This window comes from Chiloscyllium punctatum, chromosome 2 (assembly GCF_047496795.1).
Source record: "Chiloscyllium punctatum isolate Juve2018m chromosome 2, sChiPun1.3, whole genome shotgun sequence".
Taxonomy (NCBI): Eukaryota; Metazoa; Chordata; class Chondrichthyes; order Orectolobiformes; family Hemiscylliidae; genus Chiloscyllium; species Chiloscyllium punctatum.
This window is the reverse complement of record NC_092740.1, coordinates 149,904,341-150,192,698: the sequence shown is the minus strand read 5'-3', so window position 1 is coordinate 150,192,698 and position 288,358 is coordinate 149,904,341. Positions and strand designations below refer to the sequence as shown.

Genomic DNA, 288,358 nt, shown 5'->3' with positions numbered 1-288,358 from the left:
AGGGGGGGTGGCATTGCTAATTAGAAATGGTATAACGGCTGCAGAAAGGAAGTTTGAGGGGGATCTGCCTTTGGAGGTAGTATGGGCTGAAGTCAGAAATAGGAAAGGTGCAGTCACCTTGTTGGGTGTTTACTATAGGCCCCCCAATAGCAGCAGAGATGTGGAGAAACAGATTGGGAAACAGATTTTGGAAAGGTGCAGAAGCCACAGGGTCGTAGTCATGGGTGACTTCAACTTCCCAAATATTGATTGGAAGCTCTTTAGATCAAGTAGATTGGATGGGGCGGTGTTTGTGCAGTGTGTCCAGGAAGCTTTTCTAACTCAGTATGTAGATTGTCCAACCAGAGGGGAGGCCATATTGGATTTGGTACTCGGTAATGAACCGGGACAAGTGATGGGCTTGTTAGTGGGTGAACATTTTGGTGATGGTGACCACAATTCTGTGACTTTCACCTTGGTTATGGAGAGAGATAGGTGCGCACAACAAGATAGATTTTACAATTGGGGGAAGGGAAATTACGATGCTGTAAGACAGGATTTGACGAGCATAAGTTGGGAGCATAGGCTGTCAGGGAAGGATGTGGTGGAAATGTGGAACTTTTTCAAGGAGCAGATATGACGTGTCCTTGATATGTATGTACCTATCAGGCAGGAAAGAAATGGTCGTGTGAGGGAGCCTTGGTTGACGAGGGAGGTTGGATGTCTAGTAAAGAGGAAGAAGGAGGCTTACATAAGGTTGAGGAAACAGGGTTCAGACAGAGCAGTGGAGGGATACAGGATAGCCAGAAGGGACCTGAAGAAAGGGATTAGGAGAGCTAAGAGAGGGCATGAAAAATCCTTGGCGAATAGGATCAAGGATAACCCCAAGGCATTTTATGCGTATGTGAGAAACCTGAGAATGACGAGAACGAGGGTAGGTCCGATCAAGGACAGTAGTGGAAGATTGTGTATTGAGTCGGAAGAGATAGGAGAGGTCTTGAACAAGTACTTCTCTTCAGTATTTATGAACGAGAGGGACCGTATTGTTGAAGAGGAGAGTGTGAAACAGACTGGTAAGCTAGAAGAGATACTTGTTAGGAAGGAAGATGTGTTGGACATTTTGAACAACTTGAGGATAGACAAGTCCCCCGGGCCTGATGGGATATATCCTAGGGTTATGTGGGAAGCAAGATAGGAAATTGCAGTACTGTTGGCAATGATCTTCTCGTCTTCACTGTCAACGGGGGTGGTACCAGGGGACTGGAGAGTAGTGAACGTTGTGCCCCTGTTCAAAAAAGGGAATAGGGATAACCCCGGGAATTACAGGCCAGTTAGTCTTACTTCTGTGGTAGGCAAAGTAATGGAAAGGGTACTGAGGAATAGAATTTATGAGTATCTGGAAAGACACTGCTTGATTAGGGACAGCCAGCATGGATTTGTGAAGGGTAGGTCTTGCCTTACAAGTCTTATTGAATTCTTCGAGGAGGTGACCAAGGATGTGGATGAGGGTAGAGCAGTGGATGTAGTGTACATGGATTTTAGTAAGGCATATGACAAGGTTCCCCATGGTAGGCTTATGCGGAAAGTCAGGAGGCATGGGATAGAGGTAAATTTGGCCAATTAGATAGAAAACTGGCTAACCAGTCGAAGTCAGAGAGTGGTGGTAGATGGTAAATATTCAGCTTGGAGCCCAGTTTCAAGTGGAGTTCCGCAGGGATCAGTTCTGGGTCATCTGCTGTTTGTAAGTTTTATTAATGACTTGGATGAGGGAGTCGAAGGGTGGGTCAGTAAATTTGCAGATGATACAAAGATAGGTGGAGTTGTGGACAGTGAGGAGGGCATTTGTCGTTTGCAAAGGGACTTAGATATGATGCAGAGCTGGGCTGAGGAGTGGCAGATGGAGTTCAACCCTGCCAAGTGTGAGGTTGTCCATTTTGGAAGAACAAATAAGAATGCGGAATACAGGGTTAATGGTAGGGTTCTTAGTCAGGTGGAGGAACAGAGGGATCTTGGGGTCTATGTACATAGATCTTTGAAAGTTGCCACTCAGGTGGATAGAGTTTGTAAGAAGGCCTATGGTGTATTATCGTTCATTAGCAGAGGGATTGAATTCAAGAGTCGTGAAGTGATGTTGCAGCTGTACAGGACTTTGGTTAGGCCACATTTGGAGTACTGTGTGCAGTTCTGGTCGCCTCACTTTAGGAAAGATGTGGAAGCTTTGGAGAGGGTGCAGAGAAGATTTACCAGGATGTTGCCTGGAATGGAGAATAGGTCATACGAGGATAGGTTGAGAGTTCTCGGCCTTTTCTCGTTGGAACGGCGAAGGATGAGGGGTGACTTGATAGAGGTTTATAAGATGATCAGAGGAATAGATAGAGTGGACAGTCAGAAACTTTTTCCCCGGGTACAACAGAGTGTTACAAGGGGACATAAATTTAAGGTTAAGAGTGGAAGGTATAGGGGAGATGTCAGGGGTGGGTTCTTTACCCAGAGAGTGGTGGGGGCATGGAATGTGCTGCCCGTGGGAGTGGTAGAGTCAGAATCATTGGTGACCTTTAAGCGGAATTTGGATAGGTACATGGATGGGTGCTTAATCTAGGATAGAAGTTCGGCACAACATCGTGGGCCGAAGGGCCTGTTCTGTGCTGTATTGTTCTATGTTCTATGTTCTATCTTCCCTCACTTACATCAATCCCCAACACCTGTAATTCTGCATGTCCAATTGGGTGCCTGATTACTCACTCAGGACACCTTCCCATCTACACCCACTTTAATTTGCCTTAAGACATGCTTCACTCTCATTCCAGGAGGAGAACAATAGAATCATGCCACTTGGTGCCACCTCACCTGGGTGTGTGTCCTTAAGTGTACAATGTCCATGCTGCAGCATTACAAAAGAGCTGCCAGTGCAGCTTGAGATGCAGTATTGAAAGCAGAAATATCCTGTAAGTGAATTGGAGATGTTCTCTGCATGTTACACCATAAGACATAGGAGCAGACATTAGTCCATTCAGCCTATCGAGTCTGCTCTATCATTCAATCATGGCTGATACGTTTCTCAACCCCATTCTCACACTTCCTCCCCATAACCCTTGGTCCTCTTGATATTCAAGAACCTATCTATCTCAGTCTTAAATATACTCAATGACCCGACCCCCACAGCCTTTTGTAGCAGTTAATTCCATGGATTCCCCACTCTCTGGCTGAAGACGTTTCTCCTTATCTCCATTCTAAAAGGGCTTCCCTTTACTCTAACACTATGCCCTTGGGTCCTGGTCTCTCCTACAAATGGAAATATCTTCTCAATGTCCACTCTGTCCAAGCCATTCAGTATTCTGTAAATTTCAATTAGATCCCCCCTCAGCCTTTTAAACTCCATCAAGTATAGACCCAGAGATTCTCAAAATTTCCTTATGTGTTCGGCTTTTCATTCCTGGGACCATTCTCATGAACCTCCTCTGAACCCACTCCAGAGCCAGTACATCCTTCCTTAGATATGGGACCCAAAACTGTGCACAATACTCCAAACGTGGTCTGACCAGAGCCTTCTCGACCCTCAGAAGTACATCCCTGCTTTTATATTGAAGTCCTCTCAAAATAAATTCTTAGAGGCTGGTTCATATCAGATGCCAAAGTCCATGGATGTGGGTGCCTATGGTTCGTGCCCATAGAGTATGTCTCAAGACATCAGGTGCCCAACGTGGATTTCCTACAAAGCAAGTGATGAGGTAAGTTTGCCTGGTGCCCGTCTCTGATTTCTATCTGAGTTTTCTCAACATCTAGCTTGTTTGGTGAGTTTGATAAGAGAGGAAACTGAATATTAATGACATGGGTTGGGCTTGTCACACCTCTTGTCAGGGTCACAGAAGATGGGGTGAGAATGTCCAGATCTCTGATTCTGCCACAAATCTCACTAGCGTCCATGTCACTCAGCCGCCTATAAGATTCCACCCAAAGTATTTCCGTAATACACTTGAACATGTCCCAAAGATGTATGTCAGATTAAAAGCAGTGTTGGAGAGGAATGGTAAAGCAAGAGACTAGGGAGAAGATTGGAGATTTTCAAGGGAGTGTCTAGGCGGAGTGGGGGAGTAAACAGAAAATTGACAGTTTCTGGAGGATAAAGCAGCCTTGGACATTATAGTAAGTGACTGAACTGTCATTTTAGCAGAGAATAAAAAGAAGCTGACAATGAAAATTAGGAAGGAGAAAAGGGAATGGGTGTTTGCAAAGGGTAGCATACAAAGGAAAGGGAACATTGGGGTGAAGTTGCAGAAGCTGAAGGGGGAAGTGGGTGCACAGGAAGAGGGAGGAATTGATGTGGGAGAGGACCATTGGTGATTCGAAGAGGAGCAAAGAATGTCATGGTGGTTGTAAATACAATAGAAGGGAAGCTGACAAAAAAGAAGCAGAGGTAGTAAATGAACAAGTGATGTCAGTTGTGTGTAAAATTAATAAAGGAGAGTTACAATTTGGATTAAATTTAAATATAGAAAAAATGATTGGAGAAAAGCCATCAAAGTTAACAAAATGCATGCTGCTTTCCAAACAAAAGGAACTGGTATGGGAATAAGGTGTAAATGCTCAGTATCTAATCATGTTATTCTGACATCAGCAGAATAGAATAGAACAGAAGATCAGACCAAAGACATTACATTAGAAAGCTATATTCAGTAACCTGTAATCATGTGTTATAAGTGAATATATGAATTAAATATAAATTATATAACTATATAATTATTTAATTATAATTGGAAGTGTTACAGCACTGGAGAAAGTGAGACAGCTTCATTGTTTAGGAATAAGAACAATTAGAGATACAAATGACCATAACGTATGGCAACATACTTAAAAAGGAACAGACTCAAAGACAGTATGTGTTGCCACCCAAGGTCCAGAAATGCAAGAGCTGATACAGTCTGCTAAATAAAGCAGGCTAGCAGCAGTATTAGCATAAAACATACCACAGAGGGCAAAACCAGTAATACTTGGAATTGAACACACTGGCCAAACTAGAACTTCATGTTGAAATATACAAGATGAGTGGGACCAATGTATCTCATTCGCAAGAGTAGGGAATTGTGATTTTTGTGGTTTTTGTGGTCACTGAGGGGTATATAATAGAACTGCCTTTGTTTGTTTTGACACAATGGCTACCATACTTAGTGAGGTGCTATTGTAGCATCACCTTACGCCAGGGCTTAAGTACTCTGGATAGATTTGTTATGGTTGACGTTGATTGATGGTTATACAATGACTGATCTTGAAACATCACGTTCATGGTACCACCTAAAGCTGTAATATGAGAATGTTAAGACCGCTCATGACTGCTAATGTCTTGAAGTAACTCCACAGAGACTGATATCCCATCACCAAGTCACCCTTGATACTGGTCCAGCTTCTTCAGAGTCAGCTCTCAGTGACAGGATGTCTGACACTCTTCTTTTTAACTGTCTAGCAGGGCTCCCTGATTGGACCAGATTAATGGCCCCAATCAGAGAACTCATACTCTCTGAGGTCTACCTGGCTGACCTTGTTACAATCACTATATCCATAATAGATAACAGGAACAAATTAATATTTTGCAAAGAAAGAATTGTTTCCCATTGTTTAAAAAGGTTGTTGTCAATATTAAATTTTCAATTACAGTGACATCCAAGAATCATATGTTTAAAATCACTGAAGGGATTTGGTTTATTGAGTTATCTAATTATTTCCATTACATTCGTGTAGAATTTAGTAAAATGGTCCTACATAGATTCTAACTATGCCTGCCTTTTTGTGAGTTTTTTTCTGTTTTGGTGTTATAGTTTTACTCAGACTCCCTGCTTTACCTTTTTTTGGGTATGTTAATAGTGCTGTTTCCTACTCTCACTCCTTAACTGCAAAATTAATTGAGTTTGTTTCCAATTCCTACTCTCCTTCCCTTCCTTGAATCCCTGTCTTCATTTTCAGGCATAGGCTATTAGCTAATATTCATCAAAAACTCACCATCTCTGACACCCACCCTGACAATATTTCCTCAATTGCTACTTTGGAGCCTGTTCCTTTCTCCCAGTTCCTCTATCATCTTTTGCTGATGCAATATTTCATACTTGCAATTCTGATATAAATTTATTGTCCTCAATTATTAATTCCCTCTCACGGGGGTAAACAAGGCACTCAACTACGTTTGATTCATCTCATATACTTCTACTCTCAATATTTTTCCCCACTCCCAGAGCAATGAAAGGGTTTCCATGTCCTCACTTTCTACACCACAAGTGGTTGTACTCAATGGATCATTCTCTATCATTTTCATCACCTCCATCACCACTTCCCCTCTTCTACACATTCTAAAGGGATTACCCCAGTCTACTCAATTATTGCTTCCCACAGCAACTTTCCAGTTTTGTTCTGGAAGTGCAATACCTGCCATTTTATCTCATCCTTTCTCAATGCCCAAAGCCCCAAATACATCTTCCAGGAAATCCACCACCTGAAAGTTCCTGTCCAAGCCACTCGCCATCCTGACTTGGAAATGTATCACTGTTCCTTCACTATCGTTGGGTTAGAATTCTGGAATTCCTTCCCTCAGAGTATTGTGAGTCAACCTACAGCACATGGACTGCAGATGTTCAAGAAAACAGCTCATCACCACCTTCTCAAGAACAATAAACACAAACAGAAATTGCTGGAAAAGCTCAGCAGATCTGGGAGCATCTGTTGAGAGAAAAATTAATGTTTTGGGTCCAGTGACCCTTCCACAGAACTGAAGGTAGCTAGGAAAATGTTGGGTTTTATGCAGAAGATTGGGGGATGGGTTGGGGCAGTGCAAGGAGTAAACAATTTGTAGGGATACAGCCTAAGGAAAGGAAAAGAACAGTTAGACAGATAAAGGAGTGGACAATGATCTGACTAGGAAAGTGAACAGCTGTTAATAGAAACTGTTAGTGGCTAATAATGGGTTGTGTGTAGTAGCTAGGTAAAAACAATGACTGCAGATGCTGGAAACCAGATTCTGGATTAGTGGTTCTGGAAGAGCACAGCAGTTCAGGCAGCATCCAAGGAGCAGTAAAATCGATGTTTCAGGCAAAAGCCCTTCATCAGGAATAAAAGGCAGACTGTGTGATAACAAGGCCTAGTGTGAGAGGGTGGGGGATGGGGCCTAGAAGAGTTAACAACAGGCAATAAATGCTGGCCAGCCATCAACATCCATGTCCCATGAGTAAATTAAATGAAAGCAGGGACTTGTTTCAACTTCTTTCAATTTTGGAACCAATACTTAACTAAAATAAGCAAAGAACTGCGGATGCTGCAAATCAGAAACAAAATCAGAAATGGCTGGAAAAACTCAGCAGTTCTGGGTTCTAAAGAGTTCTGAAGAAAGGTCACTGGACCTAAACTGTTAATTTTGTTTTGGGTTCAATACTTCGTTAACCCAAGTACCCAAGGACCCAAGTACCTCTGAGAAACAAGAGAGGGATCTCATCAAGGTGAAGGAGACAGTCTGTGCTCAAAGAAGAGAATATTTGCAGACCTTCCCAGCAAAGGTCCTGCCTTCAGGTTAAATGGTCATCAACGCCATTCCTCAATATCCCATCTGGCTCAGTCTTGGCATCATCACAACCTGCAGCAAAGTTGAAAAAGTCATTTGACAGTTAGGAAATAACAAGGCCTTTTGAAAAAGTTAAATCCCTGCCAAAGTTCTGAAGATTGTCTATAAAAGCATCTATAATTTTTATAAATGCACCATAGAAAGCAGTCTATCTGCATGCATCATGACGTGGTACAGCAACTGGTCTTCCCAGGACCATAAGAAACTACAAAGACTTGTGAACACAGCCCAGACCATCATACAAGCCTAACCTTCCATCCAATGACTCCATCTACATTTCACACTGCCTCGGGAAGGCAGCCAACATGATTAAAGAACCCTCCCACACCAGTTATAATATTTTCTAACCTGTTCCAATGGACAGAAGATATAAAAGCTTAAACGCACATACGAATGGGTTCAAGAACAACTTCTTGCCCACTGTTATTAGATTTCTGAAGGGACCTCTCAAATTTCAAATTTAGTCTGGATCTTGCTCTTTGTGTACTTTCTCTGCAGTCATAACATTGTATTCCTCGCTCTGTTCTATTACCCAGGGCACTTTTTCACACAGAGGTTGGCACAAGCTGCCAGAGGAATTAATGGAGGCTGGTACAACTACAATATTTAAAAGGCATCTGGATGGGTAAATGAACAGGAAGGGTTTAGAGGGATATGGGCCAAGTACTGGCAAATGGGACTAGATTAATTTAGGATATCCAGTCAACATGGACAAATTGGACCAAGAGGTCTGTTTCCGTGCTGTACATCTCTATGATTCTATGAGTTTTTATGGTATGATCTGCCTGTACTACATGCAAAACAAAACGTTATACTGTACATAGGCACATGTGATAAGAATCAATCAAATCAAATCAAGCCAATTGAAGAATGGCAGAACTACACTGCTGGCAGAGCTGTACAACCTCATATCCTTTACCTGGACAGAGCAATGTAACCTGGAAGATCTCCGGGACATTGATTGCGATCATATTCAAAAATTGAGTACAGTTCTAATTGCAGTAACTACAAAGGAGCCTCCTGCTGACCATCACAGGCAAGATCATTGCAAGGATATTCCTCAACCACCTCTTCCCAGTAACCGAGGAATGTTTTCAGTTCTCAACTCCCTAACCAGGGGTAACATTTTACCTGATGTATCCCGTCTATCCTTTTTGTAACTTAGAATGAGATCACCTCTTATTCTTCAAAGCTCTGAGAACACAGGCTCAAGTTGCCCAATTTCTTTTCACAAGACAGTTCAGCAATCCTGGTGATCAATTCTGGTGAACCTGCATTGCATTCCCTTTAAGTTGAAAAGTGTGGCGCTGGAAAAGCACAGCAGGTCAGGCAGCATCCAAGCAGCAGGAGAGTCGAAGTTTTGGGCATAAGCCCTTCATCAAGGTTGTGGTGGTGAAAGGGAGCTGAGAGATAAATATGGAAGTAGAGGTGGGGCTGGGGAAGATAGGTGGGATGGCGATAGGTCGGTGGGGAGGGTGGAGTGGATAGATGGGAAGGAAGATGGACAGGTAGGTCAGGTCACATTAATATTCTTTCTGGAGACCAGAACTGCACAGTATTCAAGATGTGGTATCTCCAAGCTTCCATTCAATTGAAGTAAGACTCCTGGTCAGCTCCTCAACATACTGTGGTCAAAACCTAATCCAAATACACTCCAGAAACCTGTCGTCCGCTGCTTTTAGTACTCAATGGTTCACTCAGTCTATATGAATAATGATGGCTTTACAACTGCAGAGCTGGAAGCCCTCCCTCTTCAGGCTTTTTCTCTCAATATCTGGAAAAACAGCATCAGGCGACAAAACAAATTGGAGAAATATCCTTTCCTTGAAAACTCAAAAACGTCTACAAATGCTGCACCACTGAGTATGAAACTCATCAATTAAAGATGCACAGTCCCAGCATAAAACCAGCTTCTCAAGGATAGTAAGGACTTGTTTTAGAACCACATGTTCGACGATTCTATGACTGTTTAATTTTCTTTTTCTACTCTCCACTTAACTTTTATTAGCTGGCCCTTTGGTCCATTGGACTCAAGTTGTAGTGTTGATTCTTACCGTGAATGATCAGAGATTGTTTAGTGGGATCATTACTTACTGGGATCAGTATTCAGTGACGCTCCACTGAAAGCTCCGGTCATCCTGGCCACAGTGTAGTTAGTATAGGCCAGTTAAAAAATGTCAAATTATCCATGCATTTAACAGAAAGTTCAGGTTGTTGCAGAGGAAGCAATAGCAGTGCTGTCCAGTCCCAGATTGAAGTCACTGCTATTCCTCCACCTTCTTAATCTTTCTCCATGGCTACCGGGAAGAAGATATCAAATTTGCTCCATTTTCTTTAAATGTGGATCGAAAAGAATCCTTAACTGGGAGAAACAAATGATGCTCTTCTTTCCTGGTTTCCTGCACATCAATAATTTCAAAATTGTTTGAACTTTGCTCCCCAACCCATTCCTCCACCTACGTTCTAAATGCAGTACAGTAATAACTGATACAGTGCTAAGAAATTGACATAAAGAAAATTCTTTTTTAATCAGGGCACTGTGGTATCTAAATGCTCATTAGTTTTATCAGTGCAGGAACTCATGGTGATCAGTTTGATGTATGACGTTTTCCTTTGGAAAACCCTGTACTATTACACCAACACAGTTTTTGCTGTCCCTTTCTTTGGAAGATTATGGTAATTGAATTTTAATCAGAAAGCTCCAATAGGTCTCCAAAAAAAACACACCAAACACTCTCTCTCCTATACACATACACACATTCTCTCACATACACATACTCCCTCAGACACACTCTCTCACATACACACAGACACACACTCTCATACACACAGACACACACTCACTCACATACACACAGACACACACTCTCTCTCATACACACAGACACACTCTCATACACACAGACACACATTCTCTCACATACACACAGACACACTCTCTCTCATACACACAGACACACACTCTCATACACACATACTCTCACATACACATACTCCCTCAGACACACTCTCTCAAATACACACAGACACACACTCTCTCACATACACATACTCCCTCAGACACACTCTCTCAAATACACACAGACACACACTCTCACATACACACAGACACACACTCTCATAGACACATACACACATTCTCTCACATACACATACTCTCTCAGACACACTCTCTCTCATGCACACAGACACGCACTCTCATACACACAGATACACACTCTCTCTCATACATACAGACACACACTCTCATACACACAGACACACACTCTCTCACATACACACTCTCTACGCACAAACTCTGTCTCACATATACCTGTACATACGCACTACACTCTCTCTCACGCATATTCTCTCACATACATGTGCAAACAAACACTCACATCACATACTCCCTCAGAAACATGTGCATCTTCAGACACTCTTTCACACACTCTCTCACATGTACCCTCTTCCACATTCTCTCACACACACCCTCCTCTCATGTACACACTGACACACCCCTCATCCATTTACAGTTAATATCCAGCTTGTGTATTTCATCTTACATTTAATAACTTTCTCCAGGTTAGTAAGCAATAAAAATCATCTTTCTTTCACTCAAGAAATCCTTGTAATTTGCTCCTGTAATTTTAACAAGCAACTAGTAACTACATGTTACTAAAATGTGATATTATTGAATGCTAAAAATAGTTTGAAAATTTGTCTTGTCAACAGAGGAGATTAACAAAAACAGAGAGAATTTACCCTTTCATGCCTAGTATGTGTATACCAGATACTGTCCTGCACACAGAGAAATGAAATTTGAACAAAAAGCTCCATTTAATAGTTTATTTCAACACACACGCACACAAACATGCACACACAAACAAATATACACATACACAAACACATGCACACAAATACACACATACACAAACACATGCACACAAACACGAACACACACAGACTCGCACAAACACATGCACACTTACACAAACACACATATATACACATATAAACACATACACATACACGTACACATACACACAAACATACACACATACTCTCACACACATGTACACACACAAATGCATACACACAGGCACACAAGTAGACACACACAAGCACATGCACACTTACACATACACCCGAACACTCACATATACAAAAGTACACACAAACACATTCAGGCACAGACACAAACACACACAGACACACACAAACACACATATACACATGCAAACACATTCATACACAGACACACATGCGCACACAAATGCATATACACACACACAAACACATACACATGCACACACGAACACACACAGACACACACAAAGATACATGCACACAAACACACATATGCACACACAACCACACACATAAACACATACACACATAGACACACTTACACAAACAGATGCACACACACATACCATAGACACACAAACACATGCACACTTACACATACACACACCAACACACAGACACACACATACACATTCATGCACACACATACATGCACAAACACACACACATGCATACACCCACACATACACACGTATCCACACACAACTACATGCTCACTTACACACACATATACATGCACGCACATGCAGACACACACACACACACACAAATGCATACACACATACAAACACATGCACAAACACACACAGGAATGTGCAAACACATATACACACAAACACACACACACAGACAAACATACAAACCCATGCATAGATACAGATATACACACAAACACATATGCACACACAGATGTGCATACACACACATGCACACACACAAACACATACACACGCACATGAACACACAGACATGTACACGCACAAATGTAAACACACACATACAAACAAATGCACACACAAACACATACACACAAACACATACACACAAGTAAATAGAACATAGAACTTAGAACATAGAACAATACAGCACAGAACAGGCCTTTCGGCCCTCAATGTTGCGCTGACCTGTGAACTATTTTCAGCTCATCCCCCTACACTATCTCATCATCATCCATGTGCTTATCTAAGGATTGTTTAAATCTCTCTAATGTGGCTGAGTTAACTACATCAGCAGGTAGGGCATTCCATGCCCTTTCCACTCTCTGAGTAAAGAACCTGCCTCTGACATCTGTCTTAAATCTATCACCCCTCAATTTGTAGTTATGCCTCCTAGTACAAGCTGACATCATCATCCTAGGAAAAAGACTTTCACTGTCTACCCTATCTAATCCTCTGATCATCTTGTATGTCTCTATCAAATCCCCTCTTAGCCTTATTCTTTCCAATGAGAACAGACCCAATTCTCTCAGCCTTTCCTAATAAGACCTTCCCTCCAGATCAGGCAACATCCTGGTAAATCTCCTTTGCACCTTTTCCAATGCTTCCACATCCTTCCCGAAATACGGCAACCAAACCTGTACAGTAATCCAAGTCCGGCCACACTAGCATTTTGTATAGTTGCAGCATGATATTGCAACTCTGGAACTCAATCTCTCTACCAATGAAACCTAACACACCGTATGCCTTCTTAACAGCACTATCCATCTGGGTGGCAATTTTCAGGGATCTATGTACATGGACTCCAAGATCCCTCTGCACATCCACACTACCAAGAATCTTTCCATTGACCCAGTACTCTGCCTTTCTGTTATTCTTCCCAAAGTGAATCACCTCACATTTAGCTGCATTGAACTCCATTTTTCACCTCTCAGCCCAATTCTGCAGTTTATCCAAGTCCCCCTGCAACATGTAACATTCTTCCACACTGTCCACTACTCCACCAACTTTAGTGTCATCTGCAAATTTACTAATCCATCCACCTATTGCCTGCATCTAAGTCATTTATAAAAATGACAAAATGCAGTGGTCCCAAAACAGAACCTTGTGGCACACCACTAGTAACCAGACTCCATGCCAAATATGTTCCATCAACCACCACTCGCTGCCTTCGTTCAGAAAGCCAGTTTCCAATCCACACTGCTAAATCACCCTCAATCCCATGCCTCTGTATTTTCTCCAACAGCCTACCATGTGGAACATCATCAAAGGGTTTACTGAAGTCCATGTATACCATGTCAACTGCCCTACCCTCATCTACATGCTTGGTCACCTTCTCAAAAAACTCAATGAGGTTTGTGAGACACGACCTGTCCTTGACGAACCATGTTGACTATCTGAAATCAAATTGTTGCTTGCTAGATGATTATAAATCCTATCTCTTATAATCCTTTCCAAAACCTTTCCTACAACAGAAGTAAGGCTCACTGGTCTATTATTACCTGGGTCATCTCTACTGCCCTTCTTGAACAAGGGCACAACATTTGCAATCCTCCAGTCCTCTGGTACTAAATCTGTAGACAATGGTGACTCAAATATCAAAGTCAAAGGCTCTGCTATCTCCTCCCTAGCTTCCCAGAGAATACTCGGAAAAATCCCATCTGGCTCAGGGGACTTGTCTACTTTCACTCCTTCTAGAATTGATAACATCTCTTCGTGACTAGCCTGGATTCTTTCTAGTCTAATATCTTGTATCGCATTCTTCTCCTCTATAATATTCTCCTTTTCCTGATTGAAAACCGATGAGAAATGTTCATTTAGCACCTCTCCGATCTCCACAGGGTCCACACTCAACTTCCCACTTTTGTCTTTGACTGGCCCTATTCCTACCCTAGTCATCCTTTTATTCCTCACTTACCTATTGAAAGCTTTAGGGTTCTCCTTTATTCTATTTGCTAAAGATTGTTCGTGTCCTCTCTTTGCTCTTCTTAACTCTCTCTTTAAATTGTTCCTAGCTGATCTGTAACTCTCCATCACCTCATCTGAACTATCTTGTCTCATCAACACATAAGCTTCCTTCCGCTTAACAAGAGATGCAAACTACTTATCCCTTTCTCCCTGCCTGACAGGGACATATCTATCAAGGACACACAATATCTGTCCCTTAAACCAGCTCCACATTTCCATTGTCTGCATCCCCTGCATTTCACTACCCCATTCTATGCATCCTAATTCTTGCCTAATCACATTATAATTGCCCTTGCCCCATCAATAACTCTTGACCTGTGGCATGTACTTTTCCCTTTCCATCGCTACACTAAACATAACTGAATTATGGTCACTTTCTCCAAAGTGTTCACCTACAGCTAAATCAAACACCTGGCCTGGTTCATTACCAAGCACCAGATCCAGTGTGGCCTCCCCTCTTGTCGTCCCTTCGCCATACAGTGTCAGAAAACCCTCCTGTACACATTGGACAACAACTGATCCATCCGACGTACTAGAGTTATAGCATTTCCAGTCAATGTTGGGGAAGTTAAAGTCCCCCATAATGACCACCCTGTTCCTTGCACTCCTATGCAGAATCATTTTGTATGTGTGTGTCTCTCTTCTCCACCTCCCTGGAACTCTGCGGAGGCCTATAAAAAAATTCCAAGCAGTGTGACCTCTCCTCTCCTGTTTCTTACCTCAGTCGGCGAGTCTTTCAGCCACAGTTATACTATCCTTGACTAACAAGGCCACACCTCCCCCTCTTTTACCGCCTTGCCTGTTCTTAATGAAAGACCTAAACCCTGGAACCTACAACATCCATTCCTCACCCTGCTCTATCCATGTCTCCGAAATGACCACAATATCAAAGTCCCATGTAAGCTGCAAGCTCACCTACCTTATTTTGGATACTTCTGGCATTAAAGTGGATACATTTAAACACATACACACACACACACACACACACACACACACACACATAGACACACACACACTACACAATCACAAACACACACACACACAAACACACATAGACACATACAGACACATAACAAACACTGTGCACATCACATGCAAACACACACACAAACACACACATGCACAAACACACACACACAAACACAGACACACATTCTCATACACGCACACACAAATGCATACACACAAACACATACACGAAACACACACAGACACACACAAATACATACAGACAAACACATATACACACACTCAAAGACACACATGAGCACACACACACAAACTCATGCACAGATACAGACACACACAAACACATACACACATAGATGCGCACATATACACCTACACATGCACATGCACACACACAAACACATACACATACACATACACATACACATACACACAAATACAAACACACACAAACACACACACCAAATTCAGACACACATTCTTACACACACACACATACAAATACACACATGCACACAAACACTTGTGCACTCACACACAAACACATATACACATACATACACACTCAGACACACACAAACACATACACACACACTCAGACACACACAGGCACATACACAAACACATGCACACACACTCAGACACACTCTCAGACACACACAGGCACATACACAAACACATATACACACATGCACACACATACACACGCAAACACACACAAAAACATACACAGGCGCACAAAAACACATACACACAAACACATACTCACAGACGCACACAAACACATACATGCACACAAGCACACACACGAACACATACACACAGACACACACAAATACATACATGCATACAAACACACACACAAACACATACACACAAACACACACAAACACATATGCACATATACAAACACACATGCGCACAAACACACACACAGACACACACACATGAAATGCACACATACATACACATGCATACTCACGCACTCACAAATGGATACATACACATAGTTACACAAACACATGCACACACACAAACACACACGCACACTCATGCAGACACATACACACACACAAACACATACATACACACAACACACACAAACACAAACACACAAATACATACACACACAAAAACACATATGCAAACACACAAGCACAAACACACACACAAACGGACACACACACAAACACATTTGCACACACATACACACACAGACACAAACATATGCACACTCACACAAACACACACACAAACACATACATGCACACACACAGACACATATACAAACACAATGCACATGCACACAAACTCACACATGAAGACACACAGACACACACAAAAATACATATGCAAACACAAATGCACGCATACAAACACACACAGACATGCACACAAACTCACATGAACACATGCACACACGAACATATACATACACATAGACACATGCAGACGCACACACAAACACAACCGCACACATACAGAAACTTACATGCACAAACACATATGTACATACACACAAACTCACACAGACACCCACACATACACATGCAAACATGTAAACACACACACACAAACGCACATACACAAACACAAGCGTGCACACACAAAGACATACATGCGCACACACAAACACATACACATATGCACACACACAAACATATATGTATGCACACACAAGCACACACTCACACAAACACATACAGACACACACAAACTCACACACAAACACATCCACACACACAAACACAAACTCACACACACATACACAGACATACATACACACACAGACACAGGCACACACACACACACAAACACTCACAAACAGACACACATACACACACATACACACACACATGCAAGTAAACACACACAAATACAAACTCACACACACATACACAGATACACACACACACAAACACAGGCACACACACACACACACACACAAACACTCACAAACAAACACATATAAACACACATGCAGGCATACACACACACAAACACATACGCACACACACATACACATACCCAGACATGCATACACACACACACACACACACACACACACACACACACCCCTACACAAATTTTGGTTATATAGCTATTTCCATGATTTAGAGGTGCCATCCATTATTGTGGTTTCAATATAGATAACTTGAATTAAAGAAAAAAACTAAATGGATTTTTACATGTTGTTTCTGAGGATAATTACCTGGGAGACTTATCAGTGTCAGACAGACCTAATCAGAATAAATGGCAAAAGCACTCAAGGCGTCAAAATCCTGCATGCAGATTTTCCTTGGCATCTAAAATTTAAATGTCACTATGTTTCTCTGTAAACACATAAAAACTTTATAACTTTAGTAAACCTTTTTTCTATTGGATTGACAGTCTCTAACACATTTAACTGAAAATAACTGATAAAAATCAACAAAGAAATAAAAAGTTAGTCAGGAATTCCAAGACTAGGGGGCATATCTTTATGGTGAGAGTCGAAAGTTTTTAAAAAGACATCAGGAGCAGTTGTTTTACATGGAGAGTGGTTCATGCATGGAATGAACTTCCAGACGAAGTGCTGGACGTTGGCACAGTGACAATGTTTAAAAGATATTTAGGTGAGTACACAAATAGGAAAGGTTTGGAGGAATATGGGCCAAATGCAGGCAGGTGGCACTAGTGTAGTTTGGGAACATGATTGGCATCAACAAGGTCTGTTTCTATGTTGTATGACTCTGTGACTCTACAATGCTAATTGCAGTGTACCTCTACATAGCCACTTACTCTCTTCCCATCGCCCCTGCAACAATACACTCACCTTCTGTATTGATGTTCAGAAGTAAAACTACCTTTCAAACAATGAATATCACTGAAAGAATACAACATTTAAAACCTATCAGGTTAATAAGACTTAGAATGCTCTTCTGGAAATAACAATAAAATTATGGAACACTATCACACAGTACGTAGCCATTCAGTCCATCATACCTGTGCCAGCTCTTTGAAAGGAGTATTTGATTTGTTGAGTTTGAATGAAGTTGCTTTATGGCCCTGCAAATTTTTACTTGTCAAGTATTTATCTACGTTCCTTTTCAAAGTTATTACTGCATCTTCTTTCACGACCCTTTCAGGCATGAACCCCAGATCACAGCAACATAAATATTTAGAAACATAGGATCTCTGTAGTGTGGAAACACACCCAACAGGTCCACACCGACCCTCCAAAGAGTAGCCCAAACAGACCCATTCCCCTTCCCTACATTTAGCCTTGACTAATGTACCTAACCTACACACTTCTGAACACTATCAGCAATTTAGCATGATCACTTCACCTAACCTGCACATCTTTGGACTGTGGGAGGAAACTGGAGCACCCAAAGGAAACCCACACAGTCATGAGGAGAATGTGCAATCTCCACACAGACAGTCGCCTGAGGCTGGAATCAAACCAGGGTCCTTGATGCTGTGAAGCAGCAATGCTAACCACTGAGCCACCATGCCACCCTAATTTCTCCTCAACAAACTTCTGGCTGTTTCTCCAATTACCATAATTCTATATTGTTTAGTTACCAATACTAGTACCGGTGAAAACAATTTATCCTTAATTACATAATCATAACTCATCATCATTTTGGACATACCTTGAATCCCTCCGTAATATTTTCTACCATAAGAAGAACAATCCCAGCTTCTCTGAGTATCCTACATTGATGTTAATATTCCAGTAAAAATCTTTGACATCCTTTTAAACATTTGGCATCTTCTGACAAAATGAAACCGTGTATTTATATAGAACAGCTACTAGACAGCTGAAAATGCTTTACAACTCATTAAGGTACGTTTGAAGTGTAGTCACTTGTGTGAATTCAGAAAAACAGGAACTAGGTTGTGGGTGATTTCGGCCCAACTGTTTTTGGTGATGCTGACTGAGGGACAACTACTGGGAAGGACCAATGAACCCTTCAACCTGCACAGTTGCACAGTCATTCTGAAGTTCTTCCAAGGTTCTGCCAATGTCAATCTGGATGCTGTGCGCAGATCTCAGAGCTCCATGTACCAAAATCAGATTAGAGGAAGTACTGTTCAGGAAATATGCTGTCATGATATCTTTGATGACCCTCTGATAAGACAGACAGCCTGAGTTTAACTTGCCTTCTGAAAGACGATTCATCTGATAGTGTTGTACTTTTTCTATACTTCCTAAATCATCGATTCTGAGATCAAACACCGTCCTGAGAGTGACCAATGATCTATGACTGACACTTCTTTAAAGTGTGATGCCCAGCATTTGCTAACACTGTGGCTCAGACTTTAGCACTGCTGCTTCACAGTACCAGGAGACCCAGGTTCAATCCCACCCTCAGGCCACTGTCTGTGTGGACTTTGCACATTCTCTCTGTGTCTGCATGGGTTTACTCCAGGTGCTCCAGTTTCCTCCCACAGTCTAAAGATGTGCAGGCTAAGTAGATTGGCTTTGTGAAATTGTCCCCATAGTGTCCAGGGTGGTAGAGGTTAGGTAGATTAGCCATGGGGAAAAACTGGATTACAGAGAGTGAGATTGGGGGTGGGGGTGGGGGTGATGGGTCTGAGTGGAAAACTCAGCTGAGTTGGTCCAACAAAATTTTCCATAAACACATTTAACTTTCCGGATATCAAAGAGCTTCTTCTTGAAAATGGGAAGGTGCCAGGATCCCAAATCTATTTCACCTAATTGAGTATATCGGGGGTTGGTGTACCTTCAGAGAGATGGGTGGAGGTTTATCTCTCTGATCAAAAGGAAGAGATCCTCATTTGAAATCTTCGGTAACAGCCTACATCAATATGCACAAATGGGGTTTGATGTTTGCTCAACAAAATTGATATTAGATACATAAAGCATTTGGTTTCTCATAGGTCCATTCTCCTTAAGGTTTGGAGACTGCATATTCCAAATCCTGACATTGTTTGCAAATGAATATGCATCCAGCAGAGGGGGGTGCGTCACCAGAGACAAAGATTATATTCAAAAGCTGCATTTGACATTTACATTGAAATAAATGGGTTAACACCCTCCCATTAAAATAATGGAGAGAAGAATGTCAAGCAGACACATTAAATGGCCATCCGCTATTATCATCAACAGTCATTCTCAGCCTATGCTACTCTTTTGTGACTGTTAAAAAGGTTTAGTTGCGCCTACTACAAATAAAAATCATTACTTGTTTTTTAATGATTGCTGTGTGCAAAGTGCATATAAAAGTGGTTTCTCAAAACAGGATTAGGAGCTGAATTTTATGCTCTCAGATGCACCTAACTGCCAACCACTCAACTGTAGACAATCTATCACAGTTTCATTGATTATTAATGCCAATTCTTAGATTTCCCTATGGATGTTGACTACTTTAATCATGGCATTGTGAGCCCCCTCTCTAGTTACTCAACAGAAACAAAGCAGCATCAACCTTGTGTGTTAGACAAACAGCATAAACAGAGAAATTATAGAACACAACCAGGTATTTTAGCCAAGAACTTCCTTTCTAAATCATAAAGTCAAATCCTCATATGTATCCTTTCAGGGTGAGAAGCCCACATCTCTCCAAGCTGATGACATTGGCATTCAGTCTCATAGATTTACTATGCATTGCTGTGTTCTGGTCATCAGAACTGGGCATGGTATCCAAGCTGTGGCCTGGCCATAACACTGTATAGTTTGATAACTCGCAGAGGGTGGTACACCTATGGAATGAGCTGCCAGAGAGAGTGGTGGAGGCTAGTACAATTCCAACATTTAAAAGGCAACTGGATGGGTATATGAATAGGAAGGGTTTGGAGGGATATGGGCTGGGTGCTGGTAAGTGGGACTATATTAGGTTGGGTTATCTGGTTAGCATGTTAGACAGAAGGATCTGTTTCCGTGCTGTACATCTCTACGACTCTATGACTCTTGTCAATTTTTTTCTACCTTGAAGGCTAAATAGATGAACATCTATTGGCTTTTGTCAATCATTGTCCTCATTGCTTTTACATGTATTATCTGCACTTATTTCAATATAAAGTCAGTTGAAGAGTCAGCATAGAGATTGTACCTGTACTGCATTGTTTTTAAATATGATCCTGGTTTGGAATCATTGCAACATGACGATATAATTTACAGTTGTGATATATACATCTGTATAAACAGGTACTTAAATAACTACACTTACTTTCACTATTACAACAAGTTTCACATTCAGATAAAAGATGTCACTAAATTAGCTTCTTTGTGTCTTTTTGTGGAATACAGAGAGTTCCCTGTTGACTAACATCTGACTTACAAACGCTTGTATTTACAAACATGATCCTATACAGGGGTGTAATTTTGAAGACCTGACATAAGAACACTTCCTGTACTTACAAACAGCTCCTTTATATTGTGACATTGTGTCACAACTTACATACAAATCGAATTGCAAACAGACTCAGAAACAGAACCTGTTTCAAACCTGGAAACTGCCTGTCCATGGATATTCTGGGTAGATTCTTCCCAGGCATTGAATGACAGGGACTCTGGGGGAATATCACGTGAGATCAACAGTGAAGATTCTCCAAGTCAAAGTTGTCCCATTTTCCAAGCAAGTGTTGCTCAGCCAGTTGAGACTCATTAGCATCTCAATATTAGTTAGTGTTTGTGTGTGGCTTTGCATTCTCTTGATAATGCTTGTGAACAGGGCCAGCACAATGTATAAGAGAGGGAGACAATACAGCATTGGAATGAAAGAGGTAATGCAGAAGTGGGCAGTCATTGACAGACAGCACCAGCCTGGCTTCAATGAAGGAAACAGTGCATGACTATATCTGGCATAAAAACACAAAAGGTCAGGCAGCCATGGAGAGAAAACAAGCGAACAATTCAAGTCTAAATGACTCTTCATCAGAGCTTTGAGCACAAATGGTTAGAACAATGTAGTGCAGATCTGTATGCATTTCCAGCTGTACTGAGTGCACTGAACCTACTTTTCCATGGCAGCTGCCAATCTGTCCATGCCAGGCGCTTGTACTGCAGAAGGAGTATAGTGTTAACTGCATTGATACTAACCTACGAACTTTGCGTCAGTCGTCTAAGTGCACTAGACAAAGCTTCCTGCCTCTCTTCTGTCTGTCTGTGCACTAGAATGAAGTTCCAGGGTGGCACGGTGGTTCAGTGGTTAGCACTGCTGCCTCACAGCACCAAGGACCTGGGTTCGATTCTAATATCTACACAACCGTGGAGTTTGCGTGTTCTCCCCATGTCTGCATGGGCTTCCTCCAGGTGCTCCGGTTTCTTCCCAGACACCAAAGATGTGCAGGTAAGATGTGTTGGCCATGGGAAATGCTGGGTTACGGGTTGGGGCTGGGTGGAGTGCTCTTCAGAGAGTCGGTGTAGACTGAATGGGCCAATGGCCTCTAGCTGATTGTAGGAATTCTATGATTCTCAGTCGTTAACTGCCAAAGTGAGGGGATCCTCTGCAGGGCCTGAGCAAATGCCTGGTCTCCTGATGCTTTCTGAGAAAGCAATCTGCACGTTCCGTTCTTGAATAGTTGAGGACGTGTGAGTATCTCTTACCAACACACTCTGATCGAGCTAATTTTCCCACCAAGGTTCCTGCAGCTGAACTGGTGGAGGGTACGAGAGGTAACCTGGCCAGTACATCCTCTGAGGGACCTGTCGCTTCTTCCTCAGAAATGAAGGGAGGATTGTGAGAGGGGCCTAGTCTATTGGTGGCTGAGACAGTGCAGATGCCACTAGCGTCCTCAGGAGTTAAAAGTTCCGAACAAGGATTAGAAGTTTAGGCATGTTAAGGACACATACTCAGTGGTGGTTAGGTGAGAGCAGTACAGCAATGGGCCATGATTCTTACTTGGTTGCCAGGACTAAAGTTGAGGTTTCAACGTCACCACGGGAACAGTCACAATCTTCACTAGCCAGGGCCATGATTCTCTCCTCTCCATCCTACTGGGGGCTATTTCCACCTATGAGCAAAATGAAGGATTGAGTGAGATGAAAATATCTGGCAAAATTGTCAGTGCTGGGGCAGGTATGGGAGGATCAGTGTGGTGTCCCGAGTGAGTGACTAGGCAGTTCATAGCTGTTATGTGGCAGGACAGGCCCATTGTGTCCTCCCTAGCCTTCTGAGCATATTGTGCAGATGTCTACCTTTCCTCTGTAACCCTGCACATCATTTCTGTTTAAACAATCTCAGAAGCAGCAATAAGTCAAGAAAGGGAAGGGATGGAGGAGCTCAGGAAAATTGTGGCCACCAGAGAAGTGATACTAAGTAAATTGTTGGAGTTGTGGACTGACAGGTGTCAGACCCTGATGTATTTTATCCTCAGGTCTTAAAAGAAGTGGCTAGTGAGATAGTTGATACATAATTTTAAAATTTTTCAAAAATTCCCTTGATATGGCAATGGTCCCATTAATCAGAAAACAGAGCATGTAACTACTTTATTCAAAAAGGGAGGGAGACAGAAAGTAAGAAATCTACATGCCACTTAGTCATTGAGAAACTTTTAGAAGCTGTTATTAAAGAAAAGATAAAAGGGCACTTGGGTACGTTCAAGATAATTAGGCAGAATCAACATGGTTTTGTGAAAGGGAACACATATTTGATTAATCTATTGCAGTTCTTTGAGGAGATAGCACATCCTATGGATTAAAGGCGTGTACTGTACTTACATTTCCAGAAGACATTTAATTAGGTGCCACATCAAAGATTTTTGTCAAAAGTAAAAGCTCACAGTGGAGAGGATTGTGCATTGACCTCAGATTGAAGATTGGTTGGCTAACAGGAAGCAGGGAGTTGGTATAAATGGGTCTGTTTCAGATTGCTAACATACAACAAGGATTGTGCCACAAAGATTGGCACTGGCCCTTCACCAGTTTATCATTTAAGTACATGGTGTAGAGGAAGGGATGGAAGTGAAAAAGATTGCCAAATTTGTTGACAACACAAATATAGGTATAAAGGAGGCTTTGAAAAGGACACATGGAGGTTACAAAAAGGTATTGATAGTTTGTGAGTGGGCAAATGGATGTTAGTGTAGTAACATTATATTGCATTTTTTGGCAGAATGAATAAAATAAGCATATTTTATTAATGGTAAGAAATTGTAAAGATTGGCATTGCAGAATGATTGTGTATGAATTGCAAAAGATGAGTATGCAGGTCAACAAAGTAATTTGGAAAGCTGATAGAATGTTATCTTTTATCACGAGGGGAATAGAATAATGAGGCTATGAAGCCACATCTGGAGCACTTTGTTGTCTATTAGCCATTTTATTAAAGGAAGGATGTAAATTTATTGGCAGCAGTTCAGCAAACTAGACAAATCTGAAACAACTGGAGTAAATGTAGGAAGGGCATTCCCCTTTGTGGGACAATCTAGAACTCAAGGTCACTGTTTGTAAATAAGGGATCGTTTACCTAAGGTAGATAAGGAGATATTTTTTGAGAAGGTAGGAAATCTTTGGAACTCTCGTCCTCAAAAGGAAGTGGAAGCCGAGTCTTTGGCTTTTCTTTTAAGGCCAAGGTAGACAGAGAAATCCTTGATAAACAAGTGGGTCAAAGGTTATCAAGGAATGGGAAAGAATGTGATGTCATGATCTTATCGATGGCAGAGCCAGCTCAAATGGTCTACTCTTGCTCCTAATTATTGAGTTCATGAGGGAAATACAGCTGGAAGACTTTCTTTAGCTTATTGCTAATGGTTGAAATCCCAATGTTACTCATAGAGCCTTATGATAGAAAATCAGGCAGCAGAGTTAACATAGAAAGTTGTGGGAAGGTGTTGCATCTGTCTGCAACCCAAACTAGGATTTGAGACCTTCATTGTTATGGAAGTTTGTGAAATGGAAAACAAATGGAAGGAACCTCCATTGAATCTTATCTTTGAATATACATTTGGATGGATATATGAATTAGAAGGGTATGGAGGGATATGGGCCGGGTGCTGGCAGGTGGGACTAGATTCGGTTGGGATATCTGATCGGCATGGACAGGTTGGACCAAAGGGTCTGTTTCCATGCTGTACCTTTCTATGACTCTATAACTGGAAACCTGAAGAGAACAACAGTAAATTATGGAGAGCTGTGGCATACATTTTGGGTTGGTCACTTGAAAAGTAAGCAAATGTTCAAAATGTTGTAAGATAAGGGAACTCTGGGGGGTGAGAAGATGGAATTAAAAATAGAACAAAGCTTTAGTATAAGTTTCTATAAGCTATAGTGTTAATGGGACATCTTTGGTTTGATTTTTTGTTATATACCATGAAGTTTGATCTTCTGATAAATGGGCTGTTGGTATACTAACAAGTGCCAAGCAATGTACAAGTCTAACAAGAAAGAATTTAGCTATTGTCCCATGACATTCAATGTCATTAGCATTGCTGAAACCCCCATCATCAACATTATTGGGTTCACCATTGACCAGAAGCTTAACTAGATCAGTCATCAAGAACAGTGGACTTGTTGGGCCAAGGGGCCTGTTTCCACGCTGTAGGGAATCTAATCTAATCAAACAGGCCAGAGGCTGTTAGCTCTGTAAAACGTAACCCACCTCCTGTGTCCCCAAAGCCTTTCCACCATTTACAAAGCATAAATCAGAAGTCTGATGGATTCTGTCCATCTAAGAGGGTGCAGAAAAGGTTTACAAGGTTTTGTCAGGACTGGAGGGTTTGAGTAAAAGGATGAGGCTGAATAGGCTGGGGCTATTTTCCGTGGAGCATCAAAGACTGAGGGCTGACCTTATAGAGGTTTATAATATCATGAAGGGTATGGATAGACTAAATAGCCAAGGCTTTTTTTTCCCCTGGTGTAGGGGTATCCAAAACTAAAGGGCATAGGTTTAAGATGAGAGGGGAAAGATTTAAAAAGGATCTGCGGGATAACATTTTCCACACAGGGAGTGGTACATGTATGGAATGAGCTGTCAGAGGAAGGGGTGGAGGCTGATACAGTTACAACATTTAAAAGGCATCTGGATGGGTATATGAATAAGAACAGTTTAGAGGGATATAGACAAAATGCTGGCAAATGGGATGAGGTCAGATTGGGATATCTGGTCAACATGGAGGTGTTGGACAGAAGGTCTGTTTTTATGCTGTATGACTACAACTCTACAAGGGGCTATACAGGACTATACAGGTAGTCTGGGTTGGGAGACTGTGTGTAAAGGAAGATGATACATGTAGTATAGAGCATACTAGGCTATGAACTTTGGTGGGATGTGGGTGCAATAGCAAAGACAAGGTGGCGGCACTTATTCTGATAGAGTGGAGGAGTATATTGACCTTCATGTGGTATTGTGGCACATTCCTCTGAAATGTGATCCACACTGACCCTGTGGGAATGTTAGAACAGCCTGGCAGTGTCTGGTGTTATGGTCTCCTTTGCCAGCCTCAGGGGAGGAAGATACCCACTCATTCCTCCAGGTCCCTCTCAGCAAAGCAGGGCACCAACTTTCCTTTGCAAGGTGGCTCCAGACAGACGATGCATGACCAGGTGCATGCCTGGGATTGAAATTGGTATTAGTACCAGGAATCATGGGATGTCCCAGCAGTAGAGAATACTCCCACCAATGGCGAGTGGGAAAATGCAATGAGTGGGCACCAAAGGGTCATGATGCACAGGTAATCAGCGGAGCTTAGGAAGGTAGTTAGGCCTCGTGGAGAAAATCCCTTCATGAAATAAACCAAAATTAACATTTTGCAGATTTCTGATAAAACTCAGCCCTCTGTGTTCTACTTTGCCACAAGTTCTCTGCCTCCTAATCCAGCACACTGGTGGAAATATCACTGCAATTTCCTGCTCTCATCCAGAACAGCAACAGTCCAATTAATTTTGCTTTCAATTTCTATCTCTCGACTATGTACCTAATGAAGGTAGAGTAGAAGTGGCAGCACTCCGAAAACTAGTACTTCCCAATAAACCTGTTGGACTATAACCTGGTGTTGTGTGATTTTTAACTTTGCCTTTATATGGTTCATCTTTGTCTCTTTCATCACTCAACTTCTCTTATCTTCATTCTGTGTATATACGAACTGATTCCTATAGTTCCATCAGTTATACCTTGCCTCATTCTGCTTCGTAAATCCCATTCTCTGTCCCATCTGTTCAGATGATGCAACCTTCACACCAGAGCTCGCTTTTCGTTTTTCTCCTTAACCAAGAGTTCCCTTGCATCATGCTTTGTTTGTCTGATTTCTTTTGACCTCACTGCCCTCCCTTTCTGCCAGAGCTATGAAAGGGTTCTCCTCGTTCTCACATCTGACACCAGCCTCCATAGCCAATGGATCATTTAACTTTCTACAATATCTGAAGAAACAACCTGGCTGTCTAACATTGAGTTTCTGAATCTAGATCACTGATATACCTTATAAACAGGGATGATTCTGGCATGGAAAAACTCTGAGGTATCCCCACTTAGGTCTGCTCCCCAACACCATCATAATTCTTCTTTTCCTGCTTTTGAGACAGCTTCTTTTCTGTAGCAGGGCGATACTGCATCCTCACCATGTTAACCTAATCAGCAGCATTTCTTATGGAGGTAGCAGTATGTTTCACCATAGTCCTTTTGTATTGTCAGTTCCTCAATGATATCACAAGGGCTGATCAGGTGGAAATTTATCCTGAATCCAGGCGGAATTGCTGTTCGAAGATGCTCAACTTTATTCCTGAGAAAGCAAATTCATTATTTTATAAAGACTAAAACAAATTCATCTGTAATTACTTGAGCCTATTTGGCATCTTTGTTTGACACAAGCACTGCATTAACTGTTTCCATGTTGCTGATATCTCATCAGAATCCAATGATTCCCTCAGAATTATGGTCAGTGCCTCTATTATCTCCTCCCTAGACTCTCTAGAATACCTACAAGAAACTAGTTTGAAGGCAAAGTGAAACAGCAGGAACCATAACAGCTACTTAATCCCAAGAGAGCCACAGCTCAGTCTCCTGACAGGTGGTCAGTTGGGGCCATTGTTGATCCAGTTGAGACCAACTGCATTTGGGCCTTTCTGGAAATAAGCTCTTCTTTGAAGGGCATGAGCTGCTGGAGTCCTTGGTGTAATACTGCTGCCAAAACTCTCCCCTATTCTTGTGGCCTCCAGCCCACCTATATTCACTGGCAGCATGGGTTCACTGGTGATTGTAGGCCTCTCTTTGATGATCCTAGATCTCTCCTTGGTGATCCTAAGTCTCTCTTTGGTGGTCCTAGGCCTCTCCCTGGTGCTGCCAGGCCTCTCCTTGATGATCCTAACCTTCTCTTTCATGCCAGCTGCCACCACTCCTGATTGCGATGCTTGTAGTTGGACAGTTGCCAATCTGTGACTGGCTAGATACTACTGACGGGCTTGACTTATGTTCACTGGTACTCTGAATATGGAGGACCCCCTACTGCTGACCAGTTTAATGCCTGATAGGTCAGTCCTCTAAACAGTTAGTTTACCCACATCAATTACATTAAATTCTACCCAATTCATCCCTGTGGATTGTTTTGTTTTGAGCTCATTTAATCTGTCTATGACTTCCATGTCATCTATAGTGAAGTGTCTGATTATACTTGGCATAAATTTGTTTGGCAAGGGCTGGTAACTCATCTTCTGTTGTGAATTCTCTAAGGACGTAATCATTCAGAATATCTATTATTCTGTACTCATCTTCAGATTCAAGCCATTTGCATCTTTTATATTTATCTTATTTCTTCTCTGACAGTATTCTGATCCTCTTGGGCTTTGCTCACATACAATTTATAGTTGCATACGGTACATCTGTTCTGAGTATTATGATGGGAGGATAAAAAGAATAAAGGATTTTTTTTTGCTGAGTTTCAGAACTTTCAGACTATGTATTCACTATTATAATTCTCTGGTAATTATGAGAATTGAACCACTTAGACAGACCATTGTTCACAAGATAAAACATGTCATTTCATCTTCAAGCCATTATGGTCACAAATTGACTCTCAACATTCTACCTTCTTAACCTAAGGCATATTTCCAACACCAGCTGTGCATAGCCAGAGCCCATTAAGGCGATTATATGTCCAAACAAGCCAGCAAGCATCCAGCTGTAGTTTTGACATAACCCCTAGCTATGCAGCATATACACAAACCAGCACAAAATACTTACAGATAGTGGATGAAAATGAAGATCCTTGCTTTAAGCTTTGCATCAAATGTGCTAGAGGCTAGTGCTGAGTTTAAGATTTTCCATATGCTTCAAAATCAGTTTTTGTTTCACGAATAAATAGTTGCCCGCTGTGTAGTTTAAACACAAGCTTATCATTTACAACAGACTTAACTGAGTGAAAAAGAACAATGAATATTCAAAGGCTCAGCTATATTTTAAAGTTTGTTTTGAACAGGTGTTATAATGACTGGCATACGTTATGATCTTTATTCTCTGGAATGATAATTATTAAAAGATAAATTCAAGGCAGATATCACAGTGCATAATTAGGGTACAGTCCAGAACTGCATATTAACATAGGATCATGCCCTTGATGTGTGAGTTTTAGAAAGAAATAGTCCAATTTTTAAAGTAAAATTAGTATTCAGAAATTCTGCACATTTTATTAGGTTGTTATTATTGTATTACCAGAATTTTAGTCATTAGTGCTCTTTGAGCTAAACTGACTCTCTATCAATACCTCAAAGTGTGCCATTATTTCATTTGAATAAATTAAAAATTAGTTGATTTCTCACAGGTTTAGTTCTTATTTGTAAGGTCTAGGCGTTTGATTTCTGTGGAACTTAATCTTGATATTGCTCGTATGACAAAACTATGGCTTTGAGAAATGTAATTTATCCTGTTTTGTGTGAAGAAAGGTTGAGGCAGAAGTGCCAAGCTGGCTGCTCAAAGCTAATAAAATAAACATCATGTGTGACCTTGGGTTTTTTAGAAGTTGGAACAATAGGAGCAGCCTGAATGGGTGTGATCAATTCCCACAAAACCAGGATTTTTAGTTGTAGCTCACTGCAGTTGCTGGAATCTTGAAGTTGGATGTGGAAGCTTTTATTCCTCTTTCTGTTACAGCTAAAAACTGGGGTTCTCTTCCTGCTGCTTGAATTGCATGAGCGAGAATCTATTTAACTGAATTTGTCTTTGCCAAAGATTTGTTTATGAGATATTGCTATACTGAAATGGTTAAATAGTAGTAGTTAATATACAGAGAATTTTTTTATAGAATCCCCACAGTGTGCAAAGAAGGCTATTTGGCCCAACAAGTCCACAACAACCCTCCAAAGAGCATGCTACCCAGACCCAGACCCCTATCGAACCTGTAACCCTGCATTTCCCATGGCTAGACTACACATCTCTGGACACCTAGACTGCACATCTCTGGATACAAAGGGTAATTTAGTGTGGCCGATCCACCAAACCTGCACATCTTTGGACTGTGGGAGGAAACCGGAACACTCGGAGGAAACCCACGCAGGCACAGGGAGAATGTGCAAACTCCATAGAGACATTCATCTGGAGGTTGATGTTCCTGATGAATGGCTTATGTCCAAAACTTCAACTTTCCTGCTTCTCAGATGCTGCCTGACTTGCTGTGCTTTTCCAACACCTCACTTTTTGATTCATGTTTCACAACATGCCTCCTGTAGCAGGGAGACCAGAATTGCATTCCAAAAGTAGAGCCGTAACATGACCTCCCAACTCCTATACTCAATACACTGGACCAGTAAAGATACGAATATCAAATACCTACTTCACTACCCTCTATACCTTGGACTCTACTTCAAGGAAATATGAACCTGCACTCTAAGACCTCTTTTTTCACCAACATTCCCCAGGATTAGATTATGATTAGATTACATTACAGTGAGGAAACAGGCCCTTTGGCCCAACAAGTCCACACTGACCTGCTGAAGTGCAACCCACCCATACCCCTACATTTACCCCTTACCTAACACTACGGGCAATTTAGCATGGCCAATTCACCTGACCTGCATATCTTTGGACGGTGGGAGGAAACCGGAGCACCTGGAGCCCCATGCAGACACGGGGAGAACATGCAAACTCCACACAGTCAGTTGCCTGAGGCGGGAATTGAACCTGGGTCTCAGGCGCTGTGAGGCAGCAGTGCTAACCACTGTGCCACCGTGCCGCCCACATTACCATTCTTACCATTCTTGCCATGAATCTTACCATTAAGTGTATAAGTCCCGCCCTGACTGGCCTTTCCAAAATACAGCAGCTCACATTTATCGAAAATAAACTTCATCGGCCACTCCTTGGCCCATTGGCTCATCTGATCAATATCCCATTGTACTCTGCGGTACCCTGCTTCGCTGTCCACTACACTTCCAATTTTGGTGTCACTTTCAAACTTACTAAACACACCTCCTGTGTTCACATCCAAATCATTTACGTAAATTATGAAAAGCCGTGGACCCAGCACTGATCCTTGTGGCACACCACTGGTCACAGGTCTCCAGTCTGAAAGGCGACCCTCCACCATCACCTTTGAGCCAGTTCTGTATCCAAGTGGCTAACGTTGCTAACCAGTCTATCATGAGGAACCTTGTGAATGTCTTACTGAAGTCTTTTCGATCACATCCACCACTCTGTTATGGACTAGGTCAGACCACTCAAAGCATTCTTAAGCAGGCATCCCAAACCATAACTTTGCAATTTGTTTTGGTAAGTGTACAATGACAATTACCTGGAGTAAGTTAGCTAGGTTGACGACTAGGTTTTAAAACAGACAAAACTTATTCATAAAATTATACAATGAAATACAAAGAACAGAATAAAGAATCCTTACAGAAATCAGTCTATCTAAACTAGACTTAATTATGCTGTTCCAAATATACACAACAGTCACAATTAGCAAACCCCCTTAAAACAGAGCAAAATGAAACAAAGGCTTACAGGTGGAAGTTAGAAGGGCAGAAGGAGAGAGAGTCCAGCACCCTGTTTCCACACAGCTCACTGCTAAAATGACTCGAACTTAACTTGAGTTTCCAGGACTAGCCACTCCCCTTTCATTATGCAGGTTACTTCTAAAAACATGAAATCTTTGGCCTGAAGTCTCATCTGTTTATGTATAAACAAAAAGGTCTCTTAGTACTCTTTTACCTCTGCACCAAACCCAGCTGTTTCAGGGCCCAGAGTTTTTTATGACCCATCTGGAAAAAAATCAAGGACACGGTATCTTTGAGAGAAAGAACAGCTTTTTGAGAAAAAGGACCAGCTTTGTGACACCTCCTCCCTTTAAAAAAATGAACCATCAATATCAAAAGGTCACTTAATTTTTTACAACCCTTTAAAAACAAACTGGCTAGTAGTCTAAAACACACAGATACACTACACTAACTATACACATGTAAACATGCACAACCAGATGTGAATTCAGGCTGTGCCACACCCGCCACCGAATGCCTCCATATCTTATTCGAGTCTCACTAACACATCGGCTATCACATTTTCATAACCTGTCACCTGAACAATTGTCAAGTTGAATGGCTGCAACAACAAGCTCCATCTAAACAGGCTGGCATTCTTGTCCTTGAATTTCTGCACAAATGTCAATGGGTTATGATCAGTGTGTCCGATTGTCTCAGCTGCATTGCTGGTCATATAAACACTGAAAAGTTGTAATGCCAACACCAAGCTCAAAGTCTCTTCCACTACCACTGAATATTTTTGTTGATGAATGTTCAACTTCCTAGAAAAATACCCGATGGGTCTTTCTATTCCCTTGTCATCCTCTTGCGGGGAGCACCGCACCGACGCCCACATCACTGGCATCGATAGCCACCTTACAAGGCTTCATGAAATTAGGTGTGGCTCATTATGGGGCAGTGGCTAACACTGTTTTAGGCTGTCAAATGCTTTTTAACAGTCTGCTGTCCACTGAAACGTCTTGCCATTTTTTAATAATTCAGTGAGTGGAGCAGCCACACAGTTAAAATTCAGCACAAACGTTCAGTAAAACCAATTTAACCTCAGGAACCATCGATGATTTGGGAAATTCCCCAATTACTTTCATATTTTTGCATCTCGTGCAGTCATTTGTCCATGTCCAATAACATGGCCCAGGAAGATGACTTGACCTTTGGCAAATTCACCTTCAGCCAGGTTTACCACCAAGCCTGCCTTCCAAAGTCGATTGAACAAGTCCAATAAATGCTACAAATGTTCCGTCCGTGAATGACTAAAAATCACCAAGTCATCAATATACACCCTACAATTGGGTAATCTGGCAATGGCCTTATTAGTCAGTCTTTGAAATGTGGTTTGAGTATTTTTCATACCAAATGGCATGACTTTGAACTGATATAGTCCACTTGGCATTACAAAAACCAAAATTGCCTTTGCTCTCTCTGACAGAGGAACTTGCCAGTACTCTCTGAGCAAGTCTAACTTAGAAATGTAAGTTGCTTGTCCCACTTTTTTGACACAGTCCTCCAACCGTAGAATTGGATATGCGTCAGTCTTTGTAACGGCGTTGACTTTGCGATCGTCCATACATAACCATTGGGTGCCATCTGGCTTTGGCATCATGACTATGGGTGAGCTCCAGCCACTGTAACTCTTTTCGATTATGCCATATTGGTGCATGCACTCCATCTCCTTCTGAACCTGTGCCACCTTTAGAGGGTTATACCGATAAGGATGTTGCTTAACCAGAATAGCATCTCCTATATCTACATCATGCACAATTAGGTTAGTACTTCCCAGTTTATTTCCACATATCTCCCCATGTGAAAGTAATACCTCTTTCAGGTCATTTTGATTTTCTTGTGGAAGGTAAATCAATAATTTATCCCAATTTTTGACAACTTCTTCATTGTCCAATTTGATTTGAGGAATGTCCAATTCAGTATCCTGTGAACGTGAATCTTCCTTCTGTGCTGTAATCATTAACACCTTCTCCTCTTGTTTTCCTTCCTGCTCGAAATACCTTTTGAGCATATTCACATGACATGTCCTGTGAGATTTCTTCCTGTCTGGAGTCCTTATCAAGCAGTTCACTCAATTTCTTCCCAATACGGTCCACTAAACCTGGCCTTTAAAGGCTCACCTGTTCCTCGAAGTAACCTTATCCCCAATTGCAAATTTGTCATTTCTTATCTGCTTCCTGTTTCAATGCATGCCGTGATATTTTTAAATGCTGTTCCACCAACTCCCCAGCTCTATTTAATCATTCTCGAAAATTTGACACATAGTCCAAATGAGTGGTCTCTGAATTCTGAATTTTTAATTTCTCCTTAATCAATTTTAATGGTCCTCTTACTTCATGTCCCAAAATTAATTCAAACGGACTGAATTTGGTTGATTCATTTGGTGCATCTTTGCTTGCAAAAAGTACAAATGGAATTCCCTTATTCCATTTACCTGGGTAATCCTGACCATAAGCCCTCAACATGATCTTTAATGTTTGATGCCATCTCTCTAGCGCTCCCTGCGATTCTGGATGGTACGCAGAAGATTTGAATTGCTTTATTCTCGCATTACCTTCTCGAATAGTTTGAATGTGAAATTTGACCCTTGATCTGACTGGATTTCTATTGGCATTCTGTATCTAGTAAAAAAATTTGATTAATTCTTCTACAACCCTTTTAGCTGTGATGTTGCATAATGTGATTGCCTCTGGAAATCTAGTCAGTACATCCATTATTGTTAATAAATGCTTATTCCCACTTTTTGTTTGAGGTATGGGACCTATGCAATCAATGAAGACTCTTGTAAAAGCTTCCTCAAATGCCTGGATAGGTATTAAACATGCACATCTGGCAAAATTCAACTGCATCTTTGTGTAGTCCAGGCCAGTAAAAATGTCTTTATATTTTAGCCTGTGTTTTCCTCACCCTAAATGACCTCCAAGTGGTAGCTCATGCCCCACTTGCAACACTGCCATTCTGTACCCTATTGACAAAACAATCTATGAACTTCTGCCCATTTCTCATCTGCTTGATTGTGTGATGGTGTCCATTTCTTCATTGAGACATCATTAAAGGACAGTAATAACACACAAGGACACATTCACTTTCCTTTTCTGTATATGCCCTATGATACAACTGTTTTTAGTTCTCACCCTTCTGCTGTAACTCAATACGCTTAGCAGAGCTAAAGATACTTGTATGTTTACCTATTCCTGTTCCTGTTTTGTCCCACTTATCTGATCAAAAAAGTCTCTGATAAAGCTATGTCAGTTCTCTGTACATTCTAGCCTCATTTTACATAACTGAGCACATGTTGTCTCCTGTTAGTACTACCTTTTCTGGCAATAGTCCTTCAGGAGTAGATATCTCCTCATCCTTCAGCATCACAGACTGACAGGATCCTGTGTCCCTTAATATTGTAACCTTTTACTGGCTATTCCTGGTCTATGTGAATAAACATTACCCTTGTATGTATTTTTTTAAGCAAATCTGCCACTTCCTCCTTAATCAATCTCTGACCATGTTGTACACTCTGAGGCAGTTGTCTAACTTTCCTTGTGCTTTTTGTTACTAGTCCAACAAAACTCCCAGGCTTGTCCGGTTTTCCTACATCTGTCTTTCTCCTAACCCACCAACACTGTGATTTTGTGTGTCCCACTTTATTACAATGAAAACACTGGAGCTTTTTAACTTCTTTGTCCCTCTCAAAGGTTTTTTTTTTACCCTGTGGTAAGTTATCCTTATGATCTTCACTGAGATCTATCTTTCCCTTTCCACGTGAGGATTTCTCTTTGCCCTAGTTTCTATCCCTCATGGACTGAAATTGATTCTGGAAGCCGAACTGCATTTTATGGACCAGTTCATAATCATCAGCCACTTCAGCTGCTAGCCTTGTTGTTTTAACTCTCTGCTCTTACACGTGAGTTTGTGCTACTTCCTCACTAAGGTTACCTTCAGCCTTCATTTCCAGTCTTTTAAGATGACTTTCATTTTTAAATGTCAGGTTTTGAAGTTCAAATACTCCCTCTTTCTCTCCCTCTCTCTGTTCTGCTGCTCTCTCTCTTTCCCACTCTTCTGCTTTTAATTGTAACTAAAACTGTTTCAATTCTGCTGCCCTTTCCTTGTCTTTCGCCTCTAACTCAAGCTGCTTCATTGAATTCCTGCCATCTTTATAGATCCTGATGGTGTTTCCAGCAAAATTAAATGTTGAGTTACTGCTGTAATCATCTCTCCTTTCTTCACAGAAGCAGGCAGTTCCAACCCCAGCTTGTCTGCTAATTCCTGCAGCTTGGTCTTATTCACCTTTTGCAAACCTTCCAAATTCACTGCATCCACTTCCAAAAAATTTTTGTCGACAGAAAGAGCTATTACTATTCCAAGCTTTGTCTAACCAACCAAACCAACACCCGAAATAAAGACACTAGCACCTACCACTCCCTGTTTAAAATCCCACAAAGAGCCCCCAATCTGTGACAAACTATGCCAGACCACTCAAAACATTCTTCAGCAGGCATCCCAGACCATACTTTGCAATTTGTTTCAGTAAATGTGCAGTGAAAATTACCCAGAGTAAGTTAGAGAGGTTGATGACCAGGTTTTAAAACAGACAAAAATGTATTCATAAAATTACACAATGAAACACAAAGGACAGAATAAAGAATCCTTACACAACTCAGACTATCCAAACTAGACTTAATTATGCTGTTCTGAATATACACAACAGTCACAATTAGTAAACCCCCTTAAATGCAGTAAAAATGAAACAAAGGCTGACAGGTGGAAGTTAGAAGGGCAGAAGGAGAGAGAGTCCAGCACCCTGTTTCCACACAGCTCACTGCTAAAATGACTCTAACTTAACTTGAGTTTCCAAGACTGGCCACTCCCCTTTCATTATGCAGGTTACTTCTAAAAACATAAAAGTTTTGGCCTAAGGTCTCATCTGTTTACATAAAGGTCTCTTAATACCCTTTTATCTCTGTACCACATCTAGCCATTTTGCAGCCCAGAATGTTTTATTACCTCTCTGAAAAAAATCAAGGACACAGTATTCTTGAAAAAAGGAACAGCATTTCAAAAAAAGGACCAGCTTTGTGACAGTTACTTCAAAAACTCAATCAAGTTTGTGAGACTTGACTTCCCTTGCAGAAAGCCATATTGAATATCCATAATTGGTCCTTTCCTTTCCAAATACATGTTTAGAGTTCCCTCCAACAATTTGCCCACCATCGATGGCAAGTTCACCAGTCCATAGCTCCCTGGCTTTTCCTTACCAACTTCCTTAAATAGTAGTCATGATTTGGAGATGCCGGTGTTGGACTGGGGTGTACAAAGTTAAAAATCACACAACACCAAGTTATAGTCCAACAGGTTTAATTGGAAGCACACTAGCTTTCAGAGCAACGCTCCTTCAATCACCTGATGAAGGAGCGTCGCTCCGAAAGCTAGTGTGCTTCTATTTAAACCTGTTGGACAATAACCTGGTGTTGTGTGATTTTTAACTTCCTTAAATAGTGGCACCACGTTAGCCAACTTCCAAGCTTCCACACCTCATCTGTGGCTATCAATGATACAAATATCTCAGCAAGGGGCCCAGCAATCACTTCCCTAGTTTCCCATAGAGTTCTAGGGTACATGTGATTAGGTCCTAGAGATTTATCCATCTTTATGCGTTTTAAGATATCCAGCACTTTCTCCTCAAGATGTCACTATTTATTTCCCCACTTTCTCTATCTTCCATATCTTTTGCACACTGATGCAAAATACTCATTTAGTATCTTCTCCATCTCCTACAGTTCCACACATAGGCAGCCTTGCTGATCTTTAAGGCACCCTATTCTCTCCCTAGTTACCCTTTTATCCTTAATATTTTGTAGAATCTCTTTGGCTTCCCGATAACCCTATTTGCCCTACCTCATGTCCCTTTTGCCCTCCTAATTTCTCTCTTAAGTACACTCTTGAAGTCAAGTAATTTGACCATTTGAATTGCGTCTAGAGTGCCTTTAAAATGAGAAAAAGTTAGGGTCTATGGCTGTCTACTTGATATATATTAAGGGAGTTTGGTATGATCCGTAACAATAGATCAATTGTCAGACAAAATGCAGTTTCTTCAGTGTTTTGCAATTGAACAATCAACAACTGTAGCATTGACAGGCTAATCAGCAGAAAACAAGGATGTCACTTTTCAAGTTTACACTTCTTCAAGCAAACTTTACACAAATGTTTAGGAAATTCAAAAGACTTTAGGTAAATTTTCAATGTAATACTCATATCTATAATCAAATTTGTATGTATACTCTACATGCAAAAACACAGCAGGCCAGGCAGCATCCAAGGAGCAGGAAGAAGGGCTTATGCCCAAAACGTCGATTTTCCTGCTCCTGGATGCTGCCTGGCCTGCTGTGTTTATCCAGCACCACATTTTTCAACTCTGGTCTCCAGCATCTGCAGTCCTCACTTTTTGCTACTCTACATGTAATAATGCAAGTGATATTGAAATCTGCAAGTGTTTGCAAAGTATGTGCGCTGCTTCAATAATGAAGTCTTGCTAAGACTACACTATTTTAGTGAAACCACATCTGGACAATTGTGTGCAATTTTGGTCACTAAGTCTAGAATAGAATGTTCTTGCATTGGAGATGAACCAGCAAACGTTCAACATTTTTGTTGCTGGATTGGGACATTTCCCTTGATGAGACATTGAGTAGGTTGGGTTTATATATTTTGTTGATGGGAAGACTGTGGGGCAATCTCAATAAGATGTATAATATAATGAAGGGGCTTGTTATGGTGAAAGCCAAGAGATTGATTTCGTTGATTGGGGATTGTAAAATATTGGGGTAGGGTGGCAATCTTATGATGATGAGCCTGTCATTTAGAACTAAAACTTTACCCTTGATGGTTGTGATTGCACCATCATTGAATAGATTTACGGCTAAGATATATGGATTTTCAATGTGTGAGGGAACCAAGGGATATGAAGAGTGAGCAAGAGGGTAGAATTGAAGCTCATTATCAGTCATCATTGTGTTAAACAAAGGAACATGCTGTGTTCATGTACCACCTGTCTAAAGTAAGGAATAATAAATTGTCACTAATTGTCAAGAAACTGAATGTAGAGAGAAAACAAAGAATTATAGACCAATTACACCGACATGAGTAGTAAAGAAAATACAATATTCCATTATGGAATAGTAACACAGTCTGAGTGCTTAGAAAGCAGTAACAGGATAGGGCAGAATCAGAATGGATTTACTAAAGGTAAATCCAGCTTAACAAACCAGCTGGAATTTATCAAGTACATAATGAATAGAATTAATAATGGAGAGCTTGGGGATGTGATTTACTTGGATTTTCAAAAGGCTTTTGATAAGACCCCACGTGAAAGACTACCTTCTAAAATTAAAGCACATGGGTGTTAAAGATAGAGGCTTGAAATGGATTGAGAACAAACAGAAAATAAAAAGTAGAAACAAGCAGGTCTTTTTTCTGAGTGACAACCAGTGACTAGTGGGGTATGCAGGGATCAGAGCTTCTGCCCCAGCTATTCACTATATATATGAATGATTGAGATGAGGGAACTCAAAATAATATCTCCAAGCTTGGAATCAACGCAAAGCTGGGTGGAAGGGTGAGCTGTGAGGAGAATGCATAGCAGCTGCAGAGTGATTTGAGTAGTGGGCAAATGCATGGCATCTGCAATATAATGTGGATAAATGTAAGGCAATCCACTTTGACAGTAGAAACATAAAGGCAAATTATTATCTAAATGGGGATAGATTGGGAAAAAGTTGAGCTGCAACAGAACCTAGGTATCCTTGTACATCAGTCCCTTAAAGTAAGCAGGCAGGTACAGGCAGGAGGTAAAGAAGGTAAATGGTATATTGGCCTTTATAGCAAGTGGATTCAAGTACAGGGCCATGGTGAGACCACACCCCGAGTTCTGTGTGTAGTTTTGATCTTCTTATCTGAAGAAGATTAAATAATAATGTGATGTTAAACATACTAGTGCATGCAAAAGGGCCTCTTGGAACTCACTAACAAGAATCTAATTTTGCCATTCAACATTTGATTGGGAGATGGGACCTTTTGCTTTCGAAATCAAGAAACCTCTTGCTCGATTTTCTCAAGTTATTCTTCATGGTTCACATTGTTTGGAAGATTCTGCTCAAACTATCAATGAGGATAAATTGTATTTCCATTTCAATGTCACAAGACCAATTGTTTGTTTTAACACTGTGTCTGAGTCAAAGATACTAAAGGCATGTGGAACAAAGGTAGGTGTTTCCAAATTGTCTTTCAGCCATGACCTCACTGAAAAATGAAACAGGATGAAATGGAAAACATTTTATATCTGTTCCTATGTTCTTGAGCGTTTAGCTGGCAACGTGCAAGATCTTTACTCAACGAAAAAAAACAAATTTTATCTAGTTTTATTACTATAGCAACAGATAGCTTGAATCTTACAGAAGCCTTCAGAAGAAGTAAAGCCTTCATTAAAGGTTACTAAAGCCAAACTATTAGAATATATATGCCCCTTGATTACTTAAAGTCAGAGGTTTTTGTTACTAATATAAATAGAAATCTTGATGTAGGCACTAATCAAATAATGGGTGGGAATATTCTAATGTGACAAATTCACATTTGACAAATTATTACCAAGCCTTTTCAAGGTATGATAAGTAAATGGCAATATTGAACAACAGTTCAAATCATGAAAGTAAAATACAATGCATTTTGACAGCTTCAAAAATGACTGCTGTGATAATATCTTACGTTGTGACATAAGGTTGATGTTTGAAAGCATTAAATAAGGTTTGGATATTCTGAGAAATATTCAGAATATGATTGTCATGAAACATAAAGTACTCTACAAAATGAAATAGGTATGGTTAGATTTCCAAACAGAAGGGAAGGAGCATCTAATATCAGTAATCAGACAGAACCAATGACAGGTGAACTGTAAACTACTCCACTTTGTGGACTAATGAGACTCCAGAAAGATTTATAATGATGATGGAGTACACAGAATTTGATAAAAGGGCTTGATGGAAGTGCATGGCTGAAGCTGAAAACAATAGAAATTCACAAGGAAATCTCAAGTAAGGTAGAAAATGTATGGTAATTTGTTGAGGAAGTGATGGCAGACAGGGACTAAAGGAAGTGCACAGTGGAGTGCCAGACAATCAATATTGGAACCCCACTGTTGCTCATATAAATTACTGGCCTAATTAAATGAAACACAATACCTTCACGCTAATGGATGCATTGGTAATTATCTTTCAAAATTCTATTAATTCTGCGCTGGTCCCTGATACCGGAATGTTTCAAATGTAACCCAACTGAAAGGAAGAAGATTGGAAATGGGAAACCATAGACATGATAGCCTGACGTTACTATTAGGGAAAATGCTGGAATCTATTATAAAGGATGTAGTTATGAGATAACTAATTGGACAGAGTCAATGTGGATTTATGCAGGGGAAATCATGTTTGACAAACATAATTGAGTTACTGAAGATGTTACTAGCAGAGTTGATAAGGAGGAACTAGTGGATGTGGAGTATTTGGATTTTCTCAAGACTTTCAAAGTTCAAAACAGGAGGTTAGTTTAAAAAAAGCACATGCAAATATTCAAACATCGCTGAGGATTGGTTAACAACAAAAAAACAGAGTAAAAAAAATGAAGAATAAATTATTCGTTCTCAAGTTGACAGGTTGTGACCAGTGGGGTAACACAAATTCAACCTACATCAAGGATTTTAATGTAGAGGCCAATTATAATATTTCCAAGTTTGTAGAAGACGCAAAACGTGGATGGGCATGTGAATTGTGAAGAGGATTCAAAGAGAATGCAAAGGGATTTGGACCATTTGAATGAGCGGGCAAGATCAAATATTATGTGGATAAATGTAAGGTTATCCATTTTGGTCACAGGACTGGAAGTTCAGAGCATTATTTTTAGAGTGAGTTTGGAAAATGTTGAAACCATATGGTTGCCAATCTATATTACTGACCGAATTAAATGCAACACAGTACTTTGGTGTTATCCAAAGAGACTTAGGTCCCCTTGTTCATAAATTAATGAAAGCTATCACCAATTAGAAACTAATGCTGAAAGCAGTTTAGAAGGTAAATGATATGTTAATCTTTAAAACATGGATTTGTATCAAAGACAAAGGACTTTTGCCTCAGTAGTACAGAACATGGTGAGACTCCAACTGGGTGTGTGCAATTCGGCTCCCTTTGTCTCAGAAAGGATATACTTGCCAAAAGAAAGTATAACAGAGGTTCCTGCAATGATGGGACTGTCCCATGATGAGATGTCAAGGAGACTGGTCTGTGTTCTCTGCAATCTAGAAGAATGAGAGGTGATTACACACTTCTGAAAAGAATAGAGAGAATGGTTGCAGAATTGATTTTTCCCTGGCTCTAGGGTGAGGAACCAAGGGAGATAGTTTCAGGAGAAAATGCAAGGCACTTAGGACTGGGATTCGGAAGTGTTATTTCACTCAGAGGGCAATGAGTCTTTTGAATTCTCTATCCTATCCCAGAGGGCTGTGGAAGATCAGTCATTTAGTAAGCCCAAGAAAGAGAGTAAGAGATGATACGTTTCTATTTGCTGACAACATCAAGTGTTATGGAATATAGCACTAAGACAGATTATCAGCCGTGACCTAGAATGGCAGACCAGGCCTGAGATTCCAAATAGCCTAACTCTGCCCCTATGTTCCTTTCATCACACAGTAACCAGAGACCTGAAGAGAAGGAGCATCTAATATCAGTAATTGGACAGAACCAATGACAGGTGAACTGTAAACTACTCCACTTTGTGAACTAATGAGACACCAGAAAGATTTATAATGATGATGGAGTACACTGATACAAATGACAATGTACTGAGAGTTAGGGGAAAGCACAGGGGCTACCTCAGTTCAGAGGCCTTGTGCCAGCATGGAGGTCTCACCCTGGTGTGGAAGTCTTTGTCATCCTCAGCATCTAAGTGCTCCGGTGGCCCAGCAGATGGTCTTGTCCAGGACTTGTGGTCTTTGGCTGAGGCTTCCAGCCTAGTATTCAGCAGCCCGGCTGCGTTTTCCAGGGGTTCCATTGTTCCAAAATTGGCATTCCCCAAGGGCAGGAGATGCTAACTGCGATGAACTTTGTCTTAATGTTTTTTTGTTATTACATATGACTTCTGTCATTGATGTAGGCATCGAGATGAGGTAATTTATAAAACCTTTCACTGTATTTTTCATTTAAAGGGCACGTGACAATCAATTACTATTCCATTCAAAAAGAATGTGTGCATTTATTGTAAATAAAGCTTTTCATTCATTGAAAACACCTCGGATTCAAGCAGAGTTTGGGTGACTATTTGCAGTGAAGCATCATACACATGAGAAAACATGGTGGCAACAGCAAAGGCAGTGATTGAAGTGAACCTCATGGTCAACAAGAAGAAAAGAATATGTTTCTTGGCTCACTGGGAAGTTGTGGGTGCAACAGAAGACTGAAAAAGCAGATGCAGAAATCAGGCAGCAGTGAGCACTAACTGGTAGACCATGCTCTGCAGAAGGACCTTGTAGATCACGTGTATAATGCTCTAAAGAGGACCAGACAAGTCGAAACCGTTGTTGACAAGGCTAAAGGTGTCCTTGGTTAAATAAATAGAGGCGTAGCGTGTATAACCAAGGAAGTGATGCTACACCTCTACAAATCTTTGATCAGCCCACATTTGGAATATTGTGTTCAGTTCTGGGCACCTTATTTAAGGAAGGATATTAAAGCTCTGGAGACAGTGCAAAGGAGATTTACTAGAATGACACCAGGAATAAATTATTTTAGCTACAAGGAAAGATTAGAGAAATTGGCCTTATTCTCATTGGAGCAGAGAAGATTAAGGGGTGATCTTACTGAGTTGTTCACAATTATGAACAATTTTGACAGAAGGATATTTTGTTTCCACTAGTTGGTATGTCAGTAACAAGGGTCACAATTTCAAGATTGTCAGCAAGGGAGCTAGGACTGAGATGAGGAGAAACCCCTTTACTCAGAGAGTTGTTAGGATTTGGAATACGCTACCTGGGAGAGGGTGGAGGCAGATTCCTTGTCAGGTTTCAAAAGAGAACTGGGCGTACATTTGAAAGTGATTAATTTAGAGGGCTACGGGTTAGGGACTAACTGGGAAACATTTTTTGGGAACCAGTTCAGCCACAATGGGTTGAATGGCCTCCTTCTCTACTGTAAAATTTGATTACCACAGGCTCAGTCAATGGAGCCACTCCAGAGCTCCATTGTGGTATCAACACTAATCATAGACTAGAATCCCTACAGTGTGGAAGCAGGCTCTTCAGCCCATTGTGTCAACACCAATCCTCTGAAGAGCATCCCACTCACACCCTGGTTGGCTCTGTCCCTGCATTGCCACACTTACCATGGTGAATGCACCTAGCTTGCACAGCCAGAGGAAACCAACAGAGACACAGGGAAAATGTGCAAACTCCATGCAGATAGTCACCCGAGGCTGGAATTGAACCTGGTTCCTTGTGTTAGGAGACAGCAGTGCTAGCCCCTGAGCCACTATGCCACCCTAGTCTACTGCTCCCAAACATTTCCAGGTGATTGATAGAATTGGAGACTCAGCAATCAGATTTGAAAGAAAAAAAATGCAATATATTGAACAGCTTCAGGCGTGGAAAAGAAAAGGCAAAAGGACCTGATGAGTATTTACTATATGTGATGGGGATCATTGTGAACAATACTGTAAAAAGGCAGAGAATTGACAAAAATACTCCATTGTCTGAAGATGTGTTGAGGACTTTAAATGTGAGGAGAAATTAAATAACAAAGCACTGCAAAATGTAATCAGAAAAAACAGAGGGTCATGAAAAGCATGGATTTATTCACATTATACCTTTACAGGCTAGAAAAACTTGCAGATATTAAGAGCTGAAATGCAGAGCTAATTGACGACCAGACTGTGGTTGGAGTTTCAGATGAAGCATTCTTCGATTTTTTGCATGCCAGAGAGAATTTGATGCTACAACGCAGGATTACAGATCACTGAGAAAGCCGAAGTTTAAAGGCAGAACAGAATGTTCGTCTGAGGGGAAAATGAAGTGTTATAGTAGAAAATGAGCAAGGCAGTTCAGAACATAGACTGCAGAGAAGAAAGCATGTAAAAAGTGAAGCCCACCAAAATGTCGAAAAAAGTGCCAAACACCACCTTAAAGGGTGTGAGATATAAGGGGGGAGAAGCCACCTAAATGGAACAATGACCAGGTAGGGAGAACACGATGTCACTTCTCTGGGAGATGGGTCATTTGTTAAAAAAGTCTGAAGAACTTAATTGTAGAATGCAATGTATGACTGTTTGTGAAACCAAAGCATATTCCAGTTGGAAGTATCACAAAACCAGAAATTTATCATGGGAAATCAACAAATCTACAGATATATTCTGGAGTGTCCAACTAGAAAAGAATGAGTAGACCAAGAAGTTTAAACTGGATACTGTTTGGAGTAATTCCGTTTTACCAGATCATTTGAAGTGACTTCAAAAGATTAAATTCCAGTCATAGAGTCATAGAGATGTACAGCACAGAAACAGACCCATCAGTCCAACTCGTCCATGCCGACCAGATATCCCAACTTAATCTAGTCCTATTTGCTAGCACTTGGCCCCTCCATGAAACTACAGAAACATGGAGGAATATTATTTTAAATAACAGCTGCAGAGGCAGGGAAACCATAAAATGTCATCCACAGCCCAGAGTGCTCTTTGTTAAGTTTGAATACATGTTTAAACCTAAAATGGGATCACTAAGATTGCAGATGTCGACCAAGGAAGTGAAATTTGAATTGCGAACATTCAAGTACGAAAAAATTGAACCCAGAGTGCCATATTAACCTCAGGGATACTGCAAAGCTAATATATTTGTATTTCTTGCAGTTCTTGGGGTGAAAAGGATCAAAGGATATGGGAAGTAGGAGCAGGGTATTGAGTTGAATGATCAACCATGATCATATTGAATGTTGGAGCAGATACAAAGGCCTAACTGACCTACTCCTCTTCCTATTCTTTCTTCTATGTACAGACAAAGGGAAGTATCACACCCACTCTCGAATGAAGTTAAAGCATAAAAAGATTCTATCATCAGACAAGGAGAAAAATTTCACCTGCTACATAACTAATGAGGTGGTGTTCAAGAATGGCTACAATAACAAGACCTGACAGCTTAATAAGAATCTACATGGCGTTAACTGAACTGAAAGGTTGCATTTCAATGACAGGAGACAAAAAGCCTCAACATTGCCGCTTCTATCTGAAGTAAAGTCAAATGGAAAGTAAAGGATTCTTGAGAACCAGGTACCCATCAACGAGTGCATGGGGAGGTTATGAGTGTGAACCTTTGCTCCCACGAGAGGAACACAGAGTTTGGTTAATTCCTGGTTTCACCAACAGGAGAAACAACACCAGTCGGTCAAATCCAGTGTTACAGGATGGAGGGTCACTGATGTTGGGTTTGCTACCCCAGCAAAGAGTTTTTGGGAAGATAAAGGAGAAAGTAGGAGCAGAGGCTGGCTAAGGAGAAGCATCATTCAAAACAATACACTACTTCAGCCCTAACTCCTCATGCACTCCTAATGACACTTTATGCCATTCACCCCTTAATCCTCAGTGACAACCTATGACAACTGTCCTTGCCCATGGCCCTCTATAATCCATAACAAATGAACCACTTTCAACCAATCCTATGGCCCCCTCATACCATCCATGCCTAAATAGGCCCCTCTACCCACCTCCAGTGGCCCCTCATATTTCCCTTGCTAACCTATGCCCCTCCACCCACTCCATCACGCCTATGGACCCTGAAAAACCATGTGAACATATGCCTCCACACTCAACTCATTTCCCTTACAACTTGCAAGTCAACTCACCTACATTCACCATGATCAAAACTATAGACGTATGCCAAGATGAAATACAATAGTTTTAAACATCTTTGAAGAATCTGCTATTGAAAAGGACACACGCCCATTAATGAAGATCCATTTTTTACATGTAACTTCCTCTAATTACTTATAAAAACAAACATTTATATTCACAATCCCACTTTGAAGAAATTTATAAGAACCTAGAGCCAGGAGAAAGTGAGCACTGCAGATGCTGGAGATCAGAGTCAAGAGTGTGGTGCTGAAAGAAAAAGCAGGTCAGGCAGCATCTGAGGAGCAGGAGAATTCATGTTTCCAGCATATGTCCTTTGACTCTGATCTCCAGCATCTGCAGTCCTCATTTCTCCTCATTGATTTCAACCCAACTGCAAAGCCTCTTCCAAAGATGCCTACATTGAAGAAGTTCTCCTCCTCTATTGGTGTTACTCCCAAAACATCAATTCTCCTGCTCCTCGGGTGCTGCCTGACCCACTGTGCTTTTCCAGCAAAACAATCTCAACCAAGAACCTAGAGCTATCAAGTATACTGTGAATGAGCAGACGCCTCACAATGGTAGTGTGAGGATGCACAAATAGTCATACTGGACAGATATTAGAATAATATTCTTCAGCTTTTGTCAACAGGGAGAGTGAAATTGACTTCTCTTTACACTGCAGACATTTGTTTTAATTCAGAGCTTTAAGGGCCAAGTATTTAAAATGCCTTGGCAGCTTGAGAGTTCCAATGAACTTGACTATTTCTTTGACAGGCTGACAGTTCCATTAACAGTTTGGCAATTTCAATGAGCTTATTCACGTTTATTCATGCAATCATGTCTAATTTTAGCAATCTCAAGACACAATTGACCTCATGCAAAAGACACCTAATCTCTCCCAATATGAGGGGTATCTTAATTCTCCCCGCAATTCAGATAATGTTAGACATTTTCTGAAAAGTGTGGAGGTCACAGGATGTATTTTAGACATCCCATGTGCAAAGGTTGGACCTGTTTCCATGAGAAAAGTAATCTTTAAATGTCCAAGAGGCACAAGCAGACTTTGATAGCTTTCAGAAAGCAGAATAAATAATGTATGATGTATTTTAACAGATTACAAAATATCATTATTTTAAAAATTACAATGTTTCATTTGGAGTTCACTAGACAAAACTGGGGTTGAAATTTTGTAATTTGCTAAGTTTTCTCACATGGACAGTTATTAAGTTTGCAGATGATACCTCGGATTACAGTGGGATCTTGATTAGATGGGCCAATGGGCTGAGAAGTGACAGATGGAGTTTAATTTAGATAAATGCGAGGTGCTGCATTTTGGGACAGCAAATCTTAACAGGACTTATACACTTAATGGTAAGATCTTCAGGAGTGTTGCTGAACAAAGAGATTTTGGACTGCAGGTTCATAGCTCCTTGAAAGTAGAGTCACAGGTAGATAGGATAGTAAAGAAGGCGTTTGGTATGCTTTCCTTTATTGGCCAGGGCATTGAGTATAGGAGTTGGGAGGTTATGTTGCAGCTGTACAGGACATTGGAATATTGCATGCAATTCTGATCTCCTTCTGATAGGAAGGATGATGTGAAACTCGAAAGGGTGCAAAAAAGATTTACAAGGGTGTTGCCAGGGTTGGAGGATTTGAGCTATAGGGAGAGGCTGAATAGACTGGGCCTGTTTTCCCTGGAGTGTCGGAGGCTGAGGGATGACCTCGTTGAGGTTTATAAAATCATGAGGGGCATGGATAGGATAAATAGACAAAGTATCCATGCCCCCCTTACAACCCACCCTCCAATCCTGGCACCTACCCCTGCCACCACAGGAATTGCAAAACCTGTGCCCACACCTCCTTCCTCACCTCCATCCAAGGCCCTAAAGGAGCCTTCCACATCCATCAAAGTTTTACCTGCACATCCACCAATACCATTTATTGTAACTGTTGCTCCCGATGCGGTCTCCTCTACGTTGGGGAGACTGGACACCTCCTAGCAGAGCACTTTAGGGAACATCTCCAGGGCACCCGCACCAATCAGCCACACCGCCCTGTGGTCCAACATTTCAACTCCCCCTCCCACTCTGTCGAGGACATGGAGGTCCTGGGCCTCCTTCACCGCCGTTCCCTCACCACCCAACGCCTGGAGGAAGAACGCCTCATCTTCCGCCTCGGAACACTTCAATCCCAGGACATCAATGTGGACTTCAACAGTTTCCTCATTTCCCCTTCCCCACCTCACCCCAGCTCCAAACTTCCAGCTCAGCACTGTCCCCATGACTTGTCCTACCTGCCTATCTTCTTTTCCACCTATCCACTCCACCCTCCTCCCTGACCTATCACCTTCATCCCCTCCGCCACACACCTATTGTACTCTATGCTACTTTCTCCACACCACCACCCTCCTCTCACTTATCTCTCCACCCTTCAGGCTTTCTGTCTGTATTCCTGATGATGGGCTTTTGCCCGAAATGTAGATTTTACTGCTTCTCGGATGCTGCCTAAACTGCTGTGCTCTTCCAACACCACTAATCCAGAATCTGGTTTCCAGCATCTGCAGTCATTGTTTTTACCTAAAGTATTTTCCCTGTGATGGGGGAGTCCAGAACTAGAGGGCATAGGTTTAGGGTGAGAGGGGAAAGATATAAAAGAGACCTAAGGGGTAACTTTTTCACGCAGAATGTGGTACATGTGTGGAATGGGCTGCCAGAAGAAGTGGTGGAGGCTAGTACAATTACAGCATTTAAAAGGCATCTGGATGGGTATATGAGTAGGAAGAGTTTGGAGGGATATGGGCCAAGTGTTGGCAAATGGACTCGATTAAGTTAGGATATCTGGTCGGGATGGGCGAAGAGACAGTTTCCACGCTGTACATCTCTATGACAGCTTCCTGGCTCTGAGAGAAAGTGTGCACATGCATGCTAGAGAGAGAGAGAGAGAGAGAGAGCGAAAGAGAGAGAGAGAGAGAGGGAGAGAGACCCTGTTTAATCAGATACATGCTGCTTCAAAAGAAAGAATAGAGGTCACAATTGCCAGATTTTAAAATAAGCCAGACCCTGGTCTAAACAGCCCAGAGGTTAATACTATAAAATGATTAAAGATAAGGAGAATGAGCATGAATCTTTTAGATCTTATTATTAAAAGAATAACTAAATGAAGCTTAAGATTGTTCAAAGTACAAATATTTGGTAGTTCAGGTCTGACTTTAAGTGCTATAGCAACAATAAAAACAACTTATACTTCGTTCACATCTCTAAGAGACACCCAAGGTGTTACGTGGGAGTATTATTAAAAAAGATCTAAAGATATAAAAGAAGATCTAATTTAGATGGCCATGCAGTAGATGTAGTTTTAAAGAGGTAATTTTCACCGAGTGTCTTCTGGGGGAAATCAAGCTAATGGGGCTGAAAGGTGTGGGGAAGGAATTCTGAATTTAGTTCTTTGGAAGCTTAAGGCATAGCCATCCATGGTAGAGCAATGATAACTGGTATTGGAGAAGAAGCCAGAATTAAAGGAGAGTAGATATTTTGAAGTGTGTGGTTTTGAAAGAAAATACAGAGATAGAAAGGGGTTAGATCATGAAGGAATTTGACAACAAGGAGGAGAATTTAAAAATCAACATTTGCTTCTCCAGAAGCAAAAGTAGACCCATGAGCACTAGGGAGTTTGGTGAACAGGCTCTGCATCAATTAATTGATTCTGCCCATAGTCATCACAGGAGTAAATATCCTTCTGACCAGTATAATCTGTTAAAACTAAACATTTCCTTCAACAATTTTAAAAGAATGGTCTGTTTAGGTATTATATTGAGGCCCCCACCCCTCCACATTCAGCAGTTAACCATGGTCATGCATATTAATGACAGTCAGTTTACCATCACCTCTTTCTCTTCACTTCTCCACCGTTACTACATTTCCAGACTCTTTACCCACTTCACCTGATAAAGGAACTGCGCCCCAAAAGCTTGTGATTTCAAATAAACCTGTTGGACTATCACCTAGTGTCATGTGACTTCTGATCTTGCAACAATTAAGACAGGGGCAGCAGAATTTTAGATAAAGTTGATTTTACAGAAGTTAAATGTGAGAGACCAGCTGTCAGTGCAATGGTTTAATCTCGTGGTAACAAAAGCACGGTTGAGTGTTTTAGCTGCAGATAAACTGAGTTGGGGCAAAATCGAATGTAATGATAGATGTGAACTTTAAAGGTAGAATGATTGTGAGGTTTGGATTTCATTTCCAGGATCAACTGTGCCACCAATGTTATGAAGACACTGGCTAAATCTCAGACTGCCACCAGTTATGGTGTCAATAGTTATGGCATTGAGTTTGGAGCAGGGTTCAAAACAAATGTTTTCAGATTTCCCAATATTTAACTGAAGCAAATTTCTTATAAGCCTGTACCTGGACGTTGGATAAGCAGTCTGAAAATGTCGTAATGGTGGAGCAGTCAAGAGAGAGAGGTGATGGTCAGCTGACTGTTATTAGTATGCATTTGAAAATGATCACGATCAACTGCTGAGGGGTAGGGGCCACAAAATAATACTTCAACAAGTCATTCTGATAAAACAAACAAAGGTAATGTTAAATTTTAACAGATTATACTTGTCAGAAGGATTTTTAGTCCTGTGATGACTATGGGCAGAATCATGTAAGGGTCTGAGTGACATGGGCTATGGCAACATTTGTGACAGAATTAGATGAGAAGTCAGATAAAATTGTTCATGAAAATGGTAAAATAGCTGGAGTAAGCCATTCTATACAAATAATGATCTCGTCCCTGGTGGAGTACAAATGTAGCTCCATAAACTTTTCATGAAAAAGACACAAATGGAACTGGACATGAAGGATGACACATCAAGATTTTTGTAAAGTTAATGGATCTGCAATTTATCCAGTCAGGGGATTATTGTACCCCGCACCCACCCCCCCCCCCCCCCCCCCCCAACACACCAAACAAAAGCTTCTGTTTTTTTGAGCATTGACAAGTACTAATGCTATCAGTGAATGAAGATAATCATAGATTCTCTACAGCATGGAAGCAGGTCATTCAGCCCATTGACTCTGCACCAAACCCCCCGAAGAGCACCTCACCTAGACCCACCTCCCTATGCTATTCCTGCAATGCCCATGGCTAATCCACCTAACCTACACATCCCTGAACACTATGGGTAATTCAGCATGGCCAATCCACCTACTTTGCACATCTTTGGACTGTGGGAGGAGACCAGAGCCCCCAGAAGAAGCTCACGTAGAAACAGGGAGATTGTGTAAACAGTGTGGAATCGAACCCAGGTCCCAGGCACTGTGGGGCAGAAGTGCTAACCACTGAATTAACTTGCTGCCCTAATAAAAGATATCAGTGAAATCTGTGAAATGTTTATTCTGTCATATTCTTTATCACCATGTGACTATGACAAGGTATTATCCATGGATCTAAGGACATGGGATAATATTTGGTGACCAGATTTAGTCATTCTCTAACAATATGTACTAAGGAAAAGGGATTTTATGGACAAAATCTCAGGAAAATGGATTTAGAGCAAATACCGAATTTTGTGAATAATCACAAATGATGAGTTACGAATGAAGAAATTAGAGACATGTGTGAAAATATGAACATTATAGTCACAAATACCAAAGCTGAAATCACTGGATTCTATGAAAGGAATTGTACAGTGATTATGCAATGATTATGCAGTGATTAAGCGGGGATTATGTAGGAATTATACAGTGATTATGCAGGAATTATGCAGTGATTATGCAGGGATTATGCAGTGATAATGCAGGTATTATCCAGTGATTATGCAGAGATTATGCAGTGATTATGCAGGGATAATCCAGTGATTATGCAGAGATTATGCAGGGATTAAGCAGTGATTATGCAGAGATTATGCAATGATTAAGCAGTGAATCATGCAGAAATTGATGAAGTGCTCCATAAACTTTTAGCTGATCAGCCAAGCTGCAAATTGATGACCATTCTTGCATGGAATCTTTCAAAATTCAGTACAGTTGGTTGGAGGCTATCAGCCTTATTAATTGGTTTATGAACTCAATGCCTTCTGTGCTACATGGCAGTCCTCCTGGTTTAGAAAGTACTGCAATCAATTCATTTTTATCTGCAAATTTGAATGCCTTACTTGAATGCAATGGAAAATCAAGGCTTTGAACAGGGCTGAGCTTTTGGAGAAAATTTCACCAGGGAGAAAATTTGACTTTGACTAATTGTACAGAACCATTTGAGATGAAATTTATTTCAGGAAACTAGAAATATGATAAAAGCGAGTCTCATAGATAATGGAAAAGAAATAGATTGTGATGTTAGGACAGTAATGTCAAACATGGCAATCAAACTTTTAAGGACAATTCTTCACAATTAATTGCAAAATCTAAGAGTCTGAGCAGCTAAGTGAAATAAATGAGGCACCTTATGCTTCAAGTACTCATGAGAGTTTTTGCGGAGCAGATTAATGTTGATCAAGACATGGCTTATGGTAATATGAGGGATCACGGCCTACAAGACAGAATTGTCATATCCAAAGGACAATTTCCCAGAGTGGTCATTGAGCGACATAACTTCAAGTGGTGTTCTAGAATGGATGCACCAAGTGTAAGTCTTGCAGGAAAAGCTACTGCTGAATTTACATTTTGGGCAAATGTTCAGGATGATGGCTAAGAAGCAAAATCCATGGACTGACAAAGTGGAATGAAAGAGTGGAGACTATGAAAGCTCAGTGCAAGAACTGATGATGAATTCAGAAGTGACTCCTGCATCAGAAAGCATAAGTGAAACTGAGAAAGAAAACCCAATAAAACAAATTTACTGTAGCATTTCTTACAAATAATAAAATGCAAATAGTATTGATAGTTTCAGTACACAATTAGAGGCCAGGGAAAAAATTCAGAATTGAATTAAATGCAAGAGTTCCCATGATCATGAAGTTTTAGTGGTTGCAAATAAAGTTGAGAATAAACTTTTTAAAAAGTTAAGATGAAGGTAGGCAGGTGGGACTAGTTCAGTTTGGGATCAGGGGTGGCATTGACTGGTAGGACCAAAGGGTCTGCTTTCATGTTGTATAACTCTATGACTCTATGAGGGTGTTAGTTCAAGAGAATTTGTACTTATACTAACATACCGTGTTAGGGACCATCATTCTTCACCACATTATAATATAAACGTCTTGCATGTGGTACCTAAGGCTAAAGTGAAGTTGAATGTTAGAGTTTTGAAGAGTGGTTGGCTGACAGAAATATTAGAGTGTAGTCTCGCAGAGATGGAAAAGTAATCTTAAAAATTGTTTTAACTCTTTTGACCATGTTTTCTTGGGGGACCTAGTTCAAGCAACAATATCCACAATGATACTACTCAGGGAGAAGTGTTTTTAAAAACTCCAAAAGAGTCAGTAAATGCAGAAGGAAAACAATGGAAACTAAGGAAATACATCTATGACATGCTTGATGCTTCTAACAACAGAATTTTTTTGATTATATCTATTTTCTTTAAAATTGGTTGTGTTCAGATAAAATCAGATCCCACACCATTACATTAGTATCAAATAGCAAATCTTACAGGCATTTTCATGACACATGTTGATGATTTCTTACTGGGTAGTACTAAAAAAAATTGAAGAAATATATTATTAATTACATTAAGGTAGCATTTAAAATGGGAGTCGGACTTATCAGTTTTTAAAAGTTTCTATTCAGAGAGGTTGTCCAAGTTAAACACACCAGGTTAGCACACAAAAATGGCGTTGTATCCAGAGATCAGACAGAGCAATTTCAAAGCTTGACTGAGCTCTCAGGCGAGATCAAATTCTTAGCTTTGTAGTTAAGTATTACAATGAAACACTCAAGAGAATGCTTCTGGGCACATATAATTAAATCTGAAGATTTCGCTACAGCCTGCTATAGAAAAGAAGCTGTTAAACTTGAAACCATCATCCCTTTATATCTCTTGCTCAGTGCCTCCTCCCTTCTTCTTAACTCTGACCTCTGATTCAAGTTCCATCTCACACACCCCCAGACACTAATCTTGCTCCATCCTAGGCTGCTGACTTGTCCCTCTTCATACTGACTGGTGCTCACAAACACCCACAAACACTTTTCCTTCCTTAGATATAAGGGTCACAATATTCTGTTCCTTGGGTCTGTATTCAAAAAAGTAATCAGCCTCTCAATCCAGCTGACTTCCATTGCAAATCTAATTTGGAAAATTTAAGTCGGTTCTTACTGTTAAAATCAATAGAGCCTGAGGGTACACTGTTATTTCTGGGTTCCCCATCTGCTAAGCCTACAGTTATTATCATGGCTATGGTGTAAGTTACTGTAAATGGTCAAGAACTAATGAGAATCTCAGCAGGAGAATAATGTACTACTAACACTCTTTTGCACAAATAATCAAGGCTCCAACTCTTAAATAGATGAAGGGAGCACACAAGTTTTGAGTAAAATACTGTGCAGGTACAATTTAAAAGGAATATAAACTCCTAAAGGGATGTAACGGAACAGGGGATATAAATTCTGACATAATTTGGAAAGATGGTTTTGCCAACATTGAGGAAGAGACAGTTAAATTGTGACAAGCAAAAGTGTAATCTAAGGGAAAGCCATGTGTAATCATGTAACTAAGGCAACACAGAAGCTAAAACTCCCTTAGCATCAATGGTCGGGTATTTGTTGCGATGTTAGTCACCCATGTTATTTTGCACATGACAATGTAAATAGGTTGTGACAGTTTTATGTTGCATATTTACTGGACCTCTGGCAACCAATTTAAAATCTCAGCATTTGGTTCTCTGCTGGCTTGAAGCCTTTGAAGCTAGTTCTCCACAATTATTTCCAAACTACAGAATAATGCCTGCAGGTATGGCTAGTTGGAATGTAGACAGAATCAAGAAATACCACTTGTTGTTTACTACGGAATACCTTATTTCATGCATTTTCATTAGAAACAAGGATATTCCATTTTGACTCCTCAACCAGGAAAGCTTATGGAGTATGCTCCTCAAATTTTGCTGCCCTCAGGAATTTGACACCATTCTCCATCGCCTCCACAATGATATGCAAGCAGCAATCTCCACTAATGGAAACAGCATAGATTCTATCTCAATGAAGGCTGGCTGGGGTCAAACAAGGCTTTGTCATGTCTAAATTCTCTCTGCAAAACTGCACCTCAACTCCAACAAACTGCTCATAGACATAGAGGTAATTTCGAGAAAGGTAGGAGTTCAATTTATGTCATCACCATTCCCAGACCAAGGCTTTTCCAATTTCAGTCATTGAGCTACACAAATGAAACTCTTATTTGGTTACAACCAGGTAAGCAGTGATGAACTAACAGCTCTCTGTGCAACTTCCTCAGTTAGTCACAATGTTTTGCATAATTTTTGCATGAGGCTATACCTCTCTCAATTAAAAATGTAGTTAATTATTATTGCTATGAGCAATAAAGAACCAATCATCTTTTTATATGTCAAAGTCAAAGCAAATTAAACTCAAGAAAAGAATAAATTAATTAATATCAAGCATATGGCCTTCGTACACTTGGGTTGTGCACACATGTCCAGGCTGGTATAATGTCCACTTCAAAGAGAGATAAAAGAATATATAGCCTAGCATCTTTTGGTTTACTTTGAGGCAATAGGTTTTAACCTGAGATAGATATTGATTAGTTTTTTTTTAAATGCAGTCAGTCATAGCAAGTTATGGAAAATTCTTGGTTCTTTGATAAACTTTCTTGGTAGGTGTTTCTCTTGGAACTGACTGCTAACTTCTCCAGTGAGTGAGAAATGGAAACAGTAAGTATCTAAAAGGGATATTCTCAGAACCTCCCTTGAAATATTGGTTCCATTATGCAAGATGGGACTGTCTGTGGCAATCATACCCATATTTTATATTTGTTAGTGTTTTCCTGACACATAGTGGAATTCAATGGATGGAAGTTTGGCCTACAATGGGAACAATTAATTTTGATTAGGCTTTTATTGGTTCCATTATCAGAACTCCCCTTTCATGTAGATAGGTGGTGGCTTCAATTCTCTCTGCATAATGAATTTCACATTTAGGCCTCTGTCTTATAATTACTATAGTTAAGGAGTTTCATCCTCACGCACAGACATTAGAAGGTCTCATTTTTGAGCTTTATATTTCAGATAATGAATTTTAATGTCCAGGTAATGACCACTTAGATGGGCTTTTCATCTGCAGTATTCAGTAACAACTATGAGACTTTGCATATTCATGTCGGAGTTTGACTAGTTTAAAGACGGGTAACTTTGGTGGCTATTTTTAAACATCCTAATTCATTTTCACTGACTTTCTCTTAACCTAAAGCCAGGGCCTTTTACATTAGCCAATGAAATATTGAACATAAATAGTGCATAATTTATATCATCATGACAATGTTCATTCACTCAGAAACTGAGAACCAGCAATTTGTCGAGTCTTAGTCTGAAGTATTTGGGAAAATGGTCATTTCACTAAAGACCCAGAAACTAAAATCCTCTACCAATGTGCTCCATAACGGTTTACCTCCTGTAATAGATTATATCAACAGTAAGATCCTGGAAAATGTGGGCCATTTTCCACATGTCCTATCAACGAAGGCAGACATTGATAACAAAATTCATCATTGGTTCCAACATGCCAGTTCCCCCGTTGGTTGACTGAGACAAAGAAAAATTTGAGGATCAGGATCTTAAATCTTAAAGTATCAGTTTCTCAGAACCAATTGAACTGGAGAGGAAACAAGTCATCCCCATTTCTAAGGGACTGCCTCAGAACAAGGCAATACTACACTGAAGTCATTATCAGCGGTATTAAGTTTGCTCGATGTTAAAACTAATCTGCTTATAGGAATGTCATAATAAAAATCCGAAAATGTAAAATGTGTGCTTTTCTTGAAACAGAATATATATATGCTTTGTGCTGTCATGGGCTCTCTCAAATTTGTTTAATCTATTACATAAAATTAACAAGTGTAGGTAATATTTGTTAATTTTAAAAATCAATCTTTTTCCCTTTATAGCTGTTTATTTATCTTGTTCCAATGGAGTGTAAAGAAAGAGAATAATCCTGGATTCTGCCTGCTGTTGAATCACTGTAAGAAGAACTTTTCTTTGTATGATAAATCTTGTCTCTATGATAAATGGAGCACGTCTACACACAATGGCAAAGTCAGCCTACATATGGTTGGCCAGTTGGAATGCCAGTCACTGCTGAGACTTGGACCAGTGAACAGAACAGTGTGACAGTACCCTGCTGTTTCTTCTGCTAAAAATGACATTATTTAAGCCTAGTCACATTCTCAACTAAATGAAAATGCCAGTTCTGAAAATAGCCACAAAATCCAAATGTCATTTCTCACACACACATCTAAACTCAATGTTATAAATGCATATATTGCAGAAACCAGTCATTTGTCATATTTCATGCATGACCAATGCCTTATAAGATTAGAAAAGTAATACATTTTATGACCTTTTACTGCATATTTCTAATTTTTATAACCTAATGGAAAACATATATTTTATATTTTAGTCTTGATTGAAAAGGTTTTAAAGGTCAGCAGGAAAACTAATGAATGCAAGTTTCTGCTTGGTGTTTTTCCTTCCTTTTAAAATATAAATTGAATTATATGAATAATAAAGAGAGAAAGCTTGTGTAAAGTCAATTGATTACAAAAAGAAAGAAGATGACTTACATTTTTATAACTTCTATTAGGATGTCCCAAAACCCTTTATGGAGTGGGTACAATCACAGAATTTAAAAGGCATCTGAATTGGTACATGAATTGGAAGGATTTAGTGAGATATGGGCCAAGTGCTGGCAAATGGGACTAGGTTAATTTAGAATATCTGGTTGGCATTGTCAAGTGGCACAGAAGGGTCTGTTTCCATGCTATACATCTCTATGACTCTCCAAATACTTTTGAAGGGGAGCCCTGTTATAATATAGGAACAGAGGAGACGATGGCCTAGTAGTATTATTGCTGGACTGTTAATCCAGAGACCCAGATAATATTCAGGGGACCTGAGTTGAAGTCCTGCCATGGTAGAGTTTAGCAGGTTGTGGCGTGGAGTGTCTAATGATAGCCATGAATCCATTGCCAACTGTTGGGGGAAACCCATCTGGTTCACCAATGTCCTTCAGGGAAGGAAACTGCCATCCTTAACTGATCTGGCCAACATGTGACTCCAGACCCACAGCAATGTGGTTGACTCTTAACTGCTGGATGGGCAATAATTGCTACCTGGCCAGCGATGCTCACAGCCTGTGAATGAATAAAAAGGGAAACAAGTGGCAACCAATTTAAACACAGTAAGTTTGCATTAATAGCAGTGTCACATGACCATAAATGTTTCTGAAACATTAATTAAAGGACAAATATTGGTCAGGAGAAGAGGGAGATACCCTGTGCAGTTCTTCAAAATACTGCTATGATTTTGCAGCCACTTGAAAGACAGATGGAACTTTAGGCTGAACATTGCATCCGAAGGAAGGTGCCTCTGACAATCATCGTGCCTTCAGAACCAGGCTGGTATGTTAATCTTGATTTTTTTTTTGTTCTCAAGTCTTTTCAGTGGGATCAGTCCATAAAGTTCTAAACTCCAGAGACAAAGTGATGAACATGTTTCTGACAAGCAGGAGAGCTCAAAAAAATGAGATCAGAACATTAATGTCATTCAGTAAAAGAAGACTTTCATTTACTTAGTGCTTTCCATGACCATTAGATCTCATAAACCGCTTTACATGAAATGAATTAATTTATGAAGTGTATTTACTTTTTCATTTAGGAACTGTCAGGTGCGTATTTCCTGACAACAGTTAAAAGAAATCAGAACTCAAAGGAATTTCTGAAACCCTTTTGCATTCATATTTCTAGGTTGCATTTCATTTAGAATTTCAAAACTCACACAGCTGGACCACTGCCAGGTCCTTCCAGCAAGTGTTGAATCCATTTCACTGTTAAGATCACTTTTGTCATCTGCTTTTAATTCACTATGATAGAAACCCCAATGGTAGACATTTACCAATCAGGCTAGCCAACAAAGTATGAGCCGAAAGAGAGCAAAATAAACTAGAATGAATCTTGGTGGCAATGGCTGTACCAAACATTTGTGACTATTAAATGAATACAGGCATCTTAGTTGTGCAGCAGATGGTTAGGGTGTCTGTGAGCTGTCACAATATTAATGAGAAGGGCAGTCGTTGGAACACACAGGACATTGAGGTAATAGAATGGCATTCGAAAACACTAAATGAGCACCACCTACTGACACTTTCCACACATTGCACAATAAATACACATAAAAAGATATTTTTTTAAAAGCCTGCAATCTCAGGTAGCAAGGTTTTAGTCTCACTGTAGCCCCCAAATTAAGATGTTAAATGGAAATGTGGCAAAACTGATTCAGATAATTTCCATTTCTTAGGCACTCATTCAGCAGGGAAACTAATCATTGATTCTGGATTAGTGGTGCTGGAAGAGCACAGCAGTTCAGGCAGCATCCAAAAAGCAGCAAAATCGACATTTCGGACAAAAGCCCTAAATTAATCATTGAGTTAAGTATGGGGTAAACATCTGAAGTGGAGAAAGTGAGGACTGCAGATGCTGGAGATCAGAGCTCAAAATATGTTGCTGGAAAAGCGCAGCAGGTCAGGCAGCATCCAAGGAGCAAGAGAATCGACATTTCGGGCATGAGCCCTTCTTCCTGAAGAAGGGCTCATGCCCGAAACATCGATTCTCCTGCTCCTTGGATGCTGTCTGACCTGCTGCGCTTTTCCAGCAACACATTTTCAGCTCTAAACATCTGAAGCTCCCACTTTAAACAGGCTGGAACATCGTGACTGGACACAGAAAGGGACAAGAAAGGGATGAGCAGCACTGGAAACGGGTGAAAGACCCAATTGAGTAGGTGAACGTATCTTGGTGCACGGAGGCAGAGGCCATAGACTAAGAGTTCAACATCATTCCAAGCTCAACATTTCTTAATCAAAGCACATTTTTGGGCTGTGTGTTCAAATATTTTTCTATAGCATGCATCTTCATGATCGTGTGTGGATAGATTTGATACTTGATTTAAGTAGGGATTGGGAGTGTGGGAGGTGGGATTTGTGTGGAGGCCAGGGCAAAGTTTTGTCTCAATGCTTGCATTGGCTTATTAGCTGTGGTACATTTGATAGTATCTATGCCGCTAGTTCAGAAGAATTTGAATTCAAGCTCTAATTCACTGAAAAGGGCGATCATTCAGAGAAGCCAATTGCCTGACTGCCCTTAGCTACATGGTAAAGATTCCATGGTACTACTCAAAGAAGAGTGCAGCAGAGTCCTCTGATGTTCTTGCAAACCTGTACCTCACCATGAACACCTAAAATCAGATGAAATGGTCACAGGTATATTACTATTCGTGGAGTGCACAAATTGGTCATCACATTACAACAGTGAATGTACTTAATCAGCTGTGGATGATATAAGACCATAAGATCATAAGACGTAGGAGTGGAAGCAAGGCCCATCGAGTCCACTCCGCTATTCAATCATGGCTGATGGGCATTTCAACTCCACTTACCCGCATTCTCCCCGTAGCCCTTAATTCCTTGTGACATCAAGAATTTATCAATCTCTGCCTTGAAGACATTTAGCATCCTGGCTTCCACTGCACTCCGTGGCAATGAATTCCACAGGCCCACCACTCTCTGGCTGAAGAAATGTCTCTGTATTTCTGTTCTGAATTTACCCCCTCTAATTCTAAGGCTGTGTCCACGGGTCCTAGTCTCCTCGCCTAACAGAAACAATTTCGTAGCGTCCACCCTTTCCGAGCCATTTATTATCTTGTAAGTTTCTATTAGATCTCCCCTTAATCTTCTAAACTCCAATGAATACAATCCCAGGATCCTCAGCTGTTCCTCATATGTTAGACCTACCATTCCAGGGATCATCTGTGTGAATCTCCGCTGGACACGTTCCAGTGCCTGTATGTCCTTCCTGAGGTGTGGGGACCAAAACTGGACACAGTACTCCAAATGGGGCCTAACCAGAGCTTTATAAAGTCTCAGTAGCACAACAGTGCTTTTATAATCCAACCCTCTTGAGATAAATGACAACATTGCATTCACTTTCTTAATCACGGACTCAACCTGCATGTTTACCTTTAGAGAATCCTTGACTAGCACTCCCAGATCCCTTTGAACTATTCCTTTGTCATATTAATGCAAGTCTTTATGAATTTTCTCACCGTTTAGAAAGTAGTCCATGCTTGTATTCTTTTTTCCAAAGTGCAAGACCTCGCATTTGCTCACATTGAATTCCATCAGCCATTTCCTGGACCACTCTCCCAAACTGTCTAGATCCTTCTGCAGCCTCCCTACTTCCTCAGTACTACCTGCCTGTCCACCTAACTTTGTATCATCGGCAAACTTCACTAGAATGCCCCCAGTCCCTTCATCCAGATCATTAATATATAACGTGAACAGCTGCGGCCCCAACACTGAACCCTGCGGGACACCGCTCGTCACCGGCTGCCATTCTGAAAAAGAACCTTTTATCCCAACTCTCTGCCTTCTGTCAGACAGCCAATCCTCAATCCATACCAGTAGCTCACCTCGAACACCATGGGCCCTCATATGAGATTATGAAAGGTGTCATATTAATGCAAGTCTTTTGACAATAATAATGACCTACTTAAATCAAGTATCAAATCTATTCCTGCACAATCATAAAGATGCATGCCATAGAAAAAACACGAACACACAGCTCAAAAATGTGCTTTTATTAAGAAATCTTGAGCTCAGAATGATGTTGAACTCTTTATCTCTGGCCTCTGCCTCCATGCACCCAAGATACTTTCACCTACTCAATTGGCTCTTTCACCCATTTCCAATATTTTTCCTCTACCTGGAGCTCTTTTTCCTGGCTTCTTAACTTCTTTTGATCCTTTTGTTTAGAACTGCCACAGTGATAGCAACCACCTAAGTTCTTTTCCTCCTCTCACTCACTCAAACATGTCACCATCAGAATTTACTGCATCCCATTCTATCAGAGTCATCTAACCTACTGATAAACAGTTGTTATTGTTAGCTGGTGATCTGACCTCTACAGTGCAGAGGCTGGACACCAACTCTTCCATATTTCTACTGGCTTCCCCCCTGGCATGACCCTATCACTGAACACCAAGCTATTATTTCACAACATTCACTGAACTCATTTCTTCTGAGGATTTTCTCTCCAGGAATTTCCACCCCAGTTCTGTACAGTTTGTCTTCCCAAGATTCACAGCTAGGATTGTTCTGGAAGAGCTATAATTTCACTCTGTGAAATGTATTCCTGTCCAACGACAATTATTTCTACCCCTTCTACAGTCTCTTCATATTCATAACATCAACTTCTCTGCTGCTTTCCGGCAGGTTAAAAGTTTGCAATTTTTTGGCCATAACTGTCTCTTCTTTATTAAATATATGCAATTTCTTCACACCCCATCAGGTTGGCCTGAGAGTTCTCCATTTCTTCTGCAAACTGCAACCCAACCAGTCCTGTATTCACTACCCACTCCTCCAACTGGCTGAGCTTTGTGTCACTCTGAAAAATTTCTTCTTCAACACCTTCAAATAAGGTGTATCCACATATCCCCTAGCTCTACCTGCCTTGTGTATAATATGTTGGGAATGTTTTATTCCAGTTCCCCACCCTTCGTTGTTTTCTTTTGTCACACATTGTATTGGGAATGTGTCCTGCTCTCATCCTGAATTAGAAAACTTCATCATGTTAGCTTTCAATTTCTATCCTTCTCTCAGTTTCACATTGCTGATTCTTCCCTTCCCATCCTGAACCACTCTGTCTGCATTACCATCAATCCATTATTAAAGGACATCAATTATGAGCCCTCAGAGTCCCATAGTTATGCCAACTACATTCCCTCTTAGCACACACCTGTAAGAACTCTCATCCACATCCCACACCTCCGCCCTCAGACCCCACTCCTCCAACCATAACAAGGATAGAAAACCCCTGGTGCTCACCTTCCACCCTACCAACCTACGTATAAACCAAATCATCCGCCGACATTTCCACCACTTCCAAACGGACACCACCACCAGGGATATATTTCCCTCTCCACCTCTTTCCGCCTTCCGCAAAAGCCATTCCCTCCATGACTACCTGGTCAGGTCCACGCCCCCCCTACAACCCATCGTCCCATCCTGGCACCTTCCCCTGCCACCGCAGGAATTGCAAAATCTGTCCTCACCTCCTCCCTCACCTCCATCCAAGGCCCTAAAGGAGCCTTCCACATCCATCAAAGTTTCACCTGCACATCCACCAATATCATTTATTGTATCCGTTGCTCCCGATGCGGTCTCCTCTACATTGGGGGGACTGGAAGCCTCCTAGCAGAGCGCTTTAGGTAACATCTCTGGGACACCCCCACCAATCAACCACACCGCCCCGTGGCCCAACATTTCAACTCCCCTCCCACTCAGCCAAGGACATGGAGGTTTTGGGCCTCCTTCACCGCCGCTCCCTCACCACCCGATGCCTGGAGGAAGAACACCTTATCTTCCGCTTCGGAACACTTCAACCCCAGGGCATCAATGTGGACTTCACCAGTTTCCTCGTTTCTCCTTCCCCCACCTCACTCCAGCTCCAACCTTCCATCTCAGCACTGTCCCCATGACTTGTCCTACCTGCCTATCTTCTTTTTCACCTATCCACTCCACCCTTCTCTCTGACCTATCACCTCCATCCCCACCCCCACTCACCTATTGTACTCTATGCTACTTTCTCCCCACCCCCACCCTCCTCTCATTTATCGTTCCACCCTGCAGGCACTCTGCCTGTATTCCTGATGAAGAACTTTTGCCTGAAACGTCAATTTTCCTGCTCTTCTGATGCTGCCTGAACTGCTGTGCTTTTCCAGCACCACTCTAATCCAGAATCTGGTTTCCAGCATCTGCAGCCCTTGTTTTTACCCATTGTCCTCCCACCTGCAACTCTTCACAGAAATTGTAATACTCACACTTTTATTTAATCTCTCCTTACCTTGGCTGTCTGTCATGTATTACAAATAATTTATTGACTTGCACTCAGTGACAGTCTACTGTGCTCTCGCTGATTCACGCTCAATTGCATTGTTATTCATTCAATCATACTTATTCATTCACCCTAAGTTGCAGCATCTTAATTCTCACCCCTTTACTTCCAGATACATTTACTCAACCTTCCCTTAATCATTCAAGTTTTCAGACATCCATAGATCCTATCATTTTCTCACTCACTAACTCACCTATTTTACATACATTCACTTGTTCACTCTTGTTCATTCTCAGACTATTTTAACCAGAAGAGCTAGTTCTGGAGCCTTTTGTAGGTTGGAAGGAAATCTTCATGTTGACCTTTTTTGTGAAGACTATGTAATTTTAACCACAGGGCTTCATATGCATTATCTAGGAGGTAAAAACAATGACTGCAGAGCTGAAAACCAAATACTGGATTAGTGGTGCTGGAAGAGCACAGCAGTTCAGGCAGCATCCAACGAGCAGCGAAATCGACGTTTCGGGCAAAAAACCCTTCATCAGGAATAAAGGTAGTGAGCCTGAAGCATGGAGAGATAAGCTAGAGGAGGGTGGGGGTGGGGAGAGAGTAGCATAGAGTACAATGGGTGAGTGGGGGAGGAGATGAAGGTGATAGGTCAAGGAGGAGAGGGTGGAGTGGATAGGTGGAAAAGAAGATAGGCAGGTCGGACAAGTCCGGGCAAGTCAAGGTGACAGTTACTGAGCTGAAAGTTTAGAACTAGGGTGAGGTGGGGGAAGGGGAAATGAGGAAGCTGTTGAAGTCGACATTGATGCCCTGGCGTTGAAGTGTTCCGAGGCGGAAGATGAGGCATTCTTCCTCCAGGCGTCTGGTGGTGAGGGAGCGGCGGTGAAGGAGGCCCAGGACCTCCATGTCCTTGGCAGAGTGGGAGGGGGAGTTGAAATGTTGGGCCACGGGGCGGTTTGGTTGATTGGTGCGGGTGTCTCGGAGATGTTCCCCAAAGCGCTCTGCTAGGAGGCGCCCAGTCTCCCCAATGTAGAGGAGACCACATCGGGAGCAAGGGATACAATAAATGATATTGGTGGATGTGCAGGTGAAACTTTGATGGATGTGGAAGGCTCCTTTAGGGCCTTGGATAGAGGTGAGGGAGGAGGTGTGGGCACAGGTTTTACAGTTCCTGCGGTGGCAGGGGAAAGTGCCAGAATGGGAGGGTGGGTCGTAGGGGGGTGTGGACCTGACCAGGTAGTCACGGAGGGAACGGTCTTTGCGGAAGGCGGAAAGGGGTGGGGAGGGAAATATATCCCTGGTGGTGGGGTCTTTTTGGAGGTGGCGGAAATGTCGGTGGATGATTTGGTTGATGCGAAGGTTTGTAGGGTGGAAGGTGAGCACCAGGGGCGTTCTGTCCTTGTTACAGTTGGAGGGGTGGGGTCTGAGGGCGGAGGTGCGGGATGTGGACGAGATGCGTTGGAGGGCATCTTTAACCATGTGGGAAGGGAAATTGCGGTCTCTAAAGAAGGAGGCCAACTGGTGTGTCCTATGGTGGAACTGGTCCTCCTGGGAGCAGATACGGCGGAGGCGGAGAAATTGGGAATACGGGATGGCATTTTTGCAAGACATAGGGTGGGAAGAGGTGTAATCCAGGTAGCTATGGGAGTCGGTGGGTTTGTAAAAAATGTCGGTGTCAAGTTGGTTGTCATTAATGGAGATGGAGAGGTCCAGGAAGGGGAGCGAGGTGTCAGAGATAGTCCAGGTAAATTTAAGGTCAGGGTGGAATGTGTTGGTGAAGTTGATGAATTGCTCAACCTCCTGGTGGATGCACGAGGTGGCGCCAATGCAGTCATCAATGTAGCGGAGGAAGAGGTGGAGAGTGGTGCCGGTGTAATTATGGAAGATCAACTGTTCTACATAGCCAACAAAGAGACAGGCATAGCTGGGGCCCATACGTGTGCCCATGGCTACGCCTTTGGTCTGGAGGAAGTGGGAGGATTCAAAGGAGAAATTGTTAAGGGTGAGGACCAGTTCGGCCAAACGAATGAGAGTGTCAGTGGAAGGGTACTGTTGGGGACGTCTGGAGAGGAAAAAACAGAGGGCTTGGAGGCCCTGGTCATGGCGAATGGAGGTGTAGAGGGATTGGATATCCATGGTGAAGATAAGGCGTTGGGGGCCGGGGTAACGGAAGTCTTGGAGGAGGTGGAGGGCGTGGGTGGTGTCTCAAACGTATGTGGGGAGTTCCTGGACTAGGGGGGATAGGACAGTGTCAAGGTAGGTAGAGATGAGTTCAGTGGGGCAGGAGCATGCTGATACAATGCGTCGGCCAGGGTGGTCAGGCTTGTGGATCTTGGGAAGGAGGTAGAACCGGGCAGTGCGGGGTTCCCGGACTATGAGGTTGGAAGCTGTGGGTGGGAGATCTCCTGAGGTGATGAGGTTCTGTATGGTCTGGGAGATGATGGTTTGGTGATGGGGGGTGGGGTCATGGTCGAGGGAGCAGTAGGAAGAGGTGTCCTCTAGTTGATGTTTGGCTTCAGCGGTGTAGAGGTCAGTGCGCCAGACTACCACTGCATCCCCTTTATCTGCTGGCTTAATGGTGAGGTTGGGATTGGAGCAGAGGGATTGGAGGGCTGCGCGTTGTGAGGGTGAGAGGTTGAGTGGGGGAAAGAGGTAGACAGGTTGAGGCGGTTAATGTCCCAGCGGCAGTTGGAAATGAAGAAGTCGAGGGCAGGTAATAGGCCAGCGTGGGGTGTCCAGGTGGATGCAGTGTGTTGGAGGTGGGCGAAGGGGTCCTCGGAAGGTGGGCGGGAGTCCTGATTGTGAAAGTAAGCTCGGAGGCGGAGGCGACGGAAGAATTGTTCGATGTCACGTTGTGTATTAAATTCATTGATGCGTGGACGGAGGGGGATGAAGGTGAGTCCTTTGCTGAGGACTGATCGTTCGTCCTCAGTGAGTGGGAGGTCTGGAGGGATGGTGAAAACTCGGCAGGGCCGGGAGCTGGGATCTGGTGTGAGTGTGGAGCTGGGAGTGGGGTCGGAGCCAGTACCTGGAGTGGGTGTGATGGTGGGGGGAATGGGGGTGGAGGCATGAGCTGGGGTAATGTTGCCCTCGGGGTTCTGGGGTGTGGGGATAGTGACAGTGGGGTCTGTGGGGGGTGTGTCAGCAGAATGCAGGTGAGTGGCGCTGGTGGGGGCGGAAATGGTGGTGATCATGGCAGTGGGGGTGGCGGAAGTCACTGAGCGTGTGGCATCAGCGATGATGTGAGGGACGGAAGTGGCTGTGGGAGTGGCCATGATGTGGGCGGAAGTGACATCATCACTCAGCGTGGGGGTGGTAGCTGCATCAGCCGCATGGCTAATGGCGTTTCCGAGGCCAGGGGAATCTTCTGGAATGTTTGAGGAGCGCTGGTTATGGAGGTGGGTGGATAAAAGTTTGTTGTACTTACAGTTTTTGATGTTTGAGATGGAATTGAAATACTGTTTGTTGAGAGTATGAATTCTCCTGAGGATGTAGTACAGAGTGGGTCCTTTGCAATTCTGAGAGAGTGTGGCCCTCAGCTGAGGCAGGGCTGACTGGAGAGAGGTTAGGTGACGGCGCATTGCTGCAAGCGTGGAGCGGAGGATCTTGAAGGAGAACTGTTGCTGGTGTTTTTGAATCCGTAGTCTGTACTGTTTGTCCTGTTCGGGTCCGAACTCTGCTGGTTTAAAGGTGGTCTGGAGTCCGTGTGGGATGAGTTGGTTACGGAGGCATGCACTGAGGAAGCAAATGTGGCTGTGGTAGCGAGTTTGTTTCACGACATGGTTGAAGAGCTTCAGAGCAGAGGAAATGACCTGGGAGTTGCAGTGGGAGAGGGACTCCCTGAGATTCTTGTAGAGAGAGGAGGAAAACTTCTTCAAGGCAGGCATCCTTGCAAGAGGATTCGCAGTAGGGTTAAAATCAACATGGTAAAAACAATGACTGCAGATGCTGAAAACCAAATACTGGATTAGTGGTGCTGGAAGAGCACAGCAGTTCAGGCAGCATCCAACGAGCAGCGAAATCGACGTTTCGGGCAAAAAACCCTTCATCAGGAATAAAAGCAGTGAGCCGGAAGCATGGAGAGATAAGCTAGAGGAGGGTGGGGGTGGGGAGAGAGTAGCATAGAGTACAATGGGTGAGTGGGGGAGGAGATGAAGGTGATAGGTCAAGGAGGAGAGGGTGGAGTGGATAGGTGGAAAAGAAGATAGGCAGGTAGGACAAGTCCGGACAAGTCATGGGGACAGTTACTGAGCTGAAAGTTTAGAACTAGGGTGAGGTGGGGGAAGGGGAAATGAGGAAGCTGTTGAAGTCCACATTGATGCCCTGGGGTTGAAGTGTTCCGAGGCGGAAGATGAGGCGTTCTTCCTCCAGGCGTCTGGTGGTGAGGGAGCGGCGGTGAAGGAGGCCCAGGACCTCCATGTCCTCGGCAGAGTGGGAGGGGGAGTTGAAATGTTGGGCCACGGGGCGGTTTGGTTGATTGGTTTGGGCCAACATTTCAACTCCCCCTCCCACTCTGCGGAGGACATGGAGGTCCTGGGCCTCCTTCACCGCCGCTCCCTCACCACCAGACGCCTGGAGGAAGAACGCCTCATCTTCCGCCTCGGAACACTTCAACCCCAGGGCATCAATGTGGACTTCAACAGTTTCCTCATTTCCCCTTCCCCCACCTCACCCTAGTTCTAAACTTTCAGCTCAGTAACTGTCTCCTTGACTTGTCCGGACTTGTCCGACCTGCCTTTCTTCTTTTCCACCTATCCATTCCACCCTCTCCTCCTTGACCTATCACCTTCATCTCCTCCCCCACTCACCCATTGTACTCTATGCTACTCTCTCCCCACCCCCACCCTCCTCTAGCTTATCTCTCCATGCTTCAGGCTCACTGCCTTTATTCCTGATGAAGGGCTTTTGCCCGAAACGTCGATTTCGCTGCTCGTTGGATGCTGCCTGAACTGCTGTGCTCTTCCAGCACCACTAATCCTGCATCATCTAGGAGTCTACCCTAAGAAACTGTCAGGCCATTTGGAACTACCACGTAACAGGACATGAGTCTTAGTTCTGAATGAAACAGTGAAACAATCCTCAGCATGAAGATAGTGTTGAGTAACCAATACCAGTCCAGAAAGAGTGAAACAAAGCTGGTGTTCTGTGGTTAAAAAAAAACGCTCAGGAGAAGGATTGAGCTGAAACTATTCTGTGCACACTTGTATATTTACGAAATTATGTGATACAAGCATATGAAGGCCTATGACCAGTGGTGTGCCACAAAGATCGGGGCTGGTTCCACTGTTTTTCATCATTTATACAAATGATTTGAATGTGAACATAGGAGGCATGGTTAGTAAGTTTGCAGATGACACCAAAATTGGAGGTGTAGTGGACAGCGAAGAAGGTTACCACTGAGTACAACAAGATCTTGATCATATGGGCCAATGGGCCAAGGAATGGCAGATGGAGTTTAATTTAGATAAATGTGAGGTGTTGCATTTTGGAAAGGGAAATCAGGACAGGACTGAGACACTTATTGATAAGGTCCTGGGGAGTGTTGCTGAATAGATAGACCTTGGAGTGCAGGTTCATAGTTCCTTGACAGTGGGGACCTGGGTAGACAGGTTATTGAAAAAGGCTTTTGGTCTGCTTGCCTTTATTGGTCAGAGCATTGAGTATAGGAGTTGGGATGTCATGTTGCAGCTGTCCAGGACATTGGTTAGGCAAGTTTTGGGATACCGCTGGTCTCCCTGCTACATGAAGGATGTTGTTAAATTTGAAAGAGTTCAGAAGAGATTTACGAGGATGTTGCCGAGGTTGGAAGGGTTGAGCTATAGGGAGAGGCTGAATAGGCTGGGGCTGTTTTCCCTGGAGGGTCAGAGGCTGAGGTATGATCTTATAGAGGTTTATAAAATCTTGAGGGGCATGGATAGGGTAAATGGCCAAGGTCGTTTCTCCATGGTAGGGGAGTCCAAAACTAGAGGGCATAGGTTTATGGTGAGAGGGGAAAGATTTAAAAGGGACCTAAGGGGCAGCTTTTTCACACAGAGGGTGGTACATTTATGGAATGAGCTGCTAGAGAAAGCAGTGGAGGCTGGTGCAATTATAACCTTTAAAAAGCATCTGGAGATGCCTGAGCCCTGTTTGCATGTGTTCCTGACAAATACACCCAACTAAAGGAATCAAAACAGATACTGAAAAATAGTACTGTGTTACACTCAGTTATGAGCTTAGCGCTGAAAGGAAGCTGTTAAAGAATAAAGCTGATTAAGTTCTTATAGCTCCAAACACCAATATCCTAATCATGTCCCATGTGTCATTTAACTCTGAAAAGAAGGGCACTGAGGACTCACATACAGTGGTGAAGATAGTGATAATATTCATGATAAGGTCAATCAGAATCATGAGTCAATTATGGCACAGAGGCATTATGGGCATGCTTTACAATTTTAAAATATCAAAATACTTTGGTTGCCATTAGTTATAAGCTAATGAACTCATTTTGTAAAGACAATTTTTTTTTTGTACTGTGGAATGTGAAAGGGAAAATTTATTGCTATAAACTAAGGAACTGTAGAAGAAGATAATATGCTTTCAAAATACAGGTTACCAGAGCTCATTGTATGCTCTATCTGCAATGTTGCCTTGTACAATCAGTGGAGGGGATGGCTGCGAGTCACCTTGGCCATAAGTGTGTATTTATGGCAGATTTGCCCAGTGACAGGCATTTGACCAATGTGTGTTCAGAAATACTCAGCACAGCAACAACTTGGCAAGTGGCTCCTGGCAAGTGACGACAGCTTTGTCTTAGAACAATAAAGCATAAACAGGCAGCCTGTGGAAGGGAAAGCAACTCGCTCTCTCTGCAAAGTTTCTTTCTGAATGGGAAAGGGGTTTAAACACACTCAGGGCAAGTCTCAACTAGTGAATTCAAAGTTGAGAATTGGTATGTCCGCAATCTCGGTTGAAAGGAACCAGAAGGGAATTGAAGGAAAACAACTCATAAATGCCTGTATTCCAGACTGGTGTCCGAACTGTGCTTTCCTGACTTTTCTTTTGTTTGTTCCCCATCCATAGTATTTGTGATGTCTTGTTCTTTGTCTGTTTGTACATAGATGAGATTTGTTTTGAAAAGGGATAGAGTTTGAATTACAGATAGTTATAAGGTAGCATTTGGTGTTCCTTTTCTGCGGTCAGTTCAAAACTGTTTGCAATAAATGAGCAGGAGAATCGACATTTAGGACATAAGCCCTTTATCAGGAATGCCCGAAACGTCGGTTCTCCTGCTGCTAGGATGCTGCCTGACCTGCTGTGCTTTTCCAGCACCACACTCTCGACTCCGATTTCCAGCATCTGCAGTCCTCACTTTCTCCCTATTTGCAATAAATAGCTATTTCTTGTTAAGGATAGAACCTGGTGAATTTATGTTCATCAGTCAGGAAAATTGGGAACGTTCGATAGTTTTATTAAATCTTTTAACATTTTTGATGACTCTAGGAATAATGGAACTTAACTTACAATACATTACCCCAGAGAGTAGTACCAAAGTTTGGGTGCTCTTCATCTCGGGTTTTGAACAGTTAGAATCATTGAAAATAGTAGCAGGAACAGGCCTTTCAGACTTCGAGACTGCTCCACCATTCAGTATGATCATGGCTGATCATCTAATTCAGTACTTTGTTCCTGCTCTCTCCCTATACCCTTTGATCCCTTTAGCCCTAAGGCCTGTATCTAACTCCTTCCTGAAACCACTTAATACTTGGGTTTCAACCGCTTTTTGTGGCAGAGAATTCCACAGGCTCACCACTCTTTTGGTGAAAAAAAATCTGCTCATCTCAGCCCTGAATGGCCAACCAGGTAGAAGTGAGTACTGCAGATGTTGGAGATTAGAGTCAAGATTAGAGTGGTGCTGGAAAAGCACTGCAGGTCTGGCAGCATCTGAGGAGCAGCAAAATTGATGTATTGGGCAAAATCCCTTCATCGGGAATCATTCCTAAACGGCCTACCACCTATCCTTAGACTGTGGCCCTTGTGGTCCCTGTCACGTCCTCTTGGAACTTTATAGCTTTCTTCGAGATTCTTATAATTTCCTGTGAATGTAAACCTAACAATTCAGCCTCCCTTCATATGCCAGTGATGATATCCTAGGAATCAGTCTGGTAAACATTTATTGCACAGCTTTACTTTACACACTTTACACAGCTAAAACGCCTTTTCTCAGTTAAAGCAAGTCAACACTGCACACAATATTGCAGATGTGTTTTCATAAAGGCCCTGTACAATTTCAGCAAGATGTCCCTGCTCCTGTACACAAATCCTCTCACTGTGGCGGCCATTTATCTTCTTGACCACCCGCTGCATCTGCATGCTTACTTTCAGTGATTTGTGTGCGAGGAAACCCACATCTCATTGCACCACTCACTTTCCCAATTTATTGTTGTTTCGATAATAAACTGCCTTCCTGTTTTTGCTCATGTTAATCCACATCATCCACATTATCTGCCAAGCATTTTGCATTCACTCATGTTAGGACCATCACTGGTTTTCTTTGACTTTCTCATTTTTGGTTTGGAACTGTAAACTGAAGTCAACAGTTGAACTTTGAGAAACGTTTTCTTTAATTAAAAGGAAAGAACAAACAGCCTGATGTATGTTTATGGGAACAGGCCTGGAAAGTTAATTGCAGATTGGTTATTCTTCCAAGTACACTGTAGACATTGCAACTTCTGACATGTATTATGCTCAAGAACTACTTGGATGTTAAAAGGACTGGTTAGAAAAGTGAATGTTGAAAAACTAAAGATTGACATTTTCAGGCAGAAAGCTACAAGCTTGTGTGCTCTTAGACTGGCTGCTGAGATTTTACTCTGCAGTTTATATATCTAATCATCAAATTATTGATTGGGACTAAGATAACATTTCTTATTATTTGCTGCCAGAAATACCCAAATAGGATTTAAGTTATTTGAACAGATCAATGACCATGAGATAAGAAGTTCATTACATTTGATAAAGGAAATGTTCTTAAAATAAAAAAGGCAAATGTTGGATTACATTTCTATGTTTCAAGAGAGACTCACTGGAGAACATAAAGTCATGCAGAAGCATTTAAAAATATTATAAGTAAAAATCAAAGTGTGTGCGGACAAGCGTATTACAACTAGAACATTTCAAGCAGGGAATGAAGCATGGGTATTATTGGCTCTACAGGATGAGCTTCTGAAAGTAAAATTCAGTATGAACATAATAATATTGGGAAGAGCATTAGCAAACTGACCGACACCAATATTGTCAGGTCCTGCCTGCCACTGTTTCAGCCCCTAGGGGAACAAATTTTGTCTCAGTTGTTTCAACCATACAGGGGCACAAAATTTACTATGTTCCTTTGAAAAAAAATCAAATGTGCCCATAATAGATTGACACAACAAAATTAAATCATTGACAGTCAGAGTATTAAATCCAGGCTCCAAAAATAGTAAGTTGGCAAATTTTGATTTTAAACTCTAATATTCTCAAGTGAAGAGACTTCATGCAATAAATCAAGATGGTGCACATAGATATTGAATTGTAAATTGGAATTGAAGATTTTAAGAATAGCTGATTTCAGTTTTAAAAAATGAAATTTTTTATCAATGAATGCATAATTCTGCATTATCTCTTCACATAAATGGGGTGGCATGGTGTCTTACAGTGCCAGGGACCTGAGTTTGATTCTACCCCTGGGTGACTGTGTGGAGTTTGCACATTCTCCCTGTGTCTGCGCGAGTTTCCTTAGGGTTCACTGGTTTCCTCGCACAGTCCAAAGATGCGCTGGTTAGGTGGATTGGCCATGCTAAATAGGCTGTTGCCCATAGAATCCAGGAATGTGGAGGTGAGGTGGATTAGCCATGGAAAATGCAGGGTTACAGGGATAAGATAGGATTCCCTTTGGAGGGACAGTCCGGGCTGAATGGCCTGTATCCACACTGAAGGGATTCAATGGTTTACTATATTATTAATAAGAAATGTTTGCATTTGAAAATAAACAAAGTAGTAAGTAAGCATCAATAAACCTGACTGAAAGTACAAAAGAGCACAAGAGAAATGGATGTAAAATGTTGTAACTTTTTTCAACATTAAATGTCGTTAGTAATTCTGCCACAATATCAAATATTTGTTATTCATAAATATGCAAGTTTGTATCATTCAGTATTTGAACCTCACTATCAATTCAAACAGCAGGAACCCATGATCTACTTTTCAATAAAATTTCCTTTCAATTATTTAGTTTGCTTCAACAAAGATCAGCTTCTGCTGATGTCAAAAATCTGCAGGAAATGAAGTGCAGAAGAGATAAAGAATAATTTATGCTTCACTATTTTAGCAAACTCAATCCGATGGTATCAACAATTCCAAAAAAAAGGAAGTTGAATTAATACTGCACAAGTATTGAAAAAAGACGCTGCTTTAGAGGCAGAGAGCAAATATTGAGCAAATAAACTGACAATATGTTTAAAGCTTACCCAGAATACTCTTTCCACCAATGTTTAAGACCAGGAAAGAAAGGAACTTGATAACCTTCTGAGCTGTTCAATCTTGCCTACAGTGTACATTTAAGGATTCTCTTCTTCTCTCATTGATGAGTGCGCACTTGACTTTAATATCAATTTGCTGAAAGTTCCTTCCTCAGCCATCATTTACTAAGGAGCAGACAATTGCAGTTCAAAAAGGCTTATAAACTCTCTAATGCATCTGTGGAGGAGTTATTGGATAATATCAGGACAGGTTCAGGTGAACAATAGCACCCTCAGGGGAAGGTACACGTTAATGAGGTTACAGAGACTGTCAGTGGTGCATATTGCATATCTTCAAACTCAAAGCAAGGCAGAGATGAGATTAGTTTCCATGGGTGAAATCTTGTATGAGATATTTTCTAAGCAACCTGCTCAGAGATATTACTACACACCTCTGGAGCAGGTGGGACTTAAACATGGACCTTCTGGTCCAGGGGCAGGGTCAATACAATGGTACCACAAGGGCGCTTGAAATCCTGTGCTACACCTGGGAGCTAAATGAAATGCAAGCTGATGAAATTAATTGTGCAGGAAGCCAAAATTAGGAGTGCTGACATTGGATTGACTTTGCAATTAAGTTCTTGGACTTTGAAAGACCAGTTGGATGTCTGACAGCAAGCATCAGGAAGACCTTTCACACACTTTGAATTTCATGGACGCCTATTAAACAGCCAACTCACCAGAACTAATTTCTACATCTCCATTAACAGTGTATGCCTCTGGTTTCCAGCTGCATCGAAGAGACATGCAGCCCATGAGGTGATGTACTTGTTTGACTTTGGAGTGAGTGGCTGCTAGGTTAAAGACCCTGGAATGAAGTCCATGAAACCCCAAAATGTGCTAACTCACAACTCCAACAATTTGTTTAATTTCTTTGGTGATTGTAATTCTCTTGAGTTTGTCATAAATCCCTTTCTAATTTATCGCTATTTCTGGTTGATGAAGACTGATGCAAAATGCCTGTTTAATTCATCTGTCAACTTTTTATTTCCCATTATTTATTCCCCAGATCCAGTCCCTGTACGACCAACACTAGCTTCTTCTTTAATTTTTTTTATATATATATCTAATTGAAACTCTTCCTATGTGTTTTTATATTTCTCTGTAGCTTTCCCTTCTTATTAATCCTTTGGTCATTCTTTGTTGTTTTTAGGCTTTTGCCCAGGGCATCAATTTTCCTGCCCCTTGGATGCTGCCTGACCTGCTGTGCTTTTCCAATACCACATTCTCGACTCTGATCTCCAGCATCTGCCGTCCTCACTTTTCCCCTGTTTTTATATTCTCTGACCTACCACCCATTTTCGCACAATTACATTTTCTCTTTACATTTGATACCACCTTTACCTCTGTGACAATGCTTTCACAAGGTTATGTTTTTTTTTCCCAAAAGACAGAGGTTCTGATTTGTCTGGGATGAGGCTACTTTGATTATATGGAACAAACATTGCCGAAGGCAACAATCAGGGAAAAGAATTTTTAGCAATTTTTAAAAACATTTGTACAAGGAAAGGGGAGTGGCCAGTTTTCCCAATTCAGGGATATTTTGATTTTGGTTTAGTATTAGCTGGGAACCCCAAGAAGCTGCTGGGGGAAAAGAGGTTCCATGTTTCAGCCAACAGTCCTTGCTTGATCCTCTCTGCCATCTCTGTCTCCTGTAAGAACCTGTGTTTAAATGAACCTTTCTGCCAAGAGGTGTGTTTATGAGACAGTGCAGAACCACTCCTTTGTTAAATTGCAAGGGATATTGTGTCAGTCAGGTTTTCAAGCAGTTGTTATTCTAAATCCTGTTTTCTTTTGCTTCTGCTTCATTCAGTAGTTTGTAAATAAATTCAATTTTGTTTAAAACTGAATGGTTTGACCAGTTATATCACACTTTGGAATATCCAATTTATATTAGCTTAAAACAACAAGAAAAGCTAGGGTCTAGTTTATCATCTTGAAATTTTTTTTGGGGGGGGTGTGCGGAGGTGTTGGCCTTGTCCAAACACCACAGGTCATAGATAACTTTCCTCTGATTCTTTTGTTTCTTGTTGAAATGTATCTATTCTGTGTATTTTAAAATATGTCTGCCATGTATATCCACTGAGCTACTTATTAACCTTGCTTGGTAGGTCACTTTAGATAACTGTGCATTTTTCCCTCACAATCTTTCTAATTTTTGTTTAAAAGTAGACAGGCCATTGTTCATAAAAATGTAATAATCTGGTAGGAATTAATAAAAACAAGCACCAGGTGCCCTCTGGAAATGAGAAAGTAGGATTCCATTCGCACAATTGGCCATTTGTTTCTGAAACAGTGTGTCAATAACCTTTCTTCGCAAGGACATCTGCCTTACATTATGACCCTTTATGGTAAAACACTGAACCCGATTTCTAGATTCTTTCATCAGTGAAAACATCATTTCCGTGTCCAACCTGTCAAGATCCCTTAGGATCTTAAATCTTTCAATCAAGCTGCCCCTTGTCAATTTCAAGCAAGTATAACACTGTCCAACCTTTACTTCAAAGTCAACTCACTCGTTCAGGGAGGCATGGTGGCTCAGTGGTTAGCACTGCAGCCTCACAGCACTAGGGTCCTGGGTTCGATTCCGCCCGTCTGTGTGGAGTTTGCACTTTCTCCCTGTGTCTGCATGGGTTTCCTCCCACAATCCAAAGATGTGCAGGTCAGCTGAATTGGCTATGCTAAATTGCCCACAGTGTTAGATGCGTTAGTCAGGGGGGAGTGGGTTTCTCTTCAGAGGGGCGGTGTGGACTGGTTGAGCCGAAAGGCCTGTTTCCACACTGTAGCTAATCGAACCTAATTCCAGATATTTGTCAGGTCTTTCCTTGAATAAGGAGACCAATACTGTACACAACACAGAACAACCTCGGTTATCCAAATTTCAGAATATCTGAACAAGATCTCATGGTCCCTGCATATGCATTTCAATTGATATAGGAAAATTCTATTCCTCATCCATTTAAGCAGCAATTTGTAAATTTGAACAGAAAAGTAGCTGCAAGTATGCTTTAATAAATAATCAACTCAAATATACACTCGAGATGTGACATTCGAGTTAAGTCTTACAGGTTTTATAAAAAGGCTCTCCAATACTTATTCTCCCTGAGTACAAAGGTTTGTGACTGTGCAAGCCCCAGCTGTGTGCACTAACAGCAAGATTCCCTCTCAACATTGACTCACTCCGTTTTGCAAACCCAACAATTTTTTCTCCTCAGCTCATTCTCCGGAGAGTTAGGTCAAACAATGTGCTCTCCCTTTTTGTTTCTGTTGATTTTTCCTGCTGTTATCCCATGACAACTATTTTTTACCAAACAAAAAGTAGTTCAATATCTTTCAGCTGACAAGAATATTTAATGTAACTTTTTTTTTGAAGAGGCAGAGCAAGTGGTTGTGAATTAGCACACATGAAAATAAACAGGAGGAAAACATGACAGGAGGAAACACGAGGAAAACATTACCCCCCCCAAAAAAAATTGATGAGAGGATAGAAACTGAAATCAGCAAAAAAAATTTCCCTGTCTTGTGTTCCCCTGTATTTTGCGCCTCTCTGTCTCTCTCTCTCTCTCTCTCCGCCCCCCCCCCTCCCCCCATCTCTGTCTCTCTCTTTCTCTCTATCTATCTATCTCTCTCTCTATATATATATCTCTATATCTCTATCTCTCTCAGGGCTCACCTGTCACTGAGGAGGGAGGGACAACACTTGGTTAGTCTGGAGGGCGGGATGACAGCAAACAGAAAGATGTCGGCTGCTGTTGAGGACAGGGATAAATGTCAGAAAAACATTTCACAGACTTCAGTCAAACTCTGGCCAAAAAATGATTGAATAAAATTAAAACTCTAAAAACATGCTTTCTTTACCTAATTGTTTTCAATATGGTTTCCTTTGTTTAGAATCAGATCAGTTATCCGAACAATCAGTTATCCGAACAAAATGCTCTCTGCCTGTCTCGTTCAGATAATCGAGGTTGTTCTATACTCTCGATGTAGTCTCAGGAATGCATTTTATAAGTAAAGTAAATTCTTTCAACTTTTTCTATTAAATTCCCCTCTCAATAAAGCATAACATTGTATTCGTTTTCCTATAACTTGCTGTACATTTTTACTAACATAGACTGGGGAATGCAGATCTCTCAGCATCTCAGAGATCTGCAATCTCTCACTGTTTAGATAATATACTCTCTTTGTTCTTCTTGTCAAAATGGGCAATTGCACATTCTGCTCTATTTACCAGATCCTTGCCCTCGCTTAACATACCCATAATCCTTTTAAAGCCTCCTTATGTCCTCTTCACAATTTATTTTCGTACCTCTTATTGTATCATCAGCAAATTTAACAACTACATTTTTTTATCCAATTTGCCTACATAAATTATGAAAAGCTGAGGCCCCAGCACTGATCCTTGGATCACACCACTCGTTACTTATTGCCAGTTCTCAGAGCCCTTGGACCTGAAATGTTAACTTTGCTTTCTCTCCACAGATGTTGCCAGACCTGCTGAGATTTTCCAGCAGTTTCTGCTTTTTGTAAACTGGAACAAGCTGCGAAGGAAATAGTCACAATCCACCATGAAAATTTCAAGACACATCGCTAGATAATTTCCAGTTGAAACAATCATTATCAAGTCTACCATCTCTGCAAATAATGCCTGATTAGTTAACTCCATCATTAGAAATGTCAGCAGTATACGTTGACTGTCACAACTAAAGCAGATGTAGGAGAGAGTACAAGTGTTGCTGCTTGGTGCTTCTCTCAATAGGGGATCTGTATGCCGTGCTTATCTGCCTTGTTTCCTCCTCATGCATCCACTGGAGCTCATCTGCAACTTCTGTTTGATGTCCGTCATCTAACTATGCCTAGGTATTTCCCTCATTCTGCTGTCCTTCATTTTGTCCAGCTGATGAGTTCTCTGTAACTTTTCAGCTTTGATCAAATGATAAAATACTAACAATTTATTTTCTGGATGTCACTTTTTTTTTGATCTATCAGTTTCACCCATGTGGAACTGAATATGAAATTTGAAGCAGATATCTGACTATCTAAGTTTCTTCTACAGATCTTTATGTATGCGCTTGACTTCTAAGGCAAACATGTGGATAGCATGGAACCTTCTTTTATCGCTGCATGCTTAAAGCTTTTTTTGTCATTAACACATCGTTCATCTTCATGAATTACTCTGACACTCTCTACAGGGGCTCAACAGTGAATGCTCCCAACTCCCTCCTCACCACTAGACAATTTGCGTACTGCAAGCTCCCACAAATAACAATGGGATAATAACCAGATAATCTGGTTTTGTGGTATTGATTGAGCCATAAATATGGACCAGAATACCAGGGAAAACTGCCTTAAAATAGTGGGATCTTTTGCTAATACCAGAATGAGGATAGAGTTCTTGATTTAATGTCTCATGTGAAAAACGACACTTTCAATAGTGCAGCATTCCCTCAGTTCTACACTAGAGTGTCAACTGGGATTCTTGGTCTTGGGTTCTGGAGTAGGACTTGAACACTCATCCATCTAAATCAGGGGTGGAAGTATTACCCCCGAGGCACTACTGACACTAAATAGAGTCATAGAGTCATAAAGTTACACAGTATGAAACAGACTCTTTGGTCCAACTCATCCACACCGACCAGATATCCTAAATTAATGTAGTACCATTTGCCAGCATTTGCCCATATCCCTCTAAACCCTTCCTATTCATATAACTACCCAGATGCCTTTGAAATGTTGGAATTGTACCAGCCTCCACCACCTCCACTTGCTGCTCATTCCATACATGCATCGTCTCCTGCACAAAAATGCTACCTCTCAGTTGTAGATAGATTGGGTAAAACCAAGCCAATGCAACATTGGAGCTGGGTTACATGTGGGGCAACTTTTTTTACAGATGATGATAGATCCACGAAAGAAGTGGGTAGTTAAAGCAGTTCTTGGACTTTCAGGCAAAGTGCTGGAGCAGTTTTGAGGTGGGTTACCTATTGTATTTTGTAAACAGCTAAGTGAAGTTACATATAATACAAGGTTGATCAATGCAGTTTCTTTGAGTAGTGTTAATCATCTAAGTGTGTCAGAGTGAAACTTCGTTGTTTAGTTTAATTAATCTTTTAATTTTGCTTAATCTCAAAGGTGGAAGATGGCAATTGAGCTTGATAGATCAGGTGGTCTTTGCTAACCTATCATTTCTATACATACAGTTAGATTTCATCATCCAATAATTTTCCATGAATAAAATCAGAAACATAGAAAACTTCAGAAAAAATCCAATACCAATCCTAGCCCACCCTATCCTCCAACCGATGAAGTATTTGAAATTTTCTGGTTTAGGTATCCAATTGTTTCAATTATCAATCTTCTATCAATTTTCTTCAGCTGCAGATTCAATGAGTTTTAGATCTTACATTGTTTTGCTTTGTTGAATTATTTGTGGTTGTACTTTTGCAATGTCCTTTCAAAATTGATGAGTCTGAAGACTTTTGTTCATTAAATGGAAACTGAGAGACAACATTTGTCTTCGCAGTCTCCTACATGGAATACATGAGCGAATTTGTGTGACACCGCAAGGATTACATTCTATTTTGTCAAGGGTTTGAAGCAAATAACATGGTCATTGGTTTCTTGTAAAATCTGAGAGATGATTTTCCAGATCAAATTATTTTTTTTAAATTTGGTTTATTATTGTCACGTGTACCTTGGTACAGTGAAAAGCTTTGTTTTGCATGCAGTACAGTCAGATCATACCATACTAAGTGCAGTAGGGCAATAGAACAGAGGGAGGAATGTGATGTTATGGCTGCAGAGAAGGTGCATAGACAGCACAATCAGCATTAGCTTTAAAATTTGAGAGGTCCATTCAGAAGTCTTGGTACAATTATAACATATAAAAGGCATTTGAATGCATGTATGAATAGGAAGTGTTTAGAGAGATATGGGCCAAATGCTGGTAAATGGGACGAGATTAGTTAAAATTATCTGGTTGGCATGGATGAGTTGGACCGAAGGGTCTTTTTCCATGCTGTACATCTCTATGACTCGACGAGTCTGACAGTGAGGAGGAAGCTGTTCTCAAATCTATTTGTACCTGTATATAAACATAATATCTTCTGTCTGACAGAAGAGAATGGAAGAGTGTCTGACTGGAGTGGGAAGGGTCTCTGATTATGTTGCTTGCTTTCCCGTGGCGACAGCAAATACAGATGGAGCAGCTTGGTTTGCGTGGTAGACTGGGCTATGTTCATAACGCTCTTTAGTTTTTCACAATTCTCTGTAGTTCTTGGGATGTGAACATTGTTGACTGGGCCAGCATTTGTATTCCATTCTTAAATGCCATCGAGGAGAAGTTAGTAAGCTACATGTTTGAATCAGCTGCAGTCCTTGAGCTCTCAGGGCACTCATAGTGTGGAGCTGCTCAAGCTGGACGTCCAGGAATTTGACGCAGTAACAATGAAGGATTGGAGGTTTGGAGGGGAACTAATGGGTGGTTGCACTCCAATGCATCACTGCCCATTCCTTCCAGCTGGTAGATGTTATGGAGGTGGTGTTGAGAGCAAGCCTTGATGAGTTGCTGCTGTGGGTCATATAAACATTGCAAACTGCTGCCACTCAGCGTCAGTGGTGCAAGGATGAATGTTAAAAGTAGTGGATGGTGTCCCAAACAAGTGATCTGTCTATAATGGATGGTTTCTTGCTTCTTAGGTATTGTTGAGACTGCATACATTTTGGAATGTTCAATATATCACAACAGAGCTTACTTGTGACTTCTAGATGGTCCACAGGCTTTAGGGAGTCTTGAGGTAGCTCCCTGTACAAGACTTTGAAACTCTGATGTTCCTATGTAGTTGTAGGACTTATATGGTTAGTCTAGCTCAGTTTCTGCTCAAATTATAACAACACAATCTTGATAATAGAGGATTCAGCAACAGTAATGCTATTAAATGTCAAGGGTAATAGTTAGATGTTGTCTTTTTGGAGGCGATTATTACCTTACACCTGTGTGGCTTGAATTTTATTTGCCTGAATATTGCCCCGACCTTGTTGCATATGGATGAGAAGGTGAGTGTTATGAATGGGAGAGAATATCAGCAAACATCCCCATTTCTGATCTTATGATGGAGGGAAGGCAATTGATGAATTTGCTGAAGATGGTTTCATCCAGGACGCTCTGCTGAGGAACTCTTACGGTGATGTCCTGGGACTGGGGTGCTTGACTTCCAATATTCATAACCATCTTCCATTGTATTAAGATACTACTGTGAGGAATTTCTGCAGTTACTTCCTAGAGTTGAGACAATTACCTCCAACAAACACAACCAGCTTCTATTGTGCTATCTATGGCTCCAAGTAGTGGAAAGCATTCCCCAGCTTCCCATTGGTTCTAGCTTTGTTGGGGCTCTTTGATGCCAATTTCTGTTAAATGCTGTTGTGTGTCAAGGGCTGTCACTCTCACCTCACCTCTGGAATTCAGCTCTTCCGTTCATGTTTGAATCAAGGCTTTAAAGAGGTGAGGAGCTGAGTGGCCCTGACAAAACCCATGCATAGCTTATTGCTGCTTGTCACTTGTTAGCATATCGATGACACTTTTCTGATGATTAGGAGTAATGCAACAGTGATTACCAGTTCTGGAACACAAGTCTTCAGGACTGTTGACAAAATGTTGTCACAACCCACAGTCTTTGCAGTACCCAGTGCCATCAGGCATTTTTTGGTATCATATAGAGTAAATTGAATGAGCTAACGATTGGTTTCTATGATGCTGGCGATCTCTGGAAGAGGACCAAGACGATCATTCACTTTGCACTTCGGGCCAAAGATGGATGTAAATATTTTTGCAGTGTTTTTCTGGACTTTCCCATTATTGAGGATCAAGATATTTTTGGACCTTCTCCTCCTGTTTGTAGTTTTATCACTGTTCACAGCTGGATACATCGGATTGCAAGGCTTAGAGCTTATCCACTTTGGATCACTTAGCCATGTCTATACATAGTGCTGTGTTGTATCCCATTGGGTTGTCACCTCAGTTTTAAGTATGTCTGGCGTTGCTGCTGTGCTCCTAATATGATCTTCTGCTCACCTTGTTGAACCAAGATTGATTCCCTAGCTTAACGACAATGGTAAAGTGGATGATAGCCTAGGTCATGATTTTCAGACTGTAATTGGATAAATTTCTGCTTCTGTCAGTGGTCCACAGTGCCTCATGGTGCTTGAATTGCTGGATCTGTTAGAAATGTATCCCTATGAACAGGGGATTTCATCTCCACCAGGAGTGTATGAAAACTGCTTCTATTAATATTGGGCAGATGCATCTCCAATCAGTAAATCCATGAGAATGTGGTCAATGAGACATTTCTCTTGTTGGTTCTGTCACCAACTGCTGTAGACAGCACGGTGGCTCAGTGGTTAGCACTGCTGCCTCACAACGAGAGGAACCAGGGTATGATTCCAGCCTTTGGGTGACCGTCTGTGTGGAGTTTGCATATTCTCCCTGTGCCTGCGTGGATCTCCTTAGGGTGCTCTGGTTTCCTCCTACAGAACAAAGATGTGCAGGTTAAGTGGATTGGCCATGCTAAATTGCCCAGAGTGTTTAGGTTAGATGCATTAGCCATGGGAAATGCAGGGTTACAAGGACTGGGAGGTGGTTCTAGGTGAGATGTTCTTTGCGGGAGTCAGTATGGACTTGATGGGTTGAATGGCCTGCTTCCACACTGTAGAGATCCTATGACTCAGCCTAGTAACTCATGCTATCCAGCTTATTCTCATTGATGAATATTCAGATCCTCCACCCAGAGTACATTCTCTGCCTTGGGTATCATCAGTGCTTTTGCCAAGTGGTGTTCAACATGAAGCAGTACTGATTCAACAGCCAGGAGGCATGTATTTGATTTGAACTCTCTTTGTCTCCAAGGTGTAAATGTATTCAGTTCTTGTGGTTCAATTCCACATGTGTTTTTCAGGTGAGTCAGAGTTATCTGAACACTATCACAGGTGAATGATAATTTGAGTTCTTAATTCACATTGTTTTTTTTAAAATTAGCCACTGATAATTTTAATGCCTTCATTGTAATTATTTTTGTACGATTAGTTCTTTGAATACAAGCATTCTTTGTTATCACACTTTTTAATAATCTAACATTGTTTCCTATTTTAAGTTTAAGTCAAGATGCTCAAAAATGCAAGGTTTCTCATTCTTTTAATGTGAAATGACACCACTATTACTGCCATCCAAACACGAACTGACCTTAAAGAACACAGTCTTGCAGATAATTAGGTACAAAAGGATTTAATCATTTTTAAATGTTGTGAACTGGGATTTTCTATCCTCTGAGTGAGGTACTTAATCAATTTTAATTATTATATATCTTATCTTTAGTAATTTGAGGTCACTACTAATTAAAATTTGCGATCATTTAATTAAGTTAGTCATGGCAATATAAAACCATTATTATAATATTGCAAGGGGTGTAATAAAACAAATGAAGTTTTCATATGTAAATTAATCTGTATTTTATAATACAACGTGTGGAGTTTTTAATGTAATATTTGGAATTAGTTCGAGTCTGGTGTGGTATTACTGCAGGGTAAGATGAAAAAGGTGAGCAGTGTTTTGAGTGAAGCATTAGAAAAAACCTTGGGCGAATGGCCATGTCTGTGCTGTATGTTCTATGTTACCCTTTGCAATTAATTGATAAAAATAAATGTCCATTTTAAAAGAGTAAAATTGTAATAATTAAATATGTAATTATCAGCTTATTTTAATTTACAACAAGCATTTCACCAATGGATATTCCTGTGCTCTGCTTTCTCAGATTGTATGTATAAGTACATAAAACTGATACACAAACCACTTTCAGATATTGGATTTATAGCATTCTGAAGTAGTGACATATGGTAATAGCAAAAGAGCAATCTGCCTTACGATTCTTAATGTTTTCCATGGAAGTCATTTTAGAACAGACAAGATCTTTGAATCCCTACATTGTGGAAAGAGGTTATTGAGTCCATTGAGCCCATTGAGTCTTCACCAACCCTCTGAAGAGCACCCACCCAGACGCAGCCCCACCCTATCCCTGTAAACCTGCAATGACCATGGTTAATCCACCTAGCCTACACATCCCAGGACACTACAGGGCCATTTACCAAGGTCAATCCACCTAACTTGACCATCTTTGGATTGTAGAAGGAAACTACAGCACCCAGAGGAAACCCATGCAGACACGGGGAGAATGTGTAAAGTCCACACAGGCAGTCACCCAAGGATGGAATCAAATCTGGGTCCCTGGTGCTGTGAAGGCAGCTGTCCTAACCACTCAGCCACCATTTTTGCCCATGTGACTAAAGGCTGATAAATCCCCATTGTCTGATAATCTACATTACAGGGTACTAGTGGAGGTAGCCATGGAAATAATGGCTGCATTGGTTATTATCTTCCAAAATGATGTCGCTTCTGGAATATCATAACAGACTGGAGGATGGCAAATGTTTAAAATGTGACAACTTATTTAAAAATAGAGGGAGAACAGAATTGCACACTGGTTAGTAGGCTATTAGGTAAAATATTGGACTCTATTATAAAGATATGATAACAAAGCACTTAGAAAATACCAATGGAATTACACAAAGTCAGCACATCACTAAAATGAGAAAGCTTGCATTTTTGAGCATCTTTCAACTTAAAATAGGGAAAAATAGTAGGTTATTAAAAAGATTGGTAACAAAGGAAGTTAGCGTGCAGAAAGACTAAGCATAGAAAAGTAATTACAAAGAGGGGAATAAGATTATCAGTGGCTAATTTAAGAAAACTGTGTGAATTAAGAACAGAAATGCTGACAAGGTCAACATAGGCTTATGAAAGTGAGATCAGGTTTGACAAGCCCACTGGAGTTTTTGAATACATAACGAGTAGAATAGATGAGTAAGAACCTATTCACATGATGTTTAGGATTTTTGAAAAGCTTTTGATAAAATCCCACAAAAGTAGTTGGTGTGTAAAATCAAAGCATATGAGATTTCTGTGATATACCAACAAGGATTGAGAATTAGTTAGCAAAGAGTAGGAATAAACAATTATTTTCCAGGATGTAAGGCAGTGACAAGTGGATAACAGCAAGGATTGGCTATGCACAGCATATTTCAATGATTTGAATAAGGGGAACAAATGTAATAATTCCAGACTTGCTGATGACACATACTTAGGTGGGCTTAGGAATTGTGAGGAGGACTTACAGAAAGTCTGAGGAAATTTAGACAAGTTGATTAAGAGGGCAAATGCATGAGATTCATGGTATAACATGGATAAGAGTGAAGTTGCCTGATTCAATAGGAAAAACATAGAGCAGCAGAATATTATTTAAACAGTGAGATATTGGGAAATGCTGATGTACAAAGAAAGGGGATGCATTGTATTTGAAGAAGCATAGCACAATGACACTGTGGAATGAGAGGGAATTGTCCTCCATCTATATGACGATATCAGTGAGGCAATGGCCCAGTAGTATTATTGCTGTTAATCCAGAGACCGAGATAATGTTCTGGGGTTCTGGATTCAAATCTCACCATGGCAGTTAGTAGAATTTGAATTGAATCCATATCTGAATTAAGAATTTAATGATGACCATAACTCAATTGTCGGAAAACCCCATTCGGTTCACAGGGCAGCACGGTGGCACAGTGATTAGCACTGCTGCCTCACAGCGCCACCTTGGGAACTGTCTGTGTGGAGTTTGCACATTCTCCCCGTGTCTGCGTGGGTTTCCACCGGGTGCTCCGGTTTCCTCCCACAGTCCAAAAAAAATGTGCAGGTTAGGTGCTAAACTGTTAGGTGAAGGGGTAAATGTAGGGGAATGGGTCTGGGTGGGTGCGCTTCGGCGGGTCGGTGTGGACTTGTTGGGCCGAAGGGCCTGTTCCCACACTGTAAGTAATCTAATCTAATCTAATCAGATATCTTTTATGGAAGGAAACTTCTTCAGCTGGTCTGGCCTACATGTGACTCACAGCAATATGGTTGACTCTTAACTGCTCTCTCGACAATTAGGGATGGGCAATAAATGCTGCCTAGCCAGCGATGCCCTCATCCTGTGAATGAATAAAGAAAAAAAAAATTTCAATATGTTGCCAGATTGTTACCACCACCACTAATTAGGGCATTTCAAAGGCTGAAAGGTCCCCCTTCTCCTCCATTGTCTGTCAAGTTATGGTAATTTGTACTGCCTACTCTCCACCCCACCCTCATCCCAAACTGTTCAAAATGTATGTTGCAAGATCGGTGCCATTTAGAACAAACACAGAAAATGCTGGTGAAACTCAACAGGTCTGGTATAATTTGTGACACACAGGAGTTGACTTTTCAAATCCAGTATGAGTCTTCTTTAAAACTTCTGGAAACTTGGAGAGAAACAACATTCTGTTTAGTCCATTCAATATTACAATTTCATGAATAGCTTGTGCAGATATAGCCCCTTTAACGCAGCAAAGCATTCTAAGGCACTTAACAAGAGGAGATTTAATAAAATAATTTTACAATCAGTCCCAAGAGTAAACAACAGAACTGATGACCAAAAGCTTGATCAAAATATGCGATTGGCTCATCGAATTAATTAACACTGTCACATACAAGTTTCCCACACCAGGCGGGGGAGTGCAAACCCATTTTAAGTTGTTATCTTAGCCAAGAAGTCAGCACAACCCATACAGTCATGTCGCATCTAATAAATCTACTATGAGGGATGCTATTTATAAGTCAAATTAGGTCTCAATTGATTTTGCAAGAAGTCTCGGAATTTGTCTGCTGCTGGCATCCATTTGAGGAGTCAGACCAGATTAGATTGGAACGTTCTTGACTAGATTTTTAATTCTGGAAATTTGAGGGATCAGTTTGGAGTGCTCTTGACTGGATTTTCATTTCTGGAAATGTGAGGAATCAAAACAGATGAAATTGTAATGCTGTAGTCTGGATATTCCCTTTGTTCTGGGAAACTTAGCATTTTCTTTTCCTAGTTGCTTATGATATATGGGTTAAAAACAAGGACTGCAGATGCTGGAAACCAGAGTCTAGATTAGAGTGGTGCTGGAAAAGCACGGCAGGTCAGGCAGCATCCGAGGAGCAGGAAAATTGATGTTTCGGGCAAAAACCCTTCATCAGGAATAGAGGCAGGGTGGAGAGATAAATGAGAGGGGGGTGGGGGTGGGGAGAAAGTAGCATAGAGTACAATAGGTGAATGGGGGTGGGGATGGAGGTCATAGGTTAGGGAGGAGGGTGGAGTGGATAGGTGGAAGATAGGCAGGTAGGACCGGTCATGAGGGGGGTGCTGAGCTGGAAGGTTGGAACTGGGGTGAGGTGGGGGAAGGGGAAATGAGGAAACTGGTGAAATCCACATTGATGCAATGGTGTTGCAGTGTTCCGAGGCGGAAGATGAGGCGTTCTTCCTCCAGGCGTCGGGTGGTGACGAAACGGCGGTGGAGGAGGCCCAGGACCTGCATGTCCTTGGCAGAGTGGGAGGGGGAGTTGAAATGTTGGGCCACAGGGCAGTGGAGTTGATTGGTGCGGGTGTCCTGGAGATGTTCCCTAAAGCGCTGTGCCAGGAAGCGTCCAGTCTCCCCAATGTAGAGGAAACCGCATCGGGAGCAACGGATAGAATAAATGATATTGGTGGATGTACAGGTAAAACTTTGATGGATGTTATTGGAACAGTAACGTTGTGTAGGATAATGGAGAGAAGGCAGAAGAATTGAATGAAGTGAGATGCCTATTTGGAGAGCTGGAGAGATTTCCTCTTGCATTGTAACAATTCTGTAAAATGCATAAACAGGTGTAGATTCACAATGACTGAAATTTATAAATTTTCCCTGCACCCTTCTGTATGAAATATGCAGAAATAAGAGAATGTGTTGCATTCACTTTCAATAAAGCATGTAGAAGAGCACAAATTTTATGACACAAGTGGGTGAATTTTCAACTTTTTTAAGTGAATCACTTAATTTTGCTGTACATCTATAAAATAGACTTTCATTTCCTGACAACCTAATATTTCTGTGACTACCTGATGACCATGGTCATATCACTGTTGTTTGAATTTGCTTACAGTGGATGTTTATTACAAAGATGCTTGATATTTATGTGGGAGGTTTGCTGTTAGCTTGGAAGACCCTGGTTTGCAATGTAAAAGGATGCCAACCGCACGGGTTCAATTCCAACCGGCTGAGGTTATCATGAAGGATTCTCAGTCTCAAACTTGCCCCTCTCCTGAGACACGGTGACCCTCAGGTTGAATAAACGCCATGTGTCTCTCTCTGATGAGAAAACACCCTTAAGGTCTGGTAAGGCTATGGTGACATTACTTTTACTATTGGTATCAGTGGAGCTCCAATGATCATATTCTCTTACAGGTGAATCAATGCTGGATATTAATGAAAAGAAATAGGTAAGTTGAGGTTAGGTGGGTGGAATCAAGTGTCAGAAATTTGATTTTCTTTCTTTATAAATTTCAGTCATTGTGAATCTACACCTGTTTATGCATTTTACAGAATTGTTACAATGCAGGAGGAAATCTCTCCAGCTCTCCAAATAGGCATCTCACTTGTGGGTATTGCTCTCAAGATCAATATTTACTGCCCATCCCTAAATTCCCTGGAGAAGGTGATGATGATGTGCCACTGAAGTCCATGGGTGTAGGTGCAGCCACAGTGTTGTTAGAGATGTATTTTCATGATTTTGGACCAGCTACAATGAAGGAATTGTAATTTAATTCCAAGTCAAGATGATGCACAGCTTGGATGGGAATTTGCAAGTGATACTGTTGGCATACACCTGCTGCTCTTCTCTTTCTAGGTGGTAACACGTGGGTTTGAAAGATGTTATTGAAGGAATCTTGATGAGGTGCTGTAGTGCATCTGTTCGATGGTATATGCATAGCTGCCATTGTGTGTCATTGGTGGAGGGTGAGAATGTTGAAAGTGGTGGATAGGGTGCCAGTCAAGCTGACTGCTTTGTCCTGGGTGATGTTGAGCTTTGTGTCATCCATGCCTCTGGCATTACATTAATAATGCTGGATCTTTTCCTCTCCATACCTAGCATCCTGCAGCTGCATGCATTTTGTTGGCGACTCTCTGGCTTCTCAGAAGACAGTGTGACATTAGGTGGTTATATCGAATGAGGCTGGCATGGCCCTGTGTCATGGCGTCCTGTGTTGGTCCTAGGGGGGTAGAGGACACCACTTCACCACACCTCCAGCCTATTCATTAAGGCCCTATCCACAATGTTGGGTAACAATTTTCCAATCTCTGCGATGTCTAACCCAAACGTCAAGGCAACTCAGGACTGACAGAGCCCAATTGGATTAGCCCAAGATGGCTCAAGCTCCAGGCTATGCCAGTTATTTCAGGGTATCCCACCTGGCAAGTTACTTCAGGTACACCTGATGGTAAGATCTCTTTGCCAAACACAGAGACCTTCAGTGCAGGTACATAATTCATTGAAAGCGAATTGCAGGTGGACAGGATAGAGAAGAAGGTGTTTACTATGCTTACATTTATAAGTCAGTGCATTGAATATAGGAGTGGGGAGGTCATGTTGCAACTCTAATAGGACATTGGTTAGACCACATCTATTGCATTCAGTTCTGGTCTCCCTGCTATAGGAAGAATGTTGTGAAATTGAAAGGGTGCAGAAAAGATTTTTAAGGATGTTGCCAGGGTTAGAGGATTTGAGCTATAGGGAGATGCTGAATAGGCTGGTAGTATTTTCCCTTGGGTTTCATAGGCTGAGGGTTGACCTAATAGAAGTTTATAAAATCGTGAGGGGCATGGATTGAAGTGCATTACCACGGCCTTTTCCCCAGGGTAGAAGAGTCCAGAACTAGAAGCCATAGGTTTAAGGTGAGAATGGAAAGATTTAAAATGGACCAAAAGGGGTAACTTTGTCATGCCCAGGGTGGTATGTGTATAGAATGCGCTGCCAGAGGAAGTGGTGGAGGCTGGTACAATGACAACATTTAAAAGGCATCTGGACAGATATGTGAATAGGAAGGGTTTAGAGGGATATGGCCAAGTGCTGGCAAATGGAACTAGATTAATTTAGGATATCTGGTCCGCATGGATGAGTTAGATGGGAGGGTCTGTTTCCCTGCTTTATATCTCTATCACTCTTTGACTTTACAGCAAGTGGTAGACTGGGGCAATCTAGGGGTTGTATTGGTAGTTAATAAGGCAAGCTTGATAAGATATGCCAAGAGACCTGTCTAAGTCTCACAGCAAGAAACACTCTGTGAAACTCAATGAAACTGAACTTAGCCAAAAAAACATAAGATTCAGCCCACAGAGTTTAATCCAAACCAATGATCTGTCAGACTGTATGTCAGTAAACTGGAGCAATATAATAATGGGGTGAAATGGTGGGAGGGAAGGAAATCAATAGATAAATAATAGAGTTGTAAGAACAAATTCTACCAGTTTGATTTATTAAATGCCAGAGGGACAAAAGGATCATTTGAGATAATGGACTGTGCATCCTTCTGTAAAAGAAAATGTCAGTATAGTTACAGATGGACAGACAAATAACCTCCAAAAGATACAATGAATACAGGGGAAGTTTGTACAAACAGAATGCCACTTTTTCTCAAATAAACGTGAAGTGGTGGAAAGGAGAAAATATTTGCAGTTAATTCAGTGCCTCTCATTTTCATCAAAATTTGCAGAAAGCTCTTCATATGCTCTTCAGTCTTCTGCACTAGCTTCTGAAGATTCACAATGTGTTAATGACTCCATATATATCCGTCATTTCACCCAAGAGCTGCTTTACCAAACACAAATTTTCAATATTTTAATATTGAAAAAAAGTCCATCATTTTTTCAGTAAAGTTTACACAATAAACTATATAAATATAATAGATCATTTACAGAATTGCATTAGCTTAATGACTTTTATTTGTAAGCATAAAAATCAATGATGAAGAAGGTACCTGGCATGTTTGCCTTCATTGGTCAGTGCATTGAGCATTAGAGTTACGATGTCATGTTGTGGCTGGACAGGACATTGACGAGGCCACTTTTGGAATATTGTGTTCAATTCTGCTCTCCCTGCTGTTGGAAGGTTGTTGTGAAACTTGAAAGGGTTCAGAAAAGATTTACAAGGATGCTGCCAAGGTTGGGGGATTTGAACTACAGGGATAGGCTGAGTAGGCTGGGGCTGTTTTCTCTGGAGCATCAACGGCTGAGGGGTGACCTTATAGAGGTTTATAAAATCATGAGAGGCATGGATCGGGTGAATAGCCAAGGGTCATTTTTTCCAGAGTAGGGGATTCCAAAACTAGAGGGCATAGGTTTAAGGTGAGAGGAGAAAGATTTAAAATGGATCTGAGGAGAGAGGGAGGAATAAGCTGGTGGGGGAAGTGATGGAGGTGGGTACAATTACATTATTGGATTCAATGGACAAAATAGCCTGCTTCCACACTGTAGGGATTCAATGGGTACATGAATAGGAAGATTTTAGAGGGATATGGGCCAAATGCTGGCAAATGGGAAGAGATTAATAGAATATATCTGGTCAGCTTGGACACGTAGGACCGAAGGGTCTGTTTCTGTGCATCAAAACTCTATGACTCTATAACTGACTATTCAGTCTTGTCTGCATACATATAGCTTCCAGCAGCATTTAGCGAGTAGCAATCATTTTTCTCTTTCCCAGCCTAGAGACAAATAGATCTAGGATCAGCTAACTCAGCACTGGCCAAGAACTGAACTTGGAAGTTTCCTTGTCTGTGCAATTCAGTACATCAAGAGTAACATGTATCTGAGCCACGAAAAATAACTGTTGCAGAAACCATTCTCACCTTGGGACCAACACTGCATCTGTTTTTTTCACTTGTGTGCTTTCCCTGGCTGAGCATTATCAGGCTGTCACTTGCCTTGATTGTCACTGTAAAGAAGTCACACATGATTTAAGTTTTCTTTCTCCACAATCATCATAGACTGTAATTGATGCTCTGATGCTGTATATTCATTCTACTCATGATCGAAGATAAACCGTGTTTCTGTCTAAAGTAATTGTAATTATTCAATACTAACTGAACCGTAAGAAGAAGCTAAAGATACTCAATGATCCAAGGCAAGCACCTTCTTTGAATCTACTCTTTGCGCATTTTCTATTTCAATATGACCTAAATTGAAAATACTTCTTTTTATACATTTTTCACATTCTGCCATTGAGTTTGCTTTGGAAACAACAAAAGTGAAATGTGAAAACATTGTCATAATTTGTTCAACTTGAACCCAAGGCTTTTAACTAATCTGTGATGTTCATTAATGTGTCCTTCATTCCAAGACAAGTATAATGGGATGGCATGGTGGTTCAGTGGTTAGCACTGCTGCCTCACAGTGCCAGGTACCCAGATTTGATTCACCCTCAGGCGATTGTCTGTGTGGAGTTTGCACATTCTCCCCGTATCTGTGTGGTTTTCCTAGAGGTGCTCTGGTTTCTTCCCACAATCTATGTTAGCTGCAGGTTAGGTGAATTGGCCTGCTAAATTGCCCTGTAGTGTCGAGGGATGTGCAGGCTAGGTGGATTAGCCATGGGAAATGCAGGGTTATGACGATAAGGTTCTTAGAATCTTACAATCTCTACAGTGTGGAAACCGGCCTTTTGGCCCAACAAGTCCACACCAACCCAGCGAAGAGTATCCAACCCAAACCCAATCCCCATTACTCTACATTTACCCCTGATTAATGCACCTAACCAGCACAGCCCTGAACACAATAAGCAATTTAGCATGGCCAATTCAACTAACCTGCACATCTTTGGTTTGTAGGAGGAAACCAGAGCACCCAGAGGAAACCCATACAGACACAGGGAGAATGTGCAAATCCCACACAGACAGTTGCCCGAAGCTGGAGTTGAACCCAGGTCCTTGGCACCGTGAGGCAGCAGTGCTAACCAATGGGTCACTGTGCCGCCCCAGACAAAAGGTAGAGGGGTAGGTCTGGGTGAGATGGTCTTCTGAGGGTCTCTGTGGACTCGATAGGCCAAATGGCCTGTTTCCGCACTGAAGAGATTCTATGCATGTCTAATTTCTTGCATGAAAATATTGATTCTGTAAAGACTCTATCTTTTTACTTTTCTTATTTTTGATTGTGGTCTAAAATGGGAAAAGGACTGTTTTAAGAACGCAAAGGTTGTGGAATTGCTTACTGCACTTTTTAAAAGCAAGTTACTGAAACTCATTGTAAGTTGTGTTTACCCAGCTGTTTTGTTTGACTGATGGAGGAGGCTGGTTGCAGACAAGCTGGCACATGTGGGTGTGTACAAGTGAGATTTGGCCAGCAACAATCTGATTGCTTTACATGGAAACATAGAAAATAGGAGCAGGAAAAGATTATTTGGTCCTTCAAATCATTCAATATGATCATGGCTGATCATGCAATTCAATACACCGTGTCCATTTTTACCCCACATACTTTGATCACCTTAATCCTGTATCTAAGTACTTCCTGAAAACATTCATTCACTGTTTTGGCCTCAACTGCTTTCTATGGGAGAGAATTCTCACCATTCTCTGGGTAAAGAAATTTCTGCTCATTGAATTCCTACCCCATATCCTTAGACTGTAACCCATAGTTCTGGACTCTCCAGTCAACAGGAACATGCTTTCTGTGTTTATCCTTCTCTAGTCCAGTTGGAATTTTATATGATCCCTCCAATTCTTTTAAATTCCAGAGAACATATGCCTAACTGATGCAGCCTCTCTTCACACATCAGTCCTGCCATCTCAGGAATCAGTCTGGCAAGCCTTTCTTGCACTCCAAGCAGGGAAAGTCCTTGATCTTCTGTGTATAGTGCTGAGCCTTCCTTCAGATGGTGAAGACTGTGTTGACCTGGGCTGGGAAGGTCTGTTCTTATGGCAACATCTGCTGATCCTGAGAGACGAGGACATCACTGTCCTGCAACATCACATCCACCAGGACCTCTAGCTTCAAAATCATCATCCACAGTTCCACAGCCTGCATAAGGCTCGGAACCTATTCACTGAACATTGGACCACTCCACTGTAGGGCAGAAAGATTCAAGATGGGTGCCGGGCAGTCTGACGTTTGGCTGACCTCATCTCTTAGGTGGAGAGCACCCTGACTCTGACCACCCCAAATGGTTGACTGACCTTATCCAAGCTCCTGAGGTGATTTCAAATGCTGCCCTTGACGTGTTGAGCAGGACCACCCTGAGTGAAATTGATCTCCCTTGACTTGACTGAGATCTGTTGACAACCATGACAAATTTCCTGTCTTTGTGTCTGCATATATCAGAAAGGAAAGCACTATAGGGCAACACAAGGAAATACAGAGCATGTGCTGCGAGCATCCAGCTCAGAGCGAGTTATCAGATGACATGAAGGTTGGCTGGGTGGTTGGCAGTAACAAAGGAGGTTTTAGGTTGCAGAAGGGTTTAGACAGATTGGTCAGACGAGTAGATCAGTGGCCGATGCAGTGCACTACGGAAGGTGTAGCAAGACAAGGGAGTACTCAATGAATGGCAGGAAGCTCAGAGAAACCGAGGGACCTTGCTGTGCTTGTCCATAGATCTCTGAAGGTGGCAGGATAGGTTAGTAATGGTGTTAAGATGGCATATCAACTGTGGCACAGAGCATAAGAGCAGATAGGTTACCATGGATCTGTACAGGACATTAATTAGGCCACAACAGGAATACTGTGTGCTGTTCTGGTCAACACACTGTCGGAATTATGTGGTCACACTTGAAAATTGGCAATCAGGATGTTGTTTGGGATGGAGCTGTAAACCGCAGAGAATTATCATTAGGCAGATGACCGTGGGTCCCAGCTGAACAAATCAAACGGTTAGTTGTCATCTCTAAATCTCACCTTGTACACACACCCCAATGATATATTATCAACTTATTCCTTTGCCCACTGCTCACAAAGCAACGGTGTAAACACACAGTAAGTCTTAATAACTTGCTTCTGAAAAACACAACAATTCTTTGCTCAGTCCTTGAGAGCAATACAGTCCTTCTCCACAATCAAAAATCAGCATACATAACAAAAATAATGTAAATGAAAATTTGTATTCTGTTTAGCCTGAACATCAAACGCCAGGAAATTTGAAGCATGCATGGTTAAACTGAGCTGGACCAGTAAACACTGTATGCGACCAGCATATATCAGAAGTCAAGGAAATCATCATTCTTCTCCAAGTGACAACCCGAGATATCTGCGTTCCTCAAATTCTGGCCTTGTCTGCATACCCAAATTTAATTGCTCGATCATCAGTGGCCCCACCTTCACTTACCTAGAGTTTAGTTTGGGAGAAAATACTTACTCTTCTCTCCCTCAACACCCTCTTTAGGATACTTTTTAAACCCACCCCTTTGAACAAATTTGTTGTCATCTGACTTAATATCTTCATTTGTGAATGAATATTATACTTTGTTTCGCAATGCTCCGAGGAAGGGTTTGGACTGTTCATTATGCGTAAATATATTTTTGCTTTAAAAAGAAAATCAGAGTCCCTAACACATTTTGCACTTTTTTTTCTGATGTACTAAATTCTTAAACAGCTAGTGAGAACATTGACAATGCTAATAGTATAGAATTCTTGTTCACTCAACTAGAAAATTACATTTTTTGAATATTTATTGCTCTATTTAATATTCCTTTAAGGCTACTGATTATGAATGGCATCAGAACAGACTTAAAATCTTTATGTGATTATGTCATCAAATATCCCAAGTTTCTTTAGTGCTGAGGAACAGTCATATTGGACTTGAAATATTGATCCTGTTTCTCTCTCCACAGATGTTGCCAGATTGGCTAAGTTGATCCAGTATTCTGTTACTTTCATATTTCCAGCATCAACAGTACTTTGCTTTTGTTAATAAAAAGTATAAGCCCTATTAATGTCTCACGTATTCACATTTATTAAATTTGCTACTGCTCTTTATCTGAAACTATGTAAGGTACAAACTTTTTCAGAATATAGTTGTGAGGAAACATTACAGGAAAAAACTGATCACAAATCAAACTGCTGTGTTCACACAGCACATCTGCCAGCCCACATGATTCTGTTTATTTGCACAGCTTCTAAATCACATTAAAATAGAAATACATTTCACTTTTCATTGAGGAATTAATCATTGCAATTTTCACACTCCAAAAATGTGTGATATCCAGGGCTTGACAATCAGCTCAGAAAACTCAGCGAAAGTTTGACATTTTGCTATCAGTTTGATTTCTTTTAAATAAAGTAGCTAAGGTAGTACCAAATAAAGAGAAAAAAAGTCACAATCTAATTATTATCCCTGATTTTTGCTTCTGTAATAATTAGATAATGATTTTTTTTTTTGATTGGTGCTGTTGTTTTAGGTATCTTTAGGAAGGTAATCCAGAGGCTTGGATATCTATAGCAAAGTCATTGGCATTTTTCCTTTTGAAATGATGCCATAACAGGACATAATGACATTGCTATCTTTTACCTGTAGTGTTATGTCTTGTGGTTCTGAAATAATCACATGTTTAGACACAACATTGAAACTGATGGTGAGTGCATTTCTCCAGATCTCACCATGTGCTGAGGAATGATGTAATGTTGGTTAACACAGACAAGTGTACATTAACGAGAATCATTGCATCCTACATACTTTGGGAACTTTATTGTCATTCACATGCATATCAACTACTTTTTGAATAATGTAAAAAATATAAAATCCATCTTCTTTTTAAAATTGTAATGTTTCTATTGATCAATATAATCGTTTCGATCATTCATTTTTTTCATATTATGTCAAATTGAAGACAATTAACAATCAAATGCATAATAAAGCTACATACCAAAACAGCCTCTTATATTTTGTTTCCTTATTTCCAAATCATTCTCAATATCACTTAGTTGGCATAATGTTGTGCATGTAACATGTAAATTTAATCTTTATCAATCTCAAGCATGCGTTGAGATGCTTTACCAGTGATGTTGTGTATATTCACCTAAATCTGTTGACTTGTGCATGTTGTTGTTGTTGTGTTGCTTTTTGATGATATACCACTTGTTGGTGAAGCTATTAATGTTATTTTTCTGTATAGCGATGTTGCTGAAGAGTTTTATTGCTTTACCAGTTCAGGGTTAGGTCAAATAAGCCTCGTTCTTCGCACTGGCCACTGGTTTCCCTTTCAGTGATATAACACTTTTGTGTCTCTGCTTGACCAGCCTTTGCTGATTTCCAGTTCTCACTTTGTCCTCTCAACATTTCCTTCAAGGATCTGGCATGCTTGTTGAAGTGTAAAGTTCCTTCTATCTGTGCATCATTGAATTGTTGTCTTATTTCCTGCTGGCAAAGCTGTTTTGTGCTTTTTAATATTGAGCAACTCTCTGAGCAATGACTTGAGAGTGCAGTATGAAGTCTGGATCTTTCTCTACTTTTCAACATTTTATGAGGGTTCTCTTGCCCATCCGTCTTTTTATAAATCTGTATTTCCGTGAGTAATGTGGTGACGAGGTAATGTTGAACCCACAATGTTCAATAAACTCCTTGAAAACGTTAATTTAATTTAATTTTCACATTTAACCTTTTCAAGAAAACCTTGTTCAGTAAATAAAACTGATACTGGTCAGATGATTGTTGTAATTCAGATTTTTTACTTTTCTACTGGATGGGAACTTTCAGTAATAGTCTGCTACTATCAGACACTATTCTTAGTTGCATATAAATCATTGTCTTCCAGAGCATCCCACAATATTGGTGATGCTGCAATGGCACTCAACTTTTTGCTGTCGTTTTCTTATGTTTGGCACACACTCCAGGTAGATACCATCCTTTGATGTCTTTGTAGATGCAATACACAGTTGATCTGCCTCTGAGATTGTACTTTTATGAGGTCTTCATTTATCTTCTGGAGAAGTTATCACTGCCCTCATTTTGGGTATGATCATGCTGGATCTCACTATCCTCTACATAGATTTTATTTAAAGATCTTCCCCAGAGGACCAGGTTAACTTTTGACTGTGAACTTTCTTCCAGAAATGCACCATTGCTGAAAGTCTATATTGGTGTATCTAATCTCAGTTAATTGTCAGGTGTAGACTATGAATGCTACTGAATCTTTCGCATGTATCAAAATTCTCTCAGTCCTTTTGTAGAATTATCTGCATGAAAGGTTTTTCTCTGTAGTAGAGTGAGAGTCTTGCTTCTTTGCATCTGAGTTTGCTAAAACAGCTGCTCTGTGACTAATCATTCATAGTTTATCTTCTCTCATCAGCCATCAATGGTTTACTATGTGTTTGTACTTATGAGATATGGAAGAATTCAGCACAGGATCAGAAAGCTCCTCATCTCTTTTGTTTGTCTGCTGAAGCTTCTACCCTAGACGTGCCTGTGGCTCTTTCAGGACTTGGCTTGACTCTGTCAGACGTGCACACAATTCTGGAGAACTGGCATTTAGACAATAAACAATAGACAATAGGTGCAGTAGTGGGCCATTCTCCCCTTTGAGCCTGCACCACCATTCGATATGATCATGGCTGATCATCCTTAATCAGTATCCTGTTCCTGCCTTATCTCCATAACCCTTGATTCCACTATCCTTGAGAGCTCTATCCAACTCTTTCTTAAATGAATCCAGAGACTAGGCCTCCACTGCCCTCTGGGGCAGAGCATTCCACACAGCCACCACTCTCTGGGTGAAGACGTTTCTCCTCATCTCTGTCCTAAATGGTCTACCCGATATTTTTAAGCTGTGTCCTCTGGTTTGGCACTCACCCATCAGTGGAAACATGTTTCCTGCCTCCAGAGTGTCCAATCCTTTAATAATAGAACTTAGAAGAATACAGCGCAGTACAGGCCCTTCGGCCCTCGATGTTGCGCCGATCAAAGCCCACCTAACCTACACTAACCCACTATCCTCCATATACCTATCCAATGCCCGCTTAAATACCCATAAAGAGGGAGAGTCCACTACTGCTACTGGCAGGGCATTCCATGAACTTACGACTCGCTGAGTGAAGAACCTACCCCTAACATCAGTCCTATATCTACCCCCCCTTAATTTAAAGCTATGTCCCCTTGTAATAGCTGACTCCATACGTGGAAAAAGGATCTCACTGTCAACCCTATCTAACCCCCTAATCATCTTGTACACCTCTATCAAGTCACCCCTAAACCTTCTTTTCTCCAATGAAAACAACCCCAAGTGCCTCAGCCTTTCCTCATAGGATCTTCCTACCATACCAGGCAACATCCTGGTAAACTTCCTCTGCACCCGTTCCAGTGCCTCCACATCCTTCCTATAGTATGGCGACCAAAACTGCACACAATATTCCAGATGCGGCCGCACCAGAGTCTTATACAACTGCAGCATGACCTCAGGACTCCGGAACTCAATTCCTCGACCAATAAAAGCCAGTACGCCATATACCTTCTTCACTGCACTATTTACCTGGGTGGCAACTTTCAGAGATCTGTGTACATGGACACCAAGATCCCTCTGCTCTTCCACACTACCAAGTATCCGACCATTAGCCCAGTACCCCATCTTTTTATTACTCTTACCAAAGTGAATCACCTCACACTTAGCTACATTGAACTCCATTTGCCACCTTTCTGCCCAGCTCTGCAGCTTCTCTATATCCCGCTGTAACCTGCCACATCCTTCCTCACTGTCTACAACTCCTCCGACTTTCGTATCATCCGCAAACTTGCTCACCCAACCTTCTAACCCTTCTTCCAGGTCATTTATAAAAATGACAAACAGCAATGGTCCCAAAACAGATCCTTGCGGAACACCGCTAGTGACGGCACTCCAAGATGAACCTTTGCCATCAACTACTACCCTCTGTCTTCTTCCAGAGAGCCAATTCCTAATCCAAACCTCCAACTCACCCTCAATGCCATATCTCTGTATTTTCTGCAGTAGCCTACCATGGGGGACCTTATCAAACGCCTTACTAAAATCCATATATACCACATCTACCGCTTTCCCCTCATCTACCTCCTTAGTCACCTTCTCAAAGAATTCAATAAGGTTTGTGAGGCACGACCTGCCCTTCACAAAACCATGCTGACTATCCTTGATCACATTATTCTTATCCAGATGTGCATAAATCCTATCCCTTACAATTCTCTCTAAGACTTTGCCCACAACAGAAGTGAGACTCACTGGCCTATAGTTACTAGCTTATAATGTTATATGTCTCAATCAGATCCCCTCTCAGTCTTCTAAACTCAAGGGTATACAAGCCCAGTCGCTCCAGTCTTTCAGCGTAAGGTAGTCCCGCCATTCCAGGAATTGACCTTGTCACTTTCAGGATACATTTTATCAGCACTTAAGTTGATCTCACAACACCAGGCTACAGTCCAACAGAATTGTTTGAAATCACAAGCTTTTGGAGCTCAGCTGCCTCATCAGGTGAAGTCTTCACTTCACTTCAGGTCACTTCATCTGACAAAGGAGCAGCACTTCATAAGCATGTGACTTTAAATAAACCTGTCAGACTATAACCTGGCGTTGTGTGACTTTGACCTCATCCACCCGAGTCCAACACCGGCACCTCCACCTAAGTTGATCTCAGCTTTCCTGATTCTCACCATGGCTTGATGTAATTGGTAGTCATGGCCTTTTTCATCTCGATCATAAACTTGGACATCATTAGTTATGCTTACTGCTCCTTTGTACCCCTTGTATGTGTCGGGTACATTTTGCTGCAACATGTCCTGGCTCACTTGAAGACAGTAATTTGCACCATCCAAAGGGTGTGTTGTATGTTGTCAGACAATTAAGATTCTCATCAAATTTCACATTACATAGGCAATCCTGCTCCAAGCATACTTTTGTCCCTGCCAGTGCTGATCTGATTTCTTCCAGTGTTAGAACAGATACTGATTCCTCTTTATTGTTTGATATAGATGCAGGCAAATTCATAGGGAAGTTTCATTTTCCTCCTGTCACACTATGATGAAGTTTACCCGAACTATAACTCTGTGAATCTGATAGTCATTTTCTTTCCTTCTGCCTCTTTGAGTTTCTTTCAAGTTTTCATTTTATCCATATTAGTATTTTTCAGGGGGAATGAATCATTAGGTTCTTCCCTGAATCAATAATGATGTGACATTCCACATCTTCAAAGCAACCATCCCATGCTTTAGATACATTTTAGAGATATCTTGCTTCTGATCACAGGGCATTTTTTAACAGGAGTACTGCCTTCAACTTTCACTCAATGGTTTACTGAGATCAGTCCTAACTCTTCAGCAACAGTTTATCATCAGGAGTCTGAGTCAATGACATTGGGGATGTAATTAATATATTTTCCTCTAGTGACCCCTCAGTTGTGAGCACTCCTAACTGTTCATAGAATCCCTACAGTGTGAATGCAGGCCATTCAGCCCATCAAGTCCACATGAACACTCAGAAGAGCCTCTCACCCAGACCCAACCTTACTTCCCTATCCCTGTCATCCTGCTTTTCCTATGAATAACCCACCTAACCTACACACCAATGGACATTGTGGGGCAGTTTAGCATGGCCAATCCACCTAACCTGCACATCTTTGGACTGTGGCAGGAAACCAGAGCACTCAGAGGAAACCCATGCAGTCATGTGCAAACCCCAGACAGGCAGTCGCCTAAGGTTGGAATTGAAACTGGGTCCCTGGTGCTGTGAGGCATCAGTATTAACCACTGAGCTACCATGCCACCTAAAGTGCTTAGGTTTTTTTTTAACGCTTTCATTGGCCCTTTTGCTCTGCATCAGGCAATCCCTTCATCATATGCCTTCTTTGCTCTGTACTACTTTTCCCAATGATTTGCAGTTTGATTCCTATGTGAGGCATTTCTTTCTGTCCGAACTGCTCTTGCATGTCTTTCTCTCTATTAGGTGTGCATTCTTTTGTTGCTCTTTCTCTGCATCAACCCTTCCTCCCGATTCAACTGAAATATTTGGTAAACAGTGTCTTCCTCCATCTGCTTGTGGTTTTGTGTACTCTGGCAATATCTACAGTCTGCCGATATTGTGAATTTATCATTTTCGATCAAAACAACAAGCTGTGCAGAGCTCCAAAATCAACTGATGAAACGAACCTTTCATTTATCTTTGAAATCGAACTTGTCGGTTCACTTTCTCAATCTCATGAAGAAATTATCAAAAGGATTCACCTAGTTCCTACCTTAGGCTTTGAAATTCATATTGGTGGATCCAATGGTTTGACTTTGGCGAGAAATGCGTGCTGAATTTTTCAAAACTTTGTCTGAGTTTTTATGTTGGCCTCATCTCACTCATCTCCAAACTACCTTTCTCCTCTGACTGCAAAAAAAATGTAACTTGACTCTTTCTTCTTCACTAGCACCATTTAAAAAATGACTGAAGGTGATGCTGAACTTTTGGTTAAACTTTGCAATTGCCTCTTTGACTTCATCAGCCGTACAATTCATCCTGCACAGATCAATGAAATGATATAATCCAGAGGCTTACTATTAATTCAAAATGTACAATCCAATCACAAACATTTTGTAAAAATATTTCTAGAAATGATTTTATTAAATAATTGGGTTGATTGTGACAGGGCTGAAAATGTGTTGCTGGAAAAGCGCAGCAGGTCAGGCAGCATCCAAGGAACAGGAGAATCGACGTTTCTGGCATCAGCCCTTCTTCCTGAAGAAGGGCTGATGCCCGAAACGTCGATTCTCCTGCTCCTTTGATGCTGCCTGACCTGCTGTGCTTTTCCAGCAACACATTTTCAGCTCTGATCTCCAGCATCTGCAGTCCTCACTTTCCCCTTGATTGTGACAGGTCCAATTTTAGCCTTAGCTATCAAATAGAGCTGGATACAAGTTAATAAGTCAGTCAATATCGGGTTTCAAATTTCCTTGATAATTTAATTGAATTTTTTTATTCAGTGAGAGCAAGTTGAGCTCTGATTGTTGTGTTTGCATAACCTCAGAGCTTACAACAGTATCATTTACTATGAAAGGTCATCACAAGCTTTGCACAATAGTTTTAGAAAGCCCTTTTTTTGAACCCCTATTAATTTATTCCTGTCACATACACCAATAAGCTATCTTACCCCAAAAAGCAAAGATGTCTTTACCAAGCTCTTTCACTTTATTTTCATTTGAATCAATCTATTCTGTTGGGAAGAGTTTTTCTTATCAGCCATGAGCCAGATTAACTATGGAGATATGGAGAATGGATATTTGCACTATTCATTATAGAATTTTGAATATTGCACTAACATCTACACAACAATAAACCACAAGGCTTTCTGAATAAGCTTGTAAACTAACATTTATCTTTAATAAATATTTTCTGTTTCATTTCATGATTACACCTGGGATATAAATAGCATGTGTGTTCAAAATTCCCTGTATTCATTGTTACTTTTTAAAATGTGGAACTAGTTGTAGTGATGTTCTTACACAAAGAAAATGCAGAATATTAAAATAAGTTTAACGCTGCAACTAGAGATGACATGGTTGTTCAGTGGTTATACCTCCTTGGAAGTGGAATTGCAGGTAGATAGGATGGTGAAGAAGGCATTTGATATGCTTTCCTTTGTTGGTCAGAATATTGAGTACAGGAGTTGGGAGGTCATGTTGTGGCTGTACAGGACATTGTTTAAGCTACTTTTGGAATATTGCATGCAATTCTGGTCTCCTTCCTATTGGAAAGATGTCGTGAAACTTGAAACGGTTCAGAAAAGATTTACAAGGATGTTGCCAGGGTTGGAGGATTTGAGCTATAGGGAGAGGCTGAACAGGCTGAGGCTGTTTTCTCTGGAGCATCGGAGGCTGAGGGGTGACCTTATAGGGGTTTATAAAATCACGAGGGGCACGGATAGGGTAAATAGACAAAGTCTTTTCCCTGGGGTGGGGTAGTCCAGAACTAGAGGGCATAGATTTAGGATGAGAGGGGAAAGATATAAAAGAGACCTGAGGGGCAACCTTTTCACAGAGAGGATGGTGCATGTTTGGAATGGGCTGCCGGAGGAAGTGGTGGAGGCTGGTACAATTGCAACATTTAAAAGTCATTTGGATGGGTATATGAATAGGAAGGGTTTGGAGGGATATGGGCTGGGTGCTGGCAGGTGGAACTAGATTGGGTTGGGATATCTGGTCGGCATGGATAAGTTGGACTAAAGGATCTGTTTCCATGCTGTACATCTCTATCACTCTATGCATCTTTGTGCAGGTTAGGTGGAATTGCCATGGTAAATTGCCCATAGTGTCCAGGGATGTGCAGATTAGGTGGATTAACCATGGGAAATGCAAGATTACAGGGCTAGGATGGTGGGGTGGGTTTGGGTGGAATGGTCTATGTACTTGATGGGCCAAGTGGCCTACTTCCTCACTGTAGGGATTCTATTCTATTTGTCTTAGATTTCGAATTATGAGATATTAGAAATGCTTTTGGAGCATCAGCCCTGTGTCTGGTGGAGTGAGCAGGATGACAAAGGAGCAGCGTTCTGAAAGCTTGTGATTGCGAATAAACCTGTTGGACTATAACCTGGTGTTGTGTGATTTCTCACTTTATCCACCCCAGTCCAACTCTGGCTCCTCCAAAACCTTTCAGAGAGAGGAGGGAGACTGTCTTCCTGGACATTGGCAGCTGCTCACCTCCTCATGCAACAGGAGGACCTTTCCATTTTTATTTCGTTATCTCCCTCTGCCTGCAATTCCCCTTCTCTTTCCTTCAGACTCCAGCTCCTCTCCCAGTGAGCTGTTCCCTTCCAAGGCCTCACTTTCCTGAAGGTTCACATTTCAGGAGGCACAAAGTATGGCTCACACAGCAAGCCATCACACACAGGTAAAAACAATGACTGCAGATGCTGGAAACCAGATTCTGGATTAGTGGTGCTGGAAGAGCACAGCAGTTCAGGCAGCATCCAAGTAGCTTCGAAATCAACATTTCGGGCAAAAGCCCTTCATCCTGATGAAGGGCTTTTGCCCGAAACGTCAATTTCGAAGCTACTTGGATGCTGCCTGAACTGCTGTGCTCTTCCAGCACCACTAATCCAGAAACCATCACACACTACCTGTGATACATAGAGGAGGGTGCTACTGGAATCAAGCTAACTGTACCAAACACTGCACCCTCTACACTCATGACATTCCATCAGCTGTGATTCTAATATTTTGTCCTAGCTTAGTTAAAAGTAAAGGTAATCAATACAGCTGCCTAGAGATACCACAGAGGTCCATAGCTAATAAGGGCATAGTTGTCTGTGACCATTTGCCTAGAGAGTCACAGTCACCCTTGGCACAGTTTCTCAGTCATCTCCAGGTCTCTTTTTCTTTGTCCATACACAGTGGAGGGGCGGGCAATCCTCTTCACATCTGTGCCCCTAATTCCATTCTGCTGGCTATCTAGTCCACCGTGCTGTTGGTTCTGATATCACGTGATAGTTCCACTCTTGTGTGACCTCATGTTATAAAAGAATTCAAGCATTAGCCGTGTCATTTAAACTAAAGGCACCAAAACGCATTATAGCCAATACAGGTAAGGAAAGGTTGCGTTCTACAAAACAGTCTAAATTCTTCAATTTAGAAACATGTGTTGTAGCAGATCTGACTGTATGCAGCATCTTGGTGCGTTAGTTAATGCAGGCTCCTGCTCCTCATCTTGAACAGCCTCCATTTCTGATTGTGTAGCACCTATTTGCATTATCAGCCTTCCTAGTGCTCAGTTGGAGTCCAAACAGTAATAGCAACTATTCTATTACCCACATGATACTAGGGTGATGATCATCCCTTGGAATGGCAAAGTTCTTAGATCTGGTTCAACCCTTGCATACCACTGGTGATAGTGTCCTTACCTCTGAACCAGAGGCTTGGGTTCAAAGCCTACCTGCTCCAGAGGTATGTAATTACATATCTTAAAAGGTTGATTAGTAAATATCTGTGACAGACTGCTGCAATTTTAATTTCAAATGGTTCAGCTCTTTAACAGTGTTTCACTTCTCAACTCCACAACACTCTCCAGGCATTGTCTTCACTTCCACTAGTCTGGCACAGACACTCATTAAATCCTAACCCACTCTGGAAACAGTGGAATGGTCTTAGGAAAAGAGGTTTTACTAAGACTTTTCATTTTATGAGTTTAATTTTAATAGTACTTTGGAGCAGAGAAGGATGAGGGAGGACCTGATGGAGGTGTAAACGATTACAAGGGGCATGGACAGGGTGAATAGAAAGCAGCTGCTCCCCTTAGTCAAAGGGTCAATAACAAGGGACCATAATTTTAAAGTGAAAGGCAGGAGGTAATTTGAGGAAAAATGTTTTTTTACAGAAAATGGGGGTCTGGGACGTACTGCCCAGGAGGGTAGATGAGACAGGAAACCTTACAAGTACTTGAAGTCTCATAACATTCAGGATTATGGGCTTAGTGCAGAAATGTGATGCCAGTGTAGGTATCTTTTTGGTCGTACAGACTTGAAGGGTTTAAAGGCCACTTCTGTACCATTGATTCCATCATTCGAAAAATGCAATGATCTAAATAGAATACTGAATAGATGTGAGCCTGTTCAGAGGTATATATTCTCCCCACCCTAAGGAAAATTGACAAGCATGGAAACGGTCAAGACCTCCAGCCATGTGATGATGTATCCCTCTTCTACCCATGCATTTCCATCCTGGCCTGATCAAGACTTGGAAATTCTGATCCAATGTCTTCACTAATGCAGAAGTGAAATCACAGGATTATGAAGAAAAGCTTGACAACAGAGATCACCAAATGCTGATCTGCAGCATGATTTTTCATTTATAATCAGGGTCACAAAATCCAAATCAAATACAGGTTCCTAACTGTAACATGTTGACATCAGTAACCTGAAAACAACTCTTGAGGGATCAGCCAGTATGTAGCCAGGGGGAATGCTTGCTGTCCAATTGAGGATGATGGGCAGTCTCTCAAAGCTGGAAGGTCAAGAGAGGGCCTTCCAGCACTGAAGGGAATTCACAGCTGAAAAACACTCATACTAGACTCGAAAAGTTAACTCTGTTTTTCCTCTCCACTGATGCTGCCTTTGTCTCAGATTTACAGCAACTGCAGTATTTTGTTCTTCTTGGACCAGGCCAGCTTGGGTTGTAGACAGATTCTGCACACCCTCATCCATCTGGACCTTTAGGTCATTGACTACAGAGCAAGCTGCCAATATTCCCTTCTCTGTCCACGTCCAGGGCAAATTTCAGGAATTGTGCAAGACAGCTCCAAATTAACATCGCTTCTTTGGGTGCTCAGGAATTCCTGGAAATCCCAGCAGCAGCAAGTTGTTCCATGTCCAGGGGTGGTACAATAGGGTTAGGGTGGGATTTTATAAGGGCGGTGTGGGTAGTTAATGACATACATTTGATAGGATACAGTGAGTGAACTCACTAATCCTCTCAGAGAAAAACCCACCATGAAGCTCAACAAAGCTACTGGGCAAAGAAAAAATGTAAGATTGAAGCCCATGTGCTTAACAATTCCAACCCTTCGAGGATGGACTAACTAAATCAGTCTAGACCAGGTTTCAACCTGTATCCTTCATGGTCAGAGCTCCTGGACAATTTGGAAAGTTGCCCAGAGTTTACTTTTACAAATATGAATATTCCTGACTTCATTCTCAATGTAATTGATATCCTGTACCCAAGATTGAGACTCAGTCCACATCAACAAATTGTTGTCTACAGTACTATAGACTGGAGCTACTAATTGGAGATCTATAGTTAGAGTCAAATTGCAGCCTTAATTTATGCTGGGCACACTGTGAGCTAAATTGATAAATTGAAAAGGTGCAAAAAGATGAAGATTCTTAAATAATATTTCTGACAAGATAGTCAAAAATTGCCATATAATAGCAAAACACTTTGAAATATTGTCTGCAAATGCTATTTAATAGGGCTTCAAGCCAGGTAGCAGACAAGACAGAATCTAAAAGAAAAGCAACCCAATAATGAAAGAGAAACACTGTAATTATGAATGTATTTTCTATTACATGCAAGTCATAAAAGATTGGTTAAATACTTGAGTATAGCTATGTCATGAACAAAACAAATTATATTTTAGTAAATGGACAGTTTCTATTGTAACATTATAAGTTGACAATTTTTTTGTTAATTTTGTGAACAACATGCATCTTGCACAAACACAGTAAAAGCAAATTCCGTTCTTATTATTTCTGGAGAAACTGCATGCTATGCAGTGACACAAACATGTCGTGACACTATGGATAGATGTTGCACATATGATCTTCCACTATTACATTATATAAAGCCACAGGACAAGTTCCACAGCTCCAGTTTAACTGACATCAGAGCAAAAGTGAAAATGACTTATTGTTTATCTCTACATCCTCTCCGTCTCAAAAAAGCTCCATCCCACAGCACTACACAGTCGGTTTAAATGGATTTTGGCATTTATACATAATATAATGAATGAAGAAAATTTTGAAAGATCATTAATCAGTATTTCTTCTTCAACAACAACAACTATTTCCATTTGTATAGCGTAGGTGACATGAGCAACAGAAATAGAAATTGCTGGAATCTATGGAGAGAAATCAGAGTGTGTGGGCGGCACGGTGGCACGGTGGTTAGCACTGCTGCCTCAAAGCGCCAGAGACCCGGGTTCAATTCTCGCCTCAGGCGACTGACTGTGTGGAGTTTGCATATTCTCTCCGTGTCTGCGTGGGTTCCCTCCGGGTGCTCCAGTTTCCTCCCACAGTCCAACAACGTGCAGGTTAGGTGAATTGGCCATGCTAAAATTGCCCGTAGTGTTAGGTAAGGGGTAGATGTAGGGGAATGGGTGTGGGTGGGTTGCGCTTTTGCAGGTCGGTGTGGACTTGTTGGGCCGAAGGGCCTGCTTCCACACTGTAAGTAATCTAATCTTAATGCTTTGGGTTGAGTGACCCTTCCTCAGAACTTATGAAATGAACTTGGGTGACCAAAGGCTTGGTCAAAAAGTGAGCTTTGAGAAAAATCTTAAGGAGAGACAAATTGAGATGCAAAACCAGCTTTATGCAAGTTGGGTTTAAGGCCCAGATTGTGATGAAGAGGGTGGAGGATTTATAATATGATATGAGATGGAGGAACACTGATGTCTCAAGTTAGAGAGCTGGAAAGAATGAGCGAAATGGGGCAAAGGTAAAATGGTGGGGGGGCTGGGGCAGGGAGAGTTGATGCTGGGGTTATGGGGAAGAAGACATGGAGGTATTAAAAGATTTAAACATGAGGATAACCATTTTAAAATTGAAGTGTTGATATCCTGGAAGGCTAAGTTCTCTAGTCATACATTGCATCCATCTCCCTGACCAGTGAACCTAAGTGCAAATAGACTTTGGTCTGAATTAGGGATAAAGACAGCACAATTCTGGATGAGCTTCAGTGATAGAGGGAGAAAGATGAGAGCCCAGACAGTAGAACATTCGACTACTGAAGACTAGAGGTGATAAAAGCATGATTGTGTTAGCAACATACAGTTTGAGCTAATGATTGTCGATATTATGGAAGAGTAACTTGCTGATTTTTGAGCTGGGTAAGTAAGTTGAACACAATCAAATGAGACCCTGAGGTTGTGAACAATCCGATTCAGCTTGCAAGAGTGGTCAGGGAGATGGATGCAACGTCTGACTGGAGAACTGAGGCTTTAGTGGGGTTTGCAGACAATAAGTCCAGGGTCCTTTTGGCAGGGTCAGCGCGGAGGTAAATTTGATGGACGGTAAAATGTTAGTTTCCTGACAGCAGGTTAAGGTTTTGGAGGGCTGTTGTAGATTGCAGCGAGACATTATCAGGCTGCAGAACTGGGCTGATAAATGGCAGATGGAGTTCAACCTGAAAAAGTGTGAAGTCATTCATTCTGGAAGGTCAAATTTAAGTCCAGAAGATAGGGTTAAAGTCAGGATTCTTGGCAGTGTGGAGGAACAGAGGGATCTTGGGGTTTATGTCCATAGATCCCTCATAGTTGCCACCCAGGTTTTTGGAGTTATTAAGAAGGCATATGGTGTGTTGGTTTTCATTAGCAGGGGAATTAAGTTTAAGAGTTGTGAGGTTATGCAGAAGCTCTATAGAGTCCTGGTTAGACCACACTTGGAATATTGTGTTCAGTTCTGGTCGCTTCATTATAGGAAGGATGTGAAAGCTTTAGAGAGAGTGCAGAGGAAATTTACCAGGTTGCTGCCTGGACTGGAGGGCATGACTTATGAAGAAAGGTTGCGGGAGTTAGGGCTTTTCTCATTGGAGCGAAGAAAAATGACAGGTGACTTGATAGAGGTGCATAAGATGTTGAGAAGCATAGATAGAATGGATAGCCAGAGACTTTTTCCCCAGGGTGGAAATGGCTGTCATGAAGGGGCACAATTTTAAGATGACTGGAGGAAGGTTTAGGGGAGATGTCAGAGTAGGTTCTTTACGCAGAGAGTGGTAAATGCGTGGAATGCACTGCCAGCGGTGGTAGTAGAATCAAATATATTAGGGACATTTAAGCAACTCTTGGATAGGCACATGGAAGTTAGTACAATGAAGGGCATGTAGGTTAGTCTGATCTTAGAGTAGGATAAAAGGCCAGCACAACATTGAGGGATGAAGGGCCTGTACTGTGCTGTACTGTTCTATGGATTTATAAGTTCTCAGAATTATTTCAGCTTGTTTATGTTACTCAATAATCAGTGGGATAAATAAAAAATTATAGATGCTGAAGATCTGAAATAAAAATAGAAATTGATGGGGAAATTCAGCTGGTCTGGCAGCATCTGCGGAGTGAAAGCAGAGAAGGTCACTGGACTTGAAACTTTAACTCTGCTTTTTCTCTCCTTAGATGCTACCAAACTTGCAGAGTTCCTCTGGCAATTCCTGTTTTTGTTCCATAATCACAGGGAGGTTATTTTTCATTCATTAGTATGGCATGAATGCTTATGAATATCCCAGCTCACTGGAATTATACTCACAGGTCCAACTCTGTTTATCTAAAATGGGAAACATGTCTGTTCATAAACTGATGATATACAGATGCTGTGTGTCTGACACAGCCAACTGCTTCCTCCAGGAATAAAAGCCTCTTCAGTAACTTGGGCTGCCCCTGAGAAAAACAATTTCTTTGCACAAATGTTTCTAGTATTAGGGTTGACGCTTCTACATGTTAATCAGTTCAATTATTGCATTCACCCTCATGTGTACCATCCAGCTTCTGTGTGAACAATGGAAGCTTGTTAGAGAATACCCTAGTAAAGGGGTCCTCGAGCAAACCTTCCATCAGGCCACACACGTGCATAACTGGAGGAAGGAGCAGAATTTTCAGTCCATCCATATCATGAGAAGATGCCTAATTGGAATCTAATCATCGCTGATACTTAGAAAATTGTTTTGTAAGAATGCTATTTACGTCTTATTTAGCATCTTAGTGGATATGTTAAATCTACTATCATGTAGTTGGATGCGGTCTCTGCTACCAGACAAAAATACCCGGGAGTGGGTTACTGACTATTCCACAGTTTATTTAATAACTTCTAATCAATTTCCACTTAAGAGCATATGAAAATTAAGGCATGGAGCAATCCTCACACATTTACTGACTTTCCTATCTGTACCGAACTGATGCAGTCAACAGCATCTTTGGTAGATTATTGCTTCATAATGGCCATCCAAATATCCACAACTCTGACATACCCATACTTTGTTTTAACATGTTGATTATAAGAAGCTTGTAGGCCCAAAATCTACATCATCATCACTTCTCTCAGCCTCTTTGTTTCCTTTTGTTTGTCAGACTGCTTGTATGTGGTTCTCAATGAGATGAAACGTTCTCTAATTTTAAGTGAAAAGACCAAAGTCATTCAGTGGAATTTACTTTTCAGAGGCTCGGTGTCCATGGATAGCCCTAAATGAGGCAGAGATTTCTGCTCGGAGCAAGTGGTGGATTTTCATGTGCAACTATTATCAGAAGTCTCCTCAGTCTATCTTCTTAGTTTCTCATGTTTCCATTTTGAATACTGGGGAGCACATTTTTAAGTTGAGAGGTGAAAGATTTAAAAAAGACATGAGGTTCAACACATAAATGATTTTGTTGATCTCTAAGGATCCTATTCTCTTTCTAGTTGATCTTCATTAGACGAGAGCCATCTCCCACACAAGTTATGATGATCTGACCCTGGTTGTCCAATGAGGATTAACCCTTCCATAGTCATGACTAGGCTTCTTTTAAATTTAAGTTTTATTATTTAAAACAAGAAGCACTCTTAAGACCATCTCCGAGGGCATCGGTATAAATTTCTAGAAAGCCTTGGGAGACCATAGCTGTTCAGGGAGCATCCGAGCAGCTGATCCCCAGCATCTGCAGTCCTCTCTTTCTCCCGGTCTTAGGAGACCACCTAGCATCATTAATTGAACTGCATGCACATCCAGACCATTAATTTGTCAATGCTGCAAATAGTGCTGTCATATTGTTGTCGACATGATATGGAGTAAAGACTTGCACTTAACAATGGCATTGGTTCTTGTTCCCAAGCAGAAAACTGTGCACTTTCTCTCTATGATGAGTCTAGCGGTGAGACTACTGATGATTCTGGAGAACTTAGCACAATCACAATTCCTGCACTGATGTAGCAGCTCATATAGAGTTATAGGGATGTACAGCATGGACACAGACCCTTCGGTCCAACTCGTCTTTGCTGACTAGATACCCCAAACTAATCCAGTCCCACCTGCCAACACCCGGCCCACATCCCTCTAAACCCTTCCTATTCATATATCCATCCCGATGCCTTTTAAATCTTGCAACTCTACCAGCCTCCACCACTTCCTCTGGCAGTTCATTCCACATACGTATCACCTTCTGTGTGGAAAAGTTGCCCCTTAGGTCTCTTTTACATCTTTCCCCTCTCAACCTAAACCTATGCCCTCTAGTTCTGGATTCCCCCACCCCAGGGAAAAGACTTTGTCTATCCATGCCCTTCATGATTTTATAAGCCTCTATAATGTCACCTCTCAGCCTCCGATGCTCCAGGGAAAATAGCCTCAGCCTATTCAACCTCTCCCTACAGCTCAAATGAGCCAACCCTAGCAACATCCTTGTAAATCTTTTATGAACCCTTTCAAGTTTCACAACAATTTTCTGATAGGAAGGGACCAGAATTACATGCACTATTCCAAAAGTGGCCTAATCAATGTCCTGCATAACTGCAACATAACCTCCAACTCCTGTATTCAATACTCTGACCAATAAAGGAAAGCATACTAAACGTCTTCTTCTCTATCCTGTCTACCTGCGAATCTACTTTCAAGGAGCTATGAACCTCCACTCCAAGGTCTCTATTCAGCAACACTCCCTATGACCTTACCATTAAGTGTATAAGTCCTGCTAAGATTTGCTTTCCCAAAATGCAGCACCTCGCATTTATCTAAATTAAACTCCATCTGCCACTCCTCAGCCCATTGGCCCATCTGATCAAGATCCCGTTGTAGTCTGAGGTAACCTTCTTCGATGTCCACTACACCTCCAACTTTGGTGTCATCTGCAAATTTACGAACTGTATATCCTATGCTCGCATCCAAATCATTTATATAAATGACAAAATGTAGAGGACCAAGCACCGATCCTTGTGGCACTCCACTGGTTACAGGGCTCCAGTCTGAAAAACAACCCTCCACCACCACCCTCTGTCTTCTACCTTCAACCCATTTCTGTATCCAAATGGCTAGTTCTCCCTGTATTCCATGAGATCTAACCTTGCATATCAACCATGTCATAACTTGAATAACATTCAATTTGGGTAGATAAATAGCAGGTAGCACAAAATAATACATTAGCAATAGGCCACTCCCATAACTCTGTAAAAATTTGGCGCTGAAGTGCTACTGGCTAGAAGCTAAATTAGACAGCCAATATCATTACCATGGTTACTGTAGCAGAGGAAAGACTGGGTACTTTCATGACATGGTCCTTAATGCCTGGCTGCTCAACTCTAGAGTCTAACTCCTAAACTAAAGCAGTGTGGGACTGAAGATATGGAGATTATCATCAAAATTTACTTGATAGTTCTCCAGATTAGCCACAGTAATCTCAGCACAGATTGGTAGAAACACCAGATATAATTAGACAATAAATGGGAATTCTGCCAATTTACCACTGAAGGTACAGAGGCCAGTTGAAAGTAATTTACTCCATCTGGTAAATCAAGATGAATTAAATAGCTAATTGTAAAAAGTTATTTAACAGTTTGAATGCAGCTTCATGACGTACATCAATAATAGACCTAATATGGAAGGTATCCAGTCAATGATGAGACTATCAGCTCAGCAGCAACAATGCTCTGCAGTTAAAGACTGACTCTGTAAGTACAAAGACCTGTCTGTGTGAGACACAGCAGACAGCTTACTTTGATACAAGGTGCTCAATCTGACAGATGAACAAAAGCAGTTAGTCCCAGCTCAGGACATTGACTGTAATTAGCCTAGGGCCAGGTTTTCAGAGTGTGATCAGACTCAAACTGATACAAAGTCACAAGAACAGATAGCTGACACAGAGGATTCAACATTGCTGAGTTTTACTTGCATCAGAAATCTTTGCCCTTTCCCAAGCAGCATTCAGTGTTAAATGACACAATTTTCACACATTCCCAATGCTCTTGTCCTCACTGTATATAATGAAAGATTCACTCTGGCAGTTGCAGGGAATGTTTTACTATTTGGAAATGGTGACTGACATTCCACCTGACATTTTAAACTAGTATTCACATTGACTGCCAGTAAGAGTCTTCTTTCCAGTGAAATCTACAGCATTTGACAGATGTAAGACATATAATAATTTATTAGATTTCAGTTTTATAAGTTTATCTGAAGTTTCCAAATTAGTGCACTGCTTTTCTAATCTATGCTTCTATGATCTTGTGGATTCCTGAAATATTCTGATATTTCAGACAAGGAAAGCAAGAAATGCAGACCCTGGAGATCAGAGTCGAAAAATGTGGCGCTGGAAAAGCACAGTAGGTCAGGCAGCATCCGAGGAGCGGGAGAATTGACATTTCGGGTATAAGCCCTTAATAGGTAGAATCGAACCTGGGTCCGTGCCATTGTGAGGCAGCTGTGCTAAGCACTGAGCCACAGTGCTCATACCCAAAATGTTGATTCTCCTGGTCTCAGATGCTGCCTGACCTGCTGTGATTTTCCAGCACAACACTTTTTGACTCTGATATTTCAGAGAGCCAAGTAATCGCATTGTAACAGAACCTCTACCAACAGATGGTGATGGTGAGCAAGGCACGTGGAACAGCTGAATGGACTCCCAATGGAAAGAAACGGCGTATTTAGTGGAGTGAGGGCTGTTGGTAAGAGGAAGCAGACAAGACTATAGAATTCCCCAGCCCAGCAGTAACCAACACAGCTAACAATAAACAAAATCCATGGATAAATTGTACCCAAGAGCTGCTCAACCCCCTTACTCAGTGTCTTCCATCACTATTGCCACCTGCTGTTGAAGGTTCTGTTTCAATGGAATTACTAGGCTTTCTAAAATATCAGAATATTTCAAGAATAGTTCCTCATTTATCTTTAATTTCCCTTCCTGATTATAATGACCTGACGACCATAGAGTAAAGAATCCTTACTTCATGATCTTTGGGATGGCCATGTATTCAAATAGAGTCATAGAGTCATAGAAATGTACAGCATGGAAACAGACCCTTTGGTCCAACCCGCCCATGCCGACCAGGTATCCCAACCCAATCTAGTCCCACCTGCTAGCACCTGGTCCATATCCCTCCAAACCCTTCCTATTCATATACCCATCCAAATGCCTCTTAAATGTTACAATTGTACCAGCCTCCACCACTACCACTTCCTCTGATCACTTAAATATTGCTGTGATTATATTTTCGTCTTAAAGCAAACAAATGTACACACACACACACACACACACAGGAAAATGAATCATCTTTGATAAAATGGAAACCAGGAGAGATTAATTGATACAAGGGATGACCATGAATGGCAACAGGAGTGGTAAAGGGAAAAACATATATTTATGATAAATGACATATTTTTTAGATTACTCACCATGTGGAAAAAGGCCCTTTAGCCCAACAAGTCCACACCGGCCCTCTGAAGAGCAACCCATTCCCCTACAATTACCCTTTCACCTAATACTATGGGCAATTTAGCATGGCCAATTTACCTGGCCTGCACATCTTTGGACTGAATATAGAATAAATAATTTGGAAGGGCAAAACTAAATATTATCATGGCGATTCAAGAGGTACAGCTAAGATTGAGAACTACACAGTTATAAGAATGATGTGGGAGCCAGAAATTCAATTAATGTTTACTGAGCCACCTCGACCTATTAGAGAGTAGGAACCACTGGATTATATAAGTTGCATTGGTAGGGTTCATTCTCAGTCATGTACAACAGTATATAGATCAGTTTTCCCAAGTTTGTAAAGAAGTTGGAGTGACGATCAATGACAGTAAGACCAATGGTACAGGTTAAGATGCAGATTTTGGCATAAAGTAAGGACTATAATTCTGAAAGAGTTAATATGGAGCTGCATTAAGACAGATGCTTGGCTGCTGGAAGGCTTTGTAATTATGTGTAGTTAGCTTGTATCCTGTGTAAGTCAAGTACCTTTTCCTGTTGAAATTCAATGGCGTTTTATCCATTACCCTTGTTATTTCAATTGACCCTCAGCAACCCACACTCCTGACCTATGGGCATCCCATGTGGGGGAGGACAGGTAAGTAGGAAAATTTAATTCCTCCGGAAGTCTGACTGGAAAGAAACATTATTTATTTTTGAACACCAAAACTGAGCCAATAGTTGTGGCATACATAGAAAAGTTCCAGCACAGAATAAACAGAATTGCAAATCTATTCCTGAATCTTTTACATATATATGTATGTATATACCCAGTACTGCTATCACACATAACCAAACCTTTTCTCCACCAGCAAAAACTCACCCTTCAGCCAATTGAATATTTACAAGCAAAGCGCATTAAGAGCAATTTAACCAATAGAAGTTGAGGGGGAGTTAGGGAGAGTAGAAAGGGGACTACATCAAAATGGAATTGGAGGGGGAAATAAAGCACTCTAACCCCTTGCTGTAAACCTCAGAGACACTGCGTATTCCCTCTCCAAGGACAACCGGGCACAAGTTAAGTCTGCTTTTATTTTTAATCAACCTGTTCAGAAATGTTACTACACACCTCTGGAGCAGGTGGGACCAGATTTCAGGCCCCCCGTCTCTCAGGTAAAGATACTACCACTGCATCACAAGAGTCCTCTGCATGACTTTTTTTCAACATAATTTTGAATCAAACTGCTCAGTAATGTCACACCTCTGGGGCAGGCCTCCTGTTCCGGGGATAGGGACACTCCATTGCGCAACAAGAAAATCTTCTGGGTCTACTGTATTTTTTTTAAATTTACTTTCCAATCAACCTGCTCAGTGATGTTATTACACAGCTCTAGAGCAAGTGGGATTTGAACTGAGGCCTCCACATCTCTGAGGTAGGGACATTATCACTGTGCCACAAAATCCTAAATGGTTAGTTGCTTTTCTTACCCACAAGAGGGCCCTCTGGGTCTGCTTTATATTTTTCCATGCTATGACTGAGACACAAGAGCAGTGATGTTTATGCTTTGTATATAACTCTCCATCTCCAGTCGCGAATACTTCAAGACATATGCCAAGGGCACTGAGTACTAGTACACACCTTCTCCACAGAGGTTGGTATCAGTAATTACCAGCCTTGCTGCACTATCACAGCACAGCTCTGACCCACTTATAACACAGTTCTCCATTTCAACATTGCACTTTGGAACATACCTGCACCTTTCTTTGTCTTACTGTTACCAGACACTCTGCAACATGGGGTTAAGCACCACTCATGGATTCAATCAGAGTGTACTCCAGGGCTCCTTGTTTACTCCCTCAGTGGTCATTGACTTTGGGCCATCCTAGATGCTCAGAGCCTTGCCTGATCCTGACCTTTTCCTCTTTGACCCCTGACACAGAGTTCAAAGGTTCACAGTACTTCCGCCTTACCTTTCCTTTTAGTTCAGATATAGTCGGTAAAGTGTGGAGCTGGAAAACACGCAGCAGGTCAAGCAGCATCGGAGGAGCAGGAGTCAAGGGCCTTTCATCAGGACGGGGAAGGGAGAAGGGGTTCTGAGAAATAAATAGAGGGGAGAGGGGCTGGGGGAAGGTAGGTGGGATGGTGTCAGGTAGATGCAGGTGGGGGGTAGTTGTGATAGATTGAAGGGGAGGGTGGAGCAGATAGCTGGGAAGGAAAATGGACAGGTTAGCTTAGGTCAAGGGGATGGTGCTGAGTTGGAGGGCTGGACATGGGATGAGAGTGGTGAGGAGATTTGAAAGATGGTGAATTCTATGTTAAAGCTGTGCGACTGTAAGCTCCCAAGGTGGAAGATGCCATGCGGCTTGTCATGGTCATGCTCAGCGTTTATAAGTTGCTTTTTGGGACCATGCTGCATCAATGTTACAGCCATACCATGTGCCAGAGCTTACACAGCAAACACACTGCCTGTGCTCCACCATTTGACCATGTCTCAAAGTCCAAGTGAAGTAGTCCTCAGTCAGTTCAAGGCATATAGCCTTCAGTCTGGGGCTACCAGCCCATTAAGCCAAAGGCACTATCTGGTTTGTGTCCAGGGTCTTGGACACAATCAGTCGACTGCCTTGAGATGGTCAGGGTCAAGGTCAGGGTTTGTACATCCACAGTCCAGAAAGTGAGCCACACTCAGGTCCAGTTCAGCCTGTCTGGAGAATCATGGTAAGTCAGTCAGGGAGCTCAGGGACATCATTCGAGGGTTTGTTTAATCACCAGTCAAGACCATCGTTTGACGTTGGTCAGTAAAGTAGGCCACTGGGGTTGCTAGGGTCTCACCACTGGAGGTCAGAGTGGGGCGGGATGTTGCTGTGATCTGGCAGTAAAACTGGGCGTGTGAATTGTGGGGATTGGAGGTTCCATGCTGCGATATTTAGGAGCTAAAAGAGTGAAGGGAGGCACCTCAATACATAAGGAGGGGGATTCATAAAGAATGGGAGAGTGGGAGGATTTGCAGGGAGGACAGTTAGCCTTTCAACAGTGAGGAGAAAGTGAGGATTGCAGATGCTGGAGATCAGAGTCAAAGAGTGTGGTGCTGGAAAAGCACAGCAGGTCAGGCAGCATCCGTACAGCAGGAGAGTCGACGTTTTGGGCATAAGCCCTTTTGGACAGTCAGCACTTGTAATAGACTTCAATGAGGTGAGTGGGGGCGGAGGACCAGTGCACTACCAGATCTGGTGTTATATTATTACGCAACATGCCTGGCTGCAGGTGGTAAAGTACATTGTTGAACAGTTAAATAAATGGTTTGGGTGTAAGCATGGGTAAGATCAAAGCTAATGGGGTTGGCAGGGAGGGCAAGGAAGACGGGAAGGTGAAGATTTGGGGACTGCTAGACAGAGAGACTGAACTTGTGACTCTTTCCATAAGCATGACCATTGTTGCCTTCTAACCTCATCCAAATCGCAAATACATAATGGAAATGAAAATGGCTGACACCAAACCTGGAGAGGACACTGTAAGTGCAGTCTGAGGTTGGACAAACTTGGATTGCTTTCATGAGAGTATTGGAGGCTGAGGGACGACATGATAGATGCATATAAAACTATGAGAGGCATGGATAGAGGGGATACTCAGTGTCATTTTCCTACAGTGGAAATGTCAAATACTAGGGGGCATTGGTTTAAGATGGGTGAAGAAAAGTTTAAAGGGGATGTGTGAGGAAAGTTTTTTTTTATGCAGAGGATAGTAGGTGCCTGGAATGCACAAGCAAGGGAGGTGGTGGAAGCAAATACAATAGCAACACTTATAGGTAGGATGCTATTAAACTGGAAAGAGTGCAAAAAAGATTTACAATGATGATGCCAAGACTTATGAGTTATAAGGAGAGGTTGGATAGACTGGAACCTTGTTTTCCTGGAGCATTATAGGCTGAGGTGTGACTTTATAGAAGTTTTCAAAATCATAAGGGGCATGATGAATAGTTAGAAGTCTTTTCCCCGGAATAGGGCATTTCAAAACTAGGTAGCATAGTTTTAAGGTGAGAAGAGAGATTTAAAAGGGAATGGGAGGACAACTTTTTTCACACAGAAGGTGGTGCAATTATGGAATGAGCTGCCAGATGAAGTAGTAGAGGTGGGTACAATTATTTGAAAGACATACGCACAGGTTAAATGGATAGGAAAGGTTTAGAAGGATATGGGCCAAACATAGATAAATGGGGCTATTTCAGTTTGGGAAATATGGTCAGCATGGACAGGTTGGGCCCAAGGACCTTATTCCATGTTGTATAACTCTATGACTTATCAGGCATATAGACAAATGCATGAACAGATAGGGGATAGAAGGATATGGACCATTGCAAGTAGATGGGATTAGTTTAGAATGGAATCAAGATGGGCACAGACATGGGTGGGCCGAAGAGCCTGTTCTTGTGCTGTACTGTTTTATGTTCTATGTTCTATGCGTGATATTGGGAGATCAGAACAATATTTGACAATGAGTCTTACATGGTTCCCAGGAAATGGTGGGGGTCTCGCATTACCACGTGAGCAGTCTCTATTCTCCCTGCTCAAGCAAGGATCCTCTCGTTATAGAGATGGGTGGGGAGGAGATGCATGTTGGATGTCCCCATTCCTCTGTCTTGGCTCTCTCCAGCCTATTGTGAGCAGTTTTCTCCTGGAATGAGACAAGGGGAAACTCTGGGTGCAGTGAAAGTTGGTGGCTCAGCTGTTAATGCTGCTACAGGTGGGGCGAAAGTGGCAAGGTGTCCCATGAGTCAGTGGAGAATAAGGAAACCATGAAGGGTTAGTGATGTCAGGGTGTTGCGGTGAGTGTGTGAAGATGTTGCATGCAGTGGTGAGAGGGGTAGACCCTGACCTTGGTGGGTGCGATAATAGGGGTGGAGAGAGTGTGAAATAGCAGGAGAAATTATATTTACATCAAGATTTAAGGTCAGGCACGTGTCATAGCGCTGCTGAGAAGATTGCTTTGGAGTTCAAGCCCTATTTTTCCACCAATTGTCACAGTTATATAAATGATCAACTTAATCAGTAAATGGTTAATTTATCTGACTTTGACCACTAAGACAAAGGAAGCTCTCAATGGAGAGTTTTATGAATAAACAAAAAAAAACTTTATTTATTGTAAACAACCTTATCCTTTAACCAACTGGCAAAATGGTTAATCACTAATGTGCAGATTTAAACTATACCTGCTTTAAATCTCAAAACACATACTCAACACATTCATTCACAAACAGATTGGACAAGACGAACAGTTCTGCAGAAATATCACAGGTAAAATGGAACAAATTGTGTGGATCAAGAGTTCAAACATGAAGGTTGGACTGAGGTGTCTTCCTCACAGTATTTTTGGCTTTTGCTAATGATGTCCTATTGCTGTTGACTGTAGTAGATCCTCAATTCTGTTGCTGAACAACATTTTCACACAAGTTAGAAGTTCAATTTTTCAGAATCTTTGGGTGTTATTTCCTTACTAATCAGAGAAATGGAGACAGAGAGACAGACAGACGGACAGAGAGAGAGAGAGAGAAAGCGCAAGATAGACCTGTCTTGGCTTGTCATCATTTTTTTTAGTTTGAGCACAGCTCCCCTTCTGTCAAACTAACCTAGCTATTGCAGTTATTTCTAGCAGCACTTTAAAATAAACCCACCTGATGCCAGTATATCCCACAAAAGTGTCAAGACCAGCTTCTTAAAAATGTTTTTGACCTCATGTAAGCAGTAACTCTGGTGGTGGAAGCAGAGTCACTGGGGACATTTAAGCGACTGCTGGACATGCACATGGAAAGCAGTGAGTTGAGGGGTGTGTAGGTTGTTACTATATTTTACATTAGGATTAAATCTCGGCACAACATAGTGGGCCAAAGGGCCTGTTCTGTGCTGTACTTTTCTATGTTCTATGTTCTATAACTGAGCACCACACATTCCACTTTTCTCTTGAGCATCAATCTTATCATTTTAAAGGCAAAATTTAGATCAACTGGGCTGATTCACATTGTCAGATGCAATGATGTAATTTCCTCTTTCTTTAGCTAGCTAGCCTACCCATTTTGCACCAATGTAAAGCAATTTCAACATCACATAGAATCATGGAATGATAGAATCCCGACAATGTGGAAACAGGCCATTTGGCCCAACAAGTCCACAACAACCATCCAAAGAGTAGCCAGACCCATTCCCCTATCCTATTACTTTAAGTTACCCCTGAGCTAATGCACCTAACCTACACATCCCTGAACACTATGGGCAATTTAGCACAGTCAATTCACCTAACCTGCATATATTTGGACGGTGGGAGGAAATCGGTGTACCCGAAGGAAACACAGACCGAGGCGGGGAGAATGTGCAAACTCCACACAAACAGTCACCCGAGGGTGGAATCGAACCCGAGGTTTCTGGCGTGCCGTCCCAAAAGAACAACGATCACTCCGTCCCTGGGTGGTCAATTACATCAATTGTAATGTAACACTTAACTTTATGTGAAGTTGCTGAAGTTAAAACTCTTTAGCTTTTAGCAAGTGTCGTGAGAAAACTGTAAAAGGAAATCTCAATTTGCATTATCTTTTCACCATCTTCAATGAAACTGAAATAATCTTTCTCTGCGCAGATGCTGCCAGATCTGCTGAATTTCTCCAGCACATTATGTTCTTGTTTAAGCTACTTAATGGCCATTTAAAGTGGACATTCATATTATTAGCAGATAATGTTCAACATTTTATTTCCTCCCAACAATTTGTTTCATGTTCAAAGCTCAGTAATTGCTTCCATGAGTAAGCAGACCTCTTTTTTGTCTGAAACCCCTTATTTGCTGCTGTCAAAAATACTGATGGCACAGCGTGAGGAAATAGAGACAGAGGATGCTGAAAATTACTCCCAAATCAGACAGCACCTGAGGAGAAAGAAGTGGAGGTTCCATTTCAGATTGATAATTTTTCATTAGAACTCCTGAACAAATCCTTCAGAACATATTAAAAAGAGTAGGCCATCAGTCCCTCAAGCCTGTTATGCCATTTAATGGGACCTGTGGTCTAACTCCATATACGTGCCTTTCCTCCATAATCTCTTACTACCTTTGCTTGACAAAACATTATCTATGTCAGATTTAAAATTAACAACAGATTGAGCTTATTTGATCACATCTAGGATAATGCATGAAGCGGTTAACATCCTTGAACAAACTGATCTAAAAACACAACTGAGTTTTCCATGATACCACTGCTCAGAAGACAAATTCTGGTTGTAAGTACCCATTTCCAATGCCCCGTCACCACGGGAAGCGTTGCTCCTTCTCTAGGGTGAACAAATTTTCAGAAGTCAAAAACAAGGCACAGTGAAAGACTTGTGAAGGCAAAGCTCAAGATGATGCAAGTGTTGAGTGACCCATGGCAGGTGTTTGAGGGACAGGCAGTTGAACTGAGAAAGTCATTCGATGATATGCAATGGTGCAAAAGGAGGCCACTTGGCCCATTACGTCAACACTGCCTCTCTGAATTAGCAATTCACTTCTCCCCATAGTGGTGCATATTGTTCATTTTCAACTGACAGTCTAATTACCCTATTTTCTGCCAGAATATGTACATCCAGACTTAGAAACCTTATTAAGACAAGCAATCACTGAAGATAGTTACAGGTCACATTTCTGCCTCATTTTCTTCAAAGAGCTGAACCAAGTTTTCTTGTCACAGAAAGAGGATGGTGCGTAGGAGTGTCACAACCTCTAGTCCAGAAACTCTGGGTTCAAGTGCAACCTCAGACCTGATGACGACAATGAAGAGTGCAGGAAGACATGACAGGAGCAGCACCAGGCATACCAAAACATGAGGTATCTGGAAAAGGTCCAAATCAAGACTACTTGCACACCAAACAGCATTAACAGCAACTGATTGATGAAGTAAATGATTCCCTAACCAATGGATCAGATCTAAGCTCTGCAGTCCTGCCACATCCAGTCATGAATGGTGGTAGACAATTAAGCAACTCACTGGAGGAAGAGAGCACACAAATGTCCCAATTTTTCTGACTTCACTACAGCCATGGTTCAAATGTGGACAAAAGAGCTGAATTCCAGAGGTGAAGTGAGAGTGACAGCCCTTGATATCAAGGCCAAATTTGACTGAGGATATCAGAAGGTCTAATAAAACAGGAGACAATGGAAATCAGTTAGAAACTTCTCTGCTGGTTGGAGTCATATAGCACATAAGAAGACGGTTGTGGCTGTTAGAAGTCAGTCATCTCAGCTCCAGGACACCTCTGCAGGAGTTCCTCAGGTTAGTGTCCTTGACCCAACCATCTTCAGCTGCTTTATCAATGACTTTGCCTCTGTCATAAGGTCAGAAGTAGAGATGTTCGCTAATGATTGCACAATGTTCAGCACCATTCAAGACTTGCCAGATACTGGAAGTAGTCCATGTCCAAATGCAGCAAGATCTGGACAATATCCAGGCTTGAGTTGAAAAATGGAAAATAGCATTTGCACCACACAAATGTTCAGTAATGATTGTCTCTAATAAGAGACAATCTAACAACCACTGCTACTTTACATTCAATAGCCTTCCCACCACTGAATCCTCTACGAGCAACATATTGGGTGCTAATGACCAGAAACTAAACTGGACTAACCATATAAATACAGAGGCTACAAGAGAGTTCAGACACTAGGAATACTGCAGAAATGTGATGGTATAGTACTCACTTGTATGGATGAGTCAGCATATGTTCTTCAGTCCAACAACACTCAAACAGCCTGGCACTATCTCACAAAACAGCCTGGTTTGATTTGCATAACATCCACAAAAACACACACTCTCTACCATTGGTGCTCAGTAGCAGCAGTGTGTAAGATGCATAGCAGAAATTTACCAAAGATCCTTAGGCAACATCTTCCAAACCCACAACCACTACCACCTAGAAGAACAAGGGCAGCAGATTGATAGTTTCACCACCACCTTGAAGTTCCACGCTAAGCCACTCACAATCCTGACTTAGAAATATATCACCATCCCTTCATTGTTCTTGGTCAAAATCCTGGAACTCCCTTGCTAACAACATTGTGCATCTACCTTCAGCACATGAACTGCAACAGTTCAAGAAAGCAGCTCATTACCACCTTCTAAAAGATAACTAGGGACATTCAATAAGTGGTGTCCAGCTAGTGACAACAATGAATGAGTAAATAAAAGTGTGGTAAATTTGGTACTGTGAGTCACAAGCAGGAAAGTTCAATAAGATGTTTGGGTTAAGGTCCAGAAGCTCAACCTAACATTCCCACCATCTTCCTCAGTGTTAATAGATTGTTTATAAATGGGGCAACATCTGGCTTTCTTATCGAGTGTGGCTTGTGCTTGGTAGTTACTGCTATAAACTGTCTGACAATGTCCATAAGATGAATCCTTCTTTGCTTCAGATACTATGCAAAAGAGTTCTGCACATGCAGAAGCAACCTGGTTCTGCTGGGAAATGGATGACACCAGCTCTCATGGATACAGCACAGGTTTTCTGACAGCAAATGGAATGCAATGAGGGAATTAAAAGAGAAGGGACCTGGGAGCTGAAAATTAGATCAGTTTGAAGAAATATGGCAGGACTTTGGAACATTTAGTGAAGAACCTAAAGCCCAATCTGTCTATTAATTCCATACCCTCCCCATTCACACATTTAGGTTCAAGAAGTCAACTCAGAAGTATTGCTCGCCATTTATGATAAGCATACGCACTTCTGCTTCTAAAGTCTTACTCGCCTTCTTCCATTTTAGCTCCACTGTAATTGAACCACTGAGCTGCAATCACCCCAATGGCCTTCTTGTTATCCTGATCTTCTATTCATTGTAAAACAACAAGTAGTTCAAAATTTAGCTACCTGTGTCCCACTCCAAATGAAATCATGTTGCACTATCTCTCCTTTCCTTGCTGTGTCATATTGCATAGCTGTGCCACTAATTATTGAAAATAAAAGTTCTTCTTCTCCTGTAATTGCTTGAGTTTCAAATAATTCATTCTATGCAACCTCCTCCAGCTTACACATCCTTTCTCATCGTTCAGTCCTGTGTGAATCCGCCCACCTTTATGTTCCAGTATTACTGATGCACCTTTCAGTCACTGCGACCCAAGTTAATGTCAGAAGTCACACAATATCGGGTTATACCCAACAGGTTTATTTGAAATCATGAGCTTTTGGAGTGCTGCCCTTTCACCAGGTGGAGACTCCTAACGTTGTCCATCCCAGTTCAATACTGGCACCTCTACAGCATGGCTGCCAAGCTAATGGTATTCCTTTCTAATTTATCTTTAAGAAGTTCTAAAAATTCATCATTTCAAGCGTGTGTTTTTGCTCACATCTGTAACTTTCCTATCACCACTGGGTTCCTATTCCTTTAGCTCTCTTAGATCTCATTCATTCCCTTATTCCCACTGTCCACATCATCACTCCAGTGCATTGTGATAACTTTCTACAGTGTGCTTTATAAATGGAAATTGTTTACATTGTAGCATACATGTAATTTCTGAAGCATTAATTCCTACAGCATTGATTAATGACTTTTATAAAAGTTTGCTACCATGGTTAAAAAAGGTTGGGATAAATTGATTTGGGAGTGTCACCTCAAATTGATTATGGTTCAGAATATTAGATGTTTTGTCTGCTAGGCTGTTTTTTTCCTTTTCATAAGGCTATTATGGTATAGATAAACTGAACGTGGAAATAACCCACTAATAGGAATTCAATAAATACCAGAACAGGGTTTGTTGGCTTTCTTGAGTCTATGTCAGAAAAAAAATGCAATTATTTAAACTGACTTTAAAAAAATCACTTTTACTTTTCCTCCAGTTCATTTCCTACTTACTAAACTACATTGAACAAATCCAGCTCAAACAGATTGTACTGCCAGTGCAAAAATAACCATCCACTTCTATTAGTTCTCTCAGGCACTATGATCTTGAAATTACTGCTGCTTTACAATGAGATTTTTTTTTGTTTTCTTTGAGAAAATAATGTCAGTGTTGCTTATAGCCCTAGCTCTACAAGATCACACTTGTTCAGCAAAATTGCAAATTCCCCAATCTGCTAGGAACAGTACCACACATATTTCCCAGACCCTTTTGTTTATACTTTGTCACTTGAAGAATGAATACCCAATTAAGATCTTGAAAAAAAACTATTCAAAGTAAATATTTTGCTCCCTAATTTACTTGTCTGGAGGCAACAAAAGTCATAAATTCTAAGATTTTAGAATGAGGTGCCACATTCCATATGCAGAAATAATTCTGACTTGGAAATACCAAAGAGGTTGGAATGAGTGAGAGGACATGGATTTAAAAGGATTTTCTAAAGAAATCAGTGTGATGTTGGAAGAAATGTTTTTCATGCAGTAACTTGCACATCTCTGAAATGTATTACTTGGGCATATGGTGAGGCAGCTTCAATCAATTTGAGTTGACTTAATTATATTTATTATTGTCACATGTACCTAAGTACAGTGAAAATTTTTGTTCTGCATGCAGTACAGGCAGATCATGACACACAAAGATCATAAGGTGATCAAACAGAGGGAGGAAGACAAGGTCACAGCTGCAAAGAAGCTGCACAAAAAGCAAGATTGACATTGTGTTTTGAATATCGAGAGGTCCATTCAGAAGTCTAATAAAAGCAGAGAAGAAGCTGTTCTTGAATCTGTTGCTACGTGTGTTTAAGCTTCTGCATCTTCTGCCTGACAGAAGAAGTTGGAAGAGATTATAACAGGGGTGGGAGGGGTCTTTGATGATGTTAGCTGCCTTTCTGAGCCAGCAAGAAGTTTAGATGGAGCCAATGGATGCGAGGTTGGTTTGCGTGATGGACTGGGCTGTGTTCACAACTCTCTGTAGTTCCTTATGGTCCTGGGCAGTTTTCCAATCAAGCACTGGTGCATCCAGATGGAATGCTTTCTTTGGTACATCTGTAAATATTGGTGGGAGTCCTTATGGACATCAAAGTAGTCATGAGCACATTAGACAATTACCTAAGTGGAAATAATGTGCAGGCTTATGGGGAAAAAGTGGGAAAATGACCAAGTCATGACACTCAGTCAGGGAGGCAGTGCAGATGTAATGGTGCAAGTGGCCTTTTGACACAATTCAGATATGATTGCATAAACAAATAAGAAATGTATCAATATCAACTTCAATTGGTTGATGGGCATTTTGATACATAAGTATTTTCTTTCAAAAAGTGAGGGCCACCCCATAACGACTGATGTTTCTCTTGTGCCAATTGCATAATTGGATTCTGTGTTGAAGAAGCTGTAAAGTCATAACTGAAAAACAACTGAGGTTTTTTTGGAGGAGATGAGGTTAGGAGAGGATCTAGAAGGCATGTTGAAAAGTTTGAAAGACCCTGTGAAGCCAAATAGCGAGTAAGTACTTTTACTGGTCACTGAAGAGCTAGCAAAGAGGCACAGATTTAGAATTAAGAGGTCATTAAATATTGTTATCATATCCAGTATTGTAAGAACTTGTGGATCTCCCATGTTGATGTCCCTAGATATAGACTAATGCTATGTGTCAGTATTAAAATGGACGCCTTCTGGTGGAATTTCAACTGAAAAGTTAGAACATAGAACATAGAACATAGAACAATACAGCACAGAACAGGCCCTTCGGCCCACGATGTTGTGCCGAACTTCTATCCTAGATTAAGCACCCATCCATGTACCTATCCAAATGCCGCTTAAAGGTCGCCAATGAATCTGACTCTACCACTCCCACGGGCAGCGCATTCCATGCCCCCACCACTCTCTGGGTGAAGAACCCACCCCTGACATCTCCCCTATACCTTCCACCCTTCACCTTAAATTTATGTCCCCTTGTAACACTCTGTTGTACCCGTGGAAAAAGTTTCTGACTGTCTACTCTATCTATTCCTCTGATCATCTTATAAACCTCTATCAAGTCACCCCTCATCCTTCGCCGTTCCAACGAGAAAAGGCCGAGAACTCTCAACCTATCCTCGTATGACCTACTCTCCATTCCAGGCAACATCCTGGTAAATCTTCTCTGCACCCTCTCCAAAGCTTCCACATCTTTCCTAAAGTGAGGCGACCAGAACTGCACACAGTACTCCAAATGTGGCCTAACCAAAGTCCTGTACAGCTGCAACATCACCTCACGACTCTTGAATTCAATCCCTCTGCTAATGAACGATAATACTCCATAGGCCTTCTTACAAACTCTATCCACCTGAGTGGCAACCTTCAAAGATCTATGTACATAGACCCCAAGATCCCTCTGTTCCTCCACCTGACCAAGAACCCTACCATTAACCCTGTATTCCGCATTCTTATTTGTTCTTCCAAAATGGACAACTTCACACTTGGCAGGGTTGAACTCCATCTGCCACTCCTCAGCCCAGCTCTGCATCATATCTAAGTTGTTTGGAAACTACCTATGGAAAGTCTATACCATAATACTTTTTTATTAACATGGAACTGTATTAAATTAGCCTGTGTCACTGTTCAAGTGTTGTTTGTGAGAAAATCATCTAAACTTAGCAAAAGTAGATAAACATTGTTGTCTGTAAGCTCATCCAAGTACATAAAAGTTTTTAATACTTGTAAATTTCTGATTTTATGATAAAACCATTGTTCAGAATGGAACTGGCTTTTCTAATAAAGTATTATTTTCTACCTTCAAAAAATCTAATTCTTTGCTATATAATATTGACCATTCGTACATTAGATCTAAGTTTTTCCTACACACTAATAAATGGATGTCCAAAGATGTTGCTCCCAAGTTTCAGAGCATATTTCATAATGTATTGTCAGGTTGTGGCTATGTCACATTATTTTTACTTTTGAATAAAAACAGGAGAAATTAAGTGAATGACTCAGCTCATCAGAGCCCTTTCTTTGATCAGAAATGTTAACTACGTTTTTCTCTCCTCAGGGTACCACTTGACCTACTGAATAGTTCCAGCATCTTGCGCTTTAACTTCAGATTTCTATTTAACCAAATAATTTACTTTTGAGATTTTTCTTCCCTTATTGCATTTTCTCTTCTTCAAACTGCTATATACATTAAAATGGAAAGATATGATTACTACAGAGTACATTAATGTGAATATCCAATATTCTTGCTGACTCCAGACTTGACGATTTAGATACTCCTTTGCTCCACTTCACATTCTTCTCCCTGTATAAACCTGAGCTCAGCCAAACCTATTCTGTCCATGTCTTATCTCATAATGGTCCCTTCATTCACTTACCCTGTACTCACTGATATACATTGGGTCCTATTCCAGCAACACATCCATTTTCATATTTACTCTCATATAGATTCATAGTCATAAAGCACAGAAACAGAACCTTTGGTCCAACCAGTCCATGCAGAACATAATCCCAAACTAAACCAGGTCTACTTGCCTATTCCTGATCCATAGCCCTGTAAACCTTTCTTATTTGTGTATTTTTCTAAGTGTCTTTTAAACATTGTGACTTTGCCTGTAGCCATTACTTCCTCTAGACGTTCATTCCACATGTGAACCACCCTCTGTGTAAAACATTTGCCCTCATGTATTTTTTTAAATCTCTCTCCTCTCACCTTAAAAATATGCCCCCCTAGCATTGAAATGCCCCATCCTAGGGAAAAGACACCTGCCATTAACTCTATCTATACCCCTCATGATTTTATAAACCTCTATGAGGTCACCTGTCAACCTCCTAAACTCCACTGAAAAAAAGTCCCCGCCCAGAATTTCTTTATTACTCAAACCTTCTCCATGGTTTTACTCTTTCTTAACTTTGAGGCTTTCTCCAGCACTATAATCCTTGAAAGTCTCTACACTCTCTCTCTAATTCTAACCTTTTTCCAGTCCCCAGGTTTGGTCACTCCATCATTGGTGACTTGGCTATATGTTAGAATTCTCCTGCAAAGCTCATCACCTCCACACCTCCCTCCCTCTAAGGTAGGCTTAAAACCTACTTCTTGGCCAAACTTTTAGCCCCATTATCTTCTACTGATACTCAGTGTCATATTTTATTTTATAATTCCACAGTGAAGGGCCTTGGCAAGTTCAAAGGCAGGATATAAACACAAGTTACTGTTGTTATTCAGTTAAATACAGAACAGGCATGTTTTCCTCAGGAGTGAAAATCAAACAGGTAACGTAGGAATTTTAATTTTCTACAGGAAATGCACATTACAGCTACTGCTTAAGACACTGAATCAATCAGCATAGGTTCCCTAGTCTTAAGAAAATGCAGAATTGTCTATTTTCTATGTTAAAAATCACACAGCACCATGTTATAATCCAACAGGTTTATTTGGAAGCACTAGCTCTTGAAGTACAGCTTCTTCATCAAGTGGTTGTGGAGCAGAATTATAAAACACATAAGGAGATATTATAGCAACAGGATTGCAGTGTTATGGAATGTAATATTAAACAAATTTAGCTGATGTCTTCCATCTTTTAGAATGACCATGTTAGTTTCAGCTCCTTCATATGTAAATCGCAGAACTTTTTAAAAGTTATATTCTCAAGATAGCTCAAGATGTCCAGTACTTCCCAGGAGCCAAAGAAAACTTTGCCATGTTCTTCGCAGCATGCAACACAACCACCTGATGAAGAAGGAGCACTTTGAAAGCTAGTGCTTCCAAATAAACCTGTTGGACTATACCCCTGGTGTTGTGTAATTTTTAACTTTGTCCACCCCAATCCAATACCATCACCTCCAAATCATGTGTATTTTCTATCGTATCTTCCCTTAAACATTATCCAAGCTCATTTGTCCTGAGATCTCTGACTACATGCAGGCTGCCCCAAGGCCCTTTCTAGTCACTTATATGGCTGTCATTGTCAATATAGGAGAAAGTGAGGACTGCAGATGCTGGAGATTAGAGCTGAAAATGTTTTGCTGGAAAAGTACAGCAGGTCAGGCAGCATCCAAGGAGCAGGAGAATCGACATTTCGGGCATGAGCCCTTCTTCAGGAATTGTCATTGTCAATGTTCCTACCTCCTCTGACATTGTAATTTTCTCCTTCAAAACAGCCATATTCTCCTGTTCCTAAGCCATGTCTCTCTGAGAATATTACCTCATTTACAACATCCATTCCCTCTCCAAAATGATTAAGTATGTTATCACATACGAAATCTGTCTCCATTTATCTTCTGTAAAAGCATGGTTAAATCTCTGAAATCAACTTTCCACTCTATCTACAATTTAAAGATATCCTCAGCAAAATGGTGCATGCTATTTTCTGCCATCATAACCTTGGGGGTATCATCCCTTCTTGTGGAGCTTTTGACATGACCAGTGAAAGCATCCTCTTCCAGCATCTTATCATCATTCTCCAGCTCAGTGGGTGTAATCTTGATTCCATTCTTACCAATCTGATCAAATCCAGAGCTTAACAACAATTGATTCTCCTTCTCTCCCTGCACTATTCCTGTGTAGTGTGCCCCAGCCTTTTCCTTAACTACAAACCCTCACTTAGCAGCATCAGTCATGGAACTGGAGACCATGTCAATTGGTATGTTGTTGGAATTCAAATCCTCTTTTCCATCACCTCTCCTGACCCCTTGACTATCCTGTTCCACATCAAGTCTCACCCCCCCCGCCCCCCATTATCAATGCTCTCACTGATTTATATTGGTTGCAAATTGTTTTTAATATCGAAACACATTCACATCCTTTCCCCTTTCTACCTCTGTAAGTACACTCACCACTACAATCCCCACTGAAATTCTGCCCAAAACCTTACCAATCCTCCAAGTCCTTTGTCACCGCACATCTTTCTAATTGTTTAAGATTATTCTTAAAACCAACTTTGTTGACCCAGTGTCTTTATCCCCTTCCCGCATAACTCTGTCTTTAACATTTCATCCATTTATTTTTGATTAAATCTTTCATCAAACACTTTTGTTATTTTTCACAAATAAAGTCACAATATACAGTTATTGTCCTGCATAGATTGTTTGATTTAATTGCAGTTACGTGTACCTAAGTACGGTGAAAAACTTCCATCAACAACTTGCGCCTATGTAGCACCATTAAACCAGCAAATAATTCCTGTGGTGCCTCACAGGAGAATTATCAAAGGAAATATGAAACTTAACCACATAAGGAGATATTCAGGCAGATGGTCAAAATTTCCATCGAAGATTTAAGAAGACTTATTTAAAGGAAGGTGGAGAAATGGATCGGTCTATGTTGGGAATTCCAGACCTCAAAGACAAGACATCAGTAGATATGACAGTCAATGAGTAAATAAATCAGGCCAGAGTTCTACGCGTGCAGATATCTCAGAAGGTTCATGGATTTGAAGATATTACAGAGAAAGGAAGTGAGCGGTTCTGACAGAATTTAGAAACAAAGGTGATAATATTAAAATTGAGGTGTTGATTAACTAATTATGGGTGTTATCAAAAAATGAGTATATTCATCATATCAAAATCTTATTTCACTTCAATTTTATTTTGTTACCTTTAACAAAAAATTGACTGCATTCTTTGGTCAAGTACATGAGTAACAGCTTATAATAAAATGACATGCATTTTTGCTCATTTTTTAAAATGAATTCAAACAGATCCTGCATGTTTTTTCTGTAACATCTATTAAACAGGCAAAATGAAAAGTCCTCAGCCTAGAAATGACAACACAAACAGCTCCGTGGTGAATAACATCTGTATATTATCAGGACTGGAGATTTGTGCTTTGAGAATATGAAAGAATGAAAGTGCCACTTAATGCTAAACATGACTTGTTACTAAGGGTACTCATCAAATTCTATTAAAAAGTAATGCCTGGCAAGGGGATTTTCTTTTTTTTAATTTGCTTGGATATAATACATCAGATGGGATTTTTTTTCTCGGGAAACAAACAGATTAATTCTTTTCTTTTCCAGTAGGGATGCAGTTTTTGTTAATTTTTTATCTAAAACCCAGGTCCACATTCTGATCAGTACATCTGAGATCATGATTATCATAGGGAACATGAATTAGTAAATAATGCACATACTACTCATTGCAAAGGACAATGCTGTTTTCTTTGAAATTTCAGTTGAGGGTATAAAAGAATATACAAAACAATAAGCAGTCCTTTCAAAAAGAAAAGGCTCCACTTAATATTTGGTTCAATAACCTACAGTAATTTTATTGGTAACAGGATTTTTTTTTTATTTAGTGACAATGAAGACCTAAGGGAATTAGAATATGAGGTATTCCAGTGAGAATGTTGAAATTGAGAAAATGGTTTTTGTGTTTAGGTTAATTCAGATGACTGAAACAGAATTCCATGGTATCTGAAACAATTAGGCTTTCAAAGGGACAATTCTTCAGCAGGCAATCAGGAGACATCGAGTCATAGAGTCAAAGAGATGTACAGCATGGAAACAGATCCTTTGGTCCAACTCATCCATGCCGACCAGATATCCCAACCTAATCTAGTCCCATTTGTCAGCACTTGGCTCACATCCCTCCAAACCCTTTCTATTCATATACCCATCCAGATGCCTTTTAAATGTTACAATTGTACCAGCCTCCACCACTTACTGTGGCAGCTCATTCCATACATATAACACTCTCTGCGTGAAAACGTTGCCCCTTAGGTTCCTTTTATGTCTTTCCCCTCTCACCTTAAATCTATGCCCTCTAGTTCTAGACTCTCTGACCCCAGGGAAAAGACTTTATCTATTTATCCTATCCATGCCCCTCATGATTTTATACACCTCTGTAAGGTCACCCCTCGACCTCTGATGCTCCAGGGGAAACAGCCCCAGCCTGCTCTGCCTCGCCTTATAGCTCAAACCCTCCAACCCTGGCAACATCCTTGTTAATCTTTTCTGAATCCTTTCAAGTTTCATACCAGCCTTCCAATAGGAAGGAGACCAGAATTGCACACAATATTCCAACAGTGGCCTAACCAATGTCCTGTACAGCCGCAACATGACCTAACAACTCCTGTACTCAATACTCTGACCAATAAAGGAAAGCATACCAAACACCTTCTTCACTATGCTATCTACCCAAGACTCTGCTTTCAAGGAGCTATGAACCTGCAGTGCAAGGTCTCTTTGTTCAGCAACACTCCCCAGGATCTTACCATTTAGTGTATACGTCCTACTTTGATTTGCTTTTCCAAAATGCAGCACCTTGCATTTATCTAAATTAAATGCCATCTGCCACTCCTTAGCCCATTTGCCCATCTGATCAAGATCCCTTTTTACTTTGAGGTAACCTTCTTCACTGTCCACTACACCTCCAATTTGATGTCATTTGCAAACTTACTAACCCTATCTCCTATGTTCACAGCCAAATTATTTACATTAATGACAAAAGATAGTGGATCCACCTCCGATCCTTGTGACACTCCATTGGTCACAGGCCTCCAGTCTGAAAAACAACTCTCTCCCACCACCCTCTGTCTTCTAATTTCGAGCCAGTTCCAGGAGCCTGGCATCAGAGGACAAATCAAAAACTGGTACGTATCAGTTACAGCTTGGTATTTCCACCCAATTGCCTCTTTACTGGCCACCTATGGGCCTGCCATCATATCAGGTTGGTGGCAAGACTCCCTTGGATAGCATCCCCAAACAGGCCTATCAGATGTGAAGCCTCAGTAACACCATCAGGAGAGGTGAGCCCTTTTTGACCCACAACATACTGAACACCCAGACATACTGTACTGATTGGAACGAGTTTGGCCTGGTGGATCTCATTTGACTATGAGATGGTTGCGTGGGCCAATGAGGGAGCCCTGGCTGACAATAAATAAACAAAAGTGTCAGAGAGTGTCTTCATTCTGAGGACTGACTTTGAACTGGCTGGTCAGAGTTCATGTATTGTGCTCATGTAAATAAAGGGTGACTTCGTGATGGGGTACCGGACTGTTTGCAGTCATTTCACACAATAAACCCTAGAGAGTTAAAACAGAAGTATAGTTTGTTATTGCATTTAAATCGAAGGGATGAGTTTCTCACAGAAGCAGTTATGGAAAATAAAGGGATGAGAAGAGTTTACAATAAAGAATAATTTAAAAGTAATGCCAATATTAATTTAGTTGATGCTAGGAATCCAGACACCTGGAATCCTAAATGTTCTTCCCTGTAGGAACTCCAATTCAGGGGATACAGTTAGCAAAGGCAGGAGTTAGAATCCTTATAGCATGAAAGCAGGGCATTCAGTCTATTGAGTCCAACATTTCAACTTCCCCCTCCCACTCAGCCGAGGACATGCAGGTTTTTAGATTAGATTACTTACAGTATGGAAACAGGCCCTTCGGCCCAACAAGTCCACACCGCCCCGCCAAAGCGCAACCCACCCAGACCCCTACATCTACCCCTTACCTAACACTACGGGCAATTTAGCATGGCCAATTCACCTGACCTGCACATCTTTGGACTGTGGGAGGAAACCCACGCAGACACGGGGAGAATGTGCAAACTCCACACAGTCAGTCGCCTGAGGTCTTGGACCTCCTTCACCGCCGGTCCCTCACCACCAGACGCCTGGAGGAAGAATGCCTCATCTTCTGCCTCAGAACACTTCAACCCCAGGGCATCAATGTGGACTTCACCAGTTTCCTCATTTCCCCTTCCCCCACCTCACCCCAGTTCCAAACTTCCAGTTCAGCACCCTCCCCATAACCTGTCCTACCGGCCTATCTTCTTTTCCACCTATCCACTCCACCTTCGTCTCTCACCTATCACCTTCATCCCACCCCCATCCACCCATTGTACTCTTTGCTACCTTCCCCCACCCTCCTCCCTGACCTATCACCTTCATCCCTTCCCCCACTCACCTATTGTACTCTATGCTACTTTCTCCCCACCCCCACCCTCCTCTCATTTATCTCTCCACCCTTTAGGCACTCTGCCTATATTCCTGATGAAGGGCTTTTGCCCGAAACGTCGATTTACCTGCTCCTTGGATGCTGCCTAAACTGCTGTGCTTTTCCAGCACCACTCTACTCCAGAATCTGGTTTCCAGCATCTGCAGTCATTGTTTTTACCTTAGTCCACACCAACCCTCCCAAGAGGTATGGGAAGTCATACCATGACTATTCTTTTGTGTTTGTTGACCACAAGGTCTACACAATGCAAGTGTATGAGATTTCAGAGAATTGTGTCTAAGCTCTTATATGCTCTGACTGGAACTTTCCAGAAATTATAGGAAAACTATATCATGCAATCAGCTGTGGCCATGTCTTTGTCAAGCAAAGTCCATTTTGACATTAAACAAGAAAGATTTTTTAATGTAATCCATGATCTCCTTCACGTCTCATCAACGTGACATCTGTTACATCAATGATTTTCACTCAAGTGTAAAATCGGAAGGAATGGTGTTGGTTGATGATATTATGTTATTGAGCACCTGAGTTGAGAAATGACAAGTAACATTTGTACTACAAGTGTCAGCCAATGACCATCTCCAACCAGAGAGAATCTAATCAGCTCCCTTAGACTGTTAAACACATTCACATCCCTGAATCTCCCACTTCAACAATTTAGGGCTCACGATTGACCAGAAGCTGAACTGGATCAGCCACATAAATATTTTGGTAACAAGAGCGGGTCAGAGGATCTGATTTCTGCAACCAGCAAATTACCTCCTGACTCCTCAACTGTCCATGTCCAGGGTAAAATAGTCAGCTGTGTCATTGATTATGTTCCACTTGCCTGGATCAATAGGTCTCTGACAACACTCAGGAACCCAAGATCTTTCAGGACAAAGAAGCCACATGATTGGAACCCCATCCATACCTTCAACTTGTGCTCCGTCACTACTGGCAAAAAGTGGCAACAAGGTGTACAAGATGCACTGAAGAACTCACCAAGCCTTCTTTTCCAAAATCTTTTGCCATCTCAATGGTCAACTGCATTAGAGACATGGAAACACCTCCATTCCAGTTCCCCAAAAATCTACTTACCACCCTGACTTGGAATTTACCTGGCCTTTCTTCCACTGTCAAAACCCAGGCATTTCTTTCTGAACAGCACTGAAGGTGCACCGAAACATTATGAACTACAACAGTTCAAGGAGGCATCTCACCATCATCTTCTCAAATACATTTAGGAATGGGTAACATACAAATTGTGGACGCCTGAAAGTTAAGGCAATTCGAGTGATTGTTAATGATTTTCAGTAGCAAGAACTTCAGCAGCACACCTGGAACACAAAAAGAGAATTCCTGACAGTAATCTTTGGATTTTCATATCAAATACATGTGGGTACCAAAGTGCCGTCAGATTCATTAGTTGTGATGACAGACACATGAACAGTTTTGCTGTTGGTACACCTTGGAAAATTTTGGCCAGTATTTGGTTCAGCTAAGGTCGAGGAACTAAAAACAGAAAGTCTTTGAAGAATATAGAGAAAGTAAAAAGAAGTTCAAACGGGGAATTAGGAGGGCTAAAAGGGGCATTGAAATTTGTTTGACCAGCAGGGTTAAGGAGAATGCCAAGGCATTTTATACATATGTTAGGAGCAAGAGGTTAGCTCAGGAAAGCATAGTCCCACTCAAGGATAAAGGAAGGAGGTAATGTGTAGAGCCAGAGAAAATGGATGAGATAATCAATGAGTACTTTCCATCAGTAGTCACCAAAGAGAGGAGTTTGAAAAATGTTAAAGTTAGGGAAAGGTGTGTGAATACTCTCAGGCAGGTCAACATAATGAAGGAGGGAATTTTGGGTGTCTTGAAATACATTAAGGTAGACAAGTCCCCAGAGCCAGATGGGATCTATCCCAGAATACTGTGGGAGGCAAAGGAAGAACTAGCTGGGGTTAACAGGAACAGCACTCTAAAGCTTATGAATTCAAATAAACCTGGGGTCATGTGATTTCTGACCTTGTCTATCCAAGTCCAGCACCACCACACAATGTATACTGTGAAGGGTAACTCCTGGCTGGCAGCATTTGACATGGTGCCTGGTTGAGCTTTAAAAATAACAGCCCCATCAGGAATCCCAAGATGTCCTGGCAGCAGCAATTATTTCTGCCATTGCTGAGTGGAAGTCACCTGACTGGGGTGTGCCACAGTGGACTGGTGGATCACTAATGAGGTGAACTGTGGAGAATACTGTGAGAAAACCTGAAAACACCTAGCAAACTTCCCAAAATTGACAATTTGCTGAAATCTGATAGAATTCAGCCCTCACTATTTTATTTTGTATTTTGAGAAAGTCTAATTAAATTGTCTTGTTTTACAACATAAGTTCATTTGGGTCTGGGAGGAGGTCAGTTAGTTCATTTAGCTGGATGGCAGGTTTGCAATGTAGAGTGATGTGTTCAATTCCTGCACACAGCTGAAGGTACCATGAAGGACTCTTCCTCTCCCTTCAAATGGACCTTAGGTTAAATCACATCTCTAATGACAGAGGAGTCCAATGGTTCTGGTACGACTATGGTGATTTTACCATTACCTTTACATTCCTGATGAAGGGCTTATGGCCGAAACGTCGGCTCTGCTGCTTCTTGGATGCTGCCTGACCAGCTGTGCTTTCCCAGCACCACACATTTCGACTCTGACTCTCCAGCATCTGTAGCTCTCACCTTCTCCTTTATCTACAAAGAAGGGGATTCTTTTAAAATTAATCTTGCTGTGACCAAGCAAGGGGATAATCAAGGAAAACCGGTTTGACCCTCCTGACCCTGGAGCCTAATGAATTGAAATATCCTGTCTGGATCCAGACAAATTGGGGAACCTTCAGGGATGGTCTTAAATCTAGTGAAGACAGAACTTTTAATAAGGTAAGTCACCAAAAAAAAAATGAAAAGCTTTAAACAAACTAAAATGTTGCGTGGGCCAGTATATCTGAACTGGACCAAATACTCAATGCAGAAGTTTCAAGGATAAACCCATTACAAAACATTCAAGAAGTTTTCAGTTAGAATAGACTTTACACATTTCTCCTTTTCTGAATCAGTGAAGCAAGAGTCCTGTAATTTGCTCTCTGATTATATTCCATCTCTTTTGAGCCTTCAGGAGAAGAAACTGGCAGTCAGTGTGGTGAAGACTACAAATAATGTTTGAAGATAACGATGTCAGCTGCAGTGTGCTGTCAGCTCTTTTAGAGTGTGACTGTTTCTGGCTGAAACACCTACACACTACATTTTCTGGCACTAAAGTATAATCTCTTTCAGATAGTGTATAATAGATCTGGTGCTCTGAAACAGAAGACATTTGTTTTGTGTTGAAACCAAAAGTATTGAAGTTTTTAAATGAATCACAGAACTGTTACAGCAAAGGAAGAGGCCATCTGGCCCATTGTTCCAGTACCAGCTCTTCAATCAAGCATCATTCCCTGGCACACAAGCTCCCAGGCTGCGAGTTAGTTCCACACAAGTCCATTCTCAAGTCAATTTGTCAGAGCACAATGGAGGACAATGTAAAATAGCTGTTTGTGACAACAGCAAATGTTTGTATGTTGGATCTTTAAAATTACACCCTGTATGGGATTGCATTTGTAAGTCAGATGTTCGTAAATTGGGGACCCCTGTGTCAATCTCCTGTTTTCTCCCATCCATGATCCCCGGATCCAAGTCAAATGGAGAATGCATATTGGTTAACATGAAGTTGTCTAAAAGTTTAGTGCACAAAGGTTACATAGAATCTCTGCAGTGTGGAAACAGGCCATTTGGCCCAACAAGTCCACACAGACCCTCTGAAGATTAACCCACTCAGACCCATTCCCTCACCCTATTACTTCATATCTTCCCTGACTAATGTACCTAACCAACACATCCCTGAACACTATGGGACAATTTCCCATGGCCAATTCACCTAACCTGCACAACTTTGGACTGTGAGAGGAAACCAAAGCACCCAGAGGAAACCCACACAGACATGGGGAGAATGTGCAAACTCCACACAGACAGTGCCCAAGGCTAGAATCAAACCTGGATCCCTAGTGCTGTGAGGCAGCAGTGCTAACAACTGAGTCACTGTGCCACCCACAATGTGTAAACTATTGAATCATAATTCCTGAAATGTATTTTGTACAAGTAAAAGGTATGAAATTTCAAGAAGAGTTTGCCTTCATTATTGAAGGTGGTAATTTCTTGCACACAGAGAATTATCGATAGTGCTCAGTTAGGTAATGTTGAGAGTTCCTGATGAAGGGCTTCGGCCCGAAATGTTGATTTTCCTGCCCATCAGATGCTGCCTGACCTGCTGTGCTTTTCCAGCAACACACTTTCAACTCTGATCACCAGCATCTGTAGACCTCACTGTCTCCTCAGTTTGATAATGTCTGCCTGTTGACAGCTATATGTGTGTGTGTACCTCTGTGTGTCTGTGCATGCATGTGTGTATATGTGTATGCATCTGCTTGTGTGTATGCATATGTATGTGTGTGTGTCTGTGAGTGTGTATATGTGTGCATATCTGGTGAATGCACATGTGTATGTCTCTTTGTGCATGTGTGTGTGCGTGTGTGTGAGAGAGAGAGAGAGAGAGGTTAATTAAGTCTGAGAGCGGTAAATAAGAAAGAGAAACTAAATTTAATCAAACCACTGTGAACATGAAGACAGGCATTTTAAAAGGTATTGGGACTAAAGATCCCTTAACACAGAGCCTGGTGTGTTATCTCTCATTATCTTTGAGGCATGTAAAAAGTCACCTATTCTGTTTTCCAACATAGTTATGGAAGTGAATTGCAGAGCTGTATGGCTTTCCACAATGCGGGAAAGAATGAATTTCTGTTGAATTCCCAATTCTTTTTTATCTCAATTGCAATATTTTGTAATGTAATGAATTCGAAAGGAGTGCAGGTCAAGATATAACGGGACACGCGTAAAGCAGTTGATAAAATGAACACAGGAGAAACACCTGCATGCGAGTTAATTACGCTGGAGATGGATTGATTTTTGGCTTGATTCTCGGTCTTGCACATTTGTTCACAAAGGCCTAACAAGGCCAGGTGATTGGCGATGTAGCTGACTGCAGTGGATGATCTGCAGCACCTCCTACACCTCTGCCAATGAACTTTACAGCTGCCCACATAGCTGTGCTGTTTTACTTTCAGTTCCAGTAAAGAAATACCACTTCCTCTTCCAGATCTTTCAAAGTGTTTGTTTTCCTTTTAGGCACTTGAGCCTGGAACTGAGAAAACTCCAGAACTTAAATCTTTTATGTGCCATTTATCCATGCATATCAAGTGATCTTTTCTACGAACAATTTAGAGTCATAATAGGTAGGTTAGCGGAAATTGGCAATTGACATTGGTCGGAGGGTTTGAGCTAAAGTGAGATTGAATAGGCTGGGGCTGTTTTCCTTGGAGTGTCGCAGGCTGAGGGGTGACCTTGTAGAGGTTTATAAAATCATGAGGGCATGGATAGGATAAATAGACAATTTTTTTCCCTGAGGTGGGGGAGTCCAGAAATTGTGGGCATGGATTTAGGCTGAGAGGGGAAAAATTCAAAAGGGACCTAAAGGGCAACTTTTTCACACAGAGGGTGGTGCGTGAATCGAATGGGCTGCCAGAGGAAGTGGTGGAGGCTGATACAATTACAACATTCAAAAGACAACTGGATGGGTATATGAATTGGAAGGGTTTAGTGGGATATGGGTCGGATGCTGGAAAATGGGACTAGATTAGATTGCGATATCTGGTCAATATGGATGGGTTGGACCAAAGGGTCTGTTTCTATGCTGTACGTCTCTATGACTCTATGACATGGAACCAAATACTTGGAATACAACATGACAGAGAGGTTGGAGATGGATGTTCTCTCTCTCTCTCATGTAAGCAACAGCCTGCATGTTGTACCCACCAGGTCTGGCCAGCAAACCAGTGCCATTGCCAGGCTGTGGCTACTTCTGTATGTGATCAGCTATTGTGGAACCAGGGTTGGCAGATTGGTAAGGACCATATACAGTTTTCCATCCAGCTATGCGGTGGGATGCAGTTGCGCCCTGGATAAGGGACTACCTCTGATATACTTCCCACACACTTCCTGAGAATGTGACCCCTTGTTCTGTGGACTTTCAGTGAGTGGAAACATCATCCTTACATCCAGTCTGTCTGGGTTTCATTCAAGTCTATGAGATCCCTTGTAATTTCTTCTAATCTCCAGTGAATACAGGTCCAGTTGACTCAATCTTTTATCATACAACACATCCTGCCATTACAACAATCTAACTGGTGAACCGTTGCTGTACGCCCACAATACTAGGAGACCAAATCTACACACAGTGCTCCAGATGTGGTCTCACCAAGGCTTTGTACACTTACAATTCCATGCATTGTTTGAATACTCAAACCTCTTCATAATGAAGGCCAACTTCCCATTTGCCTTCCTGCCTGCTAGTGCATTCTGTATGCTTGCTCTCAATGACCAGTGCACAAGGATATCAGGTACATTAACCTTTCCAAATCTAGTGTCATTTAAGTAATACTTTGGCATTCAGTCTTGTTTTTCCTACTCAAGTGGACAACGCCATACTGATTCATATTGTGTTGAATCTGCCATGCAGGCCCTGGGCCTCCTTCACCGCCACTCCCCCACTACCCAACGCCTGGAGGAAGAACGCCTCATCTTCCACCTTGGAACACTTCAACCCCAGGCATCAATGTGGACTTCACCAATTTCCTCATTTCCCCTCCCCCCACCTTACCCCAGTTCCAACCTTCCAGCTCAGCACCATCCCCATGACCTGTCCTACTTGCCAATCTTCCTTCCCACCAATTTACTCCCCCTTCCTCTCTGACCTATCACCTTCATCCCCATCCCCATCCAACCTTTGTATTCTTTGCTACCTTCTCCCACCCTCCTCTCTGACCTATCACCTTCATCCCCACCCCCATCCACCTATTGTACTCTTTGCTACCTTCTCCCCAGCCCCACCCCCTCCCATTTATCTCTCTACCCTGGAGACTCCCTGCCTTCATCCCTGATGAAGTGCTTTTGCCCGAAACATCAATTTTCCTGCTCCTCGGATGCTGCCTGACTGGCTGTGCTTTTCCAGCACCACTCTAATGTAGACTCTGATTTCCAGCATCTGCAGTCCTCACTTTTGCCTCTGCCACGCATTTGTTCATTTACTCAAGTTGTTGAAATTGCCTTAATGCTTCTTTATTGTACATTCTCATTGACCCTCACAATCCCATAGAGCTTTGTGTCATCAGCAAATGTGGAAATATTACATTTGATTCTCTCATCCAAATTGTTGATTTATATTATGAATATTTGGGAACACTTCAACTGACTGGCCATATCAATTTCAAATGCTAATTCACACATCTATAGTGCAGTAGGAATTTGTCTTTTAAATGCGTAGCTTCTAGGAAGGATCTAAATAATATAAAATGCTCATACCTTTTCGTTACTGTTGGAGTCTTCTTGGATGTGCAAATAACTGTGATATCAAAATGGAAAACGCACATGAAACATTACTAGCAAAACCACTGAAAGAGATAATTGGCCCACAAATGTAATGTTTTTCCGTCTTTATACAACGTTGAATTGCTTAATTCTTTTTCCGTGTTATTTCTCATCTGTTTTCACTCAGGAAAAGGACAATATTGTAGAGGAGAAGACTGAGATACGGGTTATTAAACTTGGAAGGATTGAGGTTAGTAAGGAGGAGGTCTTATCAATACTAGAAGGTGTGAAAGTAGATAAGTCCCCTGAGATGGATGGGATTTTTCCGCAAATTCTCTGGGAAGCTAGGAAGGAGATGGCCGAGCCTTTGGGCCATCATTGTCTACAGGTTTAGTACCAGAGGACTGGAGGGTTACAAATGTTGTGCCCTTGTTCATGAAGGGCAATAGAAATAACCTAAGTAATTATAGACCAATGAGCCTTACGTCTGTTGTAAGAAAAGTTTTGGAAAGGATTATAAGAGATAGGATTCATAATCATCTAGCAAGCAGCAATTTGATTGGAAATAGTCAACATGGATTCGTCAAGGGCAGGTCGTGTCTCATAAACCTCATTGAGTTTTTTTGAGAAGGTGACCAAGTATGTGGGTAAGGATAGGATAGTTGACATGGTGTACGTGGACTTCAGCAAAGCCTTTGGTAAGATTCCACATGGTAGGCTACTGGAGAAAATGCTGAGGCATGGATTTGAAAGTGATTTAGCAGTTTGGATTAGAAACTGGCTTTCTGTAAGAAAGTAACTAGTAGTGGTTGATGGAAATTATTCAGCCTGGAGTCCGGTTACTTGTGGTGTGGCACAAGGATCTGTTTTGGGACCACAGCTGTTTGTCATTTTTATAAACGACTTGAACGCAGGCATAAGTGGATGGGTTAGTAAGTTTGCGGATGATACTAAACTCAGTAGAGTAGTGGACAGTGTGGAAGAATGTAGCAATTTGCAGGGGGACTTGGATAAACTGCAGAACTGGGCTGAAAAATGGCAAATGAAGTTCAATGCAGATAAATGTGAGGTGATTCGCTTTGGGAAGAATAATAGGAAGGCAAGATGCTGGGTCAGTGGAAAGATTCTTGGTAGTGTGGATGTGCAGAGGGATCTTGGTGTCCATGTACATAGATCCCTGAAAGGTGCCACCCAGGTGGATCGTATGTCGGGTTTTATTGGTAAAGGGATTAAGTTCTGGAGCCATGATGTCATGCTGCAACTGAAAGAAATGCTAGTGCCGCCTCACTTGGAATATTGTGTGCAGTTCTGGTCGCCCCGTTACAGAAAGGAAGTGAAAGCATTGGAAATGGTGCAGAGGAGGTTTACCAGGATGTTACATGGTCTGGAGGGAAGGTCTTATGAGGAAAGGCTTAGGAAATTGGGTCTCTTCTCATTGGAGAGAAGAAGGCTGAGAAGGGATTTAATAGAGACATACAAGATTATCAGAGAATTAGATAGGGTGGATAGTGAAAATCTTTTTCCTAGGATGATGACATCTGCTTATTGAGGGGGCATAGCTGCAAATTGAGGGGTGATAGATTTAAGACAGATGCTAGAGGCAGGTTTTTCATGCAGAGAGTGGTAAGGGTGTATAATGCCCTGTCTGCCAATGTAGTTAACTCAGCCACATTAGGGACATTTAAACAGTCCTTGGATTAGCATATGGATGATGATGGGATAGTGTAGGGTGATGGGCTTAGGTTAGTTCACAGGTCGGCACAACATCGAAGACCGGAGGGCCTGTTCTCCCCTGTTTGTTCTATGTTCAGAAAAAAAAATAAAAGTCACTCACTTCTTCAATGCAGGCAGGTTTTCATAGAAAACATACTATGTGGAATCAAGCCATTCAGCCCATTTGACTACACGCTGAGCCTGTGAAAGCAGCCCACCCAGCCCTATCCTATCCCAGGATTTCCCATGGCTAATCCACCTAGATAGCAAATCCCCTGGACACCACAGGCAATCCACTCAACCTGCACATCTTTGGATTGCATGAGGAAACCAGAGGAAACCCATGCAGACACGGGGAGAATGCACAATCTTCACACAGATGGTCGCCCAAGATGGGAATTGAACCCAGATCCCTGGTGCTGTGAGGTAGCAGTGCTAACCACTGAGCCACTATGCCATCCCATTTTCCTCCATTTATTCAGCTGTGTGTGGAATATAGTACTTAAAGAAAAATCAGTCAAACCTGTAATGTTGATCACAACCAAATATAGGCATCAGGGTACATTATCACTGAAACTACTATTGAAACACTAGAAACTGAAGTAACTCCACAGAGGCTGGTATCCTGTCAGCAAGTCATCCTTTAATTACACGTAGAGAATCCTTGCCACTGATCCAGCTCCCTCAGAGCTAGCTCTCAGAATGAAAAGAACTTCTGACCCTCCTGTTTATATCTGTCAGCCAAGGCTCCCTGACTGGATCAGGTTAGACCATAAGAAATGGGAGTGGAACTAAGGTCATTTGGCCCATTGAGTTCACTCTGCCATTCAAACATGGCTGATGGGTATTTCAACGCCACTTACCTGCATTCTCCCCATATCCCTTAATTCCTTGTGAGATTAAGAATTGATCAATCTCTGCCTTGAAGACACTTAACCTCCTGGCCTCCACTGCACTCCGTGGCAAGGAATTCCACAGGCCCAATTCCACAACTCAGATTAATAATTCCAATCAGGGAACTCAGATTCCAGGAGGTTCACCTGGTTGATCATGTTACAATTACGACAGAAACAATGAACTCTAACCCTATCAACCAGTTCTATGGTATCAGGATTAGTCACTTTTGGTATACTAGTTCAATACATTACTGATAAGGTGACAAGGTTTGACTCTATAGGTTGGAATACACATCACATTCAGAGGAAGATTAGACTCTACGGATCCAGTTTCTAATAAATGTCTCTCTGTATTTTCTTTGTAAGATTGGCAAAAAAGGCTTTTCAATGGAACCTAACTAATAGGTTTGTCTCTTTAATCTTTCATGAACTGGTTCAAGGTTGCTGTTATTTGAACTGACTTCAGCTACTTGTTGTCACTCTTGGCTGCTGTGAATGATTCTTTGGTTATTTTGTCTAATCTTCACACAGGTGATTATTTGCTACAGATAATGCTGCTTAATTTCACAAGTACATTTTTGTCAACAAGAACTCTTACATTGGCATGAAAGACGTTTGGAGGAGTCAAAATTTGAAACAGAATCTCTTGGTGGAACTTTGTCCTCCCAGGGCATGTAGACTAATGGTGAAAGTGGAACATGGGTGAAAGTTCAAAAACTAGATTCTCACTTGAGAAAAATGGCCACAATTAAGTTCTCTCTCCCACAATGGTGAGGTCACATTCTCACCAGAAAGGTGTCAAGAAGTCTATTTGCATGCATTTCATCTCATTAATTACTTAACTCACCACACGGACTTCCCCTTCCCCATTGATGTGGTAAGTCTGTGAGTTCAGATTTGGGAGGAAAGATCCATAACCTTAAGGATTTTTAGGGTCAGTTCATGACATCATCAGGGTTGCAAGCAGAACAACGAGGAGAAAGTGAGGACTGCAGATGCTGGAGATCAAAGTCGAAGAGTGTGGTGCTAGAAAAGCACAGCCAGTCAGGCAGCATCCGAGGAACAGGAGAATCGACGCTTCAGACATAAGCCCTTCCTCAGGAATGAACTGACCTCAGGAATGAGAATGTCTTCATTAGCTCATCTTTGCCTTAAAAACATTCAATGAGGTAGCCTCAACTGCTTCACTGGGCAGAGAATTCCACAGATTCTCAATTTTTTGAGTGAAGACATTCCTCCTCCACCCAGTTCTAAATCTGCCACCTCCCACTCCTTATTTTGAGACTATGTTCTCGTATCACCTACCAGTGGAAATAATCACCCTGCTTATCTATTCCCTTCATAATTTTATATGTTTCTATAAGATCTCTCCTCATTCTTTTAAATTCCATTGAGTATAGTCCCAGTCTACTCAATCTCTCCTCATAAGCCAACTCCCTCAACTCCGGAATCAAAAGAGTGAATCTCCTCTGCACCCTCTGTAGTGCCAGTACATCCTTTCTCAAATAAGGAGACCAAACCTGTACACTGTACTCCAGGTGTGGTCTCACCAGCAACCCATACAGCTACAGCGTAATCTCCCTGTTTTAAACTCCATCCGTCTAGAAATGAAGGACAACATTCCATTTGCCTTCTTAATTACCTGCTGTAACTGCAAACCAACTGTTTGTGATTCATTCACAACGACACTCAGCGTACTGCACATTTCACTATTTAAATAATAGTTCATTTTGCTGTTATTCCTACCAAAATGGATGCACTGGCTGCTGAATTATGATGATAACAGACAGTGTGTTGCAGGGCTGGCTGCATGTCTACTGGGTTTGAGTGATAACAGTCAGTGTGTTGGTAGAATAGCTGCTTTGCTGCAGTGTGTGAGCAATGGTAGGCAGATGCAGTGACTGCATGGCCGCAGTTTCTCAGGGCCAGTTGCCTCCTGAATGCCTGTCTGCCACTGCTGGTTTTCCCTGCGTATCTGGACAAAGTCCCACATGGGTGAAACCACAGGGTGATCTGCTGCCAAGGGTTCAGCACGGACCTGGTCTTGGGGCAGTCCTCCAACTCCGAATGGTGCGGGGTATTTGTGCCTCACTGTGTGAAACTCAGTCGGCACCCTTTCAGAACCCAGTGATGCATCACTGTCCATGCTGCAGGAGGCATGGAAGACAATCGTCCCTCCGATGTTTCCCCACGATGACCCGGGGAGGTCGGGGAAGTCTCCTCTCAGTGGGAGATGGGCTGCTCTTTGAGAAGATGGGTCCACCTGTAAGGTACAAGAGGCAAGTGGCATTGTAGCTACTCACTAGTCGTGGTATTCGAAGGTAATGTGACCATGGCAGTGGGAGGGTTGTTACAAGAGTTACTTACTCAGGTCTCGAGACACGGATTCTCTACATCCCTTAGGAACGGCTCCTGCCATCTCTTGGCAGGAACAAGAATGATGTCGTCAGATGGAACGAGGATACAGATACCCAGCACCCATCTGCAACCCTGTATGGGATCGCTCTGCCCTGTCATCATGGAATGTCTTCTCCTGCAAATGCAATAAAGGTGGGAAATGAATAGGACCCATGTAGAGGGTAGTCCTGTTTGGGCAGATGCATGTGGGGGAAATGTGCTGACATGAGGACGCTCTGCAGAGGACATGCCAGGTTGAGAAGTGAGGACGGGTGAGTTAGGTCAGGGGGCAGGAGGGCAATGGCCCAGTGGTTTTGTCACTGGATTATTAATCCAGAGACCCTGGTTCTGGGGACCTGTGTTCAAATTCCCCCCTAGGTATATGGTAGAATTTGAATTCAATAAAAGAAAAATGTGGAATTAAGAGATTGATGATGACTATGAATCCATTGTCAATTGTCAGGAAAGCCCATCTGGTCCACTGATGACATTTTGGGAAGGAAACTGCCATCCTTACCTTGTCTGGCCAACATATGACTCCAGACACACTGCAATGCAGTTGACTCTTAACTGCCCTCTGGGCAATTAGGGATGAAGTATGAAAGCTGCCGTGAATCCATCATGACCAAAAGAGTCTTGAGTAAAACCTTGGGCTTCATTTTGCTGTCAATATAACAGTGAGGTTAAAGGTCTCAATATACATTTGGGTAAATGATATAGCATCATCGGACAAGGGGCAGATTTGCAGTTCACTATGAATCCAAATACTAATGTCAGTCACTTTCAGGAAACTACTATCCTGCTGCTTGCTGCACCATTGAAATGCATCAAATGTTGTGAAATTGCTGTATTTGCATTGCCTGAAATGTTTAAAAAGTATTGCAGAGTTTTAACTGTAAGTATATACTTTTGACAATGTGATAATTGTTCATCAGTATCAATCAATCCCACTGACACTGATAATAGATTATTAGAAGTGTAGAGTCTCATTACTTCAGGTGCTAATTGTAGATTCTAAAATGATCATGCGTTACATTTGGAATTCTTTCATTACTTTACATTATTTTGTCTGCTACTCATATTTCAATCTCCTTCTCTCTCTTTATTTCTCTTTCTGTATTTGAGAGGATTAGATTAGATTACTAGAAATTAGATTTAGATTAGATTACTTACAGTGTGGAAACAGGCCCTTTGGCCCAACAAGTCCACACTGACACGCCGAAACGTAACCCACCCAGACCCATTACCCTACATTTACCCCTGCACCTAACACTACGGGCAATTTAGCATGGCTAATTCACCTGACCTGCACATTTTTGGACTGTGGGAGGAAACCGGAGCACCCGGAGGAAACCCACGCAGACACGGGGAGAATGTGCAAACTCCACACAGAGAGTCGCCTGAGGCGGAAATTGAACCCGGGTCTCTGGCGCTGTGAGGCAGCAGTGCTAACCACTGTGCCACCGTGCCGCTCACATATTTGTGGATATTGAATTCATCCACCTTCACTCACCTTCCCCCTCAGTCCTTTAAAATTTACAGAGGAAATAGGGGAAGTGCTAAATGAATTTTTTTTGTCAGCATTCACACTGGAAAAAGACAATGTTGTCAAGGAGAATACTGAGATACAGGCTATAAAACTAAATGGGATTGACATTCACAAGGAAGAGGTGTTAGCAATTCTGGAAAGTGTGAAAATAGGTAAGTCCCCTGGGCCAGATGGGATTTATCCAGGATTCTCTGGGAAGCTAGGAAGGAGACTGCAAAGCCTTTGGCTTTGATCTTTATGTCATCATTGTCTACAAGAATAGTGCCAGAACACTAAAGGATAGCAAATGTTGTCCCTTTGTTCAAGAAGAGAGCAGAGGGAGCAGAGACAACCCTGTAATTATAGACCAGTGAGCCTTACTTTGGTTATGGGTAAAGGTTCAGAAAAGGTGATAAAAGATAGGATTTATAATCATCTAGAAAGGATAAGTTTATTAGGGATAGTCAACACGGTTTTATAGGTAGGTGATGCCTCACAAACCTTATTGAGTTCTTAGAGATGGTGACCAAACAGGTGGATGAGAATAAAGCAGTTGATGTGGTGTATATGGATTTCAGTAAGGCATTTGATAAGGTTCCCCATGGTAGGCTGTTGCACAAAATATGGAGGCATGGGATTGAGGGTGACTTAATTGTTTGGATCAGACATTGGAGAGCTGCAAGAAGACAGAGGATGGTGGTTGATGGGAAATGTTCATCCTGGAGTTCAGTTTCTAGTAGTGTACTGCAAGGATCTGTTTTGGGACCACTGTTGTTTGTCATTTTTATAAATTATCTAGATGAGGATGTAGAAGGATAAGTTAGTAAATTTGTGGATGTCACTAAGATCAATGGAGTCTTGGACAGTGCGAAAGGATGCTGCAGGATACAGACAGCCATAGATATGCTGCAGAGCTGGACTGAGAGGTGGCAAATGGAGTTCAATGTGGAAAAGTATGAGGTGATTCACTTTGGAAAGAGCAACAGGAATAAAAAGTATTGGACTAATGGTAAGATTCTTGATAATGTGGATGAGCAGAGAAATCTCAGTGGTCATGTACATAGATCCCTGAAACTGAACACCCAGGGTTATTAAGAAGGCATACAGTGTGTTAGCTTTGTTTTTGGTAGAAGGATTGAGTATTGGAGCCATGAGGTCATGCTGCAGCTGTACAAAACTCTGGTGTGGTTGCACTTGGAGTATTGCATACAGTTCTGGTCACCATATTATAGGAAGAACGTGGAAGCTTTGGAAAGGGTTCCAAGGAGAGATACTAGGATGTTGCCTGGTATGGAGGGAAAGTCTTCTGAGGAAAGGCTGAGGGACTTGAAGCTGTTTCATTCAAGAGAAGAAGGTTGGGAGGTGACTTAATTGAGACATACGAGATGATCATAGGGTTAGATAGCGTGGACAATAAGAACCTTTTTCATCGGCTGGTGATGGCTAGCTTGAGGGGGCAGAGCTTTAAGTTGAGGGGTGATGGATATAGGACAGACGTTAGAGGTAGTTTCTTTACTCAGAGAGTAATAGGTGGGTGGAACACTGCCTGCAACATTAGTAGACTCACCAAATTTAAGGGCATTTAAATGGTGATTGGATAAATATATGGATGGAAATGGAATAGTGTAGGATAGATGGGCTTCAGATTGGTTCCACAGTCAATGCAACATCAAGGACCAAAGGGCCTGTACTGTGCTGTAATGTTCAATGGACACTAAGGACAACTTATCATGGCTAATCCACCTAACCAGAACATCTTAAGACTGGGCGGAAACAGTTGCACCTGACGGAAACCCATGCAGAAATGGGGAGGATGTGCAAACTCCACCCATACAGTCACTGGAATCAAACCTGGGTCCCTGGCACTGTGAGGCAGCAGTGCTGACCATTGACCCACCTGCCACACTTTCCCAAACTGATTCCAAACAGAATCAACTATCCAGGTCACCGACTGTCGAAGAAAGATCAGCCATAGAAGTTAGACAAGTGACATATAAGAAGTAATTTCTTGAAATTATCTGAAGCTACCAGATTTGTAATAATTTTCTTTTTTAAATGTTTCAGTGTCTCAGGGCCTTTCAATGATTTGTATTTCTCCAAACTTATCTTCATAGAACTTGAAATTTACTACAATCTTTCAACATTCAAGTCCTCCAAAGAAATACCAAATAAGAAACATCTTCATAATTATTGACTTTCTGCTTGCACTACTTTCGGCACTATGCTGCCACATTTTGATTCAACATTTTCCCACCACAACCCAGCCATAAGACGGCATATAGAACATGTTTGTGAATCTATTCTAAAAGGCCTACTGCAATTTGACTCTTATTTCATGTTCTTCTTTGTTCAAGCAAGGTAGTTTTAACTTAATTGAAAACTTTATACTTTGTATTTTTAATAGTTTTCATGTATGAATTAAATGCTTTACAATTGTCCATTTGAATTTAAACTGTTTTTTTTTTACAGTAGTGAAACAGCTTATTTTCAGTATCCTGGTCTTGTTCAAACTTCAGACTTCCTATTTAATCGAAGTCAGGTTCTGTAATGAGGGATCTACATTCTTGTGAGTGATTAGCAAGAGCTTTATTGAGTATAATCTATAAAGAGGATTGTAAGAGAGGACATTTTACTTGCAACCCTGGAGACCCAGACACCTGCTGCATCCATCATAGCTGATGTCATTACAGCATAGATTCATTCACTTCTGCACTTCTGAGTAAAAAGATATAATTTTCATTACAGCTTTTTACTTCCTCTCCCAGCTTAATTCCCTCAGTGTTCTCCAGTTCCTGTAGCTCATTCTTGGTTTATAAAATTGATAAACCCATTCTCAACCCACCCACCCTCCAAGTCAGCCTCTCCACTGGTTGTATTCCAGCAACTGCCTGTGGCCAACTCTCACTACCTCTAACCCTCATCCTCATTGGCTGGAATCCTAAAACCCACAGGTCTGCTGTTCTGCAGCTCACTGAATTATTTTTATACCTATAAATTTTTTTAACGAATTAATTACATAATAGATTCATCACATTTGTGAACATAGACAAGTTCCTATCAGCAAAAAGAAAAAATGTATTAGGTTTGCCAAATCAAATTGATTGCTTTCAACTCTCTTGATTTTGCAATTGCTAAAGTTTGGAACAATTTCTGCCAAATGTAACTTTAACTGTTAATTATGCTTCACTCCTTTGATTAGTTTTTTGCCTGTTGTATCAGCATTCCTAGAATTAGAATGCATTTTATCCCAACAAGTTCATTTGAAATCACAAGGTTTAGGAATGCTGCTCCTTTGTCAGATTTACCTGACAAAGGGACTACTGAAAGCTTGTGATTTCAAATAAATAAGCTTGGACTGTAACCTGGTGTCAGGTGACTTCTGGCTTCATCCACCCCAGTCCAACACCAGCATCTCTGCATCAATGCATTTTATGGCATCAACTCAAGATTGAGATTTGGAGGGATTTCTTCTCTTCGAGGCTAGAGCGTCTTTGGAACTCTTTACCACAGAAAGCTCTGGGGATAGAGCCCTTGAGTATGCTTAAAGCTGAGATAGATTCTTGATCAGTCAGGGAATTAAGAGTTAGAAGCAAAGGGCAGGAAAGGGTACTATTGGATCATCCATGATTCTATTGAATGGCAAAGCAGGCTTGGGGGGGGGGGGGCAGATGGCCTCTACCTGTTCCTATTTCTTATGATCTTATATCATGTGAAACAGTGTTTGAATTCAACTATGAGTAGCAGAGGGTGTTTTGCCTTTTATCAAAATAATCTTTTTTTATCCTGAAAACAATGGCCACTCTTGTGACTATAAGGCACGATTTATATTTTAAAGAAAATGGTTGGGATTTTCCATGTTTTGAATGACATGGCCAATAGCAAGAAACATGGGAAAACACGGCGAGAATGAAAAAATCTGATTTACAAGAAAAACGAATTTCCAATTTTTTCCTGAAGGTTTATTCTCTCTAATAATGTATTTGCGGCACCATGGGCGGCACCGTGGCACAGTGGTTAGCACTGCTGCCTCACAGTGCCTGAGACCCGGGTTCAATTCCCGCCTCAGGCGACTGACTGTGTGGAGTTTGCACGTTCTCCCCGTGTCTGCATGGGTTTCCTCCGGGTGCTCCGGTTTCCTCCCACAGTCCAAAGATGTGCAGGCCAGGTGAATTGGCCATGCTAAATTGCCCATAGTGTTAGGTAAGGGGTAAATGTAGATGTAGGGGTATGGGTGGGTTACGCTTCAGCGGGGCGGTGTGGACTTGTTGGGCCGAAGGGCCTGTTTCCACACTGTAAGTAATCTAATCTAATCTAATTAATAACCTGGCTCACTTCATTTGTCTGCTGCTTGCAATTATCCCCTCTTCTCCTGAAAACAATAAATGGCAAGAATTTTGAGGTACTTACTTAGCCAGCTTCTTCTTCAAACTTCAATTATAGTGTCCCTCCAATAATGTCTTTGAATATTCTCCGGACAGCACCCTCCTCCAACTCGCTTGCTATTGTCCTCAGTATCATGAAACCAGTACCATCACCCCACATTAATACAGCTAATTTCAGACCAATTTAGAATCCACTTCCACTCTTCTGACTTCACTTTGGGTCTCAGTGATAGCTTTGACCTTCATGCTTTTGCCAGGTCATTTTGCTTATGGGGCATCTCATGCATCTACACAGGATATACCTTATGACTCTTGGTTTCATTTCTCAATGCTCATTTAGTTTGGAGCATTTGCAGTTTACAGAGCTTTCTAAGCCAGAGAGCAGCAAGTATTTACCTTATGGATGAGATGAGCAAGTGAAGTTGCTGCATACAATAGTGAGCATTGGTGGTCGTAGAGTCATAGAGGTGTACAGCTTCAGTCCAACCCATCCATGCTGACCAGATATCCTAAATTAATCTCAGCCCATTTGCCAGCAGTTGGCATCCCAATGCCTTTTAAATATTGTAATTGTACCAGCCTCCATCAATTCCTCTGGCAGCTCATTCCATACACAGACCATCCTTTTTAAATCTTTTGCTTCTCATCTTAAACCTATGCCCTCTAGTTTTGGACTCCCCCATCCTGGAGAAAAGACATTGGCTATTCACTCTATCCATACGCCTCATGATTTTATAAACCTCTATACGGTTACCCCTCAGCCTCCGATGCTCAAGGGAAGACAGCCCCAGCCTATTCAGCCTCTCCCGAGAGCTCAAAACCTCCAATCCTGGCAACATTCTTGTAAGTCTTTCCTAAGCCCTTTCAAGTTTAGCACAGTGAGCATTGGCGGTCAGTGAGCATTGATGAGGTTTGTGTGCAGTGGCAGAAGCAGGGTGCAAGTTAGAGGAGGAAAGATGGTGGAGCTACCTTTGTGGCCGACAGAAGATCCTTGATATTTCTTCTGTACTGCAGTGTTTTCTGACTGACCCTGGAGACAGCGCTGACCTGAGCTGTACCTCTTTCCAGGCCAGCTGTGTTTGGCCTTCTCTAGCAGTCTAAAAAGTAGCAGATGGTCCTCCTCTTGGCCACCTCTTGTTCACTCAGACTTCCGATCTGGAATATGATTGCCAGCTTCCCTTCTTGATGCATTTCAGTTTCCCCTGAGGGCAGTGATCAAGGTAGTTCCTGGCCAACAGCATCTGAAGTGGTGTAGAGCTGATCTGTATATATGGTACCAGCAGCTGAGGGATTCTGGGAGCAGTGGAAATTGTATCTCTCCTGCCACATGATTTAACAAGAAGCAGACTGAGGAGGTCATTTACATAATTTATGAGGCGAAGATGGTGTCAAAAAAGTTGCAGAGAGCCACGATGGGACACTGTCAGGAAAATCCTGAGAAGAAAATAACTTCAAATGGAGAAAATCCACCCTAATGGTACTGTATAAAAAGGGTCTTATCTCTTTTTATGAACCGTGTATTACATCCTAGTTAGTTGTTTGACTTACATGATTAAGTAATGATTATGTTGCAAATTTTCCTTGTGATTTGCTGTAAAATGTAAAAGAAATGCATGTTCTAGCTGACTTTTACGCCTATTTCATTAGTTATCATTGAAAACTGAACTCAAATTAAGATTTTAAAACTGAATAGTTGTTGTACTGTTGTACTGTTATAATCTTTGGCTTCCTTGACTTTCAGTTTCAAGGTTATGCAAGAGAGGAAGAAATGTATTTGGAATTTAAGTGAATTCTATGGAAATGTTGTAAGCTGGGAATCAGCTGAGCTGTTTCAGTTTCTAGTTCATCAGCAGTGCACCAAGTCACACATGGCTTATTTCCTGCCTTTCTCGTAGCTGATGTATTCAAGGAGAATTGAATTGGATTTTTTTCTGCATTAATATACAGCAAGTGACTTTTATAATGTAGGGATTGGATCAATATGGATATCAGTGAGCATGGAAATGCAATATAGCGTATGCTATGTCAGACATTCCAAATAGCTAAGCAAAAGTCTGAAAGTTTGTCAAGCTGAACACTGATGGTAACTGTACTGCAGCAGATGGTTATCAAATCTGTCATGATCTGTGGTAACACTTTGATTTTTTTTCTTCCAAAGGAATGAGGGCATTGCTGGAGGTGAACTGACTAGTTGAACCGCTGCTGGTTGAACCTCTCAGTACTGCTAGGAAATGAGTTTTAGGTTTTTCACCGAGTGTCAGTGAAGAAACAGCAATACAGTTCCAAGTCAGGATTGTGTGAGACTTGGGGAGGACTTGCAGTGCATAGTGCTCCCGTGCACTTTCTGACCTTTTCTCTCTAAGTGGTAGCGGCCTTGTCTTTTGTAAGGTGCTGTTGAAGTAGCCGTGATAAGTTTCTACTCTGTATTTTGTAGATGGTAGACACTGTTGAACTGTGCATCAACATTGAAGGGTTTAATTGGTCAAGACATAGATGGGACACCAATAAAGTGGCTTGCTTTGTCATGGATGGTGTCAAGCTTCTTCAGTGTTGTTGGAACAATTCCCATTCAGACAATTGGAAAGTATTCCATCACACTCCTGACTTTTGTCTTGAAGACAGTGGTCAGGTCTAGAGAAACTCACTGCCTCTGGCCTGCGATTGTAGCCACAGTATGTATATAGTTGGTCCTGTCCACCAGGAGAAAGTGAAGACTGCTGATGCTGGAGATCAGAGTTGAGAGTGTGGTGCTGGAAAAGCACAGCGGGTCTGGCAGCATCCGAGGAGCAGGAGAATTGACATTTCGGGCATCAGGAATGAGGCTTGTGGGCCAGGGCTAAGAGATAAATGGGAGGGGGGTGGGGTTGGGCTGAGGTAGCTGGGAAAGTGATAGGTGGATGAAGGTGAGGGATAAGGTGATAGGTCAGAAGGGGCAGTGATGGACAGGTCTGGAGGGCAGTGCCGAGTTGGAGGCTTGGGACTGGGATAATGTGGGAGGAGGGGACATGAGGAAGCTGTTGAAATTCACATTTATCCCATGTGATTGCAGGGTCCCATGGTGCAATATGAGGCGTTCCTCCTCCAGGCATCGGGTGGTCATGATTTGGTGGTGGAAGAGGCCCAGGACCTGCATGTCCTTGACAGAATGGGAGGGGGAGTTGAAGTGTTCACTATCTGGTTAATGGTAACCCTCAGGATATTGATAGCAGGGGACTTGGCAATGCTAAGAGCAATAGCTAGATTTTCTTTTCTTAGAGATGGTCATTGCCAGGCAGTTGTGTTGCCTGACTGTCCATCCTGTCTTGTACGAGATAATCAGAGGGTTAGTTAGGGTAGACAATGAGAGCATGTTTCCTCAGATGGTGATGGTTAGTATGAGGGGACATAGCTTTAAATTGAGAGGTGATAGACATAGGACAGATGTCAGAGGTGGTTTCTTTTCTCAGAGTAGTAGGGGTGGGGGTGTGGAACACACTGCCTGAAGCCATAGTAGACTCGCCAACTTTAAGGGCTTTTAAATGGTCATTGGATGAACATATGGATGGAAATAGAATACTGTAGGGTAGATAGGCTTCAGATAGGTTCCACATGTCAGTGCAACATTGACGGACGAAGGGCCTGTACTGCGCTGTGATGTTCTATGTTCTTTGACTGATGTTTGCCACTTATCATCCAAAGCCTGGATGTTTCCCAGGTTTTGCTACATATGGCCAAGGGCTAACTCAGTTGTCAAGGAGTTGTGAATGATACTGAACATTGTGCAATCATCAGCAAACATTTCCCCTCTGCCCTTCTTTCCATCATAAGCTTACTGATAAAGCAGCTTATGTCGGTTGGGTCCAGAACACTACCCAGATGCCCTGAGACTGTGCTTATTGACCCCCACTAACCACAAAAACCTTCCTAGTGTTCATTATGACACCAACCAACAGTTTTCCCCCAAATTCCCTTTGACTCTAGCATTTTTTCACTGGCTATTTTACTGTTGTACTGACTTAAATGCTGTCTTGATGTCAGGAATTTTCATTCTCACCTCACCTCTGAAGTTCAACACTTTTGTCCACATTTGGAACAAGGCTTTAAAGCAGTCAAGGGCTGAGTGATCCTGGTTAAAAACCGAACTGACAATCAATGTGCAGGTTATTCCTTTGCAAGTGCTGTTTGATAACCCTGTTGATGACAGAGGATAGACCGATAAGGAGGTAACTGGCCAGGTTGGAATTGTCCAGCTTTTTGGGTATGGGAGATAACTGTAATTTTCCACATTTTTAACTTAATATACCTGTGTTGTTACTGTACAGGAGCAACTTGAGCTGGTGTTACAGCTGATCCTTTTGAAACCATGCCATTCTTAAAGTAAGCCAATGCAACAAGTAAAAGAGATCATCAGTCACAGTGACATCAGGACACCATTATCCTGATTACAAACCCAGAAAAATGACGTGCAAGGACTTTTTTAACATGTTAACTGGAAGACATCATCACATCATAAGCAGAACAGAAAAGTGTCATAAGGAGCTCAATTAAACCAAATATGCTCTCCTTACTGAGTATTGCTCAAATGTAATATTTCTGTTGATTGACGACAGGAAGTCTCAGTGGAGGAATACAATGATTTATTCAACTGAACGGAGGGAGAGTATATTCCAGACTACCAAAAATAACTCTGCTGAATCTAAGTGCATCACCTTTGGTCACATTCAAATCCGACACTGTCATCAAATACTTGACCATTAAACAAATGTCTTCAGTGTTAAGGATGCATCTCCATTCATAGAGTCATAGAAAGGTAAAGTATAGAAATAGACCCTTCGGTCCAACCCGTCCATGTTGATCAGATATCCCAAACCAATCTAGACCCACCTGCCAGTACCCGACCCATATCCTTCTAAACCCTTCCAAGTGCTTTTTAAATGTTGCAATTGTACTAGCCTCCACCACTTCCTCGAGCATTAGTGATGCTGGAAGAGCACAGCAGTTCAGACAGCATCCAACGAGCAGCTCAATGGATGCTGCCTGAACTGCTGTGCTCTTCCAGCACCACTAATCCAGAATTTGGTTTCTAGCATCTGCAGTTAATGTTTTTAACCTCACTTCCTCTAGCAGCTCATTCCATACATGTACTACACTCTGCGTGAAAAAGTTGCCCCTTAGGTCTCTTTTATATCTTTCTCCTCTCACCTTAAACCTATGCCCTCTAGTTCTGGACTCCCCCACCCCAAGAAAAAGACTTTGTCTATTTATCCTATCCATGCCCCTCATAATTTTGTAAATCTCTATAAGGTCACCTCTCAGCCTGTTCAGCCTCTCCTGAAAGCTCAAATCCTCCAACCCCGGCAACATCCTTGTAAATCTTTTATGAACCCTTTCAAGTTTCACAACATCTTTCCAATAGGAAGGAGACCAGAATTGCACACAATATTCCAACAGTGGCCTAACCAATGTCCTGTACAGCCACAATATGACCTCCCAACTCCTGTACTCAATACTCTGACCAATAAAGGAAAGCATACCAAACAACTTCTTCAATATGCTATCTACCTGCGACTCCACTGTCAAGGAGCTATGAACTTGCATTTCAAGATCTCTTTGATCAGCAACACTTCCTAGGAACTTACCATTAAGTGTATAAGTCCTACTAAGATATGCTTTCTCAAAATGCAGCACCTCACATTTATCTAAATTAAACTTCATCTGCCACTTCTCATCCCATTGACCCATCTGATCAAGATCCTGTTATAATCTGAGATAACCTTTTCACTGTCCACTACACCTCCAATTTTGGTGTCATTTGCAAACTTACTGACTGTACCTCTTATGCTCACATCCAAATCATTTATATAAAATGATGAAAAGTAGAGGACCCAGCACCAATCCTTGCGGCACTCCACTCCAGAGACTGGAATTGAACTGGGACCCTGGTGCTGTGAAGCAGCAGTGCTAACCACTTAGCCACTATGCCACCCCATGATGTTTCAGATGTAGCTGTGAACGATGAATGGCAAACTTCTTCACTATCATTTGGGTGATAATAAAGCAGAACAGTTAAAACATTTTATGACTCACATTAATACAATTAGTATGTTTGTGTTTTAAAGGTCTGAATTTGTACATGCTACAAATGAAATTTCTAACTGATCCTTGCACTGGGGAGGAAGTTTGTTTGAAGTCTCCATTAGTTATCACTGAGGTAGCTTCTCAATTGTACATGAATGAACAACATGAACATCACAGAATGAATGCTATTCCAAAAGAGAGAAGCTTTTTTTTATTTTGGACAGTTGTGTCTTGAGAGGTATCCAAAATTCAAGAGGTTCCATCTGATTTATCTTCTTCATTCTGTCCATGTCCTGTCTTGTGGATATAAAATTGAAGCATTGAACTTTGGTAACTCCAGCTCACTAGTCAGAATTGTTATATTTATGCACAAATGGGTGTCTATGATTGGTGTGATTATTCCATAATTAAATTAGCTTCTGTGGGATGCCACTATTCTCATTAAATGTTGTTTCCCATCCTTCTAAACAAAATGGAATTGTTCAGCGATTCAATCACATTCTCATGCAAAATTAATGAGACTGCCCATACTTAGTTAAAACTGTTTTAGCTCATTTGGCAGTCAGAAACTCCAGTGCTGTTTGCAAGATGCCATTAAGGTATGAAGTCCTTCCATATGATGCAAATTTAATTCAAATTATCCAGTGAGGTTTACGACATTCAGAAAGTCTACTTGACCAGGCACAGAGATTACGATGGTTAAGAATTTAGACACTACAAAGTGACACAGCATGCAACAAGAAAAGATGGCGTCGATCATAAAGGCAAAACATCTGCAGATAAGTAGGACGCTGGAAGAACACAGCAAGCCAGGCAGCAACAGGCCGTGGAGAAGTCAATGTTTCAGGTGTAACCCTTCTTCAGGGCTGGGAGTGGGTGTAAGGGCAACTACAGATAAAGGGTGAGGTGGGGGGGGGGGTGGGAGAGGATGGGGGAGGGTTTTGGGTGGGGAAAGGGGCAGGGCGGTGAGGTAGGGACATGTGAGCACAGTAAAGAGTACAGCCTGCTCGGTCGATGGGAGGAATGAATTCGGTTGATGACTGGAAGGAAGGGTCAGGGAAGACAGTCGGGGAATGGGAAAGAAGGTTATTTGAAAGAGTTCACCGGTTTCAAATAACCTCCCTTCCCATACAGATGTACAGCATGTGGGCACATTTTCCCCTTGTCTGCGTGGGTTTCCTTCAGGTGCTCTGGTTTCCTCCCACAATCCAAAGATATGCTGGTCAGGTGAATTGACCATGCTAAATTGCCCATACTGTTAAGTGCATTAGTCAGAGGGAAATGGGCCTGGATGGGTTACTCTGCAGAGGGTTGGTGTGGACATAGAGTCATAGAGATGTACAGCATGGAAACAGACCCTTCGGTCCAACCCGTCCATGCCAACTCGATATCCCAACCCAATCTAGTCCCACCTGCCAGCACCCGGCCCATATCCCTCCAAACCCTTCCTGTTCATGTACCCATCCAAATGCCACTTAAATGTTGCAATTGTACCAGCCTCCACCACATCATCTGGCAGCTCATTCCATACACGTACCACCCTCTGTGTGAAACATTTGCCCCATAGGTCTCTTTTATATCTTTCCCCTCTCACCCTAAACCTATGCCCTCTAGTTCTGGACTTCCCAACCCCAGGGAAAAGACTTTGTCTATTTATCCTATTCATGCCACTCATAATTTTGTAAACCTCTATAAGGTCACCCCTCAGCCTCCAACGCTCCAGGGAAAACAGCCCAAGCCTGTTCAGCCTCTCCCTGTAGCTCAGATCCTCCAACCCTGGCAACATCCTTGTAAATCTTTTCTGAACCCTTTCAAGTTTCACAACATCTTTCCGATGGAAGGAGACCAGGATTGCACGCAGCATTCCAAAAGTGGCTTAACCAATGTCCTGTACAGCTGCAACATGACCTCCCAACTCCTGTACTCAATACTCTGACCAATAAAGGAAAGCATACCAAATGCCTTCTTCACCATCCTATTTACCTGCGACTCCACTTTCAAGGAGCTATGAACCTGCACTCCAAGGTCTCTTTGTTCCGCCGCACTCCCTAGGACCTTACCATTAAGTGTATAAGTCCTGCTAAAATTTGTTTTCCCAAAATGCAGCACCTCGCATTTATCGAGATTAAACTCCATCTGCTCCTTCTCAGCACATTGGCCCATTTGCTCAAGATCCTGTTGTAATCTGAGGTAACCCTCTTTGCTGTCCACTATGCCTCCAATTTTGGTGTCATCTGCAAACTTACTAATTGTACCTCTTATGCTCATATCCAAATCACTTATGTAAATGACAAAAAGTAGAAGACCAAGCACCGATCCTTGTGGCACTCCAGTAAGCCTTTGATAAGGTTCCACATAGTAGGTTGTTGGAGAAAATGCAGAGGCATTGAATTGAGGGTGATTTAGCAGTTTGGATTGGAAACTGGCTTTCTGAAAGAAGGCAGCAAGTAGTGGTTGATGGATAATATTCAGCCTGGAGTCCGGTTAATATTGTGTACAGTTCTGGTTGCCCCATTACAGGAAGAATGTGGAAGAATTGGAAAAGGTGCAGAGGAGTTTTGCCAGGATGTTGCCTGGTCTGGAAGCAAGGTCTTATGAGGAAAGGCTGAGAGACTTGAACCTGTTCTCTTGGCAAGAAGAAGGCTAGGAGGTGATTTGATAGAGACATACAAGATGATCAGCGGATTAGATAGGGTAGACAGTGAAAGTCTTTTTCTAAGGATGATGACGTTAGCGTGTACAAGGGGCATAACTACAAATTGAGGGGTGATAGATTTAAGACAGATGTCAAAGGCAGGTTCTTTATGCAGAGACTCATAAGGGCATGGAATGCCCTACCTGCCCATGTAGTCAACTCAGCCACATTAGGGAGATTTAAACAATCCTTATGTAAGAACATGGATGATTTTGTAATAGTATAGGGGACGAGCTGAGAATAGTTCACAGGTCGGCACAACATTGAGGGCCAAAGGACCTGTTCTGCACTGTATTGTTCTATCTTCTATGCTCTATGTTCCACTGGTCACAGGCCTCCAGTCTGAAAAACAACCCTCCACCACCACCCTCTGTCAACCTTGTTGAACGCCTTACTGAAGTCCATATAGATCACATCTACCATTCTGCTCTCTACTATCCTCTTTGTTACTTCTTCAAAAAACTCAATCAAGTTTGTGAGACATGATTTCCCATGCACAAAGCTATGTTGACTATCCCTAATCAGTCCTTGCCTTTCCAAATACATGTACATCCTGTCCCTCAGGATTCCCTCGAACAACTTGCCTACCACCGACGTCAGGCTCACTGGTCTATAGTTCCCTGGCTTGTCCTTACCACCCTTCTTAAACAGTGGCACCACATTAGCCAACCTCTAGTCACAGGTGAGGTGCCGGAAGACTGTCGATGATACAAATATCTCAGCAAGAGGCCCAGCAATCACTTCTCTCGCTTCCCACAGAGTTCTAGGGTACACCTGATCAGGTCCTGGGGATTTATCCACCTTTACCCATTTCAAGACATCCAGCACTTCCTCCTCTGTAATCTGGACATTTTGCAAGATGTCACCATCTATTTCCCTACAGTCTATATCTTCCATGTCCGTAAATACTGATGCAAAATACTCATGTAGTATCTCCCCCATTTTCTGCGGCTCCACACAAAGGCCGCCTTGCTGATCTTTGAGGGGCCCTATTGTCTCCCTGGTTACCCTTTTGTCTTTCATGTATTTGTAAAAACCCTTTGGATTCTCCTTAATTCTATTTGCCAAATCTATCTCATGTCCCCTTTTTGCCCTCCTGATTTTCCTCTTAAGTATATCCTACTTCCTTTATACTCTTCCAAGGATTCACTCGATCTATCCGGTCTATACCTGACATATGCTTCCTTCTTTTTCTTAACCAAACCCTCAATTTCTTTAGTCATCCAGTATTCCCTATACCTACCAGCCTTTCCTTTCACCCTGACAGGAATATAATTTCTCTGGATTCTCATTATCTCATTTCTGAAGGCTTCTCATTTTCCAGCTGTCCCTTTACCTGCAAATCCCTCTACCTCCAATCAGCTTTCGAAAGTTCTTGCTTAATACCATCAAAATTGGCCCTTCTCCAAGTTAGAACTTCAACTTTTAGAGTTGGTCTATCCTTTTCCAGCATTATTTTAAATCTAATAGAATTATGGTCGCTGGCCCCAAAATGCTACCCCACTGACACCTCAGTCACCTGTCCTGCCTTATTTACCAAGAGTAGGTCAAGTTTTGCACCTTCTCTAGTGGGTACATCCACATACTGAATCAGAAAATTGTCTTGTACATACTTGACAAATTCATCTCCATCTAAACCCTTAACACTATGGCAGTCTCAGTCTATGTTTGGAAAGTTAAAATCCCCTACCATAACCACCCTATTATTCTTACAGATAACTGAGATCTCCTTATAAGTTTGTTTCTCAATTTCCCTCTGACTATTTGGGGTCTATAATACAATCCCAGTAAGGTTATCATCCCTTTCTTATTTCTCAGTTCCACCCAAATAACTTCCCTGAAAATATTTCCAGGAATATCTTCCCTCAGCACAGCTGTAATGCTATCCCTTATCAAAAATGCCACTCCCCCTCCCCTCCTGCCTCTCTTTCTATCCTTCCTGGAGCATTTGTATCCTGGAACACTAAGCTGCCAGTCCTGCCCATCCCTGAGCCATGTCTCTGTAATTGCTATGATATCCCAGTCCCATGTTCCTAACCATGCCCTGAGTTTGTCTGCCTTCCCTGTTCGGTAAAAACAATGACTGCAGATGCTGGAAACCAGATTCTGGATTAGTGGTGCTGGAAGAGCACAGCAGTTCAGGCAGCATCCGAGGAGCAGTAAAATCGACGTTTTGGGCAAAAGCCCTTTATCAGGAATAACGGCAGAGAGCCTGAAGCATGGAGATATAAGCTAGAGGAGGGTGGGGGTGGGGAGAAAGTAGCATAGAGTACAATAGGTGAGTGGGGGATGGGATGAAGGTGATAGGTGGGGGGCGGGGGGAGGGTGGAGTGGATAGGTGGAAAAGAAGATAGGCAGATAGGACAGGCCATGGGGACAGTGCTAAGCTGGAAGTTTGGAACTAGGGTGAGGAGGGGGAAGGGGAACTGAGGAAACAATGTTGAAGTCCACATTGATGACCTGGGGTTGAAGTGTTCTGAGGCGGAAGATGAGGCGTTCTTCCTCCAGGCGTCTGGTGGTGAGGGAGCAGTGGTTAAGGAGGCCCAGGACCTCCATGTCCTCAGCAGAGTGGGAGGGGGAGTTGAAATGTTGGGCCACAGGGCGGTGTGGTTGATTGGTGCGGGTGTCCCGGAGATGTTCCCTAAAGTGCTCTGCTAGGAGGCGCCCAGTCTCCCCAATGTAGAGGAGACCACATCGAGAGCAACGGATACAATGAGTGATATTAGTGGATGTGCAAGTAAAACTTTGATGGATGTAGAAGGCTCCTTTAGGGCCTTGGATGGAGGTGAGGGAGGAGGTGTGGGTGCAGATTTTGCAATTCCTGCGGTGGCAGGGGAAGGTGCCAGGATGAGAGGGTGGGTTGTTTGGGGGGCGTGGACCTGACCAGGTAGTCACGGAGGGAACAGTCTTTGCAGAAGGCGGAAAGGGGTGGGGAGGGAAATATATCCCTGGTGGTGGGGTCTTTTTGGAGGTGGCAGAAATGTCGGCGGATGATTTGGTTTATGCAAAGGTTGGTAGGGTGGAAGGTGAGCACCAGGGGCATTCTGTCCTTCTTACAGTTGGAGGGGTGGGGTATGAGGGCGGAGGTGCGGGATGTGGACGAGATGCGTTGGAAGGCATCTTTAACCACTGTTAGGCCCCTTGCATTGAAATAAATGCAGTTTAATTTATTAGTCCTACCTTGTCCCTGCCTGCCCTGACTGTTAGATTCACTTCTGTTCTCAATTGTACCAGTCTCAGATTGATCTCTTTCCTCACTATCTCCCTGGGTCCCACCCCCCCACCTTACTAGTTTAAATCCTCCCAAGCAGTTCTAGCAAATTTCCCTGCCAATATATTAGTCCCCTTCCAATTTAGGTGCAATCCGTCCTTCTTGTACAGGTCACTTCTACCCCAAAAGAGATTCCAATGATCCAAAAATGTGAATCCTTCTCTCATACACCAGCTCCTCAACCATGCATTCATCTGCTCTATCCTTCTATTCCTGCCCTCACTAGCTCATAGCACCGGGAGTAATCCAGGTATTACTACTCTCGAGGACCTCCTTTTTAAATTTCTGCCTAACTCTCTGTAATTTCTCTTCAGAATCTCAACCTTTTCCCTTCCAACGTCGTTGGTTCCATTGTGGACAAATGACCTCCTGCTGGCCCCTCTCCCCCGTGAGAACATTCTGCACTCTCTCTCAGACATCCTTGATCCTGGCACCAGGGAAGCAACACACCATTCTGCTTTTTCACTGCTGGCCACAGAAATGTCTGTCTGTACCTCGGACTAGAGAATTCCCTAACACAATTGATCTCTTGGAATCCGACGTACCTCTCATTGCATTAGAGCCAGTCTCAATACCAGGAGCTTGGCTGTTCGTGCTACGTTCCCCTGAGAACCCATCACCCCCTACATTTTCCAATGGGTATATCCACAAAAGACTCCTGCACTAGCTGCCCACCTGTCTTACCTTTCCTGAAGTTAACCCATCTATGTGACTGTATCTGAGACTTTCCCCATTCCTATAACTGCCATCCATCACAGACTGTTGCTGTTGCAAATTCCTCATTGCTTCTAACTGTCTCTCCAACTGATCCATTCGATCTGATAAGATTCACAGCCAACAGCATTTATGGCAGATATAATTCGCAGTAACCCTTAAACTCTCTTTAAACTCCCACGTCTGACAAGAAGTACATATCACTCATTTAAAGGCCATTTTTGGGACTTGTTGGGTTGAAGGGCCTGCTTCCACACTGTCGGGAATCCAATCTAATCTGAAACAGTTTAAGTTTAGAAAGGCAAACATACTTTGCAGTTGTTCAAGTAATAACTTTATCTCTCCATTCCAGATTTGATTTGTCCAGATGCAGTGAGATATCCCACTGGAAAGGCTCATCAAATCAGACTAAACATTGCCCTCTTCTTCCAGATCACAAAATTGAGCAATTACAGGAGTAAGCTCACTTTCTGCTAGAAAGGCTGTATGATACACAGTGAAACACAAGCATTTGTAGAAATGTTGCAATCAGATTTTTCACTTGCCTGTAATTCACTGTATGAGTTCACAATTTCTAAAACTATTTCTGTGATGGGCTTCAAATTTAGTGACTCCGGCACCAACTGCTCCTGACAACTGACATAACAGAATGTCCCAAATTCAGAAAAGCTTTCATCATCTTTACAAAATCCTACAGCTTCAATATTGATCTTAATATGGTTGTTGTGCCATCAGCAACAATGGCAATCCATTTATGTAAAGGCATCAAGACTACAAAGCTCAGTAGAACCCAAAACAGAAGTGGGGAGCATGATGTACAATTTACCTGCATCTGCTACTTCTATTGCAGTCAGCACTAAAATTTCACACTCATTTAAATGATTGCATGCAGCCAATATTAAATGCGCTGTTTAGTCTCTGAATTTCTAGGAAGGGCTATAATATTGTAACAGACTTAAATCTAAATTGCACCTCTTATAAAGGAAGCGTGTTCTGGATGTAACACATGCCAGAAGGAGTTAGGAAAGAGTGTAAGAGACAGACACTGACGATGGAACAACACGGCAGAGAGTGGGTTCCAAGATTGCCTACAAATGCACTGGAGCCCTTGAGTTGCCTGGATGAGTGCAACTCCAACAACACACAATATTAAAACCTTCCAGGAGTGAGTAGCCCGCTTTATTGCACCACGTTCTCAAATATTGACGTCCTTTATCATCAATGTGCAGTCACAGCAGTATGTACCATTTACAACAGAAATTCACCATTTCTTAGACAGTACATTCTAAACCCATGATCATTACTCTAGAAGAGCAGCAGTTACATGGAAATACCAACATCTGGAAGTTGTCTCCAAGCCATTGACCATTGTGAGTATATCTACATTCCTTCACTGTCACTGGGCTAGTCCTGGAATTCCCTATCCTAACAGCACGCTTGATATCCCTAAATTCCAAGGACTGCAGCAGCTCACTATCAGCTGCTCAGCGGCAATTAGGGATGGGCAATAAATGCTGGCCTGACCAACAATGCTCACATCCTGTGAAAACTTAAATGGATCACTCAGTGAGATGCTCTATCCAGGCAGAGATAGGTCCATTTAATTTCCCCCTTGCTGTGGAATAATGGCAGAATGAACATGAGAGTTTGCTATGATTGCCGGCTTTCCCATGACGCAGAAGACCATTGCCAGTCACAATGTGACAATAGCTGTTCAACCACCATGCCAAGGCAATGGCAACATGGTTTGGTCACTGACAACATTGCTTAGAACTGAGGTTCGCAACAACATGAAAGTGTACAATATGCATTCAATGCTGTTGTAGAAAACATCACTCGATCTGATGATCGACATGTTAAAGTAACATTGTGCTATTTGGAGGAGCCCTGTAGGTCTCAAGGTTTGTGGTGGTCTTCTACACGATGCACAAGCTCACGATCTTGAGGGACTGCCCTTGCCACCAATAATTGGGGAATGTTTTGAGAGGTTGGAATGCAAGGTAGAAGAGAGGATACTGAAGAAAAGAGAAATGGGAGATGGAAACCTTGACACCTCACTTCTCCCAGTGCTGTCAACAGCTAATTCAACACTATACCTACAACCAGAACCCCAAATTCCCATTGTTGTGATATTCTATATGCATACATCTTTAACAGGGCATTTCTTAAACTGGTGTCAAACACTGTTACTGAGACAGGGTCATTTTGTCACTTTGTACTCAGAATACAACTCAGCTCTCCTAGGCTGATGAACATCCTTAATCTCTCAGTTAAATACTGTATGTATATGGCCTTATCTTCTAATATAAAGAAAGAAGATTATTGCTTTAGCAATGCTTGTCAGGGGATTACAACGAATAGAGGAGCACTGTTTCATGATATCATGGTCTTTGATGGTTTTACTGAGAAATGCATGAGCCTTATTCCTTTCATGTGCAGGTGATCGGATGTGAAAGTGGAATGACTGTCGAGTACTCACCATGTCTTCGCGATACTGCAGCACATTTGGATTAATTTTTTGAAGATCATAGATCATAAAATTATTAATTTTACGGGATGTGTGCTGCCCAGTATTTATTGTCCCAACCCTAGTTGCTGTTGAGAAGGTGGGGTGAGCTGCCTTCTAGAATCGCTGCAGTCCACCTGCAATGGGTTGACCCACAATGTTCTTAGGGTGGGAATTCCAGGACTTTGACCCAGTGACAGTGAAGGAACGGCGATATATTTACAAGTAGGATGGTGAGTGGCTTGAAGGGGAACTTGAAGTTGGTGGTGTTCCCATGTACCTGCTGCCCTTGTCCTGCTGGATAAAAGTGGTCGCGGGTTTGAACAGTGCTGCCTGATGATCTTTGGTGAATTTCCAAAGTGCATCTTGTCAAGAGTATACACTGCTAAGGAAGGAAGTGAAAGCCCTTTCAGTTTAGGAATGTTGCCAGGTGCTCCCGATGACCTTCCAGCACTACATGTGTGCAATAAATTGCCCCAAGTCTGCATGCAAATCCACCAATAACAGCAAATCATACAAACTCTGGCTGAGAGCCTGTGAGGAAAATAATAAATTCAATGGCTCTTCTAAAGAAGACTTTACTGTCCTTCCTGAAGTATTCGAGAGATGCTAACTATGATGTCCCCTATAAAACCCTGGAAAGGCCCATGGATGCAGAAATTCAACATCACAGTGACTTTTAAAGCTAACTGGCATTGGATTTCCTCTCAATCCACATGAACATAGGTGGATGACAGGAACCTGTAGAACCTTGCGGTAGTTTAACTGCAGTAGTATGTTCAATTACAGAGCAAAGCTCGGTGTTGCACTAACTCCTAGCTGCCAGCTACCTAACGCTCTGCTAGTACTTGTTAGAACAAAGAACAAAGAACAGTACAGTACAGGAACAAGTCTTTCAGTCTACTGAGACTGTACTGACATATTATGCCTTTCTAAACTAAAAGCCTTTTGCCTCTCTATGGTCCATATCCCTGCCTATTCATGTACCTTACAAAATGCATCTTAAACGTTGTTATTGCATCTGCTTCTACAACCTCCTCTGGCAACACATTCCAGACACTTACAACATCTGTGTAAAAAAGTTGCCTTTCACATCTCCTTTAAACTTTCCCCCTTTTACATGAAACCCTATGTCCCCTCATAATTGACAATTCTATCTTGTGAGAAAGACACTGACTATCCATTTTGTCCTTGTCTCTCATCCTTTGGAGTGAAAACAAACCACATTTGTCTGACATGTCCTCATAGCTAATACCCTCCAAACCAGGCAGGATCCTGGTCAATTATTTTTGCACCCTCTCCAAAGCTTCCACATTTTTCTGGTAATGTGGCAATTAAACCTGTACACAATATTCCAAATGTGGCCAAACTAAAGTTCTATATAGCTGCAACATGACTTGCTAGTTTTTATACTTTATTTCCTGATTATGCCACGTGCTTTCTTGACCATTTTATCCACTTGTGTTGCCATGTTCAGGGGGCTGTGGACCTGTATGCCCAGATCCCGCTTATTGTTAATGTTTCTAAGGGTTCTGCCATTTACCGTCTACTTTCCTGCTGCATTAGAACTTCCAAAATGTATCACCTCGCCTTTGTCCGGATGAATTTCCATCTGCCATGTCTCTGCCCAATTCTCCAGTCTATTGCTATCCTTCTGAATTCTCTGGCAACCCTCCTCACGAGCCGCAGCTCCCCCACTCTTTATGCCATCATCAAACTTACGAACCAAACCTTCTGCATTCTCTTCCAGATCATTTATAAATGTTACAGACAACAGGGGTCCCAGCACTAATCTCTGATAAACACCATGAGACACACTTCTCCCATTGGAAAATAACATCCTTCCACTGCTACTGTCTGTCTTCAATGGCGGAGCCAGTTCTGTATCCATCCACCAGCTCACTGCAGATTCCATGTGATTACACCTTCTGCATCAGCCTTCCATTAGGGCTGTCAAGGGTCTTCCTAAAGTCTATATAGACAACATCTATTGCCCTGCCCTCAATCATCTTTGTCACTTCCTCAAAAAACTCAATGACGTTTATGAAACATGATCCCCTGCACAAAGCCATGTTGCTTTTCACATCTTTCTAAATGTCAGTAAATCCTGTCTCTAAGAACCTTCTCCAATAATTTCTCTACCACTGACATAAGGATCACTGGTCTGTAATTTTCTGGATTATCCCTATTGCTCCTCTTAAACAAAGGAACAACTTTGGCTAGTCTCCAGTCCTCTGGGATCCTGTGACTAAAGAGGATACAAAGATTTCATACAAGGCCCCAATTATTTCCCTCCTCACCTCCCTCAATATTCTGGGATGGATCCCATCAGGTCTTGGGGATTTTTCTACCTTAATGTTTTTCAAAACACCCAACACCTCCTCCTTTTGTAAATTGACATACCCCTACAATATCAACATTTCCCTCCCAAGACTCACCCTCCACCATGTCTTCCTTCTTTGTGAATAACAATGCAAAGGACCTCACCCATATCCGATGGCTCCATGTATAAATTTCTTCCTTTTTCCTTGAGTGAACCTAACCTTTCCCCCAGCTACCATCTTGCTTCTTATTAAAAAAAACTTGGGATTTTTCCTTAATCCTGTTTGCCAAGAAGCTTTCATGGTCCCTTTTAGCCATCCTGAGTTCTTGTGTAAGTTCTTTCCTGTTTTCTTTATATTCTTCATGAGCTCTGTCTGGCTTCAGTTTCTAAATCTTACCTATGTCTCCTTTTTCTTTTTGACTAAGTTCACAATTTCTCGTCATCCAAGGTTCCCAAATCTTACCCCTTTTATTCTTCGGTTTCATGGGAGGATGCCGGTCCTGAATCCTGATCAACGGACCTTTAAAAGATTCCCACATGATGCAAATTTGCTGTCAAACAGCAACCCCACCCCCCAAAACAAAATCCACATTCTCCAGTTCTCGCTTAATATTCTGGAAGTTAGCCTTTCCCCAAGTTAGCACTTACACCAAAGGATTATTCTTATCCTTGTCCATAAGTAATGTAAGATGTACTGAATTATGGCCACTATGCTCTCCCCTGAAACTTTAATCACCTGGCCAGGCTCAATCACCAATACTAGGTCCAGTATGGGCCTTTTCTGAATATTGTTCCAAGAAACCCTCCTGGACCTAACAAACTCTCCCCATGGAAGCCCTGGCACTAAGTGAGTCTAGTCAATACAGGGGAAGTTAAAATCAACCACCACAACAACTCACATTGTCCCATAATCTGTCCATATATCTGATCCTCTATCACCTCCTGGCTGTTGGGAGGCTTGAAGTACAATTCCTTCAAAGTGATTGAACCTTCCTATTCCTGACCTCTACTCATATGGTCTCACTGGATGAACCATCCAAGATATCCTCCCTCAATACAGCTATGATAGTCTCTCTGATCAGTAAAGCAACTCCCCCACCTCTTTTACATCCTTCTCTATCTCATCTGAAACATTTAAATCCTGGAACATTAAGCTGCCCGTCTTGTCGCTCTCTGCATTGACTATACTATCATAGTTATACGTTTAATCCAAACCGTATGTTAATCTGCCTTACCTGTCATGGTCCTCATTTTAGAATAAATACACTTCAGACCACCAGTCCTGCTGCGTTCAGTCACTCTCCCTTTCTGTTCTTCCTCTTAGTCTTACTTGTTGCACTCTCTGACTCCCCTCAGTAATTTCACTTGCTGACCTGCTCCCATCCACCTGCCACTCTCATTTAAATCCTCCTATTTGACACCAGTCAACCTCCTTGCTGGGATATTGGTGCCCCTCCAGTTTAAGTGCAACCCATCCTTCTTGTACAGGTCCCACCTGCCCTGGGAAACATCCCAATGATCCAGAAGTCCTCCCTCCTACACCAGCTCTTTAGTCCATGCCCTTATAACTGTGCTATCTTCCAATTTTTAACCTCACTGGCATGTGGCATAGGGAGATTACAACCTTGGAGGTCCTGCTTTTCAACTTAATACCTAACTCCCTGGTATCTCTTTGCAGGACCTCATCACTCTTCCTGCCTGGGTCAGTAGTACCATGACCATTGGTACTACCGTGCGTGACCTCCCCTTTGAGAAGGTCTGGCACCCCCTCAGAGATATCCTTGATCCTGGTACCCAGGAGGCAACACACCATCCTGGAGTCTCATTTCCATCCACAGAAATGCCTTTCTGTGCCCCTAATTATAGAGATCCTGCCACTACTGCTCTACTGCACTTTGACCCTCCCTGCTGTACAACAGAGCCAGCTGTGGTTCTGCTCTGGCTGACTCTAACCTCTGATAGGCCATTCCTCCCAAGAGTAGCTAAAATAGTTTATTTGTTGGAGAGAGGGAGTACCACACGGCACTCCTGCACTAATTGTGCCCCCCCCTTTCTAGTGATTACTCATCTATCTGTGTGAACCCTGGATGTTAACAAGCCTCTAAAACTGCTGCCTATGACATTCCCCACCCACAGCATGCCCTTGAGTGTGTCCACCTGCCGCTCTATCCAATCCACAGGAACTCCAATTGGACACACTTTGTACAGATGGTGCCATCAGGGATGTTCAACCTGTCTCTGATTTCCCACAGTTCACAAGAGAATACTAACCTGCTGAATGTCATTTTTTACCCTCTAGCAACTATTTAAAAATAATTCTTTGTTAAATTAATTTACAGCTAACACGGTGGTTCCTAGTGTTCGATTTTCACCAAAAAAATTTAAATATATTATTCTGTAACAACACTCTAGGTACAACCCTAATTCCTCGTACTGTACTATTCTATCACCAGCCTACATTCCACGACATTAAGACCATAAGGACATGAAGGTTAATGGACATTATTGGCAAGAAATAAAAAAAGAATCACTTGACCACTACTTACCAATCAGGAGCCCAAAGCGTCACTTTGAACTTGTGATATGACCAAGTGTAGCTCCCACAAATCTCCACATGAAATCAATCAAGGTCAATAACCCGCTGCTCCAGTTGCTCTGTCCTCCGCTGGCCTCTCTGCTTTCAGTTCATGGCTGCTCAAGTCTCATTGAAACCATTGTGCAATCCTCTCCCAGAATCCTCCTTGGTCTTCTCACTAGCGCCCTCTGTTTGTGTTTTTAATATTCAGGCCATTGCTGCATCTGTCTCTAGGCCATTGTCTATTGATTCCTCTGAAACTCGGACCACAGCTGACATAAGCACAGGATTCACTTGACCAATCATGTCTGCCTAAGATAATCTGCAAATAACGAACAAGAAGCAACCTGATCAGCACAGTCTTTAAGGCTCTTCCTTCTTTCCTCTGCATCTTTAACCAATGGGAAGCCCTCTTATTAGCACTGGGCACACTCTAGTCTCCATCTATTCTGAGTAATGGAGAGGTCAAATAGGAGTAGGACAGAGAATTAAAATGACAAGAGAGCAGAAGCTCAAAGCATTGCAGGAAAATTGAATGAAGGTGTTCTACAAAGTGGTAACCCAATCTGTATTTGGTCTGCCCAATGTACAGCAGAATGCCTGAGCAACAAATCCTAGAAACTAGACTAAAGGAATTACAGAAAATTTTAATCTCACCTGGAAGGGGTGTCAGGTCTCTAGACATGGGGAAGGCTCAGCAAAGAGGCATGTGAAGGGGAGGGAGAAGATCATGTTTGAAAATAAAAGGTTCCTTTGTCCCTCCTCTCTCCCTATCCAATGACACAGAACCAGTACAGAAAAAGAGGCCCTTCAGTCCATTGTGTCCACACCAATCAATTAAACTTTATAGTTTTCTCACTTGACCTTTGCTGCTTAAACCTTTGATTACTCAAGTTTAACTGCATTGTAATAAGGTTGCCATAGTCTTACCAGACCATAGGGCTGCTTTCTCAATAGACAGAGAGAGATGACTAGTGGTGGGTGAACCTGCGGGTTACCACACCAAGGGAAGAGGTTAAGAAGGAGAATCTTTTGTAGTAGTGTCAGTCTGCATCACAAACCACCCATCTGAGTTAACCAACATGATGTATAGAAATAAATATAAGAGATGATCATCAAAAAATTGAGTAACCTTCACATGCCCCTTCTTTGGATCTTCCGCAGGTCTAGAGCTCTGACGCTCCATCACCAGCGTAGCTACTGCAAAGTGCCAAGTGTGATTCAGAGATCTGGAGTATTTCCAAATGTTAAGCATGTTTTATAAATGCAAGATCGTGCTCTTGTTAAATAATTTACCAATTTCGATAAACCAGAGCTGCAGGAATGAGTTGACCAGCGTGCTTAGAATAATTTCAAATGACTTATTACACTGTTGAAATAATAGGCATAGGGATTTTATAAATATATAAACATGCGACAGTGGAAGACAGCAAACTTTTGCTCCAGTCCATCCTACCTATCTTAGGTAACTGCAATATCTTTTGTATCATTATTTATACACCCGTCTTTAACTTCAGGGACTATGTCATTCAAATCCTCAAAGAAAGGAACCTACTGTCAATCATAGAGTACAGGAAGATAAAAACACAGGGCATTCAACCATTTGAACCTGTTCAATTAGATCATTGCCAATCTTTATCCTAATTCCATCTACCCATCTTAATTGCATAGCCCTTAATAACATATTCCCACAAATAGCAATCACAGTTTGCAAATTCTAATTAGTCTAACCTCAACACTGTTTTGGGAAGGAAAAGTGCAAGGCTTTCCTACAACTCCTGTATAAAGAAGTAATTCCTGTCATCACTCCTGAACAACTTAAGTCTTGTTTTAATCTTATACCCTTTCACTTTGGACTCTCCCATCAGAGAAAGTGAGCATATCTTTTATTCTCTCTTCCTCTCATCTTTCAAATAATCTAAACATCTTAAACACCTCCATATAAAACACCCCTGTTTTTCTCTATTCTTTTTGCTTTATGTCGCTATATTTAACTTCACTCTCTTCAAAGCTGGTACACCTTTAAGAGGTATGTTGTGACACAGTGGTAATGTCCCTACCTCAGGGCAAGAAGGGTCAAGTCTCATCTATACCAAAGGTGTGGCAGAACAAGTTGGCAACACTCTGAAAGGTAGTGCTTCCAAATAAACCTGTTGGACTCTAACCTGGTGTTGTGTGATTTTTAACTTTGTCCACTCCAGTGCAATACTGTCGCCTCCACAACATAACAAGTCCAAGCAGATTTATTTAAATAACCACAGGTGTTAAGCCATTGTCTTTACAACTCAATGCAACATTTCAGGTCGGCTCTGACCAGAGTTCTATCTATCTTTCTTTGACAGTTTCCAATCTAAAGTGACAGTTCCCAGAATCAAGGCACTTGAAAGACTATATCTGTTGTACCAAAAATTTTCCACCTGTTCTATTTTTAAAAGCTAGAAACCATTAGTTCCTATAGGTTTGTCTCTGTTTAAACTTATTCATTTCTCCATCATCATCTTTTAAAACTTAAATTGAGGAATGAACGAGATTCATGTTACTTTAACCATACCTTGCTCTGATAAAGTTAAAAATCAAACAACACCAGGTTATAGTCCAACAGGTTTATTTGGAAGCACTAACTTTCAAGGCACTGCCCCTTCATCAGGTGGTTGTGGAACAGTACCATAAGATGCAGAATTTATAGCAGAAAGATTACAATGTCATGGAGCTGTAATGATATATTGGATCACTGGGGTATATTTTGCATTAAGGATAAATTATACAAGAGGAGATGGGTTGCAACTTAATAGATGGGGGACCAGCATTCTACCAAGCAGGTTTGCCACTGCAACACAAGTGTGTTTAAACTAAGTAATGGAGGGGGGAGGGGACAAACTGGAAATTCAAGAAGGAAATTAAAGGGAAAGTGAGAATAAGAGAAGTTAAGAAAGACAACAGAATCAACGGAGCAGAAAACTCAAGAAGGGATCACACAGTATGGTCAAGTGAAATAGGGATTGATAGGAAGGTTGAGGGGAGTAACAAATTAGAAATATTATACATGAATGCATGAAACATAATACATAAGGTGGATGAACTTGCAGGAAATTAGCAGGAACAATGTTGTGGGGATAACTGAGGTGTGGCTTCAAGTGGACAGGGCCTGGGAAATGAATATTCAAGGCTATACGTGCCATCTAAAAGGACAGACTGATGGGCAGAGGGGTGGGGTGGCCCTGTTGGTGAGGAATGATATTCAGTCCCTTATGAGAGGAGGCATAGAATCAGGAGATGCAGAGTCAGTATGGATAGAGCTGAGAAATTCTAAGGGTAGAATGACCCTAATGAGAGTTATCTATAGGTCCCCAAACAGTGGTCTGGACGTATGGTGTAAATTGAATAAAGAGTTGAAATTGGCCTGTCACAAAGGTATTACTACAGTTGTTATGAGGTATTTCAACATGCAGGTAGACTGGGAGAATCAGGATGGTACTGGACCCCAAGAAAGGGAGTTTGTGGGGTGCCTCCGAGATGGATTCCGAGAACAGCTTGTACTGGAGCCTACCAGGGTGAAGGCAGTTCTTGATCTGGTATTGTGCAATGAACCGGATTTGATCAGGGAGCTCGAAGTAAAGGAGCCATTAGGAGGTAGTGACCATAATATGATAAGTTTTAATCTGCAATTTGAGAAGGAGAAGGGAGAATCCGAAGTTTCAGTATTGCGGTTGAACAAAGGGAACTATGGAGCTATGAGGGAGGAGCGGGCCAACGTTCAATGGTTCAATACCCTAGCAGGGATGGCAGTGGAACAACAATGGCAGATACTTCTGGATATAATGCAAAAGGTGCAGGATTGGTTCATTCCAAAGAGGAAGAAAGGTCCTAAGGGGAGGCAGGGGCAGCCATGGCTGATGAGGGAAGTTAAGGACTGTATAAAGATAAAAGAGAAGTATAACATAGCAAAGGTGAGTGGGAGGCTGGAGGACTAGGATACTTTTAAAGAGCAACAGAAGATAACTAAAAAGGCAATACGTGGAGAGAAAATGAGGTACAAAGGCAAACTGGCCAAAAATACAAAGAAGGCTAGAAAAAGCTTTTTTATGTGTGTGAGAAGAAAAAAAAGGTTAAGACTAAAATTGGACCCTTGAAGACAGAAACAGGTGAATTTATTATGGGGAACAAGGAAATGGCAGAAGAGTTGAATAGGTACTTTGGATCTGTCTTCACTGGGGAAGACACAAGTAATCGCCCAGATGTAATAGTGGCTGAAGGACCCTGGGTAATAGATGAACTGAAGGAATTTATATTAGGCAGGAAATGGTGTTGGACAGACTGTTAGGTCTAAAGGCTGATAAGTCCCCAGGACCTCATGATCTGCGTCCCAGGGTACTTAAGGAGGTGGCTATAGAAATAGTGGTTGCATTGGTAATCATTTTCCAATGTTCTATACATTCAGGATCAGTTCCTGTGGATTGGAGGGTGACTAATGTTGTCCCACTTTTCAAGAAAGGAAGGAGAGAGAAAACAGGGAATTATAGACTGGTTAGCCTGATGTCAGTGGTGGGAAAGATGCTGGAGTCAATTATAAAAGGTGAAATTACGACTCATTTGGATAGCAGTAACAGGATAGGTCAGAGTCAGCATAGATTTGCGAAGGGGAAATCATGCTTGACTAATCTGCTGGAATTTTTTTGAGGATGTAACTATGAAGATGGACGAGGGAGAACCAATGGGTATAGTGTACCTGGACTCTCAGAAAGCCTTTGATAAAGTCCCCACATAGGAGTTTAGTGAGCAAAACTAGGGCACATGGTACTGGGGCAAAATACTGATTGGATTGAAAATTGGCTGGCTGACAGGAAGCAAAAAGTAGTGATAAACAGGTCCCTTTCAGAATAGCAGGTGGTGACCAATGGGGTACCACAGGGTTCAGTGCTGGGACCGCAGCTTTTTACAATGTACATTAATGATATAGATAACATATTAAAAGTAATATTAGCAAATTTGCTGATGACACAAAGCTGGGTGGCAGGGTAAAATGTAAGGAGGGTGTTATGAGAATACAGGGTGACTTGGACAGGCTAGGTGAGTGGACGGATGCATGGCAGATGCAGATTAATGTGGATAAATGTGTGGTTATCTACTTTGGTGGCAAGGACAGGAGGCAGATTACTATCTAAAGGGAGTCAAGTTAGGTCAAAGGGAAGTGCAACAAGATCTAGGTGTTCTTGTACATTAAGGTAAAAACAGTGACTGCAGATGCTGAAAACCAAATACTGGATTTTGCCTGAAACATCGATTTCGCTGCTCGTTGGATGCTGCCTGAACTGCTGTGCTCTTCCAGCACCACTAATCCAGTTCTTGTACATTAGTCAATGAAAGCAAGCATGCAGGTACAGCAGGCAGTGAAGAAATCTAATATCATGCTGGCCTTCATAACAAGAGGAATTGAGTATAGGAGCAAAGAGGTCCTTCTGCAGCTGTACAGGGCCCTGGTGAGACCACACCTGAAATATTGTGTGCAGTTTTGGTCTCCAAGTTTGAGGAAGGACATTCTGGCTATTGAGGGAGTGTAGCATAGGTTCACCGGGTCAATTCCTGGACTGGCGGGACTATCATATGTTGAAAGAGTGGAGTGACTGGGCTTGTATACACTTGAGTTTAGAACTGTGAGAGAGGATCTGATTGAGACGTATAAGATTATTAAAGGATTGGACACTATGGAGGCAGGAAGCATGTTTCCGCTGATGAGTAAGTCCAGAACCAGAGGACACAGTTTAAAAATAAGGGATCGGTCACTTAGAACAGAGTTGAGTAGAAACTTCTTCAGAGAGTGGTGGATATATGGAATGCTCTGCCCCAGAAGGCAATGGAGGCCAAGTCTCTCAATGCTTTCAAGAAAGAGATGGAGATAGAGCTCTTAAAGATAGTGGAATCAAGGGTTATGGGGATTAGGCAGGAACAGGATACTGATCATGGATGATCAGCCATGATCATAATGAATGGTAGTGCTGGCTCGAAGGGCCAAATGGCCTACTCCTGCATCTATTGTCTATTGTCTAATCAGCAAATTAAGATTAAGTCTTTCATCTTTTAGAATGGGATATGCTGGTTTCAGTTCTTTAATATGTAAATCCCAGAACTCCTTTTTAAATTACATTCTCAAGGTTTCAGCTTTTCTAACAATAGGTACCATGTCAGCTCAGACAATGCATTGAAGGTATGAGGTTAAAGCCTGTCTGTGTCCCAAAGGTGAGTCAGACTGCTCTGATAAGACAGTAATTCAGAGCTCTTTCACTTTTCCTGTTAGCAAGATGGTCAATTCTTACCTCATCCTAGAAAGTCAAGCTTGCTTTTGTTTAAAATCTTCACTCAGGACTTGCGTTTCTCCTTCTCAAACTGAACGCTGAATTCTATATATTTCAATCACTGTTATCCAGGTGTTACCTTAACCTTCAACTATTGACTGATTCAGGTTAAGTGGTCATTGTGTTTAAAACAGCTCGTCTTGTCATTAATTCAGAAACATATGGTTCCAGAAAAGTCTTCTATGTGTGTTCAATAAATTGTCATCTTTCGGATTCGAGTTGTTTGATTTCCTGACACGGTGACTCAATAGTTAGCACTGCTGCTTCATAGTGTTCGGGACCCAGGTTCAATTCCAGCCTCGGGCAACTGTCTGTGTGGAGTTTACACATTCTCCCCGCATCTGCGTGGGTTTCCTCTGAATGGTCTGATTTCCTCCCACAGTCCAAAGATGTGCAGGTCAGGTGGATTGGCCGTGCTAAATTGCCCATAGTGTCCAGTGATGTGCAGGCTAGGTGGGTTAGCCATGGGATTTACAGGGATAAGGGAATGGGTGTGGGTGGGATACTCTTCAGAGGGTTGATGTGGACTTGATGGGCCAAATGGCTGGCTTCCATGCTGTAGAGATTCTGTCTATGGGAAAGTTAAATAACCCTCAAAATTGAATTCCTTACTGTATTCTTTTACAAAAGGCTTATCTTGCTTTCCCATTTATGTATTCTGCTGCTTTATCATTGCTATTTAGTTGCCTGCAGTTGTTCCTCGTTCTAAAGTCTAAAGTCCAAGAGCCTGTCATTGATCAGAACCATGTATGACACCTCCTTGTTCCAGCTCAGAGCACAGAAACTGCAGAAATTAGCATCACCAATGACTATGTGACTAGAATCATATCAAAATCAATCTATTTTAAATTCTGCAATAAAATTAGATATTCTCATCTGTGCTTTTTACCATGACTCATTCCATTCCCTTTGAACTTCTGTCCTTCAGAATCCAACTTGGTGGCACTCCTATGCGGTTTCAGTCACACTATTAGATTATTTCCAATGGAGTCTTCTTGTATGGATAGACAAATGCTACTGTTGCAGTCCAGATCTCCATCTTTGGCCCACCCCTCTCCATCATTTCTATTGATTCCTTGGTGATAATTTCCAAAAGCCTGGGTTCAATATTCACACGTGTTCTGGAAACACCCAGCTCCATCTCATAACTGCCATGGCCATCTCCAGCTGACTATGACACATTAAACCAGAAACATAGAAACATAGAAGGAGCAGGAGGAGGCCATTCGGTCCTTGGAGCCTGCTCTGCCATTCACCACAATCATGGCCGATCGTCCAACTCAAGAGCCTAATCCTGCTTTTGCTCCAAAACCTTTGATCCCATTTGCCCCAAGTGCTATATCTAGCCACCTCTTGAATATATTTAATGTTTTGGCATCAACTACTTCCTGTGGCAAAGAATTCCACAAGCTAACCACTCTCTGGGTGGAGAAATGTCTCCTCATCTCCGTCTTCAATAGTCTATCCCGAATCCTCAGACTGTGACCCCTGGTTATGATCCACCCACCATCGGGAACATCCTCTCTACATCTACCCTGTTTGGTCCTGTTTGAATTTTATAAGTCTGTGTGAGATCTCTCCCCTCACTTGTCTGAACTCCAGTGAAAACAATCCTAACCTAGACAATCTCTCCTCCTACGTCAGGCCTGCCATCCCCAGGATCAGCCTGGGAAACCTTTGCTGCACTCACTCGAGAGCAAGAGCATCATTGCTCAGAAAAGGAGACCAAAGCTGCACACAATATTCTAGGTATGGTCTCACCAAAGCCATGTATAACTGCAACAACACATCTCTGCTCTGTACTTGAATCCTCTCGCAATGAAGGCCAACATACTGTTTCCCTTCTTTACCGCCTGCCGCACCTGATGCATACCTTCAGCAACTGATGCACAAGGACATACAGGAGCAATGTTCAATAGAGCGCAGCTTGTGAGAGCTACTCTGGAGATCTTGGCTAGTACAGATTGAAGGGCATCTCCAGATCCATCCAGGCAGCTGACCTGCATTCTGAGAATGCTGACAGCTTGTTCAATGAAGCATCCGGTGGTGTTATGGTGTTCGCTCATCATGTTCCTAGGCCTCATTTCTCAGGTTCAGTCTTGTCAGTCGCCATGATTTAAGTGAGTAGTTCTTGACTCCAAGATTAAACACTGCTTCCAGAGAGACTGGGGAGGAAGGAGGGGATGAAAGGATCATGGAAACTGCCCAGGCATCTTTCACACAGCTGTGCAATTCATTGCTGGAATGGTGGCTATAGCAGATGGTGGACCCTCCTGGGTAATCCGGAGGCTCTTCAACACGATCTGTCTGCATCCCATAGTGCCCAGCCTTTGTGGCAAACTAGACACAACTCTGACAGGGTTCATCACAGCGCAGCTGACATCACTGGGACCTTTACAAAGAAGTCACCACATGGGCCAGTTGAGCAAGCAGAGCAGTGGGAGAACACAGAGGCAGGACGGGTGTGACGTTGCGAGCACTGGTACAACCTGACCATCAGGTCAAGCCGGCTGCAAACATCTGTTACCACCTGAGGTGGCACGCTGGCTCACTGAGGTGACATGTCAAGGAGGTATGTACTCTCCCTGCCAGCAGACCTTGTGGACCGTGTGTGGCCTCCTGGAAGCTGAAACTCTGCTACTCCCCTATGCAGCTTCAGGCTGCTGCTGACATTGCAGGTTCAGCAGATGGTCACAAAGTCAAACTGAGAGAAAACATCAGCAGCACCGACATCGTGAGAGCTCCATGTGAGTGTAGGTGACAACTCTAGGGAAGGAACCATCTCAGCACAAGATACGTGAGCAAGCCCCTCACACAGGTAGATAAGCTGTAAGTACTGAGTACATACTGGGGTATGTTTCCTGAACATAGTTTCAACCCAACACCCTCAATTCTAACCCTCCGTTCTCCTCTTGCCTTTGCGTTCCTGGGTACTCAGGAAATCCTGTGGAGACAAAGTTAAAGAGCAAATCTTGCATCCATGTTTCTGTACCTGAACAACATGCAGTGGGTTGGGGTGGTGTAGTGCTACTCACAGAGTGCTTGAAGCACCCCAACTAATTGCAGAACTAAGCACATTGAAACTAACTCTCTCAAGGCCTTGTTTCTCTTTGGGTTTTCCCACCCCAACACCACCCAAAGCTCCCCCTTGCTGAAATATCCCTCTCTCCCCATCATTCGAGAGGGCCTGCCTTCAAGACCTTTTTCCCGCAGCCACAGATGGTCAGGTACAACTGCCTGGAGTGGGAGAGCGAGCTGCATATGTAGCAAAGAAGAACAGAAACCAAGGAGCTTTCAGGAGCTATTCCAGTACCTCAAACTCAACAGAACAATTGCTGTCAATTCCCAAGGGAGGCTGTTGCTGAGCTAGGTCACCTGCAGAGTCAGAACCAAGCCTGAAATGAGGAACTCCAGCCCCTTAAATGTTGTGCAATAGTTGGTATCGAAGAGTCTATTCCTGTGCTGTTGTTTCAGAGCTTGCAATTGTCCATTGTATTGTTATTGTTGCTTACCTTTGTAGCTTCACAGTGTCTTCAGATTATGGATATAGTACAGGCCTGAGTGTTTAACTCGTGACGTGTGGGCACACATGCAGGTCAACGGGGAGCTGCAATGCCAGCCAGCATGTCACTTCCATGGTTCCATATGTCCCCAGGCCATTCTCTTTGAAGGGGAAAAGGATAGCCTAGCAGCCCTCTGTCTCTCTCTCTCTGTGTCTCTCTGTATCTCTATATCTCTCTCTCTCTCTCTCTCTCTCTCTCTGCCTCTCTATCTCTCTCTCTCCCCCTCTGTCTCTCGAATGGTGAGATTCTACTCTGTCTGAGCTGGAGGGCTTTCAGTTGGGTCTCCAACTCCGACAGCTCGAGGGTAACAAGCTACACTCCAGTCACTAACTAGCCAATTTTGGGGGAAATTGTGGCTGAGTTACAGCTTCCTACACTCGGAGGTCTCCCTGACCCATAAATCAAATGGATAGTGGAGGCGCAAAGCCTGCAGGAAAACTCCTGCCTATAGTCCTTCTGCCATATTGGTCAGAAACTATCGGAATTGAGTTGGCCCTTCCTCACAAGAACCTTTTTAAATCGCTCAACTAAATGGACAGTATTATGAATGATATTCATTTTATTCATGTGCTTTATTTCTTATCCATCAATTTCAAATTTATTTTTCCATCTATTTATCCAACTGCTTAACTGATTTAAACTCTGCAGATGTTAACAATCCTCTTTCTCTGTTGTTCTCACTATTTTTTGCATTGTCAGTAAATGACCCTTAGAGAACGCGGCTAGGGAAAATAAACACAGCGAATTAGGAAATGGCAGAAGAGTCGATCAATATTTTGTATCATATTTCATGGTAAAAAGTACTATCAGTATTCTACAAATACTAAACAACTAAAGAGAGGAGGGGAAATGCATTCAATAACTATCACTAGAGAAACATTTCTGCAAACACTAATGAGGCTAAAAACTGATAAGCTCCTGGATCTCAGGGAATGAATTCTGGGATATTAAAAGATATAGCTGCAGAGATAGTGGATACACTCTCGCAGTATTTCAGGAATCTTTATATACTTGAAAAGTGCTGGAAGATTGGGAAACTACAAATGTAACACCCTTATTCAGAAGGGGAAGGAAACATTAAGTCAATGTGACTATTGGCCAGTTACCTTAGCATCCATTACTGGGAAAATGTTAGACTCTATTATAAAGGTTGGAATAGTAGAGTGATTAGAAATACAAACAACCAGAGTTAGCATGACTTCATGAAAGGAAAATCATGCCTGAAAAATCTACTAGAATAATTTGAGGTGTTAAAGAACAAGATAAATAATGGGGAATTATTGGATGTAAGATATTTGGATTTCCAGAAAGCATTTGACAGGGTTAAGCTAATTAGCAAGATAAGAGCCAATGGTTTTGAAGATGGCATATCAGCATGGATAGATATTGGTGAACTGATAGAAGACCGAGAGTTCAGATACAGGGGGCGTTTTCAGAATGGTAACCTGTAGCCAGTGAAGAGCCAAAGGGAGCAGTGCCCAGGTCACAGTTATTTACCAAGACATGTTAATGGCTTAGATAAGGAAAGTGAATGTACAATTAAAAAGTTTGCTGGTGTCACAGAAATAGGTGGGAAAGCAAGTGGTGAAGATGACACAGATTCTACAGATGTAGACAGCTTAAACAAATGGGCAAAAATAAACAAATAGCAAATGGAAGGGAATGTGGAAAAATGTCAGATTATGTACTTCAGTAGAAAGAATGGTGTAGCTGAGTATCATTTAAACTGAGAACGCTACAGAACAAAGGGACTTGGATGTCGTCTTGCATAAATCACATAAAGACAGCATCCAAGTTCAGCAGGTGATAGGGAAGGCAAATGGAAAGTTGACCTTTGTTTCAAAGGGAGGTCTTGATAAAACTATATAAAGCATTGGTCAGACCATAACTGGAATACTATGCACAGTGTTGATCCCCTTATCTAAGGCCAATGGGCTGAGAAGTGGCAGATGGAGTTTGATTCAGATAAATGCGAGGTGCTGCATTTTGGGAAAGCAAATCTTAGCAGGACTTATACACTTAATGGTAAGGTCCTAGGGAGTGTTGCTGAACAAAGAGACCTTGAAGTGCAGGTTCATAGCTCCTTGAAAGTGGAGTCGCAGGTAGATAGGATAGTGAAGAAGGTATTTGGTATATTGGTCAGAGTATTGAGTACAGGAGTTGGGAGGTCATGTTGCGGCTGTACAGGACATTGGTTAGGCCACTGTTGGAATATTGCGTGCAATTCTGGTCTCCTTCCTATCAGAAAGATGTTGTGAAACTTGGAAGGGTTCAGAAAAGATTTACAAGGATGTTACCTTCCCGGAGCGTTGGAGGCTGAGGGGTGACTTTATAGAGGTTTACAAAATTATGAGGGGCATGGATAGAATAAATAGATAAAGTCTTTTCCCTGGAGTCGGGGAGTCCAGAACTAGAGGGCATAGGTTTAGGGTGAGAGGGGAAAGATATAAAAGAGACCTAAGGGGCAACGTTTTCACACAGAGGGTGGTACATGTGAATGAGCTGCCAGAGGATGTGGTGGAGGCTGGTACAATTGCAACATTTAAGAGGCATTTGGATGGGTATATGAATAGGAAGGGTTTGGAGGGATATGGGCCGGGTGCTGGCAGGTGGGACTAGATTGGGTTTGGATATCTGGTTGGCATGGATGGGTTGGACCGAAGGGTCTGTTTCCATGCTGTACATCTCTATGACTCTATTTACTGGGGTTGGTCCAGTTGATCTCAGGTAGGGAGGGAGAGGTTGAACTGGTTTGGCCTGTAGTCTTTGGAGCTCTGGTGAATGAGAGTCAAACTGACTGAAACATTCAAGATTCTTCAGGGACTTGATAGGTTAGATGTGGAAAAGTTGTTTCCCTTTTTGGGAGAGTCTAGCATGAAAGGGCATTATCTCAGAATAAATGGACATTTAAGACAGAGAGGAAAAGGACTTTTGTTTTTCACTCAGAGGCTTGTAAATTGATGGAATTCTTTATGACCGAGGGATGGAAAGAACAGGAGAATGTAGGGACTGCAGATGCTGGAGATCAGGGTCAAGAGTGTGGTGCTGGAAAAACACAACAGGTCAGGCAGTATCCAAGGAGCAGGAGAATTGATGGAAAGACCAGGTTGTTAAGTATATTCAAGGCTGTGTTAGACAGATTTTTATTCCGTAAAAGTATCAAAATTCCATAAGTGAAAAAAGTTTTAAAAAGTGCAGGTAAGGATTATTTCATCAGACATGAATTCACTGAGTAGCAGAGAAAATTTGACGGGCTGAACAGCCTACTCTGCTCCTACATCTAATGTGGCAAACTCAGGCAGATTTTGATATCCAAACCATTGATGTGGATTATAAACAACAAGCAGTCAGTGCATGGATGCAAGAAACAAACTTGAAACAAAAGACACCATTTTGTACGGGATGAGAAGAGGGTGCTGGTTGATTGGGCCATCATTGCCATGGTGATGCAGGAAAATCAGTTAACTATCAATCTTAATTCTCAGACCAAGCAAGTGGATTCTGATCGGTTAGGGTATTGCCATAGGGATGCAGCACTTGTGGTCATGGTCTCATGTTTGGAAAAAGTGCAATGCATATATATATACACAAATTCGTTTTGCCTTCAGAGAACAGTATTGAGTATTTTACATATATAACGTCTTGCCCATGTAAATGCATCACACTACAGGACCAACTCAGTGACTCTTCAAACAATCTGGAATACGTCGTAAATGATTTTCAACAGCAGATGCACCACATTTGATGAGAATTATGCTTCAAAAAGCTTCAATTTCTCATCTGTCTTCAATAATGTTTCAAGTATGATATAGAGCCGTTTTATTAGGATTTACTTAACAACTGTAGCATCAGCGTAAAATGGTTTCACTTTAGGCTAATGTTAAATATGCAATCTTAACCTAAATTCAGAACCCAACCTGACTCTGGGACAGAATGGGTTAAGGATTCTTAAAGAAGGGAGAATGGGAGATGTTTATTCAGATGAAATGTTAAAGGTAAAAAAGTTTCAGAACCCAACCCACCTCAAATTTATCAAGCTTTGGATTTAACAGGCATGATCAAGTCATGTACTTAAATATCTCAGTGGGATAACATCCAACCTCCTTATTGCAGTCCTCTCCTTCAATCTCCAAATTTCTCCCTTTTCATTATCAATCATGGGGTCTCACTGGATTTCCTGCCAACATCTGAGCCCCTGATCACTGGCATATGATTCTACCCACTGTCATGGAGTATTTCCTTTTCTTTATTATTCCAGACTGACTGTGAGTATATACAATTACCCAGCATCTAACTCAACTCAGGCTCCAAAGCTAACACTCTGGGGTAAAAATCTGACTCAGGCAGGAGCCAGACTGGGTGGTATTGTATTGCTGCCTGTAACCTGTTTTCCAATTCAATTGACTGCAATAGATCTGAATAAGAAGTACAGCATAGAAGTGATGGCCCACTCAATACCACCCAAGACAAACTTACACAAATTTTTAATTATAAAACTTTAATAACACTATAACTCTGTCCATGTAAAACCTGCATTGCAGGATATCTGTCAAATAATTACTTGGAGAATCGAAAACATGCAGAACACTTTTAATTAAATTTCACACTACCTCTTTCTACTTCCCACTCAACCAATACTACCACAAGACTTAGCATGCCTTTATAAACTCTTCTCTCATCTCTACGGCATGTATACTTTATGGACAGTATTTTGGAGCCATCTTGGCATGTTGAGTAATGCATTGCATTCAACTGCTTTTTCTTGACTATAAATCATTTAACGTAACTAATTTTAATCGTGAAAATACAACTCCTTAACATTGTAATTTGTCTTTTACGTTGAACCAGTGCAACAATTCAATACATTTCTTCAACATATTAAAATGGTGCAATGATTCATTTCATCGCCAAAAATGATGGGAATACACCATTTGCATTTTTATTTGAAGTTTGTAACTCTGTTGTGCTGTGCTCCTAAATTACAATGTCACCATTGATAAAGTACTAACCAATTAATAGTAACTGAAGTTCATTCTGAATTCATTTATTCCATTATATGTATTCAGAATACATAATGGACAAGTTGAGATTTTTAAATGAAAATTGATAGGCTGATAAACATTCGGAAAAAGCACTCAAGGATGCACAAATCATTATGCATGTAAAGTCTGACTAGCTAATTGACTGCTGACGCTAATTGATAGCTAAGTTCTCATTATCTGAGTAAAACCATTATTCTAATTAATAGAATTATGCACCAAGATTAGCAAAAGTAGTTTAAATCGTGGAGCTTTTCAGAACTAGTAACATTATTATTGAACTTTTCCCAAAGTTTGTGTATGCATCTCATTGCTTTGTTCTCGACACATGAATGTTAATTGCAATTTTTATAAGGGAGTTAATAGGCCCACTTAAATCAAGCTTTTGATTATCTAGTGCTGTGTGATCATTGAAGCGAATAGATGGTGCTTTCCAAATCTTGTATGTTTTGAAAATGCCAGTGACTATTGTTCTTTGTAAAGCTAAGAGCAAAATTGGGTCCAATAACATTAGGTTTCAAAATGGTTTTGCCATGCCAACAGGAAGTGTGCTGACTCATGTACTGTAGTGTGCAGACACCTAAAATTCATCTCCAGCACGCACAGTAAGCATATTATTTAACATTCAGTGAAGATATAATGTCAGTGCCATTATGATGAGCATCCACTTTCCATCATACAAACTCTCTCAGCCTCATACATTGATCAACAGAAGGACACCTCATCTGTACTAATAGAGTCATAAAGTCATACAGCATGGAAACAGTCCCTTCAGTCCAACCTGCCTATGCCAACCATAGTCCCAAACTAAACTAGTCTTACTTGCCTGCACTTGGCCCATATCCCTCCAAACATTTCTTATTACAGGACTTATCTAAATGTCTTTTAAACATTGTAACTGTACCTGCATCTACCACTTTCCCTGGAAGATCATTCCACGCACGAACCACTCTCTGCATACAAAATTGCCCCACAGCTCTTACTTAAATCGTTCACCTCTCATCTTAAAAATATGCCCCCAATCTTGAAATCTGCTACCTTAGGGAAAAGACATCTGATATTCACCTTATCTATACCGCTCATGACTTTATAAATCTCTATAAGGTTCCAGGGAGTAAAGTCCCAGCCTATTCAGCCTCTCCTTTCAACTTATGTCATTTTCTCTTGCCAGGGAGCTGCAGTTAGAACAAGCAAGAAGTGTTTGCAAGGAATGCAGGCTTCTCCAAGATGCAGGTTACCAGTAATTGTATGCATAATATTTTGCATATACCTCAAATCAGTCCTGTCATGTATTTGAACTGAATAGGGTTTGCATTCCCATACATACAGCTGGTATGTGATCATTGGCAAAAAATCATGCAGCTTATTTGGTTCCAAATATAATACTTCCTTTTTCTGCAGTAGTTCACTGTGCCAGCTTTATTTTAGCCATTCAGAAAATCTAAAGAATGGCCCATGGACCACAACATGGCTCATTACTCCATTCTAAGACCCACATAGATGTACAATGTGCATATAATGAAAAGTGTGCTACAACATGAAAGGTTAGACTACTACTGACCTGAAGCCTGATTCCACTGATTGGACTGTTCTGAAGGACATGAAGTGGAGGTGCCGGTGTTGGACTGTGGTGGGCAAAGTTAAAAATTACACAACTTCAGGTTATAATCTGACATAATAATACTTATTTGGAAGTATTAGCTTTCGGAGTACTGCTCTTTCGTAGGTAGGAGTCTGAAATCATGTGGACGAGTCATGCATAACTCAGCTGAACTGGTCTCAAGATATATTACAACATGTTGCATACTGCACAATATTGTCACCCTATAAAATCAGTGCTTACCACGATCTGTCAGGTGAAAATCTGAGAATCAGGACTATGGAGAAGAGAACAAAGATGAATCTGAGAAGGAGGAAAGGTAAGGGAGAATGCAAACTAGATACTCTATTCTGGCCAGTCTGTTCTTGAAGGTTTACTTCAAATATAATACCAGTAACTTTAACCTTTGATTCCCTATTCATCAATTATCTCACAATTTTAACATCTCATCTATCACTGACAACAGCAAAGTCGTCTTGCACACAATTTCAAAAATACATGTCAACAGAAAATACACTTCCAAATCCAAATTTGTAAATCAAATCATGCCACATTGCATACACAAATAAAGTCATGACCTTGTTTAAACTCTGGCTCTCCAGGAGAAATTGTTGAACCAACAATTAATTCAAACATGAACTAGTTTATTATATTACAAAGGAACTACATACAGCTTTAAAAATAAAGTATGTCTAACTCTGTTGAAGCCATGAACAATCTCCTGCAAGACTCACTGCCATCTGTTCTCTTATGTCATCATTTTGGGAGGTGTTATTCACTCAGTCCCAGATGTTAACCCTTTCAGTACTCCATCTCCTCCCAAAGCTTTATTCATAGGTTTTACACATACATTTTTACATATGACCCTGTCTCCTCACCTTCCTCAGGCCTGTGACATCATACATTTGATCTGTTAGGATGCGTCACAAATCTCCCTGATCAAATTCTTTTCAGACACAGAAGACCAATAGTTTTCCTTTGAATTCTTGAGTCTTGACTTTGGTGGTCTTTCTTGACACCATAAAATTTGACCCTTTGTGAATTTCTGGCTCAATATCTAGTTCATCTAAATGTGTAACTGACTGACATCTTTGATGAATAAGAACAATATCACCTCTGTTTCAATGTAGAGGAATTTCGCAATTTGGGCAATTATTCCTTCGTTGTCTTGGTCTCTTACCCACATCTCTCTTTTCATCATTTTCACTCATTTCACGCTATGAATCTTCTTTTATGGATAGAGCCTCATAATTTTCAATAATCCTTTGGGCAATGCCTGAAACATCGATTCTCCTGCTCCTCGGATGCTGCCTGACCTGCTGTGCTTTTCCAGCACCACACTCTCGACCCACATTGAAAGAGAGTAGAATTTGAAAGTGCAGTTAGAAAATCTTCAGCCACCTTTAGAAGTGCTTTGATAGTACTGATTACACTTTCAGCTTCATGGTTGGAATGAAGATATTTAAAGGAACTTGAAGGATGGACAAATCCATAGCTTCCCATTAAATTTGTGAAGCAATTGATGGGAAATTGTAGACCATTATCAAAGACAACCTGATGACGAATAGTATGTGAAATTTATGTTAAAGCCTGAATTGTCTCAGTAAGCAGAGGGTACAGATAACTGATCCACCTGGAAAAATAATCAATGACAATCAGGTAGGGTTTTCTGTTAAACATGAATATATACATGTTTCATTGTTCCTGGAGTCTAAATGGGAATTGTAATAAAGGGTTCATTTTTATTTTGGTCAGTGGATTGTGGCATTGAGAAATTATTTCTGTCAATATCAACAGAAGACTGAGTCTGTCTTCCCATGCACAAATCTTCATGTCCTGTTTGACCTGAGCTGAGCTTCAACCCTATATCCATTAAGAATGCCCATTGCTGCCGCTCCTTCAGATAATAGAGTTGTTGACTTTTCGTGGGAATAAAAATTATTTCAGATTTCCAGCTTCTGTACTATTTTGCTTTTGTATGTTTTATCTCATAATTTATTTAAAATGAATAAGAATAAATGTTTAATATGCCTGAAATTGGACGCTAAAGAATACTAATTTCAGGACAGACTATAGCACTGCAATTTTCTTATATGTCAGAATCATTGTCACACAATTTCGATACAATGGAAGCATTAATTCTCAAGGACAAAGAAACACAGAATTGTTACAGTGCAGAATGAGACCATTCAGTCTCTTATGTCTGCAGCAGCTCTGAGCATTTTTACTTACTGACAGACTCCTTTTCACCAACGTCCGATGAAGACTTACAGGACTTGAAACATAAATTTTGCTTACTCCCCATAGATGCTGCCAGATCTGCTGAGTTTTGCCAGCGTTTGCTGTCTTCCTTTTGTTTTAGCTCATCAGAATCTGCAGTTTTATGTTTTATGTTTAGGTATACGTGCACCTAGGTATACACACTCGAGCTCATATTGTATCTCATGTTCTTTGAAGCAAATTGTACACTTCTCCACAGTAAAATTCATCTGCCACTTCATCAGTGTGTTCATGTCTTTTTAAGTTCGCTACTGTCCTTCTCACAGTTTACTCTTCTCCCAAGTTTTGCATTATCCACAAACTTTGAAATTGATCCCTTTACACCAAGATCTAGATCATTTTTTTACAACAGGAAAAGCAAGGATTTCAACACCAACACTTTGGGAACTCCACTACAAACCTTCTTTCAGTCTAAAAATACCCATTAACTATAAGTTCAGTTACCTACTCCTTGGTCAGTTTCGAAAAGAACTCTGCTTTCCCTATTATTCCATAACCTGTAACTTTCCTCACTAGTACGTTATATGGAACACCTTCTGGATGTTCATGTGCACCACATCAATTGCCTTCCCCTTATCAACTCTTTTGTTACCTTGTCAGCACTCTAGCAAGTTAGTTAGCTATGATTTTTCCTTAAAATATCTACACTGACTCTTCTGAATCAATCCACATTTTTTCCACATGACTGTTAATGCTACCCTGAAATGGTATCCGAGGCTACCCTTGACTTATTGTGTCAGGATCCCCTGACTGAAGGCTATAGCCCGTCACTGATTGAGACACATTGACAACCATGATAAGCTTTCTTCCCTGTGTCTGCACTAAACAGCAAAACAAGCCAGAAGTAATATGAGCCTGGTATCTCTAGCTCAGGGGTCAAAGTGCAAAAGGCAAAGAAAGGAAGTACAAAACAGGGATTCTGTGAGGATCCATGCAGCAGCAAACTGAGTACAGTAGAACCTTAATTATCCGAACACAAAGGGCGGGCACTATTTTGTTCAGATAATTGATTATTCAGTTAATCTATTAAATGCCTTTCCTCTGGGGCTCAGAGTTTTTAAAGTCTGCTCCTGTTCAGGAGACTGCAGCAGCACACAGCGTGCATGATCCCACTCCAACCCCGCCCTCCTCCCCCATCCAATACCTCCCCCCGCCCCCTGCTCCCCAACCTTCCAACACTGCCACCCGCCCCACCATCCCCATCCAGGATTGCCCCCACTCCGTCTCTGGGAGAGCCAGACAGGACAACAACGATAAGACTGCTGCGGCTGCTCCCTTTGTGCGGTAAGTCTCCAAATAGCGCACACACACACACAGCCACACACACAACTTTTTACTGCAACTTTTTGACAGGTTCCATGTCTGCCCTGTACAGCACAATGTTGGTCAGATCATGTGGGAAAGGGGGTGGAATTAGGGCGCAGCCCTCCAGGGAAAGTGTGGGGAGAGAGAGAGAGGGCGGGAGGTCAGCCATTTCGAGACAGTACCTATTTAATCACTGTAAACAAAAGAGGCGATCACTGGTGGAAACACATCTTTGATGTAATGTTTCTATCGGGACCTCGAGATCTCCTTCAGATGATCCGATTTTCAGATAATTGGTATTCGGATAATCGAGGTTCCTCTGTAAATGCTATAACAATGAGCAAAGAGCCTAGAGATGCAGTCTAGTGCCATCCATGAGTTAAGTGTGTGTCCCTGAATGCACAGTGTCTTTGTTGCAGCATTACAATGGGAGTTCCTGATACAGCCTGAAGTATAACATTGAAGCACCTTGTAAGTGGATTAGAAATGTGTCAAGAGGGTTCTTAAAAGGTTATAACATATCAGAACCCAATATCCTTAGTCATAGGTACATATGGCCAATGCCCATGGAGCACGCCCTGAGATGTTAGTGCCCAGTGTCCAACGTAAAGATTGTTCCAAACAAGTGACAAGTTGAATTTGTCAGGTAACAACTCTGAGTTTGTTTAATAAGATAGAAAGATAGATAGAAAACTAAATATACATGAGGTGAGTTGAGCTATTAAAAAGGTGTTTAACAAACAAGAACCCCTGAATTGGCAACTTGCTGCTACCCAGCTGATTGCAAAAGGTTAGGTGCGAGTTGCTCCTGACATCAAGGTTGGACTCACTGGAAATCTCTGCCAAATCTGCCACAGATCTCACGGTAGCCCATGTCACTCAAACTCCGATAAGATTCTGCTTTTATAGTACAGGACATTTTCAGATTTCCAGACCCATGCTCTTTGGAAGTTATCTGAGGTACTTATCAACACTGCATCAAGATAACTGAGAGGCCCCTATGAATATCTCTCATGGCAAGCCTGGTCTTCAACCATCTGGAGACTGACAAACTTGGGCCAAAGACTCTAAAGGGGATTTATATCAGTTAAGTTGGTGGGTAAAAATTTGGCACATGTTGTATAATGTGTGAACATATGAACTTGTCAATGTGGCATACCCACATTCCTGGAAAGAATAAAAATGCAGGAATCTAGTGTACTCTGGGTGTCCTGGTACATGAATGCCTAAAGGTTAGTACACAGGTATAGCAAGTGACTCGGAAGACCAATGGAATGTTGTAACTTATTGCATGGAAGGAACACAAAAGGGACAAAATTTTGTTACAGTTGTACAGGCATTGGCAAGATGACATCTTGAATATCATGTACAGATTTGGTGTCTTTATTTCAGAAAAGAAATAATTGCATCTGAAACAAATCAGAGAAGGTTTGATCAACTGATTCCTGGAGTGAAAGAGTCAGTCAGCAAAGGTTGGGCCTGTACCCTTTGAAGTTTAGAAGAAAAGAGATGAGCTTGTTGAAATGTATCAAGACCTGGAGGAGACTTGACAGCTTGGTACTAAGAGGACTCTTCCCTTTTGGGAGAAACTAGAATTAGAACACACAGCTTAAGTTAAGTCGTTTTCAATTTGAGACTAAAATTATGACATTTAATTTCTGAGGGTCATTGCCATGGTCTACCAAGACCATTTTCTTTGAAATTATCTTTTACAGAATTGCAGAGATGGTATAATTGAATATTTTTAAGGCTGAATTCAACAGATTTTTGATTGGCAAAGGACTCCAAGGATATAGGAAGCTGAGAGAAATGTAGAATTGAGGCCATAGCCCATGATCCCATCAAATGGCACAATAGGGAATGCAAATGGCCTGCTAATGCTCCAAATCCTTTGTAATTATAAGTGTTCATTGGTTTTTGCTTTATTGCTGACATCTGGAGGTGGGGTAACTTTTAGATGTTAAACTGGGTTTGCAAGTAAGATACTTTGTGAAGGCACTGAAATGGGGTGCAAATTATCTAATGAAGAAGATGCCATCTTGACAAGAACGGCAGATACAGCACATGTTCTTATGCTGAGCCATTCAGGAAATTGTCAGGTTCAATTTCAGAAATGCACTGATTTTCACTCAAATGAAAAATTTTAAAACGGTGCAGATGGATAACAAGCAACTCCTGAACCATGTAAACTCAAAAGCAGCATAACCTGTTGCCTGCTGAAAATAGTAATTATTGAATTAATGCATGCTTTGCTACTGGATAGGTGGGATTCTAGAAGTGATAGTTATAAAGTTCCAATAGGCAAATAAAAGCAAACACCAATTAGCATTCTTTGACATTGTTATTGGGAATTTACACATCTATTTGTTCTAATTACATTTGATTTATATTCTGGATCGGCATTGATAATCAAGTTTACAACACAGAAACAGAAAAGGCAAACCCACATAGACCCAATTGTAGGCACACGATACATCAGTTCAATCTGCATTGACTACTTTTGTATTTTTTATCTCCTGGAATTTAATGGAATGAAAATGTTCAGTAATGATCATCCCAGTCTTGTCATACAAACCCTTGAGTTGTCAATTACAGACAGTCGAAGTCAAATTGGCCTTCCATTTCCTTTTACCAAAAGCAGCTGGTGTTTCTATTTTGTGTTTTCATCGGTGGAAATCCATGGGTAATTTTGTTTTAAATTGAGTCCAGTCACTTGAACAAATCTATAGTAGGTGCACATCACAACTACATTATCCCTCAATGGCTTCAAAGGACAAAAAATCTATTATAGATCGTGAATCAGTCCTCACATACCACAGTGGAAAATAAAAATCACTTTGTCAGTTATAGTCTGTTATCAAGCCAAAAACGTCTGGTGGGCAGAATGTTGATATTGTGACAAATAAATTGCATCAGATCATATAGATTGCAAATTCCCAATTGCCTGCATTATCTTTGGCAGTCAAATGTCATTTCAAAAATCCTTTGTTTACTAAATTTCTGTGTTCTCTAATATAAATATGTTCATTGTATAATTGCAACATGTCAGTACATGATCATCCCAAGCAGAATTCATCTGTTTGTTCTTATGAGATATATGTGTATGAACAATAGAAAATTAAACAATGTTGCCTGATATGTGGCAATGAATGATCACAAACTCAAAGAAATATAAATCACAAAGGTGAAAAATCATCTTCAAGTTATTATAAGACAGCAAAAAATGTTTACCATTAAAAGGGTGACTCAAAAACAAACTCAGACATTTCAGCTGGAACTTAAAGAGTGCAAAGTGATGTCGCACTTCCAATAGCGACATGTTAGCACCTATTCCTGTCCCAGAAAATGACAAATGAATGCTGCTTAATATTTTGCTTGAACAGTTTTCTTCTTCCACGGAACCATTTCCAATGCAGTAATGAGAGGAACAGCACCGTAAAGAATGCAGTTTTGTATGGATGACAACCTTTCTTGGGTAAATGATTTGATACATACATTGTTTATCTGGTGTGCATTCGGTGGTTAAAATGATTAATTGAGCCTATTACATGTTAGTCATACGTGGTTAGGCTAAGAAGGAAATATTATTTCTTACCAATGATTCATTACATATATAGAATACTATGACACATTCAAAAAAATGGTCCTGCTAAAAATAGTGTTTCATAAATCACTCCAATGAGCTAATTTTAACTTATTCAACTGTCCTCTTTCAGTATTTGCAGACATTTTCCCAATTACCATAAAAGCGGCATAATCTTACAAATAACCCCTATCTTCTCCTGCCATATCCCTGCATTAGCTTCTTCCTCAATAAGCTGTTGTTCGAGGCATAACTCATCCTTCATGTTTCTTGTCTTATTTCTTTTTGACCCAGATTTCGGAAAGATGCTGTCAGCAATCAACTCGCATGGTGCATGGTTTTGACTGATCATCTTGTTTAATGACGATCCCATTTGCTCTGTTGCACACTACCTCTACCACAAACCTTCAGTTTAATACTGACAGTAACTAGCAGATAAGTAACTAATGCTGTTAGTGAAAACATCTGTAAATTTGTACAAAGGTAAGGAACAAATTATAAGTCTGACTAACCCCAGAGGCCCGCTGGCAAGTCTTTTGTCTATTAATGTTTTCATTTCTTTTCTAATATATCTAGAAAATGATAAGCACAGTTTGATCAATTTTGTGCATTCTCACAAATTGTTAACAGGATGGAAACAACCATGAAAAGAGGTCAGTAGATTTAATTTGCTGTGATTCAGACAGCAACAATTAAAAGGGACTGGTTACAGTGTCCAGCCAGTCAACTACTTTTAATCTGAATTATGACAGATTATGACTCAACTCGAATCCAATTTGGAATTTTAGGCAGACCTGTTTACAGCCTGTGGAACAATGCCTCCATAGCTAAAATCTTAAATTACTTTTGTGGTACCAGATAAGTAGATATGTTCCTCTTGGGTCAGAAAAATAACCTTGGTCACTCTTTCCATTGAACAAAGGCGGCATAGTGGTAATGTCACTGGACCCGTAAACCAGAAACCTAGGCTGATGTTCTGGGGCATAGCTTTGACTCCCATCATGGAAATTTGAATCGACTCTAAGTCAGGAGGGGATGGTTAAAAGCCAAAATTCTGGATGAAACAGTTATCCTAATTGCAATCATTAGCAATTATTATTTTTAATAATAATTGCTTTCTCGTTCACTCGTACCCTTTACGGAAGGACATCTAATTATCCTTACTGGTCTGGCCTACATGTGACATTAGGTCGATAGCAATGCAGTTGACTCTTCACTGCCATCTGGATGATTAAGGAACTGCAATAAATATCTCAGTCTCAGTTCAAAAGAGATTTGCTCAGCAGATTCCTAGGTTGAAGCAGCCCGACTTATCAAGAATGGTTAACCAGGTGTTAGGCTTTTATTCATTAGAGTTTTGAAGAATGAGGGATTATTTAAAAGATGGCAGATGATGCTAGATTCTGAGGGGCTTGACAAGGTAGGTGTTGAGAAGATGTATCCACTCAGAGGGGAAATCTCAAAGTAGGAGTCATACGCAGAATAAGAGGACATTTGTTTAAAGTTGAAATGTGAAGGAATGTCTTCTGTCAGAGGGTTGTTAATGTCCACAATTCTCCAACCCAGAGAGGTGTTGAGGAGAGATCACAGAGAGTATCTAAAGATGATATATATAGATTTTTGAATTATTCAGGAGTTGAGGGTTGTGAGGAGCTGGCAAGAAAGAGGCGTAAATACCTGGGCAGAAGAGCCATCATCTTATAGAATATCATGGAGGCTTGAGGACCTGAAAGACCTATATCTGTTCTTTTTATTTATGTTCTTATTTTCTTATGACTGCCCGAAAGCCAAATATTACCATAACATGCTAAATTTCTACAGAAATTGCTGGATAAGCTCAGCAGGTCTGGCATCATCTGTGGAGAGAAATCAGAGTTCACTCAAGAAGTTCTGACGAAGGGTCACTCAATCTGAAACAGTAACTCTGATTTCTCCAAACCTGCCAGACCTGCTGAGCTTATCTAGCAACTTCTGTTTTTGTCTCTGATTTACAGCATCTGCAGTTTGTTTGGTGTTGTTTTTTATGCTAAAATGTTTCCTGAACAATGAATGTACTTGACCCATATAAATAGTTCAATGTAATTTATTAGCCTTTAATTTGCTATATCAGTGAGGGAGGCAACTGTCATCACTCACTGTTATTAGTGTACAACTTCTGGCATTAACATGTGTTGCACTACATGTGGAAATCAGGAGTTTGCTGTCTGAGATTATAGCCTGCACCTCCACATTGTGTGATTATAAACTCCCAAAGGCTGAAACCCATAGAAATCAACATGATGGCATAACTTTAGGGTAATTTAACACCACTATGTCACTAAAATCCAATAAAACATAAACCTGTCTAAATCAGCCTTTTTCTACTGAGTCATATTTGTGGATGAACAACCTCTTTGGCCCCGAAACATTCAATTTGTTGGAGCAGAATGTCATTTCCTCAAAAAAAATTAATATTATGGACCTTTAAAAGTAATTATCTATTTACTGACTTATTTCATTATTATTATTTATTCTTAATCTAATTTCTTTGCTATGTTTTTCCCAGTATCTCTCCTTTGTCTGGTCAGTCTTTCTTCCAGTATTTATGGATTTTTACCAATTAAGTTATCTTCATTAATTTGGCTCTCTACTTTCTTCTCTCATCCATTTTTTCAGCATTTCTTCTGAGGATTTTCCTCACAGTTTTCTAACTCTTTTGCTCTTAATTTGACTGATATTTTCTTTCACACTTCCTAAAATGACATGTTTCAATTTATCCCACTGACAAGGACAATTTCTTTCTGAACTGCTATTTGCATCTAACGTTCTCTCTGTAGTTTTACAAAACCTGACCGCATCAGAGCCCAGTGTCTTCTCGTTATCCTATCTAGGTCTTAGATTTCCGTTCCTTATTTTCTTCAGCAGAATTTTCATTTCATAGCAAATAGACTGGGGCCGCACGGTGACTCAGTGGTTAGCACTGCTGCCTCACAGTGCCAGGGACCTGGGTTCGATTTCACTTTGGGCAACTGTCTGTGTAGAGTTTGCTCGTTCTCCCTGTGCCTGTGTGAATTTCTTCTGGGTGCTTCAGTTCCCTCCCATGGCCCAAGGATGTGCAGGTTAGGTGGATTGGCCATACTAAATTGCCCGCAGTGTCAAGGGATGTGCAATATAGGTGGATTAACCATGGGAAATGTGTGGTTACGGGGATGGAGTGTGCCTGGATGGAATGCTCTTCAGAGGGTCAGCGTGGACTTGATGGGTAGAATGGCCTGCTTCCACACTGCAGGGATTCTATGAAATGATTATGTTCTGTGCCTATACGTATAGCAGGCCAGACACAGGAATTCTTCATGCTGTTCTGAATTAGATAAACTACAGAAATAAGGAAGGTCAGACACCCTCTATGAGAGATTTAAGAAATTGACTGGAAGATGAAAGGATAAGCAAGGGCAAAGAGGAGTTTATAGTCAGAATTGTGCACTGCCTACAGAACTTCAGGAACCAGGAAGGGAATATTGAAGATCTGTATGACAAAGATGGCAAAACAGCAGAGCTCGAACCGAACAGAAAGAAGACATTTCCTAGAATGATTTAGAAGCTGATCTTTTGGGCGTGAAATATTTACAACTATGGAATAATTAAAGCCAATAAATTCTGAATGGTATGATGAAGCCCTGAACAAACTGATAAGAAAGACTTGAAAAAAGGCACCAAGTTGATTGATTAATCTATGTAACGGAGTGGACACTGAAGGAAAATGGCAGAAAATATTTTCAGGAGTGCAATAGTTCCATTGGTGAAGACGGTAAGTGCTACAAAAGTGAAGAGCATTGCACCATAACTTTGACTACATGTATCCTAGCAACTTAATTAGAAGCAAACCAGGCTATGCATCATATGTAATCAATTCAGTTTCAGGAAGAGTTAAGAATCAAGAGAGGCTATATTCATGCTGAATATTAAATGAATGAAACACAGAATACTTGTAAGAAGAGTACACCTGCTTGTAGATTATAGAAAAGGTTTCACTGGATGAGCTGGCAAATGGTATCAACTTGTGGAGGCAGAAGTGACGAGAAAAATTAAAGTATGATGAGGCAGACTGCTACAATCAGAACAGTATTTGGTGTAACCTAAAATAATTTGTTAAATTGAGCATGGGTAAAATGTTTTTGTCTATCATCACCATTGCTTTTTAACATCTATTTGGAAGTTATGATAAAAGAAGGATTAGATAAAATCAGAATGGTGTCAAAGTAGGAGGTCACCTGGTAAAGGTAGTGAGATTTCCATATGACCAGCAGAAGATCGATAGCTACTAATGGATTGGATGAATAAAATCAGGAAAGCTCATGAAATAAATTTTATGTGAAAAGATGGAGGTTATGAAAATTTATTTAAACAATCGTGACATAGTAGGGCTCAAAATAAATAGGTAACAGTTGGAACAAGTATCTCAACTTAAACTGAAATAAAAATCAAATAAACAAAGAACTATGGATGCTGTAGATCTGAAATAAAAACAGAAATTATGAGAGAATCTCGGCAAACCTGGCAGCAACTGTGAAGAGAAAGCAGAATTAAATCTTTCTGGGTCAGTAACCCTTCAGAACTGGGGTTTGTGATCAAAACCCCACAACATGTCTGTGGAAATCAATTTTCCACCTGAAGGATAAGCGCTTTGTCGCTGACTCCAAAATTGAAGACAATGTTGAACACACTTCATGCAACTGTGGCCAACAATCTAAAGAGTTCTTCTTCTTACAAGGAATGAGATGATTGGATAAGGGAAATATTTTGCATAATAGCATTTAGAGATGACAACAGAGATACAATGCATTGAGAAATGGAGAAGATGGAAAATAGAACATGGTATGTAATAGGACAGTGGTGGCAAAGTGCTAGTGAGAGAGTGCTTGAATGCTAAAGCTTATGAAGTCACCTGGGAGAGGAATAGAAGGGGGAATGTGGAGCTGAGAAAAGATTTGTTTGACTGTCTTTTGGTTCAGTGCCAAGGCATTAATAGGAGCAGGCAATGAATGACAAATGGAACTGCAGTCCTGTGCCTTATCTGCCCTGCTCCAACTGTGGTTTCTTGCACATCTCTGGGGTTCATTACTATTCCATTGGTCGCCATCTTTCCAGCTGCCTAATCCCTGGCTCTGGAGTTTAAATGCTTTGTCTCTCTTAAAATCCATTTCTTTCACAAAGCTTTTCATCATCTGTTCTTGCAGATGGGTATCAGGAGATGTCTGGTAATGTTCTAATGAAGTGCTATTATGAAGTGTCTTTTAGCACCTTACTATGTTTAAGATTCTATGTAAATGGAAACTTCTGTTATTGGTAATGGCTTTGTACGCTACCGATATGGAATTTGAAGGTCAGTGGCCCAGGGCAGAGCACGGACAGCCAATGAGCCTGAATCAAAGATGGCTACTGGTTGAGAACCAGTGGAGCCTGGTCAGACCATGTGAAAGCTCTTTTAGAAAGACTGTAGTATCTATCTTTTTAACATTATTTCTTATCTCCTGACTTAAACTACGTATATCTGTAATACGGTGCCACTTGTTTTCTTTATTCTCCCTATTTTTTGTGTATCTAAGATTAGTACCCAGACACTCTGTACCTAAGATGGTGCCATGTGTTGGCAACATTGTATACTTTTCAATGTACTCCTATTGCTTTCTAACCTGAATTCACGTGACAATAAACCTAACTCAAATTCTAAAGGAAAAGCCATTCATTAAGGTTGAGTTCCAGGTGGATACAGGATTACATGTTGTATATCACATAGAGACTACAGGGCAGAAACAGACCATTGAATCAAACTTATCTGTTCTGTCATTTATACTCCATACACTTGGGAGACAAGAATGCAGATTTTTATGTGAAAGTGGAACAGAATGACTGATAGTCAATGTTTAACTGAAAGGAAGTCTGAATCAAATAGCTACAAAATGATATATTGTGTAAAGAAAAATCAATATTTTGCATTCTCTCTACGAATTATCGAGTTACAGCATCTGCTGCTGTATTCATCTGAAAAAATCAGTCTAAGAAAAAACAAACTATCCTCTATTAGCGTAGTTTTCATTCTTAGAAACATTTTTGTGCTGGAGAATGTTTTTACTTCATTTCCCTTTTCTTGCCCATAATTGGAAAAGGTAAATGAGTGGGAGAATAAGAAAAGCTGTGGTATTTTTTAAACGGAATATCATAAAGATTGGTTGGAGATAGGACCATGAACTATTACCCCAAAATGACTGTGAAACTTGAAGAAATTACTCACTGAATGACAAGACCTAATGTTAAGTAATGAGAAATGAGCCTAATTTACATCAATAGGATTAATTGGAAACTGGAATTGTTCCAGTTTTATTTGAAAAAACAAATTAGAAGTCAAAATAACAACTACAATTCATCAAAAGCGATCATCCTTTTAACCAGGTCTTCAAGAACTGCTTGTCTTCAATTTCATCTAGTTAAAATTTGCAGGTTAGTCACCTTAAGCCATTTTCATCTGGGGCATGAAATCTTAATGACAAGCAAACTTAGCTGAAACGTGGGAGTAAGTCCCCTGTTTGTTGCTATGATAAAACAATGACACTGTGCAGAAGACAACATAAAAATAGTTTACCAAGAGAAACTAATCCTACATTTTAAGATAAATCCCTGATATTTTACGCTTGAAAACATGTAGTAATATCAATAGAAATTGTGTGTTGTAGTGATTGAGGTGTCAGCCTGGACCTTTAACACAAAAACAAGTTTTAGAAATGGCTGTCAGACATTAGGTGTTTGGAACAGGGCAGTGGGTGACATTGGAAGTCGGGGTAAGTGATTCTGGATTGGGAGTGGAGAATGCCAGGTTTGGAGGCAACGTGGATGGAGCTTGGTGGTACTGTGGCTCAGTGGTTAGCACTGCTGTCTCACAGCACCAGAACCCAGGTTCAATTCCATCCTCGGGCAGCTGTCTTGTGTAGAGTTTGCACATTCTTCCTGTGTCTGCATGGGTTTCTTCCCACAGTCCAAAGATGTCCAGGTTAAGTGGATTGGCCATGGAAAATATAGATTTACAAGAATAGGTTAGGGGATTGTGTATAGGTGGGATGCTCTTCAGAAGGTCGGTGTGAACTCAATGGGCTGAATGGCCTGCTCCCACACTGTTGGGATTTTATGATTCGATCTGTGTACCAGCATAGAATGAAAGTTTTAGAAAGATGAGAATAAAACAGTACTCTTTCCTTCACCAGTTATGCCCCGTTAGCCCTGGAAGACATTCCCTATGCCCCATTCTTGCCAACTTATGCCATCTCATGCCCTGTACCATCCCAACCCTCATACAACCATCACACCCAATACCCTTGTGCTCACATCCATGGTCTCAATGCCAACTTAGATGTTCAAGTATGCACCTCCATGTTCTGTTTTGCCTTCCATACCAACCTCTGCAAACCCTGCATGCATAATTTCTGACCTCACTTCCTTCCCATCCCCACTGTTGTTTGGGTCAGAGTTTGAGATTTATAGACAAATCTGTTATTATCATAATGAAGGAGAACCTCACCATTGCAGCAAAATTATTTGCAACTGCAAATTATACTGAAAACAATGTGTTTCTCTCCACCTACAGTTACCAAAGTTTGTGGTCTAGAACAGGACTCCCGGAAGATATGTTGTGTCTTGGTGCAAGGGTCTGGGATGTCACCGATCGGGTTTACAGGATTCTGAAGGGGGAGGGTAAGCAGCCAGTAATCATGGTGCATATTGTCACCAATGATATAGCCAGTAAAGGGATTGAGGATCTGAAAAGTGACTACAGCGAGCTAGGTTGGAAGCTGAAGAGCAGGACGAGTAGAGTCGTAATCACATGTTTGCTACCAGTGCCACAAGATTGTGAGGTGAGGAACAATCAGCTGAACACGTGGCTGCGAGGCTGGTGAGGAGGGAGGACGTCAGGTACTTAGACCATTGGGATGCCTTCTGGGGAAGGTGGGACCTGTACATGAAGGATGGGTTGCACCTGAACTGGAGGGGCATAAATATCCTGGGTGGGAGATTTGTTAGCATGGTTCGGGAGGGTTTAGACTAATTTGGCAAGGAGATGGGAACCAGAGCTACATATTTGAGAGGGAGGTAGTTGTAGATGGGGCAGTGACAGGATGCAGTGAATCTATTGGAAAGGTTTTTCATGTGATGAAACAAAGGGATCGTTAATGTGTGCCTGTGGAGATGTGGGTTTCACAGGGGCAGGAATGGTTGCCAGATGTTCCAGGGTTTAGAACATTTAAAAAGAACAGACAGGATGGAAAAAGAGGAGGGGGTATAGCATTGCTAATCAGAGGGTGCGTCACAGCTACAGAAATGAAGGTTGTCAAGGAATGTTTGTCTACTGAATCTGTATAGGTGGAAGTTAGGAACAGCAAGGGAGGAGCCAACTCATTGGGGGGGTTTCTACAGACCCCCTAATAGCAGTAGGGTGATTGAAGAACACAGAGGCTGGCAGGTTTTGGAAAAATGCAGATGTAGCAGGGTTGTTGTTATGGGTGACTTCAACTTTCCCAATATTGACTGGAATATCCTTAGTGCAGATGGTTTTGATGGAGTTGTTTTTGTCAGGTGTGTTCAGAAGGCTTTACTTACTCAGTATGTGGACAGACCGACGAGGAGAGAGGCCATTTTGGATTTGGTGCTTGGCAATGAGCCAGGACAGGTGTCAGATCTCACGGTCGTGACAGTGACCACAACTGCCGCACATTTACCATAGCCTTGGAGGGGGAGAGGAGCAATTACCAAGGGAAGATATTTAATTGAGGAAAAGTAAATTAAGACGCTATCAGACAGGAGTTGAGAAGTACAGATTGGGCACAATTGTTCCACAGAAAGGGCACAACAGACACATGGAGACTGTTTAAGGAGCAATTGTTGTGAGTGCTGCACAAATTTGTTCCTCTGAGACAGACAAGAAGGGGTAAGCTTAAGAAGCTTTGGATGACAAGAACAGAGGAGCTTCTCGTCAAAAGGAAGAAGGCAGCTTACATAACATGGAAGAAGCAAGGATCTAGCACAGCTTTAGAGGATTACAGACTTGCTAGAAAGGAGCTCAGAAATGGACTGAGGAGAGCCAGGAGGGGGTACGATAAAGGCTTGGCAGGAAGGATTAGGGAGAACCCAAAGGCATTTTACTCATACGTGAGGAATAAGAGAATGATCAGGGAGAAGGTCGGGCTGGTCAGGGATAGTGTAGGGAACTTGTGCGTGGAGTCTGAGCAAATCGGGGAAGCCCAAAATGAGTTTTTTGCTTCAGTTTTCACTAAGGAAAGGGACCTTGTTGTGAATGAAAACTTTGAGGAGCTGGGATACAGGTTTGAACAGATCAAGATTGATGTGCCAGAAAGTTTGGCAAACATTATGATTGATAAGTCCCCAGGGCCAGACCAGATTTATCCTAGGTTGCTCTGGGAAGTGAGAAAGGAGGCTGCTAAACCGCTGGCAAAGATCTTTGCTCCCTCGCTCTCCACAGGAGTCATACCGGAGGATTGGAGGGAGGCAGATGTTGTTCCTCTTTTCAAAAAGGACAATAGGGAAATCCCTGGCAATTACAGACCAGTCAGTCTTATGTCTGTGGTCAGCAAGGTTTTGGAAAGAATTCTGAGGGATAGGGTTTATGACTATTTGGAAAAGCATAGAGTGATTAAAGGCAGTCAGCATGGCTTTATGAGGGGTAGGTCATGCCTCACAAATCTTATTGAGTTCTTTAAGAAGGTGACTAGACAAGTTGATGAAGGTCAGGCAATGGATGTGATGTATATGGACTTCAGCAAGGGATCTGATAAGGTTCCCCATGGTAGGCTCTTTCATAAACTCAGGAAGTATGGGATACAGGGAGATTTGGCTGTCTGGATTCGGTATTGGTTGGCTGACAGAAGGCAGACAGTGATTGTAGATGGAAAGTATTCTGCAGTGGTCAGTGGTGAGTGGGGTCCCGCAGGGCTCAGTTCTTGGGCCTCTGCTCTTTGTAGTTTCTATAAATGACTTGGATGAGGAGTTTGGAGGGGGGGGTTAGTAAATTTGCCGATGACACAAAGGTTGGAGGTGCTATTGATAGTATCGAGGGCTATTGCAGGCTGCAGCATGACATAGTCTAATGAAGAGAGGTTGACTAAGTTCAGACTTTTCTCTCTGGAGAGAAGAAGGAAGAGAGGTGACCTGATCGAGGTGTACAAAGTAATGAGAGGCTTGCATACAGTCAATAGCCAGACTTTTCCCCAGGGCAGGACTGACTGGCACAAGGGGGTCATTGTTTTAAGATATTAGGAGGAAGGTATAGAGGAGACTTGAGGTAGGTTCTTTATGCAGAAAGTTGTGAATGCATGGAATGCATTGCCAGTGGTGGTGGTGGAAGCAGAGTCATTCGGGACATTTAAGTGACTGCTGGACATCCACATGGACAGCAGTGAATTGAAGGGTGCGTAGGTTAGGTTATTTTATTTTAGATTAGGAATAATCCTCGGCCAACATCGTGGACTGAAGGACCTGTTCTGTGCTGTACTTTTCTATGTTCTATGTTCTGTGGCAGCACAGCTAATGACATTCTCAATTAATCTATTCATCTCATCCTGCAACTTTTAGCTCCAAATTATTTTGAGCATAAAATTCCCAAGCCTATAGAAGCACAACAAGGAACACGTGGCTTGAGTAAATGGCTAGGGCAACCAGCAGGTTTTCGCAAATCAGTCAGATTGCTGAATGGGGAAATAGTGAAAGGTCTTTGAAGAAGGGTGACTTTCATTGTGGGAACTCAATATCAAACCATGTAGAAAGAAGTAGTAAAGAGATTGGCAGAAGGAGAAAGCAAAGAAATAATATGAAATAAGAATGAAATATTTAACATTTCACATTTTTAAAATCACCATGAGGAATGAATTGCCATGTTAAGGATAATTAATTTTTGTGCAAGAGTTGCTGTCTGGCAATAATTGACAAATATCACAATGTTAAAAGATTCTTATGCTTGCAATAACAAGACTTAGCTTTCTATTCAGGGTTGATGAGTAATTTATGGGTAAGGACAACATATGTCTTAAAATTAGGAAGCTAAGGAAGAAATGCTGATTTTGTAGAGTTAACTGGAGATTTTACCCCTGATTGTATTGGCTTCAATTTTGTTAGGACTCCTTGATGCAACTGATGAATGCTGTCTTGATATTGAGGGCAGTCACTCTCACATTATCTTGAGGTCAGCTTTTTAGTCAATGCTCGGACCAAAACTGTAATAAGGTCAGAAGCCAAATGGTCCTTGAGCCACACTGAGTGAATATTAATGGGCAGGTTATTGTTGACTGAATGTTTCTTGACAGCATTAACACCAACAACAAATTTATTTTCTGATGATTGAGAATAGACTGATTGACTGGTAATTGGGCAGATGGAATTTATAAAGCTTTTTATGAAATTCATCTGGGTAATATTTCATATTGTTGGCTAAGTGCCAGTGAGATGAATGTGCTGCAAATGTTTTTTCATAACTCCAAACTGATTTGTGTCATACCTAAAACAAAAGAAAATTTGGTGCTGGAGGCTAATCATCTCAGACCAAGGACCTCATTGCAGGAGTTCTTTACCACAACTATCTTTAACTGTTTGGGCGGCACGGCAGCTCAGTGGTTAGCACTGCTGCCTCGCAGTACCCAGGGACATGGGTTTGATTCCAGTCTCAGGTGACTGTCTGTGTGGAGTTTGCATGTTCTCCCCATGTCTACCTGGATTTCCTCTGGGTGCTCTGGTTTCCTCCCACAATCCAAAGATGTGCAGGCTAGGTGGATTGGTCATGCTAAATTGCCCATAGTGTCCAGGGATGTGTAGATCAAGCAGATTAGCCATGGGAAATGCAGGGTTATAGAGAGATTGTAGGAGGGCGAGTCTGAGTGGGATGCTTTTCAAAGGGTCGATGTGGATTTGTTGGGCCGACTGTACTGTTTCCACATTGTAGGGATTCTATGAATCCCAGAGTGAGTTCTTAAGTAAGCTATTTGATCAAGAACTTTCCTGCCATCATAATTTCAAACGCATTTGCTAATATGGATGTACCCATGGAGTCCAGAAGATAGTCAAGGACATTTAGGTAATGCCATTAAGTGCTGAATTTGCCATCAGCAGTCACATCCCATAGGCAAATTAAAACAAAGCGCCAGTCAAAACATTTTCCCAGCACTGATTTCATGATGGGGATTGTACCCTGGCAAGTTGCACATACAACACTATCATCTTGTCTTTGAAAAGCAACTATCTTTATGAACCATGCATACAACAAACTAAAAATGGCACCATGCAGTGAATGATAAATATGATAATAGTTGCATGCAGCAAGAACTTTGATGCCATATGAGCCTTTTAGCCAGTGAATACAATAAGGAATGAGTGAAGGAACATTTCTATTTGCAGGTTGCCTCCATTTAGTGAATTGATGGTTAACAATTTAAGCACTATAATAGTGCGAAGAGAGTTAATGCAAGTAGCAGACATGCTTGATACAGGCTTTCCAAAATGAAATTAGATGATCTCTTCTGATCTTTCAAACCTTGGTAAAGTCAGCTCCAGAAGTCATCAACAGTGGAAAGCTGACATTATATCCAGATCAAAACAAAATCAATTGTTTCCAGCCTATTATTGAACCTTGACTTTTCGAACCTGTAACCAGTATCAATAAGAACCATCATGTATCACAAAGTATTTCACCATCTATTCTTCTGAAGGTGTTATAATCATAAATACAAATTCCTAATATGCCCTTATCAATGTTGTTTTAATCAATAATTATGGACACTCAAGATGCATTTATCCATGATGTTCCAGGGCCACAAAATTAATATTTCCATTGTGGTATTTACAAACATTCAGATTATATTTCCAAAAAGATGAATAACATTGCTCCACACAGCAATAGGGCTGCTTAATATATTAATAAGAAAAGCACAGGCCTGGTGGCTCAGTGGTTAGCACTGCTGTCTCACAGCGGCAAGGACCTGTGCTAGATTCCAACCTCGGGTGACTGTCTCTGTGGAGTTTGCACATTTTCCCTGTGTCTGCGTGCATTTCCTCTGGGTGTTCCGGTTTCCCCCCACTGTCCAATTCTGCAGGTTAGGTAGATTGACTGTGTTAAATTGCCCATAGTGCCCAGGAAAGTCCAAGCTAGGTGGATTGGATTAGCCATGAAAAATGCAGGGTTACAGGGTATGAGGGGTGGATCTGGATAGGATGCTCTTCGGAGGGTCAGTATTAGACTCAATGGGCCAAATGGCCTGCTTTCACATTGTTGGCATTCGATGATTCTAGTCCGAGTGGACCATAGAGCTGCTGTCTCGATAGAAATAGGTAACTGACGCTGGGAAAAAGTGAGGACTGCAGATGCTGGAGATCAGAATCTAGATTAGAGTGGTGATGGAAAAGCACAGCAGGTCAGGCGGTGTCCGGGGAGCAGGAGAATCGATGTTTCAGGCATAAGTCCTTCATCAGAAATGAGGCTTGTGAACCAGAGGGGTAGAGAATTGGGAGGGGTCGGGGGTTGAGAGGAAGGTAGCTAAAAACACGATAGGTAGATGAAGGTGGGGGTAATGATGATAGGTCAGAGCGGAGGGTGGAGCACATCGGTGGGAAGGAAGATCGACTGGTAGGACAGGTCATGAGGGTGGTATTGAGTTGGAAGTTTGGATATTGGATGCGGGGGAGGGAGGGGAAATGAGGAAACTGGTGAAATCCACATTAATCCTGAGTAGTTGGAGTGTCTCAAGGCAGAGGATGATGCGTTCTTCCTCCAGGCATCGGGTGGTTGGGGTTTGGTGATGAGGAGGCCCAGCAGCATGCCCTTGGCAGAGTGGGAAGGGGAGTTAAAACCCCATGGGGCAGTGGGGTTGCTTCGTGTGTGTGTCCTGGAGATGTTCTCTGTAGCATTCTGCAAGTAGGCATCCTTAACTGACAGTGGTTTAACCTGAAAGTCACCATGCCTCAGGCAAGGGGTGTAGGGTTGAGCAAAAATCCTCATCGTCTAAAATACTGGACAAGAACCTTGACTTTTCTAACATCTAAAATACTGGACAAAAGCCTGAGCTCAGGCTGCAGCAAATACACTCAAAGCCAGAATGATTTCAGCCTGGAATTCCAACTTACACCTCCACTTTAAAGAACAATCACCAAACCTAACACGCTGTACCGAAACTAACTTTCATACCTCAGTCTACCCGACACAGGCAGTATGGGGCTTACACAGATACTGGACATTCAACTTCAATCAAAATATATTCACTCATGCTCTTAACAATCAACTGACCTCAAAGGGAACACCAGAAACGCAATGGCAACACAGATTTGAGAGGAGATAATGGGTCAGACTGTCTGTATAACTGCCAGGCCCGATCTCACCACAGGACAGCCTTTTTCAACAATAAGCTTCTACAGAAACGCTTTCCCCCAGGAGCTTCCGACCCTAACAAGCAGCTTCAGAACCAAGAACCACAGAGGCTGAACAGAGAAACTGAATCAGGAGCTAAAACAAGAGCACGGTCACATCTAAGGACATCTGAGAGAGTAGGAAACCAATCAAGCACAATCCAAACAAGAACTTCCAGACACAGGCCTGTTCTGAACCAAGAGAACCGACAGCAAGAATCCCAACAGCCAGCTGGACTTCAAAATTGCGATTTCCTCAATGGTGAGCTTAGAACCCTGAGACCCCAAAGTTTCCAACCTCGTGAGCAGGTAGGGAAGGCAGGTAGTGACAGTTCAGGGAATCCCATGAGTAGGAAGCCTGATTTAAGTTTCTGTGATTAAAACTGCTGTTTAGGTTCTAATAGTATTTCATCAGTGTTTAATTTTATATGTATTTAATTACTGTTTTCTGTCTAATTGATAGTGTTAATTTCACTGTGTATTGCATTCACCTTTATTTCTTGTGTTACTTACCTTTTTGTATTTAATAAACACAGAGATTCTTTTGCCCTGAAACACGAATCTACTGCCTTCTTCATTTCACATTCCCTAAATAAGTCCAGTGTCAGAACCAGGGATATGGGGTGATTCAAACCACCTAAAAATCAGCAAGTTACAGTTGGCAAACCAGAATCCTACAGGGGAACGGTTGAGAAGACAGGACCTTAGTGGTAACCTTAGCCAGTGTGGGAATGAGAATGGTTCTTTTGGCGTCACTCTGCACGGAAATCCATTTGTTCAGCCAAACATCACCTGACCACGTAGCCACCTATTTGCATAGTATAATAATGATTATAATTATTAATCAGTTGAGATCAATCAAAGCATATCTCTACAAAAGCTGTTCTTCACTTCAAAGGGAGTGATGAATATATCTGGGAAGCTGCTGAGGATGTTGAGCTTACATGAGTCAAACTTATTTCCATATCTCAGCAATAAGTCAGAAATCTGTAGAAAAAGTGAGTATACTTAAATAAAATATATACCTAAAATATTCTGTTAAAATATCTGTGAAAACATTCTGAAATTTTAGTTCCAGGTAAGAAATAAATTGTGCAGTTCTATTTTTTATTAATTCATTTACTTTCCATCTGAATTGTTTTATTTTGTTAAATTTGACTCACAGTTTAACCTAACAGTGTCATATTTGTCTATCCATCAAAAAGATCAGTAGCTGCATGTTTGCATCACACATGCCATCAGAGACAAAAATCAGAATTAGAAGGCAATTTTTAATCAGTGGCATATAAATTCATTAATTCCATACATAACATAATCAGCTTAGGTTCATTGGCTGTGAGCATGGAAACTCTAATGCTATAAGCATTGATAAAGAAATGGGGAAAATGTCCAAGTTGTAGAAAACTGCCAACAACGTTGCTTCGGTTAACACTAATGAAAGCAGTGTCGAACTCATTATGCAAAATTCAAATTTTAATTTGCAGTTGCTGAACTGTTTAATTTGATTTTTTTTACAATTAACATCTCATTGGATTATTTTTGCTTTCATGCAAATGTCTTCCTTGTTATAAATGGGATTGCTAGTTTAGCCTGAACCAGAGTCTGGTACCATGTTGATTTTCTATCTACCTTCATGTGAAACAGAAAAACACAATAAATTACACACTAACACTTGAGCATTAAATGCACTGAGGTAACTTCTATTTACTGTGTGAATAGTGTGAACAGTTGCAATGTTTTCAATGTATTTTCTTGATTAAGATCTGGTGAATTTTACTTTCAAAGTCAGCAACAAACTTTGAGCTGAATTTTCCTGTCCGTATGCAGACATTCATCTTGTTTGTTACTTTGTCAAAGTCCTCTATTAAATGAGAATAATCTCTCTTTCTGAAAGCCAAATTAAATCTGTCTGGTTATGTCATAATTGTCCTGCTAAAAGTTTCTTAAAAATGGATTCTATCAATTTCTTTAGAGCATATTTTAGGCTCATTGTTTCCTGCTATCTGTCTCCTTCCTTTGCTAAATAAAAGTATTATATTTGCTATTTTCCAAATTCCCGGAGCATTAGCAAGTTTTGAGAAGATTTGTAGCTCAGGTTGGGTTTCTGGATGTAGGTTTTCTCGCTGGGCTGGAAGGTTCATTTTCAGACATTTAGTCATCATACTAGGTAACATCTTCAGTGAGCCTCCGGGTGAAGCACTGCTGATGTTTCCATCATTCTATTTATATGTTTAGGTTTCCTTGGGTTGGTGATGTCATTTCCTGTGGTAATGTCATTTCCTGTTCTTTTTCTCAGAGGGTGGTAAATGGGGTCCAAGTCAATGTGCTGGGACCTGGCACCATTATAGAATCTAATGAATTTTATGAAGATTATAACAAATGCATCCACCATCTCAGCCATCATTTCTTTTAAGATCCTCATACTAAAGTCTGAGTTAGGTCCATACTGTCACAGTCAGAAAAAAGCAATGAAGTCAGGTAATAATACACCTGGCAGTGCCTGGTGATAATTATGAGTTCTCAAAATGGACAAGCATTCCAACCTCCTGGAAAGGTGAAAATCGCTTTGAACAGCACAGAAAATTAAACTTGGCAGCAGCATAATCAGACGTTTCAACCCATTACCACATACGTGTGGAAATCTTCCAACTCCCAATCTCAAGAATGAAGGAAAATGCAGAACACACAAACTGCAAACAAAGCCAGTGGAACAACAGCAACAGAAAGACAGATGACTGAACTTGTATCTTGGAAACAGTGATGTGCTTCCTTTTATTCAGCAGCGCACTGTATCGTTTCTTGCATTGAAAATGCAATTCAATTAACTTGCTTTTAGACACATTTAGAGTGGCATGTCTGAATTCAGTTGGAATGGGAAACATGTATTTTCTTCTTCTGCACTGCCAGTATTCTGTCCCTCTGGGGACAGTACTTGCTAAAATAAGTGCACCATTTAGTAATGTAATCTTCATAACAGAAATAAACTGAAGCGAAATGTATCTGCATTGCAGCAGGATGTCTGTCTTGCAAAATACATGAGCAACAAATTTAGTTTGAAATAAATTGATCAAAATCCTACTCACAACTAAGAAATCTTCAAAAACATCTGAAATACAAAGATGCCAGCAATCAGGCGTGAAAGAATCAACCTCCACAGAATCAAATATTAAACCTGAATAAATCAGAATACTTGACATTTGTAGAAATTAGTTTTACTTTGTGTGGAGATGACACAACCTCAATATGTTAGCGGTACCAGTCTAAACCAATTAGTCACCAATTCCAAAATTGACTGTATTTACTGCGATTAATTCATTGTTTGTGTCCTGCAGGAGCCAGCGCACATTGAAGTAACAGATAGTTCCAAGGACTTGCTGCATTTGTCAGTTCCAAGCTATTAGTTTAAGCTAAATATTGCCTAGAAAGAAACAGCGGACGGAGATTATCTCAAAATTTGCATTGTCATCCAAACCAATTCAGACGTCAGGAACACAAGTGAAGGAGATGAACAAAGACAGAAGCAAGCTCTGCTGGGAAATTCACGGTATAAGCTGGACTACTGAAAAGGTGTCCAGCCTATTTTCCTGATGAAGGGCTTTTGCCCGAAATGTTGATTTTCCTGTTCATCGGATGCTGCCTGACCTGCTGTGCTTTTCTAGCACCATTCTAATCTTGACTACTGAAAAGGCAGCTAAGCTAGACTGAGTTTGTGCAGTTTGGGACATAGTGAGTAGTCAAGATCAGCTCAATATGGTGTGCTGCCTGAACCCCAGCAGAAGATTGCAGGAGTTAGAAGAGAACTAAATGTCGGAGTCAAGGCTCTGAGCCGGGGCTCAGGAGAAACAGTGTGCCACCAATACTACAATACAGTTATGAATAAAAGTGAAGGAAACCCTCACACAGTATTTTCTTTATCCGGATTAGCAGATTAGAGCTCAAGAAACAAATACAGGGGCCGTACTGGCTCGTTGAAGCTTGCTGTGTGCAAAAAGCTAAAATTGTTCCTCAAACAATGCAGAATAGTTTAAATCCAGGTGAAGAAGGTAAGCTACCAGAACATGAGCAGTCAATGATGGAGTGATCCTTCAGGCAATTTCAAGGCTCAGGCATCAAAAGTGAAGAAATGTAACTCCTCGTGAAGAGTTAATGCAATTCAGTGATCTATAGAGTCACTAACATCTCACACTAGCCTCCTGTGCATCTAGAAGGTTGTCCTGCAACCCATGTTGGGTTTGTGTGTGGTCTGACAAGTTGTTTCTCATTGGCAGGCACTCAATGTTTGATCGAGGGACCTGCAATTCAGAAGGGAGGGATTGCTGAAAGCCACCTGACAGCCAATCCAAACGCAAGCAAATGGGACAGGTTAAAGTTTAAAATCACACAACAACAGGTTATAGGCCAACAGATTTATTTGGAAGTACAAGCTTTCTAAGCACTGCTCCTTCATCAGGTAGTGGGTGGGGCAGGATAATTGGACACAGAATTTATAGTAAAAGATCAAAGTGTCATACAACTTCATGCACTATATTGAACAAACCTAGATTGCTGTTAAGTCTTTAATCATTGGGTTGCAGGTTTCAATTCATTAATATGTAAATCCCAGAACTTCTTTCAAGTCACATTCCAGAGATAACTTAAGGTTTCATTAAAAAAAAGTAACGTCTCAGCGCAGACAATGGCTCAAAATCGGGACTAGTTAACCTTCGGATGCCTGGTCAGCATGGATGAGTTGGACTGAAGGGTCTGGTTCTGTCCTGTATGACTCTATGACTCTGGCAGGATCACTTGGCTGATAATTTGCATCCACTGCCTTCAAACCAGTCAACCTCATAAATGTTTTGTCTTGGAGCTGTAGCGTTAATATAGCCATGTTACAGGGGACAACACTATCTGAATATGTTGCCTTCCTCCAAACAGCCTGCTTAGTTTTTATAAGACTCAACTATGCAATAGATACCTCAGATATTTTGAGCAGCTGGGATTTCTCACTTCAGAATAGATTCTTCCCCAATTAAGGAGTGTAGAAGAGAATAAGGAATCAGAGTTCTTGTGGCAAATTGGTGATCTCCCTACCCCTGACCCAGCGGCTCTGAGTGCAAATCCTATCTGATCCAGAGGTGTGTAATAATATACACTGATTTTAAAACATCTTATTGCATAGGGTTTGTTTCATTGTGACAGAAAAGTTCAATAAGAAAGCTTGTTAATTTTAATAATAGAAATTAAAGAATACACTTTAAATGGATTATTTAACTCCTGTGCCAAAAAACACTTTGAAAAGATGTAATAGCAAATCTGATAGAATCTTGGTTGATATTATTTATAACTATTCAAGACTATCTGATAGTATTTAAGAATACTTTGAAATATCTAAGAATTTAATATGCATTGATATTTAAAGTAATGTTTTAATTTAAGGCCTCCAGTGATTAACATACTTCCCCCAGTGAAAAAACCTTATCTTTTTAGTATTAAAAGCATTTGACACTTATCCATTATCTGTAAATCTCTCAGATCTTAAGCAGATTTCCATCAGTGGTTAGAGAATCTCTGTGGAAATTTTTTTTCAGATTTCCAAAATCTGCATATAGCGATATCTGGAGGACAGAAATATAATTTTTCTGTGTGCCTTACAATGGTAATCCTGAACTCAGAAGCAGTGAGTGTGCATTTTATACCCAACACCTTCTTGCCCACACAGAAATGGTGGGAGATTAGAAAACCAGTTCAATTGTTTTTTCAGTAAAAGACAATGTTTCATGCTTTGTGATTTAGTTTCTGCCTCCATTGGAAATTGGACCTGAATAAAAATCATGCCTCTGAGTTTGGTTTATAAAGCCCAGGTTATTTCACCAACTTCTAAACACTTGCTGCCTTCAATAACTCAGGCATACATACTCCCAGGTCTCTTTATTCTTGATAATCATTTCAAATTGCATTCTTTATTCTTCCAATCAAAATGTATCATTTCACACTTCTCTGCCATTGTGGGGATTTTAAACAAATGTTAAACCACTTCTTGCAGCTGGATGAATACCCAATCCCTCACATAGAGGATATATACACAAAGCTAGCAGAGGGCTGTCCTTCACAAAGCTGGACATGAGCAATTACGGTTAGTTAAGGATTCCCAGAAGTATGCTACAATTAACACTCATAAAGGTTTGTACATATATACATGACTGCCATTTGGAGTATAATTAGCCTGTGCCATTTTTCAGCAGATGATGGAGTACATTTTACAAGGTGTACCCCAAGTTGCTATTTATCTGTGCTAATAACAGAGAAGACCAATAAAGAACATTTGGAGAACTTGGCCATATGCCTTGGTATGGAAAATTGTGTGTTTCAGATGCTCCAAGCAACCTACTTAGAGTACAGAGTTGACAAAACTAGATTTCAGTCATTGGAAGATAAAGTGAGGGTGACCAAAGGTGCCCCAGCTGTCACATCTTACCAGACATTAGGTCTTTCCTTGGATTGGTCAATTATTATGGAAGGTTCACATGTAATCTTCCCTCCATCCTGGCACCCTTGCACCTGCTATTGAAGGAAGGTCAGCCTTGGAAGTGATCTCATAGCTAAGATGTAGCTTTTGGTGAAGTGAAGAAACAGCTATTGTCATCTCAGGTGTTGGCAAACTATGATCCCAAGCAAGATCTGGTACTGACATGGGATGCTCCCCATACGGTATCAGGATAGCGTTGACTCACAGATGGCCCAAATGGAGGAAAGCCCAATAGCATATGCTTCCTGGGACTTTGGCTGACGCAGAGTACAAATACACCCAGATAGAGAAGCAAGGTTTGGCAGTCTTTGTTGGTGTGAGAAAGTTCCACTAATACCTTGATGGATGTAAATCTGTAATAGTAACAGACCACAAACCCCTGCTAGGGCTACTCAAAGAGGACAAGACTGTGCTACCCATAACTTCAGGTCATTCTAAGTGCATACAATTGCAAGTAGGAACACCATCTGGGAGGCCAAGTAGCAAATGCAGATGCCTGGGGCTGCCTCTTGCTGGCAGATACAATACCCATGGTGCTGCCATTGGAAGTGTCCGTTCTGGTTTTAAACTTTCGGGACACCCTTCCAGTCACCACTGACAATATCAGACAGTGGATACAAAAAGATCCCATCCTGGCAAAACGGAAACAGCTGGTGTTGATGGGGGAAGACAAAAAAGCCACCTCTACTGAAATTGAAACTTTTCTGGAGCTGGTGTGACTAGATCACCATAGATATATTATTATGGGGAGCAAGCTGATTGTCCTGAGTAAAGGTACTGGCTGAACTCCACTAGGGTCATCCAAAGGTTTCCAAAATGGTGATGTTGGTGGGAAGTTATGTCTTGTGGCCAGAGTTGGATTCAGATATTACTGCGTTGATCGGGCAGCGCCCACAGTGCCAACAAGAATAAAAATTACCAGCAACAGCTCGCCACATTCGAGAAAATGGCTGGGTAAACTTGTTTACATGTCGACTATGCTGGTCTTTTCATGGGGTCAATGTTCTTAGACAGCGTGAACATCCACTCAACGTGGTTGGACATGTATGGGATTCATTCATCAAACACGGGGGCGACAGCAGAAAAGCTTCGAGCATCTTTTTCAATACATTGACTCCCAGAAGAATTGAGGATTATTAGGTGCTGGCACGAAAGAGGAATGGGCAGCCATGATGTGATAGAATGGTGGGGCAGACATAATGAATGGCCTACTCCTAATGCTGATTCATATGCTCTCATGTCCAAAATATGAGTGATTTGCCTTTTCTTCAATTCTGATATTTAGATGTGATTGGGAAAATTCTCTCAAAGCAAATAGCATTTCAGAATGTAGCAACTGGCCTGCTGAAGGTCATTCCAAAATTAAGCACAGCACTGACATAGCAGATATTTGTTTTCAGCCAAATCCAATGAATGTTTGGTAATCACACGTGGTGCACTCCACAAATTATTTTGCAGATACACATTAATTTAAGATGCTTGATGCCATTCCATGCTATGTCAGCACGTGAAGAGCAGCCTGGTCCAGTCCATGAGCTGGACATGTGTGTCCCTGAATCCCCAGTGGCCTTGCTGCAGTGTTACAATGGTACTTGCCATACAGCCTGAGGAGCAGCACTGAAGTGCAGAAGCATCAAAGATGTGCCCTAAGGATTCTTAGAGGCTTTTACATGTCGGATGCCATTTGGTTGAGACTGACAATAAAATGACTGAGAAGAGAAACAACATTGAGAAAAAAAGAAAATCAGAGTTCAATTTCTTTTCAGAAGGGAATAAAAACAAAACAGCTATTAAGATTCTGAATTTAAGTAATGCCCATTTCAACAGGCTGAGAAAAAGACTATCTGCAGTAAACTGGGTAAATCTGTTTGTGGATAAAATGACAGAAGATCGATGGGAGGTATTAAATAGAATTTAATGCAGTATAAAACCAGTGTTGCCTTAAGACTAAAGCCTTCTGCTTGCCAAAATAAAATCCATAGATGAGTAAAGGCATAACAGGCAAAGTAAAAGAATTAGCATACAATAATGCAAACAATAGCACAGATCCTGGTGAATCGAAAAAGAAATACACAGAACAGCAAAATACACAATAAATCATAAGAGGTCAAAAGTAAGAAATATTAAAATAAAATCGAAAGGGAAAGCACAATTGATACATATAAGGAAAATGAGGTCAGAATCTTATAAAGGATCTGAACAACATGGGGTGTAGTGAAATTCGTAGCAAAATCAGATGAAAATTCTTGCAAGTCTGATTTCAATCTCGAGACATCTCATTCCATCTTTTCCACTTTTCACATGTAGCATGCCAAGGTTCTCATCAGATAGCAACAAGTTGCCAATTGACAGAGATTACAGCTTGTTAAACTCCTCGTTAATGGCCCCATTGTCTCATAATATTCAAGCTCTGACTTTACCAAAGGCACTACACTTTGAGAAAACCTGACATGGAGGTCAGAGCAGACAAAAAGACAAGGCAGACAAACAGAACACTGGAAGAACATAGCAAGCCAGGCAACATCAGGAAGTGGAGAAGTCAGCATTTCAGGTGTAAGCCTTCTTCAGGCAATTGGAGATTCCATTCACCACTTGCTCCAAATGATTTCCACATTGGAAATGGGCACCAATGTTTCAGGATACGATCTATAGGCATCAGCCATGTGTCCCCCACATCCACAGACATTGGCATCCAATGTGTATAAGCCTCTAGGAACCCTCAGGGCACATCTCTGATCTGCTTACAGGATGCTTCTGCACTTCAGTGCTGCTCCTCAGGCTGTATGACAAGTACCATTGTAACACTGCAGCAAAGCCACTGTGCATTCAGGGACACACACACCCAGCTCACGGACTGGACCAGCCTGCAGCCCTGGGCTCTGGGCTCTACACGTGCTGTTATAGCACTCACCCACTCTAAGCCTGAGTACTCCTTGCATCCCTGCTTTGTATTGCTTTGCCTCACATTTTTGCACTCTGCTCCCTCTGCCTGATGCAGCAGGGTCAAATAACCTCTATCGAGCCTTGTTGTTTATCACAAACACAAAGGCAGGAATCTTGACATGGCTGTCAGCAGACCTCAGTCAGGCCTTTGCTCAGGGATCTTGGCGGAGTAAGTCAAGGGAAGACATGATATTAGTCCAGGCCATGTTCAAGTCATGCCGAGTCAGGGATGTTCTCCTCATGAAGGGTCAGCAGCTGAATGATAGGCAGAACACCGCCTGTCTTGAGTTTCTCTTTCCTATTGTGGGCTGTTTTGCCTGTGGAATGAGAGAGAGGGGTTGCAACAATGCGAGATGGAAGTAGGTGGCAAATCTATCACTGTTGTGTTAGCTGTGGAAATGTCCCAAGCGTGTGAGTAAGGCAGCGCAGAAGGTGCGCAGGATTCCTGGGATGTGAGTGTCTGGAGCAGATGAGAGTGCGTGGAGAAGATGTTATCGGTGAGATATTTTGAGTATGAACCTTGGTGGGAGGTAGATACACTAACAAAGATGTAGTGAGTGTGAGATATTGGAGAGAAGATGGTGGGCCGTAACCCTGGAAGAATGAAGAAGATCATTGACCCTCTTCCCACAGTGCTGGGTATTCCTCCAGACAGCTGGAACTGTTTTAGTCCAGGTGGATGCTTCAGAGTAGATTGGTATGGCCTGGTTTCACGGCCTACATTGGGGGAGGAGCGAGTCCTATTCAACCCGTCAAGCAGGGCCTCCAGGATCCTTGTTTGCAAAACGTGGCACTGGTTTCCCCTGTCAGTCATGACTGAGGCAACTATCAGGAACCATGCTGAGCAGGCCTAGACTGACAGTGCTTGTCTGCTGTGGCTGCAAGGCCTGCCAGTGAATTCTGGGATATCTGCTGAGTAGCAAGTTGTTGTAGGATGTGGTAAGATGGGATGGAAATCAGACAGTCTAGTAAGATATGGGGAAAAAACTAGTTGAACCTTCCTGCAAGCAATCATTCCATACGACTTGGCACAGCTTGCAATTAGATGAAAAAGTCGTGAGTTTCAGTCAAGTGTTTATAAGTGACATGGGTCTATTATTACCTGACAATTTTTTTTTATTCATGCATGAGATTTGGGTATTGCTGGCAAGGGAAGCATTTATTGTCCATTCCTAATTGGTCAGTTAAGGCACAACCACATGTCAGCCAAATCAGATAAGGATAGCAGATTTCCTTCCCTAAGTAGGTGGATAATTCGTGATAAGAATTGCCAGTTGCTATATGGCTGGCATTTTATTCCAGATTTTTGTTGACTTATAATTTTGCAAGCTGCCATGGGTAGATTCAAACCCAATTCCCCAGCACATCACAACGTTTACAAAGTATTTGGATGGATATATGAATAGAAAGGGTTTCAAGGGATACGGGGCCAAGTGTGGCAAATGGGACTAGATAAGGTTAGCATATCTGATCAGCATGGACGAATTGGACTGAAGGATCTGTTTCTGTGCTGTACATCTGTGTGACTATGACATTAGTCTGGGACCTGGATACTAGCTCAGTGAGACTACCACTACACATTACCTCATTTTGTTTTATGAATGAAAATAAGGAAATGTTGGACTTTGAGTCAGTATTTACGTCAGTGTAGAACTGTTAAGATGGTGACTAAAATATTGACCAGGGAATATCTATAGATATTCTTTATATGGACTTTCAGAGGCATTTTTTTGTAGGCTGATATAAGAAAATGTTAGCAAAATCTAAACTCATGGAATTAAAGTGAATGTGTTGAGTTAAGAGTTTGGCTGAACAGTGAGAGACAGAGGGTAGGGAGAATGTCGATGCTGTGTCAATTGCTAATTTTAAGACTGAGAATGATTTCCAGAAAGCAAATGTATTAAGGATTATGGGTAAAAGACATGTATAAGGATTTAGGTCACAGATCAGATATGACCTGAGTGAGTGATGGAATGGGCTAAAATAGCTTACTCCCATATCAGTGTTCCAGTACAGTTACTACTGCTTGTGCAGAATATAATTTAATTACATAAAGGGAGTAATTTTGAAATGTAGTTTGCCATTCTTTTGTTTGGGTGGCAAATAGACAAAATGTTTTATTCATCTAGGCAACAATAGCTGCGAGATTTGCAAATATTTCATTCAGTTTATACAGTAACAAAGCCTTTTCACATCAATAAAACAGAAAATGCTTTACCTTTCATGTTTAAGAGGAGCAAGACAGGATGATGGTAATAGGTTTTTTAAGTCTCTGCTCTGACACAAAAAACAATTTAAACACTTCTTTCTTCACACCAGATGAGATTGGGATTGTCAGTAACTATGGCACATAAATCATTCATTAAATGACATATACACAGAGTGCCTTTCTTGCATTTTAGTGGTTTCTTGTAAATTATAGCCATGTGAAAAAAAAATTGTATTTAAATTACATACTGCCATATTCTGACTCCCAAGCAGAAGTTGCAGGTCTTAAAATATAATTTCTAGACAACAATGCACTTTTAGGTTTAATTGGGGACATGTCAATAAGTTTTAGAATGAATTGATCAATTATCACCAAAAAGTACCCACATTATCTAAAGCTAACAGAGCAATATTCTAGAACAGTAAATTTAACCACTTGTTTTCTTTTCATTCACAATGCATTTGCATTTTCCTAACACATTTTGCAAATGTGAAAAATATTTGTTTTCAGATCAGCGTAAGGGCTCCTGTGTGATGCAATATTTTACTGGAATTCTGATCATAAGCAATAAAAAACCCAATATAGTGTTACCAAGAGTTACCACTGATTTTATCATATTAAGGTTAAATCAAATGAAAAGCAAACAAAATTAACAAGCTCAATGCAGTATTGGATCTGAGCCATACAGGACTGAGATGAGGAAGAATTTCTTTTCTCAGAGAGTTGTGAACCTGTGGAATTCTCTCCCACAGGACGCTGTTGGGGCCAGTTCATTAGATACATTCAAGAGGGAGCTGGATGTGACCCTTCAGGTTAAAGGGACTTAACGGGATGGGGAGACGGCAGGAGTAGGATCCTGAGACTGCATGGTCAGGCATGATCATATTGAACAGTGGGGCAGGCTCGAAGGGCTGAATGGCCTACTCCTCCACCAATCTTCTATGTTTTTATGTTTAAAATAAGTATGAAATAACACTTTGTTTTAATACTATAATACCAATACTGTTCTCAGGGACCATGCTACATATCCCTTGTTAATTCTGAATGATGGGATATAACTAATCAGAATCCTACATTGGTGCAATAATATCTTCCACTGGGACAAGCTTCAGTTACTACATAAAAAGAAAAAATAGCATAACTTGTGCACTACATGGCAATTTGTGGCCACTATCAAGTTATTGCAATTGAAGTAAACGTGTAATGATGAAGTGTAATCTGTCATTGCTGTTTCTTTTTTTGACAATTGGTAGTTGTCACAATTATAGTTTGCAGAAGATTCTTAAATTACAATATTCCCTCTTTGATAGAGAGAATGTTCCATTAAAATTGCCATCTGATAATTTATGTTATCTTTGCATGATATGTTTGGCACCTGTCTCATACAAATTCACCACACTGCATTGCTGGAAGTATAATTGAAGTTCTCACTACAAGTTTAGAATTGGAGTTACGAACCAGAATAATATTTTAATAGTTTCTTCTTTAATATTTTGGAAAGTGGAAAAGGTGATCAATTGTTCCAGTAAATTTTCTCAAGTAGTAAAAGCCTCATTAACATCCTGAAACTGTCAAGTGAGACCACGTGCACATCCCGAGCCCAGTGAATAGTACAACGTTATCTGCTCGCATTTATCTCTGACAAATGCATCTGAAACAGCAAAACCTCAAAAGCTGGTCTTCCCAAAAAATACATAAGGTACTTATATTTTAGCTTAAATGGCAACATTATGGCTAGTGCTAGTGCTGGATGCTCAGTCTTTCTGACTTCTGTCAGGATTGTCATGAATTGAAGTGTTGCTTTTCACTTCTAATGCCCTTCCAACTGTTGCTCGATCAGGTCCCGAAGCTCAGAGAGAGGCAGAAATGGGAAACAGGCAATCAGGGAAGTGAAAACACATTTACTGCAAGAAAAAAATAAAGAAATGAGAGAACAAAAAAAATTCATAAAGTTATTTATCTGTCTTTGTTCAATGGACCCCACTATAACTATATGCAAATCTGCACTCAGAATATGTTTAAAGAAAGTCACCGGAAAATAATAATGTAGCACAGCTAGTGAGAATATTCATTACTAAATTTGTGCATGAACTAATATCCATATCTCAAATAGCTCTTTGACTGAACTGCATCAAACAACTCCATCTAGTGGAAGTTATGTACTTAAACAGATATGTGGTTGTATGGGGTTTTTGTAAAATGAATATCTTTAATAGAAACAAATGTTCAATGAAATGTTTTGGTTTCCTTTGACTAACAGCTTTCAGGCAACAAAGACCAGCATTCACCAGGTATGCTTTCAGCACCAACATATAGTTGAGGAAAGGGGAGGACACAGTAAGAGATCAATGGGTATCAATGAGGAGAGAAGGAAGAGAGAAATTTTCTCTTTTGTGTTTTTTGACTAGTGGGACATGGGTGTCGCTGACAAGGCCAGCATTTTTTGCCCAAGCCTAATTGCCTTTGAGAAGCTAATGGTGAAGTGCCTTCTTGAACTGTAGTCCATGTGCTGTAGGTTGACCCACCATGCCCTCAGGGAGAAAATTTCAGGATTTTGACCCAGTGACAGTGAAGGAACGGCGATATATTTCCAAATCAGGATGGTGAGTGGCTTGGAGGGGAACTTGCAGGTGGTAGCGTTTCCATGTATTTGCTGCCATTGTCCCTCAAGATGAAGGTAGTTGTGGGTTTGGAAGGTGCTGTCTGAGTACCTATGGTGAATTTTTGCAGTGCATCTCGTCGATAGTACATACTGCTACTATTGAGTGTTGATGATGGAGGGAGTGGATGCTTGTGGATGTGGTGCCAATCAAGCAGGCTGCTTTGTCCTGGATGGTGTCAAGCGTCTTGAGTGTTGTTGGAGCTGCATTCACCCAGGCAAGTGTGGAGTATTCCATCACACTCCTGAGTTGTGCTTTGTAGATTGTGGAAAGTTTTGGGGAACGAGGAGGTGAGTTACTCGCCAAAGTGTTTTTAGCCTCTCACCTGCTCTTGTACTGAGTTGGGGAGTCACAGATGCCAGTGGAAGAGTAAAATCAGAATTAGAGAGAACATTGATAGGAGGAGAGAGAAATTGAGGATCATGGTGGATGATGGGAGAGCTGGGACAGATCAGCGATTAGAAAGAACATGGGTGGCATGCAGCTCCCCAGAGATGGTGATCTGTGTAGGTATAGGGTAGAAAATTTCAAGTTTTGTGGGGAAAAAACATCGGAGACCTGGAGATATCAAATTTCAGCATGGAACCTTCAGAGGATGCCCACAGTGTGTGTGGAAGCAGACCATTCAGTCCATCAAGTCCACACCAACTCTCTGAAGTGCATCCCATCTAGACCGGCTCCCCTACACTCTTCCTCTAACCCTGCATTTCCAATGGCTAACCCACCTAGTCTGCACATCCCTGGGCACTATGGGCAATTTACCGTGGCCAATTCACCTAGACCGCACATTTTAACGGGCAACCTGTCTCTTTCAAGGGAATTGTATGCAAACAATCTAATCTGCTGGAGTTAAACACAGAAGTTAACAGGTTGACATTGGTTTCTGAATTCACTCTTTTCTTGTGAGCCCCAGCAGCACCCAATCCTTCGAGGTTAACCACCTCTACCATTGTTTCAATAGATAATCTTAATTCTCTCCCCAACAAAAAAATCATCAAATCAAACTTTATCCCTACGCCATTTTAGAAAATATTTGCAAGTTGAATAAATCATGCTCGAATGGTCACAAATTTTCAGGAAATAACTTGATTGTGTTTGTTACATCATACGTAACTTGCAAACATTATTGTGCAGAACATTTCTTACTAACTATGCACAGTACTGGTTACTTTTCTTTGACAGAATACAAGGTGAGGCCATGTGATTTACAATCTTCTCCAGCATTAACTGAGATATGTGCTCCATGCATGACTAATGAAATTGTCTCCAAAAAGCTGAAAAGGACCCAGCAAAGACAATTAGGTTCATTGTAGAGTTAACTGCCACACTGGCTTAACAGAAATAATATTCAACTGGTGAGGGTGCCAGATTAGATTAGATTCCCTACAGCCCAACAAGTCCACACCAACCCTCCAAAGAGTGACCCACCCAGACCCATTTCCCTCTGACTAAAGCACCCAACACTGTATGCAATTTAGCATGGCCAATTCACCTGACCTGCACATCTTCGGACTGTGGGAGGCAACCCACACAGACATCGGGAGAACGTGCAAACTCAGTCCCTGGTATGTGAGGCAGCAGTGCTAACCACTGAGCCACCATGCCGCCACAAGATGCCAGTGACAATCACACACACCTAAGCCAAACCAACACCTTAAAGAAAGGTAACAGCTCAAACAAGTATAATGCAGTTTTAACCCATATTCTGAAGAATATATTAGAAAAATTCAACTGCCTATGATAGTGAATCCCAACATGAGCCACTACCTATAGACAACAGATTTAGGAAGATAAAAAGGTAAAGGAGAGAAGACACTATTTTGGTTTCTTTTGGCAATAAATCAAAATACATTTAATTTAAATCAAGTGTTCTTCCATTCAATATTCACACCTAATTATGTTTATCACTTCTGCTTCACCCATCTGTCACCCTGTGGATAGTCTCATTGCTTTTGATTTAAGCAAATAGGAAGGGGGAGAATACCTGGCAAGTCTAACAATTATCTGATGAAAGGAATCTGGAGAAGTAACCTGATATTATCCAGCGTCATACCCAGCAGGAACCACACCCATCTCCCAGTCCAGATGTGCCTGTGGCAGATGTAGGGAGGGGAGGTTGGTGCCAGTTAGATTAATTTGGTGCCATAATACTTACTCTTTATCGAGCTCTATCCATTTAGAAAAGGATATTATCTGCAACGATCCATATGTCTGGCCCATTGGAATCACCTTCCTCTCCAACATAGGACTGGCTCTCTTGCATGAAAGTGGGTCCTGCAGGTCGAAGCAGATTTTCTCCTGGGTCTTCTTGGGTTACCACACAGTCCTCTGCCACAAAACCTGATTTAAATCTTTCTTGCAACTCCTCCAAGGCTTCATTGAGTCTTTTCTGAAGGGGCTGGCTCCCAGGTCTGTGTTTTTATCTCTGCAATGCTTCCCTTTGGATCTTCCAAAATGTTCTGTGGCCTTTGGCCAATGGAATCATGAGCTGGGTTCAAATTATCCAATGGAATCTCACTAACGCCTTTCACTGATGCCATGCGGGGAAGTATAAAGTGCACATTCTCAGGCAATCAAGATGCCAGAAAGTCTGATCGAAACTTCTCCAACACACAACCCTTGGATGGTTGTAATTGATTCCCCTTGTAACTTTGTAAGATTTTTAATCTTGTTTCTCACTGTTCTCTGTTGCCAATAGTTACTGACTGCCCTTTAATTTCAGCCAACTTTCTGTCAAGTCTGATTGCTCTGGCTAAAGTCGAGAGTGTGGTACTGGGAAAGCACAGCAGGTCAGGCATCATCTGAGGAGCAGGAAAATTGGCATTTCAGACATAAGCCCTTCATCAGGAATGAGGCTTGTGGGCCGGGGTCTGAGAGATAACTGGGAAGTGAGTGGGGCTGGGGGAAGGTAGCTGGGAATGCGATAGGTAGATGAAGGTGGAGGGTAATAGTGATAGGTCGGAGAGAAAGGTCAAGTGGATAGGTGGGAAGGAAGATAGACAGGTCAAGAGGACAATGCCAAGTTGGAGGCTTGGGATTGTGATGAGGTGGGGGAGGGGAAATAAGGAAACTGGTGAAATTCACATTAACCCTGTGTGGCTGCAGGGTCCCAAGGCAGAAGATGAGGTGTTCTTCCTCCAGGAACTGAGGGATTAGGGTTTGGCAATGGAGGAGGCCCAGGACCTGCATGTCCTTGGTGGAGTGGGAGAGGGAGTTGAAGTGTTCAGCCATGGGACAGTGGGGTTGGTTGGTGCGGGTGTCCCAGAGATGTTCTTTGAAACAATCCGCAAGTTGGCATCCTGTCTCCCCGATGTAGAGAAGACCACATCGGGTATAATAGATACAGTAGATGACATTTGTGGAAGTACAGGGTAAATTTCTGTTGGGCGTGGAAGGATCCTTTGGGGCCTTGGGCGGAGGTGAGGGTTGAGGTGTGGGTGCACATTTCGCACTGGGGAAGGTGCCAGGACTGGGGTATGGGCTGGTTGGGGAGGGGGGGGGGGGAGGTGGTGAATCTGACAAGGGAATAGTGGAGGGAATGGTCTCTCTGAAATGCTGACATGGGTGGGGAGGGAAAGGTAGCCCTAGTGGAGGGGTCTGTTTGTAGGTGGCGGAGGTGGAGGAACATCATGCAGTGTATACGGAGGTTGGTGGGTTGGAAGCTGTGGACTGAGGAGGGGGGTTCCGTCTTTGTTGCGTTGGGAGGGATGGGATTCAAGGGTGTGAAATGGAGGAGATGTGCTAGAGGGCATCATCAACCATGTGGGAGGGGAAATTGTGATCTTGGAAGAAGGAGGACATCTGGGATTTTCTATAGTAGAATTGGTCATCCTGGGAACAGATGCAATGGAAATGGAGGAATTGGGAATAAGCAATGGCATTTTTACAGGAGGCAGGGTGTGAGGAGGTTAGTCCAGGCAGCTGTGGGAGTCGGTGGGTTTGTAGTAGATGTCCATGGTTAGTCGGTCACCGGAGATGGAGATGGAGAGGCCCAGGAAGGGGAGGGAGGTATCCGAGATGGTTCAGGTGAATTTCAGATCAGGGTGAAAGGTGTTAGTGAAGTTCAACCTCCTCATGGGAGCATGAGGTAGCACCGATACAGTCATTGATGTAGCCGAGGAAAAGATAGGGGATGATGTTCTTGCCAAAGGTGAATTTAAACCATCCAATTTTGGGCTCATGGTCCCTTGAACACTGTGTGAGTACTTATTCTCAACATCAAACTAAATTCAAACAGCTATGAAATGAAGGAACAATATCTAAATAAGGCCAATCTAGATGAAAGCGAAAACCTTTCAGTGTTAACTATACAATTAAGTTTGACTTGGTGGTTGAAGGAAAACCCATGATATCCACGATGGCTCAGTGGTTAGCACTGCTGACACACAGCGCCAGGAACCTGGGTTCAATTCCAGCTTTGAACAACTGTGTGGAGTTTGCAAATTCTCTCCATGTCTGTGTGAGTGTTCTCCGATTTCCTCCCACGATCCAAAGATATGCAGGTTAGGTGAATTGGCTATGCTCAAATTGCCCATAGTGTTTAGGAATGTGTAGGTTAGGTGTATTAGTCAGGGGAAATGCTGATTAATTGGGAAGGAGAATGGGTCTGGATGGGTTACTCTTCAGAGGTTGATGTGGACTTGTTGGACCAAATAGCCTGTTTCCACACTGTAGAAAATCTATGATTACTGCAGGAGTTCCTCAGGGCAGATTTCTTGGCCTAACCACTTTCAGCTAATTCACCAACAATCTCACCTTCATCATAAGGTCAAGGGTAGAGTCATTTACAAACCTACAGCCCTACAATGGTCAACTCCATTCACAGCTCCTCCAATAATGAAGCACTCTATGCAACATTGGAGAAATATTAAAATTTAAAACATTTGTGCCATCGTATTTCAAGTTACTTACAACTGAAGCCCTAAGTCATCAACCATCAACAACACTACTCAAACATCTAATAGTCACAACTAACCAGACGTTTAACTTCAACATCACCACAGTGAAATAATGCAATTTTGGATGTACTGTAATCAAAAATTCACACTGTAACCATATACAGCTAACATCTAAAAGTCTCAAGTCAGGAATATGTTGCCTCTATGACATAAATGGGTGCAGTTGCAAAAAAAAAGAAATCAATTCGCTTGAGAGAAATTTCTACCCATTCCACCCCGGTACATAGTAGTTGTGGTATGTATGATGTACAAGTTGCACTGCATTCACTCAAAACTTACTGCAGCCACACATTGATCACATAAACCCTCAACCACTATAAATCACAAGAACATTAGTATCATGAGACTGCCCTAACTTCCGGTTTCCTCTCCAGGTCACATACTGACATTCTGGTTTGGGCTTATGATTTATTTCTTCATCATTGCTGAGTTAGATTTCCTCAGTAATACCACCATGTTGTGAAGACTTCAGCAGTTCAATGAGAAGACCCACCCCAATCTTCCTAAATAAGGAAAGGCAATCAAAGCAGCCTTGCCAATGGTGCAGAAATCCTGTTAACAGATTTGTAAATATCCAGCAGTTTTCCTGAGAAAAGCAATTTATTTTCTTCAGTCTAGGATAATGCAGATTTTGGGCTCCAAGTATTGTCCTGTCACTTAAGAGCTCTGAAAATCTACCTGTCAAGGTTGCGTGTTAAACCTACTCAATGACAGAAGCACAGAATAGACTGATGGCTTCAAGGGAAAAGAAAATTGGGCATGCTGTTATACAGTCATCAACTCATTCAATACACCTAGCTTCAGTAACTTCACACCTCTCTATTCTCTTAAAAACATCAACAAAACTAAAAGTAATTCACCATTGTTTTGAGGGCATGGAATTATTTTGTGATAAAGCAGAAATTACTACTGAGAAGCCGTGAAAACAGATGATAGGAAATTGGCAACCCATTTAGCACTCTACTTGATGTATTTTCCATTTTATACTCCCAAGAGGATCCACAGCTTGATTGAAAATACAATGCATAAAGCATCCCAAGACCCAGTAAAGGCAAACTTTGATTCAACTTTTATTCAAGTATATTCCACTTCTTACTCTTTGGAACAAGCACAGCTATCTCTATAAATATATCCATCAAAAATGTTCATATTAAAGCAGCTTGAGTAGATTATAATAACACCCCAGGCCAATTTGTTGGGCTGCCACACTCCCAAACCTTAAAGGATATTTGTGAATTAGTTGTCTTCTTAGACCAGAATACCAGCTTTCATAGTAATCTATTCCATTTACATGAAATCTCATAAACCTACAGTCGAAATGTGCCTTTGATATATTTCCAATCTAATGGATAGACAAATTGGGGAATCCACAGCTGTCTCCAAATTCTCATATTATTTGTTTCAGAACATTTGACTGTCTCACATTCAAAGATAGGAAAGTTTCATTCTTCTGTGGATCACAAAAAAAGTACATTTTTAAAGTCCACTCATTTTTGTCAAAAGTAACCTTCTTTAACACACCCGTCCCCACCCTATTCCTGTAACCCTGCATTCTCCTAATCCACCTAGCCTGCACATCCCTGAGCAATTTAGCATGGCCAATCCACCTAACCTGTAGGAGGAAACAGGAACACCCGGAGGAAACCCATGCAGACGTGGGGAGAACGCGCAAACTCCATGCCGGACAGTAACAGCAACAATTGCTGTCAAAACTTTGACAACAATCATCTCAGGATTTTGATTTAATAGACATAAGCAGTCAATGAAAAGCCATGCTGCGGGGTGGACAAAGTCAGAAGTCACACGATACCGGGTTATAGTCCTGATTTGGAGATGCCAGTGTTGGACTGGGGTGTACAAAGTTAAAAATCACACAACACTAGGTTATAGTCCAACAGGTTTAATTGGAAGCACACTAGCTTTCGGAGTGACGCTCGTTCATCTGGTGGTAGTCTACCGCCTGATGAAGGAGTGTCGCTCCGAAAGCTAGTGTGCTTCCAATTACACCTGTTGGACTATAACCTGGTGTTGTGTGATTATTAAGATTATAGTCCAAAAACTTTCTTTAAAATCAGAAGCATTTGGAGTGTTGCTCCTTCATCAACTGAGGTGCTCTGAAAGCTTGTGATTTTAAATAAACCTATTGGATTATAATCTGGTGTCATGTGATTTCTGTCAATGAAAAGCCAAAGTGTAAATCCAGTCTTTATTCTGTCTCAACTGTCCAAAATCTTTTTAACTTGCAAATAATTCAATGAAATAATTTAACTCAGACCCAAAGTATTAATTCCTCTGGGTCTGATGATAATAGTTTGATTCTCATTTCTTTTGTGAAATGTACAAAAAATAGATTGGTAAAATATGTGCATTAAAGAATAATAGTATCGTAACAAGATGTGAGATAACCTTTTTATTCTGCTTGCAAATTCACCATCTTCAACAAGGTTTTTGTATACATTCCTTATATTGTCATATTTTTCATAACAAAAACTTGGTCTACTTGCCTGTTTAAAATTAACCCTCGTACAGAAATGAATGCTGAAAATTGAGTGCAGTGCACCTAAAGCAATTTGTCTTGCTTGAATCTTAATGTTGCCCAGCAGGATATGTCAATCACAGTTTCATCCAACTCCAACCAATGCTGTGGCCAATATTTTCCAATTGATTGGCATAGGTGCTACAAGAGGCACATCATCACAACTGACAGACATTTATGGGCTGAAAACTATCTGATAACAGAATATGCTGCTATTAATGTTATGACTGTTAAAAATTGAAACCAGCCCTTAAACAAAAACACACATTAATTCACAGAAAATTGTAAGAAGCAAAGTTGAGTAGCGAGAAATTTGCTTTTCAATTGATTCCAAGATTAGAATCATAAGATCCTTACAGTGTGAAAGCAGACCACTGGCCCATCAAGTCCAAACCAACCCTCTGAAGAGCAGCCCACCCAGACACACCCCTCCCTCCCTATTCTTGTTACTCTGCATTCCCCTCATCCACCTAGCCTGCACGTCCCTGGGTGATTTAGCATGGCGAATCTACCTAACCTGTAGGAGGAAACTGGAGCACCCGAAGGAAGACATGGGGGAGAATGTGCAAACTCCACACAGACGAAATTAAACAACACCAGGTTATAGTCCAACAGGTATATATGGACGTGCAAACTTTCAGAGCACTACTCCTTCATTGGGAAGCTGTAGAGCAAGACCTTAAGACACAGAATTAATAGCAAAAGATCACAGTGTCATGCAACTGAAACGAGATATTGAACAAACCTAGATTGTTGTAAATCTTTCATATTTTAGAATGGGTTGCAGGTTTTGGTTCTTTCTAAACCCATTCTAAAGGATGAAAGATTTAACAATCTAGGTTTGTTCAATATCTCGTTTCAGTTGCATGACACTGTGATCTTTTGCTATTAATTCTGTGTCTTAAGGTCTTGCTCCACAGCTTCCCGATGAAGGAGCAGCACTCCAAAAGCTTGTACTTCCAAATAAACCTGTTGGACTATAAGCTAGTGTTGTGTGATTTTTAACTTTGTCCACCCCAGTCCAACACTGGCTCCTCCACATCCACACAGACAGACAGTCACCCTAGGGTGGAATTCTGAGCCACTGTCCAACCCCACAATTAATTGATTAAGGCTATTTTCCCTGCAGTGTCAAAGACTGAAGGGTGACCTTATAGAGGTATATAAAACCATGAGGGCCATGGTGAGAGTAAATAGACAAGGTACTTTCCCTGAGGGTGAGAGAGTCCAGAAATAGAGGCCATAGATTTAGAGTGAAAGGGGAAAGATTTTAAAAGGTCCTAAGGGGCAACCTTTTCATGCATAGTTTGGTACAAATATGAAAAGAGCTGCCAGAGGAAGTGGTGGAGCCTGTTACAATAACACTATTTAAAAGGTATCTGGATGTGTATATGAATAGGAAGGGTTTAGAGAGATATGGGACAATTGCTGGCAAATGGGACTATATTAAGTTTGGATATCTGGTCAGCATGGACAAGTTGGACCAAAGGGTCTATTTCTGTGCTGTACATCTCTGACTCTAAAGAGAAAACTATGGCATTAGAAAATAACTGAAGAGTTATTTCTGCTGGTTCAAGATTAGAAATGGAATATATTTTAAAACGTTCATTTGCATAGCAATAGGGAAAAGAGAAAGGGAGGTATTAATTACAGGTAATGAGGTAGATTTTGCCCAATTGGGGAACACCAGCTACTTTAAGGGTAAGACTTCTGTATCGACTCAATGGCAAACTGCAACCAGAAATCAAACAACTCATTAACTCTGAGCAACCTCAAGGTTAGGTAGCCATGGTGGAAGAGGTTAAGTGGAATGGGAAGTGCTGATCTCAGGGCTCAAGGTGTCTCAACTGAGCCTGGAAGCGCAGACCAGCCTGGCAAGCAAGGAAGGAAGGGAAGATCCAAAAGAAAGTCTCTGATTCAAGCAGAGGGTTGGAGAGATTGAAGGATGAGAAGAGTTCTGTTGGAGATCTTTTGTGGGAAAAATAACATAAACAACAGGTGATGGCACAATTGGAAATTTCAGAAATCTTAACAAAAGATACTTTCTGAAAAACATTGGGATAGTTTTTCAAATGATCCCTTGAAATGTGTGGTCTTGATGTTGAGTATAATGTGCTTACTTGGAAGATGCCTCAAGCATAAATTGAGCTTCACTGAGCAGAGCCTGAGACTGAGGACAGAGTGATCAGAATGGAGTGGGGCAAGGAATTAAAATGACAGGCAAATAAAAACTTAAGGTCATACATTGTGGGAACTGAATGGGGGTGTCTCACAAAGCAGTCACCCAATCTGCATCTGTACATCTTAAATATGCTAAATGTTCCTTTCTTTAATTTTAAAATGTATCACAGCACTGAGGGTTCGATTCCAACCTCAGACGACTGTCTGTGTGGAGTTTGCCCATTTTCCCCGTGTCTTGCATGGGTTTCCTCCCACAGTCCAAAGATGCGCAGGTTAGGTAAATTGTCCATGGGAAATTGCCCCATAATGTTTAGGGATGTACAGGTTAGGTGCATTAGTCACAGGTAAATGTAGGGGAATATGTCTAGTTGGGTTACTCTTCGGAGGGTAGGTGTGGACTTATTGGGCCAAAGGGCCTTTTTCCACACTATACGTATTCTATACATTTACACTTCCTATTCATTACAGAGATCCAGATTTTTTCTTTTTTGGAATAGCTTCTACTGTTTTCATTGCCTGCTTAAACTTTTGCCACTGCAGAATTTGTTTTTAACTTACTCATGTAAAGTGGACATTACTGGCTGGGCCAGTATTTATTGCCCACCCCTAGTTGCCCTTGAGAAGGTGGGGGTGAGCCACGTTCTTGAACCACTGCAGTCCATGTGCTGTACAGAGGAAGTTCACAGATTTTGACTCAACAACTCTTCAGGAACTGTGATATATTTCCAAGTGTGGATGGCGAGTGGCTTAGAGGGGAACTTGCAGATGGTGGTATGCCCATGTCTCCATCACCCTAATCACTTTACTGATGACCGAGAGCACACTGATATGACAGTAATTGACCAGACTGGATTTGTCCTACTTTTTGTGTACAGTAAGAACCTGGACTATTTTCCATGTAGTCAGGTCGATTTCAGAACTGCCTACTAACAATCTTCCTTTCCGATTAACCCTATTTGGCTGTTTATATGAAACTCATCCAACACAATTGCTAATTGAATTGTGATCACTCCTTCCACAGTTTTCATACCTCTAACAGCTACACTTCTTCATCCAGAATTTAATACCTTCTTCGCCATTGGACAGATGGCAGATGAAGCTCTAGGCATTCCAAATCAAACTGTCATTTTTCATATGATAATCATTTTCAATATCTCAGTCAATTTTTGAATAACTAAAATTCCTTCCAATTACTTTCAATGCATGCCTTTTCTAGATCGTCTATAAATTTTATCTTCCATTTTCTTTCAACAATTAAACTAAATATGCAACAATATGATCTATTCCTTGTTCTTCCCCAGGTCAAATGTGCAAACTCCATACAGACATAATATTATAGTGCTTTGATGTTAGACTGAATTTTCAGATCTTTCACCCCTTGGAAACTACTAAACTGGTAGATTAGTTGAGTTTAAATTACACAACGAAATTACACAATCACAGAAATGTTCTAGTACAGAAGGAAGTCATTTAGCTGGTTGTGTTTGTACTGGCTTACTAAGCATTTTGACAATCTCCTTTTTCTTGTAATTCTGCACATTGTTTCTATATAAATAATCATCCAATGCCCTCACCACATCTCTGGGCAGTGAAATCCAGACACCAACTGCAATCATAGAACCACTACAGTATGGAAGCAGGCCATTCAGCCCATTGAATCCACACAATCTGCTGAAGAGTATCTCACCCGGTCCCAAGTACCCATGTACCACCACCACAACCACTCCCCCACCCCACACCACCTTATCGCTGTAATGCTGTGTATTCCCCATGGCTAATGTACCAAGCCAACACATCCCTGAACACTATGGGGCAATTACCCATGGCCAATCCACCCAACCTGCACATCATTGGACTGGGGGAGAAAACCCACACAGTCATGGGGAGAATGTGCAAATTCCACACAGACAGTTGCCCAAGGGTGGAATCGAACCCAGGTCCCTGGGCACTGTGAGGCAGTAGTGCTAACCACTGAGCCACCCCCACCCCAACCCCACTCCCACCCCCATCTCCCCTCCCACCCCCACCCCGACTCCCACTCCCACCCCCACTCCCACTTCCACTCCCACCCCCAACCCCACTCCCATCCCCATCTCCACTCCCACCCCCACCCCGACTCCCACACCCACCCCCACTCCCACTCCCAATCCTACACCCATCCCCACCATCACTCCCACCCCCACCCCCACTCCCACTCCCACCCCCACCCCACTCCCACTCCCACTCCCACCCCCACCCACATCCCTACTCCCATCCCACCCCCACCCCCACCCCCACACCCACTCCCACCCCCACTCCCACCCCCACCCCAACTCCCACTCCCACCCCCAGCCCCACCCCCACACCCACTCCCACTCCCACCCCCACCCCCAACCCTACTCCCACTCCCACCCCCACCCCCACCCCCACCCCATCCCCAAACCCACTCCCACTCCCACCCTCACTCCCATCCCTACTCCCACTCCCACCCCCACCCCACTCCCACTCCCACTCCCACCCACATCCCTACTCCCATCCCACCCCCACCCCCACCCCCACACCCACTCCCACTCCCACCCCCACCCCCACTCCCACCCCCACCCCCATCTCCACCCCCACTCCCACGCCCACTCCCACCCCTAGCCCCACTCCCATGCCTACTCCCACTCCCACCCCCACCCCCACTCCCACCCATACCCCCACCCCCACTCCCACCCCCACCCCCACCCCCACTCCCACCCCCACCCCCATCCCTACTCCCACTCCCACCCCCACTCCCATCTCCACCCCCACTCCCACGCCCACTCCCACCCCTAGCCCCACTCCCACGCCTACTCCCACTCCCACTCCCACGCCCACTCCCACTCCCACCCCCACCCCCACCCCCACCCCCACTCCCACCCCCACCCCCATCCCTACTCCCACTCCCACCCCCACTCCCATCTCCACCCCCACTCCCACTCCCACCCCCACCCCCACTCCCACTCCCACCCCCACTCCCACCCCCACCCCCACCCCCACCCCTACTCCCACTCCTACCCTCACTCCTACTCCCACCCCCACCCCCACTCCCACTCCCACTCCCACTCCCACCCCTAGCCCCACTCCCACGCCCACCCCCACTCCCACCCCCACCCCCACCCCCACCCCCACTCCCACCCCCACCCCCACACCCACTCCCACCCCCACCCCCACCCCCACTCCCACCCCCACCCCCATCTCCACCCCCACTCCCACTCCCACTCCCACCCCCACCCCCACTCCCACTCCCACCCCCACTCCCACCCCCACCCCTACTCCCACTCCCACCCTCACTCCTACTCCCACTCCCACTCCCACCCCCACCCCCACCCCCACTCCCACTCCCACTCCCACTCCCACCCCTAGCCCCACTCCCACCCCCACTCCCACCCCCACCCCCTTCCCTACTCCTACTCCCACCCCCACTCCCACCCCCACCCCCATCCCTACTCCCACTCCCACTCCCACCCCCACCCCCATCCCCACTCCCACCCCCACCCCCACCCCCATCCCTACTCCCACTCCCACTCCCACCCCCACCCCCATCCCCACTCCCACCCCCACCCCCACCCCCACCCCCATCCCCACTCCCACCCCCACCCCCACCCCCATCCCCACTCCCACCCCCACCCCCACCCCCATCCCTACTCCCACTCCCACTCCCACTAATTGGCATGTGGAAAAAATGTCCTCACCCTGCATTTGCTTCTTTTGCAATGCACTTTAATTCTGTGTCTGCTGCTTCTCTTTTAAGTGAGAACAGTATCTCCCTAACTATTATATCCAGGTTCATCATGATTCTGAAAATTTCTGTTAAATCTCCTTTTAGCCTTCTCCTCCTCAAGGAAACATTCTCATCACTGACATTTCTCATCCCTGGAACCTCTTCTGTGCTAACTCCAATGCACTCACATTGTTCCTAATGTAAATATAATTGCCTGGCGATATTATAACAAAATTTTCCTCACAGCCTGTAACTTTTCATCTCAAAATCCAGGACATATTTCAGACTGATGGAGGAAGTGAGGACTGAAGATGCTGGAGATCAGAGTCAAGAGTGTGGTGCTGGAAAGGCGCAGTAGGTCAGGAAGCATCCGAGGAGCAGGAGAATCAACGTTTCAGGCATGAGACCTTCATCAGAAATGAGTCATGTCGGTCTTCATCCCAAGCAATCATCCCAACGTACACAAATGAAGCTAGATTAGAACATTATTTCAACAAGCCACCACACACTGCAGCACAGAGGGACTACAAAAAGCAGAGGAAAATCACCTATACAGTGTATTCAAAAAGAGCGGGTACCCAATGAACACAGTCGCCGATTTCTCAGCAACAAACCCAAACAAGCAGACAAAACACATCCAGAGACCCTAGCCACTCTCCCCTACATCAAAGACATCTTGAAAATGACTGCCAGACTATTCAGACCTCTTGGCATCATGGTAGCCCACATACCCAACAACACACTAAAACAACAGCTAATGAACTTGAAAGACCCTATGCAGACAACAACCAAAACTAATGTAATGTACAAAGTACCTTGCACGAACTGTAACAAACATTGCATTGGACAAATAGGCAGAAAACTAGCCACCAGGATACATGAACATCAACTAGCCACAAAAAGACATGACCCAATCTCGCTAGTATCCTTACATACAGATGAGGAAGGACACCACTTTGACTGAGACAACACATCTATCCTAGGACAAACAGAGACATGCACGAGAACTCCTAGAAGCATGGCATTCCAACTGGAACTCTATCTACAAACACATTGGCTTGGATCCCATTTACCAGCCTCTGAGAAAAAGAACAGGAAATGACATAATCACAGGAAATGACATCACCAATCCAAGGAAACCTAAACACATGAATAGAAAGTGGGCCGTACCATTAGTGCTTCATCTGAAGGCTCACTGATGTTGTTACTTATTATGGTGATGAAACATCTGAAAACGAAATTTCCAGCTCAGCAAGCAAACCTACATCCATGAATGAATACTTTATTAAAATTATAAAATAGCTTTTTCTGTTCATATTGCTTTTTTATAGAAAAAGGAAGATAATATTTTTATCTTTGTTTTTTCTATTTAATCTGTACTTAAAACAAATGAAAATTGTGTCTGGGTCATTGTGCAATACCATAGAAAAACACAAGATGGCACCGGTGCTACATTAAACAGCCATCAAAAAGTTGCACATTATTGAGAAGGTCTGGGGTTGAGATGACAGAGAGGATCAATGAAATTTTGAACCAAATAAACTCATTTAAAGATTTTTAAAGTCATGCCACAATAAGCTTTGGCAGGAAAAGTCGTACCTAATGATAAACTAAAGCACATCTTTATTTTGTAGAGTGATCAGATTTTTCTGTGATGTAATCATAGAGCCATAGTGTGGAAGCAGGCCATTCGGCCCACCAACCCTCTGAAGAGTATCCCACCCAGACCCACTCCCCGAGCCTATCCCTGTAAATATGCATTTCCCAAGGCTAATCCACCTAACTTATACATCCCTGGATGCTAGGAGCAATTTAACATGGTCATTCCACCCAACCTGTGCATCTCTGGAATGTGGGAGGAAACCAAAGCACCTGGAAGAAACCCATGCAGAAATGTGCAAACTCCATACAGACAGTCACCCGGGGTGGAATCGAACCTGGGTCCCTGGCAATCATTTCATCTATTCACCTTAAGTTTTGATCAAAATGTAAATTAATGTCATTTCTTACTTTTAAAAAAAACAATTTTTCAAAGTGAACCATAAAAATCTGCTATGAATTCTTATCTTCTGTTACAATCGAAGTCATCATCCAAATGTGTGCTCTCCTAAAGGATTCCTGTTTAACTAGTTTTTGGAAATCACTCAGATTTAAGGTGTGGCACATGACAATGGAAGGAAAGGAGAGATATAATGGGCAGAAAATATACCATTTGTATAAAAGAGACAATGACATAAAGTTTCTAAAGTTTGCGCTATGAGTCTGTCCTTACTTGCTCCATTCTCAACATTCATACCAAATGCTGTCACAGTGTAGGCATCTAGATTTATTGCTGAAAAAAGACACATTTTGTTGAAATTTTACAGCTTGCACTCATCATAACATTTCACAACAATACAAATTTGCATATTGCATGATGGAAGAGCACTGATTGGTTAACAAGTGGACTCTGATTGGTAAAAGCATTGCTGCGACAAAGGCACTAATTAATGATGATTGACAGTTAACAGCCAGGTTTTTGTTTACATTTTAAAGTAGGCAGGTTGAGTTAGATTGATCAGGGCATGTATATGTTCATTTTGTCTCCAAGACGTCAGGGCCCTGTGTACAACTGAGCTTGCAGTACACACAAGCACCACACAATCCTAAATTAGTTGTCAGTGTAATTCTTCAGGCAATCAAATGGTGTTACAAAACACATCTAATATTGACACTGTATTTATAAATTTTACAAGCAGATGCTGCTGGGTTATGCTTATTCTAGACAGCTAAAGACAGACACGTTGTTTGATATGACCCCTCCAATCCTTGGAGTGTGCATCTCACATACTTGGCATCACACTGGCACTGAAATTCATGTACCACATTACTCATTCGTGTAATAAGCAGAATGTCTTTTTGGCTTGGTGGCTGCATTCTGACAAACATCATTCACGTTGCTACCACATAGTACAGTGTGAAACAGCTAAGTTCATCTGTTGTTGAAGGTTCTAAGATACCTTAACCTCCAGCTAATCTGAAACAGACTGGATACTTTTAAGGTCCATTTTCTTAAGCACCAGCATTTAAGCTCTTTAGGACCCCTCATGAGTTTGACTACCCATCAGGGTAGCGATTATCCCATAGGATGGGTTTTGATGTTCCCTATTTCAGCATCAACCTTGCACAATAAGCAACTGGCTCAAACTCAGCTAATGAGATTACCAGTAAGGCCAATGTTATAGAATGTGGACCTGTAGGAATCCCAACATGTACACTGCTCAGTGATGGGAGGTGAACAGTGGACCTTTTTTTTGATTTGGTCATGGGCTGTACACATCATTGGGTACTCCATCATTTAACGTCCATCCTTAGTTTACCTGAAACCGTGAGTCTTGCTCGGCCACGTTACAGAGCAGCTAAGAGTGAACCACATTGCTACCGGTCTGGAGTCACATGAAAATTTCCTTGTTTAAAGGGCATTCATGAAGTAAACAATAAACAGTAATTACATTGTCACCGTTAGGCTAACATTTAATTCCGCTTTTTATTGAATTAAATTTCACGATTGAATCATATTGCCTGAGCAATATTGGTTCACCAACATTGCTCCAAAAACATATGTTAGCCATGACTTCACTTGTCTATTTTGCCAGCATGGCTTTTCCCGCACAGTCAACTTTGCGCACGTAAGATAAGCAATTTATTGCTAATTTGTACCAACTTAAAATTATTTTTATGTATGGACCAATTTCAATTAAAAATTATAACTGGGCTTGTCAAAACGTATTTAGGTTTACATAAATAGGGAGGAGATTTACTTTCATTATTGTGGACTGGATTCTTCCAATCAATTGCCCTTGAAAGACATGAGGAGACTTTAATTCCTAAAACATTTTTAGCCTTTGACCCAAGCAACCTCTCATCTCAATAATGTCAGTCTTCATTTAAGTCCCATTGTGTCATCACCTCAAACTTCCTTAGTCTCACCCTCACTTCATCTCACTCATTAGCCCCTCCCCACACCCCATTCCCAGCCTATCCACTCCACCGGTACCTTCTGATGATGCCATTGCACATGAGCAATAGGTCATAACAGAAATATCTGAGATCATGTTCCCATTCTGACGCTATTCTTATCTATCTCCAACAGCACTATTATGCCCCATCCCCAGGAATGCCTTCCCTCGAAAGTCTACCTATAAATATAGCAGCTCAGTGGTTAGCACTGCGGCCTCACAGTGCCAGGAACCTAAGTCCAATTCCAGTCTCGGGTGACAGTCTGTATGGAGTTTACACATTCTCCTAGTGCCCTCGTGGGTTTCCTCTGGGTTCTCAGGTTTCCTCCCATAGTCCAAAGATGGGTAGGTGAGATGGATTAACCATGGTAAATTGCCCATAGTGTCGAAGGATATGCAGGCTAGGTGGGTTAGCCATTAGATATGCAGGGATATGTAGATGAGTTGGCTCTTTTTGGGATTCTCCTTGAATGGCTAATGCAAACATGATGGGCTGGGTGACCTCTATCTGCACTATTAGTTAGAGACAAAGAAACTGCAGATGCTGGAATCCAAGGTAAACAAGCAGGAGGCTGGAAGGATAGAGCAAGCCAGGCAGCATCAGACATGGAGAAGTCAATATTTCGGATGTAACCCTTCTTCAGGCTTGGGGGGGGCGAAGGGGGGAACTTCTCTACATTGGTGGCACCAAACGTAAGCTTAGGGAATGTTTCACCAAGCAGGTCATCCTGGCTTGCAGGGGCTGACCTGACCTCCCAGCCACCGCTCATTTTAATTCCCCTTCCCATTCCCTCTCTGACATGACCATCCTCGGCCTCCTCTACTGCCACAGTGAGTCAGACTGCAAATTGGGGAACAACACCTCATCTTTCGCTCTGGCAGCCTACAGCACGGGGGGACTCAACAATGAGTTCTCCAATTTCAAATAACCTCCCTTCCCATCCCCCAACTCCCTTCCCAGCCCCTCCCCCTCCCTTCCATTCCTCTGACCGACTCTTCCTTCCATTTACCAACCGGATTCATTCCTCCCATTGACCAAGCAGTTTGTACCCTCTACCTGTGCTCACCTATCCCTGCCTCACCACTCTACAACCCCTACTTCCACTGCCTCCCCCTCCCTCAAATCCCCACCCTCCCCCCCACTTATCTACAGCTCCCCTCACACTCAACCCAGTCCTGAAGAAGGTTACATTGGAAATGTTGACTTCTCCACCTCCTGATGCTGCCTGGCTTGCTGTATTGTTCCAGCCTCCTGCTTGTCTATCTGCACTGTAGTGAGTCTATGAGTATCGGGAATAATTTTGACATTAGGTGATAGTATGAACAGGAAACATTAAAACAGCAAATATTAAACCACTCTCTTAACTTCTACCTCCTTTAAAGTTAAGTAAAATATATTTGTTGGAGGGGTTTAATAGCTAGTCTAGGTAATATCGCATGAAGGATTCAAAGAATAATATAGCACAGGAAGATCCCATTCAGGCCTTGATGCTCCATGTGCTCTTTCAAAAAGAAATCCAATTAGTTTCTGAAACAAAACCAGAGAATGTTGAAGAAAGTCGTCAGGTCTGGCAGCATTTGTGGAGAGAAATAGAGTTAACATTTTGAGGCAATATATTAGTTTCACAATCTCGTTCTTTCCCAATGTCCTGCAATTTGTGCACCTTTCAACTCTGTATTAAATTATCTATTGAAGGCTATTATTGAAAATGCATCCACCACCCATCCGACATTCCATTCCAAATCCTAAGCAATTGCTGTATAAAAAGATTGTTCCCATTTATTTCCACTGTTTCCTTTGTCATTCTAAACATTTCTTAATATCAAATATTTTTATTTAATCTACTTTTAACCTCTCTACTGTAAAGAAAACAACACTCATGCTTTCCATGTATCCATGAAATGCAAACACTAAAACCATTCCAATGAAATAGACAGAAGTCCTAAACTAGGCACTCAGCAGTATGAAGGGCAGAGTTGTACTGGAGTTTCCAGATATAGTGTCAGTTTCCAGCTTGTTATTATAGCCATTTCAATGATTATTCGAGTCACTAAATGCAGGATTGCAAATAATTGGTGAATTGCTTTGTTAACATGCCCTGTCACTTGCAACGATATATCCATCTCATCTTTTTCTTCTTGTGACACCCAGTTCAAACATGTGCCACTTAATATGTGTTCATTCTTCCTGAAATGTATCACCTCAGACTTAAAAATCACACAACACCAGGTTATAGTCCAACAGGTTTAATTGGAAGCACTAGCTTTCGGAGCGCTGCTCCTTCATCAGGGGGTTGTGGAGGACACAATTGGAAGGCACAGAATTTATAGCAAAAATTTACAGTGTGATGTAACTGAAATTATACATTGAAAACTATCTTGAATGTTTGTTGAGTCTTTCATCTGTTCCAATACCATGATAGTTTCACTTCTTTCATGTGTAAATCACAAAACTATTTTTTAAAAGTTACATTGTCAGGTTAACTGTAATAATTGGTGTTAACCAGATGCTATGTTGAAGGTGTTAGCCCCCTGTGTTCTCTGGTCTGTGCCATAATGTTTAGACTGATTCTAATCTAAAAAGTGAGTTAACAGAGTCTTACAAGCACACTTATACATATACATTTGTGGGGTGAATTTATGCTTGCAGAGTTATATTGTAATTTGCTCAAAAACTGCGTAAATTTATGTAAGACTCTGAGAATGTAACTTCAAAAAAAAAAGTTTTGTGATTTACACATGAAAGAAGTGAAACTATCATGGTATTGGAACTCAACAAATAATCCAGGTATTTTTCAATGTATAACTTCAGTTACATCACACTGTAAACTTTTGCTATAAATTCTGTGTCTTATAATTGTGTCCTCCACAATCACCTGATGAAGGAGCGTCACTCCGAAAGCTAGTGCTTCCAATGAAACCTGTTGGACTATAACCTGGTGTTGTGTGATTTTTAACTTTGTATACCCCAGTCCAACACCGGCACCTCCAAATCATCACCTCAGACTGTTTCTGCAGTGAATTTGACCTGTCATAGGCCCACATGCCTGTCTATGTACTTTTGAAGTGCATTGCTTTTGTCAATAGTTTTCAGTGCACTTCCAAGATTTCTGGAAATTGTGAAACTGTGTCTTCCAGTTCAAGAAGTTAGTGAATACCAAGATCAACAATGATTCTCAATCCAACTTTGGCGGAGCTCTGTACATCTTCTCCCATTCCAAAATCAGCAAACTATCATGCTTTCTGTTTTGTATCACTTAGCCAAAGGTGTCCATGCTGCCTTTGCTACTCCTGCAGCCTTTTCTTCCCTGGATTTCAAATATGCAAATAACCTAACTGTGATATTTTATTAAACACCTTTTTAAAGTTCACACACACATCATCAACTGCAGTACCTTCATCCACTCCTCCCGCTACTTCATCAAAACAGGGAGAAAGTGAGGACTGCAGATCCTGGAGATCAGAGTCAAGAGTGTGGCGCTGGAAAAGCACAGCAGGTCAGGCAGCATCTGAGGAGCAGGAGGATCGACGTTTTGGGCAAGGGCCCTTCATCAGGAATGAGGCTTGATGAAGTGCTCTTTCCCAAAACGTCGATTCTCCCGCTCCTCGGATGCTGCCTGACCTGCTGTGCTTTTCCAGCGCCACACTCTCCACTTTATCAAAACACTCCATCCACACGAATATCCACACACACACTCTCAAAAATTCACAATGCTGCTGCCAGGCTGCTTAACACCATCTTCAACTCGAAAGCCTTCAAGTCTTATTCTGAAAGGCTAAAAACTCAATCCTCTGATTTGTCAAATTTGACTTTGCTTATCTTGGGCTTCATTTTCCACCATAATCCAACAATAATTTAATTTTGTAATGCCTGTAATGCAAGGAAATGTCCCATAGTGCTTCAAAGGAACACTATCAAACAATGTAACACTCAGGCAATTAAGGAGAATTAAGTCAGGGGACCAAAAACTTTGTCAAAAAGGTTGGTTTTTAAGACTGTATTTTAAAAGTAGAAAATGGTGCATGAAAATTTCACCAGAATAATTACTGTGATTTGAGGGATTGTCCAGTAAATGGCATTGAGAAAATTGAGCCAACATCCTCTATCTCCTCCACATACCCTCACACTTTTATCCACTCAAAAGCAATTACACAGCATTTTAACCTCTTTCCCCAACTTCCCCTCTGTTTTACCCAAACTAATTTCTGCCATGAACCCAATTCCTAACAACTGAGCTGCCCGTTATCACTGCTATTAGCAAATCCTTTGGCCTGAGTATTGCTACCCTGATCTTTAGAACAGCCATCATCAGAAATGTCTCTCAATTTCCTGACCTTCTCCAAGTGCAGCAAGTGCCTCCTCAACTTTTATTTTTGATTTGATTTGATTTATTGTTGTCACATGTACCCATGTACAGTGAAAAGTTTTGCTTTGCATGCAGTACAGACTGATCACTAAATACAAGGACATACAGATCAAAAGCTGATTGAACAGAGCAAGGCATACAAACTTATGGTTGAATGTATTCCCTGCATTTCTGCTGAAATCTTTTCTACAATATCTGGTTGTCAGAATATTGAGAAACCAAGCAAACCTCAGTTCACCCAAAAACCCCACAGCACTTATCCTGCCTGCTCAGCCATTGGTTCAAATTCTACTGGCTACCTGGTCTCCAAGAAACTGAATTCAAAATCCTCATCCTTGTCTACAAAGCACTTCATGACCTGGTTTATTTTATTTGTGCAATTTAGTCCAGTCTTCAACTCTAACCCCATGTATACCAATCAACATTCCTCCATTGACAACAGACATCTCGTTACCTCCAGTCTGCAATGCCTTGTTTCATTCTCTCAGTGTTGCTATTGTTTTGCCTGCCTTTGAAAATCTCATTGCAACATTTTCAGCATATCTTTGATCAATTTTCTTAACCATTATTCTACTGCTTGGTATGCAGTAATTCTGGATTAGATGCCGTGAGATGCATTATTACTTTAAAGGTTCTATATAAAACCAAGTTGTTGATTACACAATTACATCAGAGTGAAAAATATCAGTGTGTTTCTCATGTATTCCATTTATATTACATTACTGTATATTTTAGCTTTTATTTTAATATGTTTTACTACATATGGCCTTCAAAAGCCCTTGGTTTAAAATAAAACAATTTCTTTGGAGGTATATTTAATGAAATATCTATGACTTCACTCTCCACAAAACAGTTGTGGATTATACTTTATTCCAGGCACAGCAAAGTAAATTACATCAAATAGCTTGCAATCACCCATGACCAGTTACTGTTGAAATAACCAGCTCCAAACAACGACGTTCAAGCCCACAGGAAATGTACTCAGATAGGAAACAACAAAGAGGATATTCTATGTGGAGATTTACTTTTGAGAGTCTTATTAGTTCAACTGGAATAACTTTGACAGTGACAACCTATTCTTGAATCTTCTACTGGGATATAATTAAATCCAGATTGCCTGGCCAACAATTCCATCGTGTCATTGGTGGGCCTTGTGTTTGCTCAGCCAATGTTTATGTACCCAGGTGCGTTCTCATGAAAAGATTCAACTAGCGGCCACCTGTGCAGCCTGAGACAGTCTTCTGTAACCTCAAGATAATCATAGAGGACAGCATCATTGTCTATTCTGTTTGCAAGAAACATGTGAAACCACCATTTTAGTTTACCGAATCTAACACTCCTAGTGAAGTCTCATATTTCGTGGGTACTGGATGTTGTTAGCAGATTTCAGAATCCTTGCATCTTTCAATTCTTTCTGAGATCAGAGAAGGTAGTAAGTTTCAGAGCAGGACTGTCCCAATACCATCAACATTCTTCTATGTGAAATCTCTGCAAAACGAAACAGTTTTAAAAGCATTAAGTGGCACTCATGAAAGTAAAAGGAAAAAAGTCATTTTATGTCATTTACATTCCCAAACTTAATGCCAAGACAATTGTCCAAAATCATACAAAATATGTTTTGCTTTTCATTAAATAAGCATTGTTGAAAATATGATAGAATTATTCAGTTTCATTGGTGCTGATTCAAAGATCATCTGCTTCATTTTTCATGCATTTGGAGGTTAGCCAATTCAGCCTCTCAGTGTTTTCCAATGTGAGTCATACATTCCTAAGTAGCTCATGTTAGATTTGTCATGTGGTGCAAGATTCAAACATCCACAGGCAGCTAAATATCCACAGTCAGTATCAGGGTTCCGTTATATTTAACCATTTTCATCAGATTTTACATAGGTTTGTTGCATTTATTATCACTAAAAGTTACAAACATTAAGATATTTTTTATTCTTTGTTTAGCTTTAAAGTTCCCCCTCTTTTCCTAATTAATAAAACAGACAAAGGAGTTTTCTTTTCAACTTGACTAATGCTGAACCATAACCAGTTTTAGATATTTATAGAAAAGAATGTTGACTTTTAAAGTGCCTTGCCAGTCCTCGTTTTAATTAATGCAAATGCAGTAAAATTTGATCCTTAATATTTCATTTCTCTCCTTATTGTTTTTCATGGGATTGTGGGTGTTACTGGCAAGATCAGCAATTGTTGCCTATCCTTAATTATCCTTGAACTGAATGGTTTGCTCAGCCATTTCAAAGGGCATTAAAGAGTCCACCACATTTCTGTGGATCTTGGGTTCACCAGGTAAGGACAGCAGATTTTCTTTCCTCACGAACATGGATACTTTTTACAACAATAAATGACAGCTCATGATGGAGACCAGCTTTATATTCAAGATTCATTCGTTGAATTCAAATTCAACCAGCTGTCACGATACAATGTGACTGATTTATTGACCTTTGGGGCGGCACAGTGGTTCAGTGGTCAGCACTGCTGCCTCACAGCACCAGGGTCCCAGGTTTGATTCCAGCCTCAGGCGACTGACTGTGTGGAGTTTGCACGTTCTCCCTGTGCCTGTGTGGGTTTCCTCTGGATGCTCCGGTTTCCTCCCACAGTCCAAAGATGTGCAGGTCAGGTGAGTTGGCCATGCTAAATTGCCCATAGTGTTAGGTGCATTAGTCAGAGGGAAATGGGTCAGGGTGGGTTACTCTTCAGAGGGTCGGTGTGGATTGGTTGGGCCGAAGGCCTGTTTCCACACTGTAGGGAATATAATCTAATCTTATTGTCATGTGTACCAAAGGACAATTAAAAGCGGCACAGGCAGACCATAGCAAGCAAGCAATATGAACCCATGCCCCCAGTGTAATTAACCTCTGGTTTACCAGTCCAGTGATAATATTTGATATGTGCCTACTTCCACACCTCCTCTGAGTCTGCTACTGGTCTTCACCCTTATCCAGCTCTGATGCTTTCCTTGACCTTGCCAGTCTTCCCCGCTTTGTGCTCAGAAAGGGTGCTCAGCCAGAAGCCATAGGCCACATTGGAACCTGAAACTTGCATAGGAAGGAAACTGTGGCTTAATAATCAGAATTTTGGGAGTTAGGTGGAAAAATAACAAAAAGGATCTCAAGTGTAATAATCCCCAGATTACTTTCAGCGCCACATTTAAATCAGTGCAAAAAAAGAAGGATGTGAATATGTGGCTGGACGGATAGGGTAAATCAGAGGATCCTTCACCTGTAGGATGGGAAAGATGGAATCTGAACAAGCCAGATAGGTTACACCTGAAAAGAATTGGGACTAAGTTCCTTGGAGGGCGTTATGCTAGTGTTATTGCGAAAAAATGTAACTAACTCATCAGGGGAATGGGAACCAAGAGAATATTAGAAAGGAACATTAGAGTGCACAAAATTCTTGGAGAGTCAGATAGAACCAACATAGGGAAGGGTAAGTCAGGAAGCTAAAAGGAGAAAGTAATTGAGTTAAATCTGGGTTATTGTCTACATGAGTGTGGTACATATGAGTAGGGATTTACAGGTACAGATTGTCATGTCAAAAAATGATGCTGTGACAACAGACACTTTGCTCCAGGAAAAGCTGGATTAAGACTTTTTGGGTTCGCAATGTTTGAAAAAGATAAGAAAGTAAGGATGGGAGTAGGGCTGGCAGTATTGGTTAAGGAGTGTTCTGCAGTTTTGGAAAAAGAGGATGTCCTAGAGGATTCAAAGACTGAATCGAGCTGTACATAGCTAGGGACAAAAAGGGTGCAATTACATAGCTCAGTGTAGTCTAACTAGAGGGATACATGTAATGGAACAAATCTGCAGAGAAATTACTAATTTGTGCCAACATACGATGGTTATAATTAGGGATTTTAACTATCCGAATGTAAAGTGACATGACGGTAGCATTAAGGGCAGAGAGGGGCAAAATGGTCCCACTTTGCATTCAAGAAAAATTCCTAATCCAGTATCTGTCCTGTCCAATAGGAAAGGATGCATTGTTAGACCTGGCTTGTGCAAATGACGTTGGCTAAGTAGATCAAGTATCAGCTGGGGAATAGTTAGGAGACAGTGATTACTGTATCGTAAGCTTCAGGATGATAGAAGATGACAGCTGGGGGACAGATTATTGCAATGGGGCAAAAATGAAACTGGGTCAGATAGACTGAACCAAAGTGTTGATAGGAAACACTGCAACTGAACAATGGGCAATCTTGAAAAATGGTTCAGGCACAATGAAGGTGCTTTCTCTGAAAAGGAAAAGGGACAGAAAACAAATCCAGAGCTTTCTTGATGGAAAAAAAATGGTTAGATTAGATTACTTACAGTGTGGAAACAGGCCCTTCGGCCCAACAAGTCCACACCGCCCCGCCGAAGCGTAACCCACCCAATACCCCTACATCTACCCCTTACCTAACACTACGGGCAACTTAGCATAGCCAATTCACCTGACCTGCACATCTTTGTGACTGTGGGAGGAAACCGGAGCCCCCGGAGGAAACCCATGCAGATACGGGCAGAACGTGCAAACTCCACACAGTCAGTCGCCTGAGGCGGGAATTGAACCCGGGTCTCTGGCGCCGTGAGGCAGCAGTGCTAACCACTGTGCCACCGTGCCGCCCAGATCAAAATTAAAATAAAGACGAAGTAGTGTGCTTATGACAGTAGTCAGGGCAAAAATACAACTGAGAAGCATGGAGAATACAGAAGGTTAAGAGGAAAGGTGATAAACCATGTTTAAGAAGCAACAGGGGATTTGTGAGAAAAACATTAACATGAAGGGAAATATCCACACCGTGTATAGACACAATTGGTAAAAGAGTGGTAAAAGAAGGAGGAGGGCTGATTCAGGAACAAGGTGATTTTCAATGGGAGCAAGAGGCACAACTGAGATGTTAAATCAATAATTTTCATCTGCCTTTCCCAAAAAGGCAAATGGTACCCACGCTGTACTGGCAGAGGAGGAACGTCTGTCACTAGAAAGGTTCAAAATTGAACTCTCTTTCGAAGAAGGGTGATTAGATCTTCATTCTGATTTCTCTCCACAAATGCTGCCAGATCAGCTGAGGGAATATAAATGCTGCGTTCTAATTTTTTTAAAAACTGAACTAAAAAAAAAGTGTCTGATTACCACCTGAGCTATGACCAAATAGGCATGTGGTAAATAAAATCAGAGAGCCGAATGTTTAGCTTAAAGATCGATATAGGGGAAATGGATTTAAATTAATGGGGTAGTGGCACCAATAATGAAGACAGAGGAGGATGTACAGTATTTTGGGATGGTTTTCACCTGAACTAAGCTGGGACAAATGTTTTGGTGAGTTGAGTAAATAGAGCTATAGCAAGGGCATTAAACTAAATTATTTATGTACAGAGGACATGGAGCACTGTATCTAGGTTTGGTATAGAGCAGTTAAGTGAGTAGAAAACAAGATAGAATTTGGACTATAATATATTTGGGGTGGCACACTCGCCCGTTGGTTAGCACTGCTGCCTCACAGCGCCAGGGAACTGGGTTCAATTTCACCCTCAGATGTTTGTCAATATGGAGTTTGCACATTCTCCCCGCGTCTTTGCATACAGTTCTGGTCACCACATTACCAGAAGGATGTGTGGTGCTGGAAAGGCACAGCAGGCCAAGCAGCATCCAAGGAGCAGGAGGATCAATGTTTCGGGCATAAGCCCTTCATCAGGAATCAATTCTGTTGTCTGAGTGGGTTTGTTTCAGGTGCTGTGGTTTCTTCTCACAGTCCAAAGATGTGCAGGTTAGGTGTATTGGCCATGCTAAGTTGCCCTTGGTGTCCAGGGATGTGCAGGTTAGGTAGGTTAGCCATGGGAAATGCAGGGTTATAGGGACAGGGTGGTTAACAAAATAAGGAAGTGTGAGATTATTTACTCACATAAAAAGCATAAAACTCATAGATGTAAATATTAAGAGAGACATCTGCGTGGCCAGACAAGGAATGCAAAACAGTTAGCATGAAAGTACAGCAAGCAATTAAGAAAAACATATTGCATGTTAGTCTTCAATGCAAGGAAACTGGAGTAAGGAACAAATATTAACTGGATCAGCCCTGGATGAGGGAGCTATTGTATGAGGGGTCTTTCATTTAGGACTAGCGGGAATAGAAATTTCTTCACTCAAATCGCTTGGAATCTTTGGAATTTTCTATCCCAGAGGGTTGTGGATGCTCCATTATTGCAAGTTTAAGGATGCTATCGATAGACTTTGGTCTATGAGAAATTGAGGCATGTGTACGAATTGAGTAAGATTCACTAATCATAGTGAATGATAGAGAAAGCTGTATGCATTGTGTGTGTGTCTTGTCATATTTCTTCTGCTCTCATGTTCAATGTATTTCTAAGAGTCCACCTGCTCAAGTTTAACTATGTTTCCTATGTTCTGGAACCATTTCAAAACCAAGTTTCAATGCCAGCGGGTTGGCAGGATTTTTCTGAAGGGTTCAGATTTGCTACAAAGTTCAAGGTTCCATTCAAATGTTATAGTGAGACAGTTTCACATCCACCTAAAGCAAAACTGCCTCACATCCTTGACATAACACCAGATTATAGTCCAACAGGTTTATTTGAAAGTGAAAGCTTTTGGACCGCTGCTCCTTCATCAGGTAGCTAGTAGGGCAGGAGCATAGGACACAGAACCTCCAGTAAAAGATCAAAGTGTCATACAACTGATGTGATATATTGGACAAACCAAAATTGCTGTTAAGTCTTCAATCGCTTGGGAATGAGGATGCAGGCTTCAATTGATTAGTTTGTAAATACCAGAGTTTCTTTCAAGTCACAGTCCCAAAATAACTTAAGGTTTTATCAGTATCTACAAAAAAGTGACATCCCAGCTCAGACAATGCCTTAAAGTCCATATCATCATATCCTTGAGAAAGAGGTGGTATAATTTCAGAATAAAAATTTTTCTTAGCTTGGTTACCCCTTCCATAGGATTTGATTTTTCACACTCTGTTTCACCTGACTCACACCTCAGTGATACACATCAAGAAATATAACATTAGTGCTCCAGATGGAAATGTTTTATTGCCAGTCATGTTAGAAATACGAAGGCTTATCGGTTGCTTCTGAATAGAAGAATTATTGTTACAGATGTAAACAGATGGTTCTCTAAAGGGCATGAAATGTTGTTTCAGGATAAACTGGACTCTTCTTGATAGTATACTTATTCCGAACTCTAAATGTGCTTGACAAATTCCATGGGTTAATAAAGATGTGTTAAGAATTCCCTAGGGGTGACATGCGCATTCTGGCATGAGATTTACACATAGCTCTGGGAGGGAATGGGTTGAGAAGGATTTCAAAGGCAAGTCCATCTGCATCAATAATCAGTGGTTGCCAGCTCAAGCCTGTAATCAAACACTCCAGTGAGCTTTTGCCCAAAACGTCATTCTCCTGTTCCTTGGATGCTGACTGACCTGCTTTGCTTTTCCAACACCAATCTCTCGACTACTTTCTTTAGCGCTGATTGTAGCTGGAGAAAGGTTGGGATATATTAGCGAAGATGGGGAGAGGGAGGAGGAGTAAACGATGGGTGGAGAGAAACGCCATTGAGCAGACAAAGCAGTGGGTAAAGGTCAGAAGGGCTTTTGCCCAAAATGTCGATTTTACTGCTCTTTGGATGCTGCCTGAACTGTTGTGCTCTTCCAGCACCACTAATCCAGAAAGTGGGTAAAGGTCAGCCTGGAAGAATGAATAGCTGCTAACGGGGATCATTATTGAATCAAATTGAATTCACTTTATTATCACATACTCAAATGAATACAGTGGAAAGTTTACAAGTCACCACATTACAGAACAAGTTAGGTACAAAGGTTCCTAGGTAAAGATTCTTAAGAACAAATTTTTAATGAGAAAAAAAATTATAAAAATAAAGAAATTAAAAGACCAGCATTACAGATCATGGAAATAAATTAGAAAAGGAAAGGAAAAGTTTGGAATAACAGTCTTTCCAACCCAACACTAAGCCTGTATAAACTGAAAGACAGACCTCAGTTAATGGCTGAAATGGGTGTGTGGTAGCAGACCATAATGGCAAGGTCTAGTGTGTGGGTTGGGGTCAGAGCCTGAAAAATGGGCTCCAGCCCTACATTTTTCTAACGTTGCAGATCCCAGTCAGCTGCATAACAAATTCTGATGAAGGGCCACCATAGAGTGAAACAGCTACTTCTCTCTTCACCCACTGTTGCAGTCTGTGTTTTGCTCAGTGCTCTTTTTTCTGATCTGACCTACATTGTTCCCCCCTCAATCCTCACTATCACCTAGGCTTTAAAACATAGTCTGTGCCAAGTCAACGCAGAACTAAAAATTCAATAGAATAAATAGATCAGTTTGATTAAATGTTAAAAACCAAAAAAAAGGGAAAACTCAATAATTCTGGCAGCATCTGTGGAGAGAAAGCAAAATTTCGGGTCCAGTGACCCTTGTACAGAAATGATTGTAGCTAGGGAGAGGTTGGAATGCATTAGGGAAGATGGGGAGGAGAGGAATAAACAATAGATGTTAAATCTATTTGAAAGTGTGGTTCTACCCCTTAAGATTTTTTTAAATAGCATTGCTCAAAATGGTCTTGCGCTTTCGATGTAAACTCCAGTCATCCGCAAAAAAAAGCCAAACAAAAACTAAGTTCAGAGGATTTCATGCCTAATATGAATGTTCCAACGAAATTTGTGAAATAAGAAACGGCTGGAAGCTGTTCAGCTGTTAAACATTCGAGGCCAGGAACCTGGGTGGATGAGAGGAAATCAGAACCATCACAATATTGGGGTGCTTCAGAAATGTGACTGTCCGAATCGAACTCTTAATATTTGGTCGTTTTTCGATGTGAAACAACGGGTCAGAAATCAGAGAAACCCCGGATTTATTTTTTTCTCTGAGAGAACAGTGAGACCTACTGTCCTCACCGCCCCACCTCCGCCCCCAGGACAGCTCGGAGCTGCATGTTCGTGTAACTGGGCGGCACAGTGGTTCAGCAGTTAGCACAGCTGCCTCACAGTGCCAGAGATCTGGTTCAAATCCCGCCTCAGGCGACTGTCTGTGCACATTCTCCCCGTGTCTGCGTGGGTTTCCTCCGGGTGCTCCGGTTTCCTCCCACTCTCCAAAAATGTGCAGGTTAGGTGAATTGGCCATGCCAAAATGCCCGTAGTGTTAGGTGAAGGGGTAAATGTAGGGGAATGGGTCTGGGTGGGTTGCTCTTCGGAGGGTCGGTGTGGATTTGTTGGGCTGAAGGGCCTGTTTCCACACTGTAAGTAATCTAACCTAACTCTTGAACAGAATTAGTGAAGCAAACAAGACGACATTTATGCCCGGAATGAAACAACGGTAATTAAAACTGAGCATCCAAACAACAATTCTGATGGCACGTACTTTCAAGAGATGTTTGTTCGTGACCAGACTGTAAACCCATTATTTTCCACTTCTCGAACTATCAGGCAGTTGCTGGTTCTTTGTTTGTTAAGACATTAGCTTTCTGAGCCCGAGTTAGACACCGGTATGTTATAATACCTAGCGGCCAGGAGGTCTGAAACACAGAGCTTCCCCCCACCCCGTTTTCATTATAGAAGCTTCTTATTGGGTTAGACGCAGTTTAGACCGTTCTGATTCGTCAGGCGACTGTTGTTTCAGATTGAAACTAATAAAATCACCGCTTCATTTTCACGATTCCAATGAATTCTGCACAAGTTCAGTCATGAGCGAGATTAACTCGACAGTACGGTAGTCGTTTGTTTTACAGACCTGTTAATGTTGGAAACGGGCAAAGTCCCTTGAACAAAGTCACCACAAATGTAACTGCTTCTGGAGATTTGGAATGGAGGGCGGTGAGGGATTCGACTGATTTAGAATTTTTCCCCAGTTTGAGGAATTTTACTGATTCGGATTGTTTGGGGGGAATGTGCACGTTTAACGCTTCCAGTATGGTCCTCAGAATGGAGAGACATCCAGTTACAATAGGCAGGCACACCCTGCGGCTGGGAACAGCAAACGCTGCACAGTTACAATACTTCCCAAGTATCTTTGTCCAAACAGTCAGTTCAGAAACCAATCCGGCCGCGGAGTGTGCTGTGCAAACTGCAGGAAACCATGATCTCAAAGGGAAACTATTTCACTGGTAAACTGGAAGCGAGAAAGGTCATAGATATAAATAGAGAACAGTTTTACCACAGATAATTGTTGAGGAAAGATCACTTCTTTCAGTCCAGCTGGAGCAGGTTTTGTAGCATTTGCCAGAATCACGAGGACTGCAGTAACTGCCTAGTGAGGATTATCTTACACAATGTTATATTGTTAAAAATCACACAACACCAGGTTGTAGTCTAACCGGTTTAATTGGAAGCACACTAGCTTTCGGAGCGACGCTCCTTCATCAGGTGATAGTGGAGGGCTCGATCGTAACACAGAATTTATAGCAAACATTTGCAGTGTGATGTAACTGAAAGTATACATTGAAAAATTGATTGTCTGCTAAGCCTTTCATCTGTTAGAATATATCTGTTATATCTGTTAGAATCTATTAGAATGTTATATTGTTATGCTATACCTGGTGACATGCAAGGATTCGACACAAGGAGGAGATGGAGCCCAGAAAGAGAGAGAAAAACACAATTGGGCAGACACAGGACCCTACGGATCAATGCTGGAAAATTTAAGTTCACTGGATGCATATTTGATGACCGGCATGGACAGGTTGGACCGAATGGCCTCCTTCCGTGCTGGTAAATCACTACCACTCTGTGATTAAGAATGTATCCGGCCAGGAGCAGACGAAACTGCCTGTTATTCCGTCCCGGATCGATCTCAAACTGTGGGGTTCAGCCGCAAATGCTGTATTGTCCCGTTTCATTTAAAAACAAGATTGGCTCGAACTGTCGGCGCAAAGTGACGCCTTAAAACCCGAAAAAGACCCGAGAGATGGAATTAATTGCCGATTGGACCTGGGTAAAAATCTAGTCCCTGTGCATGTCACTAAGGGACAGAAAATAAAAAAATATTGTTCACTGAACTCGAAACGTTAACTCTCTCGCCACAGATCTGCAATTTTCCAGCAATTTCTGTTTTGTCTTCAGATTTCCGGCGTCCCCAGTATTTGGCTTGATGGATTTGTGTTTGGATCAGTGGATGTCGCTGTATGGTATTTTGCTTTGTGTCCAGAGTAAACCAGGCACTGAAGGGTGTAATATATGAGGTGGAATGTAAGAACAAAGACATTGTTCTCCGAAAGTTTGTGATTCCAAATAAACCTGTTCGACTATAACCTGGTGCCGTGTAACTTCTGACTTTATATTTTAAAAAGCAGTTTTCAGAAAAAACTGGGAACATGGCAGCGATATATTCATTTCGTTATGCTTCATATAGATTATACTTGTTGAATAGCAATTAGGAGTGTCTTTGATACGTGGACATTATGTGTCACTTGATTAAGTCAAAATCTATTTCTATTCAGTCGTCTTTCAGAATTTGTGTTCACATCGCCCATGTTTATGTAGAACATGTCAGTAACCTTCACAGAGATTTGAAATAACCAGGGGTTGAGTTTGAGGTTTGATTCTCTCCCTGAAATCTAAACATCGCACAACATTAGGTTATAGTCCAACAGGTTTATTCAGAGGCACTAGCTTTCAAAGCGCTTCAGGGGGGAGCAGTGCTTGGAAAGCTAGTGCCTCCGAACAAACCTGTTATACTCTAACCTGGTGTTGTGTGATTTTTAACTTTTTCCACCCCAGTCCAACACCAGCACCTCCACATCGTGGCTGAAATCTAAAGACGATGTGGCAAGATGTAGCAGCCAACATCCCTTTGTAACTTTATTAGAGTGGTGCTGGAAAAGCACAGCAGTTCAGGCAGCGTCCAAGGAGCAGGAAAATCGACGTTTCGGGCAAAAGCCCTTCATCAGGAATCCTGATCACCAAAAATTGAAACGTCCATCTTCCTGCTTCTCGGATGCTGCCTGACCTGCTGTGCTTTTCCAGCACCACTCTAATCTTGACTCTCATCCCCAGCATCTGCAGTACCCACTTTCACTTGTTTGGAACTTGTGAGGAATCGGAGGTATCAGCAGCCTGAGTCGTAGGATTCTCAACTCTGGGTCAAAGTCCCACGCAGAAACTCCACAATAGGTTCCAGACTGACACTTATAAATAGCGGCGAGGGATCACTGGACGAGCAAAAACCGAAAAGAACTTGGATGATGTAAATCAGAAACAAAAACAGACATTGCTGGAAAAACTCAGCAGGTCTGGCAGCATCTGTGGAGAGAAATTAGAGTTAACGTTTCGGGTGCAGTGACACTTCCTCGGGACTCTGAGCGATGCTGTCTTTTGAGATCCCCACAATCTCGCTCTCTCTGGAAATAAACAATTTCGCGGCGCTATTCAACCTGCAACTACAGAAGTTTACGGGTTTGTGGTCAATCATTTTTCCCTCAACTAATATCAGCAAAAGCAATACTCTGGTCATTACTCCAATGCTGTTTGTGGGCAAACCGGTTACTGTATCATCATGCCATGCCAAATAATACTGAAGTCTTAAAAGGAATTCAATCATCAAAATGATTTTTGCATCCTGCTAAGACATTTTGCAGATGTCCTGTTTATAGTCGTGTTGCTGGCCTGTAATACGTCAGATACTCAGCCAATAAATGAAACCAAGACAAAATACGTGTGTTGAAAATCCGAAACATAAACAGAAAATGATGAGAGTACACAGCAGGTCCATGTATACAAATTCAAAACAAAATCTGTATAGTCTCCGTCAGTACAAATACATGATTAATATTAATGATGTTGCAGTCACTGAATTACAATGAATTTATTTCATACACTTCTGGCAAAGAATGCTACACTTTAATAAAAGATTAAATTACATTTCTGAAATTGTAATGGATATTTCTGTTTGAAATTACCTCACTAAATCTTTCGACCTTTTTTTTCTCGCCTTTTTAAAGATCCTCTTAAAACCCAACACCTCGACCAATGTCTCGACCACTTGTACAATAACTCCTTATGTTATTTGGTTTCGGTGTCTTAGGATGTTTTATCACTTTAACAGCACTATGCAAATCCAAGTGGTTGTTATTGTTGAAATGGTGATTACAATGAAAATCATCTTTAATGTTCACAACACTAAAATCGATTAATATTTTCCAAGGAAGTGAGAGAATTGCCTAGATCAGTGACATCTGACTGGAATTGTGATTAAATTTGAGTATGAGATGTGAACATAATTGGATTCTGCTGTTATGTCCTTGCACAATCAAATTGTCATCTCACCATTCCACTTACAAACGAAAAATCGCTACTTGTGCAAATTAAAGAAGGCTAATGAGGAATATGGACCCATAAGACAATGTAAAAGTCAAATCCTGAGAGAGGAGCGATGAACAAATTGAAAACAGTAATCGAGAAAATACCAATCATTCTTAGAAGATCTATTGTTCTGCCAGTGGTCTATGCAAATAACTATTCTAATCGGGGGAGGTTAGTGAGGTGCTACAATTAGTTCTTTCACCCCTGGAATACAGATGAGAAGAATTGGCAGTGTTTCCATTGTCGATTCCTACCCCGACATCTGTGATGGAAAGTCAGTGTTTGTTTGAGCGCGCGTTCATATACTTGATAATGTTTACTCATCGGTAGAGTATTGGTAGATATTCATGATGCAAGGTGACGGACCAAGAACGCTCACTTGAAGATGGTACCAGTGAGCTCTTAAATAAAATACTGTTTTTGAATTCCTATTTTCATGAGGGGAGTGTTCAGGAACATTTTTTAAAAAGGTACAGGTACCGTAGTCCTAGCAAATCGCAGGGCTGCTCTCTCAATAGAAAGACAACTGGTGTAGTTTAACCTAAGGGTCACCATGCCTCGAGTGAGGGAAGAGGTTGAAAACCAAATTCCTCATGGAAAAGGGAATACTGCGCAGAGAGAAAGTCAATCTTACCTCACAGTTCAGATAATACCTCGTTAAACATTGTTCCACTAACAGCATTAATTCGATCTTTTTTCGTTTCGATTTTAAGAGTTTTATATTACATTATTTACACTACTTTACCAAACTAAATCCTCTTAAATTTCACTCAATGAATTTAGTTAGTGCTTGCCCAAACGCAAGATCACTGTTAAAACTATTATTGCTAGGTAGAATAAAGCTGTAACCTTAACATTTCTTTCAAAATATGTTTGCAAATGATAGTGTGAAAGAGTTTACTGAGATGGTCATTATTTACAATTCCGTGAATGGAAAGCATTGCCTTGCACTATGTAGAACTCAAGGTCAGGTTTGAATGTCTACAAAATGGAAACAAATGGAACGTTACCCCAACGATTGGAACGTTGCTCCCATCCATCAGATAGATACACTCTGTCCTTTGATGTTACTGTATGTGACAGTATTCCCGGAGGTGGAGAGGGGGTGCTGATAGTTAGGAAGAAGGGCATTCCCTCTGAGGGCTGCCAAAAAAGCAAATTCAAGAAACTATTTCATCAAAAGGGACCCGAGGGGCAACGTCTTCACGAAGAGAGTGATGCGTGTGTGGAATGATCTGCCAGAGGAAGTGGTGGAGGTTGGTACAATTAAAAGATTTAATAGGTAGCTGGATGGGTATATGAATAGGAATGATTTAGAGGGATATGGGTCAAATGCTGGCAAGTGGGACTCGATTAATTTAGGATATCTGGTCGGCATGGACGAGTTGGACGGAAGGGTCTACTCCTGATGAAGGGTTTTGGCCCGAAACGTCCATTTTCCGGCTCCTCGGATGCTACCTGACCTGCTGTGTTCTTCTAATCCAGCATCTGCAGTCATTGTTTTTACCGATGGGTCTGTTTCCCTGCTGTAACTCCCTACGAATCTAACCTCAAACTGCTGAGGGGTTTTTTTTTAGCACCTATCATATGATTTATGCTGTCAAATTGTCACTGCTAATCGTGTTAAGGGTGGCACGTTAGCTTAGTGGTTAGCACTGCCTCACAGTGCCAGGGACCCGTGTTCGATTCTAGCTTCGGGCGACTGACTGTGTGGAGTTTGCACATTCTCCCTGTGTCTGTGTGGGTTTCCTCTGGGTGCTCCGGTTTCCTCCCACAGTCCAGTAATATGCTGGTGAGGTGGATTGGTCGTGCTAAATCGTACATAGTGTCCAGGGGTGTTCCGGCTAGGTGGACTTGACATGGAAAAGGCCAGAGTGGGTACTGCAGATGCTTGGAGATTAGAGTGATGCTGGAAAAACACAACAGGCCAGGCAGCATCCGAGGAGCAGGAAAATTGACGTTTCGGGCCAAAGCCCTTCATCAGGAATTCCTGATGAGCATTCCTGAAACGTCGATTTTCCTGCTCCTCGGATGCTGCCTGGCCTGCTGTGTTTTTCCAGCACCACTCTAATCTCGACATAGAAAATGCTGGGGATAGGGAGTTGGGTGGAATGCTCTTCAGAGGGGTGGTGTTGACTCATGGGCCGAATAGCCTGCTTCAATACTGTACGGAAATCTATGATTCTAACATCTGTACATTTTCATGGGACCTGACTTTCAGAGTTCGAGGTTTTCCAGGCAGAATCTCTCGGAGGGACAAGTGGGAATTGCGCGATAAGGAAACAGAAATCCCATCGGTGAATACCCGGCTCCACTGAATGGGTAAGAAAATAAGGGTGAATTTCTGGAGTGGATGGCGGTGGATAAACCTGACCTTCGGTAAGCCAAGACGGCGGCAGCAGGGAGCGGGCCTTGCAGAGGAGTGAAAGCCGAGTTAATACCTCCGATAGAGACCTCTCCAACTGGGTGAGGGCTCAGTCCATTGCCCAGAGCCCCAGCAGAACAGAGCTGCCTCATGCTGGGGACAAGGTGAATGTTCATCACAGCTTCAGCAGCCGACAGGAAGGATTCGATCGTCTTTAGCACGTCCCCGTGGTACGCTTGAAGCACTAACTCCAACACGGATCGCTTCTCCGAGGGGAACAGTCGCTGCAGGATCTCCAGGTGGTTCATCCTGGCCGGCGGGAGCTGGTTGTCTCTGTACTGGTTATGAAAGCCCGCTGTGAGCGGGAACCGGCTGGAATTCAACCTCTCCGACAAAGGGACTGGCTTTTCCAAATCATCCGTTTCAACTGCTCTGGCTTCGTTTGTGAAACCTCTCACCTCGTATCGGTCTGAATGAAAAATACATTCAATTATTTCCAAATCCTTGAGGATGTGGTTAGATCTTATACGCAGGAATTCAATTCGTAAACACGTCAATTTCTATCGAACTTATCTTTCAGGTAAGAGTAAATACAGATACTAAATACTACACAAGGAGCCTGTGTCACCGGGTGGAAATATCACTTGCGATTCTTTCATTAGTGTTATGACTTGGAGACTTTACTAACAATCCAGGTCTTTTTCGATATATAATTTCAGTTACATCACACTGTAAACTTTTGCTATAAATTCTGTGCCTTACAATCTTATTCTCCACAACCACCTGATGAAGGAGCAGCGCTCCGAAAGCTAGTGCTTCCAAATAAACCTGTTGGACTATGACCTGATGTTGTGTGATTTTTAACTTCGCTAGCGTTGTAAACTTGGACTTACAATCGCGTTAACGCAATCTATATTTTCTTCCAAAACTTCAAACCGAAAATAAGCTGCAGTATGATTAGTGAACTAATGAAATAGTGGAGGCATATTAATGTTGATAGCCGGTTGAATTTTTGATTAGCTTTGATTTATTATTGTCACATGTGCCTGGGTACAGTGAAAAGTTCTGTTTTGAGTGCACCGCAGGCAGATCATACCATAAAAAGATCACTGGGTGATAGAACAGACCGAGGAATACAAAATTAAGGCCACGGATAAGGTGTACAAAAAGCAAGCTCAACATTAGGTTTGTAGCTTGAGGAGTTTGACGCTATATATTTTATGAGCAGATAAGCTATCAAATTGCATTTATATCTGCCACAGAGTCAAATATAACAACAATCTTTTTTTTATTATAAGTTCTTTGTTAATTTAACATACCTGACAGCTGGTTCTTCTGAGGCCGTTTCGACTCCCTGCCTGCCCTGTCTATTGTCCCTGTTCCATCAGGGACAGCCGGTCTTGGAGGAAGGTTGTCCCGCAGAGCCAGAGCATCCTCTGCCGCCTGCTGCCTCTTCAGTGCCACCTGAGCTGCCATCACCCGCTGCCTCTCTGAGATGAGGATGCACTTTACACAGGTACACTCTCTGTAAGGGCACCGCCGCTTGTGTCCCTTCAGCCAAGCGGTCACCCCGTGGTTCCTGCACCGGGAGCACTTGGGTTTCCTGCCGCCTTTCCTCTCACTGCTCAGCAGCGGATCCATCCTCCCCCGATATCCCGAGTCTCTGGAATGACTTTAATACTGGGCTCAGCTCGCTGGCAACTTCGGCAGACGCGTCGCCAAAGATCGGGAAATGAAACGTGACGGCGGATGTAAACACTTCCCCTGCTCCCCAAATAACGGGAGAGTGTACCTGTTCGGAATTACTATTCACGGTTAATTAATGAACAATTAATTCACATTCAGTATTTCTTTTCCAATGAATCGATTATTGACTCCAGATGGAGCTGCTATCAGCCGACCAGGTGGAAATATTGTCTTTCTAGATATCTATGCCTAATATGGATGAATTATTCGATTTATATATAATATACATAAATTGAAAAAAAAAAGTCTTCCAGCTCTCCCTCCCGTAACTGGATCGCCCTACCTCTCGGAATAAGTTAACAGGTCTGCGCCAGAACAGAGTTGCAATCCTCGTTTGCGAACACAGTAATTTTCCAACTTTGAAATAGAGCCAGCACCGGGGCGATGTTGTACTGACAGCGATGTACGGATAGTGGGAGATGTGCTGTTGAATGTAGAACTCTCACTGTCCAAACAAAAAGGAATCCCGACCCTTTCAGAACACGGGCTAATATTGGCGCGTTGATAGATTTTTTTTTAACGCCAAATTTGTTTATCCCGGGACTTTCGCCACTTGAATAACTCCCGTTCAACGCCACAGCGACCGAGCTCCAGAGTGTCACTGGCATCGACTCGACCTGCAGAATAGGTCCACCTCCAGGGGAGGGGTTCAGGGCACGGTGAGACAGCTGCACCTCCTTGCTCACGCCCATTAACCATTGACAGTGATATGCAACTTTAAAAATGCACGTCTAATCACCAACATCTAACAAATAATAGTGTTTCTTCATGGGGGTGGGGGGGGGGGGGGAGAGGATGTTGATCAATTTGCAGCACCCCTTTCATTGTATTTCTCCTCTGACGATCCTTCGACTAGTTTTTTCTCCCATCTGGAAGAACATTATGCTGCAGCTTGATGTAACATCTTAGCCAGACAAGTTCAAACTGAAGAGCGCAACACTAAATAAAAACCCAAAGAAGTGCGGATGCTGTAAATCAGAAACAAACACGGAAGTTAGCTGGGAAAGCTCAGCAGGTCTGGCGGCATCTGTGCAGAGAAATCAGGGTGAACGTTTCAGGTCTCACTTTCTTACGAAACGTTCACTCTGATTTCTCTGCACAGAGGCAGCCAGACCTGCTAAGCTTTTCCAGCAACTTCTTGTGCTTGTTTCAAATTGCGGAGGATTTAGCCACGCTGTTTAAGAGTTGAAGACAAATTGAATATTGCAGATTCTCTCAGAGCTGGCGTTCCCTCCTAATTTCAGGCTCGATCACATTGACCGCTTCCTTTCTTGTCTTGAATTGTTCATTGTGACGGCGAAAAAGATTCAGAAATAAAATAAAGCGGGGAAGATGGGGAAGGCACTTTGAGGGGAATCCCATTGGGTCAGGCCTTGAGGGCAATCACATCCTTTTCTCCCGCTGCTCCAACCTCTCCTTCGATTTACTCCGGTTATAACTGCTCTCTAATGCAAACCTCGGAGTCTTGAAAATGGCACATTGAGTACTGATTCACCGCGGCTCAGATTGAGAGGTTCGGGTGATTGTGGTGAATCTAACAGTCTCCGGTGTTGTTCGTAATCTGAATATTCTCCTTTTGAATCGGACGGTATATCCCCCTGAATGCTCATCGCCAACGGTTTGTTTTAAATTTTAAATTTTTGTTGTGCTAATAATATTGAAAAAAAGTCTTCGGTCAGCCGTTTCAGTTTTATCCATTAAAAAAATTCTTAACTGCCTCTGAATTATTCCATTTCATTTCCTTTATTCTCTTAACACTCCTCGGTTCAACAACCTTTTTTTTTGTCTTGTTAATGCCCAGGTTTTGAAGTTTGCTGTTCAGTGTTTTGAAGTGATGATTTGGAGATCCCGGTGTTGGACTGGGGTGTACAAAGTTAAAAGAAATCACATAACACCAGGTTATAATCCAACAGGTTTAATTGGAAGCAGTAGCTTTCGGAGCGCTGCTCCTTCATCAGGTCGTTGTAGAGTACGTGATTGCAAGTATATGATTGAAAGTATCGATAATAAGAACAGGCAAGCTCACAAATCAATACTTATATACTTACCATCGTTCATTTCAATGTTATGAAATAAGTGGTTAAGCTGATGTTATTAGCAGGGAGGGTAACTTCTATGAGTTTTCTTTTTAACGTGTGGACCTACTTTGAACAGGACCTTTCGTTTCTTAGCGTGCATGGCGAATACAGTTGGCTATCAGTCATCCTGAAGAATGTTTCCTGGCTACTTTAATTATCCTCTGCTAATATGACCTGACCGTCATGGAATTTTCTTCAGCAGAGTTACATAGACTCTCTGTTGCTTAGTAATTACATTTAATGTAATTTATATTTCAATCAGTAAAAGTTCCTGCCAACTTCGACATGATAGTCCCACCTGGCGAAGGGTTTCACTTAACAACTTATTGATACCTTATTCAAAAGAGAGCAAAGTCTTAGCCCCAATATATAAATGAGTTAAATACGCAATTGCTTAAGCTCACCTTTCTGCGCCCACACACAGGCACATATACAGTCACTTATATTCAATCTGTCTCACACAATCAGGCTGCTGCATCCATTTATTTTGCTCATGCAGTCTTTCTGACACATGCACAACAACACTGTTGTTCCCACTCACAATTATCTAATCGCCAACTCATCCTGTATTTCTTAAACATTCAAACACACTGTTGCATACTTTCATTTGCAAACATCATTTAACATCAAGCTTATATTCCAGGCCGAGACACAGACTGGAAGATTATTGATTCATTTGTTCGGACAACACAATCCTTTTTTTTAAAAAAACAAATTCTTTCACCAGTCTGGCACCAAACATTGAGAGTAGGTGCAGAATAATATTTTTCTAGAGAAAGGGAATAAGAATTGACTGCCTAAAACATTGCCAGTTTGGCATGAGCTGAATGTTACTTGGAATAGTGTTAGGATTTTCACCCATAATGCATTCCACATTGGATGACTGTAAGTGAATGAAGTGCGAACATCTGTCCACTTCTGAAATATTGACTTTTAGTGGTTATGTAGGCATTTTCCATGAAAGAAAATAAGCAAACAATATGATTTGATATAGATAATTAATTCTGTCTAACACCATACATCTTGCATTAAGACTGACTGAAACATTGGCTTCTAATTCCTATTTCTTTCTGAGAAAATTGGTAAAGAATTGTTACAGTTGTGCACCTTTAGAGGAACTTTATAGTACTGTATTGTGAGAATATCCAGGGCCGCAGTGTCCTGCGTAGAAATTAATTCTTATGAGGGCCAGATTCACCCTACCTTTTATAAATTATTAAATATCATTTTGTTGTTGCCTGGCTGTCTTTATGCCAATTACAATCTCAATAAAATGGTGAATATACTTCCAGGTCTTATCAATATTGGCATAATACTGATTCAGAATAAAGTGTGCAGAAGCAACCAATCGCCTCCAGTTCTGCATCTCTGCTGTTCTGCCAAAGAAGAAATGTCTAAATTTCTCTCAGTAGGGTGAGTTCCACAAGTGAAAACAACTGCATAGCAAAATAGGTCAGCATTATAATGTGTTGCCTCAAGCCATGAGAACACTTTACTCATAAAACTTAGTGTTTCAGTTAGCAAGAGAATAATATGGCTCTGAAAGTGCACAGGTATAACAAACTTTCACCAACTTCCTCAGTAATAAATGATAATAAATAGTAAGCTCCTATCTTGCAGTTAATCTTTTTGCAAACTGTGTGGTATTAAACAGAATAATATTCTGCTTATGTCAGTACACAAAACAAATTTTCTGCTTGTTACTCATGCATTTTATTATCTTGATATTATTTGAACCTGCAATAATTCAGTTTTGAAATGTTTTGATTGATAAAGGCAAAATCTCAGCAATATCCAAGGCCTGTGAATTATCATTGTATTAAAAATAGACTATACTCATTAATATTTCTACTTCTTAATCACTGAATTATTTGACTTTGTTCTCATGTAAATTATTGCAGGAAGATTTATTTCCCATGGCAACAGCAAGTTGGAAGGGAAAGATTTTCATCTGTAAAAAAATGCATATGGATTTGTGAATTATTTACATATTATGTGCTTCACTCCATTCTGGAACATAAATCAGACATCAAGTGAGTAATACTTAATCTGCAGTTTAATGTTGATGTGCAGTTTAATATTGACATTAAATTTACACAATATAAAGCTGACTGAAAGAAAGTGAAGCGAGACTACTTATTTGACCTGGTAACAGGTTAATATTTAGAATTGAGTTCCATTGATGCTTTAGTTGTAATATAGGAGGATGCCTGAAGATTGCTGAATCTTACTCTCAAATAAAATCTGTTGAGAATTTCTCAGACTGCACTCTTTCAGTGTACTGCCGAGAAGCAAAACAAGAGGTTGGGGACACCTTGAGTTTGTGAAAGGCACGAATTAACTGTACGACCTTCTTTTAAATTAGTGATATCAATTAGATGATATAAGCCTGAAATAAAAGCAGAAAATGTCAAAAGTACTCAGGAGGTTATGTAATCCAGAGCAAGAGAAACTAATTCAGAACTGGAAGTTAAAGAGTAACAACTTTTGGGGAAGTGCTGAGCAAAACAAAGAAATGAAAGATTAGGGAAAAGGAAAAAATGTCTGTGGTGGGTGGAAGACCAGAATGATTAAATAACAAAGTAGATGGGAGCAGTAATGAACAATAAAGAAATAACAGATGGTTGGAAATACTCATGGGAGAACTGTTATCAGCATTTACTCACTGACTACAATTAAAGCAGTACTTATGATCTGAAGTTACTGAAAACATCGCTTAATCCAGAAAGTCAAAGGATGTAGTGCCAGTCCTTGAACTTTCATTGGCTTGGTGTAAGACAGAGAGATCAGAATGCAAGTGAGGTGGTAAATTAAAGTAGTAAGTGATGTGAAACTGTTATGCTCAAAGACTGAATGGCAATGTTAAGCATCGTGATTAACCTACATTTGTTTCAGCCAATACAGAGGAGACTATATTGTGAGAAAGTACAGTGTTCCAAATTGTTAAATAAATAAGTCACACCTGAAGAACCAAATGGAGCACTAGACAGTGAGAAAGGGTGAAGGTGAAAGGGGATTTGTTACAATGCCTATGTTCATAGAGGATGGGGCAGAGGAAAGGGTGTCAGTGTTGGAGGTGAATTAAGATAAGATGTTAATTGAGTGTCCCTGTGGTGCAGTGGTGGTTTCCCTTTCTCTAAGCCAGGAGGCCCAGATTCAAGTTCCACCTGCTCATGTGTGACTCCATGATAACTGTTAGTACCCAAAATGAGTTACAGCTCATAGTAACCACACAAAACTAATATTGTTCAAACTTTAAGCGACAAAACTAAACCTCCAATTCAAAACATGACTGTGTCTTTGGGGAAAGGCCTTTTAACTTGAAAGCATTTTCACATTTGTCAGATTAAGTTTACAAGTTTGTCAGATTAAGTAAACAACTATGACCTTAACCATTTTCATCTCATTTCCCATCCAGTAAAATTCCTCCTTCACCCTTCCCTCCAAGAATTGCAATAGCATTCCTTTTGTCCTTGCCTTACATCTCACCAGCCTTGATCTTCAATATTTCACAAACAAACACATCTCTCCTCCACTCCAGCATTAAGGGTTTAGTCCCTCCCTCTGTTCCACTCTTCCATCAGTCCCAAATTAGGAGATCCACAACTGCCTTTTCATCATTTTCCTTCTCACTATTTCATTGCCTAAGCAGTCCCTCCAAATAAGTCATATTCCTTGTGATTGTAGTTCTTTCAACTCAGTCGATGTATTCATTGTTCGTGTTGCAGTCTCCCTGATATTAGGCAGATTGAAACCAAGTTGAATTCTGATTTCTTTCAGTTCAGTCCTTCGGATAGAGCCTGTGATTTCAGTTTCTTGTTGTTTTAATGCTCCATCCAAGTGCATTTTCATCTCTCTATCCAAAATAACTCAGTAAAGTTTGAGGAACATCACCTCATCTTTCTATGGGACACCTTACAGCCTGTAACACTAACTTCAATGACTTCAGATCATAACCATTGCTCCCATTTCCTTCAGATAAGAGGTCCTGGTATTGTTCCTGTTGTTGACATTTGCAGCTCTACATTGCACCTTCTAGATGTTTTAAAAAGTTTGACACAATTGTCTTGCATTGCATTCATTTTCTCACTCTGTCATGGAATATCCTCCCAAACCCATTTTTTCCGATGCTTGCCTCATGCTGTTGACTCGATAATTCCTGACACGACTTACAATTTTCAGCGTTTCTTAAAATGGCCTTCTGTCAATTTAAACGTTTAATCTGGAACAACAATGATCCTTCTTCTTGAACAATTAAATCACTAATTTCTGAGTACAGTTCTGGTTCCTAGGTTCAGACAGTGTTCTCTGCTGTGCGGAAGTCAGATGATGTAATAATGGGGAATTTCAACTTCACCAATGTTAACTCGGATAAACAGAGTGTGAAAGGTTCAAAGATGATGGAATGCTTAAATGTATCCAGGAAGATTTTTAAGCCAACACATAGAGATTTCTGCAAGAGAGAGTGTGCTGTTGGGCCTAGTTTTAGGGAACAAAGCCAGTCAAGTGACAGATATGCCTGTGGAGGGGCATTTCAGTGATGGTGACAATAATTAGGTAAGATTTAAAGTAATTATGGATAAGGACAAAAATGGACTGGAAATAAAGTTGTGAATCCAGGGGCGGACAATTTTAATAACACAAGACAGCATCTGACCAAAGCAGATTGGGAGCAGCTACATGCAGGAAAATTCACATCAGAGCAGTGGGAGACATTCAAAATTGTAACAGTAAAAGTGCAGGACTAACATGTTCCTGTTAAGGTGAAGGGTGGGAACCAATAAGTCCAGAGAACTCTGGATTCAAAGGATACACAGGATTGGATAAGAAAGTAAAAGAAACATATGATAGACACCGCAGTCTCAAACCAGTAAATGTCTTCAATGAGTATAGAAAGTGCTAGGGGTTGCTTATAAAATAAATTAGAAAATTGAAGAGGGGACATGAACAAACTCTGACAGTTAATATTAAGGAAAATCAAAGGAGTTTATTAATACATAAGGAGCAAGAGAATAACCAACAAAGTAATAGGACCAATTTGTGACCAAAGTGACAACCTGTATGTAGAGCTGGAAGACATATCTGACATCTTAAGTGCGTACTTTGTATCTGTATTCACTGTAGAGAAGGATGATGTTGGTTTAAAAATTAAGGAGAGAAACTGTGATATACTTGAACATATTAACATTGAGAGACAGGAGGGAGGGTCGGGGAGTCCAGAACTAGAGGGCATAGGTTTAGAGTGAGAGGGGAAAGATATAAAAGAGACCTAAGGGGCAACTTTTTCATGCAGAGGGTGTATGTAATGAGCTGCCAGAGGATGTGGTGGAGGCTGGTACAATTACAACAATTAAGAGGCATTTGGATGGGTATATGAATAGGAAGGGTTTGGAGGGATATGGGCCAGGTGTTGGCAGGTGGGACTAGATTGGGTTGGAATATCTGGTCAGCATGGACAGGTTGGACTGAAAGGTCTCTTTCCATGCTGTACATCTCTATGACTCTATGACTCTATTCTATATGCATTTTCCAGCACTTGTAAGTTCAAAGTAGTCCTCTAAATGCTTGTTAAATGTCTCGACGGTTCTGCTTCTATCGTCCTTTTAGGCAGCAAGTTTCTGATTTATACCACCTTTTGGGTGAAAGAGGTTTTTTTTTCCCCTCAAATCTCCCCTTACCTTATAACTGTGTCCCCATTTATTAACCTCTCTAATAAGGGGTAAAAAGGTTTATCCCTATCTGCCCTATGCATGCTCCTCAGAACTTTGTACCCCTCAATCAGATTACCCCCCCCTCAGCTTTCCCACTCATAGGAAAACAATCCCAGCCTATCCAGTCTCTCTTCATAGCTGGGTTACTCCAACTCAGGCAACATCCCAGTGAATCTCCTCTGCGCTCTACCTCTCACGCAGTCATAACCTTCCTATAGGGTGGCAACCAGAACTGCACACACTACTCCAGCTCTGGCCTAACAAACATTATGTAGAGGTCCATCATTGCCCCTTTAACTAAATAAAGGCAAGTATCACACAGGCCTCTGAACCACCTAATCTATCTATCCTGCTGCATTCAAGGATTTGTGATCATGCAGTGCAGGGAAAAGACTTTGTCTATTTATCCTATTCATGCCCCTCATAATTTTGTAAACCTCTATAAGGTCACCCCTCAGCCTCCGACGCTCCAGGGAAAACAGCCCCAGCCTGTTCAGCCTCTCCCTGTAGCTCAGATCCTCCAACCCTGGCAACATCCTTGTAAATCTTTTCTGAACCCTTTCAAGTTTCACAACGTCTTTCCGACATGGGTATGATGGGCGGAAGGTTCTATTTCAGTGCTGTAAAACCTTTATGGCTCTAAGGACAGTGACCTTGACCCTGAGTTGCAGCTTCCAGCCTCAACCACTTGCCAGGAATGTAATTTTAAGTAAACACACTCTGAGCAATGGTTAAAGGTACCGCTAGAGAGCGATGTGTGACTGCAGAAACCAGACCATTTGCATTCTTATTTTACATTGGCATCAAAATTCATATTCAAAACAAAAATCATGTGGATTTGTAATGCTGTTTGTTTCGCTGTAGTTAGCAGAAATTTCGCTTTCTTTTATTTGAAAGAATTTCGGACAAAATCAAGTTTAGCTTCAAACAGCGATGTGCGCGGCACGGTCGAGAGAGAACAAACATCAGGTCTCTGAACCGGCGCTGCACAAATCCCTCTGTCCCGCTGTTATGTTTCAGCGGCATCACCACGATTACAATTGTGCGAAGTATTCGTGATTTTTGTTTTTAACAAGTTATACAGTGAAATCGTTGACTCTTTCGGAAACAGCCCCGTAAAAAAAAATGGGAACTTTCGATACAGGATTGAAATTTAGCCCCCGCAGACCATTCAATCAAAATAGTCATCGCCCATCCTTAGGGTCATTCACTCTGTTCATCTGCCTAACAAGAGCCCTTTGATCTTAATTCCGATCTATAATCCATAACATCCACTGCAATTTGAAGCTAAGAATTGCAAATTTTTAGGGGTCTTTCAGTAAAATAAAAGGGATTCCTGATTTCACTCCTATAACTTGAGAAAGAACTTGCATTAACAGAACGTCTTTTACTACGTAAAGATGTCCTAAAGCGCTTTACTATCAATTAAGTACTCTTGATGTGTAATGAAGGAACTTTCAAACGTTAAAAAAAAAGTTGAACCTGTTCATGCAATTCACACAATTAAGGCAATTGAACACAGTGGGATTATTGTGATGTTTTCTCCTTAATGCACATATTCTGTAAAGCTTTATTCATTTGAGAAAGGTTCCATTTGGGGAAGGTTTGGGTCTGTCAGGAGGATTGGAGAGTCACCAGATGGACTGGTGTAAAAGGGGAGGTCAACAGTGGGCGGGGCAAAGCAGCACACTATTCGGGTTCTGGCTAATTAAACAGAAGCAGCAAATGTTTACAGATCGCCCTTCCAATTAAAGGTAAATAAAGAGGTCCAGGGAATCCCTGGGGGCACTGGCGAACAGGCGACGCTCAAATTTCTGAGAAAGTATTGTTGATAGTGAAAAACTCAGAAGACGGTTCTTGTCACTTTATCAAAATATGCAATTTCACACAAAGTAAAATAGATTATGAAGATTGCAGTTGTTCTATATTTTAGCTGCACCTGCATCTTTCCATAGTCTTTTTCTGTTCAAAAGTTAGATTATTAAAATAACTGAGAATTCCGTTCAATGTATTTTGTTTTCTTTCACAGTTATTTTCAATATTAGTGACATAGCTTTCTTGGACCTGAATGGTGAAGCCAAAAAAAACCAGCAGTTGACAAATGTTTTTCCTTAATACTTAACCATCCACTTATAAAAGTCCAATTTCTTTCACAAAGAATAGAAGTTGAAAAATCCTCAGGTTGATATCCCATGCCCAACCATCTTCAGCTACTTCATCAATGACCTTTCCTCCACTATGAGGTCAGAAGTGAAAGTGCACAATGTTCAGTCATATTCCTGATTCCTCAAACGCCGAAGCGGTGTGTGACTATAAGCAACTAAGTCACAACTCACATGACACCAGGTTATAGACAAACAGGTTTATTTGAAATCATAAGCTTTGGGAGCACAGCTCCTTCCTCAGGTGAAGGAGCAACGCTATGAAAGCTTGTGATTTCAAATAAACCTGTGGAGTTTTACCTGGTGTCATGTGACTTCTTACATTGTCCACTGCAGTTCAACATTGGCTCCTCCGTATCACATGTGTTACAAGACCTGGACAATATCCAGGCTTGGGCTGAAAAGTGACAAGGAGAGAGTGAGGACTGCAGATGCTGGAGATCAGAGTCCAGAGTGTGGTCCTGGAAAAGCACGGCACGTCAGGCAGCATCCAAGGAGCAGAAGAATCAACATTTCAAGCCTCTATTGCCAAACCCTAACCACCCAACTCCTGGAAGAAGAACGCCTCATCTTCTGCCTCGGGACCCTGCAAACACACAGGATCAATGTAGATTTCATCATTTTCCTCATTCCCCACCCCCCATCTTATCCCAGTCCCAAGCCTCCAACTCGGCATTGCCATCTTGGCCTGTCCATCTTCCTTCCCACCTATCTGCTCCACCCTCCTCTCTGACCTATCACTTTCACTCCCACCTTCATCTACCTACCACATTCCCAGCTACCTTTCCCCCAGCCCTACCCCCTCCCATTTACCTCTCAACCCAGCCCACAAGCCTTATTCCTGATTGAAGGGCTTATGCCTGAAACATCGATTCTCCTGCTCCTTGGATGCTGCCTGACCTACCATGCTTTTCCAGCATCACACTCTCAACTCTAAAGAGTGGCAAGTAACATTCATAGCACACAATGACCGTCTCCAAGACAGAATCTCAACATCGCATTTGATGTTCAATGTCATTATCAGTTACTGAATCCCACTTCAACACCCTTGGGGTTACTAATGACCAAACACTGAACTGAACCAGCCATATAAAAATTGTGTCTTCAAGGGCCAATCAGAGGCTGGGAATTGGGCAACAAGTAACACACCTTCTGTCTTGCCAAGGCCTGTTCACCAAATACAAGGAACAAGTCATGATTGTGATGGAACACTCCTCATTTGCCTGGTAGTGTGCAGCTCGAACAAAACTCAAGAAGTTAGACACTATCCAGGACAAAGCAATCCACTTGATCAGTGCCCTAACAACAGCTTTCAACATACAGTCTTTTCACCACCATTGCATAGCAGCAGCAGTATCTATAGTCTTTAAGATGCACTGTCACAACTCGCCAAACTTCTTTAACAACACACTCAAAACCTGTGTCCTCTACCATCTAGGTGGACAAGGACAGCAAATGAATGGGAACAGCACTGCCTTCAAGTGCCCCTTTAAACTCAGAGCTATATTGCTATTTCTTCACTGTTGCTGGATAAAACTCCTGGTATTTGCTTCCTCGCAGTTATGTGGTAGTCCATACTCCCCAAGGAATTTGGCAGTTTAAGGAAAGAGGGTGAGGTGAGGACCCCTGGCAGGTGGTTAGAGATAGAACAAAGATTTATTAGAGTTGATTAGAATTAATTGTTTCTTTATTAGCAAAAAAGGAGCTATTAGTTTGATGTGTCTCTGGTAATTTGTCAATATTTTTGCTAGTCTTAAGTTTTAACATAGCGTACAAATTTGTGGTAAGGTTAATGAAATAAATAAAGACAACATAAGTAAGTAAATATTATATTTAAGTAATTGCAATTCATTAAGGATGGCAGGTCAGGTGACGCATCATGTGGGACTGCCTGGATCTCATCATGATCTGAGGCAAATAGACGTGCAGTAAATATTTCAAGTTCAATCAGCTTTAGTTCAGAGTTTATGAGCTGGACGATGAGCTAATATCACTGCAACACTTCTGGGAACAGGAATGTAACCTGGATTATTTGAACTCGGAGGCAGTTACGCATTCAGGCGAGGGTCTTCAGATTTGGTCACAGGTCTGGACAGGAAGCTTTTTTTTATTCATTCACAGGATGAAAGCGTTGCTAGTCAGGTCACCATTTATTGCCCATCCCTAATTACCCAGAGGGCAGTTAAGAATCAACCACAGTGCTGTGGCTCTGGAGTTACACGTAGTCAGACCAGGTTAAGGCTGACAGTTTCTTTCCTTAAAGGACATCAATGAGCCAGGTTTTCTTACAATTGATAATGGTTTTACAGTCATCAGATGACCATTAGTCTTCATTAGACTCTTAATTCCAGATTTTTAAAATTGATTTTAAATTCTGCCAGGCTGGGATTTGAACCCAGGTCCCCAGAGTATGGCTTGGCTTTTAAGATTGACAGTCTAGTGATAGTACCACTAGGTTATTGCCCCCTTTTGTGACTGCAAGCCAGGCAAGTAAGGAAATCCGGAGTGCAGGAGTATCAGTGTCTGCAGGTGTGCAATTGGGTTGACATTCTCTCAGTCTGTTTGAATGCCAAGAGAGGCTTCAGGGTGGATGTGCAAACTGGACATGGTACAGAAAGTTATTCAAATGGAGGAAGGGGAGTAACAAGGAAAGCACTAAGAAGTGATCGTGTTATAACAGGGATTGACGTCATTCTCTGCAGCAAAGAGTGAGACTCCAGACAGCAGTGTTGCCTGCCACTGCCAAGGTTCAGGCTAACTGTTTGGGCTGAAAAGGAACTTACAATGAAAGGGGAAGGATTCAGTGTCTTTAGTCTATGTAGGTGAAAGTGACTTGGTCGAACTCAGAAAGAGATCAGCCATACAGAGTTGAAAAGCAAAATGTTAAAAGTTATAATCTCTAGGTTATCAACTGAGCCGCATGTAACTTGGCATAGGGTGCATAAAATTCGAGATAAGAATGTGTGTGTCAAATTATCTCTGTATGGGAGATGATGATTTAAGTTGTGGACTGCTGCCTCCACTCCTGGGGCAATGGAAGATGCCCATTGAGGCAGTCAATATCTGAATTGTGCAGAGGCCAATGTTCTTCTAAACCATATAACTAGACAAGTAGAGAGTGTTTCAAACTAAATAGCAGGGACAAATGGGGAAAGATGTCAATCAAAGATTGGGTAACAGATAAGTGGTAACATTAATATAAGAAATGTGAGTCAAAGAATGACAGAAATGAGCCGAGAGAAATGCTCAGAATACACCAATAATCAGAGCAAGATATGACAAAGAAAATAAAAAGATGAAACTAATGCCTCAATACCCGCATGTGCATAGCATTCAAACAAAGAAAATAATGGGGCATCATGTTACAGTTGTACAGGATGTTGATGAGGCCACTCTTGGAGTACTATACACAGTTCTAGTCACCCTGTTATGGGAAGGATATTAGTAGATTAGAAGTAGTACAGTAAATATTTATAAGGATGCTACCAGGGTTGGAGGGTTTGAATTAGAAGGATAGGTTGGATAGGTTGGGACATTTTTCACTGGAGTGGAGGAGGTTGAGGGGTGTGACCTCATTGAGGTTTATGAAATCATGAGGGGAATAGATAAGGTGAATAGAAAAGGTCATTTACCCAAATTCAGAGAGTGCAATCCTAGAGGGCATAATTTTAGGGTGAGAGGAGAAAGATTTAAAAGGGACATGAGGTGCAATGTATTTACAGAGAGGGTGGTGCATACATTGAATGAACTGCCAGCGGAAGTGATAGATGCAGGTGCAGTTACAAAGACATTTGGACAGGTCCGTGAATAGGGAAGGTTTAGGGGGATATGGGCTAAATGCAGGCCTATGGGACTAGTTGAATTTGGGAAACTTGTTCAGCATGGTTGAGTTAGGCCGAAGGCTCTGTTTCCTTGCTGTAAGAATCTATGACACTGTAGAACCAAATAAATATGTATAACTGTATGTGTGTATGACCTGATGATCATTACAGAGACATAGCCTCAGGGTGACAAGGATTGAATCTTGAATATTCAAGAAAAGTAGGAAGCTGGGTAAAACTGGAGGGGAGGTACAGTTAATCAAGGATGGCGTTTCAGCATAGTTGGAGATGACCCTTGGTTCAGGAGATCAGGATGTGAAATCAGTTTATTTTGAAATGAGCAATAGTAGGGAAAAGAAGTCACTAGTGCAAGAGACCCCCAAGGTAAAAACAATGACTGCAGTTGCTGGAAACCAGATTCTGGATTAGTGGTGCTGGAAGAGCACAGCAGTTCAGGCAGCATCCAAAGAGCAGCGAAATCGACATATCGAGCAAAAGCCCTTCATCAGGAATAAAGGCAGTGAGGCTGAAGCGTGGAGAGATAAGCTAGAGGAGGGTGGGGGTGGGGAGAAAGTATCATAGAGTACAATAGGTGAGTGGGGGAGGGGATGAAAGTGATAGGTCAGGGAGGAGAGGGTGGAGTGGATAGGTGAAAAGGAGATAGGCAAGTAGGACAAGTCCGGACAAGTCATGGGGACAGTGCTGAACTGGAAGTTTGGAACTAGGGTGAGGTGGGGGAAGGGGAAATGAGGAAACTGTTGAAGTCCACATTGATGCCCTGGGGTTGAAGTGTTCCGAGGCGGAAGATGAGACGTTCTTCCTCCAGGCATCTGGTGGTGAGGGAGCGGTGGTGAAGGAGGCCCAAGACCTCCATGTCCTCAGCAGAGTGGGAGGGGGAGTTGAAATGTTGGGCCACGGGGTGGTGTGGTTGATTGGTGCGGGTGTCCCAGATTTATTGTATCCATTGCTCCTGATGCGGTCTCCTCTACATTGGGGAGACTGGGCGCCTCCTAGCAGAGCGCTTTAGGAAACATCTCCAGGACACCCGCACCAATCAACCACACCGCCCTGTGGCCCAACATTTCAACTCCCCCTCCCACTCTGCCGAGGACATGGAGGTCCTGATCTTCCTTCACCGCTGCTCCCTCACCACCAGACGCCTGGAGGAAGAACGCCTCATCTTCCTTCTCGGAACACTTCAACCCCAGGGCATCAATGTGGACTTCAACAGTTTCCTCATTTCCCCTTCCCCCACTTCACCCTAGTTCTAAACTTCCGGCTCATCACTGTGCCCATGACTTGTCCAGACTTGTCCGACCTGCCTATCTCCTTTTCCACCTATCCACTCCACCCTCTCCTCCCTGACCTATCACCTTCATCCCCTCCCCCACTCACCCATTGTACTCTATGCTACTTTCTCCCCACCCCCACCCTCCTCTAGCTTATCTCTCCATGCTTCAGGCTCACTGCCTTTTTCCTGATGAAGGGCTTTTGCCCGAAATGTTGATTTCGCTGCTCTTTGGATGCTGCCCGAACTGCTGTGCTCTTCCAGCACCACTAATCAAGAGATCCCCAAGTAGCCTAACAGTAGCCATAATGTGGTACAAAGTATACAAGAAGAAATGTTATAAAAGTAAGGCGATTTTGTGATAATTGTAGAAAGTGCAGATGTTACCATACTTAGAGTGCTGTGTACAGTTTTGCTCACCTTACTTTACGAAGGGTATATTTCCATTGATAGCAATTCAGAGGAAGGTTCACTCAGGTTCATTTGGGGATGAAGGATTTATTTTATGGGGAAAGTTTGAGCAGGTTGCGCTGACTCATTGAAGTATTATTGAAAAATAGAGGCTGATTCTTATGTTGTTTTGGCCTAGTTCAGTTTGTGCCAGATTTGTTGGAGGGATTCCCAACTGCAGGTCAAGCATGCTTTTTCACCCAACTCACCACAAGAATTGCTGTTCCTAACCGTCTGGCATTTATTATATCCAATTTTGGAGCCCTTCTTAGCACATGCCTTTCCTGGAAGGACAAACCACTTAAAAGACCTCAGCTCAGAGACCAACATTTCTTGCGTCCATATCTTGTTTGAAAGCCTGCTGAGCATCTGGAGGACCACTGGCATCTGACTGGTATTGGAGATTGCAAGGAGAGGAGGCTTAGAAGAAAATCTTGGCACTGTGTTTCTCCAAAAGGAACTTTGACATCCTGGTAGATGAGGTGTCAAGAAGAATGGACATTCCATCACAGAAGAGCAGAGGAGAAGGGCACATCACCAGACAACGTCAACCAGGATCAGAATTGTGTCTGGGGATGTGGAACACTGGGGTGCAGAGCAGAAAGAAGGTCAGTCACCTTCTATGCTCTGCCACGGTAAGAGCCATGCTTTGTTCATACTTACTCTATCCCTGCAAGCATACACACATTTTACCAAGGTGCATGTTTTGCCACTCTCTCTTTTGTGGGTAATGACCTCCCTCATTTCCCACAGCACTGATCCTGCATGACCTCTGTGCTGCCTCCTCACTCCCTCAGAACATCTTTTCTCCTCATGCACCTACAGTAATAACTGTACCACTGACTTGGGTCTTATTCATTTATCCCTTTTATGTAACTAGTGAAAAGCACATCCCATAATCGGATGGAGCGGTGTCAGACAGGTGCAGCAGGGTAGTGGCTGATATCCATCTCCTCACCCCCAATCAGGACAGAATCCTCTCACAGGGGAAGAGCAGGTCTGCTCCTGTAAGAATACAGAGGCATCTATGTTGTCCCAGCTGTGTAAGGATCACTTGTCACTGAATACCAAATTTTAATATTAACCAGCAGTCGGTGTAATGAATCAAACAGGACTTTGAATAGAGGCCACAACTCTCTCTTGTGTCTTACAGGTGCGACTCACCTCCCAAGGCATCTGCTGAAACCAGATCCTCTCCCCCCAGGCGAAAACCTCAACTTTTAAAGGTGCGCCATTGAGAGCATTCTGTCTGGATGTATCACTACCTGGTATGGCAACTGTATCTTTCAAGATCGGAGTTGGTTACAGAGACAATCATAAAGGTCAACCTCCCGTCTATAGAATCCATCTACCAGGCCCCGCTGTCAAGGAAAGGCTGCCAGCATTCTCAAAGATCCATCCCACCCTGACAATGTTTTTCTACAACCTCTACCATCGGGGAGAAGGTACAGAAGTCTGAACACACGCACCAGCTGGTTTCATAACAGTTTCTACCCTACTGTTGTTAGAATACCGAATGGACTCACAAACTCTTAACATTCACCTGTACCTGTGTTTTTGTTTTTGCAGCTGTTTACTTATTATTTACTATCTTTGCTACTTAACGATGTGACCTGCCTGGATTGCTCGCAAGACAAAGCTTTTCACTGTACCTTGGTACACGTGACAATAAATTTAATTCAATTCAAATTCAGTATCAATAAATCAGAGGAAGCATCAGCAAGGCTGCGGCCTTCTGCACCTTGACACCACACTGAGGTCCATAAATGCACAGAGTGTGGGATAATTGTCTGGTGAGAACCCCACAGTGACAACTCTGCACCTGGGTGAAGGAGAAACACCCCAGTCCATTGGCACTGGGAGGACTGTCAGACACCAGGCACCTGCTCAGTGCCAGGCAGGAGAGGAGACCGCAGTGTCAGCCCTGAGGCCTGTCGTGTGCAATCACGGGGAGGAGCAGGAGCGGCAGACAGGGTGTGTGTGAGAAATTCCCCAAAGAACTGCTCCCAAAAGCTGCAGCAGTGCAGTGAGCCTAGTCACTGTCTATCTGCCTTGATGGAAAGGTTACCAGCTGCCATCGAGAGTCAGGCCCAGTGCCCTCAGAGGATATTGGAGACACACCTAGGCCCATACTCCATTGTCCTCAGGATCAAAGGCACACAACACTAGGGCAGGATCCTTCACCCCTAATTCAGGTGCTCCATCCTCACAAGCGATAAGACATTGCCAGGAGGCACAAAGCTGGAAGTGGAACAACACACTGACCCCTCTACACTTTCAGAATACTGCAAATATGACTGAGCCCTCCACCTCCACTCTGCCTGTCTCTCCTCTGACCCTTGGAACTTTAGGTCCAGGAGGAACTCCTTAGAGTCATAGAAACAGACCCTTTGGTCCAACTCATCCACACCGACCAGATATCACAACCTAATCTAGTACCTGATAGCACCTGGGCCATATCCCTCCAAACTATTCCTATTCATATACCTATCCAGGTTCCCTTTAAATGTTGCAGTTGTACTTCCTCTGGCAGCTCATTCCATACACATACCACCTCTGTGTGAAAATGTTGCCCCTTTGGTCTCTTTTACATCTTTCCCCTCTCACCCTAAACCTATGCCCTCTTGTTCTGGACTCCTTCACCTCGCGGAAGAGACTTTGTCTCTTTATCCTATATATGCTTCTCATGATTTTATAAACCTCTATAAGGTCACCCCCCCTCAGCCTCTGACATTCCAGGGAAAACAGACATAACCTCTCCCTATAGCTCAAATCTTCCAACCCTGGCAACGCCCTTGTAAATTTTTTCTGAACCCTTTCAAGTTTCCCGACATCGTTCCAATAGAAAGGAGACCAGGATGCATGCAATATTCCAACAATATGGTGGCTGTTGCCTTCCTTTGCGCACACACTTTCCATTCAGTTCACAATGGAAACTGCCAATGATCAGTACCCTGCTGGTTCCCTGCAGCATCATCCAGGCTCAACATGCCAGTGACCACCCAAAGAATACCCAGATTGGTTCTCATGAAGACAATGAACAAAGGACATACTCCTGCAGTTAAGTGTCATAGGTTCCTGGTGTGGCTGGTGTGGGTGAATGCCCTTGTCTAACTGTTCCTGGTTTCCC

At 41.7% G+C, this 288,358-nt stretch overlaps 1 protein-coding gene and 1 long non-coding RNA gene across 2 annotated transcripts; both read right to left on the bottom strand.

The window, feature by feature from the left end:
* Nucleotides 1-253,073: 253,073 nt before the first annotated feature.
* LOC140493573 (uncharacterized) lies at nt 253,074-262,277 on the bottom strand. Its single transcript, XR_011963716.1, has 3 exons — nt 262,042-262,277; nt 255,203-255,333; nt 253,074-253,777 (listed from the first exon to the last, which is right to left on the bottom strand). It is a non-coding gene; the product is annotated as an uncharacterized lncRNA (long non-coding RNA).
* Nucleotides 262,278-267,824: 5,547 nt separating this feature from the next.
* Nucleotides 267,825-269,613, bottom strand: LOC140492555 (doublesex- and mab-3-related transcription factor dmd-4-like). The gene is made up of 2 exons (XM_072591505.1): nt 269,292-269,613; nt 267,825-268,441 (listed from the first exon to the last, which is right to left on the bottom strand). Exons 1-2 carry the CDS (start codon nt 269,611-269,613, stop codon nt 267,825-267,827), a joined length of 939 nt encoding a protein of 312 aa, XP_072447606.1.
* Between the last annotated feature and the right edge of the window lie 18,745 nt (nt 269,614-288,358).

Coding starts and splice junctions, on each gene's coding strand:
- LOC140492555 (XM_072591505.1), bottom strand. CDS start 269,613: ATGGATCCGCTGCTGAGCAGTGAGAGGAAAGGCGGCAGGAAACCCAAG. Junction 268,442..269,291: donor TCAGAAGAACCAGCTGTCAG/GTATGTTAAATT, acceptor TTTTTCATTCAG/ACCGATACGAGGTGAGAGGT.